Genomic DNA, 218,324 nt, shown 5'->3' with positions numbered 1-218,324 from the left:
TAACGCGGCCCAAGAGAGAAATTTTAACCTGGGGGGATCATGGTTTGTGGGCCTTTCCCATGGGAATGATTTCTTCTATATGGCCGGGGTTAAACCGCCCTGGTTTTACATTTCTGCATACTTAACTCTCTGCAAGGTTTGGACAACTTGTTACCTTATTTTAAAAAATGACTGTTTATGCCATATGGACCTCAAGAGAAGCAGTTTAATAGAAATAAGGGGAATATCATTCATCTTTATATGCAAGAGAACATCTATTTGTAGTTAAAGGCCTTTTGAGTAAAAAGTATTTGAACAAAGTGCTTTTAAGTGCAGCACTTTTCATTTGACATAGCTGTACCTCAACATTATTATGTCATTTTACCATTCTTGTTTTACAGGTTTCTTCATCTTAATTTATTTTGTGCTCTATCTGGAGAAAAGTGAAAACTCAGCTGCAGCAGCGAGCACTGAAACGCAGAGCACAAGCATTAAAACCTGCATCAAAGCAGCACCTTCCTCAGACGAACAAACGGTGGAAAGAAAAGGTGCATGGCCGCCTTCGTAAAGGCTCAGGAAAAGCAGACCCCGGATATCCTGTACAGAAACTGTTAAAACAACCAGCCACCGCAGAGACGAGGCATTTTCTCTGAGAAACACCTGACCGCTGGACCCGATTCTAAGCTGATAAGGACGGACAGCCAGTTATTAGTGGGAATAATCCTGAGCTTGATCATGGTTCAATGTTTTGCTGATGTCACAAAGTCTCTTATGATACCATTTCCATTCAAGCAACAGATCTAAAATCAATATTATTGGATGTACACTGGAAAAACGATCTAGAAATATTTAAAAATGTCATAAATTGAGTGTATTTACCCTTAATTTGAGTAGGTAAATTAAATGATCTGCCTACACTGCAAAAAATCTAAATCTAGATAAGTCATTTTTTCTTAAAATAAGTGCATTTGTTCTTGAATTGAGGAGATAAAAGAGACATTTTGCCAATGGAACGAGACAATTTACATTTAAAATAAGAAAACACAATTGCATTGTCTTATTTCAAGTGCATATTATCTAATTATCTTATTTTAAGAGTAAAATTACTCATTCCATTGGCAAACTATCTAATTTACCTACTCAAATTAAGGGTGATTACACTTAATTTAAGAAATTTTTACTTATTTCTAGATAGTTTTTGCAGTGTATTGGAATGAATATTTTTACTCTTAAAATAAGATAATTAGATAAAATGCGCTTGAAATAAGACCACACAATTGTATTTTCTTAATTTAAATGTAAATTGTCTTGCGCTATTGGCAAAATGTCCTTTTTACCTCCTCGATTCAAGAACAAATGCACTTATTTTAAGAAAAAATTACTTATCTAGATTTTGATTTTTTCCAGTGTAATCTACGGTGGCCCTGAAGTGCAAACTGCAACTACAAATCTAAAAGCGCAACTACATTAAGGGAAACGCAATTACATTAACCTAGCACAAAAGGTAGGTACCAGTGGGAAACATGAGACATCGCTGATTGGACGACGGCGCCGTTTGACCCTTAAACCGGAAGTTGCGTTGGCTGAACGGTCCAGCTTCTTTTAAGTGTGTCTTCAGTGTACGCAAACTAACTGAAATTTGGTGATTAGTCTTGAGCATATCCAGTATCACCTCGTACGTATGTCCTGATTCAAAATATTCCTGGATAACGGCAGCTATGTTTGGGGCGCCGACAATATCCATGTTTTCAAAAGCCGCAGCAGGCAGAATGACTTCCGGTTCAAGGGTCAAACGGCGCCGTCGTCCAATCAGCGATGTCTCATGTTTCCCACTGGTACCTACCTTTTCCGGTAGGTTAATGTAGTTGCGCTTTTAGATCTGTAGTTGCAGTTTGCACTTCAGGGCCACCGTAGTAATCTGCCCATAAGCACATTTATTTAATGTAGACTCACAAAAAAGCAACTTAAACGTAATTTGACCATTAATTTCAAACTCTAAATGGTGTCTGACATTTGAAAATTTAAAAAATTAATTGTGAATTTAAAAATACAGGCGTATCTTAAAGATTACGACATGGATCCATGTTTTCATTTTTATTTTGTTCAATGTAACTGGAAAATTATTTTGAGTTCTGTTACAACCCAATGTATTGAATTTTTTATATTTTTTTTTACAGTGTCCTGTCTGGCAATGTGGCAATAAGAATAATTGTCTTGATGCCAAAAAGAGCCCAACAGATTTTACTTTCACAGGTGGAGCAGTACGGCTATCGCCATATAGCTCCACCTGTTTCATGCATATAAATTGCTTTATTATAATTATGCAGGGAGTTTTACAGTTTATATGGAAACTGCAATGTAAGTAGAGCAGAAAAACAGAAGAAGGAAAGAAAAGAAAAAAAAAAGAGAAAAGATGAAAGAAAGAGGAGATAGAAAGGAGACTGATTGACTCTTCAGCAATCCCTCACACTAAGCATGCTGGTAGTGAGGTTTTCTTTCCCTTCATTTTGTGTTATCTTTTTCTGATAGTTACATTTGTTTGAGGATCTGAAATAATCCCATCGCTATGGAAACCCGTCTACAACTCAGAATTTCAACCTTCAAATTTATAATTTTTAGATATAGATTCATAAATGCAAGGTATAAAGTATGACTTGAATTTCATAGTTTTGATTTCCAGTGGGGCTTTATTTTTTCTTTTCTTTCATGGTAGAATTGGACTTCCATGGAAAAACTAAACAGAACCAAAGAAAAAAAAATCAATTGCAAAAAGATTTTTGTTGCAGTTATGAAATTAGATTTCAAGTCTTCAAGTTTTTGAAAAAAATAAAGACTTTTTCATTTTTAGGTGTAGTTGATTTTTTATTTATGCTTTTATGCTTTTACTGACACTTTACTGCTTTACTGCTATGAAGAAAACAAAGCGAGATGATGTTTTTACACCCAGGAGCAGATAATTAACGTCTCTAAAGCTGAAATAATACTTCAAATACTTCCGAAAGTACTAGCCGAGTTCAGGGTTCGTACACCTTTTCCAAAGTCAAAATGAAGCACTTTTCAAGCCCTTTCAAGACCCATTTCAAAACTTTTTCACTGGGAAACACTGCAATACTAACATTACATTATACCGTACTCTCAGTCACTTAGCCTGTGAATTCCTAGCTAGCAGTTACTAGCGTAAACAAATAGGCGCTAACATTAACGTGTACTAGGCTACTTCAGTTGGCGTACTTAAAAGTGTGTGACTTACCCTTCATGTGACTCGACAGCGCAGACTCGCCCATTGGGAAAAGCTGCACATCTTTTTTGCAGACTTTAGAAGAGGCAACTCGTGGGGTTTGTTCCCGTTTAATCCATAATTTGTATTTTTCATCTTCCAGCCAACGTTCATTGAAACGCCAACCTCCCGGCATGGTGCAGTAGTGGTTTCATGGGGGCGGGGTCACAGGTGGAAATAGACTGGCAGATCGCAGTCACACATAAGCCAGCAGGTTTCATTTTCGGGCTCTCCAACATTTTATTTCTCCATTTAATAAACACACGATTCAGTTAGATAGGCATTTGTTGCGAAAGAAATAGTTAAAATTTCAAGCATTTTCAAGCATTTCATCCAAAATATAAGCACTTTTCAAACCTTGAAAACACAACGTCAAAATTCAAGCATTTTCAAGGATTTCCAGCACCCGTACGAACCCTGTGAGTTAAAAAAGGAGGAGAAGATGATTTAGAATAGGAGTTAGATGAGAGAGAAACAGGACATTCAATCAGACATTATGGACAATGTGAGATCTAAGGGATGCAATTTATCAGCCACATGTAGAGGACAATAATGTAGCAACTGAGAGTGTGACTGACTATATACAATTCTGTGTACATAACCGCATCCCTAGAAAAGTAAAATGATACCCAAATAATAACCCCTGGATTCCAAATAACTGAAGAAAGACACGTGTTGAGAACAAAATCTAAGATTAATCCACCTGTAAAATTCTGAAAAGAAGTGAACAATGTGGCGCTCAGTGGTGCTGGAGCAAATATATAGAAGCACTTGCAGCTGCGTAGGTTGAGTCATTTCTCTCCTGTATGGATCTTCATGTGTCTCTTTAAACTTTCTTTATGAGTAAATTTTTGTCCACACTGGTCACAACAGAAAGGTGTCTGTCCCGTGTGGGTCCTCGTGTGTGCGCTTAAACTTTCTTTATGCCGAAATCTTTTTCCACATAGACCACAACAGAAAGGTTTCTCTCCCGTGTGGATCCTCATGTGTGCATTTAAATTTCCTTTCAGGCTAAATTTTTGTCCGCACTGGTCACAACAGAAAGGTTTCTGTCCTGTGTGGGTCTTCGTGTGTGTGTTTAAACTTTCTTTATGCCGAAATCTTTTTCCACACTGGTCACAACAGAAAGGTTTCTGTCCTGTGTGGATCCTCGCGTGTCTGTTTAAATTTCCCTTCACGCTAAATCTTTTTCCACATTGGTCGCAACAGTAAGGTTTCTCTCCTGCGTGGTTCCTCAGGTGTTTGTTTAAATTGACTTCCCTGTTAAATGTAAGTCCACATAGGGCACAACAGAAAGGTGTCTGTCCTGTGTGGGTCATCGTGTGTGCGTTTAAAGCTTCTTCACGCCGAAATCTTTCTCCACATAGATCACAACAGAACGGTTTCTGTCCCGTGTGGATCCTCGTGTGTCTGTTTAAACTTCCCTTCAGGCTAAATCTCTTCCCACATATGTCACAACAGTAAGGTTTCTGTCCCGTGTGGATCCTCAAATGTTTGTTTAAGCTGTCCTTCTCGCTACATCTATGTCCACATATGGCACAACAGAAAGGTTTCTGTCCCGTGTGGGTCCTTGTGTGTATGTTTAAACTTTGTTTATACGCGAATCTTTTTCCACATAGATCACAACAGTAAGGTTTCTGTCCCGTGTGGATCCTCATGTGTCTGTTGAAATCTCCCTTCCGGCTAAATCTATGTCCACATTGGTCGCAACAGAGAGGTTTGACTCCTGTGTGAATTGTCGTATGTTTATTTAAACCGGCATCTTTTTCCCCACAGTCTTCACAGCTAAACTTCGTAAAGTATTTCTCACCATCCATGGAGCTTAAAGCTCTTATTTCTGATTGCTTTATATCTTTCTGAACACAGCATCTGTGAAGAACTTGTTGAGCAAACTCGGATGAGCAAGAAGGTCTGTTAATGCTGTCAAAGTCCATGTCCTTGTTTTTTAGTCCAGAGGCTAATAGTTGATTTGGCTCAGACTGCTTTATGTCCTCTTCAGTTTTTAAGGAAAATGACCCATCTTGATGATTTTTTATCCTCACACATCCTTCTTCTCCATCATTCTCTCCTGGAAACGTTTTACCTTTAATGTGTTCTTGATAAAGCTGTGGGAATGCAGGGCACTGCTTATCATCCTCGTTCTTTATGGGATGAAGAGTTACTGGAAACTGAACTGAACGGCTGAACTGCTCCCCCTGCAGACTGGTGCAGACTTCCTCCTCTTCCTCCTTTATGTGTCTGAGCTCTGGCTCATGCAGGACAGCACAAGGTCTCAGGTCTTCATCAGCTTCTTCTTTAATCGTCTGTTTATCATCTAAAAGAAAGATAAAAACACACAATACATATTAGAGAGTATATCGACCTCACCTTGGACCGAGTCACTTTAAGCAAAGACAATTACTCTCAAATCTTTGATTTAATTGCTACTTTTCTATTTATTTTTCAATTCCATTTGTATTTCTATTCATTTTTTTCAAAACGTATCTTGAACTAAAAATACACTGCAGTCTTAATCAGGTGAATTAAGTTATAAAATTGCATCGTTCTTGTATTTTAATATATTATAATGGCACAAGTACCTGCAGCATCAGAAAGCTGATTTATATATGAACGTGTTTTAATTACGTTTTAAACAATGAAGCTCCATGTAGAAATGTTCTCAGTCAAAAGAACGTTCATTAAATTTATATAAGAATCCATAGGTTTGATATTTTTACACTGGTTGAAAATAACTGATCATTTATAAAAACGTTCAAACAAAGTTAGATTTTATAGGAATTAATTTTCTTTGTTGAAAATGTTTCATGCAGACAGAATTCTAATTTATAGCATAGAAACTTTTATGATTCTTCTTCTTAAATTGAACAGAATAAATAAAAACCCGAAATAAAACAAATCGGAATCAGAAACGGAATGATTGAAATTCAGGCGGTGCCAAATGTTACGATGATCAGGGCGTTTAGTTCTTCTCTGAACCTACCAGGCAGATCCTGCGGTTTCTCCTCTTGGTCCAAAGCTCCAGACTCAGACTCATCTCCATCAGAGCGGAGCATCAAGGTGGCCTCTGCTGTGCCTGACAACAAATTACAACAATTAAACATTATTTCCTTTCATGACGGTGGAGTGATGCTGTTGCCATGGTTGTAGTTAACACAACAGTAGAGGGCGCTATCAGATACTATGACTGAATGAACGTTGCTGCGTTTTCTTACCCAGATGTGCAGCAGTGATGCTTTTTGGATCAGCTGTCGCCATCAGGCTGCAGGTAACGTTATCAAAGCTCGTCTTTGTCTCAGTAAGGAGGAGAACTTTAAAAGAAAATCAAATGAATGGTGAATAGTGAGGCAGCCATTGGTGTGAATGATGGCTAAGATTATAGAGCAGCGGTTAACCTACCCGTCTCTCTGGGAACCGGATTAAACCGGAGCTGAAAGGCCTTCCTGTCCGACCTGGAGAGAAGCAGATGTCTGGGAGTCATTAAGGAGATCCGATGAAAGCAAACGCAGGTTTTGTTGCTTATGTTCCAGGATTTAAAGAAAACTCAAATGGATCTAGTTTCAAAACACTTTCTGGATAAAAAAAAAAGTTTATTCAAAAACCCAGCATGTTGATTTGTGATTTAATTTATATAAACCCAATGCAAAAATTCAAATATTCAACTTTTTAAAAACCCAGTGCTTAATTTGACTTTTAGCTGTTTAAATCCCAAACAAAATATACAACCGTTGTTTTAATTTAACCTGTGCTCAAAAAACTGATTAGTGCAAAGGTTGACAGATAGATAGAGGCTAATTAAACTGTATTAACATGAATATGATTGTGAAGGACATGATTAAAGGTTTGTCTTCCTATAAGTAAAAAAACAAAAAAATAGGGTAATAATTAGGGGTGTAAATAATAATCGTTTTGTATCGATGCATCGATCCAACAGCCGACAATCCGATGCATCGACATGTCCGAAAGAGAATCGATTCAGTTTTTTTTTTCCTCCAGTCTATTTTTATCCATTTGCTCCTGGGCGTAATTCTCCTCCCATGCTGCGGTGGCGCTAAACCTATTTTGTCCTCCTACCTCGCTTCCTGGTTATACTCTTACAGCAGTGTGTTGCAGTGAGCTTGATGCAGACATTTTTGATTTATGCTCAGTATTGAAGCATGGTCTGTGCTACATGCTGTGGGTCTAGATACGGCCGAGGCGGCGAGGAAGTGGGGGCGAGTTTAGTCCGACAACGGAGGGACATGAGGGCCAAAAAGAGCGGAGATCCAGGTGGAAAAAGGCTCCCAGCATTCTCGCGCACCTCGATCTTCTAGCGGGTAAAACTTCACGAGTTTTTTTCCACAATTTCGGTCATAAAATCAAAACAAGCCGGCCTCCTGTCTGCAGCACTGTCTGCGGTCGGCTACAATCTGGGAGAGGAGCAGCGGAGCGTCTGTGGAGGGGGCGGGACGTCTGGAGCCCAGGTATTGCATTGCACTCATTACACTGATTTTGTGCAGTATTTTTTTATGCAACTTTTCTACTTCTGTTATTTGCTGTTGTTTCTCAAAAAAATGCAAAACGATATTACAGCTTTTATTGATTTATTTCAAACCTGAAACTTTGTTTAGCCTGTAAGGCTGTTAAATAAAAAAAATAAATAAAATGAACCAATGAATCGAATCGTATCGCATCATGGTGTGTTATTGAGTATCGGAAATAATCGAATCGCTAGGTCAGCAAATCGAAACTGAATCGAATCGCCATGATGGATGTGATTTACACCCCTAGTAATAATCCTGAAACAGAGTGTGACGGTTTTACAAGGTTATTTATTTTTGTTTTATTTTTTTTTAACTGGGTGTTTGTCACTGTTTTAGCGGTGCCAGTCAGCTATCCCTCCTGACAAGTAGTCACTGTGTGTAGAACCTTTCAAATTATGAAAGAAAACTTTCCACAAATAGACCAACAAAAAATTTGGCTTAACAATTCTTGTATTTCAGAAAGAAAAAATAAATAAATATATAGGCGTCAAAAAATAATCACAAAATTCTTCCCCACAAAATAAATGTCCATTTTTATCCAAGGTAGAAGGCCTCCGATATAAATTGCCCGAAATCTTTCTCAGAGGCAGGAGCTGGAACAGGTTTTCTCTTGTTGGTTTCACTAGATGAATATATTTAAAGTTAATTTTATTTTTTGTAAAGGGGTAAAATGATTAATTTAATTTTACATTTGCAGTAAGTGTAGCCTTACAGAGGATGTTTAACTGTGACATCATCGGCTTCCGGGTTATTGTGGCGACACGTCGGCACGACAGGAGCACAGAATGAAGTTTATTTGTTGGGTTTTCTCCTTTTCCTTAATGATCGGTGGTGTTCATGCAGCAGAACAGAGGAAAAGGACTGAAAGCACGAGGGATTAAACAGCTTCGGATGGACGGAATATGCAGCAGCAGTAGCAGCTGTTTCTGTTACGCTGTCTGCTGAGACACTAGCTACGTTTACATGGACACAACTAATCGGATTGAAGGCCTGATCAGATCAAAAATGTTTCATGTAAACATGTCAGACTGAAGATTCTAATCCGATTCGGTCCGATCGGATCTAAATTTAATTCCGAAAGAGAGAGGTGGTTTTTGCCGATCGCCATTCCGATTGGCGTCCATGTAAACACCCATTCGGATCTAAAGAGTAAAATAATCTTCACTGCGCATGTGTGCGACGTCAGCGTGACGTTTTTCCGCCTTGTCAACAACAGGAAACCACCGGTCGCTCTCGCTCTCGCTGTGAACAACATGGCGGGAGGAGTCTAGGAACGCCGACTTATACACTCAAGTTCATTTAAAGCTGCAGGAAGCAGGGATTTATCCTCCTCCTCTTCCTCTTTTCTCTCTCCACAGCCCACTCGCTCTCCCACGCCGGTTCAATCGCTCATTCTCTACATTTTCTCTCGTACATTTCGCTGCCAAGCGCTTTTTTCCTCCTCTCTCCGTTTTTCTTTGCGCTCGCTCCGAGCGCACCGTTTGTCAGGCCTCCCAAAAACCAGACGCAGACAGAACTGCCAAGTTTGGCAGGAAGTTCTGCGCATGCTTAAAAGATTTAATCTGATCCAACGCTTGGTACATGTATACACACGTCATGATCGGATCATTTCATTTAGTGTCCATGTAAACGGAGATTTTGAATTTCCGATCAACCAAGGTTTGGATCGGATCGGGGAAATTTTGCGCATGTAAACGTAGCTACTGACATGTTTCAAACTGGAGTTGGATTCAGATTGAACAGCGGACCAATCAGCGAAGTGCATGTGTTCAAGGGGCGTAAAGAAGGCGTGTCTTGAGCTGTGAACAAGCAGGAGGGTTTAGGAATAACGGTGCAGCAGCTCTGTGCAACAAGCAGGTTGTCACAAGAGTTAGGATAATAAGTTTAAAATATTATTGTTCACACAGGGAGGAAACTGGTGAACTGATCAGCTTTTGGCAGAACATCACTTTATTAATTGATAGTCTTATTAGGAACACCTCCCCTCTGTCTGGTCTCGGTCACTCAAACTTTGACTGTTCAGCCAATCAGCATCGAGCAGGCATCATCACCACCCGACCCTGCTACACAGACCTCATCAGATGCTTAGCCTCACTGAGGAACATTGAGTCATTTACACACTGATAGTGTTGCTACTCTGCAGCCACAGCTGCCCTGGTGCTCAGTGACAGAATAAGCTGCTGTTTCCAGGCTCCTTGGATCATCTGACCACCATTACTGGTGTCAGGGCTCACGCCTTAACGGGGATTTAACATAGAGATTGACAGTTAACCTCCTGCTGCTCCAGAGCGGAGAGATTACTAAATAGTTTATGAAGTTTAATAATGAATGTTTGACCATTTATTTTACATAATTTATAGGTTTAGCTTAATTAGTCTTCAATGAGATATTTTCATCAACGGAGAAAGACAGTATATTATAAAAATAACTACAAAGCTGCTCCAGACTCTCATGATATGCAGAGGATTCAGGATGACTGATTATATCGTTTTTAACCAGGACTGTTCCAGCTTCTGGGTACGTTTGCATGTCTGCCTTAGTCCGATCGGGAGCGTCATCATCAGTGTCACTAATGCTGATTTAAGAAAGTGATTCTAAATAAACCTGAGTCCTGAAGCAACATCAGTCCTCTTATAACTATAAATAATAGATATGAGAAATAAAAATACATAAATAAAAGCTCCACTGTGAGAAGAGCCAGACAGTATTGAACCTACCTAACATTAAATACGGCTTAAAAGCTGCATCGTCATAAAAACATCCGCTGTTTCAACCTCTTCTGTGTCCCACGTCTTCCTCATGTCTTTGTCTCTGGAAAACCTTCATAACATAAACAGATCAGTAAAAAAAAAAATAATAATACTGATCTCCTTTTATGTAAAGTTGCCTTTGTTCTTTTTTTATTTTAAAATTTCAGATTTCTTAGAACCTCACATCAATATCTATCTATCCATCCATTCAACTGCTGTACATGAGGAGACATCACAGGGGTTTGGACAGGCTGAATTACACACAAAATACAAACAGACTTGTGAAGAGTTTTCCCGCTCTGACGTCAGTCGTCTGTCAGTCAGTTACAACAGAAAGGCTCCGCTTAGTCATCATCTTGGAGAGCACGGTGTGCAAATAACAGGACTAAGGTTTATAGTCCTGTCTATGGGATTAGGACAATCGCTCCAAGATTTCGGCCGTATTTAATGCCTTAAAGTCTGCTCTTTGATTATGTCTACGTTTTTCATTCAGACATTTATTGACAGTCTCTAAGCCAACCATCACATACAGAAAGATGGAGACAGCCTGAAACCAGCCTTCCTTTGCCAGGCCGACCAGGAGACTGAAGCTGTGGAACGCAAATATCCTATATCCAAACTAAATCTAACTTCCCCGTGATGAGATGACAGACTACCTGATGGTCTGATAAAGAATGAGAGTAAAATAGGTGGTGGGTGTGTTACTGTACTTACATTTTTTTGCCGTGTGGTTGTTTTTTAGCCTGCTAAGTAAAAAAAAAATGTGTCTGATTCGCGCCAATTCCCGGACAAAAAAATCACACCATCATGCGGAAAATCATGCTGGTTAACATCGAGCCCTGCCACATATTTCTGAGGCAGCCTTCTAGTTCACAAAGTGTTTGTTCGCCGCGCATCCCCTACTGCTAAGTTCTTTCTGTTTTGGCATTTTGAAACAACTTTTTCAAGAAACCTAACATACTGGAAATTAAAAAAGAAAGGTAAGGAGTCATGAAAAAAAGTACAAATTTAAAATGCTCAGTGAAGCAGTGGGTAACAATGCTGCCTTGCAGCAAGGAGGTTCTGGGTTCAATTCCCAGGCCGGGGGTCTTTCTCCATGGTGTATGCATGTTCTCCCTGAGCATGCGTGGGTTCTCTCCGGGTACTCTGGCTTCCTCTTAGTCCAGGAACATGAGTGTTAGGTTAAATTAAGTCGGAAAAATAAGTTTTCCAGTTAAGAAAAAAAGGTGAAAAGTTACAAAGTAAAATTAAAAAGTTAATACGCCTAGTTAACAATTATATTTAGGTTTAATAACTAAAAATTGTCAGTGCCAGTATCAGCATTAATGGCTCGAAGGTTATGTTGGACCAAAAAATATGTGTTTCTTTCACTCTCAGAGTGTTTTTCATGAATTTCTTATAGAAACACTTTTGTTATTTTTCTTAATATATTCAGGTAAGTTGGTGTTTCTTCTTATTTCATCCATTTTTGCCATCAGAATATCCAGTTTTTTTATGTTACAAAGGTAATAAGGTCTTGTCCTGGATTCCAATAACACTGTTGGCTGGAAATTTGGATTTTCACTTTATTTCACTTTACAGACTGATCTACATATTTATAGATCTTAATACACATTTGTAAATCTCAATACAGATTTGTGAATTTCTTTTAATACATTTTATACACAAGTTATTTTACACATTTTCAATTCCCACTGCACACACACAGATCTAGAAACAGACACATAACTCTCTGCACACATTTGCAAATAATACTGCAACAGTTTTTCTCCCATATGGAACCTTGTGGAACCTTTCTCACCTTTGTAAGAAGAAGCTGTAGGATGTCTTCTGTTGAACCAGCCTGTCAGTCCAGTGGAGAAACAGTCCTCCAGTCCAGTCATGTAAAGGTAGAAGCTAATATTGTTGCTCTATGATTTGATCTGGGAACCTTTCCAGCTCTCCTTTAGCTGAGATTAGCCTCCGTTACTAAACTATTCACTCAGCCAGCATTAGCAAACACTAAAACAGGAAGCCGCGGCTAATTTGAAGTAAATATTAGGATTAAATCATCGCTGTAGTTAGAAATAAAGATTTAGAGTTTATTTCTGTATAGATATTGTTGACTTAAAGTCACAAATATCAGAAAAACACCAGTTTTTCCACCGGACCTCGCCGTTGTTTTTCTTTTTCCAGCTACAACTCACACAACTTCATGTTTCCTTCTTCTTCTTCTCTATCATGGCGGATAGCAAGCAACTTTAAGGTGCATACCGCCACCTACTGTTCATGAGTGTGTAGCAACATTGTTTTACATCTATTTGATTCTATTTTTTAAATTTTGTATTCTGAAGATAAATAAATAACGCTTTCCTTAATCTATAAATACCCTTTATTTCCCATTAATCCTTTCAGACTCCATTCTTGGCCTGTCCTTTCAACTACTCTTCTCAATTTCTCCCTTTATAGTTCATATGTTTTGCAGTTCATCAATACATGTTCTGCATTTTCTATCCCTCCACATCCTTCACATTTATCATTATTTTTCCTCCCTATTAAGTATAAATTGTCATTTAAATAAGTATGACCTACTCTTAATCTGATCATTATTATTTCTTCCCTTCGGTTTTCTCATTAATATTTCTATTTAATACTGACTTTTGTCCTTTTTTATCTTCATTCCACCATTTTTCAATTTCTTTCCTCTTAATGGTTTTTCCTTCCCCTTTCCCTAAAGGAATTGTAATTGTTATTGCCTCCTCTAAAGCCCTTTTTGCTCATTTGTCTGCCTTTTCATTTCCTTTGACCCCTTCATGTGCTGGAACCCAACAAAACCAAATATCAATGCCACTCCTGTATAATCTAAATAAACTGTGCTGAATTTCCTTCTATTATTTCCTTCTCCCTGAATTCTTTCTAAAACTGCTTTGGAATCCGTGCAGACCACCACCCTGTCTGCTCTGACCTCCTCTGTAAACTCTGTATAACTGTTCCTGTTTCCTTACAAGCTCCTCCCACTTTATGGATATTGACCAATGACTGATCAGTATAGTTCTTCTTCTTCTCTTTATAAGTTAATAATTTTTGGATATTGGCAAACACTGTACCGGTTTATTACCGCCCCCACCGATAAGGAGTTTGGATCAGATTGTAATATTTACTCAAAAAGCAAGAAATAAAAATAGATTATGATTATATATCATAAATAAATCCTCTAAAATAAGCCAGTATTCTGAATAAATCTCAATATTAATGGACAGCATTTCTTATTCCCTAAAGTTATTATTTTTATTTTGTTTTAAGCATTTTAAGGTTTCTTATGCAGTAAGAATGTATCTTTGTTTAACATATTTTCTGCATATTGAATGCTCTAATGTCTATTTCTGATCACAAAGTCACTGTTTCCTGTATGATGCGTCACTCTGAGCAGTTTAATCAGTGGGACCAATCTCTTCATCTTCTCTTTTGCTTTTTCCTCCACCTCTCATCCTCCTACTTTCCTCTGGATCTTATAAAAAATCCTTTCATTCCTTTCATTTTCTGTTTATTGATGGTTTTGTTTCCAACCTACTAAAATCAAATTCTTTATAGACTTTAATAATAATAATAATAATACATTTAATTGTGCCACGGGTAAAAACAAAAAAAAAGCACGATAAAAAACATCTAAAGGGGATGAAAAGCTTTGCTTAAAAGAAATGTTTTAAGGCCTTTTTTAAAACACTGGGTGATTTGAAGGGGATGCTCAGTTACACAGTGGGTAGCACTGCTGCCTTGCAGCAAGAAGGTTCCGGGTTTGATGCCCGGCTCTTTCTGCATGTACTTCTTATTTTGGCATTTGACCAATTAGATGAGCCCTTGAATGATATATTACCTACAGGAAATTAAGTTGAAAAAAAAGTTTACAAGTCAAAAATTTAAAATGCCCAGTGGAGCTGTGGGTAACATTGCTGGCTTGAAGCAAGGAGGTTCTGGGTTCAATTCCCAAGCGGGGGATCTTTCTCCATGGAGTTTGCATGTTCTCCCTTAGCATGCATGGGTTCTCTCTTATGGGGCCAAAATTGTTGCTTTATTATTTACAAATGTGTGTGGAGATTTGTGTATCTGTATCTCGATTTGTTCGTGTGCAGGGGGATTTGAAAATGTGTAAATGAAACTGTAAAGGTGTGAGGAGATTTGTGTGTCTGTACAACAACCTGCACATGTGCAAAACTGCTTGTGATAAGTGTGATAGAAAATGGATGGATGGATTAAAGGGCCCTATTGGTGTCAGGGAGGGCATTCCACAGAGGAGGGGCAGCAGCAATAAATGCCCTATCTCCCATTGTACTGAGCCTGGTTCTGGGAATGTGGAGGAGGTTGGAATGAAGGGAGCAGGTTTTGTTATGTGGGTTGATAAGTTCTTGGAGTGGGGGGGGGGGGTTATGTCCATAGAAGCATTGATGTGTGAGGAGGGAAACCAGTTTAATGAACCGTGGTTTTAAAAGTTCACACATTTGTTACTTAAAGGAATAGTACACCCAAAACATGATTAGGCTTCATTTTCTACTCACCCCCATGCTGAACAACACTCTGGAGTACTTTTTTGATATCTCAAATGCATCTGGAGATCTGGGAGGCTTCTTGCTGTCTGCTGACTTTCAAATAATGGAGGTCTATTGGCGCCCGAGACAGAAAGGTCCATAAAAGTCCACAAAAACGTGTCAATATTCCTCCATACTGCTCGTCCAATGTATTCCAAGTGTCCTGAGTGGGTAGCATCCAGAATTTACTCCAAACGAAGTCATTTAGAATGTTTTTAGAGCATAAACAGTAGTGTATAGGATTTCCTGAAAGCGCGCGCCAGCGCGTTCACGAGCCTACGGAAGCCAGCAGACCAAACCAGATGAAAGTGCGCATTCAGCTCGGCAAAGAACTCATGCTCTTCCTCAACACTGAAGTCCTCAGACATTTTTCTTTCGTTGTTTCTTTCTTTGCACAGGTAAACAGCACATTTCTTCTTCTACGCTTGCATTATCGGCAGAGCAGACGCTGAATGCGCACTTTCATCTGGTTTGGTCTGCCGGCTTCCGTAGCGTCCTGAACGCGCTTTTAGGACATCCTATACACTACTGTTTATGCTCTAAAAACATTCTAAATGACTTCGTTTCGAGTAAATTCTGGACGCTACCCACTCAGGACACTTGGAATACATTGGACGAGCAGTATGGAGGAATATTGACACGTTTTTTGTGGACTTTTATGGACCTTTCTGCCTCGGGCGCCGTAGACCTCCATTATTTGAATGTCAGCAGACAGCAAGAAGCCTCCCAGATCTCCAGATGCATTTGAGATATCAAAAAAGTACTCCAGAGTGTTGTTCAGCATGGGGGTGAGTAGAAAATGAAGGCTAATCATGTTTTGGGTGTACTATTCCTTTAAGTAGAAGAATAGATACTGCAGTTTAAAACATTCTGGTAAAAGTTGAACTATTAACTTGACCTCTTTACTCAAGTAAAAGTGAAAAAGTATGTGCTCCAAAAACTACTTAAAGTATAAAAGTATAAAGTAACCTTTAAAAAAAACAGCCAGATTCCACTACAGGAATTGAAAGCTCAATTTTTCGACTATTTCAAAAACTGCATTTCGTTGCCTTGTACCTGTACCTGTGTAATGACAATAAAGTTGAATCTAATGGAATCAAATCTAATAACAGGGGCCAGGACATGATCTACAGGGGCACTGGCCCCCGTTGGCCCCTGTCTAGAAGCGCCCATGAACCTGAGACAGCTTCAGCAGTTTGCTCAGGAGGAGAGGACCGACATGTTCGCTGAGAGGAGCTGAACTCCACGAGCTGCGTTTACATTAAATGTGTGTCTTTATTCTCCTAAATTAGAAAATTCCACAAATCTCTCGGTTTTTCCATTGAATAACAAATAGTCTACAATAAAATTGAACATGTATATTTTGTTCATGTATTAACTCTTAAAAAAAAAAAAGCGGCTGCGGTGGATTTAAACACGTTTTATTGAAGAAAAATACAATATAAACTCTCATAGAGGTCTGACAAACAAAAATAAGAATAACCGCTAGGGGGCAGTACAGACACAGGAATGAGCAAACCCATTAGAATAGCTGCTGATCTGGGAGCTGTAGGACACTTTATAAGCTCTTAGGATGCAATAAAAACAGGGCTTTGCTCCTCTCCACCCACAGAAATGGATATTATAACAATATTATAATATTTAAAACATTTCACAAGATCAATCAAAGTTATCGCTTACCGCTCTGCAAAAATAAAACTATTGTGATATCAATGAAAAACCACCTCATTGAAGCATTAAAAACATTTTATTGCAGTGTTTCCATTTAGCAAATTCCTTTTCATATTTACAGTTTAACCAATTTAAGGGTTAATGGAAATGCATCTGATGAAAGTTACAGGAAATCAGTTGATTGCAGCAACTGCCTCAAAAGGTTAGGCAGCAAAATATTAAGTTAAGGCTTTTTTCTTTATTATTATCCTTTTAAAGCATGGATGAAAAGCAAAATCTGATTAAAGGAGAGGAACCAACAGCTTGGTCCGTCTGTGGTGTTGTTTCTACATTTTACGCGTAAAAAAAAAACATTCTTACATCTTCTTCAGGATAAGGACTTCTTTTAAAGCACATTTCTCTGTAATAATTGATTAATTTGACATAATGACGCTAAATAAAACCTTCGTATTCTTGATGTCAGGCTTGCATTATTTGTTTTCTTGTCCAAGTTATTGAAATGAATTGAACGGCATTTTATGTAATTATTTTGAGAATTTTTTTTTTCAGCAATTACAAAAAGAACAGCAAAACAAAAGAAGAAGAAAAGGAAAAATAAAAAAACAACAACAGCTAGAAACACCCATAACAATAGAATACAAGACTTTAAGCTGGAAAAGAAAGCTTATGGATTCTTTTCACTTGTACTTGTTAAGATTTAATCCATCCTTTGCTCAACAAGAAAAAGTACAATTTTGAACATTTATATAATAAGATTAAATACATTAAATTGCAGTTTACACCATTACAGTTGATCAACTGGGCTGCTGATATTAAAAAGCAGAAAGAACATCTTCCCTCATAGGGTCACCCCCCTGTTAACACCAAATTAATGTTTCCTTATGTTGTTTTTTAACAATAAAATAATAACTGTTCAACCAACTACCCGACTCAACTATTTTACCAGTAATTTTACATGCTTGGGTTTGATTTTCCAAAATTGTCCACAGAACTATCATCATCCATTATCCAAACCAAGGGCGTAGGTTTGATTTCAACTTTGGTGGGGACATTATTGGTCTGATGTCATTGGTCCTATGCAGACTCTAGAGACTCTAAAACATGTCTTTAGCTCACAGAGCGACCCACTTCCTACCCCCCAGAGTAGGAATTATACCAATTCCATTACAATACCATTGTAAAAAAAAATATAAAAACAAAAATGTTTTCGTCTGTCAATATTTTCCATCCCCTCTACTGCTGCAACAAAGCTGTATTGTAAATAATAAACATGTTATTCACATCTAATTGTTGGTAGAGACAAGTAGGTCGGTCCAAAATTTTGGTAGGGACATGTCCCTATGGTCCCTATGCAAAACTACGCCCATGAACCAAGCAGAGGAAGAAGTGGCGGTAAGTGCCAGATTATTGAAAGACTCATTGTTCTTTACTTTCTCCTCATATACTGTTGAACAATATTTTAAATATTATTTGGATGCAACCAGCGCTTTCCTTGAACATCATTTGAGCTGTTTTACATCGATAAAATTCTAGTTTTTATCCAGGCGACCCTCTTTGATTTTTGGCTGATTATTTTGGTTTCCAGCAGATTTGATGGTTACACATCACAACTAGGAAGTTTAAGCTCTAATAATAAGCAGATTAACTTTGTCAATTGTTTTCATTTCTGTTTACAAATATAACAAATTAAGAGTTTATCTGATATTAATGGCAGTTTGTTTGCATTAAAACATTGTTTTAATTTAACAATCTTTGTTGTAACCACCTCCAAAACCGAATGATAATTCTTGGCGGTGCCGAAAATGCTGCTGATTTCTGCAAAATAAAAACATTGCCATACTTTGGAGATTTTTGTTTTTGTATAGGATAAACACGTTGGGTTAAATACTCTAAGAAAAACTCCAAATGAAGACTTTAAAATGTCAGTGATTTCCTGTGCATCACTGCTCTCCATGTAGATCAGTTATAACGGAAACCTTTCCCAGGTATGTTTCTAGTCTTTCATCTAACAGTTGAAGCTTGTAGTTTGTGGAGTTTTGTTTATATGGAGGTCGATAAATTTATACAACACATAAAATCATTCCCTTTCAATCACTTCAAACTTTTATTTGGGTATTTAATCTATACAGAGATATATCATGTGTTTTATTTGAACAAGTGTGAAATAATTGGAAAACTGAAACCAAATGTCTTTGATCAAATTATATAAAATGAACAGAAAAGCTCATTTTCTAATTGATAATTTCTCTGCTACTTTAAATAAGGAGAAAACGGATCACCTGAGCTAAGAAGGTGGTTTTGTTTGTTTTATTTTTTTTATCACAGTTTGAGTCGCTGCTGCTGTTTGATCTATAAACAGATATTGAAATAAATAGCAGAAAATATCTGATTATTTAGTATTCAGGCTGCCATATATATCAGTTTAGGAGCCTTATGACATCCTTCTCTTCATCAGGGGTTCCGAAAAAAAAGTATAATAATTAGCTAAATGACAGTATTTAAATGATGTAACATTTAAATGAAAATATATTTATTTCTTTGTATTGTATGAATAAATACAGGATAATTAAAGTAAGTGAAAATGTATTTTTCGGGATAAGCCAGTCTGCTGTTTTGATCATTCTGGAGTCGCAGGCTCAGGTCGAACGTCCGTGATGTCACCTGCTTTTCACGTCGGAACCCGTAAATGAATCAAACTGATTTTGCATTTTTAAAACAATCTGTGATTTCAAGGCCTTCTCCTGTGATTTTTTCCACTGTGTGGAACGTTAAATTATAAAATATTTCATGAGGAGTTTGATGAGTACGCAGTGATTGATCACCACTGGTTTCTGAACGGTCTTTAAAACTTAAAACGGCTTCACAGTGACTCCTAGAAATATGAAAAAAAGAATTTGGTTCTTTGTTCCTCTTTTTTCAATCAACTCAGAAGGGAAATGAGAAATTAAAAATGACTGCTCTCTGTTTTTACATTATTATATGAAGCAAAATTCAACAATAAAAAAAAAAAAATGAATAAAAATCCAAAGTTTATCATTTATTGTTGGTTTCATTTAGAAAAAGAAGTGAACCAATAATAAACAGATTCTTTTCATTTCAAAAATCCTCTCATATTTTAATTTCTTTGTCATAGATTATATTTTAAGGTGGATTTTTTTCCAGTAAGATGTAGGATAACCTGTTTTTTCATAGTTAAACCATTTATTACTTTCCAGGTCCTTTTTTTCATTCCAGCTGTCTCTATATAAGCGGCCGGCTGCACCAACAAGCCTGATATCATATGAAGCAGGTCTTTTTTTTCTCTTCCCTCGATAATCAGGGAAGTTTGGCAGCACAACATGGCAGTGAAGGAAACGATGAGCAAGTTTAGGATCAAACATTCATGTTTTTATGAGTCTGTTTGAAGCTTCTTATGTTTTTAACTGAGTGAACAACAGAAAACTTTGATAAAGTGACCTGGAACTACTGTGACTGCTCTTTCACTGCAAAAAACGATCTAGAAATAAGTAAAAATGTCTTAAATTAAGTGTATTCACCCTGAATTTGAGCAGGTTAATGAGATAGTTTGCCAATGGAATGAGTAATTTTAGTCTTACAATAAGATAATTAGATAAAATGCACTTAATATAAGACAATGCAATTGTGTTTTCTTATTGTAAGTGTAAATTGTCTTGTTCCATTGGCAACATGTCTCTTTTACCTCCTCAATCCAAGAACAAATGCACTTATTTTAAGAAAGAATGACTTATCTAGATTTAGATTTTTTGCAGCGTAGCAGCAGGTGAAACAGGAAGGAAGTAGGAGATAGAAGGCTGGGATTCTGCCCGCCGCCTTGGATGAGCTGCTGGTCTTATATCTTATATATTGTGCTGCTTTAGAGCGGCTAAACAATAAAATAATATGATAATAAAGCTGCTGTTTGATAATTGATTTCTGCTCCTTGATCATTTGATCACTGATCAGATACATGAAGATCAATCCTGACCATCTGTTCAGCTTCAGTAAAAGTTTGTTTACAGGTTATGCTGCCCCCTTCTGGTAACCCTGTGACCAACATGCAGCAGCTAAATATGTTCCCTATAATCAGAGATGGCAAAAGTACTCACTTTCCGTACTTGAGTAAAAGTACAGATACTTGTGTTAAAAAATACTCTGGTAATAGTGGAAGTACTGATTAAACTTCTTTACTCAAGTAAAAGTAACAAAGTACAGGCTTGTAAATTTACTTAAAGTATCAAAGTAAAAGTAGAAACCACTTTTTTCATGCCGTTGCCTACATTTTAAATGGATGTCTGCCAATAGGACTAGATCTCCGTTGTGTTCATTTTCAATCATCTCGTCGTCCATGCTACTATGCTAACGCCACCGCCACCAAGCTGCAATGATTTGCCGCCAATGAATACCGCCGAATCTGTCGATTCATCTTGTAGTGGTGCGTCAAATGCAACGTAGATTCCCATCCAATTAGATTGAATTTGGTATTGATGACGTGAAAAATAATAACGGTAACTCCATTGAAATGATTCAAAACTAAAGTAACGAGCCAATTTTTTAAAATGTAAGGAGTAGAAAGTACAGATATTTGTGTAAAAATGTAAGGAGTAGAAGTAAAAAGTCGCCATAAAAATAAGTAGTAAAGTAAAGTAAAAATATCAGAAAAATCTACTTGAGTACAGTAACGAAGTATTTGTACTTATTTACTTCCCATCTCTGCCTATAATTCATATAAGGTTGGAGATGATGAAGATTTTTAATTTAAAGCTTAACTAAGGTTCAGATTTAGATAATTAATCCTGTTGTTCCTTCTGCTGCTCATCATGTTTAACTATAAACTGGTTAATTATTCATTTATTGCTCTTTATGTAATTTTATATTTGCATTCTATTTTCACTTAGATTACTTTTGTATTAAATGCATGGTTTATATTTTACATTTTATTTATTTGTGTAATTCTATGAATGCATTTTATTTTAGAAGCTGATAAACACTCTGGGTAAATTTACTCCAATAATTTGTAATTTTACCAACTTAATCCGGTAAAAATTACTCCAATTAAAGTTTGTCCTCCTGTTCAATAATATTGGAGAAATTCGCAACAATATTATTGAAATATAATAGTTTGCTTTAACTTTATTAATCTAGAAAGAGAATGTTTGTGCTGCAGCACCCCCTGCTGTTCGCACACTGTAACTACAAGACAGAAATAAAGGAGTTTTGAAATTATGAATTAATTTAATTCATAATTTCAAACTGAAGTAATTTCTGAGGCTTTTTTTTAACCATAAAAAGTTTTGAATTTTTTTTTATTTAGCCAGTTTACATAATGAAACCCATAATGACAGTTAAAACTTTACTAATATAACCATCTTTAGGAGTGACACAGTTATGGTTTATTAGTCTCTCATATTGAATTGATGGAACGATAAAAGTCTGCTGTAATAAAGCAGAATTAATCATTTTTTGGATGAATTATTTAAGTAAAATATTTTCAGGCCAGATTCAGTCAAAGGATGAAGAGATGAAGGAACATTAATCTGACCAGAATAAAAGCAGAGTGATCAAAAACAATCATTTCCCCTCCAGGATCTCTGAAGGTCGTCAGTTTAAGCTCAGGAAGAAGATCAGACTCTGATCTGAACCATCTGCTCTGCAGGAAGGTCAGAAACAGGAAGGTTTTCCTCTTCCACTGAGGATGGTTTAGATTCTCGGTCCCGTCCTAAAACCACCTGCTCTGATCTTTAGAATGAAGTCTTTAACCAGCAGACAGAGAACAAGCAGGGATTCATGTTCGTAGCGTTTTCCACAGACTAAGAATTGGTTCTTACTGCTGTTTAATGCATTTTTGTTTCTGCCAGAGGAAATAATGCGTTATTTTGCTGTAAGATCTAAAACCTGCAGGAATCTTCCCTCATTTTCTGCAAACAGCATCAGATAAAAGAAGAGAAACAAACTTTAGATCTCTGCTCTGATTGGCTCCTCGCAGAGTTCAAGTTATTCATCTTTTACTGCAGCAGAATAAACTCAGTGAAACTTTTGATTCAACTTTATTTATTCAGCCAGGAAGGAACTTCCATATAAGGTCGTGATGTATTTACACACCAGAACCTTTTATCTGAGGTTCAATGCATTTAAAATGACTAATTTGGTTATGAAATATTATTAAACATGAATTTACCAGAACATAAAGAAGTCTGCAGCCTGTGGCTCTTTAAAAAGCGGCAGCTAATCGCTAACAGATGTCAGCGTATCTATTTTGGGCAACATTCTCTCCATTAACTAATTGACTTTCACCAAAAATTTAACAAATATAACAAAAAACACATTTTTTTTTAAGTGGAATTTCTTTTTTAACAACCATCGCCTTTAATCTGTTTATTTTTTATTCTTTTTCTGAACCTGTCTTGTTGCTTTGCTCTGTTTGATTTTACATAAAGTTCTATTTAAATGACCTAAAAACCATTCTGCAGCGTTAGAACTGGACCTAAAGGATCAGATCCTGCAGGAAGTGAACAGGTCCTCTCTAATGTTTCAGTCTGAGCTTCTGATGCTGCAACAAAAGCTGAATTTCTTTTGAGGATCTTTTCAACAGCAGAGGAGCCCCTAAGGATGTGCTTCTGTATGGATGTATGATTGTTATTAGACAGGAGCTCTAATCAGGAAGCAGAGAACAAACGTTCCACCTGCTTCACCATCAGGATCGTATCAGCAGGTGGTTGGTTGAAAAACAGGAATGGATCAGGAGACCTTTGACCTTCAGCTCCATCAGAATCTCTACAACTAGATAATAGGAATAGCAAGAGGAACCCATTTATGAGACGTTCCGATGTGAGGAGAAGCTTCAGGACGCAGAGAGGGTCCAGAACCTCCATGATGTTACCCTAGGAGCAGCAAAGGAGGCGGATCTGTCCAGAAAACCATTAATGACAGACTGAACACCTGCTGGAGGGTTCGGTTCTCTGATGGACCCCCCATGGAGGTTTGGGATCAGAAGATCCAAGAACTTTGCCATCAAAGCAAAGCTGAGGCTGACCCTGAGGTCACCATGGATGAAGAAACACAGAAAGCTTTGGCTGCTGGAGCAGAACCGTAAAGGTGACCCAGAAAGATCGTCCAGGTGGATTCTGAATCACCTGAGTGAAGTTGCCCCCCCACCTTCTTAAAATCAAACAAAATTGGTGTCAAACGTTTGTGCAGAAAAAATTCTCGTTTCTGCCGCTATCATTTTTTTATAGTTTAAAATCATATAATCATAGATTAGCAACTTATCATTTATAGTTTCAGAATGAACAAATGTTCACTGTCCTTTGATGGCTTCTACAAACAATTATTAATATCATTAAAATGATAGCAGTACAAAAAATGTATATATTTTAAAATAAGCATTTTTTACATTTTTAATATGTTTATTTTAAATATTATTTCAAATTAATTCTAAATTTAATATTTTTGTATGGCAAAAATTTCCTTTTGTACTGCTATCATTTTAATGATATTAATAATATTTTGTAGAGGTCATAAAAGGTCAGCTAACATCTGTTTTTGCTGCACAAAACGGAGCCGAGTTAATTGACACCGGCTATGGGGGGGGGGGGGGGGGGGGTTGACCTTTGATGACCTCTAGAAACATTTCTTTATATCTTTAAAACGGTAGCGGCACAAACGAAAATTTTTGCTGCACAAACGTTTGAAACCAATTTTGTCTGGTTTGAATAAGGTGGGGGGGCTGCTTGACCTTTTGACCTTTACATATTCATTAATATCTTCAAATCCAAAGCAGCACAAATGAATATTTTTGCTGCACAAGGTGATGATGAAGGAGGCTGAGGAGACGTGATTAAATGATCGTCCAGCTGGTGATGATGTGGTAAAGATCAGAGGTTGGACACCCTTTGGTCATGTGATTCAGTTTTATGGGCGGGGGGACGGAGCTGGTTTCTGATTGGTGGAACTCCTGGGTCTGCGTTCAGAGCTGCGTGGGTCTGTGACTGTGAGGCTCACTGCTGCCACCGGGGGGCGTGGTCACCAGGCTCCTCAGATACACGCAGGGGTTCCTCCTCCTCCCAGAACCCGGCGGTGGAGCAGGTGGGGGCGCGGGCGGCGGTGACCCGGGGAGCCTCAGGGGCGACATGAGCGGCTGCATTTCCTGCGACGCCCCAGGCTCCTCCTCCTCTTCCTCCTCCTCCACCTGCTGCTTCTTCTTCCTCTCTGGAAAGCTGAAGGAGGCCTGGGGCAGCGGGGGCCCCGCCGTCGGCCCTGTGTAGGAGAGCGGCCGGGGTCCTCCCAGCCTGGAGAGGGCGCTGACGCGAGGGTGGACGGGCTCAGTGGGGGCAGGTGGGGAGGAGATGCTCTCCAGGGAGGAGATGCTCTGGTTCCAGGCCTGCTGCAGGTCCACAGGGATGATCTTGGTGGCCTCCACAGAAACACACGGGGGAGGGGCTCCAACGCTTCCCTTCCACGGCAAATGGCTGTCTGCAGCGGGAGGGGAGGGGGTGTGGGGTGGGGGGCTCTGACAGACGTCCAGAGCTGCTGGGACTGAAGGAGAAACAGCAGTCAGAGATTCTAGACTCAGTTTTCTGTAGATCTACAGCTTCTTCTTCTCCTCAGAGTTTTACCGGATTTGGGTCGCTGTTTGGGCGTCTCCGCCTTCCGAGCCACGAAGGTGATGCCGACATCTTCCTCCTTTTCCGGGTCGGAGTGATCGGCTTTGTCCTCTTCAGGTTCCACAGGAACGACCACAGGATCTGAGACAGAACAGCAGCAGGTTAGATCCGAGGGTCTAGAAGCTGCTCGGCTGGAGACGATGGAAGGGAGAACGCCATCAGATCATCGGACGTTCTAAGGTTAAACCAGAGCTCATGGATTAGTGGACCGGGTTCCGGATCAGAACCCACCTGCTGATTCTAATTCAACCAGATTTAAAACATTTATAAACTAACGCATGTTGTCTGACGGCAGTGTCTAATTTCACTTGCTCCTCTTCTCCTGTTAATACGGTAAAGCCCTGCGGAGCGTCCGGCTCCAGGCTGCATGTGATCCAGATGAGCCAATGAGAACTGCGGTGAACTGGTGAAAGAAAAGTGAAATGGCGTGCTCAAAGATGACCCTGCACCCTTAGAGGATGTTTGGCTCAACGCTCAGTTCAGGTGTTTTATACACTGTAAAAATACTCATTCCATTGGCAAACTATCTAATTTACCTACTCAAATTAAGGGTGAATACACTTAATTTAAGAAATTTGTACTTATTTCTAGCTCGGTTTTGCAGTGCAGTTCTGGTGTTTTATACACTGCAAAAAATCTGAATCTAGAAAAGTCATTTTGTCTTAGAATAAGTGCATTTGTTCTTGAATTGAGGAGGTAAAAGATACATTTTGCCAATGGAACAAGAAAATTTACACTTAAAATAAGAAAACACAATTGCATTGTCTTATTTCAAGTGTATATTATCTAATTATCTTATTTTAGGAGTAAAATTACTCATTCCATTGGCAGATCATCTTATTTACCTACTCAAATTAAAGGGATAGTTCGGTATTTTTGACATGAATCTGTATGGCATCCCCATCACCAGTGGCATGCAATCACACTGACTTACCCCTGGCAGCGTCCTGTGAGCAGAGTTATCGTCCAGTTTTGGTCAAGCCGAAAGTAGTCCGTCAGGTTTTTAGGAACAGCGAAATAAAACTTTTCTCTTCCCAAAACATTATGTGTTCAAAAGAGCGATATTTTTGCATCCCAAAAACTTTGTAGTGGAAAAAGTCACACGTCGTTATCAATTGGTCCTATTTTCTCTCTGTTCGTATCAGTGCGCGCCGTCATTCAGACAGCGAGAACCTGACAACAGCCATGTCTCCCTCCGCCCAGCTAGCGGACAGAGAGAAAATAGGACCAATTGATAACGACGTGTGACTTTTTCCACTACAAAGTTTTTGGGATGCAAAAATATCGCTCTTTTGAACACATAATGTTTTGGGAAGAGAAAAGTTTTATTTCGCTGTTCCTAAAAACCTGACGGACTACTTTCGGCTTGACCAAAACTGGACGAGAACTCTGCTCACAGGACGCTGCCAGGGGTAAGTCAGTGTGATTGCATGCCACTGGTGATGGGGATGCCATACAGATTCATGTCAAAAATACCGAACTATCCCTTTAAGGGTGAATACACTTAATTTAGGAAATTGTTACTTATTTCTAGATCGTTTTTGCAGTGTAAAATATGTGAATCAGGATATTGTCTTTATACCAAACTGAACGATTGCTGTTCTCTACACTGCAAAAAAACATCTAGAAATAAGTAAACATGTCTTAAATTAAGTGTATAAACCCTTAATTTGAGCAGGTAAATAAGATGATCTGCCAATGGAATGAGTATTTTTACTCCTAAAATAAGATAATTAGATAATAAATTACTTACTTATTTAGATTTCCATTTTTTTGCAGTGTACTTAAAAAAACACTTTTAAACCTTTTAAAACGGAAATAGTTTTTTTTTATTTAAAAAGTCAATGTATAACATGGATGCATAAAAACCTCATTTTATTTCAGCGTTAAATTCTGTTTAAAGTAAAAGATTATAGTTAAAAATGTTTTCAGACCTTTACTGGTTGATGGTTTTCTTTATTCGGACCTGCTGATGTTTAACTGGTTAATCCTGGTCTAGGTGGGCCTTCTGGTTTTCTTACCTTTGTCCTGCCAGCTGACGTTACGTCTGGGTTTGTCTCCTCCCTCATCCTTAGAGTCGGATCCTCGGCGCTGTGGAAACAGGAAAGGAGTAAAGCTGCGAACGTTAAAGAATAAAACAAACCGGACCAATGTTCTGTCGCTGAATATATTGAGGTCTGAAGCAGTTCTGGAGCAGCAGAGCTGCTTCATCTCCGCTCTTTAAAAGTAGAGTTTTCAGCAGGGATGCAGGATATAATCGGCCCCCTATCGGTATCGGCCTTAAAACTGAATATCGGACATCGGCCACCCCACCGATATTTAACCCGATATTTGATCAGCTTCTGAGTTTCTAAAGTCTAAAAAAAATAAATAAATAAATACTACTTCTTCTTCTTCCTCAAAAACGTCTTTTTTACAGACTTAAAAACTTCTAAAGACGAGGGAAAAAATATTGATACATTAAAATATCCCAATATCTTCATATGCTGATATATTGCCATTTAAAAACACCATATCAATCTCTTTTACTAATGAAATATTGCTATATGTCATCGTTATGCTACGAAATCCCCCGAAAATTCACCAAATTTCGCCATATTTTTATATGTTGATATATTGACGCGGTATCGATCTATTTTACTAACAAAATCTCACAAGAATTTGCAAAATATCACGAGAGTTTGTAACAGAACAATGAAATTTCACCAGATTTTGAAAGTAAAATAGATCGATACCGCGTTTTTAAAAATCTATTTGATATCAGCATATGAAAATATATTTGAGTTTATTATTTTTCAAAGTGTCAGAAATGGATAACAAAACTGCTATTTTCAATGACTACTTATTTTTGTCCAGCTTTAACATCGGTATCGATATCGGTTATCAGCTACATGGGTTTTAAAATATCGGCATATCGGATATCGGCCAAAATCCCGATATCGTGCATCCCTAGTTCTCAGTGATAGGAACCCAGGAACTCTATGGTTCTGCCAGGTCCATGCTGCAGCTCTAGATGAATCTAAATAAAGGTCAATTAGCTGCTCAGTCAGCAGCTGAACCTAGAAACTAGATCTAGCTGAAGAATCTTAGGCCTCTATCCTCTTCAGATCCTCCCTGATCCTTCAGAGACGACCCAAAGGAACCAGCTGTTTGGACCCGTCTAATTCCTGCAGATTCATCTAAACATCCCACAGAGAAGAACTTCTAAACCGTCCTGCAGCTGAGTTCTTGTACTGTTCCTAATCCCGCTTCAATGTTCATTAGTTAGTTCTATCTAAGGAAAACCAGCTGATTGCATCGACTCATTGACTCTTCAGCAATCCCTCACACTAAGCATGCTTGTAGCGACAGTGGAGAGGAAAAACTAAATTTAACTGAATCTTTCATTCCTGGAGCAGATCTTTGCAGTGAAGAACTGCTGCTCCTTCTTCAAATTAAACAAAAATGGTGTCAAACATTTGTGCAGCATAAAATCTTCCTTTGTCCTTCTATCATTTTAAAGTAGGGCTGCAACAGCGAATCGATAAAAATCGACTTTTAAAAGCGTTGGCAACGAATTTCATCATCGATCAGTTGTGTCATCACTGCCATGGGGGAAGAAAAAAAAATTACGGCAGAGCGAGCCAGCGCTGCAGGTGCGCAGTGTTGCCAACTCAGCGACTTTGTTGCTATATTTAGCGACTTTTCAGACCCCTCCAGCGACTTTTTTTTAAAAAAAGCGACTAGCGACAAATCTGGCGACTTTTTACGGTGTCACTGGCGGCTTTTGGAGACTCTTACGTGAAAGCATGTATCGTTCCTACTCTGCCGTGGGGCGCCTCCCCCATCCCAACCCCGTTCTCCTGCAGGAGTCCCTCTCAGCGCTGCAGTCAGAGCCGCAGGATGTTTACCCTCAGCGTCCAGACTGCAAATGAAGCGCGCATGCGCCGGGATTGACGGCGCAAATTGATCACAATAATTAAAATAGCCTTTATAAATACATTAACTTGCAAATTATGAGGGCAAGGCTTTTAAAGTTTAAATCTTCTGGCAAAGATAAAGTAAAGAAGATCCTGCAATTTATGGAAGTAAAGCAGAATAAAATCCAGCAAGATCAGTAATATGCCAATTAATTATCTGCCACAGTCCCATGTAAATATCTGTCTTTGGAGGATGTGTTTTTTAGCACCCCTAGTTCTCTCATTTTTATTCCAAATACAATTTATAATTTGAATCACAGGGCTATTTTTATCTCTATGGTTCAGTATTTTCTCAAGTAGCAACTTTAACTGCTATACTTTCCTGTCTTAAAAGGCAGAACTCTTCTAGTCTAAAAAACCTCATTTGGTGAAATGGGGGGGCCTATTGTTTGAATCCCTTAGGGGCTTTAAAAACAAAAATGTCTTTTTTTTGCGCTTTATGAAACAAAGTAGCCTATATTTTGTGGATGTACAGCTACATTTCTCATGTAAGTTTGCGTAGTTTTAACACAAACATTTATTTTTCATATTGCACCAGTACAGTTAATGAGCAACCTGTACTTGTGTGCTTGTTTGTTCTGTCTAAAATGTTTATTTTGAAATAAAGAGGTTAATATAAAAAAAAAATATTTGTCCGATTCATCGATTTTTACAATAATCGTTAGTTGCAGCCCTATTTTAAAGATATAAATGAAACCTTCCAGGGGTCACCAAAGGTCAACCCCTAACCAACCGTCTTCCAATCAAACTAACTTGGTGTCATTGAATTTGGCTGTTTAGACTGGTTTTCATTTATGGTTATTAAACAATGTCAAAGGTCAAAATCAAACCAACTCCCCACATTAAATAAATAAACTGTGTCAGAATTTTTTTGCAGCATAAAATGTGGCTTTTGTTTCAAAGCAACTCCACAAAAAAAAGAAAATTAAAAACAATTTGTTTGTTTCCAAGTTTGAAGACGTTTCTCTTCCATCCAGGAAGCTTTTCCAATTCAAAATGTTTTTAAAATATTGTAGTGAATGTATTAGTTCAGTCATAGGACTTAACAGAAGTAAGTGTAATGTTATGTGTGGCCTCTAGAGGGCAGTTGGATTCTTGGTTATTAATATTGGCTGTCTGTATCCTGAGTTCAGTTGTTTGATAAGCTGCATAGAAGACACCACTTGGCCCCGACGAGAAGACAATTCCTCGTTGGAGCTAGGCGTCATTGCAGCCTGTTGTAATCATCCAACCAGCCATTAAATGGTAAACTTCATCCAGCATTCCTGTCGTGTCATTCCCACGCAACGGAGACTGTGAGTAAACTATATGCATTCAAGAGGGAAGCTGAAGCTAATCAGATCTCACATGAAAACTAGCAAAGATAGCTAACTTCATCCGAAGACGTGACGCATATAAACAAGAGGTAAAAGACACGACACTGGTGTCAGAAGCAAAGTGGACCGAAATATTAGTGTGCTTTGGGAGTTTGCACTTAATACTTTCATTCTGCCGAACTTTTGGACTGTATCAGAGTTTTATTCTTTGCCGAATCATCAGAGATATCCAGTCACTCGACGGTGCTCTGTTTCCATTCCCCCGTGCGAGAGAAGGATGCGGCGGTGCTGCAAAGGGAAAAAGTGCCCGACGTAGATGTTAAGGACAACCGAAAAGTAGCATAACAGCGACGTGCGAATGATTTCTGAACTGTTTATTGCACATTGCCTTGGACATTAGCCCTGCTAATAACATCCACTATACTGACTTGCTTGAAGTGCCAAAGTACAGGATTGCATTCAAAACACTTTGTTCATCTTAAAAAAAAAAAAAATAATAATAATAATAAAAAAAAATAAATAAATAAATAAATAAAATAAAAAAAAAATAAATAAAATAAATAATAATAATAAAAGATAAGAAGAAAATAAATAAATAAAAAATAACTAAATAAAAAAAAAAAAAATATATATATATATTAAAAAAAAAAAAAAAAAAAAAAAAAAAACCCTGAAAGAAGGAAATCCTGTCATGATGTCGGAAGACCAAGCAAGTGGAGATAGTGCGACTGCGGCCACAATAACATCGTCAGACCCACCGTCATGGGTAAAACTCTTGTTAGAGCAGCAAGCCCACATGCAACGCACGCAAATGCAACAAATGCAACAAACGCAAATGCAACAGATGCAACACATGCAACAAACCTTGGCTGGGTTGACCACACATCTCCATTCCAACAGGGGCCCATCTCCACAGCTTACAGCGCCTGCAGTGGGAGTGTCAACTGTGAATTCAGATCAGGTGACCCGAAGTCGCACATCTCACGCCACCCAAGATGGCTTTGCTCGCCCCAGCCTGCAGGAACATTCAATTTCACACTCACCTGTAGTATCCCAAGCCACACTTATGTCTGCTCCACGTGCTGCTGACGGTGCAACAAACCAATTTGCTGCTGAACTGGATGTAATTCAACAGCGGTCCCAGAGCACAGGCCCCCCTTGGCTGCTGTCTGATTCAGGCGCTGTGGACAGGGCCAGAGGCATGGAAAGGGAGAGAGGACGACAGCGTTTCACAGCTGCCACCTCTCGGACTCATGGTTCCAGTCACATACAATCTGACGTTCCTCCAACTGCCCCATATGATGGGCCTAGAGCAAAAATGGCGACGTATGATGGAAAAGACGACTGGGAGCCATTCTTGTTGCCATTCGAAAGACTAGCTCGCAAATATTCATGGACTGGTGCTGAAAGGGTCGACAAGCTGCATGAATGTCTTCGCGGCGCTGCCATGCGCTATGTATGTTCCCTTCCAGAACACATCAGAGAAGACTACACTCTGCTTAAAGAACACCTAACTCAACGCTTTGGTCATCAAGATCCCCCAACAACGGTTCGCAGGAAACTTGGAGAATTACGCCAGTCAAAAGAGTCATCTGCGGAGTTTGCAGAGGAGGTGAGACGTTTAGTAACCTTTGCCTACCCTGGGGTAGATATGTCCCTGCAAGATCAATTGGCTGCAGATGCTTTTCTAAAGGGGTTGAAAGATCAAAAGCTAGCCTATGAAGTGATGAATAAAGATCCATGCACGCTGGCAGACGCCCAAAAGCTAGTGGAAGCACATGAACACAACTACAAGGCTACAGTGGGGCGGGAAGTGGACCTGAAGGGTAGAACAAGACGTGTGTCTTGGGCTGATGACAATGACGAGATGGCGCATGTTTCTCCCCGGGTTCAAACCCCCACTTATGTCACAGCTGACCAGTTCAAAGGCCTGTTAGAGAAGGTAGAACAAATGCAGTTGACTCTTAGCCGTCTGCAACCAGTCATGAGTGAACAAAGAGGGCAGAGGCACTCCGACGTTTCCCCGGGCAGAGAACATGGCGTCTATCATGACCAAAGCCGCAGGCAGCAGCAGCCTACTCAGTCACGTAGCAGTGCACGCACTACCTCTGCAAGCCCTCCTAGAAGCACAAAAGGGCCCTGCTATGGGTGTGGGGAAGCGGGGCACTTCAGGAGGGAATGCTCCAGGTCACCTAGCCCAACCACCAGGCGTACTACGGCAAGCGAGCATGACATGGCCCAAGAGCAGACTCGGTCCCCAACATTGACAATCAGTCGTGCCACCAACCGAGGGCCTAGTCTTCACATTACACTGAAGGTGAACGACACTCCAGTCCAAGCTGTAGTGGACACAGGGGCTGAGGCAACTGTCCTCTCTGAAGGGCTTTACAAGCAACTGTATGGGCGTGACCCACCACATCTAAAAAAGGCAGTTCTTCACAATGCCGAGTCCAACAGTGAGATGACAGCCATGAGTGGAGTGCAAGTGGTTTTCCAAATAGGAACCCACAGTTTTGACTGGGATGTCTATGTGGCCCCAATCCATGATTGTCTTCTGCTCGGTCTTGACTTCCTCAGAGCTGCAAATGTCACAATCGAAGCTACTGGCCGGGTTTTTATCGCAGGGGAGCCCATTCCCGCTAAGATTGTGGGCGGGGAGGGGCCAGACTACTCAGTTGCCCGTGTACTGCTGGAAAGAGATACAACACTGCCACCAGAGTGTGAATGTGTGGTATGGGGAGAGGTGGAGTACCCAAGGCCAGGCGTCCCTGCTGTGTTGGAGCCAACTAGCATTACAGAGAATGTGTCCTCAGGAAGTGCAGTCACAAACATGGATGCTCGTGTGCCTGTGCGCTTGTGCAACCTTTCCTCAGATAAGGCTGCTTTGCGTAAAGGGGCATGCCTCGGAATCCTGATTGAGGCCTTCTCAGATGACTCCACTTTACAGTCTGAACTGGACATTGAATGCAACTCAGACAATGACCCCAAAAGTGCACCAAAGATCGGCAGGGTCGTCACTGCTAAAGCCACTGACCTACCTGAACATGTGCAAACTCTATACACGGCATCTGGAGAGATGCTTAGCGAGGAGCAGCAAGAGAAACTGATTGTTCTACTGCTTAACTACCAGTCCCTGTTTGCTGTATCTGACACAGACCTTGGCTACTTCTCTGCCGTCTCACACCAGATAGACACTGGTACAGCCAGACCAGTCCGTCAACCAGCAAGGCGAACACCCTTGGGCTTTCAAAATGAAGAGGAAACCCACCTTAAGTCTATGCTGGATGCAGGAGTAATAACCCCCTCGTCATCTGGATGGGCATCGCCTGTGGTTCTAGTCCGCAAAAAAGACGGAGGTGTACGTTGGTGTGTCGACTATCGGCATCTGAACAGCTTGACAACAAAGGATGCATATCCTCTGCCAAAGATTGAAGAGTGCTTAGATGTGCTGGGTGGGGCGACAGTCTTTTCCACTCTTGACCTACAAAGTGGATACTGGCAGATTGCTGTAGATGAAAGAGACCGTGGAAAGACAGCGTTCATCACGAAGTATGGACTATACGAGTATACCCGGATGCCCTTCGGGTTGTGTAACGCCCCTGGGACATTTCAGAGGGCGATGGAGTTTGCCCTTCGTGGTCTTCAGTGGGACACACTACTGATTTACCTAGATGACATAATAATTCTAGGGAAAGACGTCGAGGAGAGCCTGGATCGCCTGACCGAAGTCTTTGGAAGACTGCAGAGCTTTGGGCTGAAACTTAAACCGTCAAAATGCCAACTCCTAAAGGAAGAAGTCCTGTTCTTGGGACACGTCGTTAGTGGTGAAGGCATACGACCGAATTCAGCACTTGTGAAGGATGTACAGGACTGGCCCTACCCCACAGGCAGGCAAGAACTCCAAGCCTTCCTAGGGCTGTGTAACTATTACAGAAAGTTTGTTCCATCCTTTGCTGAACTAGCGAGCCCATTAACGTACCTCTTGAAGAAGGAAGTCCAATTTGAATGGGGGGAGGAACAAAGAGAAGCCTTCCTGCACTTGAAGAAAAAGCTCACCTCATCTCCAATACTGGCTTACCCTACCAGTGAAGGGAAATTCATACTAGACACAGATGCATCTAACCACAGCATTGGAGCTGTACTGTCTCAAAATCAGTGGGGTGAAGAGAGAGTCATTTCGTACGCAAGCAATCACCTGACCTCGATACAGCAGAGATACTGTGTAACCCGAAGAGAGTTACTGGCTGTGATTAAATTCACCCGGCAGTTCCGGCATTACCTTCTGGGGAGAAGATTCCTCTTACGCACAGACCACAACAGTCTGGTATGGCTCTTCAGGTTCAAGAATCCCCAAGGCCAATTAGCAAGATGGTTGGAAGAAATGAGCCAGTACGACTTTGAGATTGAGCATAGAGAAGGAAGGAGACATCTAAATGCTGATGGCATGTCGCGCAAAGATGGTGACGGGAGTGAAAGCTGTGACTGCTATGAGGCAGGGCAAGATGTGGCTTCTCTGCCATGCCATGGCTGTGCACACTGCCAACGACTCGACCAACAATGGGCCAAGTTCACTGAGGATGTGGATGATGTGGTTCCCCTTGCAGTCAGGCGTCTAACCACAAACGAAGATGAGGGAAATCGAACAAAAGAACAACCAAAAGATCCAGTGACAGAAGGGACAGGCACGCCTGCTACAAACTGGCTTCAGCCGGTTACCCAAGAAGAATGGGCACTTGAGCAGCGCAAAGACCCTGTTTTATCCAAGCTGCATCAGTGGATTGAAAAAGGAGAACTGCCCACACGAGATGAGGTGTCCCTTGAAAGTCCTGCTGCTAGGAAGTACTGGCTGTGCTGGCCCCAGATCGAGCTGCACCATGGAGTTCTGGTCTATCGTTGGGAGAGGGCGGATGGAGGACAACCACGCCACTTGCTGTTAGTACCAACCTCAATGCAGATGGAATTAATCAGGGCCTGCCATGATCCACCTCATGGGGGCCACCTGGGGATTGATAAAACTCTACAACGCCTGAAGCAGAGCTACCACTGGTATGCGATGGGAGGTGATGTGCAGCTCTTTGTACAAAAATGCCAGAACTGTACCACACGCAAGACTGCTGGGCCAACAACAAAAGCAGCACTGCAGTCGTACCAGGCCGGAGCTCCCCTTGACCGCCTACAGTTGGACATACTGGGTCCCTTTCCAGTATCTACAGCAGGCAATAAGTACATTCTGGTCATCATAGACCAGTTCACGCGATGGGTGGAAGCTTATGGGGTACCCGATCAAGGAGCAGAAACCACAGCTAGAAGACTTGTGTATGACTTTATATCACGTTTTGGTTGCCCCCTGGAACTCCATAGCGACCAGGGTCGCAATTTTGAAAGCACCCTGTTTAAGACAGTGTGTCAGCTGCTTCAAATCACCAAAACTAGAACTACGCCATACCACCCGGCATCAAATGGCCAAGTTGAAAGATTCAATAGAACCCTCCTGCAGATGGTGCGCTGCTATGTGGACCAGAACCAAAAGAACTGGGACGAGCATCTTCCCTTGCTTACGGCAGCATATCGTAGCACCAAGAATGCCAGCACAGGATGCAGCCCAAACAGACTCATGCTGGGCAGGGAGGTCCACCAACCACATGACATCTGGTCAGGTGCAGCAGAGTTCAGACGGGACAGATGTGCGTTTCCGGAGTTCCTGAGTGAGCTGGAGCAGGGCTTGAAGGAGGCACAAGAAACTGCTAGAGAACACCTAAAAGCCGCCCAGGAACGCCAAAAACGAACCTATGACGTCAGGGCCAAAGGAAAACCATATGCTGTTGGAGATCTAGTCTTTGTAAAGGACAGTACCAAGAGGAAGGGATTCAGTCCAAAGCTGCAACCGCCGTGGAAAGGCCCTAGCATCATTGCCTCCTGCCTGGGCCCAGTGCTGTACGAAGTGATAGGGAAGCGGGACAGAAAGATCCTGCACCATGACCGTTTGAAGCCCTACACGTCTGATGTGATACCTGGATGGACACGACGGAGACGGCACGAGATTCTCCAGAGAGACCAGCCCCCTCCCAGCATCGAATCGCATGGAGCACCCGGCGGTCAGCCAGAGGATTCTTCAAGCTGCGCGGACGAGGAGTCAACGCAACAAGAACCTGGAGGACGCGGGCGTCAAAGAACTGCACGACGGCGCCGTCAGGCTCGTAAGACGGCTTGCCCACCTCCAGAGGAGACGGTGCCACCGGACCAGGATGACAGCCCTGCAATGCCCCTGCAGCATCCTACCACGTCCAGAGGTCGCGAAGTCCGCCCCCCTGTCTGGTACAAAGCATGAATGGACTCTCATCGATAAAGTCAGTAGTTAATTTTTTGACTTCCAGCATACCTAGTTCACTTTTGGGACTCTAACTAATAATTATTGTTTTCCTTTTGATTTAAGTAATGATGTTTCGAAATGTGTTCAGGTTTAACTTTTTGGACGTTAAAGTAATTCTTAGTTGAAATGCATTTAGTCTATACTTACCCTGAAATATGTACTGAAGGGACTCAGTATTCTTGGAGGGGGGCTGTGTAGTGAATGTATTAGTTCAGTCATAGGACTTAACAGAAGTAAGTGTAATGTTATGTGTGGCCTCTAGAGGGCAGTTGGATCCTTGGTTATTAATATTGGCTGTCTGTATCCTGAGTTCAGTTGTTTGATAAGCTGCATAGAAGACACCACTTGGCCCCGACGAGAAGACAATTCCTCGTTGGAGCTAGGCGTCATTGCAGCCTGTTGTAATCATCCAACCAGCCATTAAATGGTAAACTTCATCCAGCATTCCTGTCGTGTCATTCCCACGCAACGGAGACTGTGAGTAAACTATATGCATTCAAGAGGGAAGCTGAAGCTAATCAGATCTCACATGAAAACTAGCAAAGATAGCTAACTTCATCCGAAGACGTGACGCATATAAACAAGAGGTAAAAGACACGACAATATGCAAATAGAAACGGATGAACGGGCCCCCCCTTTGGAATGGGGGTCGTTTTTTTTGGGCTTCTGTATAAAAGCTCAAACTCAACGCTATTCCAGCGGTGAGGGTCCCTCTGCATGTTTACCTTCTTCAGGCTCCGTTCCTTCTTGTGCCGTTTGTGTCGGGTGGATTTGAAGGTCTCCATGCGGCTCCTCATGTTCCTCTGGAACACCTCCCGGTCCTGACGCTCCTTCTCTCCCAGCGGCATGAAGTGTCGGCTGTAGTGGGACTGGTACTGAACACAATCGACAAAGTTCACAGAACCATGTTTAATCATCTCCTTTAAGTCTCCTGGATCATCTCTCCTCATATTTTACATTTCCAAAACCAAACTGCAGATTTTCCAGCAGTTTCTTTAAAAGAAAAAATCCCAGCGGAAGTTTGCAGAATTACCCGTTTTCTGGGCTTGTAAAGGTTCCCCGCCAGGACGTGATGCGTCTCCATGTCCTCCTCCACCTTGGATCCAGGGACGTTGTCGATCACCTGGAGGTCCAGACACACGCCGCTGCCGTTCTCCCGCCTGTGACACCACACAGTCAGCAGGATGAGGCTTAAAAAATGCTAAATGCTGAAGTTTATTTGATCTCTTCCTCCTGAGCTTTTGGACTTTTCAAAGGATCGGTTATTTAGCTTTACTCTGAAGCAATAAAGGTCCCGATCTTCAGAGGGTTTATCCTAAAATACATTGAAACCTGTTTGTATGCAGAGAGCAGATCTGCAGGAGCTGAATGTTCAGAGATTCTGCTCTGATGTAAACATATTTGGACCCTCAGAGATAAAAATAGAAGACAAATAAAGAAAGAAATGTCTCTGCAGGTGGGCGCAGAATCCAGGACGGCATTTATAAAATGAACAGAATGACAAAAGAGCCTGCGGAGACGTGGGGGTGGGGCTGTGAAGGTCTGCATGTTCTACTCTTTGTAAAATATTTGATCTGCTCATTTTAACTGGTTTGCTCATCCTAACATTCGTGCTTTAACCTTGGGAGATCACCTGCAGCGTGCCCACTTATTGCATTCACCAAAATAAAATATGCGTGTGCAGTTTGGTGCACCTTATTTGAAATCTTGATAAATCAGTCCCAAAGTTTGTATTTTGGTCCAAATCGCTCTAATAAGTTCATTTAAGCAGAGATGATGTGTTCTAATGAAAATATTCTCCTCCATCGTCAGAAAGAGATCATGTGACTCACAGGTAGTTGGTGACGTTGGTGACTTCAGGGAACGAGGCTCTGCTGGCCATGGAAGGCAGAGACAGCCTGGCTGAAGTCAGGAAGTTCCCACCCTGCACACACAGAGGTCAAAGGTCAGCGTAGAGGTCTGCTGTTCAGATCAAACTCATGATGCGTTTCAATCCAGCGGCTGGTTCCTTTGAAGGACCCAGACCGGCTAGGAGGCTGGAAGAGTTCAGCTATAGATTCAAACCGGTCCCCCCCTCTCCACACCTGAGTGAAGTTGCCCCCCCCCCCCCCTTCTTCAAATCAGACAAAATTAGTGTTAAACGTTTGTGCAGCAAAAATCTTTGTTTGTGCCGCTATCGTTTTATAGATATAAAGAAATGTTTCTAGAGGTCATCAAAGGTCAATTAGACTAAATTTGTGTCAAACGTTTGTGCAGCAAAAACAGATGGTCACTGACCTTTGATGACCTCTACAAAATATTATTAATATCATTAAAATGATAGCAGTACACATGAACTACGGAAGAGGATTAGGGCCACTGGAAAAAAAAAAAGTAAACTGATTTTTAAATTTTATTTCAGTTTAACATGGGAAAAAAGTCAGAATTCTGACTTTAATCTCAGAATTCTGACTTTTTTCTCAGAATTCTGACTTTAATCTCAGAATTCTGACTTTAATCTCAGAATTCTGACTTTTTTCTCAGAATTCTGACTTTAATCTCAGAATTCTGACTTTAATCTCAGAATTCTAACTTTTTTCTCAGAATTCTGACTTTAATCTCAGATTTCTGATTTTTTTCTCAGAATTCTGACTTTATTCTCAGAATTCTGACTTTATTCTCAGAATTCTGACTTTTTGACTTTTTTCTCAGAATTCTGACTTTATTCTCAGAATTCTGACTTTATTCTCAGAATTCTGACTTTATTCTCAGAATTCTGACTTTTTTTTCTCAGAATTCTGACTTTAATCTCAGAATTATTCTGACTTTAATCTCAGAATTCTGACTTTTTTCTCAGAATTCTGACTTTAATCTAATAATTCTGACTTTAATCTCAGAATTCTGACTTTTTTCTCAGAATTCTGACTTTTTTCTCAGAATTCTGACTTTAATCTCAGAATTCTGACTTTATTCTCAGAATTCTGACTTTTTGACTTTTTTCTCAGAATTCTGACTTTATTCTCAGAATTCTGACTTTATTCTCAGAATTCTGACTTTTTTTTCTCAGAATTCTGACTTTAATCTCAGAATTCTGAGAAAAAAGTCAGAATTCTGACTTTAATCTCAGAATTCTGACTTTTTTCTCAGAATTCTGACTTTAATCTAATAATTCTGACTTTAATCTCAGAATTCTGACTTTTTTCTCAGAATTCTGACTTTTTTCTCAGAATTCTGACTTTAATCTCAGAATTCTGACTTTTTTCTCAGAATTCTGACTTTATTCTCAGAATTCTGACTTTAATCTCAGAATTCTGAGAAAAAAGTCAGAATTCTGACTTTATTCTCAGAATTCTGACTTTTTTCTCAGAATTCTGACTTTTTTTTCTCAGAATTCTGACTTTAATCTCAGAATTCTGACTTTAATTTCAGAATTCTGAGAAAAAAGTCAGAATTCTGACTTTTTTCTCAGAATTCTGACTTTTTTTCTCAGAATTCTGACTTTAATCTCAGAATTCTGAGATTAAAGTCAGAATTCTGACTTTTTTTTTTCCCATACTAAACTGAAATTAAATCTTAAAATCAGTAAACTTTTTTTTTTCTTTCCAGTGGCCCTAATCCTCTTCCGTATGAACATTTTTGAAATACAAAAATATAAAATTTTAAAATAATTTTTAATATATAAAATATTTAAAATAAATATATAAAAAAATTAAAAATGCATATTTTTAATATATATACATTTTTTTTGTACTGCTATCATTTTAATGATATTAAGAATTGTTTGTAGAAGCTTATAATTTACAGTTTCATTCTGAAACTATAAATTATAAGCTGCTAACCTATGAATATATAATTTTAAACTGTAAAAAAAAATGAAAGCGGCACAAACGAAAATCTTTGCTGCACAAATGTTTGACACTAATTTTGTCTAATTTGAAGAAGGTGGGGGGGCTGGTTGACCTTTTAACCTTTATATTTCATTAATATCTTCAAAGCTAAAGCAGCATAAAAGACAATTTTTGCTGCACAAACGGAGCTGAGTTAATTGACACCCATTTCATCTGATTTGAAGAAGGTGGGGGGGCTGGTTGACCTTTGATGACCTCTAGAAACATCCCTTTATATCTTTAAAATGGTAGCGGCACAAACGAAAATTTTTGCTGCACAAATGTTTGAAACAAATTTTGTCTGATTTGAAGAAGGTGGGGGGGCCAACCTCACTAAGGTCTTCTCCGGTTGTCCCCGCCCCTCCTTTAGCACCCAGCTGAGACATGAGGAATCTGGAAATGTGAGATCCTGCAGAAGAAAACTGTGATCCTGTTTCAAAATAGACTGAAGCTAAAAGTTCAACACCTTTATTTTAAATAAATGCCTAAAAAATACTGGAGAAATAAAAGAAGCCTTTCAGTGCATATTATCATAAAAAATATTTAGAACTACACCTTTAGTACATGGACCAAACGAAGAGGGCCAGGACTAATGGCAGGGGACCGGCCCCCTTTAGCCCCTGTCTAGAACCGCCTATGATTAGCTGTGATTTATTTGAGCTTTTCTGTTTATTCCACAGATCCTCATGAGTACTTATGGTTCACCAGTGGGAGCATGAAATGCTGATGCTTGTTTGCCCACTGAGCGGTTTGCCTATGACGAGAGATGGGAAGTAACGAAGTACAAATACTTCGTTACTGTACTCAAGTAGATTTTTCTGATATTTTTACTTTACTTTACTACTTATTTTTATGGCGACTTTTTACTTCTACTCCTTACATTTTTACACAAATATCTGTACTTTCTACTCCTTACATTTTAAAAAATTGTCTCGTTACTTTAGTTTTGAATCATTTCAATGGAGTTACCGTTATTATTTTTCACGTCATCAATACCAAGTTCAATCTAACTGGATGGGAATCTACGTTGCATTTGACGCACCACTACAAGTTGAATCGACAGATTCGGCGGTATTCATTGGCGGCAAATCATTGCAGCTTGGTGGCGGTGGCGTTAGCATAGTAGCATGGACGACGAGATGATTGAAAATGAACACAACGGAGATCTAGTCCTATTGGCAGACATCCATTTAAAATGGAGGCAACGGCATGAAAAAAGTGGTTTCTACTTTTACTTTGATACTTTAAGTAAATTTACAAGCCTGTACTTTGTTACTTTTACTTGAGTAAAGAAGTTTAATCAGTACTTCCACTTTTACCAGAGTATTTTTTAACACAAGTATCTGTACTTTTACTCAAGTACGAAAAGTGAGTACTTTTGCCATCTCTGCCTACGACCACCGACTAAATCTCAAACATGTTTGGTTTTCTCCCGACCTTACGATTCCTGATGGGGGGGTGGTGGTTAGAGGCTAAATTCAGCCTGATTGAAAAAAAAAATGCTTGCACGACTGGAGAATCAGCCTGAAAAGGCCAATCGTACAGCGTATTCCCGGCTTTATAATGTGCGACTCTGAGCAATGCGGAATGTTCGTCCGCATGGCTCAGAGTCGGCGTGAGGGACCGCAGGTTCCCACTGCAAGTCTGTCTTTGATCAAACAAAACCTTTGCGTGGAAAGAGACGCATTTTCAGGCCTCGTTTTAATCAGACTTCTGCTCTGAGGCTGCAGCTGGAGTGTAAAACATGTCGGGGACTCGTCTGACTACAGGTCCCTCACAGCCAGTGGCGCCTCCAGTGTAAATTATAGCAGCATCAGTTTAGCATTTCATCCCATTCTGCACAGCCAGCGACGTAACATTAAAAATCACTCAATTAACCAGGATCTGAGGAGGTTTTTACTGAAGTCGTTATGATTTCTACAGGCAGGTTTACCACTATAGTAAATTCAAACCTGAGTGAGGTTGGCCCCCCACCTTCTTCAAATCAGACAAAATTAGTGTCAAATGTTTGTGCAGCAGAATTTTCATTGTGCTGCTTTAGCTTTGAAGATATTAATGAAAATGTAAAGGTCAAAAGGTCAAACAGCCCCCCCACCTTCTTCAAATTAGACTAAATTTGTGTCAAACGTTTGTGCAGCAAAGATTTTCGTTTTTGCAGCTATCATTCTTTTACAGTTTAAAATTATATATTCATAGGTCAGCAGCTTATAATTCATAGTTTCAGAATGAACAAATGTTCACTGACCTTTGATGGCTTCTACAAACATTTATTATTTATTAATATAATTAAAATGATAGCAGTAAAAAAAAATATACATATTTTAAAATATGCATTTTAAAATTTTTTATATCTTTATTTTAAATATTTTACATTTAAAATTAATTCTAAAATTTTATATTTTTGTTTGGCAAAAATGTTCATTTATACTGCTATAATTTCAATTATATTAATAACATTTTGTAGAGGTCATCAAAGGTCAATTAACACCCGTTTTTGCTGCACAAACTGAGCAGAGTTAATTGACACCGGCTACGGTAGGGGGGTGGGGGGGGTCTGGTTGACCTTTGATGACCTCTAGAAACATTTCTTTATATCTTTAAAATGATAGCGGCACAAACGAAAATTTTTGCTGCACAAACGTTTGACACTAATTTTGTCTAATTTGAAGAAGGTGGGGGGGGCCAACTTCACTCACAGGTTTAAATTCAAACCCTGAAATTATGGCTTTCAGTTTCATTAGCCACCCCAAGAATTTTAGTGGCCCAATCTGCCCCCCCCAGTGAAACATTTGTGGAGGCGCCACTGTACACAGCTCTTCCTGTTCCACAGCTTACAGGGATTATTTGCCATGGATGATGAAATAGGACATTTTACACCTATTAAAACATAAATTACTCTTTGATGTTTTATGTCTCCAGTGTTCTTCATACTGAACTGTTAAAGGAATCTGATTCTTCACGATCCTGAAGTAAAATGCTGAGGCAGAGTTTGCTGCGTCGACAGAAAAGGAACTTTTTGTTCCTGAAACGTCAGGAATGTTCCCCCTGCTTCCAGCTGATTCTCTGCTCCATAAATAAACTGAGGTCCAAATTAAAACCTCACCTGGTTTTCTAGGATTTATTAGGACTGTCTGAAAGAAGGTCGAGCTGCATTAGAAAAGAGTTTAAATGTTTCCTCTGAAGGTCTGGTTTCCTTAGAGATGATATTTGATCCCAATCTTAGTGATGCTGTGCCTGTTTTCCTGCTTTGGTTCTGCTTGTTGGTCGTCTGAGCAGGTCGGTTCTAATAAAAATCTAATCCCCAACTCAGACTAGTACCACAGCAACACAACAAGTTAGTCCTGTTAGAAGATAAAATGATGTAACAGGAGGTTCTTCTTGCAAAGTTAACCTGCTCAGATTTGAGCTGTTTTAGATTCTCAATGCTGCCCTCTGCTGGAAACTGAAGGAAGTAACCGGAAACCCCCAGATCCAGAGCAGATAAGCAGAAGATCAGCTTTGGTCTGTGGTGGTGAAGAAGAATAAAGCTGAGAGCTGAAGCTTCAGCTACATCCCAAGCTTCAAATATGCTTCTTAAATGTGGATCAGAACCAAATCCCAGATCCTGAATCCAAGCAGCTGAAATAAACTTCCTCTGTAGGAGATAGGAGCTGCTGCTGGAGTCCACAGGTCTGGAGGATTCTTCACCTGCTGTCTTTCCATCATCCGGGTCTTTTTCTATTGAAAATCCTCTTGATCAAACCCAGCAGGCCTCATGAGAACCGGTTCTTTTAGACCTGAGCTCAGGGCCTACCTGGTCGATGACGCTGATGGCGTCTCGGATGTTGATCTTCTGGTAGGCCTCCCACAGCTCGCTCTTCCTGTAGACCGACTTCCTCAGCAGCAGCTTGCTCAGGTAGTTCTTATCAAACTGTTCCCACCTGGTTTCACACACAGACATGATGTCATAAGGTTTCTGTGACGTCGCTCTGATGAAGGTGGAGGCGATTGTGGGACTCACTTGTCTCTCCAGTGGTGATACCCCTGGAGGCCTGCAATGTCCTCCACTGCGGTCAGGATGTGGTCGAAGGCCTGACAGCAGACAGACACACAGTTAAGCAATGGTTGCATCACATGAGAAGCTGAAGATGAATCTCACCCTCTCATGGATCTCCTCGTTGATGGTGGGCTTCCTGTTGGTGGAGCGAGGGACCTTCAGCCACTTCACCAAAGGTTTGATGGTCAAACCCTGAAACCAATAAATTCAGAACCAAACTTTGAGAACCCAGAACTCTCGAGGTTCTCATAAGGGTCATTTAGACCCATTATGAGATTCTGGTGTTTCACCGAGTCTGAAACGGGTTCTTCGGGTTTTTTTTTTTTTTTGTTTACAAACCAGAATCTTTAGCAACGCTGCTCCTACCTGGAACATGACTGTGAAGAAGACCACCACAATCGTCGTGGCAACAAAGTAATCTTTGGCTTTGACCTGCTCGCCGTCCAACAGCACCACCAGAGCGAAGGCAACTGCCCCCCGCAGGCCACCGTATGACATCACCACCTGGTCGATCTTGTCCAACGGGACGAGCCGGAATCGGTTCAGAACCCAAGTCTGACCAACCACACCTGAGAACAGGAGAATGGGAATCTGTTCATCCAGGGGAGCAACGGCCAATCAGAATTGAAGTCTGTTCGTCTCAGAGACCAAGCACCAATCAGAAAGAAGCTTTCAGAACTGTTTTAGAACTGGTTCCTCTAATTTTTGTGCCACTGAGTCTGAGTGAACCTCTTAGTTGTGTCAAAACAATCTGCTATCCAACATTCAATATTTCTGAGTCTTTAAAGATGTTTGTTTTTTTGGAAATGGGGGAAAGGCTCTTTTAATCTTCAAAGATCACTTAATATATCTTTTAACTCAACTCATTGATCACATGTTAGAAACATGGAATGAGGATTTAGATGTAAAATTAACCAAAGTCCTTATCCTCCCAGTTAACAACGCCTTAGCCCAATTTTTCTCCTTTCAAACCTAAAGTTGAGGTCTGGAACTAATTTGGTTCAGTGAGGCCGAGGCTCCATCAACACGAAGACAAGCTCAGTCCGAAATTAAAAAATCCTTCTTCAAAACCATGTATTATCAACAAGAAGAAGAATATTTCAGAACTGTGGCATGCATTTCTGAGGTCAATGACTTTCCGCAACTTTACCGCAGACATCTGCATCATCAGTCCGACTCTGGACAAACACGTGAGTGCCTCACGTATAGAACATAACAACAATGGCGTGATCAATATTGCATGAATGCCCAGTTTCCTTCACATTGTTTTGATTGATTCATGTGTAGGCCATCTTTATTTAGCTAGCTTTGTGCTTTCAGAAAACGGTTATGTAAGTACGAGCCTTAACATCATCAACTTATTTCTGTAACGGCTGAAACAACCAGAACCATCAGGGAGAGAAACTGACCCACGGCTCTGAAAACAAAGATGAAGACCAGGGTGCAGGACACCAGCCCTGTGTCCCAGGCCCATTTGGACTTGTCCACTGCTGAGATTCCCAAAAAGATGAAGATGATGGTTTCCGCAATGCTGGCCAGGGTCTTCATCGTATATTTGACGGTGGTCCGAGACTTCTGTGAAATGTTGGCCTCCACGTATTTGTTGGCTCCGATGCCACAGAAGGTCATTCTGTGAAGGAAGGGACAGGATGGTGGGATGACCACTGGACCTCAGATTGGCCCGACTGAACGGCTGAACTTACGACAGAATGGCGGACAGCGAGAAGAGCTCGGCGGTCAGGTAGGCCAGGTAGACCATCAGGAAAACGAAGAGGGGCTCGATGATGCGGACCTTCTTGGTAAAGCGGGTGATGAAGCCGAGGATGACGGCAAAGACCAGACCCACCAGAGTGCCCCCGATGCTGACGATGAGGAATGAAGCTGCAAAGGAAGAAGAGGAAGGTTGTTGCCAGTTCAGGCCCACTTCATGTCCGCCATGTCTCCATCTGTGGACTCACCCACTCCTTTAAAGTAATCGGCTGTCTGGACGTTCCCCGGTCCCACTTCCACAAAGGAAATATAGACTTTATAGAGAACCTATAGAGGACAAAGAACTTTGCCGTTACCTATTGGGTGAGATCGCCTTCTGCTGACATGATGAACTTTTTAAAGTACCAGGGGTCTCATTCATAAAACACTGTGCAGGATCCATACTAACAATGTCCACAAACTAAACATCTGGAGTAATAATAATAATTGAACTCACACTGCAGAAATCTAACTCTGCATTTAACCCGTCCCATTAGGGAGCAGTGGGCTGCCATCGTGGAGCGCCCGGGGGTTAAAGCCGTAGGGAAGCGGCTGTTCCAACCGTTGCATTTCCAAACTCTCCCGAGTGGTGCCCAACTTTATACGCTTGAATAAAGTGAATGTGATTGGTCGTTTACCAAGGGGGCGGGATTGTTGTGGCGGAAGGTTTGTAATCAAGTTTGGTTGTGGCCAGTTTGTGGGAAGCATCTTGCTAACCAGTTAGCAACTTAGTGCTAGTAGGTTCCCAAAGGGAAATTCCATTGGGACCAAGACGCTGTCAAGGAACGCTATGGACAGCGGAAACATGCAAGAGGAGGAGAGCTTAGTGTCGGAGGTCGTGGATGAGTCTCCTCCGTTATCCATTTTTTATTTAGAGGAGGAAAGCGGGGACGAAGATGTTGTGGAAGAGGACGCCAGGGCGGCAGAAGCTTGGTTTGGTGTAGAAGGCTTCCAGCCGTACATGTTTGAGCCCTTGCCTCGCAACGCTGCCAGTTCTGTTAGCTCTACGCCTGCCGAAGACACAGACGTCCATCCCCGTGAACACTGGGACGCAACTCAATGGGAAAGGAAAGGATTCTGATTTCAACCGCTGCGTATATTAGCTGCGACATATGAATCAAGATGCTATGACCGAAAACATTTGATTGGCAGATGACCATTGATATCTGATTGGCCGAATTTAGGAGTTCAGGATGAAGTAGAACTAACTGGCCTGCAGAAGAAAAACACATTTTAAGACAAAATTTTCTAAATGGAAATTTTCTAAATTTTGGGACAGTATAGTCTGATAAAGAATACATTTATAAACATGTTTAAGCCAGAATGATTTGACATATAAAACTGATTTCCATATGACTTTAAGGGTCTTGCTCAGAGACCCAGAGTGACATTCTGTGGAAGTTGATTTCGAACTCACAACCTCAAGATTCCAGGTCCTATGCCCTAACCACTAGGCTGCCACTCCCAAGGAGAACAGCAAAAACAATTCCCGATCTATAAAACCAAGGCAACAAAAAACAAGTTTTCCTTCATAGATCCCAGCTGTTCCTCAAACTCTGCATCTGAGGCACCAAACCGTGTTATTCTGTTTGTAAACTGTTAACTCTCCAAACCAAAATCCCCCAAAATTTCTGAGAAAACATAATAATAGATAAAGGGCGTTTCTCAATATGCGTTCTTGAGCGTTCTCGTGTGCTCGTGTACTCGTTATACGTCATCAGCCTCAGCCCGAGTACCGTTCCAATTCTCAAGAACGCCAGATCGGGAACGCATTAAATCCCCGGATGTTGTTCTCGCCCCGCCCTCTTTATCGAGCATGCATCAGAGCAGACTTGTGCGTTCTTCAGACTGACCGCTTCCCCAGAATGCCCCGCGGCCGCAGCTTGATTCCAGACAGCGCTCACAGTGTTAAGTTAAACATTCCCTTTTCTGCTACTGTTGTTCTTCAAAAGTACGTTTTGAAATCGTTTGAGGCGATAACATTATACATTGAAGCCTCCCTGTGTGGCCTGTTTACAGAGTTAGTGCGAAATTTAAAAAAAAAGTCAGACGTTGAGCGGACCAGAGTGACCAGCAGACCTCCGAGGGTAACCGCAGCCAGGGCTAAATTTACCCCGTCTGTAGTGCACTTCTCTCGGTCTAGTTATGTGTGAACTACCACTCGTTCTGATGGCGTTTTTTTGCGGTTCAGTAATTTTTTTAAATGTTTTTTAAGCTTTAGAAATAAAAAATATTGTTTTCAAAATGTTTTGTGTAGAGAATAAATAGTTTTGACTGTTAAAGAAATGCTAAACAACGTTGCATGTGATGACGTCACGAGTACGCTTCTGCTCCAATACACATACGTGCTTGCGTGCTCGCGTTCTCGTCAAGTCCGATCTTCCTGCGTTCTCGCCAAGAACGGACTTCACGAGAACGCGAGTACGTACTCGCATTCTCGTGAATTGAGAAACGCCCAAAATCAGCTGCTGTTTCGAGGCGTCTAGGCGGCCATGTTTACAGTTATAATGGAGACATTAGCAATCACCGCATTACTCGTTTGGTTAAGACAGGATAGTTAACAAGTTCAATAAGCCCGCTGGTCAATATTATTTAATGGTTACCATGGCAACCCCAGCCGAAAGAGTGGAATAAAAATCACAGTTTAAGGCAGACATAGATGTGCTGGTGAGTGAGGAGTCTGAGAAATATATATATTTGGTAGGGAGAGTAAATAAACGTATTATTAATGTCAAACTTGAAGTCAGATGTGGATTGATCAGATTAAGAAGAACATCCAGGTAACATTGGGCTTAGAACCGGCTGTCATATTTCAGATTTATGGGACTAATTACTCATTTATTTTGCTACTAAAGAAGGTTAAATAACTGTTGATCATGTTGAACACCTGTGGGGGGATTGGAGCTGCTAAGGAACCAGTGTTTAACAGCTGCTATTATTATTATTTAAAAAAATGCCAAAATGTTCTTGTTTCAGCTACATCATCTTATTTTATTTAGATGTCTCTCTAATAAACCGAGAGATGATTATTTACAGGTGCTGGTCATAAAATTAGAATATCATGAAAAAGTAGATTGATTTCAGTAATTCCATTTAAAAAGTGAAACTTGTATATTATATTCATACATTACATACAAACTCATATATTTCAGATGTTTGTTTTGTTTAATTTTGATGATTACAAATGACAACAAATGAAAATCTCAAATTCATCATATCAGAAAATTAGAATATTGTGAAAAGGTTCAAAATTGATGGCCCCTGGTGCCACACTCTAATCAGCTAATTAACTCAAACCACCTGCAAAAGCCTTTAAATGGTCTTTCAGTCTAGTTCTATAGGCTACACAATCATGGGGAAGACTGCTGACTTGACAGTTGTCCAAAAGACGACCATCGACACCTTGCACAAGGAGGGCAAGACACAAAAGGTCATCGCTAAAGAGGCTGGCTGTTCACAGAGCTCAGTGTCCAAGCACATTAATAGAGAGGCGAAGGGAAGGAAAAGATGTGGTCGAAAAAAGTGTACAAGCAAGAGAGATAACCGCACCCTGGAGAGGATTGTGAAACAAAACCCATTCAAAAATGTGGGGGAGATTCACAAAGAGTGGACTGCAGCTGGAGTGAGTGCTTCAAGAACCACCACACACAGACGTATGAAAGACATGGGTTTCTGCTGTCGCATTCCTTGTGTCAAGCCACTCTTGAACCACAGACAGCGTCAGAAGCGTCTTGCCTGGGCTAAAGAGAAACAGGACTGGACTGCTGGTGAGTGGTCCAAAGTCATGTTCTCTGATGAAAGTAAATTTTGCATTTCCTTTGGAAATCAAGGTCCCAGAGTCTGGAGGAAAAGAAGAGAGGCACTTCATCCACGTTGCTTGAAGTCCAGTGTAAAGTTTCCACAGTCAGTGATGGTTTGGGGTGCCATGTCATCTGCTGGTGTTGGTCCATTGTGTTTTCTGAGGTCCAGGGTCAACGCAGCCACATACCAGGAAGTTTTAGAGCACTTCATGCTTCCTGCAGCTGACCAACTTTTTGGAGATGCAGATTTCATTTTCCAACAGGACTTGGCACCTGCACACAGTGCCAAAGCTACCAGTACCTGGTTGAAGGACCATGGTATCCCTGTTCTTAATTGGCCAGCAAACTCTCCTGACCTTAACCCCATAGAAAATCTATGGGGTATTGTGAAGAAGAAGATGCAATACACCAGACCCAACAATTCAGAAGAGCTAAAAGCCACTATTAGAGCAACCTGGGCTATCATAACACCTGAGCAGTGCCACAGACTGATCGACTCCATGCCACGCCGCATTGCTGCAGTAATACAGGCCAAAGGAGGCCCAACTAAATACTGAGTGCTGTACATGCTCATACTTTTCATGTTCATACTTTTCAGTTGGCCAACATTTCTATAAATCCTTTGTTTTTATTGGTCTTCAGTAATATTCTAATTTTCTGATATGATGAATTTGAGATTTTCATTTGTTGTCATTTGTAATCATCAAAATTAAACAAAATAAACATCTGAAATATATGAGTTTGTATGTAATGTATGAATATAATATACAAGTTTCACTTTTTAAATGGAATTACTGAAATCAATCTACTTTTTCATGATATTCTAATTTTATGACCAGCACCTGTATAGAGTTCTTTACAACAACACCAGGAAAACCAAAGAAAAAAAACATTGCAAAAAAACAAATAAATAAATAAAATCATAAGCATAAAACAATGTGTACTAAGTATTAAAAGCCAGTTTGAAAAAATTAGTTTATAATCTGGACTTAAAAAGGTGCAGATCTGAGAGAACCTGCAGTTCTTTCTCTTTTCTTTAAGCATATTATACATTATTCATATATTTTAAATTCTAGTTTAACATAATCTATTTTCATTTAATGCCTCCAGCTACTCTGTTTTTCTGACCTCCTCCTGTCGAACCCCACAGGGATGAACTGGTTCAGGTGGTCGGTCCGTATCTCCAATACTGGACCCAGTTCATAGACCTCTATGGAGTCTGACCAGCTGATCAACCCTCATCCTTGGTCAGGTAATCATGAGAATCCCTGAAAATGTTCAAAGTCTCCACGCAGTCGCAGCATTCACCGTTCACCATTACGCATCGGTGGTATTTAAATGTTTGCAGGAATCCGTGTGAATTCCTCACACCTCTGTTTATATGCTGATCTGTGGTACGACTCATCACGTTAGTCACCAGAGACAGAAAACATGCTGATGAAATATTTAACAACTCTGCTGACTTAAACCTGAATTCAAGCTGGTTTTATTACCCTTTTTTTTTATTTGTCAGAGGGCAGCAATCTGACCATGTGCTTTTGGATCCGATAAAATCGATCTGCGGTTTTAAGTTTGTATGTGTTGGAAAAGAGGTCCCTATGTCCACCGGCGGTATAAGCCTATAGCAGCATAACTATAGAGACTCCAGTGATGGTCTAGTGGTTAGAGCAGAGCTCTGGGCTCTGAGAAGGTTGCTAGTACCTAGGGATGCACGATATAATCGGCCCCCTATCGGTATCGGCCTTAAAACTGAATATCGGACATCGGCCACCCCACCGATATTTAACCCGATATTTGATCAGCTTCTGAGTTTCTAAAGTCTAAAAAAATAAATAAAAAATACTACTTCTTCTTCTTCCTCAAAAACTTCTTTTTTACAGACTTAAAAACTTCTAAAGACGAGGGAAAAAATATTGATCCATTAAAATATCCCAATATCTTCATATGCTGATATATTGCCATTTAAAAACACCATATCAATCTCTTTTACTAATGAAATATTGCTATATGTCATCGTTATGCTACGAAATCCCCCGAAAATTCACGAAATGTTGCCATATTTTTATATGTTGATATATTGACGCGGTATCGATCTATTTTACTAACAAAATCTCACAAGAATTTGCAAAATATCACGAGAGTTTGTAACAGAACGATGAAATTTCACCAGATTTTGAAAGTAAAATAGATCGATACCGCGTTTTTAAAAATCTATTTGATATCAGCGTATGAAAATATATTTGAGTATATTATTTATTATAAGTGTCAGAAATGGATAACAAAACTGCTATTTTCAATGACTACTTATTTTTGTCCAGCTTTAAGATCGGTATCGATATCGGTTATCGGCTACATGAGTTTTAAAATATCGGCATATCGGATATCGGCCAAAATCCCAACATCCTGCATCCCTACTACTTATTCCTCCATATTTGTTGCTGTATTTTCTAATGTGTGTTTTATTTCCCTCTAAGATGTGCACAGCTTCAATATTCTTGTTTGTACTTAATTAGTTTATTGCATAAATACGGTAATGAAAAGAAGTGAGCTGCAGTCAATGTGTTGAAAAACATTTTCAGGTTTAATTCTCAGAATAAGTTGTTTTTTTCTCTGCATGTGTTTCATGTTGCAGGTTGAAAATATTATTTTTTAGCAGTAACGTTATAAAACAGGGACTGGTCTTTAATTTCTAGGTCTCTGATATGATGTGGGGAGAAATTAACATCCTGCTGCCCACTCAGACCCCTTAGGTTGTCTTCCTCCAGGTTCCCGTAGGGTTTAGTGGGAGTCCTGGGAATTTAATTCAGCTGTGTTGGAGCAGAGATGCATCTAAAACCTGCAGGACAGTAGATCTGGAGGACTAGAGGTGGAGACCCCTGATCTAGATGCTCCAGCTGTGTCAGATAAATTTAGTTCTGATAAGGTAAAACGTCCCTCAGCTCTCCTCTCCCAGAGATCATGGCTCCAGTTCACCAAGCTTTGGTTTTTTTCCATTTCCCGCTGGGATTAGCTAATATTCTGAGTGCTGCGGAGGATTACCCGGCGGCAGCTAATCTGCTCACAGCTTTCCATGGCCCGACATGCGGCCGTGCGGAGGTGGAGGTGTTCATCGCTCTGATGGGAAGCCTTAAAGGGACGCTTTCCAGCGGCTGGTTCCAGAGAACACGTGTTCTCCTGCTGCTCCTGGCATTAAATATGTTCCTGCTGCCAGATAAAAGCACGGAGCAAAGTTCAGGTTCAGCTCAGCCTGACCTTTATAGGCTTATCTGTTGCTATGGAAACACCCTGTCACACCTGCCACGGTGATGCAGGTGAGATTTGTGCTGATTCATACAGTGTTAGATTGCATCAGCAGCACCTGCAGGGATCCCGCTGACCTACATCTACATCTAGCTACTCTATATCTGTGCAGGTGAGCTGAGAGAAGACTGTTGCTGCCTTATGTTGAAGCACATTAACAATGAGCTGTGAAGCCTCCGGTTACTGGGACTGGATACTGGGAGCTGAACGGCTCCACATGGCATCATGTTTTTATGCAGCAGCAGCAACTGACCTAAAAAAAACAGCTTGTCTCTTAAATCTGTCAGGTTGACCTGGATGTAAACAGCGTTTATCTGAGCAACGATCTCTGCTTTTGTCTTTTGAAGGATTCTTGCTGATCTTTAGAACCAACACAGAGATCCTCTAACAGTCCAGTCGGGTTCAGACGAAGACAAGGAGATGTCAGAATGTGTCTCTCACCACGGTGACGGCGTCGTTCACCAGCGATTCTCCAAACACGATGATGAAGAGCATCTCGTTGACGTGGACCTCCTCAAAGACCGCCAGAACCGCCACCGGATCCACGGCCGAGATCAGGGCGCCGAACAGCAGGAAGTCCATCAACTCGGCCTGAACGCGTTCATCTGCAGCACAGAGTCGGCACAGGTGACTGGTTAACGCGTGATGACATCACAGCAGGTATAGATGAGGTATGTTGTGATTCTGGTGATGGTTCATCCTAGACGTCTCTGACTGCAGAAACTAAATATGTCATTTTGTGATTAAAATAAGTGGATTTTCTATTATGGAGGTGAGACGACTTGAAACTACAATAAAATGGTTAAAGTTTAAGATAAGAAAAAAAATCATAGAAAACATACAAATATAAAAATAAAAAATAAAAATTAACAGCTGCTTCAATACAGATATATTCCAGCTACTGAACACGTATTGGAAATAGAAATTTGAGAAAAAATCCAATCTAGAATTTAAACTAGGGATGCAGGATATTGGGATTTTGGCCGATATCCGATATGCCGATATTTTAAAACTCATGTAGCCGATAACCGATATCGATACCGATGTTAAAGCTGGACAAAAATAAGTAGTCATTGAAAATAGCCGTTTTGTTATCCATTTCTGACACTTTGAAAAATAATAAACTCAAATATATTTTCATATGCTGATATCAAATAGATTTTTAAAAACGCGGTATCGATCTATTTTACTTTCAAAATCTGGTGAAATTTCATGGTTGTGTTACAAACTCTCGTGATATTTTGCAAATTCTTGTGAGATTTTGTTAGTAAAATAGATCGATGCCGCGTCAATATATCAACATATAAAAATATGGCAACATTTGGTGAATTTTCGGGGGATTTCGTAGCATAACGATGACATATAGCAATATTTCATTAGTAAAAGAGATTGATATGGTGTTTTTAAATGGCAATATATCAGCATATGAAGATATTGGGATATTTTAATGGATCAATATTTTTTCCCTCGTCTTTAGAAGTTTTTAAGTCTGTAAAAAAGAAGTTTTTGAGGAAGAAGAAGAAGTAGTATTATTTTTTTTTTTTTAGACTTTAGAAACTCAGAAGCTGATCAAATATCGGGTTAAATATCGGTGGGGTGGCCGATGTCCCATATTCAGTTTTAAGGCCGATTATATCGTGCATCCCTAATTTAAAGTGTAAAAAACTTCCTATAAAAAACAATTTTTTGAAAGTAGCTTTCCTGTTTTCTCTGATTTATTTTTTTCAAATGACAATTTTTTTTTATATTTTCTATTTTTTATTTTTTTTTCATTTCTATTTTCCAGTTTTATTAATTACCATCTTCTCAAGCTGCATTTTACAGATTGGTGAGAAGCAAAGACGCATTTTTATTTTTATATATATTCTTCATTTTCGTTGGTCAACATCTGAAAAAGACAAATAAACAAGAACAGATTTCATTATTAATTTTCTTTTCAGAAAATTCTATTTAAAAAAAAGAAATAAGAGCGATATTCTGCCAGGGCAGTTAGACTTCCTGAAATCAGGATATATTTTCTCCAAACAAGAAAATCTTTTACCAAGTCTAACTGTTTTACAGCACTGACAGATTATTGGCTTCTTCTAAGTAGAATTTTCTCAAAAGGAGATTAATAATCTAACAGAATCTACTTTTGCTTAATAAATCAATATCAAAACAAGATCTAAGACGGTGAGACTTTCAGTGCTGCTGAGCTTTGCACCTCAAGGTAGTGAGGGAAAATAAGTAATGTGGAAGGGGTTAGGAGGTTAGGAAGGAGCTAGGAGCGGGATGTAGGATGCTTCCTAGATCCAATACAGTTAGCATAGGGACCTGCTGATGTCTCCTGACCTTCATGTGTTTTGGTTTTTATAACAAAGAGATTCAATCGTTCACTACATTTGGCTAACTCTGCTTTTTTGTAGTTTGTAATTTGACCAGCGTCATTCATGAGCATCTCTGTCACATAACGACGTTCGTTTAGCTCCTTTCCCGCCCGGAACAGAGATCTAACTGTTGACCCCATTAGAAGTGAAGGGATAGGAGTTAGGAACAGAAGGCAGGAGATACCATTTGATGTATTGAGTCCTTGACTCAGTCTGAATTCAGCAAAGTCTAGTTTTTACTTCCTGTTGCTTCACTTTTCATGGGGTCAACAGTAAGATCAAGATCCAGGTTAGGAAAGGAGTTCTGGGCGGCTGTTTTAAATCCTTAGATACTCCATAATGGGAAGATAACTTACATTAATGATGCTGGTCAAAAGGGGATAACAACCTTCAGAGCTAAGATAGGAAGCATCCTGCTTCCTCTTCCTACCTCCTTCCTTACTGCCAGCCCAGAGGCATAGTCAGAACATTGTTATAAGGCTGGCCTGGCAGTAACCAATGAACACTGAGGGGTGGCCGAAAGTGGATCGGCACCAGAACCTTAGGGTCAATCTATACTGATCCAACAGGAAAATTAATGAGCAAAACATCCATATTTTCTAAAAAAAAAAAAAGACAAATTATACTTTCCCACATCCTTTGCTAACAATTAGACACATATATTTAAAAATATGTAATTTCTAGATAAAAGGTATGGTGGATAAAATTCTTTCAGTTTTGAGTTCTGGGGCATAAATCTTTTCCATTGTCATTACTTACCTACTTGTGTCAATAAACATTCTGCATAATAATAATTAATTGCTATTTAAAAGCACTAATATCTAAATAAATTGATTATTTGATAAGTTTTTATTAAAATTGTTATTTATCTATGATTTCAATGAAGACTCCTAGATGACTTGCAGAGACGCATCATTTTCTCCTTACCCCATTTAACACAAAATCTAATCTAATAATTATGTACTTATCATCTTTGATGTTAGTAATTGATGTGTATAATTAACCACAAAAAAAATGTAAATGAATTGAATATTCCACTCCAAAGTTTTACTGCTGCCGCCATCTGTATTAGATGTAAATAAATGGTAGGGTGGCCAATGAGTGGGTAAGGGTAGCCATGGCCACCCCGGCCCCCCATCTAGCTCCGCCCCTGTGCCAGCCGGAGTTGTTGAGATGTTCTGTACAGATTGATGCAGTCTGCAGGATGAATACTGATGTCTGTTGCTGTTTGTAGCACGTCTTATCATCGATCTGACCTCTGACCCCCCATCACTGACCTATAACGCCCAGCAGCTTGGCTGCGTACAGACTGAAGCCGGTGCAGAAGGCGTTCCACAGCGTGCCCACCACGGCGTACGTCAGGATGGATCCCAGGTTGTCGAAGAAGAGCCGAGCCGGCATGAAGTAGCCGGCGTCCCCGACGATGGTCGGCAGCAGGAAGAGGAAGAAGAGGGAGGGGTCCAGCTGGTACAGCTGCTTCTTACTGGCTATGAGGACGACCCCGCCCAGAACCAGACCCAGCAGGATCAGCATGCAGCTCTCTGGCACCACAGTTGTAAACCGCTGGGAGAAGTGGAACACTGCAGGACAAGAAACCTCAGTGAGACACAGATTTATCCTTCAAGGACCAACATCAGCTTATAGTGGATGACAGGATGATTCCCTGGTCAGCAGAAGTTCCTCTATAGCAGAGGTTTACGGATTCATTTTGTTTCCAAATTTGACCTTTTTTCAAATGTACATTTTTCACAGTTTTTACAGATTTCATATTTCCAGATTTCCTTCTTTTTTACAAATCGGATTCTTTCCAAACTGCATTTTTCAGATTGCATATTGTTCACTTTTGGAAGCGGAATTTGTTTAGTGAAGAAGGAAGATTAATTTCTATTGGTCTGCACGGACGTTAGCAACATTGAGCTTGAAGTGAAGGAAATTCTATCCTAACAACACAGATTGAAAAGAAAGGAATTTGTAAAACTCAATCTGAAAGAGAATTAAAAGAAAAAATAAAACCAGAGAAAACGTCAAAGTTGCTCTTAGAACTTAGCTTTGATTAAGAACTTTTTCAAAGTGTCATTTACAAAACGTCTTCGTTGTTCGCAACAATAATGGTACAAAGTTCACTCCATAAAACCAAAGAGCTCCACATGAGCTCAGGCTCGACATGTTAGCAGATTAAAGGTCAAAGGTCATGACCTCAACCAGTCTGACTGCTTGGGAGTGTTGAGGGAGAAAGTCTCTCCTCTCTAGGACCAAGATAGCAGCAAACTTGTGGGACAACGTCCTCTGGACAGAGGAGACAGTTGGACCATGATGGACAGATGTTTGGAGGAAACCAGCTGCAGACCAGTGATCCATGGAGATGGAAAAGTGACAACATGGAGGATGGACTTCTTTTTAAAGTTAATTAATTGACCTTCCAACCTTCGGTTCTCTCATTTCTGACCCTTTCTCTGTTTTCAGTGAATATAAATCTATTGTTCATAGATTGCAATTCTATGAAAATGCAGAATCTTTGTCTCTGATTGGCTAATGATGTCAGGAATCCAGTTTGTGTGGTCTGTTTTTGTGTTTCCTTTCCTCCTCCACCAGGTGGTGCCCCGTCCTCATTGGTTCTCCCTGCACACCTGCAGCTCATTGCCTCATTACCTGTGGAGGATTCTTAAGCTGCTGACTGCCACTACCTCGAGGCCAGAGTGTTTGCCAATACAGGGCACTCTAGCCATGCTTAGTTTAGCAGAGTCTAACCTGAGTTTTTGTCAACCTGAGTCTTAACTTAGTTTTTTTTTTTGTCTTTGCCTCTCGGCAGGAAGTCATCCTGCAAACTGGATTTTTTCGGACCTTCTCTCTCTGGAAGGATCGACTGAGCTTCTAACTGAGCTGGGGTTCCAAACAGGAGGTTTGGATCCACTTTCCCCTAGAGGTCGTTTGAGCTTCACACTGAGCAAAGGTTTCATCTGCACCACAGCCCGTTCAAGTACCGCAGGAAATCTGAGTAGCAGTCAGCTTCTCCGTTCACCAAGGAACAACCGCAGTCTGAGTAAACCCCGTCCACCCATCACCAAACAAGACAATTACTGGAACATTCCACACAGACTGGATTCCATAAAGGACACCTTTTTCTGGAGAAGTGAGTCTGCAACCTATTCCTCCAATTCAAGCCAAATAATCTAATTTCCCACTGAGCCTGAACTAACCGCAGTGTCTTGTCCTCACCTTCCAGTTCCAGTTTGAGTGTTCAGAGCAGCACTGGATTCATCACATTATTCTAACATAAACCTGTTTAAACGTTTCCCGTGTCTCTCTGTTTGGTCTTCTGCATTTTGGGTCAGACCTTTAATGAAATCATGACAAATGAGTCCAATGAACGCAGTCCTTATTGGCTGAGCTACTCAGGTAGAGATACTATGACGTCATAGAGCTCCCATGAAGGACACCGTCTTTTTGTTTGACAGGAGGAATGTGTGTTTGTATGTCTGTGTGTCCCTGAGCCCAATCAGACCCAGACATGTGATTCTGGTTCTGCTGTGAGTCACGGATCCGCAGGACGACAAAGCGCTGCCTGATAACAGCCTGACCTCAGAGCTGCTCCGACTCAGGAAGGTCATTCTGCTTCAGCTTCTCCTCCTGAGCTCAAACTCAGCCGCTGGTTCCTCCTCACCGCAGCATCACACGTAACCATCCGCTGAAAGTAGTCCCCAGACTCCTTCCTGCACCGTCTGCAACAAGTCCAGCTGTGGAGCTTATTTATTGTTTCCAGGCTGAGTTAAAGCATCTCTGCATGTTCAGCCCTCATCGCCCTCATGCTAATAAATCTAAAAGTTCAGATTTTAAACCCGGAGCCTTCTACAGAAGCTGCGCTGGATGGTTTCGGAGGAGACATTTGGGACTATTTTAGATGGCGGATGAGACTGCAGAGTGAGCAGGGGAGGGCAGACCGTGATTTAAGGCGGCAGAGTCTGTTTGGATTCCTGTCTGGGCTTCATGTGGAGCAGCTGAACGTCCTCAGTGTTTCTGTCCTTGCCTGTTCGTCTGCTGAGTGGGAGTCAGCCTGTCCGTCCCTCTGTCCGTCCCTCTGTCCGTCCCTCTGTCCGTCCCTCTGTCGTCCTTCCTGCTTCATGTGAAGCCCTAAAGAGTCTCCACACCTTTTTAATTTTAGAGTCAGAGAGGACAGATGTCTTCCCCCTCCTTAACTCAGAAATCAATAGACTCATTTCCCTCCTTGTCTCATTTTCCCAGACAAACAGAGTCAGACTGAAATCTGTCAGACTGTTAATATCAATCCTCTGATCAGCTCATCTTTCCCTGTTTTCCTTCTGTGATCCAGACGCTCCTGGAATAATTTAAAAGGTTCTGGATCAACAGCCAGTCTCCCTGAAGGATTGATTGAGTTTTTTTCCTCTCATTCTGCTTTTTCTCCCTCCCTTCCTGCCTCCAGTCCAAACGGCGTCGACTGAAGACATTTAACTGGAATCATTTAGGTCAGAGGTCACCAATTAAAGGAATAGTACACCAAAACATGATTAGCCTTCATTTTCTACTCCCCCCCATGCTGAACAACACTCTGGAGTACTTTTTTGATATCTCAAATGCATCTGGAGATCTGGGAGGCTTCTTGCTGTCTGCTGACATTCAAATAATGGAGGTCTATGGCGCCCGAGGCAGAAAGGTCCATAAAAGTCCACAAAAAACGTGTCAATATTCCTCCATACTGCTCGTCCAATGTATTCCAAGTGTCCTGAGTGGGTAGCGTCCAGAATTTACTCGAAACGAAGTCATTTAGAATGTTTTTAGAGCATAAACAGCAGTGTATAGGATTTCCTGAAAGCGCGTTCACGAGTCTACGGAAACCGCGGCAGACCAAACCAGATGAAAGTGCGCATTCAGCTCGGCAAAGAACTCATGCTCTTCCTCAACACTGAAGTCCTCAGACAGTTTTCTTTCGTTGTTTCTTTCTTTGCACAGGTAAACAGCACATTTCTTCTTCTACGCTTGCATTATCGGCAGAGCAGACGCTGAATGCGCACTTTCGTCTGGTTTGGTCTGCCGCGGTTTCCGTAGACTCGTGAACGCGCTTTTAGGAAATCCTATACACTACTGTTTATGCTCTAAAAACATTCTAAATGACTTCGTTTCGAGTAAATTCTGGATGCTACCCACTCAGGACACTTGGAATACATTGGACGAGCAGTATGGAGGAATATTGACACGTTTTTTGTGGACTTTTATGGACCTTTCTGCCTCGGGCGCCATAGACCTCCATTATTTGAATGTCAGCAGACAGCAAGAAGCCTCCCAGATCTCCAGATGCATTTGAGATATCAAAAAAGTACTCCAGAGTTTTGTTCAGCATGGGGGGGAGTAGAAAATGAAGGCTAATCATGTTTTGGGTGTACTATTCCTTTAAATAATCAGAGGGATCCGAATAAAGAAAATCATCAACCAGTAAAGGTCCTGAGTTTCTTTAAACATAATTTAAAACTGAAATAAAATGAGTTTTTTTAAGCATTCATGTTTTACATTAACTTTAAATTTAAAAAAAAAGAACATTTTTCCATTTTAAAATCTAAATTGTTTTTTTTTAAAGTAGAGAACAACAATCGTTCAGTTTGGTTTATAGATCATTTCCTGATTCCCATATTTTCTCAAACCCCTGAACTGATGGTTTGTTCTTTTCTTACTTTTTTCTGTCTTAATGTTGGCAGTGGGCTGCAAGGCTTTAAACCTGGGTTTAACCGGAGACTAAGCCATTCTCAAGCACATATCAAGCACCTCGCTCTGCTAGCTGCTCCATCTCCAGTCGTTTTCCACAATGGCGGTCAGACAAACAAAACCAGCCGGTAAGGAACCAAACAGGAAATACGCATAAAGTAGAGCGGATGGAGATCTGACCAATCAGAGGCCTCCTGTCTGCGCTCAGGATGCAGGCGGTGTCAAAGTGAGCGGTCCAGGCCAACATATAATGAATTATCCAATCTGGTTTTAATAAAAGCAGGTTTTATAGTCTCCAGACGCTGATCTCAGGAAAAAAAAAAACTGTTTACAACCTTTTAAACTATTCTGAACAGGAAAGCATCATCAGAAAACGAGAGAATGATGAACACCATGAGCCGCACACACAACAGACCCAACAGGTGTCGACACAGACGACATGTTTGTGGAAAGAGCAACAGAGATAAGCAGATAGGAAGCAGCTGTAGACGAGTCCATCCATCAGATAACCGACTGAAAACAAGAGTTTAGATTTAAACCGATTCCTTTAAAACATCAGAGGAAAAAGAAAGCTGAGTCCCTCCTGACTGAACTACGCCGTGTCTGCTGGGTTTAAAGAGAACATGACGGTGTTCAGGTGGAGTCCTGATGGATCAAAGGTGGAGCTGCGACAGTAATCAGATCAGTTAGTGAAGGCAGACCTGGAGACCAGAGCTGCAGCTGCAGCAGACGGCCTGTCTGTTGTTCTCTCTCTTCATTCTGCAGACCACATCATGCTTTTTATACCAATATTAAACAGCTTTTTCTCCTCTCAGCTCACTGACTGCATTTTAACTGCGTTTCAGGTCATGAACATGTTGATATAATAAAATAATTGATTCCTGATGGTTTTTTCCATATCTAGTCTGCTCAGCTGCTCCTTAAACCTCCTCTCTCCTCCCGCTGCTGCTGCAGACCTTCTAAATGAAGACATTTCTCCAGGTGGAAGGAGGGAGGAACCCAGAGGAGCCTTTGGCCTGGCGCTCATAAAGCAAAGCAAACTTCCTGTCAGCCACCTGTTAGAGCTCCACATGATGAGGATGATGATGATGATGATGCTCCGACAGTCTGCCTGCTTCAAACCTTCATTAACGGCTGTGAGGAAGCAGCAACCGTGAGCTCAGCCCTCTGGAGATGCTTTCCTGCCAACATTGAAGCTCAACTGAAGCTCAGCTGATCAAAAATGTCACTTTTCTTCAAGAAATTTAGTTTGGTGGTTTATTTCAGCTACAAACCAAACGGAGGCCAGAGGAGCAGAAAGGAATTAAAAGAGCAACAGAAACAGAAACAGGGCAAGAGAAGATCGATAATGAAATTAAGTGAGCCGCAAAGGCAAGGCTGTAGATCCGAATCTAATAGATGAAAATGATCCTATTTTAAAATGGGCGGAGCTTAAACCGACTTTCATTTTTAAAATGTCATCATAAATGTCATCATAAGACATTCATTTAGCATTACACTGCAAAAAATGATCTACACTGCAAAAACTATCTAGAAATAAGTAAAAATTCCTTAAATCAAGCGTATTTTACCTTAATTTTAGTAGGTAAATAGGATAATTTGCCAACAGAATGAGTATTTTTTTACTCTTAAACTAAGATAATTAGATAATATTCACTTGTAATAAGACAATGCAATTGCTTTTTCTTATTTTCAATGCAAATTGGCAAAGTGTCTCACTTACCTCCTCAATTCAAGAACAAATTCACTTAGTTTAGGAAAAAATTACTTATTTAGATTTACATTTTTTGCAGTGTAAAAGAGGAAACATTTCTTAAAACCACATTATTTGCCATTAATTTGAGCTATTTAAGGATTATGCTTCCCCATATAATAAAGAATATGTACATAAAATAAGATAATGAAGTTTTTTTTATTTTAAATATAAATCATCCTAAAAAATTGGCAATATTTACCTGGAAGCTCAAATAAAGGCAAAATACACTTAATTCAGGAATAAAATGACTTACTTTACAAAGTCTTTATTTTTTCGCAGTCTATGAGGATCATTCATTGGTTGATCAAGCTGAAAATTTGCATGTGCAATTATTTATATATCTATAGATTAAGTGGTAAATTACAGCCCTGAACTAATTGTTGTTTCTGATTTAAAGGTGTTTAAACTGAGTCTAAAAGTGTCGAGCAGTAATCCTGGTTTTATATTTGAAGGGACGCAGACCCAGGAGTACGGAAGAGGATTAGGGCCACTAAAAAAAAAAAAAAAAGTTAACTGATTTTTAAATTTTATTTCAGTTTAACATGGGAAAAAAATCTGACTTTTTTCCCAGAATTCTGACTTTAATCTCAGAATTCTGACTGAATTCTGACGATAAAAAAGTCAGAATTCTGACTTTTTCCCATACTAAACTGAAATAAAATTTAAAAATCAGTTAACTTTATTTTTTTTTTCCACCGGCCCTAATCCTCTTCCGTACAGGAGAGTCTGTTGATGAAATGAAAGTAACTTATGGTGATGATGCTTCATCAGAGGACCTTATACAAGGTCTCAAGTCTCCCGTGGTGCCGCATCTTTTCAAATACAAAAACCGGATCACTGCTCGAAACTCAACAGGCTGTTTCAGACCCGACTCAGTTCAAACTCCTGGAAATCAAAACAAAAATTACTTCAGAGCTGCAATTTGCCACCTAATCTATAGAGATATAAATAATAACACATGCAATATTTCAGCTAAATCTAATCATTAGAAGTTGGTACAGCCGTAACTTTCCCAGGCTCAGACTGGGAACGGTTTTCATCCCTGCCATTAGATGCAAAACCCCCATCATGCACTGCAACATAAATTCACCAAATAAAAGAGGAACATCGTAGTTTGGTTTAAAGAAAGCATTTTAGTTTATAATAATTTTATTTTTCAGTACTTTTCAGTACTCTGCCCCCACAGCATGGAGCAATCTTCAGAAAAACTGGAAGCTGAAGGATTTTAATCCAACACTGGAAAAACAATCTAGAAATAAGTAAAAATTTCTTAAATTAAGTGTATTTAATCTTAATTTGAGTTGGTAAACGGGATAATTTGCCAATGGATTGAGTATTTTTACTCTTAAAATAAGATAATTAGATAAAATGCACTTGAAATAAGACAATGCAATTGTGTTTTCTTATTTTAAATGTAAATTGTCTTGTTCCATTGGCAAAATGTCTCTTTTACCTCCTCAATTCAAGAACAAATAAACTTATTTCAAGAAAAAAGGACATATCTAGATTGCCATTTATTCCAGTGAATCGGACATTTTAACAGATTGCTCAAAGGTTTGGAAATAAGATCTATGGTTTGTAACGGTTTTATGAATTTCTAATTATAGATAGATGTAATTGTAAACTGTAATGTAATATTTTGCCGCCATCTTGGCCAGGACTCCCTTGAAATAGAGATTGTTAATCTCAATGGGACTTTTCCTGGTTAAATAACAGGAGAGAAAAAAAATTACTTTGTTGCAATAATCACCAATAATTTCAATTAGGGATGCAGGATATCGGGATTTTGGCCGATATCCGATATGCCGATATTTTAAAACTCATGTAGCCGATAACCGATATCGATACCGATGTTAAAGCTGGACAAAAATAAGTAGTCATTGAAAATAGCAGTTTTGTTATCCATTTCTGACACTTTGAAAAATAATATACTCAAATATATTTTCATATGCTGATATCAAATAGATTTTTAAAAACGCGGTATCGATCTATTTTACTTTCAAAATCTGGTGAAATTTCATCGTTCTGTTACAAACTCTCGTGATATTTTGCAAATTCTTGTGAGATTTTGTTAGTAAAATAGATCGATACCGCGTCAATATATCAACATATAAAAATATGGCAACATTTGGTGAATTTTCGGGGGATTTCGTAGCATAACGATGACATATAGCAATATTTCATTAGTAAAAGAGATTGATATGATGTTTTTAAATGGCAATATATCAGCATATGAAGATATTGGGATATTTTAATGGATCAATATTTTTTCCCTCGTCTTTAGAAGTTTTTAAGTCTGTAAAAAAGACGTTTTTGAGGAAGAAGAAGTAGAAACTCAGAAGCTGATCAAATATCGGGTTAAATATCGGTGGGGTGGCCGATGTCCCATATTCAGTTTTAAGGCCGATACCGATAGGGGGCCGATTATATCCTGCGTCCCTACTTTCAATACATAGAGTTTGGCTCCCAACAATATGTGGGACAATTTTCTAAATTTGATTTCGCTGCTTTTGAATGCAGATTATCATGGAAAGGAAAAACATCCATCAATTAATCCCAATTTTTCTGGATGGATTGATGGATGAATGAAGCTGAAGTTGTGTGCAGATTAGGGAGGCAGGATGTATTGCTGTTGGCATCGAAATCGGCTCTTATTCATCCTTTGATGTCTAACTACCCATAAAAATAATGACATTTTGGTTCTATTGTGTTCTCAACAATAGGAGAGCGTTCAGTAAATATATGTTTGAGCTCATTTTTGGAAAATAAAAACCCTGTTAAAAGCTGTAGGAGCATCAGCCTTTAGCAGCGGTGCCTAAAGTTCACACATTTGTTACTTAAATAGAAGTCCTGCAGTTTAAAAACATTCTGGTAAAAGTTGAAGTATCAACTTGACCTCTTTACTCAAGTAAAAGTGAAAAAGTATGTGCTCCAAAAACTACTTAAAGTATAAAAGTATAAAGTAACCTTTAATAAAAACAGCCAGATTCCACTATATGAACTCAAAGCTCAATTTTTCTAATATTTCTATAAATCCTCTGAGATAGGGCCAAGGATGAGGGAGGTCTTGTTGGTCTCCGTCTCCCGATACGCTCTCGCCTGCGTCCGACCTTTCAGACATTTCAACATCTTTTTCCGAATCCCATATTGTAGCATGGCATAGACAATTCACGTTAGCAGTTTGAAGAACACCTGCTTGCTTCTGATGGTTTCCTTTAGCTAACCAATGAGTGTTTGCCTTCTATGACTCATCCAATCACACTAGTTTTCACTAGATGTGGGCGGAGCCAATGATCTGCATTGGATGGAGCACATGACGGGAAATAAAGATTTAGAAACATTAAACCGAAGCCAAGAATAACAAGTAACGTTTGATTTAAAAATGGAAGGAATAGAAAGTACAGATACTGGTGTGAAAATGTAATGAGTAGAAGTAGGAAGAAAAAGTAATGGAGTAAAGTATAGATACCTAAAAAGTGTGCTTAAGTACAGTAACTAAGTATTTGTACTTAGTTACCTGACACCTGTTAGTATCTCCACCAACTTTCATTATAAAGTTAGTCCCTTATTCTTCTTTGTTTCCATCAGAGGGGCCCCTGTTGGCCCCGGGTCTAGAGGGGCCCATGGAGGGTTCCTCTCATGTTTGGCCCCCAGCAGAGGTTCAGGTAGGAACATCTCAGGTGGAGCGGGATCCAGTTTGAACCGGTTTACAGACTCATGTTAAAGGTGAACCTTCAACAGGTTTATCCACATTTATTTCCAATTAAAGGATCTGATCATAAACTTCCTGTTTTTTTCTCTTTATAGAAAAATTAATTTCAGGAATAAATTAAACTAAAGATGTTTTTTTTTTTTTCATCTTTGAGATTTATTGTCATTTATCAGATTTTTCTCTTCATGCTGTTAAATATTCAGCAGTGCTGCTGGAATGGAACCAGAGGAAAAGCTATGAAACCAGTTTATGGGTCAAACTGGATCCCAGTACAGAATCGGCTCACGCACGCGCGCGTGCATGCGCAGCAGCGTACTTACGGATCTTGGCCACGCTGGCCACGAGCAGCCAGATGGCGATGATGTAGGGAGTCTGGACGTAGCTCCACTCCCACTGCACCACCCGGTACCCGCCGCCGTGGTGCTCCTCCGCCTCCTGCTCCTCCTCCACCGCCGAGCGGCTCAGGGCGACTCCGGGAGCCCCGAGCGGCGGGGCGGAGGGTGAGGAGAGAACCGGCCCGGGGTGCGGAGCGGCTGACCCGGACAGGTCTGCTCCGGCGGCCCGGAGCAGCAGCAGCGTCACACCGAGCAGCAGCATCTTCATCCCGGAGCTCATCGCGCTGACATCCCGCTCAGCTTTTATAGAGGAGAGGAGCCGCGGAGGGAGGGAGGCCGGCGGCCGGCTCCCTACATCCATACACACCTCCTCCTCCTCCTCCTCCTTACACACCCAGGGAGGAGGAGGAGGAGGGTGACCCGCCCACTTCCCCTTTAAAGACACCTAGACTCTCCCTCAGCATCCACAGCTGATCGGATGGCCTCTGACGTCACCTGTCAATACCCAAATCTCTGACGTCACTTATCAGTTGAACTGAGGATGATGCAGGAGCTGGACTCATCAGAAAACCTCTAAAGAACAAAGCAATGATTATTTAGGAGCAGAGAGCTTCACAGATAAACCTCAGATCAGAAAAATTCAATCACAACTGAAACTAAAAAATAATTTAGGATGAAAGAGAACCGGGCGGCGTCGCACCCAGGGCGCCATCAGGCATGGGGCGGCGTCGCACCCAGGGCGCCATCAGGCATGGGGCGGCTTTACCAGCCTTTCATGTAGCTGGAGAGCAGCTGACCCAGGTTCCATCTACACCAGCCCACTTATGGATGAGATGAGTCCAGAGCTGCTGTGAACACTGTCAAACCAGAACTGGAAAGTGAGGGGAAGACACTGTGGTTAGTTCAGGCTCAGTGGGAAATTAGATTCTTTGACTTGAAGAAGAGGAATAGGTTGCTGACCCACGTTTCCAGAAAAAGGTGTCTTTAATTGAATCCAGTATGTGTGGAATGTTCCAGTGATTATCTAGTTTGATGGAGGGCGGACAGTTTTTACCCAGATTGCGGTTGTTTGTAGGTGAACGGAGAAGCTGACTGCCACTGAGATTTCCTGCGGTACTCGAACGGGTTATTGTGGAGATGAATCCTTTGCTCAGAGAGAAGCTCCAGACGATCCTTGGGGGGGAAAAGGTTGATCCAAACCATAAACTTGAATCCTCCGCTCAGCTTGGTTCTCAGAAGATCCTTCCAGGGGAGAGAAGGTCCCAAACATCCAGTTTGCAGGATGACTTCCTGCCGAGAGGCAAAGACAAAAACAGCTGGATTTTAACTCAGGTAGACAAGAAACTCAGTTTGACTCAGTAAAACTCAGCTTGGCTAGAGCACGCGTAGAAGAATGCAAGCGTAGAAGAAGAAATGTGCTGTTTACCTGTGCAAAGAAAGAAACAACGAAAGAAAAATGTCTGAGGACTTCAGTGTTGAGGAAGAGCACGAGTTCTTTGCCGAGCTGAATGCGCTGGTTTGGTCTGCCGGCTTCCGTAGAATCGTGAGCGCGCATGGGGGCGCTATTAGGAAATCCTATACACTACTGTTTAGGATCTAAAACGTTCTAAATGACTTCGTTTCGAGTAAATTCTGGATGCTATCCACTCAGGACACTTGGAATACATTGGACGAGCAGTATGGAGGAATATTGACATGTTTTTTGTGGACTTTTATTGACCTTTCTGCCTCGGGCGCCATAGACCTCCATTATTTGAATGTCAGCAGACAGCAAGAAGCCTCCCAGATCTCCAGATGCATTTGAGATATCAAAAAAGTACTCCAGAGTTTTGTTCAGCATGGGGGTGAGTAGAAAATGAAGGCTAATCATGTTTTGGGTGTACTATTCCTTTAAAGACGTTTCGCTTCCTCTCCAAGAAGCTTTCTCAATTCTAATGTCTGGATCCGCAGTAAGTTTGAGTCTTTATGGAAACCGATGAATGGGTCGTTTGGTTCCATCATTAGCCTGTAATATCTGAACCCTGTCTATGATTTCAGGTATTACAGGCTAACAATGGAACCAAATGACCCACTCATCAGTTTCCATTTGCATGTTTCCAAGCGATACAAGGCCTGGTTTATATAAAGACTCAAACTCACTGCGGATCCAGACATTTGAATTGAGAAAGCTTCCTGGAGAGGTGGAGAAACGTCTTCAAACCTTGAAAACCAAGTCCAGTGGATATTTTTTTGAACTTTTACGGAATGACTATGACCTGGATGACTGAGAACCTTCATCAGCATGAGAGGAACATCGTAGTTTAGTTTAAAGAAAGCATCTTAGTTTTATTCTAATTTAGGTTGTTGCAAGGATTTTACAGTTAGAAGAAATAGAAAATGACACCATATGCCGACCGTCACCAGGATGAGCATGAAGGAAGGGCTATAGATACTGCATGCATCATTTAGGGAGTTAACTGCTTCAGCTCCTTCAGGTATTTACTGTCACAGGTACGAGCTTCGGCCGGACAGGAAGTGTTTGATTGAAGGAGGGCTGACCCTCCTCCCGCCAGGCAGTCTGAGCCTGCCAGAGGGGCATGGACATGGGAAAGATGTTAGATACTTTTCTGAAAAAGGACGACAACATTTTTATAGTTGCCTTCAGAAAATTTCCTCTCATTAAAAAAAAAAAAAATTATATATATATTTATTTATTGCAAAAGGATGGATTCATTTATTTTTACGGAATGTAGATATTTGAGGAAAACCGAGCGACAAAGTTCACTCTGACTTTATATACATCTTTAGAACAATTGATGCTTTCAAAGACAAACGCATAGATTCAAGATGGATGAATTTTTATTGTCATTTTACAAAACCTTTCTTTTTATCTTTTCTGGCTAGATTTTCTGTTCATAAAACTTCAAGAAGAAAATTGTAGTGGAACAGAAATGAATAAATAAATTGAGGAATAATTAAAGAATAAACAATAGATATTGTAATTTAATACTGACTTTCATTTAATAACAAGGAATTGGATCTAAAGAAATAATGCTAGTCACCAACGCAGGGCCCGCTGGCACCAAGGGGCCCTCAGAGACCACATGGGGTCTTTGAGGGCTTAGTTTGAAATGTTATTTTATACGGCTGCTCTTCTGTTTTAATCATTTATAGATCATTTCATCATATTAACTAGGGATGCACAATGTTGGGATTTTGGCCGATATCCGATATGCCGATATTTTAAAACTCATGTAGCCGATAACCGATATCGATACCGATGTTAAAGCTGGACAAAAATAAGTAGTCATTGAAAATAGCAGTTTTGTTATCCATTTCTGACACTTTGAAAAATAATAAACTCAAATATATTTTCATATGCTGATATCAAATAGATTTTTAAAAACGCGGTATCGATCTATTTTACTTTCAAAATCTGGTGAAATTTCATCGTTCTGTTACAAACTCTCGTGATATTTTGCAAATTCTTGTGAGATTTTGTTAGTAAAATAGATCGATACCGCGTCAATATATCAACATATAAAAATATGGCAACATTTGGTGAATTTTCGGGGGATTTCGTAGCATAACGATGACATATAGCAATATTTCATTAGTAAAAGAGATTGATATGGTGTTTTTAAATGGCAATATATCAGCATATGAAGATATTGGGATATTTTAATCTATCAATATTTTTTCCCTCGTCTTTAGAAGTTTTTAAGTCTGTAAAAGAGAAGTTTTTGAGGAAGAAGAAGAAGTAGTATTTATTTTATTTTTTTTTAGACTTTAGAAACTCAGAAGCTGATCAAATATCGGGTTAAATATCGGTGGGGTGGCCGATGTCCGATATTCAGTTTTGAGGCCGATACCGATAGGAGGCCGATTATATCGTGCATCCCTAATATTAACCATATAGATCAGGGGTCTTCAACGTTTTCCAGGCCAAGGACCCCAAACTGATGGCGAGATGGAGCGGGGACCCAAAAAATCACATTGTCTGATTTTTAAAGAATTTATTTGCAAAATAAATTCTTTAAAAATCCATTGATCCCATTTATCTGTTTACTACAGTCTGTTGGATTCATGTTAATGTGGATTTAAAGACATTTCAATTAGTGGAAAAAAATGCAGGAGGGAATAAAAAATAAAAGTAATCAACCATAATATTCGCGACCCCCATGCAGTACCTCTGAGGACCCTCTAGGGTTCGCGAACCCCCTGTTGGAGACCTCTGATATAGAACGTTGTAGCATTTACAGAGATTTGAAAATGACAATATTCAAAAGAAAATTAGAATTTTAAATTTAACAATGAAAATGTGTTTTTATGGGTGAAGTTCAGGTGAACGCTGCCCCCTCTTGTTCACCGGTCAGTACTGGTTGTCCATCTTATGACTCAGTAGCCATCAAGTAGCCCTCAGCCTTAAACAGGCTGGTGAGCCCTGCTTTAGGGTTATTCTTTCACACAAATTCAGTTCAAAACATTTATAGAAAAAAAGACCTGAAATCTAAAATATCTAAAATAAAATCTGGTTCTCAGTCATTTTTAAACTAAGCTAATTAGAGCCCCGGGTTGCAGATCTCTGAACTAGATGATGCAAACAATCAGGACACTGTAAACAGCTTTATGAAATACCACTCAGGAGAACAGTTATTGTTTGCATCTTCTAACCCATCAACCAATCACAGCTCTTAGAAGACAGTGTTGCCCCTAGCGACAGGGTCAACCACACCTCTTCACTAAGGTCAGAGCTTCGGTTTCCTCCTCAGAGTGTCTGATGAAGCTTCATCCTCTCAGATTAAAGCTGAAATTATTTTATTCCAGAATTAAGACGTAACCAAGAAGAACCTTCAGAGAAAGCTGGATAAATTCCAGATTCTTGTCAGCTGCTGCCAGGACTTTACCAGGTTCCTGGGTTCTCCTCCTCCATGTGACCTTCTCAGTACGAAGCAGCAGGGAGGATTTTACCATTAGGCAATACCAAGCAGTTGACTAGGGCCCAAAGTTCCTGGGGGCCCCATAAAACACTGTTTCCATGTATGGTTAATACAACTATTCCTTATTTCTGCACATTAATTATGTTTTTGCTAAAAATCCTTATTCTGATAATATTAAATGTGTCTCATCGCGCCCCCCCCCTTCAGTGTCCACCATATTGGATCAGTCCATTTGCTGCACATGTTCAGAAAGGTCCAAACAGACAGCAGCAAACCATTTGAAAACAAACCATGCAAAGAGCAGTGTTGCCAACTTAGCGCTTTAGTCGCTATATTTAGCCACTTTTCAGACCCCTCTAGCACTTTGATTTCTAAAAAGCTCCTAGCGCCAAATCTAGAGACTTTTTTCTGCTACTGGAGACTTTGGAGACAACATCTAAAAGCAGCGAACTCTGCTCTCCAGAGCCAGTAGATTGGTAACCCCGCCTCCTGCTCTCCTCTATCTTGTCTGCTGTCATGATTCATGCAGCTATTATTTCATCCAAATGAAAAATGGAGAACAGATAAGCAGATCATGGCTTGTCTACAGTGAAAAGAAGGACTGGGTTATTTACTTTGGCCTTTTTGGAAACACAGGAAGGAGCAATCAGCTAAGTGAGCTTAGTGCTTGGAAAAAATCTTTCATTCCTTTAGAGACAGCATGAAAAGTCAGCTGAGTACAAAACATAGAGAGGAAAACAAGAAGAAAAGGGACAAGAAGAGAGGGACACAACCTAGAACAGATAATGGATGTCTATTCTATTAACATTTCTCTATCTGGAGAATGGGGCTGTTTATGTGTTCTCCATTCAAAGGGCCCCCTGCCTGTCTTCGCCTGGGGCCCCATATTTCCTAAATCCGCCCCTGCCTCAGCAGAAGCTGCTCCTTTCTAAGCGAAACTTCACCTTGGATCCGTTTCATAATCAGCCGACCCAAAACAGCAGATAAGTTCTTGTACAGCAGCTAAAGGTCAGGAGATAAAAGAAGTAGAAGCTGTGGGATATTTGGGTCCTTGAACCTTCTGTCAGTGATTGCTGAAGCAGGAGCTCTGATGTTCCTCCACTTTGCTCCGACTCAGAGACCTTCAGACCAGATTACAGCGAAACACGATGAGCAGATTAAAAACTCTCCTGTTTCTGACCCAAACGTCCTTCTGGACGATCAGAACCGGAACATCTAGAAGCTCTGCCCCTGGAGAGACGCTCCCACGTCTATTCAGTAGCTTTGCTCAGTATTTCTAGTTCTGAGTTTTACTCCCTTCATTTGAACACAAATATCTTTATTTTAAGTTTTCCAAACTGGCTCATTTGGATAAATAAAGATAATATGATGTAACATCTGGAACAAAACAGGGAATAAAGAGGATAATCTGTCCAGCCTTAGATTATAGAAAACATGAAGAGCAGGAGGCTGAGAGACGGATCAGATGATGGAGAAGAATTACAGACATTCACCATTTATTCCGTCTTTAATAGATTTTACATTTCAGTGCTGATTATGTTTAGTTTCACTTTAATTAAGTTGATATCAGAACTCTAAAAGCTCTCAGCCGTAGAAGCAGGACTTCTGTTCCGTTATGATCCTGACATTTAAAGTTGGAACAAAACTAGACTGCTTTTGTTCTGTTCTACCATCATAGTGAGCTAAAGGAAATTAACCCCATTTCTTTGTGCAAAAACTGTTTTTATAAGTTCAATCTTTGCTCTTACCAGTTTTTTTGTTTTTATACTGGTATTTAAAAAAACTTGCACTAACTTTGGACGCTTCTGGAGAAGCTGGACTGGTGGAGAACCTGTGGAATAAAGAAGCAGCTCCTCTGTTCTGCAGGTCGACCTCCAGATAGATCCTCCTCTGCATAGAGTGACCATTCAGGCTGTTGGTTCTGTGAGCTGCTGGGTGTGGAACGTATTACCCCAAAACGAGCCACCAGAACCGCACTGGTTTGGATTTGGATCCAGTATCAGCACCTCCTTAGGAGGCGAAGCTCTGCAGAAACTCTCTGATGATCATCTCCAGAGAGACGGTGGTGAGGCAGAGGAGAGGAGGACCAAAGAGAAGGTCCATGGATGAAGAGGAGGATCTGCAGAAGGTTCAGGTCACAGGAGGACATCAGGGTGGAGATTAAGGCAGAGGATTTATCATGGAGAAGAAAAGCGGGGCCATTAATGATTTAATAAAGTTCCTATTAGCTTCCAGAAGGGTTCTGACCAAAGTCCACTTCTGTTTCTATTCATCAGAGCGGCGGAGCTCAGGACAGAAGTCTGACCTGGTTGGGAAATCCATCCATCCATTTTCCGTCATGCTTATCCCAAGCGGGGTCACTAGGGGTGCTGTTGTCTATCTCCAGCGGTCTATGGGTGAGAGGCGGGGTTCATCGCAGGGCAACAAAGAGACAAATAACCCTTCACGCACACACCTAAGGTTTTTGGACTGTGGGAGGAAGCCGGAGTACCCAGAGAGAACCCACTCATGCTCAGAGAGAACATGGAGAAAGATCCTGGGCCAGGAATCAAACCTGGAACCTTCTTGCTGCAAGGCAGCAGTGCTACACACTGAACAGCCCATCCTCCTCACATGTAAAGCCCTAAAAACCAATCCTAAATCAGTTCACTCTCAGTCTGCAGGTTTACTAGTGGTTCCTAGAATTTCAAAAAGTAGATTGGGAGGCAGATAGTTTAGTCAGTGGGTGAGTAGAGAGGTAGGTGGAGGTAGAGCGTTAACAGCCCAATCTGGGGGGAGAATTTCAGTCCCGACAGGCGTTTCACATTTGCCCCATTGTGTCTCTATCTTTATTATATAATATCCACAATATTCAGGTTTTACTGAACTATTTTATATAGTGATGCTGCTATAGGCTTAGACTGCTGGAGGACATAGAGCCCTTTTCATCCTTCTATCTCTATTCTCCCATTCTGCAGTATTTGTCAAGTAGCTTCATCTGGTTTGTTCCAGTTTAGCTGTGACTATCTTAGATTACAATATCAGTTGTTGCCATCAACACCTTTGTTTCTAGATGTTGGAGCTTGGCCTGTTTTCCAGTGTAGTCCTGTTTCTCTGACTGTGACTAACTGGATGTGCTCTCTTCATCCTCTGACATGGGAGCTGGCTCGGAGCTCGTCTGCCTGGCTGTGTGTTTCCTGGACGGGGCCGCCTGTGGAGCTGGTTGACAGTTGCCTTTTGTATCTATGCTTCTTTTTCTATGTCTGCTTCTGTCTCCTTGAACCCCAGTGGGCCTCAGCAGATGGCCGCCCACACTGAGCCTGGTTCTGCTGGAGGTTTCTTCCTGTTCAAAGGGAGTTTTTCCTCTCCACTGTCGCTACAAGCATGAGTGGAGAGCCGACCACAAAATCAAAGCGAAAAATCGTCACGAGGATCATGTCTTGCCCTGAGACGACGTGTTGTGATTTGGCGCCATATAAACAAACTGAATGGGTTCTCAGACGGACCCAGATGTCCCGCCTCTAATCTCCAGCTTTCAGATGTTCCACGTCTCATCATGATGTTTCTGAGGAACCTGATGACGAGCAGAACTCTGACCTCCTCCTAGAGGAACTGGGGACCAGGATGCCGCACCTGAGGAACAACCCAACTGGGCTTCCTCAGGCGTCTCTTAAAAAAACCAGAACCATCAAACTTCTTATTTATTGAAACCTTTATTGATAACAGCAGAAACACAATCAACCACAGCTAAAACATCTTCAAGGTCCTCATCTCTGGGAGGAAGGAGAAAACCTCAAAGTCTAAAAGCAGTGAACTCCCATCCACACACCTGGAGGCAGGAGCCCGTTTGGTACCATGTGACCCGGAACGTCCTCATCTGAGGCGCCGCAGCTCAGAGGTCATCAACCGTTCAGCGAAGGTGGGAGATCATCCGTGATGTTTGAGTGACGGTTCCAAACCGTAGAGAAGTTATGCAACACAGACAGAACCGAACAGAACAGACGGACCGGGACCTCAGAGCAGAACTGGTTCAGCAGGAGGTTCTGGAGTGAAACAGCAACCATCAGTTTATCTGAATAAATCCTGCTTCTGATCCGTATTCAGGTTCTGCCTCCGGTCGTTAAACCGGATCGGAACCGTCGACCCGGCAGGTAAATCCTGGCGTCGGCAGCAGCTGTGATAAATCAAGGTGTTCTGTCTGGTTATCAGCAGCAGGATCAGAACATTCTGAGCTTCTGTCGGCGTTCAGCTGCTCTGAAGGTTCATCTACAAACACTGCAGCAGGAGATCAGACGATAAGAAGGTCCGGACCTTCTGATGAGCGGTACCGGCTCAGGGTTCTGATGGCATCCCAACGGTTCTGCTGCCTGGAGCTCAGATCAGTGAGGAAGCTGCTGCTGGGTTAAAATGCTGCAGAGGCTCCTCCTGACGACCTTCCTGGGTCAGACTTTGTCTCCTGGCTTGTTGTTGTAAAGATCCAGAGCCTGGATCCCGTCTGGACCGAGACCGTTCTTCAGAGTCCTCCTCACTGCAAACCAAGAGAGAAACGGATCAGATCCGGTAAAACTGAACCTGGTTAGAACAAGGAGAACGTCCATCTCTTCTTTTCTAAAGAATGAAACCGTTTAGTCGGTTCCTGGTTTATTACAGCAGCTGTTCATGAAAGTTCTGGAGGAGAAACTTCTGCTAAAGCTCAGATCCTCAGATGGAGGAGAAGATCAGGGAGGCTGCAGCTCGGCTCCTTCTGACCTCAGAGAGCTTCTGATAACAGGAAAGTTGAGTCATTAACTAGTGACTATGATTAGAAAAGCAGAGGAATGCGGAGCAGCAGCCAGGTTTCAGTGCGTCCTCCACCTCTCTGTCCTGAAGGTCATCAGATCATCTGGGATTTGGTGAGGAAGTGAACTAAGGGATCTGATATCAGAGGTTTTGGACACACAGCTGCTGTTTGCCATCAAACAGAACCTGAACCGGGAAGGTTCTAGAAGACGTCTCGTCTTCTTCTGGTACCAAAGGAAGTCGATCCATCGGACCTCAGCGAATGCAGAGCCGCTGCGCCTTAAAGGTTCTAGTTCTGACTCCTGCTGGTCTGTGTAACTGGAGCGCCATCAACAGGCGCCATCTTTGATTTCTCCAGAACACCTACAGCTGCTCTACCTGATCGGTCCCATTTTATGGGTCCAGTCGGGTCACAGCAGAACCACAGCAGGAACCTCTGAGGCAGAGAAGATCAATTATCTGAACCCAGATCTGAGGAACATCGACTTACAGGACTTCCTGTTGAGGCGGGCCCGTTTACGGCTCTTCGGGCTGGCGGTTCTGTTTGTCGGGTTCCGGGTCACGGACTTCACCAGCCGATCCATGATGTCATCGGTGGCGTCGTCCTGGGAGACGGTCCCGTCCTCTCTGGCGGCGGACATGTTGGGCGTACTAATCCTCGGACTCAGACCTGGACATCAGAACCAGAACGTTAACCAGGAGCAGAACCAGGAAGAGGATCTTTAGAACTACATTAAACCAGTCAGAACCAGGAATAAAGCTTCTTCTGGGCCTCCAGATGACTCCTTGGTTCTGAGGCCTGTTCTTGTGGTACCTAAGGACCACGAGAAGAACCTGCTCAGCTGACAGAGCAGCAGAACCAGAACTTCTTTCCATCCACAACATAAGAAGCTGTTGGAGACTGTGGCTCCATCTTTTTCGTTTGGGTTTTTTTCAGAACCAATCAGAGAGCAGCTTGTTCTGACTGGATTCTGAGCAGAACCATGCGGCTCAGAGTTCTTACTGCGAACTGCTCTGGATCGCCTCAGGCCTCGGGGGTTTACAGTCAGGCTGTTGTCGCTGATCAGCATGTTCTTCATGTTCTCGTGCTCCTCTTCCTGATCGGAACCCGGTTCTGCTGCCGTGGAGACGGGAGAGGGGCTGTCCTCACGAGGCACCGCTCCCGAAAACTTTTCCATCTGAGGTAGACAGGAAAGTAAGATCAGAACATCCATCCCTACAGCAGAAATGAGAGCAGCTCTCTGACAAAGATCATCGTCAAAATCCACCAAATGAAAAATCTTTAGGCTTAGTGTGAGGGATTGCTGAAGAGTCAATGAGTCGATGCAATCAGCTGGTTTTCCTTAGATAGAAAACTTTGAATCAATCTGACTGGATGATCTGGTTGAACTGGAAAGTGACCTGAGATGACATGATGTGAATTGGAGCTATAGAAATAATATATTGGAGTCGGTCTAAGGTAGCCAGACTAATGTTAGGCTGCTAACTAAACTGTACGATACATTAGCATATTTATGGATTTACGTGGTTAGTACGGCCGCTGACAGTGAAATTAGCTGTGGAGCGTCTTCCCACAGCCAGAAAACTGCTTGCTTTTGCAGCCAAATGCTGCACATGTAGGCATTTCTATGGCGCCACTCTATTGGGAGTACCAATATGGCTGCCCGTGGCGGTTCAGTTCAGGATTACATGACTCGTGATGCGAAATAAGGATTTAAGTTTGACGAAAAAATGAATAAATCACCTCACTGAAGCGTAAAAAAAAACGATAATTTTTTGTGCAATTTGATGGTTAATGGAAACGCAGTTACTGTGTGGTTGCCGGGATACTGCAGAGTTTGGGGGTGAACTCTAGGACTCCTTGGAAGCTGAAGTCAAGGTTAATCTTAAACGTCTTATTAGGTTTAATCTTTGTTTTCATCAGGAATGAATCAGAGTAACACTGATAGATATATCAGTTGCACTGCCTGCAGCGAGGCTAACTGCCTGCAGCGAGGCTAACTGCCTGCAGCGAGGCTAACTGCCTGCAGCGAGGCTAACTGCCTGCAGCGAGGCTAACTGCCTGCAGCGAGGCTTACTGCCTGCAGCGAGGCTTACTGCCTGCAGCGAGGCTTACTGCCTGCAGCGAGGCTAACTGCCTGCAGCGAGGCTAACTGCCTGCAGCGAGGCTAACTGCCTGCAGCGAGGCTCTAACTGCCTGCAGCGAGGCTCTAACTGCCTGCAGCGAGGCGCTAACTGCCTGCAGCGAGGCGCTAACTGCCTGCAGCGAGGCGCTAACTGCCTGCAGCGAGGCTCTAACTGCCTGCAGCGAGGCGCTAACTGCCTGCAGCGAGGCGCTAACTGCCTGCAGGGAGGCTCTAACTGCCTGCAGCGAGGCTAACTGCCTGCAGCGAGGGGCTAACTGCCTGCAGCGAGGCGCTAACTGCCTGCAGCGAGGCTCTAACTGCCTGCAGCGAGGCTCTAACTGCCTGCAGCGAGGCTCTAACTGCCTGCAGCGAGGCTCTAACTGCCTGCAGGGAGGCTAACTGCCTGCAGCGAGGCTAACTGCCTGCAGCGAGGCTAACTGCCTGCAGCGAGGCTAACTGCCTGCAGCGAGGCTAACTGCCTGCAGCGCGGCTAACTGCGTGCAGCGCGGCTAACTGCCTGCAGCGAGGCTAACTGCCTGCAGTGCGGCTAACTGCCTGCAGCGAGGCGCTAACTGCCTGCAGCGAGGCGCTAACTGCCTGCAGCGAGGCGCTAACTGCGTGCAGCGAGGCGCTAACTGCCTGCAGCGAGGCGCTAACTGCCTGCAGCGAGGCGCTAACTGCCTGCAGCGAGGCGCTAACTGCCTGCAGCGAGGCGCTAACTGCCTGCAGCGAGGCGCTAACTGCCTGCAGCGAGGCTCTAACTGCCTGCAGCGAGGCTCTAACTGCCTGCAGCGAGGCGCTAACTGCCTGCAGGGAGGCTCTAACTGCCTGCAGCGAAGCTAACTGCCTGCAGCGAGGCGCTAACTGCCTGCAGCGAGGCTCTAACTGCCTGCAGCGAGGCGCTAACTGCCTGCAGCGAGGCTCTAACTGCCTGCAGCGAGGCTCTAACTGCCTGCAGCGAGGCTCTAACTGCCTGCAGCGAGGCTCTAACTGCCTGCAGCGAGGCTCTAACTGCCTGCAGCGAGGCTCTAACTGCCTGCAGCGAGGCTCTAACTGCCTGCAGCGAGGCTCTAACTGCCTGCAGGGAGGCTAACTGCCTGCAGGGAGGCTAACTGCCTGCAGGGAGGCTAACTGCCTGCAGCGAGGCTAACTGCCTGCAGCGAGGCTAACTGCCTGCAGCGAGGCTAACTGCCTGCAGCGAGGCTAACTGCCTGCAGCGAGGCTAACTGCCTGCAGCGCGGCTAACTGCCTGCAGCAAGGGGCTAACTGCCTGCAGCGAGGCGCTAACTGCCTGCAGCGAGGCTCTAACTGCCTGCAGCGAGGCTCTAACTGCCTGCAGCGAGGCTCTAACTGCCTGCAGCGAGGCTCTAACTGCCTGCAGCGAGGCGCTAACTGCGTGCAGCGAGGCGCTAACTGCCTGCAGCGAGGCGCTAACTGCCTGCAGCGAGGCGCTAACTGCCTGCAGCGAGGCGCTAACTGCCTGCAGCGAGGCGCTAACTGCCTGCAGCGAGGCTCTAACTGCCTGCAGCGAGGCTCTAACTGCCTGCAGCGAGGCTCTAACTGCCTGCAGCGAGGCTCTAACTGCCTGCAGCGAGGCTCTAACTGCCTGCAGCGAGGCTCTAACTGCCTGCAGGGAGGCTAACTGCCTGCAGCGAGGCTAACTGCCTGCAGCGAGGCTAACTGCCTGCAGCGAGGCTAACTGCCTGCAGCGAGGCTAACTGCCTGCAGCGCGGCTAAATGCGTGCAGCGCGGCTAACTGCCTGCAGCGAGGCTAACTGCCTGCAGCGCGGCTAACTGCCTGCAGCGAGGCGCTAACTGCCTGCAGCGAGGCGCTAACTGCGTGCAGCGAGGCGCTAACTGCCTGCAGCGAGGCGCTAACTGCCTGCAGCGAGGCGCTAACTGCCTGCAGCGAGGCGCTAACTGCCTGCAGCGAGGCGCTAACTGCCTGCAGCGAGGCGCTAACTGCCTGCAGCGAGGCTCTAACTGCCTGCAGCGAGGCTCTAACTGCCTGCAGCGAGGCGCTAACTGCCTGCAGGGAGGCTCTAACTGCCTGCAGCGAAGCTAACTGCCTGCAGCGAGGCGCTAACTGCCTGCAGCGAGGCTCTAACTGCCTGCAGCGAGGCTCTAACTGCCTGCAGCGAGGCGCTAACTGCCTGCAGCGAGGCTCTAACTGCCTGCAGCGAGGCTCTAACTGCCTGCAGCGAGGCTCTAACTGCCTGCAGCGAGGCTCTAACTGCCTGCAGCGAGGCTCTAACTGCCTGCAGCGAGGCTAACTGCCTGCAGGGAGGCTAACTGCCTGCAGCGAGGCTAACTGCCTGCAGCGAGGCTAACTGCCTGCAGCGAGGCTAACTGCCTGCAGCGAGGCTAACTGCCTGCAGCGCGGCTAACTGCCTGCAGCGAGGCTAACTGCCTGCAGCGAGGCTAACTGCCTGCAGCGAGGCTAACTGCCTGCAGCGAGGCTAACTGCCTGCAGCGAGGCTAATTGCCTGCAGCGAGGCTAATTGCCTGCAGCGAGGCTAACTGCGTGCAGCGAGGCTAAATACCTGCAGCGAGGCTAAATACGTGCAGCGAGGCTAACTGCGTGCAGCGAGGCTAACTGCGTGCAGCGAGGCTAAATACCTGCAGCGAGGCTAAATACCTGCAGCGAGGCTAAATACCTGCAGCGAGGCTAACTGCGTGCAGTGAGGCTAACTGCCTGCAGCGAGGCTAACTGCCTGCAGCGAGGCTAACTGCGTGCAGTGAGGCTAAGGCTTTATTCTGCTTCCCTGCCTCCTTTTTCAAAGGTCAGGATCAGATCCAGCCTGGATAAAGACAGCTAGGACTGATTTAAAGCATTTTCTAGAAAAGGCAAAGAAGAATGAACAATCTGGGATTCACATAAAAAATAATAGAATATAGTCTATTTTTTCTACATGTTTGTTAATTTACATAGTTGCTCATAAATAAACACATTCTCAGAAAATAAATGGTTTTTATATATTAAAAAAACATAAAGCTGACTAATAGCTTCTCCATTATTAAACTGGTACTTTATTTTTTTAGGTTTGTGACGCCATATTGGTCCATGCAATAAACAGATTTTCCTTCACAGCCTCAGAAGGGCAACATTTATGCTCAAAAATTAACCTGTACATAAAATGATGTTTTGCTTTTATAAAGTGCTCTCATAATGTTTTTTGTTGTTGGGATTTATATGAATATACTGGGGTGATAACTTAGTAAACGTTTGACTGGTTTTTGGTAATTTTCTATTTTTCAAAGGTAAAATCTTTGTGGTAACCCCCCCACCCCCCCAGGGGCCGTTACCTCGGTGATCATCTTTCCTCTGGTCTTGGTGCGTTCCCGGTGGAGGGCTCGTTTCCGTTTGATGGTCAGGACGCGTTCTCTGGTGGTTCTGTATTCCAGAGCAAACTCGCTGATGATCCGACAGAAACTGGTGACCTTGATGTCTCGGACGGAGGAGGTTGGCTGACCCAGGAACAGCAGGAAGGAGTGGAACCTACAGCAGGAGGAGGAGGAGGAGTCAGTCCACAGGCCTCCTCTGGGTCTGGCTGATCAGAACAAAGCAGTTACCTGTGGATGACGCGTCTGTGGACGACCTTCAGAATCTCGATTCTGTGCCTGCAGTCCTTCAGGAAATCCGTCATCTTGTTCATCAGCGCCGTCTTGGTTTCATGTTTGACCATCACCTTCAGGTTGTCCCATGATGCTTTGCTGCGCCGCTCCAGCTGTAGCAGGTTCTCCGCCAGCAGGTCAAAATCCACCTGTAAGAAAATTTGGAGCGGTGAGGACGGGGACAGAGGAAGACGAGACAATGTAGATGAAAAAACTGGTACCTTAGCGGATCGGGTGATGGCGGGGATCTCCGAGTAGACGTCAGAGGATTCTGGGTAATTCTCCATCACCAGGCTGCAGGTGTGATGCAGCAGAGAGTGACGATGAACCGTGTCCTTCACCTCCACCACCTTCTCTAGGTAACTCAACTCGAAGCCTTTAGCCTGGAACAGATGAAGGTCAGAGCTGCAGCTGGTGTAGAAACCAGATCAGCTCGGGCCCTGCGCCCGTCAGAGCTTCTGAATCAGTGTCTAAAACCTCTACGAAAGTCATTTTTAAAGTCGTAAGGAAGCGGCTGTTCCAACCGCTGCATTTCCGAATTCTCCTGAATGGTGCCCGACTTTACACCAGTGAATAAAGTGAATGTGATTGGTCGTTTATCAAGGGGGCGGGATTGTTGTGAAGGAAGGATCGCAAGCAGGTTTGGTTGTGGCCGGTTTGTCGGAAGCATCTTGCTAACCAGTTAGCATCTTAGTGCTAGCAGGTTCCCAATGGGAAATTCCATTGGGACCAAGTAGCACTAAATTGGTGACTTAGAAACGACGCTGTCAAGGAACGCTATGGACAGAGGAAACATGCAAGAGGAGGAGAGTTTAGGGTCGAAGGTCGTGGATGAGTCTCCTCCGTCATCCATTTTTTATTTAGAGGAGGAAAGCGGGGACGAAGATGTTGTGGAAGAGGACGCCAGGGCGGCAGAAGCTTGGTTTGGTGTAGAAGGCTTCCAGCCGTACATGTTTGAGCCCTTGCCTCGCAACGCTGCCAGTTCTGTTAGCTCTACGCCTGCCGAAGACACAGACGTCCATCCCCGTGAACACTGGGACGCAACTCAATGGGAAAGGAAAGGATTCTGGTTTCAACCGTTGCGTATATTAGCTGCGACATAAGAATCAAGATGCTATGACGAAAACATTTGATTGACAGATGACCGTTGATATATGATTAGCTGAATTTAGGTGTTCAGGCTGACGTAGAACTAACTGGCCTGCAGAAGATAACGGGAAAAAAGAAACAGATTTTAAGACAGGATTTTTTTTAAAGGAATTTTCTAAATTTTGCGACAATCTGGTCTGATAAAGAGAACATTTATATACATGTTTAAGCCAGAATGATTCGACATTTAAATGTGATTCCCCTACGACTTTAAGATGTTCCATTTGTTCTTGATGCCCTCAGATCTTAAAGGAATAGTACACCCAAAACATGATTAGCCTTCATTTTCTACTCACCCCCATGCTGAACAACACTCTGGAGTACTTTTTTGATATCTCAAATGCATCTGGAGATCTGGGAGGCTTCTTGCTGTCTGCTGACATTCAAATAATGGAGGTCTATGGCGCCCGAGGCAGAAAGGTCCATAAAAGTCCACAAAAAACGTGTCAATATTCCTCCATACTGCTCGTCCAATGTATTCCAAGTGTCCTGAGTGGGTAGCGTCCAGAATTTACTCGAAACGAAGTCATTTAGAATGTTTTTAGAGCATAAACAGTAGTGTATAGGATTTCCTGAAAGCGCGTTCACGAGTCTACGGAAACCGCGGCAGACCAAACCAGATGAAAGTGCGCATTCAGCTCGGCAAAGAACTCATGCTCTTCCTCAACACTGAAGTCCTCAGACATTTTTCTTTCGTTGTTTCTTTCTTTGCACAGGTAAACAGCACATTTCTTCTTCTACGCTTGCATTATCGGCAGAGCAGACGCTGAATGGAATACATTGGACGAGCAGTATGGAGGAATATTGACACGTTTTTTGTGGACTTTTATGGACCTTTCTGCCTCGGGCGCCATAGACCTCCATTATTTGAATGTCAGCAGACAGCAAGAAGCCTCCCAGATCTCCAGATGCATTTGAGATATCAAAAAAGTACTCCAGAGTGTTGTTCAGCATGGGGGTGAGTAGAAAATGAAGGCTAATCATGTTTTGGGTGGACTATTCCTTTAATAAAAAGAATAAAAAGCACTGAGACTTTTAGTGTCTCCTTGTTAAATAGCAGAGTTCAGTCTGTCTTAGATGGCAGTGCTTACCTTCAAGACTGACAATGATTGTTTTCTACCTTCGGCTACTTTAGATCGCGAATGAAATTAAAAAGAAAAAGTAAGGAAAGAAAATATGGGCAGATCGGGGGCCCCGCCAGGGCCGGCTTTACTATTAGGCAAAACTAGGCAGTTGCCTTTGGCATAAAACTGTTTACATTTATGGTTAATACAGCTATTATTTATTTGCACACATTATGTTTTTGCTAAAAATCCTTTCCTTAAAATGCCATCAGAACGCTGATAATATTAAGTGTGTCTCAGCCCCCCCCTTCAGTGTCCACCATATTGGATCAGTCCATTTGCTGCACATGTTCAGAAAGGTCCAAACAGACAGCAGCAAACCATTTGAAAACAAACCATGCAAAGAGCAGTGTTGCCAACTTAGCGCTTTAGTCGCTATATTTAGCCACTTTTCAGACCCCTCTAGCACTTTGATTTCTAAAAAGCTCCTAGCGCCAAATCTAGAGACTTTTTTCTGCTACTGGAGACTTTGGAGACAACATCTAAAAGCAGCGAACTCTGCTCTCCAGAGCGAGTAGATTGGTAACCCCGCCTCCTGCTCTCCTCTATCTTGTCTGCTGTCATGATTCATGCAGCTATTATTTCATCCAAATGAAAAATGGAGAACAGATAAGCAGATCATGGCTTGTCTACAGTGAAAAGAAGGACTGGGTTATTTACTTTGGCCTTTTTGGAAACACAGGAAGGAGCAATCAGCTAAGTGAGCTTAGTGCTTGGAAAAAATCTTTCATTCCTTTAGAGACAGCATGAAAAGTCAGCTGAGTACACCGCCAATATGAAAAGAAAATGGGACAAAAGAAAACATGAAGGAAAACGGTAAGAAAATGGATAATAGATGGACAAAAGGTAGAACAAATAATGGATGTCTATTAAAATTTCTCTATCTGTATAATGGGTCTGTTTTATGTCGTTTTCTCCATTCAGAGGGGCCTCTGCCTGTCTTTGCCTAAGGCCCCAAATTTCCTAAATTCGCCCCTGTTCCCAGAACTGCTGCGTCGGATCCGGTTTGGCATGACAGTAAAATGTTAACCTGATATTGATGCTAGGAAAAACATTCAGTACCATTTTAATACCGTAGCAATTTTCTTTCTAGGGAAATTCATTTTTTAGTTAAGAGAAAAAAAGAATATTTAAAAATATTTAGAGTTTGATCAACATTAAATTCACTTTTAGGACGACATAAACAAGGACGGCCAACTCTCTGGAATATTGAAACTGAAAAATGAAAATTAAAGCAAATAAATCACTACAAGGCTGCTTGTATGCATCTTGAGATTTTTTTTGTACAATGGGCTGACAGGAAAGGGGGTACGAGAGAGGGGGGGCATGCGGCAAAGGACCACAGGTCGGATTCAAACCTACTATATCAGGAAAAATCTGGAAAAAAATAAAAGATTTTCTCTAAATACAATGAATATTCTTCAAAGGACAAAGTTACATAAAGCTTTTCATAAAAACAACTTTTCAAAACCACCAAATTTCTATAGTTTTATATATTTTTATGGGTAAAACAATATATATCTAGTTACCTCTGGTTATTATAAACTGACACATTTCTGGACCAATAAGAACAGTTGGTTAGAGTTTCTTAGCATTACGTTTCTTAGATCCAAGCTGAAAAAATAAAATATAATAGAAGAAGAAAAAGGAGAGCGAAGGTCACTCAGTCTGTTGGTGCTGAACTCAGAAGCAACATGGAGGACACCGCTTTTCTCCTGGAGAGTCGAATGTAAAAGCCGCTAACCGGCCGGCAGCAGGTAGATTTATAAATATCACCTTTTAGTTTTAAATCTGTTTTCTAACTGGGATAGGTTTATATTACTGCTTTTAATTCTGATTGTGGCAGTTCCAGCCCTCCGTAGGTTTTGGTCTTCCTTTAGAGAAACAGTCAAAGTGTTAATATCACGTATGGAACCATGAAGCTGATTCAATAACTATTATTTTATTATATTTGCTTTTGTTTAATGGTCCACTGTTTACTTCCATTTACCCGTCAATTAGCTCCTGATAAATTTTACGACTGATGGATGAATTATGGATCCTTTTCTCCCAAAACGTGATGCTCTGTCTCCCATTTACCAAAAATAAATGTGGATCGTTTGCTTCATTTGACTTTCTGCTCATTTAGCTTCATCATTTCTTTAGTGATTAAAGCAGGAGGTTTTATTCCCGCTCCAGTAGTCAGCTACAGCCAGGCTGCACCAGAACGTGTTTTATTAGCCACATTAGCATTTAATAACGTCACTATTAAAAACGGATGAGTGCGTTTGACTGAGCCGTCAGCTGATCTGATTCCCACCGCAGCCATCAGGCTGTCCTTCCAGCTAATAACAGCTAGCGTTAGCCAGGGCGGCTTTAGGAAATATGGGGCCCTAGGCAAAGACAGGCAGGGGGCCCCTGAAGAGAAGACATAAAACATCCCCATTCTCCAGATAGATAAATGTTAATAGAATAGACATCCATTATCTGTTCTAGGTTGTGTCCCTCTCTTCTTGTCCCTTTTCTTCTTGTTTTCCTCTCTATGTTTTGTACTCAGCTGACTTTTCATGCTGTCTCTAAAGGAATGAAAGATTTTTTCCAAGCACTAAGCTCACTTAGCTGATTGCTCCTTCCTGTGTTTCCAAAAAGGCCAAAGTAAATAACCCAGTCCTTCTTTTCACTGTAGACAAGCCATGATCTGCTTATCTGTTCTCCATTTTTCATTTGGATGAAATAATAGCTGCATGAATCATGACAGCAGACAAGATAGAGGAGAGCAGGAGGCGGGGTTACCAATCTACTCGCTCTGGAGAGCAGAGTTCGCTGCTTTTAGATGTTGTCTCCAAAGTCTCCAGTAGCAGAAAAAAGTCTCTAGATTTGGCGCTAGGAGCTTTTTAGAAATCAAAGTGCTAGAGGGGTCTGAAAAGTGGCTAAATATAGCGACTAAAGACTTACCGCAGTTTGTTTTCAAATGGTTTGCTGCTGTCTGAACATGTGCAGCAAATGGACTGATCCAATATGGTGGACACTGAGTGCATAATTAATGTGCACAAATAAGGAATAGTTGTATTAACCATACATGTAAACCAAGCTTTATGGGGCCCCCAGGAACGTGGGCCCTAGGCGACTGCTTAGTTTTGGCTAATTGTAAATCCCCCCCCCGGCGTTAGCTTAGGTTGCCTGGAAGGTTTCAGTGGTCATAGAAACTGGGAGCTTTACTGAAATAGATTGTGGTGTTAGCTTAGCATGTAGCGCCGCCTTCAGAAGTTTCCTTGATGAAGTTTTGGTTTTATCTTGTTGGTTAAAGGAAAAGTCGTTCATATTCAGAATTCAAACGTCTGAAAGTTCTTTAAACATTAAATGATTCCATCCTGTTCAATAAATGATCAGTGTTTTTAATTCAGAGTAATTTTCATGTGAATGTGCTTTACTGGAGGCATCCATGTTTGTCAAAGAACACTACTGCCACCTACTGGTTAGTGACGTCACGGTGCGGTATCGGCTGTTGATCAAGTCCCAGTGCTGTATCTGGTGTTTGTCACAACGCGCTATTATCCAAGTCATCTTGAAAACATTCTTCTTCCAAATGTTGGCTACATATTACGGGTTTTTTCTCTGGCCAGAAGTTCGATGGCAAATCCTCCCTCTTCAAGTTGGCGATCCAACGACCAACCCGTCCGTGGAGGATCAGGAATCAGAAAGGTGGAATAACTCTTTTTTTCACTTTTCCCCGATGTATTCCAGCATCCAGCTGCCATGCACGTGGGCATTGTCAGTTTCACTATAGCTCTGGTGAATTTCAATGGTGAAGTCCTCTGGAAATCTTCAATAATTGTTGTTGATTGCAGATGTGTCTAGTAGTTCCCATTGATTTAGCTTGGAAAGCGGGGAGAATGGCGCTAGGCTTACCGCACCGTGACGTCACTGCTGGAAGATGGCAGGAGGGAGGGGCTACTGTATTTGGGCTACTATATTTGGGCAAAGATGGCCGCTCCCAGACTCAGTGATCGGAATGGAAATGATCATTTTTAGTTTTTTACTGATTAACGCTTAATGCATTAAATCACCGCGAACGTTTTAGTTTTACGTATAAATAACGATCCATCGATTATTCCTCGCTGACCGGACTTCTCCTTTAAAAGATTTGCATGTTTTTTTTCTGCCTTTACTTGACATTTTAGCAAAACTTCCAGATTTTTATGGTGTGGAGATTCTGCTGAAAGTTTTTATTAATTGAATTCTCTAGAATCGATTATATCGAAGTATCAATTAATTTAACGGCCGTAACGTCGGGATCTTCTCATGTGTATCTGATTGGCGGCGTTTTCCTTACATTGCTGCTGTTCAGGAAGTTTCCGATGGCGAGGAGAGTCGCCAGGATCCTCCTGAAGGTCTGGTTGGACGCCAGCTGCTCCATGCCCAGCTTCAGGTCAAACAGCGGCTCTGCGATCTCCTGCAGGGGGCGACATAGAGCCGACCTAAGCTCTGAGGCTCCTTTTCTTCTAGATCTCAGAAAAAAAAAAACAGATCTCCATGACGAAGACTTTGTGGATCGGTCGGATCGCTCACCTTCTCCAGCACCTCATAATTCAGTTTGAAAGACCAGAGCTGCAGGCGGGGGGTCAAGGCAGTGATGGAGGCCAAGGTAAGGAGGAACTGCTCTGCTGTTCCCAGGGGGACGTCAGGATTGGTCATCTGAGCCTCCTGGATCTTCTGCTTCTCCTCCTCAGTGGGAACCATGGTCAGGATCTTCTGCTCAGGACAGAGAGAGAGACGGCATGAAGATCCAGGTCCGTCACGCTCGGGTCAGATGTTCTGATCCACGAGAAGACGGGAAGCACCTCGATCCCCTCCTTGCTGATGGCGAACTCATCGAAGCTGAGGATGGCGCCCTTGATGACGTGGACGGCAGGCAGGACGGTCAAACCGATGTTGATGGCGTTACTCCTCTTTGGATCCAGAACCAGAATCTCTGATTTTTTGGTCTCCGGTCCTTTCTGTAGAGGAGAGAAACGGGTCAGAGACGAGGAGAGGTTCTAGAGAGGAGAGAGTCAAACTGACGGCTTCATCTATAGAGGTTCTTTAACGCGCAGAATTCACAAAACACTTGATCCTTATTAATAAGGTCATATTCATCGTGACAGTCGTTCTCTCTGAGCATAAATAGCATTTCAGCAGGGGGTGCGATGAGCGATCCTAAACAGGTGAGGTGCCATCTACTGGCAGAACCACAGAACTACCAGAAAGTCAGATGCCGACATATAAAGCAGCTACTTAAGAGCCCGACCATGCGGCCCAGTGAAGCTCGATGTGGTCGAAGACAAACTCTAAATTCTAGAGAATACTCCACAGAAAAGGTTCTAAGTGCCATCTTTTTTTTTCTTCAGTGGGGAGCAGTGTGGGTTTAGGTTTAGGTCTTGGTCTGTGGGAGCTTGAACTCAGAACCTCAGGATTCCAAGTGCAGTACCACAACCAGCAGGCCGCTACTCCCCAAAGCGGGTCCTTGCCTAAGGACCCCCACTGGCAGCTCATTCCCCCAGCCGGGATACAAACCCAGGCTTCCTGTTTACGACACGGGTTACGTACCACTTGAACTATCCCGCCCATATCTATCGTCTGGTTTATGCTCAGAAACCAGGCTGTCTGGCCAAATTGTAGGTGATCGCAGACAGGAGGCCTCTGATTGGTCAGTCTACATCCGCTCTACTCTATGCGTATTTCCTGTTTGGTTCCTTACCGGCTGGTTTTGTTTGTCTTACCGCCATTGTGGAAAACGACAGGTGAAGATGGAGCAGCTAGCAGAGCGAGGTGCGCGAGAACGCTGGGACCCTTTTCCCACCTGGATCCCCGCTCTTTTTGGCCCTCATGTCCCTCCGTTGTCGCACAAACTTGCCCCCACTTCCTCACCGCCTCGACCGTATCTAGACCCACAGCTAGTTCCTGATTGGCCCTCTGGCGTTGTGGCATGGAATAACAGCGCAGACCACGCTTCAATATTAGGCAGAAAGCTCGGTGTGACAAACTGCTGGGTGACGATAACCAGCCCACAAGTCCAATCCCTCTTGGGATAAATTTTTTTTCACTTTTCAGGTTGAATCTAGGGCCGTTTCTCACTATGTGTTCTTGTGCGTTGTGGTGAAACGTCATCAGCCTCAGCCCTAGCACTGTTCCTATTCACAAGAACAGCAGGCCGAGAACGGACAAAGTCCTCCTTTACCCAGCATGCATCAGAGCTGACTTGTCCGTTCTTGAGATTGACCGCTGTCCCAGCATGCACTGCGGCAGCACACAGCTTCTATTGGAGCGCTCCATTGAAAGTTCTCTTTTCTGCTGCTGTTGCTCAATAAAAGTATGTTTTAAGATCATTTGATGGGAAGATATAATACTTTGAAGCGTCACTATATGGCCCATTTACTGATTTAATGCGTCATTTTTTATTTTTTTTTCTGAGTTTAGTAACCAGCGGAGCTTGGAGGGTAATGGCAGCCAGGGCTAACGTTAGCCCGTCTGCAGCAGCCAGGGCTAACTTTAGCTCGTCTGCAGCAGCCAGGGCTAACGTTAGCCCGCCTGCAGCAGCCAGGGCTAACTTTAGCTCGTCTGCAGCAGCCAGGGCTAACGTTAGCCCGTCTGCAGCAGCCAGGGCTAACGTTAGCTCGTCTGCAGCAGCCAGGGCTAACGTTAGCTCGTCTGCAGCAGCCAGGGCTAACGTTAGCTCGTCTGCAGCAGCCAGGGCTAACGTTAGCCCGCCTGCAGCAGCCAGGGCTAACGTTAGCCCGTCTGCAGCAGCCAGGGCTAACGTTAGCCCGTCTGCAGCAGCCAGGGATAACGTTAGCTCGTCTGCAGCAGCCAGAACTAACGTTAGCCCGTCTGCAGCAGCCAGGGATAACGTTAGCTCGTCTGCAGCAGCCAGGGCTAACGTTAGCCCGCCTGCAGCAGCCAGGGCTAACGTTAGCTCGTCTGCAGCAGCCAGGGCTAACGTTAGCCCGTCTGCAGCAGCCAGGGCTAACGTTTGCCCGCCTGCAGCAGCCAGGGCTAACGTTAGCTCGTCTGCAGCAGCCAGAACTAACGTTAGCCCGTCTGCAGCAGCCAGGGATAACGTTAGCTCGTCTGCAGCAGCCAGGGCTAAAGTTAGCTTGTCTGCAGCAGCCAGGGCTAACGTTAGCCCGTCTGCAGCGGCCCTCTCTCAGCATAGCCGTGTGTGAAGGACTGCTGGCTCTGATGAAGATTTTTTTTTTTTACTCTATTTGGTAAAATGTTCATTTGATTTGTGTTTTTCTGACTGTGTTCATTAATATTCCCCAAATAAATGAAAAAAGTCAGAATTTATTATTATCTAGAGTCTATTAATAACAGGAGGTGAAATGCAGCTCCAGACGAGTTGAGCGTGTGATGATGTCATCAGAACGCTTCTGTGCCAATAGGCTCATTTTATGCTCCCGTTCTCCCAGAGTCCAGACTTATCTGTGTTCTTCTCAAGAACATACTTGGCGAGGACACGATTCCGTACTCGTGTTCTAGTGAATTGAGAAACCACCTTTACTATTCTTTCTTTTTAGACCTGGGAGTTGTTGACATGCTTATCTCCATTACTTCCTTATTTACCGTCTGGGAACATAAGCAGTATCCTACCTCCACTCATGTGCTTTAGTTATGGAAAACATTCACAGAAGGGTTTTATTCACAATATGCATAAACAATTATAAACTGTTGATAACAGCTGGACTTCTTAACATTCTGTCTCTAAACATGGAGACATCCGGCCGCCATATTGGTACTCCCCACTCCTATGGAGACGTGCCCTAAAAATGCCTCCCTGTGCAGCATGTGGCTGCAAAAACAAGCAGTTTTCTGGCTGTAGGAAGAAGATCCACATGTCATTTCAGTCATTTATACGCCGATGTTACCTATAGTAGAGTAAATAACGTAAATTAGTCTGGCTATCTCAGACCGACTTGAAGATATTGACTAAATTAGCCATTGAAATTGTGTCTAATGTAAGAAAATAGAAAGTAATTTACTGTTAAATTCTTTATGAAGTGGGTGACGCTGCTACTTTTGTCGTGTTTGTTGTATTTCTCATTTAAAAAAGTTATTTGCTGAATTATATTGCATGTTATAGTGAGGGAAAATATTTTAAAGGCTAATGCACAGACAGCATGAAGGTATATAGCATGCATATATTATATGCTATAGCATTAACAGACATGTAATTTTAATTCAGTCTTGATGTGAAATCTTGAAATTATATGTAAGATGTGACTATCATAAAAATGTAATAAATAGATTTAGCCATTTTGGTTCATTTATATTAATCTGCTCCATTAACATATTAATTTTATGATGATAGATTTGTATAATATGTTATATTACATGATTTATAGACTTCATAATGACTCTGCAATGTGATTGGCCGATTGTTTTATTCTAAATTAAATTAATCTACTGATGCTCAAAGTGATGAATTTATCTTTATTTTAAAAGTCTTAAGCTGAAAATGAGAACATCGTGTTTGTTCGATGCTGTAGCGCACGGATTGTTTACACTGCGACCGGTCTAACTAGGGAGTACCAATATGGCGGTTCTACCAACAGGCGATCAGCAATCAGGGAATAATCAGAGATCAAAGAGGCAGATGCTACCAACTGGAAGGTTGGGTTTTATTTTTCTGTTCCGTCATCAGGGGGCGCTCTAGTCGATCCCTGCTCCTGCAGCAGGTGAGAAACCCCCTCCAGCTCTTAGTTACCTTAGCAGCAGGCAGTTCCTTGGCTTTGGACTCGAACAGGTGCTCCAGGCGGGCCGTGTCCACCTCCACCTTGTCCAAAGACGCCCACACCGTCCCCCGACCGAAGCGACACTTCTGAGGACTTTCTGCCTGCTTCAGCTCCTTCCAGAACAGCTTCACCGTCTTCTTCTTCCTCATCAGTCCTGAGGACAAGCCGGGGGGAGGAGGAGCTCCCGGGGGGGGCGGAGGGGGAGGAATACCACAACCGAGAGGAGGGGGAGGAGGTGGAGGAGGAGGAACACCGGGAAGAGGTGGGGGAGGAGGAGGCGGAGGAGGGGCAGCGGAACCCAGCATGGGGGGAGGCGGGGGAGGAGGGGGGACGCCAGAGAAACAGGGGGCGGAGCTGGTTGAGTCGATGTTGTCCATGGCGAGGACGTCATTGTCCTCGTCCTCCAGCAGGTCAGAGAAGTCCAGGTCTTTGATGCGAAGGTCAGAGCTGCTCAGCTGCTTCTGGTCCCAGACGTCCACCGATCCTACGGACGCCATCTTCTCCAGGCGGCGGCCAGGAGGCTCCGCCTCCACGCCGCTCTGCGGCCGGGCGGATCGGTTCTGAGGAGAGAGGCAGACGCAGGCGTTTACGGTCCAGAGGAGGGTTCTGGGTTCAGACCGGTTCCTCCTCCGCTTCCTGCATCCTCAGCTTTACATCTCAGCCAGATTATAGAAAAGTTGGACTAAAACTACTTCAAACCCTCGACTTCCAACCATCTGAAGCATTTTACCTTTTTATTTCATTTATTTATTTAAATTATAGCTGAAAGAAGGAAAGGTTGATGATGTAGCAGGAGGATGATGTGGCTTAAACATCTAATCTCCACTTTTTAATTCCCCAACCAAATCCAATTAATCCATTTATTTTCTCTGCCTTTTATTTCATGATAAAATAGAGATTAGTTTCCAGAAAAAAACTTTTATTTCTATAATTTAGAAGCAGAGGGGTCAATAGTAGCCTAATAATGTTTATTACTAGAAGTATAAATCCTACCGTTTAAACTATTTTATAGAAGTTAGAGGATCAACTTCAGCTTTTTACTCCAGTAAAAGTGTAAAAGGACTATTTTTAAAACAAAAAATAAAAGTAATGCAGGAAAGAATGTTTAGGAAAGATGCTTTAAACATTATACTGAGTACAGCAATACCCTTTTATAACCAATAGTAATGCTGTAAATAGGGATGCACGATATTGGGATTTTGGCCGATATCCGATATGCCGATATTTTAAAACTCATGTAGCCAATAACCGATATCGATACCGATGTTAAAGCTGGACAAAAATAAGTAGTCATTGAAAATAGCAGTTTTGTTATCTATTTCTGACACTTTGAAAAATAATATACTCAAATATATTTTCATATGCTGATATCAAATAGATTTTTAAAAACGCGGTATCGATCTATTTTACTTTCAAAATCTGGTGAAATTTCATCGTTCTGTTACAAACTCTCGTGATATTTTGCAAATTCTTGTGAGATTTTGTTAGTAAAATAGATCGATACCGCGTCAATATATCAACATATAAAAATATGGCAACATTTGGTGAATTTTCGGGGGATTTCGTAGCATAACGATGACATATAGCAATATTTCATTAGTAAAAGAGATTGATATGGTGTTTTTAAATGGCAATATATCAGCATATGAAGATATTGGGATATTTTAATGGATCAATATTTTTTCCCTCGTCTTTAGAAGTTTTTAAGTCTGTAAAAAATAAGTTTTTGAGGAAGAAGAAGTAGAAACTCAGAAGCTGATCAAATATCGGGTTAAATATCGGTGGGGGGGCCGATGTCCCATATTCAGTTTTAAGGCCGATACCGATAGGGGGCCCATTATATCCTGCATCCCTAGTATAAATGTAACTTTGCATCCTCTTAAAAAAACTATTCTGTTATGTTGTGAACAACAAGTCCATAAATAATTATTTTAATCCTTTTTTTTTTTTTTTTTTTTTTTTTTTTTTAACTACCAACAGGCCATAATGATAATTAGCATGAAACAAAAGTAACGAGTCTATTTCTAAAATATAAGGAGTAGAAAGATGAAAAAAAAATTAAGGAGTGGAAATAAAAAGTTGTCTAAAAAATAATGACTCCAGTAAAGTATAGATACCCAACATCTACTTAAGGTAACAAAGTATTTGTACTTTGTTACCTGCTACGTCTGTAACTAAGGACGAAAAGTGATGAGCTGGTTTCTCTGACCTGTAGAAGCCCCAGATCTGCATTATTGGGGAAAATAAGTAGATTTTCCCTAAATTAGATCTTTTTATAAACGGAACATTCGATTAATCTGTTTTATCGATTAATCACCGAGCTAATTGATGCTAATTAATCAGCACCAGACCTCTTTTCAGAGGTTTTCAACACACTTTAACAGAAAAATGGCCCAAATAAATGGACTAGAAGTGAATGTTGAAGTTATTATGTTGATCACACAGAGGGACATCCAGCCAGAAACACCACTAGAATAAACCCTTCTTTTAGGTAACCTTGCGCTGCGAGCAGGATTGTCACAAGATCAGAGTTTTCATTCTCACAAAAAACGTAGAACTTAACGCAGTTCTACAAAGATCAATCTGGATCTGGATCTATGCTTCTTTTTCTATGTCTGCTTCTGTCTCCTTGAACCACAGTGGGCCTCGGCAGCTGGAGCCTAGTTCTGCTTCTTCCTGTTCAAAGGGAGTTTTTCCTCTCCACTGTCGCTACAAGCATGCTTAGTGTGAGGGATTGCTGAAGAGTCAATGAGTCGATGCAATCAGCTGGTTTTCCTTAGATAGAAAACTTTGAATCAATCTGACTGGATGATCTGGTGAACTGGAAAGTGACCTGAGATGACATGATGTGAATTGGAGCTATAGAAATACACTGAATAGAATCTGGCTGCTGCCACGTTATGTTTTAGGGGCCAGATCATGAAATAAACATAATAAAAAAGGCGACTCGCTGGGTAAATAAATGAATCAGATGATTCTGAACTGGAACCGTTTCTCTGTTTCCCTTCATTAAAATTAAAGAACATAAATTCCAGAATCAGGTTTCATGTTAGTAGAACTCATTATATTAGATCTACTTAAATTAGATAATTTAACTCCTCATAACTTGATTAATGGGGAGTGTTGGTCTAGTGGTTAGAGCAGTGGGACCCTGAGAAGGTTACATGGTTCCATCCCCACAGCCTCCACTAGGGGGCTCTGAGCAGGACCCTTAACCCCACCCTGGCAGCCCACTGCCCCCCAAGGCCATGGGTTAAATTCAGAGGTACTATTCTCCAGTATGAGATCAATAAAGTTTAATCATTATTTTTATTTTTATTATTTCTTAGTTCTAAAGATTCAGAGCCTTTTACTTCGCTGCTAATTGGCTGATTATTTCTGCCACAGTCTAGTTGCTCCGCGTCTACGACCCGCTTTGACTCATCAGAACGTCGATTCTGACCTTCTGCTCCTCGGCCAGCCGCGCCCGGGCCGCCTGGGCTGAGCCTTCCAGGCCCTCCAGCTCCGCCTTTTGGGAGGCGCTGGTCCCACTGGTTCCACTGGACTCAACTGAGCGCGCTCTGAAGTAGGACAGGCGTTCTGACACGGGTCCAGAAACATCCTCGCCTGAAGGGAGAGCAAACCGAGAGGTATTACTCTGCTCCTGATTGCTGGAGATGAACTGCGGCGACTGAGGGACAAACTCACTGGCAGTGCAGCTTTTTTCTTCCTCTTCAGCAGCACCAGAAGCAGAATCCTTCGGGTCCTGAAGCTCCGAGTCAGTGGAGTAGAAAAACCTCTTATTCAGGTGAAGAATTTTGTCGCCAAAAAGCTCAGGAGCTTCTGCAAACATCAGAGTTCAGACGTGAGTCCAGGAGAAACCTGATCACAGCTTCCATCAACAAACACGCTGCAGACGACTCATTCTGCTAAAGATCACTTCAGATTTCTATTTATTTATAATTTTTTTTTATTTTATTTTAGCACAGCATTAAATTACAGTAATTACTTTTCACTTTCAGCAAAGGCATGATCTTACTTCCTCCACTCACTTTGCTCTTGTTGCATGCAGGTACAAAATGGAAAATGAGAAATAAGCTTATCTAACATATCAGGAGGGGAGTTTTTAAATGCAATATGTGTGATAAAGAATAATATTTCATTCAATAATAAACAGCAATGCAAGGTCACCCATTAAGTGCTTCTGTCAGTCCAGGACGCCTGTTTTTAGCGCCCACTGGTGGAGAGAAAATCTTAACTTTCCAATAAGTACATTTCAATTACAATTTCTAAATATAAATATTTCTCAGTTGTCTTGATCTATAAGGCACAATTTCCAAGGAAATGTGGGAAGGTGCATTCATGTAGGTAGATCAGCATTAATCTCAATGTTTTCAGATGTTTAGAGCTTTTAATTCACTATTTAATTGAATAATTATGAGGAACAGCGCCTCCAAATCCGAGGCTATGGTTCTCCACCGGAGAAAGATGGACTCCCCCCTTCAGGTTGATGGAGTCTTTGCCTCAAGTGGAGGAGTTTAAGTATGTCGGGGTTTTATTCACGAGTGAGATCGATAGACGGATCGGTGCGGCGTCGGCAGGGATGCGGTCGCTGTATCGGACTGTCGTAGTGAAGAGGAAGCTGAGTCTGGATTTACTGATCGATCTACAGGTGCTGGTCATAAAATTAGAATATCATGAAAAAGTAGATTGATTTCAGTAATTCCATTTAAAAAGTGAAACTTGTATATTATATTCATACATTACATACAAACTCATATATTTCAGATGTTTATTTTGTTTAGTTTTGATGATTACAAATGACAACAAATGAAAATCTCAAATTCATCATATCAGAAAATTAGAATATTACTGAAGACCAATAAAAACAAAGGATTTATAGAAATGTTGGCCAACTGAAAAGTATGAACATGAAAAGTATGAGCATGTACAGCACTCAGTATTTAGTTGGGCCTCCTTTGGCCTGTATTACTGCAGCAATGCGGCGTGGCATGGAGTCGATCAGTCTGTGGCACTGCTCAGGTGTTATGATAGCCCAGGTTGCTCTAATAGTGGCTTTTAGCTCTTCTGAATTGTTGGGTCTGGTGTATTGCATCTTCTTCTTCACAATACCCCATAGATTTTCTATGGGGTTAAGGTCAGGAGAGTTTGCTGGCCAATTAAGAACAGGGATACCATGGTCCTTCAACCAGGTACTGGTAGCTTTGGCACTGTGTGCAGGTGCCAAGTCCTGTTGGAAAATGAAATCTGCATCTCCAAAAAGTTGGTCAGCTGCAGGAAGCATGAAGTGCTCTAAAACTTCCTGGTATGTGGCTGCGTTGACCCTGGACCTCAGAAAACACAATGGACCAACACCAGCAGATGACATGGCACCCCAAACCATCACTGACTGTGGAAACTTTACACTGGACTTCAAGCAACGTGGATGAAGTGCCTCTCTTCTTTTCCTCCAGACTCTGGGACCTTGATTTCCAAAGGAAATGCAAAATTTACTTTCATCAGAGAACATGACTTTGGACCACTCACCAGCAGTCCAGTCCTGTTTCTCTTTAGCCCAGGCAAGACGCTTCTGACGCTGTCTGTGGTTCAAGAGTGGCTTGACACAAGGAATGCGACAGCAGAAACCCATGTCTTTCATACGTCTGTGTGTGGTGGTTCTTGAAGCACTCACTCCAGCTGCAGTCCACTCTTTGTGAATCTCCCCCACATTTTTGAAGGGGTTTTGTTTCACAATCCTCTCCAGGGTGCGGTTATCTCTCTTGCTTGTACACTTTTTTCGACCACATCTTTTCCTTCCCTTCGCCTCTCTATTAATGTGCTTGGACACTGAGCTCTGTGAACAGCCAGCCTCTTTAGCGATGACCTTTTGTGTCTTGCCCTCCTTGTGCAAGGTGTCGATGGTCGTCTTTTGGACAACTGTCAAGTCAGCAGTCTTCCCCATGATTGTGTAGCCTATAGAACTAGACTGAAAGACCATTTAAAGGCTTTTGCAGGTGGTTTGAGTTAATTAGCTGATTAGAGTGTGGCACCAGGGGCCATCAATTTTGAACCTTTTCACAATATTCTAATTTTCTGATATGATGAATTTGAGATTTTCATTTGTTGTCATTTGTAATCATCAAAATTAAACAAAATAAACATCTGAAATATATGAGTTTGTATGTAATGTATGAATATAATATACAAGTTTCACTTTTTAAATGGAATTACTGAAATCAATCTACTTTTTCATGATATTCTAATTTTATGACCAGCACCTGTATGTTCCCACCCTCAACTATGGTCAGGAGATCTGGGTAATTACCGAAAGGACAAGATCGCAAATACAAGCGACCAAAATGAGTTTGGATGGATGGAATAATTAATAACAAACAATAATTGAACCTCAGGTTGTATTTAAAATTCAAATAACAGGAAAGTTTTCCAAATTCTTCTACATTTAAAAATAAATATATATTCCCAAAAAAAAAAAGAAAATTTTCTTTTCTTTTTTTTTATTTTATTTTAAATTAACATTTAAAATATTTCAAAATATATTAATATGTTTTAGATATGCAAGATAAATAATGAATCTTTAATGACTACCGTAATTTTCGGACTATTAGCCGCACCGGACTATAAGCCGCAGGTTTTTTTATGTTTAATGTCCGACTTTCTCGCTGTTGTTCTGTCTCGTACCACTCGCGGTAGAAGTCTGCTTCCGGAGGACCTCCGCATTCCCCCGCGCGGCTACCGTACTTGTGTGTTGAAGCAAATGTGACGTCAACATGGTGGATGGTAAAATCCATAGATTTAGGTATTACCCTAGTGGCCGTTAGATGTAAAAGTCCATAGATAAGCCGCATTGTTATATAAGCCGCAAGGTCGAAAAATGGGAAAAAGTCGCGGCTTATAGTCCGAAAATTACGGTAGTAAAGCATCATTCCATTTTTAGTTGGATTGGTGACATATTTCTGGCCTAGGGCACAAAAATCTTTGCCCATCGACTCTCATTAGAAGTTGTCCATGCGCAGCAGCTCCTCTGCAATACAGAAGGTATCGGAGGTGCATTTGTTCACCGCCACAGCGCAGACGCTTTACGGGTGATTGGCAGGTCGAGTCGCGGGAGTTGGAGAGAGAAATGGTGCAAGAATTGTTCTTTTCCAGGACTTGGTTTAGCTCCAAGGCTAGGCTAACTGCGTGCAGCGAGGCTAACTGCGTGCAGCGAGGCTAACTGCGTGCAGCGAGGCTAACTGCGTGCAGCGAGGCTAATGCTTTATCCTGCTTTCCCTGCCTCCTTTTTCAAATGTCAGGATCTGATCCAGCGTGGATAAAGACAGCTAGGACTGATTTAAAGCACTTTGTAGAAAAGAAGAATGAACAATCTGGGATTCACATAGAAAATACCAGAATATAGTCTATTTTTTCTAGATGTTTGTTATTTTGCATTGTTGCTCTTAAAAACATTCTTAGAAAATAAATAGTTTTTATATATTTAAAATAAAGTATAAAGCTAAACAATAGCTTTCCCATTATTAAACTGGTACTGTTTTTTTTTTTTTTTTTTAGGTTTTTAGCACAATATTGGACCATGCAAAACAGATTTTCCTTCACAGCCTCAGAACGGCAGATTTATGCTCAAAAAGTAAACCAATGCATCAAAAAAATTTACAAAGAAATTATTTTCAAAAGGTATAGAGAAGCATTGTAGTAAGTTTTGTTTGTGTTTTTTGTTTTGTTTATTTGTATATATGTATGTATATGTGTAGGTAGGTATGTATTTATATGGATATATATAGCAACATAATTATAAATACTGTAAATTGAAGAAATACAAGAATTAAAGGGGTAGGAGTACATAAGTTTTACTTCTTCCTACTCCTTTTCGCACATGTAATAGAGGTATAATTTGGGAAAGGAGGGTACCTTGTTTGTTGTTTTTCTCTCCAATGTTTTTAAACATTGTTTTATTGTTTTTCTCTTACATGTTCAAAATAAAGAATAAAAAAACAAAAAAAATATATGTTTTTTTGTTTATAAAGTGTTTTCATAATGTTTTTTTGTTGTTGGCATTCATCTAAATATACTGGTGTGAAAACTTAGTATAAGTTTGATTGGTTTTTGGTCTACGTCTATTTTAAATTTATAGCCCCCCTGGAGAAAACTCCACCGGCCGCTGCTGCCGACCAATTAAAACAACATAATTAGAAACTTTAGTAGCTTCCAAATTATAACTGAAAATGGTCTGCCTTAGATTGCATGGGCAGTGGTTAGAGGAGACGACCTCCTGATGGAGAGCCTGGTGTGGACGCAGCATCACAACAGCGAGCTGAAGAAACCGACTGACTTTAAAGAAACGCGTCCGATAAACCACAGTGGTGTCAAGATGGAACCCTGAGGAACGCCATTCAGCTTCATAAAGGGGAGATTATCATCCGGACTTCCTCCTCTTCTCCCTCTCAGAGCGCAGGCTGAGAGGAAGCCTATCCAGACAGACTGAAACTGCAGATCAACATGGGGGCACGCTGCATGGCATTGTGGGTACTGTGGTTTCTCACCTGGATCATTTCGGGTGTCTGAGTTTGTTCCCGAGCTGCTGGATGCTGAACCTGAACAAACACACTTTAAGTGGATTTCTTCCAACATTCAGACCCTTTCTGTCTCTGACAAACGGGCGGAGCTTCAGACTCACCGGGACGTTCAGGCGGCGTGCCGTCGCTCGGCTCAGCTTCCGTCTTTGAACTCTGAGTTTTATCGTCAGAAAAGGGCGGCTGCGATCTGCTTGGATCTTTGCTCCTTTTACTCTTCTCCCGCTGAGTTCTTGTCAGGCTGCGCAGGAAGCCGTCTCTGTGAGCAGAAGTGACCATGTGAGACAAGGCGGGACTTAAACCGCCAGGAGGAAGTAGATTTGGGATTAGTTTGATGGTTTGATCCGGTTTCTAAAAACATTCTCTGATCCTGATTTGTCAGATTTCTGGTGGGAACTTTCTGCTCAATTAATCCAAACCAACATCCAGTTAATCCAGGAAGACATTTCCTGAATCACCCCTAAAAAAAGGTGCTACACAGCATGGGGCCACCGTCAGACTGTACAGCAGAACCATCAGAGAAGCTGATGCTGCTCCGCCTCCCAGTACAGCTGGGCTCTGATTAGCTGAGAACTGGAGGAAATTAATGGGTTCATATTTACGAACAGAACCAGAGAAAGTTCATCCTGCAGCCTCCATTAAACAGCGGAAATAATCCGGACCGGATTCTGGATCCAGTCACCGTTCTGCTGCAGCATCACTTCTCAAAGAAATTTGCTTAGGTGGATTTTATTAGTGAATCAGATGCAAAAAAATGATATAATGAATCATTAATTACCAATTAATATTAAGCCTCTAATCTGTTTACATTCCTACTCCAGCGTCCCCTTCCTGACCCCTCATTTCCCATGATGCAGTGCGGTTCAAAGCAGGTGAAGCCGAATGATGGGGAAGAAGTTGGGAATTAATTAAACTTTAAACTTTCTGTGACTGAAAACAAACTTTTAAGGTTTTTAAAAGGAGAGAATGTAGTTTGTTAAATTCAAATATCTAATCTTACATTTAAGTTAATCTAAAGAAGGTTCAGTAATTCTCAGCTCTGCCAGTTAAAGACGTATCTCATCTAGATCATATCTACACATTGCTGTTCGGCTCATTTAAGGCTTGTATTTGTTATTTAGTTAATCTTGACTGAAATAAAAGTTAAGCTTAAAAATGAGTTTAATTTGTTGAAATATATTAAAATGTGTATTAAGAGATGATTAATTAGTTCATCTTCACATCTCTGCATCCAGGAATTACAGCAGAATAATAAATAAATCTGAGTAAAACAGACCGGGATATTTAATTTATCCTCATTTATTGATTAAAATTAAAATTTTACTTTATAAATATGACTGTTCTTGCCAAATATCTTCTACACTAAATATTCCCCCTAAGTTTATATAATTTCCAGAAGCTTTAGATCAGAAGTAACCAATTAAAAATCAGCGGCTCTGAATAAAGAAAATCAATCAATAGAGGTCCATATTCCCATATTTTCTCAAACCCCTGAACTGATGGTTTGTTATTTTCTTTCTTTTTTCTGTCTTAATGTTGGCAGTGGGCTTTAGGCTGCCCTGCAAGGCTTTAAACCTGGGTTTAACCGGAGACTAAGCCATTCTCAAGCACATATCAAGGAGCTCATTTTGAGCCTGGATCCAGATTTATTGTTGATTCTGTTCATGGTGGAGAATCCTGCTTCACAGCAGCAGGTTGAGCCAAACATCCTCTAAATGTGCAGGGTCATCTTTGAGCACGCCATTTCACTTTTCTTTCACCAGTTCACCGCAGTTCTTCCAGCAGTCCACACTTTCTCTGCTCTCTTTTTCTCATGGTCTTCTCCTTCTTTCCCATCGCCCGGCTTGCCACAGGTTTGCCTGCTGTGTCTAAAAGTAGCAGCAGCAGCAACCCAGACTGACAGCTCATTGGCTCATTTGGATCACGTGCAGCCTGGAGCCGGACGCTCCCCAGGGCTTTACCGTATTAACTGGAGAAGAGGAGCAAGTGAAATTAGACAACATGGGATCATTTATAAATGTTTGAAATCAGGTTGGGTCCGGATCCGGACCGCATTCCGCTAATCCGTGACTGAGACCCGTCATCATCATCGAAATCAGATAATTTAAAAGAAATTAGAATAATATTACATCTTAAGTTTTTATTTTATGTTGACTGCTATTGACATCAATACATTAAAAACTAGGTCACTCATTATTAAAACCTGCCCACACCTAGGGGGCACTCTCCCCCCACTTTGGGAACCACTGATCTAAACTTTAAATATTCATATTTTTTACCTTAGCTTCTGCCAAGCGGCGCCTTTTGCATCTTTCTATTTCTGTAAAACTAGTCATATAAAAAATGTCGGACATCAGAACCGGACCAGAAGAAAATTAAAGCAAAACAATTCAAATTTGTTTTCCACTGCAAACCAAACCAATCGGACCGGAACCGTTGTAACGGGTTAAACCAAAGCAATCGGACCGGGACCGTTGGAACAGGTTAAACCAAGGCAATCGGACCGGAACCGTTGGAACGGGTTAAACCAAAGCAATCGGACCGGGACCGTTGGAACAGGTTAAACCAAAGCAATCGGACCGGGACCGTTGGAACAGGTTAAACCAAAGCAATGGGACCGGGACCGTTGGAACAGGTTAAACCAAAGCAATGGGACCGGGACCGTTGGAACGGGTTAAACCAAAGCAATCGGACCGGGACCGTTGGAACAGGTTAAACCAAAGCAATCGGACCGGGACCGTTGGAACAGGTTAAACCAAAGCAATCGGACCGGGACCGTTGGAACGGGTTAAACCAAACCAATCGGACCGGGACCGCTGGAACGGGTTAAACCAAACCAATCGGAAATGGACCGTTGTAACGGGTTAAACCAAACCAATCGGAAATGGACCGTTGTAACGGGTTAAACCACGCAATCGGACCGGGACCGCTGGAACAGGTTTAACCAAACCAATCGGAACGGGACCGTTGTAACGGGTTAAACCAAACCAATCGGAAATGGACCGTTGTAACGGGTTAAACCAAAGCAAACGGACCGGGACCGCTGGAACGGGTTTAACCAAACCAATCGGAACGGGACCGTTGGAACGGGTTAAACCAAAGCAATCGGACCGGGACCGTTGGAACGGGTTAAACCCAACCAATCGGAACGGGACCGTTGGAACGGGTTTAACCAAACCAATCGGAACGGGACCGTTGGAACGGGTTAAACCAAACCAATCGGACCGGAACCGCTGGAACAGGTTAAACCAAACCAATCGGAAATGGACCGTTGTAACGGGTTAAACCAAAGCAATCGGACCGGGACCGCTGGAACGGGTTTAACCAAACCAATCGGACCGGGACAGCTGGAACGGGTTTAACCAAACCAATCGGAACGGGACCGTTGGAACGGGTTAAACCAAAGCAATCGGACCGGGACCGTTGGAACGGGTTAAACCAAAGCAATCGGACCGGGACCGCTGGAACGGGTTTAACCAAAGCAATCGGACCGGGACCGCTGGAACGGGTTAAACCAAACCAATCGGAACGGGACCGTTGGAACGGGTTAAACCAAACCAATCGGAACGGGACCGTTGGAACGGGTTAAACCAAACCAATCGGAACGGGACCGTTGGAACGGGTTTAACCAAACCAATCGGAACGGGACCGTTGTAACGGGTTAAACCAAACCAATCGGAACGGGACCGTTGGAACGGGTTTAACCAAACCAATCGGAACGGGACCGTTGGAACGGGTTTAACCAAACCAATCGGACCGGGACCGTTGGAACGGGTTAAACCAAACCAATCGGAACGGGACCGTTGGAACGGGTTTAACCAAACCAATCGGAACGGGACCGTTGGAACGGGTTAAACCAAACCAATCGGACCGGAACCGCTGGAACGGGTTAAACCAAACCAGTTGGAACGGGTTAAACCAAACCAATCGGAACGGGACCGTTGTAACGGGTTAAACCAAAGCAATCGGACCGGGACCGCTGGAACGGGTTAAACCAAACCAGTTGGAACGGGTTAAACCAAAGCAATCAGGTTAAAGCAAACCTCCGGTTGAACCATGTGACCCTGCGGCCGCCAACCCATCACTCTGACCTTTGGCGTTAATGAAATGTCATGGATGGAGACGGACATGCGGTCCTGACCGGGTTCTGATAGAGGAACACCGTCTGGGTCAAGCTTTCAGTTCAAGAACAAATGCAGCAGGAAGTGAAACATCGATCCGTTTTCTGATCTGGGTTCGGGTTCTGTTGGTTCTGGATTTAATCCCGATCGGATCTGCTGGAAGCCAAACTGGACCAAGAGAAACCTGCTTTGTTCCTAATGAGGTTCTGAAGGCTGAACTTTTGGGTTTCCTCCTGGAGACGGACAGGATTCTGCAGCCACGGTTCTGGGCATGGCACCGGTCCAGTTCTGAGGAGCAGGCCGCTGTTTGCGGCTGCAGTCGTCGCCCCAAAAATCACACAGCTGAAATTCTGATCAGTTTCTATTGTTCTGATCCGAACCACAGACACACAACGGACCAGGACAGAACCAGAACCCAGACAGGAGGGAGCAGAACCCACACCAGAACCGTTTAACACCTGTGGAAAACCGACCCGTCCACTTTGAAATCATCGCCGCGTCATCACCATCTGATCCGGAACCAGCACCAGCCTGACACACAGAACCACACCATGCAAGAACCCAACAGAACCAGCGGAGCCTCCCAGCAGCTCCCAGCATGCATTGGGGCTGCAGAGGCCGTACTTACTCGTAATTCTTCCACACCGGCTTGGTCCGACTCGCGACATATTCCTCTGGGCTGCAGAGACACGACACACACACCTCACACACGGTACCACAGCTTCAGAACCACCAGGACGCCCTCTGGGCTCATCGCCGACCCGATGTCGGACAGAACCGGCAGGAGCTCAGCTGCATAAACTCTCCTCACAGACCCGAAGAAGCCCAAAGACCAGGAACCCGTCTCTGTTTGCACCTACCTGCTGCTCACAGGACTGAACTAAACCGCCCTGAGATGGACAGCGCCTAAACCGGTCAGAGCCCAAACCGGTCAGCGCCCAAACCGGTCAGAGCCCAAACCGGTCAGCGCCAAACCCAAGATGGAGGAAGATTTAACAGAACAGGAAGAACATCTGCATCCATTAGTTTGGTTCCCTAACTTCAGAATTAACACCTGAACTGGAACCAGAACCCAGAACTCTTTGCTTTGGTTTTATGCAGCTGAGCATCAGGAGGAGGAGGAGGAGGAGGACTTACCAGGAGTCTTCCTCAGTCTCCACTGAGCTGGTGGAGGAAGGAGGGAGGAAAGAAAGAGAGAAAGAAGAAGAAAAGCATTAAAAACGCTGTGATGGAGAGAGGGCCGAGAGACATGCTGTTAGAGCAAAGAGAGAGAGGAGCAACGTGATTGGATGAGCTGGAGGAGGATCCAGTTTCTTCTATGAGTTTTTCTGATGCAAATTTGTATTAAATGCAGTAAAAGTTGAACTGAGATCATTTCAAACTGTTTCACCAAAATCAGTTCAATTAATTAATTAACAGCTGATCCAGATTTCAGATCAAATCCAGATAAAACGACGTAACCATGGAGATCCAGAAGATATCCAGAAAAAAAACACACATTAAAAGAAAACTTTTGGAAACATCCTGTTTGAAAAATACAACTTCTTCTGGAAAATATGGAAAAATACGGACTAAATTTTGTTTCATAATTGTTGTAAAACCAAGAACAATGAATTTGTAAATGAAAAAAAAAGAGCAAAAGGTCAAGATGCATTTCTATTTGAAAAAAGATACAGAAAAAATTAAATTTCTACTTATTTCTGTAGTTTTTTTTTCTTAAAATTTTCATCTGTAAAAACGGGTTTTTATATTTACAACAATAATGCAGCAAAACGTACTCGTTTAAACAACAAAAGATTGGAAACAAACCAGAGATCCTTTCCTCTAAAAAATAATCAAACGTACATGAGCCACCTGAAACCAATCTAGATGATATAGTTCTGCTATTAACAACAAAATGAATGAGTAGAACCAGAAATCAAAGGAAACAATTAGAGTTTCAGAGAGAAAAATGATTGAAGGAAGGATTCAACATTTTTAAATCCAGATTTTGTGATGAAATAAAGATCCAGAAAGATTCACCAAAAACTTTGCAGAATTCAAGCTGCAGTAATCCAGAGATCAAACACCAAAAACCAACAGAATCAAGATAATCTGAATTAAACCCAAAATGGTTTCAGAAAAATCCGGAAGTGAATCAGAGATGGACTGGATCTGAACGAGACGATCCCAGAAAGATTCAGGAAAAAAAAAAAAAATTTAAGAACTGAGAGAAAAACAGGAAATGATCCAGAGTATAAATGGTTAGAAAATCCCACATTTATCCATAAAATGTAGATTTTCAGCTGGTTCTGGTTGAACTGGATTCCAGTTACACCAGTTCTAGAAACGACCCAAAATAAACAAGCGTGAAAATCAGGAGACTTACTTTAGACGAGGTTTGGGCTCCGGCTGGATGCTAGGCTGCTCCGGGGACGGTTCCTTTTCCCGAGGCGGGAGGTCCGAAGGAGGCAAGCTGCTGCACACACACACACACACACACACACACACACACACACACACACACACACACACACACACACACACACACACACACACACACACACACACACACACACACACACACACACACACACACACACACACACACACACACACACACACACACACACACAATGAGCCAGGCACATATAGAGACCTTGAAGAATCCAAACTCAGTTCATTCCTGCCACCTGGTTCTCTTCAACCCAAAAATCATCAAATAAAACAAATCTAAATGAAAACATCTGAGTCGGTCTAATTGCAAAACCTACAGTGACCCTCTACCCTCCACATAATCTGCAGAGCACTGATCGGCCTGCAGGGGGCGCTGGGAGGCCCGTCTGAGGTCGGTCTCAGAGGTACAGACCTGCAGCCGGACGGAGGCTCCTCAGAGATGGAGCTGGTTTTGGAGAACAGCCGTGACTTCCTGCTCAGACCCAGAGCGGACATGTGATGGCTGAGGAAAGAGCGACTCCTAGTGGTCGACAGGCCCCACAGCAGGGAGACGGAGAGAGGAGAAGGAGGGAGACATCGGTGGTTAGAACAGGGACAGCAAACCCACAGTAGGACACCCAGGAGCAAAGGAGGAGAACCAGCAGAGGGGGGCAGGTTCTGGTTCCGGCCCCAGATCAGGTGTCTGGTTCCGGTTCCGAATCACGTGTCTGGTTCCGGCCCCAGATCAGGTGTCTGGTTCCGGTTCCGAATCACGTGTCTGGTTCCGGTTCCGAATCACGTGTCTGGTTCCGGTTCCGAATCACGTGTCTGGTTCCGGTTCCGAATCACGTGTCTGGTTCCGGTTCCGAATCACGTGTCTGGTTCCGGTTCCGAATCACGTGTCTGGTTCCGGTCCCAGATCAGGTGTCTGGTTCCGGTTCCGAATCACGTGTCTGGTTCCGGTTTCAGATCACGTGTCTGGTTCTGGTCCCAGATCACGTGTCTGGTTCTGGTCCCAGACCATGTGTCTGGTTCCAGATCAGGTGTCTGGTTCTGGTCCCAGACAGGTTCTGGTCCCAGATCAGGTCTCATCACTGGGAGCACTGGACTGAATATAATCCATGGAGACAATGAGATCAGAAGCTCAGAGAACCGAGGTCCAAACCCCAATGCTAGCTCAGATCTGAAGGTTTGCTTCTGCAAACGCTGAAGTTCAAAAACTCAACTTGTTTCACCAGGTGATTATTCATGCATTACCATGGTAACGGCCCAGGCTGCTGCTTTTTCAGATCAACTAAGGATCAAAGAACTGGGCCAGAACCAGACACTTGGTCTAAAACAACCAGAGGGAAGTTGACAGAAAAGCGGACAGACAACTTGGAGATGTAGAAAGAACCCAGTGAAGCCAGCGTATCTCCGAGCCTGACCAGTACCGAGCGGTTCTGTGGACTTACCCGCTGGGAGGCGCCTTGGACTCTGGTTCTGAGGACAAGTCCTTAATGACGGCTATAGTGGGGGGCAGAGGGGAGCCCCTCCGGGAGCCCGACGGGCTGGAGGCGCAGCTGCTGAGTCCAGAGGACAGAGGGGAGGAAGGCCTGCTGCCGAGGGTGGGCGTGAGACAGGGACTGGATACGGTGGAGGACGGGGAGAGGACAGTGGATGAGGAGGGGGACACGACGAGAGAGGTGGGGGAGGAGGACAAGAGGTCTGGCAGGTTCTGATTGGATGAACGGCGACTCCTCCGGCCCTCTTGGTTGGCGCCGACCTTCTTTCTTCTCTCTTTTTGGGGTTTGGGGGCGGAGTCGTCGACATCTCCGTCCTCGTACCTCAGAGCTGTCTGTAAACACAAACACACCGTCCGGTCAGCAGGGGGCGCTGCAGTATGTCAGCACAAGATCCAAAGTATGAAGATCAGAATGCGTGGGACTATTCACATTTTGAACAAAGCCAATAGTGTCTAAGATAGCATTAAAGGCTGCTCTTAAGCTATCGCCTTCAATGTCAGCATGGATGTTAAAATCTCCCACTATGATGACCCTGTCAGTATTTAATACCAAATCAGAAAGGAACTCATTTAAGGAAAAAACTTTTCTGGACTTTTTATTTTACTTCATTCATATTCCTCCAAGTGCATCGCTGCTCCTGAGGAAAGTTCTGGTGACTCCGCCCACCTCTGATACTAAACCCGTTTGTATTCAGGAAGCAGAACCAGCTAACTGACCTCATAGGTTGAGAACTGGGCCTTCAGGTCCGGTTCCGTCGCCTTGTTGCTCATGTGTTTACGGACAATGGCCTCCATCCCACGCTGCTCCAGACAGTCCGTCACGTCGTAGAAGGAGTCCTGGTCTGGGAGCGCCGCCAGAGTCTGAACCAGAACACAAACGGTAGGTTATCTGGGAAAAGGCGTCTCATACAGACCCTCAACAATCTTCATAACCTTACTGTTCGAAAACCTTCTGAAGATAAATAAATAAATAAAGGACCGGGGACGGGTCCATCTAAAGGACCGGGGACGGGTCCATCTAAAGGACCGGGGGCGGGTTCATCTAAAGGTCCGGGGGGCGGGTCCATCTAAAGGTCCGGGGGGGGGGCGTGGGGTGGGTCCATCTAAAGGTCCGGGGGGGGGGCGTGGGGTGGGTCCATCTAAAGGACCGGGGGGCGGGTCCATCTAAAGGTCTGGGGGGGGGCGTGGGTGGGTCCATCTAAAGGACCGGGGGGCGGGTCCATCTAAAGGTCTGGGGGCGGGTCCATCTAAAGGACCGGGGGACGGGTCCATCTAAAGGACCGGGGACGGGTCCATCTAAAGGTCCGGGGGCGGGTCCATCTAAAGGTCCGGGGGGGCGGGTCCATCTAAAGGACCGGGGGGCTGGTTCATCTAAAGGACCGGGGGCGGGTTCATCTAAAGGTCCGGGGGGGGGCGTGGGGTGGGTCCATCTAAAGGACCGGGGGGCGGGTCCATCTAAAGGTCGGGGGGCGGGTCCATCTAAAGGTCGGGGGGCGGGTCCATCTAAAGGTTGGGGGGCGGGTCCATCTAAAGGACCGGGGGGCGGGTCCATCTAAAGGTCCGGGGGCGGGTCCATCTAAAGGTTGGGGGGCGGGTCCATCTAAAGGACCGGGGGACGGGTCCATCTAAAGGTCGGGGGGCGGGTCCATCTAAAGGTCGGGGGGCGGGTCCATCTAAAGGTCGGGGGGCGGGTCCATCTAAAGGTCGGGGGGGCGGGTTCATCTAAAGGTTGGGGGGCGGGTCCATCTAAAGGACCGGGGGACGGGTCCATCTAAAGGTCGGGGGGCGGGTCCATCTAAAGGTCCGGGGGCGGGTCCATCTAAAGGACCGGGGGGCGGGTCCATCTAAAGGACCGGGGGGCTGGTTCATCTAAAGGACCGGGGGCGGGTTCATCTAAAGGTCCGGGGGGGGGCGTGGGGTGGGTCCATCTAAAGGACCGGGGGGCGGGTCCATCTAAAGGTCGGGGGGCGGGTCCATCTAAAGGTCCGGGGGCGGGTCCATCTAAAGGACCGGGGGCTGGTTCATCTAAAGGACCGGGGGCGGGTTCATCTAAAGGTCCGGGGGGGGGGGCGTGGGGTGGGTCCATCTAAAGGACCGGGGGGCGGGTCCATCTAAAGGTCGGGGGGCGGGTCCATCTAAAGGTCGGGGGGCGGGTCCATCTACAGGGTCAGTACCTTGTTGATGAGCGTCATGGTGAAAATGAGAAGCTCCGTGTCGGCGCCGTTCTTCTCATCCAGGATATCCATGATATTCGTCCATGGCGTCACACCTGTAACAGACACGCCTGGTAACCATAGCAACACATCTGACCAGCAAACCACTGCTTCTCAGCAGGATGAATCATCTCCATCAACATCAGAAGCTCTGCAGCTCAGCTGCCTCGCTGAACAAGGTGTGTTTTTGTGCTCCTGTTTTGGCATCAGAGTGAGGACATCTAGCTGCTTCCTTTAATGCTAACATTTAGTTGAGCAGAGTTCGCCCACCCACCTCTGGAACAAGCAGTTCCCCTCTAAAGCAGAAGGTGGCAGCAGTGATACCATCATGTACAACATCCCACTTTGACATTTTAACATTAGTAAATTAACAACAAACAAAAATACAGTAATTATTATTCACAGTCAAAGAGGAAAACAGAATTCTTGCCCTTTTAATAATCTGTTCTTATATTTAACAGGGTACAGTTTGTATTGTAGGTGTCTTTGTGTAATTAACGATAAAGAACAATTGCTCAACCCATTTAATGCATTATTTTGAACTATAAATTAATTTAAACACCACTTTGGTATAAATATGTTGATTAATTTCATACTAATTAACAGACTGTCTCAGTTTCTTTCCACACTGTTTTTCTATGAGCTGCTGAACAGCCAATCAAATTAACCAGATTTTTAAAAATAAATATGCCCCCTAATCCTCTCAGGTAGATTAACTTTAAAATACTCAACTAAAAAAAATCCAAAGACAGGAAGTGAATAAGAAAGACAGAAAAACTTCCAGGTTTGAGGTTTTAATTGCGTCGTTAGGAGTCATCGGTCAACTTAAGCTAAACCTACCATATTTAAAAAATGTTCATCTGCAGTATTTTCACACAGATTTGTTCTACTAATTAAATATAAAACAGAATATTCAGATTAGTTTAAATAAAAGATTTGAAAGGATTGAAATTCAAACTCACTGACAATGACTTGGTCCCACCTCTAGTCCTCACCATGTATGGAAAGAAGAGACCGTGTGTGTGTGTGTGTGTGTGTGTGTGTGTGCGTGCGTGCGTACCCCTCATGGAGTCCACCGTGTTGACGGCGTTGATCAGCAGAGGACTGTTGGACTCTGAATACTCCACAAACACGATGAGAAGCTTCAGAGCCGTTTTCACCAGCAGGCGAGACTGGAAAACACCCAGACTGACCATCAGATGGCGCCACAGCTCTGCTAATCACAGCTGCAGTGACTCACAGCTTTGGGTCTTTCCTATTAGCGGTTTGGGGCTCACCAGACTGGCCGTCAGCGTGTAGAGCCACTGCACCGTCTCGTTGTGGTTTATCACTCCGTTCATCCCGTCAACGAACAGCATGATCTGACTGAGAGCTGAGGACACAGAGGGACGGAGGAGCTTCGTCAGGAGTCCGCCTGCCAGGAACAAACCTATAATCTGAGGAGCTGACTCTGCTCTCTGCGGCTTCTCTGGAAGCGTGAACTACCAACTGTTTCCATCCTCAGGAGAGGAGCTACTGCTGCTCAACGCAACCATGATCTCTGAAAAGGTTGATGTCCTCTGCTGGCGTCCCTGAAACACGAACACTGCTTGGTTTGTTTCAGGCCTTTCCAGTTTAGCTGCTGGTTCTGATGGGTTTCTGCAGAGAATCTATGAAACCGTGATCTGTGTTTCAGATCTCTGCAGAGTTTTCTATCCTTCAAAAATGGAGAGAAGCAGCTTCAGGAAAACCCAGCAGCTTAACGGACAATCAGGGTGCCACCAGGGCAGAGCTTCCCCACCACTGGCAGCATGTGGCTATACACAGGGAGCCTGGCTGAAGGTCTGCAGGAGGAGCAGAGGACTAGACTAACCCGAGTACCTCTCCTCCTGATTGGTCAGGATTATTTCTTCTCACAGCGTCCTAAGGACAAACATCTGAACCCGGCGAAGAGCCGACGTTACAAAACGTCTGGAAACCGAATCATCATCCTGATCCAATCAATCCACAACAATTAATAATCATCCAAACTCCTCTTATTCGTTTCAGTTCTTCTGCAGGACTGAACCTTCTAGAGAGCTGATCACAGCAGAGACGCTTCCTGGTCTTTGGTTCCAGAATCTATAGTCTGAGGTTTAAACCCAGACTATAGATAAACCCAGCAGAGATCCTGGCTGTAGAACCACAGGATCCGACATGGAGCCCCAGACTGCAGCAGTCTCACCTCTCAGGATGTAGTTCTGATAGTTGTGGTCGGCTTCAGCTCCAACTTTGATGAAACACGTCAAACCTTCAGAGGCAACAAACTCTGGGACCAGATCTTTATCATCCTGCAGACAGAAACCATCCATTAGCAGCTTTTCATCCCTTTTCTACGGAAGAGGATTAGGGCCACTGAAAAAAAAAAAAAATGTTAACTGATTTTTAAATTTTATTTTAGTTTCACATGGGAAAAAGTCAAAATTCTGAGATTAAAGTCAAAATTCAGACTTTAATCTCAGAATTTTGACTGAATTCTGACAATAAAAAAGGTCAGAATTCTGAGATTAAAGTCAGAATTCTGAGATTAAAGTCAAAATTCTGAGATTAAAGTCAAAATTCTGACTTTAATCTCAGAATTTTGACTGAATTCTGACAATAAAAAAAGGTCAAAATTTTGAGATTAATGTCAGAATTCTGAGAAAAAAGTCAGAAATCTGACTTTTTTCTCATACTATACTGAAATAAAATAAAAAAAATCAGTTATCATTTTTTTTTTTTTCAGTGGCCCTAATCCTCTTCCGTACTTTTCTCACAACATTCCTATAAAACTTTGCTTTATTCCAGTTTAGAGAAGTTAACCTCTGGTGAGCAGAGGAAGGAACCTCGGATTTATGATCGAAACGTTAAAAAGGGAATCTTTAGTTTAATTTTTCCTTCTTTAAACCTCCTTCAGAGCTACAACCTGCTTCACCTGGAGCTAAAAAAAGATCAGCTTCCTTTATGAAGGAGTTCTTAATCCAGAAACCTCCTATAAAAATAGATCCTCTGTGTTTACAGCTAATAAAACTCCTCCAGGAGGAGCAACCAACCAGGTGAAAGTTACCTGGAAGAGCTGCTTCAGGGAGAACAGACACTTCCTGAGTTCTGGGCCTTTGGAGTTGTACAACCTCTCTGAAACACAAGAAGAAGAGAAACAGGAAGTGAGGTCAAAGTCAGGTGAGTTTAAATGAGTCCATAGTGTAACTTTATTAACACCGAGTTCAGGTTTAATCTCTCTTTTGGTAACGAGGAGCATCAGAGTCATCAGCACACAGACGGAACATCAGCTGCTTTTAGCAGAACTGTAGAACTTCTCTCCAACTTCATGTGAATAAACTGCAAACCGTTAAAGTTCTGCAGAAACCGACCAGAACCAGAACCGCAGCAGGTCTTAACAGGTTAAATCTGGATGAGAAAATCTGTTCTATAAACGGATCCTGAATGTTTTAGGAAGAATTCCGACCCGATGTCGTCTGGATGAGCTCACAGCAGAACCAGGTTTAACTGGAGCCCAGTTCACTGGTGCTGGTTGACTGGAGGCTCTGGTTTATTTGGATCTCCTCCTAACATCCCAGCCACCGATTGGCAGCAGCCATCCAGGCTTCATATGAGCTGCAGAGCAGGCGTCGACACGCTGAAGAATGAGCTCCTTACGAAACTTTTTGGGAACCTCAGTCACCCGACAGGCATGGACACGCAGCATCCTGAACCCAGCAGGGCTGCAGAATGACCTGCAGCAGCAGAGGAAACACACTGCAGCTTCTGACATCATCCCCTCAGAGACGTTCACATGCAGCTCTGAGCCAAGATGGCCGCCAGCCAGCACCAGTTTCCGCCGCAACAGCTGAAGCCTGGAGGAGGATTATAAAGCGCTATAAGTGTTTAATGATGGCAGCTGACTGCTCTGTCCCTGTCTGAAGGTCAGAGGACTCCAGTTACTGCAGCCAAACAAACCAGTCAGACCAGCATGGAGACCAGAGAGAAAGCAGCAGATTAAAGGATTAAATCGCTCTCCACATGTTCACGAAACAAAACACTAAAATCAACTTTAGGGTTTAGGCTGCAGTGAGCAGATTCATGTAGAGAAAACTGATATCTGCGTTTTTTCAGATTATCCAGTCCGCAGGTGAGAACCTTCCTGGTCTTCAGGTAGGTAGGAACCAATGACCCCCCGGTTCCTGGCTGCAGTTTGCATGAAACAGACCCGGAAATGCAAACCTGCAGTGTGCAGCTGGCTGCAGCAGAAAATGTGCAGGGTCATACTGCAGCTGCAGGAATGCAGGAGAACGGGACAGAGACGTGGCTCCACTCCCTCAGCAGATTGGAATCAGTCCGTCTAAAGGCTGCAGTTACGAAACAGCAGAAGCATGTCGAGATCTGCGAGCTTCTGGGAAAACAAAGAGGCTCATTAACAGCTTTTATCAAGAGCATCATCCGGAACGGGCCTGAGGAACCAATCGAGATCCGTCCTGCGAGACAAACGGCGCTCTAAAGAGTCATCATCCTAAAGATGGATGGAATATGGAAGCAGAGAAGGATGTTTGTCCTGAACACACAGGAAGTGAGGCCGATAAACACAGAGTGGTATTTCCTGTTAGTGAGTTAGCAGCCGAGCTGCAGAGTGAAGAAGAATGGAACCGAGGACGTTATTTAGACCAGAAACTGTAACAATAGAGGAGAGAAGAAGGATTCATTTAGAGGAGCCCGGAGCCTTCATCCGGTCTGCAGCAAATACCATCAGAGCCGTAGATTTATCCGCTTCCACAGCAGATCGCTCATTAACCTCCATCTGAAACATCTCTCTCTGCAGCTGATCTCCAGCAGCAATCAGCAAAGCCGACATGCGGGGCACCTCAGGGGTCCGTTCTTGGCCCGCTGGTGGTCTCCCTCTGTCTAATGTCCGTCCTTCAGCTTCTAGATCAGGGGTCTGCAGAGATTGCAAAAGTACTCACTTTCCGTACTTGAGTAAAAGTACAGATACTTGTGTTAAAAAATACTCTGGTAAAAGTGGAAGTACTGATTAAACTTCTTTACTCAAGTAAAAGTAACAAAGTACAGGCTTGTAAATTTACTTAAAGTATAAAAGTAAAAGTAGAAACCACTTTTTTCATGCCGTTGCCTACATTTTAAATGGGTGTCTGCCAATAGGACTAGATCTCCGTTGTGTTCATTTTCAATCATCTCGTCGTCCATGCTACTATGCTAACGCCACCGCCACCAAGCTGCAATGATTTGCCGCCAATGAATACCGCCGAATCTGTCGATTCATCTTGTAGTGGTGCGTCAAAAGCAACGTAGATTCCCATCCAATTAGATTGAATTTGGTATTGATGACGTGAAAAATAATAACGGTAACTCCATTGAAATGATTCAAAACTAAAGTAACGAGACAATTTTTTTTTAAATGTAAGGAGTAGAAAGTACAGATATTTGTGTAAAAATGTAAGAAGAAGTAAAAAGTTTCCATAAAAATAAGTAGTAAAGTAAAGTAAAAATATCAGAAAAATCTACTTGAGTACAGAAACGAAGTATTTGTACTTCGTTACTTCCCATCTCTGGGGGTCTGCAACCTTTCATATCCAAAGAGCCGTTTTGCGCAGAGTACAACCAAATAAAAGATGTTTAGAGCCGCAAAATATACCACGACTTTTTCTAGAAAACCTTTTTTTTTCTTTTTTTTTTTATCTTGTAAAGGAAATTAGTTGTTGCCATCTCAAACAATCAATGGGCTCTATGCACAGCTCCACTACTTCCTGAATTTAATGCAGCTCCTTTGTTTCCTGTCTTTCATTACTGGACGAACTGATTAATCCAGGTGTGTCTGGCCAGTTACTTAGGTCATACACACCTGGATTAATCAGTGCATCCAATCATGAAAGACAGGAAACAAAGGAGCTGCTTTAAATTCAGGAAGTAGTGGAGATGTGCATAGAGCCTATTCATACATTTTTAAATGTTAACGTATAATTTTCAAACTAATTCACAGAAAAATGTCTCTTAAAACATATTTGTGGTTCTTTTAATTAAATTAAATGAATTTAATCTCATTCTTTTCCATCTTATAAAAAACGCTTAAGCTGTTCATAGCGGTATATATTGTAGTAAATTATTTAGCTTTTTATATAGATTTTAGCCACTATTAAAAGCCGCTGGAGAGGGTCCAAAGAGCAATATGTGGCTCTGGAGCCGCAGGTTGCAGACTCCTGTTCTAGAATGTTCCCTGCTGCAGCAGGTGACCTCTACTGGCGGCGAACCAACAGCTTCATGCATCTAAAGCAGAGGAACGTAAAGGAGAAGACGATATGCTGATGGTGCAGTTTTCATGCCTTAGAGTTCTCTATTTAAACCTCTTAGTTCTTTCCTGAAAGGAGCTGATGTCTCTTCTGATAATCTTTTGATCGTGTCTCTCGATCACGTCTTGAACCGGTTATCTACCGTTCTGGGCTGCAGATATGAGTTTTGATTCTGTAAGAACTCGTGACGTTTAACCGGATCCCTGCTGCTCTGCGCGTGTTTTTAGCTCATAACGACCAAAGGAGTCAGAGACGGGACACGATCCAGACTCTGCATCAAAGCAGCGACAACAAAAGGAGGAAGGACGCTCATCGGGGCCTCACCTCGCGCCAAGCTGACAGCAGATTAGAGTCAGAGCCCAGTCTAAACCCGAACAATCGAATTCTGTCCAATCAGAGCCAGGCTGTGGGTTCCAGGTTCTCCTCAGACTGGGTCTGATCGGAACTGATCGGAACTGATCCGAACGTTCGGGTCAGGTTCAAAGGTCAAATCCTCTGTCCCGACTGAGGCTGCCTTAGATTTGTTTACCCGTCGTCATGGTTACCCCATACCACGGCGTACGGAGCTGCAGCTCCCCTGCATGCAGGCGTGTTTCAGAGCAGAGCTCCGGGTTCTGTTGGGTCAAACTGGATCTAAATGTAGCCTCTGATTGTTTCCATGTCTGCCTGAAAAAAAAAACAAACAGCCACGGTTTCTGGTTTCTTCTCAGTGGAAGAAGCAGAACCAGGAGAGGTGACGTCACCTCCTCGTGAGTCAGCGAGCTGCTGATCTCAGACGCCTGCCTGCGAGGCTGACGAGGCATGCTGGGAAAGCCCCTCCTGCAGGAAGGGCGTGGCCATGCCGGGCGGCGGGGAGGACAAGTTCAGGGATGAAAGGAGGACGGATTCTGACAGAAAAACACCTCTGGCTTCAGGCGGAGAGCCGACACCTTAATTACACCCTCACAGAACCGGCCCGTTAGGCCCTGCCACAGAGCAACACCAGAACTTCCAACTGGATTGGGTCAAGAAGTTCACATCTGAGATAAAACCTAAAGCCACAACAATGATTAAACAGCTGCAATAAAAGCAGAACCGGGAGCTGCAGCATTCCTGCGCCTCTGGCCCAAAGTTCAGCAGAAAACTGGAGGCTGGAACAGGAAGAGAACCGCAGCCCTCTGGGCTCCGATAACAACGAGCTAAAAATAAAGAGCCCTCCCCGGGGAGAAACACAGAAACGGGTCATTCTGAGCAGAACCAGAAAAGGCGGACCTCGCTGCAATAGCTGCTGACCAGACCTGCAGTTCTGCTTTCCTCAGAACTCCCTCCAGATGATCCAGGAGCTGTTTCTGCACAGCTCTGCTAAACAAACTGTTCTGAAGGTCCAGATCCTCCACCAGCCTGGAGGGTTTGGACCTGCAGGAGGAAGCTAAGCTAAGCTGCTCTGGAACATCTCCAGATGTGAAACATGTCTCCATCCTGCTCTTCTGTGATCAGACCTCCAACCTTAACCCTCTGAGCAGAGATCAGGAGGGTCCAGACCTGCACCTAAACATCAGGTCACATCTGTTCTCCTCATACTAACAGCATAAAAGCAGATTCTCGTCTCCATGGACCAGAGGAGACGGTGAACTAGAATAAAACTAACAGCAAACAGCAACATTCCCACAGAGATGCCATCCTGCTGACGGAGCTGGCAGCTGGACAGGAGGAGGAGGAACATCTCCTGATGGCATCTTTCCTCTGAGTCATTGCTCTGGAGAAAACGATGTTTGGAAATATTTACCCAGGATGAAGTGAACACGAACGGAGAGCTGAGTCCTCAGGATCAGGATCGGCTTCTTTCCCTTCCTGTGGAAAAAGCAAGAAACCTTCAGTCAGCAAAAGCATCCAAACCAGCAGGCCCAGTTCTGAGCCCAGATCCGTTTTATTCAAACAGGCCGATGCTGAGATTAGAGGAAGAACGGAGATTAAACACGGGTTCTACGTCTTCTCCACGCTGGTTTAACGTCCCAACAGAAACATAGGAGCAGACAGCAGAGAAGAAGGAAGCTTTTCTTACGCCACGTCTTCGTAGAAATTCTCCAAGTCGTCCCGCTGCTCAGCCAGAGAAGAGTCCAGGTCCAGGTAGCTCCCGCTTGGAGACACCTGCAGGGTGCAGTCTTCTAACTGGAAGACAGAATCGGTTCCATTAAAGCCTGTTAAAGCCTACGGTGTCCCTCAAGGACGCTATTTGGGATCATTTTTGTTATTCTTTTTAAAACACTCCTGCTTTTTGGACCGACTCCCATAAGATTTCAGCTCTTTGTTATGCAGACGAGATACAGATTTATACGTCTAAATTAGGGATGCACGATATTGGGATTTTGGCCGATATCCGATATGCCGATATTTTAAAACTCATGTAGCCGATAACCGATATCGATACCGATGTTAAAGCTGGACAAAAATAAGTAGTCATTGAAAATAGCAGTTTTGTTATCCATTTCTGACACTTTGAAAAATAATATACTCAAATATATTTTCATATGCTGATATCAAATTGATTTTTAAAAACGCGGTATCGATCTATTTTACTTTCAAAATCTGGTGAAATTTCATCGTTCTGTTACAAACTCTCGTGATATTTTGCAAATTCTTGTGAGATTTTGTTAGTAAAATAGATCGATACCGCGTCAATATATCAACATATAAAAATATGGCAACATTTTGCGAATTTTCGGGGGATTTCGTAGCATAACGATGACATATAGCAATATTTCATTAGTAAAAGAGATTGATATGGTGTTTTTAAATGGCAATATATCAGCATATGAAGATATTGGGATATTTTAATGGATCAATATTTTTTCCCTCGTCTTTAGAAGTTTTTAAGTCTGTAAAAAAGACGTTTTTGAGGAAGAAGAAGTAGAAACTCAGAAGCTGATCAAATATCGGGTTAAATATCGGTGGGGTGGCCGATGTCCGATATTCAGTTTTAAGGCCGATACCGATAGGGGGCCGATTATATCGTGCATTCCTAGTCTAATTGCTTCAATAATTAATTTAACTGGACTTCAGGTTTTTACTAGAAAGCTTTAACTGCCACCAATGATTTTATTATTTTGTTTCCAACTTGAAAATGGTGCCATTATCTGAACAGGTTCCTCTTTATGAGGTTTTATCAGATTAAATAAAGGTTATTAATTTAAGTTCAAACATTTTACTGCTCATCTTTTTCTATGTTTTAGGATTTTATTCTGCAGAACTTCGTGAGGAAAGGGGATTGGAGGGAGATCAGAGTTAAGGTTAGATATTCAAAATTAATGTTTAGTGTTTGTATTGTTTCCTATTTGGCGATTTTATTGACGTATTTAGTGACTTTTCAGACCCTTCTACCAATATTTTATTTTCTGTGCTGCTGGAGACTCTGGCGACATCCTAAAACCACTAATCGCTCTGAGTTTCCAACCTTCAGTGAGCAGCGAGTGCTGCTGGAGCCCCTCCCTCCCCTGAAGCAAACCCTGCCTGGAGTCACGCTGGATGAAAAGTGATTCTCCGACTTTTCCCAACTGAAAATGAGTTAAACCAAAGCTTCCAGATCATAAGCAGAATGTTCACTTTTTTTTCCCTTTAAAAGTGTTTCATCTTATTCAACTCTGCTTAAATTTAATTTGATAACATAACAAGATTGATTTATGTAGTTTTGGTTGCGTTCAAATATTACTACATACTTGATTTCCGCAACATTAGTGAAAGATAATTTGATTTTAAAGAATATGTTAAACATTTGGCATAAGATCTGGAATTTGGAGGCGTTCAGTAATTGCTTCTCTTTGCCGACATTCACGGCAACCTGGGCTGCGGGGGGGCCTTCCTGACTGGAAGGATAAGGGTATTGGAGTCGTTGGGGATATGATGCAGGAAGGCTCAATCCATACATTTCAACAAGTGAAAAGACTTCATCAAATTTCTCCAAGCTCATAACTTTATTTTGTGCAACCTAAAAGACTCGACGGCTGGCCTTGCTGCATCTCCCATAGCATCCCTATTGCTAAATAGTAGGCAACTTAAATGTTTTTCGAAGAAGGTATATAAGATCCTTTAATCTTAACGTAGATAATTCTCTTAAAATAAAAAGCAAATGGGAATCTGACTCAGGTCCAGTAAAGTCTGATGACCGGACAGTTTAACTCTGCATCAGAGAGGTAATCTAAGATTAAGCGCAGGCTTTCTATCATTCCTGTAGACAGACACAGATTTAATCCAAACTTTTCAGAGCTCTGTAATAAATGTTGATCTGATGCAGATTTATTTATTTATTGCTTCTGGAGCTGATCTCATATCCAACAGTTCTGGAGTATAATTGTTCAGCAGTTAAGTCTGATTTTAAAGTGTCATCTACATCTGAGTGTAAGGACTTCTCTAATAGGACTGGAGGACGACCTGCCAGCTGGTTTTCACCACAGAGACATTTTACACATTTTGCACCCGGATACGTATCTTAGCCCTTTGGATCACTGAAAAAACCCAATCTAAACCAGTGGAAACGAACTGACTGGTTTCATTCCATTTGAAGCTTTTTCTATGGCATTTAAGGACAATTATTTGGATTTTATCGGACCTGGGACCCATTTCTGGACTAGCTTGATGACGCCACATCTCACAGGGTGAGGGCGGGGCTTATGGACCTGGCCTGGAAAAACACCCCGAGTTATAGTGTGACAAGATACCATACTTGAGTGGATATTATAAATATATTTTATTTATTTGTTTATTTATTTTTGGTCTCCCTGATTCCTTGATTGTTTTGTTTTTTGTTTTGTGTATGTTGTGTATTATGTTAGGCCTGAATGTCTGTATTTGTTAAGCACTATCTGCTTTGCAAGAAAAAGTTTAATGAAAACAAAGTTGAAAAAAAAACTTCATTTCCAAGATTAAATTTTTAAATTTTAAATGTATTTCACCTGATTTAATCGTATTCTGATGCCAATGTTAATATCCCTCTCTCCTACGGCTTGATATAAATATGATGATGTCATCATAGAACGTCTACGACAGCCAGTAGGGACTTTCTTTGCTCAGGAGTAGGCAGCAGTGGACTAAACTCAGAACTGAGTTTAGCTTAGGCTTAGGATTGGCTGCGTGGAGTCAGGCCTGCACTGCGTAGGGTTACGGCATAGAAAGGATGAGACAGAACAATCAATGGGAGTTAATGCATGGTCCTCATAACATATAGCAAAACAAGAAGGTGTGTGTGGCGGGATGCAGAGTGAACCATAAACAGACGCAGATCAGCTGCTGCCACAACAAACACGACCAGCAGAACCTGATCTGCTCAGCAGGTTCTGGAGAACTTCAGGCTGCCAGACCCAATCTAACAGCAGCCATGTTTCAGCAGGAAAGCCTGGATTATCCCCAAACTAACCAGAGTCTGATGGAGGACCATCTCATGAAACCAGAACCGTCAGATCCAGAACCAACAGATCCAGAACCATCTGATGAAACCAGAACCACCAGATCCAGAACCATCGGATGAAACCAGAACCATCTGATGAAACCAGAACCGTCAGGTCCAGAACCATCAGATCCAGAACCAACAGATCCAGAACCATCTGTTGAAACCAGAACCGTCTGATGAAACCAGAACCGTCAGGTCCAGAACCATCAGATCCAGAACCATCAGTTTCAGAACCATCTGATAAAACCAGAACCACCAGATCCAGAACCACCAGATCCAGAACCACCAGATCCAGAACCATCAGATCCAGAACCATCTGATGAAACCAGAACCACCAGATCCAGAACCGTCAGATCCAGAACCGTCAGATCCAGAACCACCAGATCCAGAACCACCAGATCCAGAACCGTCAGATCCAGAACCACCAGATCCAGAACCACCAGATCCAGAACCGTCAGATCCAGAACCGTCAGATCCAGAACCATCAGATCCAGAACCATCTGATGAAACCAGAACCACCAGATCCAGAACCGTCAGATCCAGAACCACCAGATCCAGAACCATCTGATGAAACCAGAACCACCAGATCCAGAACTGTCAGATCCAGAACCACCAGATCCAGAACCGTCAGATCCAGAACCGTCAGATCCAGAACCACCAGATCCAGAACCGTCAGATCCAGAACCGTCAGATCCAGAACCACCAGATCCAGAACCATCAGATCCAGAACCATCTGATGAAACCAGAACCACCAGATCCAGAACCGTCAGATCCAGAACCACCAGATCCAGAACCATCTGATGAAACCAGAACCACCAGATCCAGAACTGTCAGATCCAGAACCACCAGATCCAGAACCGTCAGATCCAGAACCGTCAGATCCAGAACCACCAGATCCAGAACCGTCAGATCCAGAACCGTCAGATCCAGAACCACCAGATCCAGAACCATCAGATCCAGAACCATCTGATGAAACCAGAACCACCAGATCCAGAACCGTCAGATCCAGAACCGTCAGATCCAGAACCACCAGATCCAGAACCATCAGATCCAGAACCATCTGATGAAACCAGAACCACCAGATCCAGAACCATCGGATGAAACCAGAACCATCTGATGAAACCAGAACCGTCAGGTCCAGAACCATCAGATCCAGAACCAACAGATCCAGAACCATCTGTTGAAACCAGAACCGTCTGATGAAACCAGAACCGTCAGGTCCAGAACCATCAGATCCAGAACCATCAGTTTCAGAACCATCTGATAAAACCAGAACCACCAGATCCAGAACCACCAGATCCAGAACCACCAGATCCAGAACCATCAGATCCAGAACCATCTGATGAAACCAGAACCACCAGATCCAGAACCGTCAGATCCAGAACCGTCAGATCCAGAACCACCAGATCCAGAACCACCAGATCCAGAACCGTCAGATCCAGAACCACCAGATCCAGAACCACCAGATCCAGAACCGTCAGATCCAGAACCGTCAGATCCAGAACCATCAGATCCAGAACCATCTGATGAAACCAGAACCACCAGATCCAGAACCGTCAGATCCAGAACCACCAGATCCAGAACCATCTGATGAAACCAGAACCACCAGATCCAGAACTGTCAGATCCAGAACCACCAGATCCAGAACCGTCAGATCCAGAACCGTCAGATCCAGAACCACCAGATCCAGAACCGTCAGATCCAGAACCGTCAGATCCAGAACCACCAGATCCAGAACCATCAGATCCAGAACCATCTGATGAAACCAGAACCACCAGATCCAGAACCGTCAGATCCAGAACCACCAGATCCAGAACCATCTGATGAAACCAGAACCACCAGATCCAGAACTGTCAGATCCAGAACCACCAGATCCAGAACCGTCAGATCCAGAACCGTCAGATCCAGAACCACCAGATCCAGAACCGTCAGATCCAGAACCGTCAGATCCAGAACCACCAGATCCAGAACCATCAGATCCAGAACCATCTGATGAAACCAGAACCACCAGATCCAGAACCGTCAGATCCAGAACCGTCAGATCCAGAACCACCAGATCCAGAACCATCAGATCCAGAACCATCTGATGAAACCAGAACCACCAGATCCAGAACCGTCAGATCCAGAACCACCACATCCAGAACCGTCAGATCCAGAACCGTCTGATGAAACCAGAACCGTCAGGTCCAGAACCATCAGTTTCAGAACCATCTGATAAAACCAGAACCACCAGATCCAGAACCGTCAGATCCAGAACCACCAGATCCAGAACCATCTGATGAAACCAGAACCACCAGATCCAGAACTATCAGATCCAGAACCACCAGATCCAGAACCACCAGATCCAGAACCGTCAGATCCAGAACCGTCAGATCCAGAACCGTCAGATCCAGAACCGTCAGATCCAGAACCATCAGATCCAGAACCATCTGATGAAACCAGAACCACCAGATCCAGAACCGTCAGATCCAGAACCACCAGATCCAGAACCATCTGATGAAACCAGAACCACCAGATCCAGAACTGTCAGATCCAGAACCACCAGATCCAGAACCACCAGATCCAGAACCGTCAGATCCAGAACCACCAGATCCAGAACCGTCAGATCCAGAACCGTCAGATCCAGAACCGTCAGATCCAGAACCACCAGATCCAGAACCATCAGATCCAGAACCATCTGATGAAACCAGAACCACCAGATCCAGAACCGTCAGATCCAGAACCGTCAGATCCAGAACCACCAGATCCAGAACCATCAGATCCAGAACCATCTGATGAAACCAGAACCACCAGATCCAGAACCGTCAGATCCAGAACCACCACATCCAGAACCGTCAGATCCAGAACCACCAGATCCAGAAACATCTGATGAAACCAGAACCACCAGATGCAGAACCATCTGATGAAACCAGAACCACCAGATGCAGAACCATCTGATGAAACCAGAACCACCAGATCCAGAACCACCAGATGCAGAACCATCTGATGAAACCAGAACCACCAGATCCAGAACCATCAGATCCAGAACCACCTGATGAAACCAGAACCACCAGATCCAGAACCGTCCGATCCAGAACCACCAGATGCAGAACCATCTGATGAAACCAGAACCACCAGATCCAGAACCATAAGATCCAGAACCATCTGATGAAATCAGAACCACCAGATCCAGAACCATCTGATGAAACCAGAACCACCAGATCCAGAACCGTCTGATCCAGAACCACCAGATCCAGAACCACCAGATCCAGAACCATCTGATGAAACCAGAACCACCAGATCCAGAACCATCTGATGAAACCAGAACCACCAGATCCAGAACCACCAGATCCAGAACCATCTGATGAAACCAGAACCACCAGATCCAGAACCAACAGATCCAGAACCACCAGATCCAGAACCATCTGATAAAACCAGAACCACCAGATCTAGAACCACCAGATCCAGAACCATCTGATGAAACCAGAACCACCAGATCCAGAACCACCAGATCCAGAACCATCTGATGAAACCAGAACCACCAGATCCAGAACCAACAGATCCAGAACCACCAGATCCAGAACCATCTGATAAAACCAGAACCACCAGATCTAGAACCACCAGATCCAGAACCATCTGATGAAACCAGAACTATCTAATGAAACCAGAACCATCAGATCCAGAACCACCAGGTCCAGAACCACCAGATCCAGAGCCACCACCAGTGAATTTGCATATTCTGTGTGTTGCTGTAGGAATCAACTCTGAAAGCTCCTCAGACCAGATGAAGGTTTTCTTTTAAACGACTGGAGTCAGAAACCCATCAGTCCGGGTCTGACCATGACCCAGTCCAGATCCAAGAACTGCAGGTTTTCCAAAGCTTTTTGGTTACTATGTTGTCGGGTTGGACACCCCATGGAAGCTCTTCCCAGCCCGATGAAGAGCCAGTCAGGATCTGAGGAAACCTTAAAGGACCTAAGAAAATCTTTCTGGTTCTCCTTCGTGGTCCATCATTTGGACCGATGAGCTTTAGGCTCATTCAGACAGAACCAGCTGATGTTCTGGAATCATGGCCAATCCGTTTCACCTCTAGGAGATTCACACTTTAAGCACATGGAGATACCATCCTACCGACAGCCAGGAGCTTTGTTCAGAACCTGTTCTGCCATCAGTAGAACCCAGACTCAGCAGGTCTTCTGAGTTTTTACTCCTCTGGCCGCAGCAGGAACATTCCAGTAAACATCTACAGGCATCACGCTCGGCTGACCCAATCACAGCCAAGGATGGTCAACAGGAGCCTTCAACCAGCAGAACCACATTCTCAGAGGTAGAGCTGAGGCAGCTGCAGCTCAGCTGGTTGGTCGGGTTCCTGCTGGTCATGGAGCTCAATCAGCTCTAAATTTAGCAGCACACTTTCTGATTTAGACTCTACTTTAGCATGTCCAGAACCTGGTCCTGGAGGTCCGAGGTCCTGCAGCTTTCAGAGGAACCTCTGCTTCAGCCTCCGCCACGAGCGATCAGCAGAACTAGGGAGGGAATTTAGTCAGAGGTTCAGGAGGGTGAAGGACATCAGCCCTAAAGATGGGAGTTTAGGATCAGTGGGTTAATGATTGCTTCTCTTCTAATGGTTGAACTCAGGACTAAACTCAGCTCCTGTTGGACCCAGTTGGACCAGAACATGATCCTCTCCAGATGATCTGAGATCTCACAGATCCTCCCGGATCAGCAGCAGCTGCTCTGGACCAATTCAACCAATCAGAGTCGACGTTTCAAACCTGTAATCAAGTCTTTAACTAACACTGACTTCTGCATTGGCTTCATTCATAAGATTAAATATAAATAAAAATATAAATATTTAGAAAAGTTTGGATTTTGAAATGTTACCATTTTTTAAGAGTAAAAATGAAAAGAAAAGGAAACATTAACAGTTTGTTTTGACTAACAGTATTTATCGATGAAAAATCAGATCCCAGAACCAGAACTTTAGGATCTGCAAAGGTATTTTATCAAAGTTCTTAAACACGTTTATCCATCAGATCTAACAGAACTTCTCTATAAATATTTTAGTCAGATGAGATGAAGTCATGTGGAGCCAGCAGCTTGGTGTTACCATGGCAACAGGACCAGGGCTCTATTTGGGCCTTTAGTACCAGAGGAATCAATGGAGAGGGGGCGGGGCTTAATTAGCCAAGCTTCAACCAATCAGGGCCAACTGGTCAATCTGGAAGTTTCTAGCTAACTGTCACCATGGCAACACACATCAAACAATGAAGTACATTCTTTGCCCTTTTATAAATTTTAGGTGAAAACAAAAAGAAAAAAACATAATTGATGACATTGTCTGAACAAAAATGAACAACAGTCTGATCCAGGTCCGGCTGGCGTTCCGGTCCAGGTCCGGCTGGGGTTCCGGTCCAGGTCCGGCTGGGGTTCCGGTCCAGGTCCGGCTGGGGTTCCGGTCCAGGTCCGGCTGGGGTTCCGGTCCAGGTCCGGCTGGGGTTCCGGTCCAGGTCCGGCTGTGGTTCCGGTCCAGGTCCGGCTGTGGTTTCGGTCCAGGTCCGGCTGTGGTTTCCGGTCCAGGTCCGGCTTCGGTTCCGGTCCAGGTCCGGCTGTGGTTTCGGTCCAGGTCCGGCTGTGGTTTCCGGTCCAGGTCCGGCTTCGGTTCCGGTCCAGGTCCGGCTGTGGTTTCCGGTCCAGGTCCGGCTGTGGTTTCGGTCCAGGTCCGGCTGTGGTTCCGGTCCAGGTCCGGCTGTGGTTCCGGTCCAGGTCCGGCTGTGGTTCCGGTCCAGGTCCGGCTGTGGTTTCCGGTCCAGGTCCGGCTGTGGTTTCGGTCCAGGTCCGGCTGTGGTTCCGGTCCAGGTCCGGCTGTGGTTCCGGTCCAGGTCCGGCTGTGGTTTCTGGTCCAGGTCCGGCTGTGGTTTTGGTCCAGGTCCGGCTGTGGTTCCGGTCCAGGTCCGGCTGTGGTTCCAATAAACCGTCCTCATCTGAGGAGGCCTCAGTCCATCAGGAGGAACATCCATGGAACCTCCAGGTTCTTCTAAACAACCCGGACTCGGTCCGTTTCCGGGCAGCCAGAGGTTCCATCGGGTCAGAGTTCTGGGGAACAGACGGGTCAACAGCTTCTGTCTGAGCAGCAGGACGCTGGAGAACAAAGCCAGATGGCTGCTGCCTGATGGAGGATGGACTTCCGCGCCTCCTTATCTGCTGTTTACAGCCTCCTCCCTCTTCCTCCTTCAGCAGGAGGAAGAGGAGCTCATATCTCCTCAGAATCTTCTAGGCTGCCAGTCCAACCCCAGGGCATGATGGGAACAATTAGAGGGACCTGATCTGAAGAGTCGATGGAGAGACCAACGAAGGCTGCTGAGGAACCTCACAGGAAGCAGATGTTCTGAGGAGAACCGGACCTGCTGGTTGTGCAACAAAGAACCAGAGGAGGACCAGGAGCCTCCAGCCTTTAGCTGGACCTGCCAGAACATCAGAGATGTTCCTCTGACCCAGTTTCCTAAGCTGATAGGAGAGCTGCAGGTTCTGACAGGTTTATTATGTTTCATCATCTCCACCTGCAGCTGCAGAGAACCTCCTCCCCCCAGAACCTGAACTAGAACTGAATCTATAAACGATTTTACTGATCAGTTCCTCCATCCATCCGCTTTGGATCATTTGATCATCAGTCAAACAGCCGACGGTGCTTTAGAGGAGATTCTGTTCCACAGAATCAGAACCAAGTGAAGCTAGAACAGGATTTACAGTCAAAGTCGGCCATCTTTAATGGAAAGAGTTCTTATTTAATGTTTATTTCTGCTTTGTTTATTTCTAATGTTTATTTCTGCTCTGAGGTTGTCGTTTTTGCAGCAAATCTTCTGTTTCAGTGTCTGTAGACGGATCAAGAGTAACTTTATGTCAAACTTGAACAGCAGGTCCAGTTCAGACCAGTTCTGAGATTAGAAACCAAGCAAAGAACCTGATGGGAGTTTCCAGTTCCGCCTCCTAAACTGGGAGATACTGGGGGACACCTGATCTGCAGAAGCTGAAGCCAGAACAACATCTCTGCTCCAGTGGCCCCGCAAGGAACCTCCTCCAGCGGCCCCCATAGAGCCTCCTCCAGCGGCCTGCAAGGAACCTCCTCCTGTGGCCCCCCATAGAATCTCCTCCAGCGGCCCCCCATAGAACCTCCTCCAGCGGCCCCCCATAGAACCTCCTCCAGCGGCCCCCCATAGAACCTCCTCCAGCTGCCCCGCATAGAACCTCCTCCTGCAGCCCCCAAAGAACCTCCTCCTGCAGCCCCCCAGAAAACCTCCTCCTGCAGCCCCCCAGAAAACCTCCTCCTGTAGCCCCCATAGAACCTTCTCCTGTGGCCCCGCATAGAACCTCCTCCGCAGCCCCCCCATAGAACCTCCTCCAGCTGCCCCGCATAGAACCTCCTCCTGCAGCCCCCATAGAACCTCCTCCTGCAGCCCCCCAGAAAACCTCCTCCTGTGGCCCCCATAGAACCTCCTCCTGTGGCCCCGCAAGGAACCTCCTCCTGTGGCCCCCCATAGAACCTCCTCCAGCAGCCCCCCATAGAACCTCCTCCAGTGGACCCCCATACAACCTCCTCCTGCACAGGTCAGGGTCATGACCCCTGACCTGCGGGTTCAGGGTCATGACCCCTGACCTGCGGGTTCAGGGTCATGACCCCTGACCTGTGGGTTTGACCTGCTAATGAGCCATTGATGGAGATCAGCTGCTGAAACAGGAAAACATCTAGAGATTTAAATGAGAAATGGACCAGAACCAGACCCAAAGGTCTGCTGAAATGTTTAAACCCGGGTCACTGTAGAACCTTTCCCTTCCTGTTCCCTGCTCACCCATGGAGGTCCGGGTCTAATCGGACCTCTGATCTCAGAATCCTAATTTAATCTGGGACACCTTTGGTGATTAATGTGTGACGTCACTCAGAGCGCAGCATGAGAAAGTTGAATCTCACAAACTTTCTCCTTTTTTTTAGCTCCTTCATTAAATCTCCACCTGAGTTTCTGTCGCTAAGATTCCTCCCGGTCCGGTTCTAGTCCAGTTCTAGTCCGGTTCTGTCCCGGTTCTGGTCCGGTTCGGAGTGTGTGTGACTCACCTTGTGCGGCGCTCCGAGCAGCTTGTGGATCCCGGGAATCTGTTCGCTCAGCGGCTGGTCCTCCTCCACCTCCACGGTCGGAGGTCTCCGGGGTTCGGGGAAGTTGGTGCAGATGAAGGGGTCCCAGTCCTCCAGGTACTGGACCCGGCAGGTGACGGAAGCCATGGCCGAGAGACCGCGACCTGAGGGCGGCTGAGCTGCTGGGGAAGAGTGGCTGCTCCTCCGCAGCTGCTGGAGGTTTAAATGAAGCTGAACGGAGCGCTGCGCTGCGGCTCAGAGCGGAAACAACACACACACTACATCCGGCTCTGCCTTTCAAAATAAAACTCAGCCAGGTAGAAATTCATGTCATTGATATAAATTAACTAATTTAATACAAATTAACCCTTTATAGGGCACTCAGTAAATCAATATTCAATAGTCTTATTGGAATCCAGGGCAAGACCTTATTTCCTTATTTCCAGTAAGAAGAAACACCAAATATATGAAGAAAAATAACAAAAGTGCTTCTATTAGAAATTCATGAAAAAAACTCTTAGAGTGAAAGAAACATATTTTTATTGGTCCAACATAACCTTAGAGGCATAATAGTGATACTGATACTGTCCTTTTTTAGTTTATAAACCTATATATAATTGTTAACTAGGATTTTTAACTTTTTAAGTTTTCAATTCGATTTCTTAAATTTTTTTCTTGACTTATTAATTTTTAACAAGTCATCTAATTGGTCAAATGCCAAAATAAGATGTGCAGCCATGTAGCAGTGTGTTTGCTGAATGGCTGGATATAGATCTTGTTCTTCTAGACCTCACTGAGTGGGGGGGGGGTCCATTTATAATATAAGGGGTATGGAAGGGATCAAAAACGCTAAGTTTGCCTATAAAGGATTAAATGTTAAATCTCTCTGTTAAATCCAGACCTTCTGCAGGAGACAGTAATATCAAGGTTGTTTCCTGTTTTATGATGTAAATCTGCCTTTTCTGATAGACGAAGGCCCGATAAAGCTGCTATTATGTGTGAGTCTAAGTTACCAAACACTGTTTTCTAACATCCGGTTTATTTATAGTTATTATTACTCATATAAAAGGAGCAAAGTTCGCTCCGCTGGACATGAAAAACCAGGCTTGCTGAAAACCACAGACTGAAATGGATTTCTGTTTAAAATATGTCACAACTAGATATTTATCAGCTATTTTCTATCTTCAACATGGGTTTTATGTTGTCTAGAGTATTCAGCTGTTAATTATTTAAGAATTTTACATATTCTCTCCATATAATGTAGTGACTAAAGTACTATTTCTATAACTTAGTATCTGTATTTTATGTATGGATGTGAATGTGGGGTCACTAAAAACATAATTCCTCCAGTTGAAAGTAAATAATATAAAACTAATATGATCAATAAGAAAATATGTAACATCACCTTTTCCTCCCTTTGGAAAGAAAACAAACAATTGGGAACAGAATATTTCAGCCAGACTCCCAAAGGTTAAAGGTCATATACTACAGGTTGTTACAGGTTAAAGGACCAGCTGATTGGATACAAGTTATAAGTCACAGACTAACTCACAGGTTATAGATTATAGGTTAGATCCCATGTATACCTGTATGTTACAGATCACATCAAACAGATCGTTTACAGGTCAAAGGTTAGAGTTCAGGGGCTGCATATAATTAATACAGGCTTGTTATGATAGAAAATGATAAAATAATAACCAATGTGGGTTCTCCAATCCTCACATGATACTAGAGTTCCTGTGTAACACCTTTATTTACCAAAGGTCCAACAGGGAGGGGAACTGTAAAGTCCTCAATTAGATCTGGACGATAAGAAATTAGATTCAGATTTTATTTTTTTTGACGGTTTGCCCTAGAGATCTGATGTTTTCAGGCTCTGTGGGAATTTCCTGGTGGGGGAATCTGCTTTGCAGGATGGACTTACGAAACTGACAAATATTAGTGGTTAGAAGTCAAAATTATCTTCAGAAAAGCTGAGAGAAAGTTTGGTTGCTTTGATTTAAATCTTTTTTTATGGCTGCAAAAGCACCAGAATTAGCAAACTGAATGTTTGGCCTGTTGTTCCTGAACAAACCAACAAAAACCAGTCTGAATTTAAAAAAAAAAATGGAAAAATAGACAATGAGCAATAGAAAGGTACATTTCAGTCTAATCAAGAAATCTCTACATATAATGACTAAGCAAACTAGTCACTGAAGCAAAATGTGATCATTGCCCAAGATGGTCAATCGCAGTCCTCCGCCCGATGACATCACTGCCCATGTATGGTAAGGGTGAGGGCTTTGAGACCATTATAAAAAAATAAAAGCATAATAAAGTTTTATTTTTGATCAAATTAAAAAAGAAATAAAAGGTGGTAAGAAAAAAGCTTTTAGGAGAAGCAGCATGTCCTATTATTAGAATTGGTGCCTGTTCTATGTTTTCATCTCATATCATCATCAAATATAGTTTAATCTTCTGCTAAAGTCATGTTCTCTTCATCTATGATTCAAACACATAAATGTATGTTAATGTTTAACTGTTCCTGTATCGTTACGTTTAATAATCTGACATGCTTTCATGTTTAATATGCATTAAACAGAAGCTGAGGGTCTTAATCTCCCTTTAAAGTTGAAAGTTGCTTATTTTCTCTCCTCTGACGTCACAGCTCACATGTTTTCCAGTCAGCAAAAATATCAGAGTGAAAAAAAAAACTTCGGATTTTATAGTGAAGAAACTATCCTGGAACTTCCGGTTTGATGGTGAGCGTTGGTTTGGTCCCCGTGGATCCAGAGTGACGTCATGAATGTAGAGGGAAATATGAGTCTGTTCTGGATTCAACTTTAATCCTTCTGAGGTTTGGTTACCAGCGCCTCCTGGTGGCCGAGTCACTGCAGCACAAAGGACATTTAAGGACAAATATGCCAAAGATGAAGGAAACATACAGTAGATGACATTCATATTAGTGTTTAAAATAAAGTTTATATTTAAAGACACATTTAAGAAAAGAACCAAAAAGAACGAAAAAGAGCACATAGTTGGTCACAGTAGAGCCTATAATTATATCTAGGAGAGAAAAGGGATTAAGGACTAAATAAACAGGCTCTTTCATAATTTAAGGGTAGATGTTGACAGCAGCATAGCAGCAACCGTTGCCTCCCTCCAGGATGATGTCACAGCGAAACAGAACCAGACAAAGCTAGAATTATGAGAATAAACAGAGTGAACATTAAGTTTAAGGTTAGATTAACGAATGAAGAACTGGAAACAGAAGTTGAAAGAAGCAGAATGATGAAGAATGGTCCCTATGTCCTCCAGCAGTCTAAGGGTATAGAAGCATAACTACAGATAGCTCAGGATAACCTGAGCCAGTTTATCAAGAACAAATGTTTTAAGCCTCGCCTTAAAAGTGGACATTTAATGTGATTTTTACTTTTATTTTGGTTTCCGGCTTTTCTCTCTTTATAGTATTTTGTTTTCCTTCAAAATATTCATAATATTGATCCCAGCTTGGTATCATTATTAGGTCAATTCTAGCGTCCCATTAAATTTCTGTAAATTGCTGTATTTTCTTCACAGAGTTTAGCCAAGCGCAGTTCCGTCTCTGCAGCTGCAAACTTCTTTCCTTTCCTGTCCCCCCACCCCGCTCCTCTGTTGACAGCACCGATGGCTGAAGGGAAGTCATTCATCTTAGCTGGGGGGGGGGACTAGACACACTGTTCTCTGGATTTTCAACGCCGTCCCAAGTAGCCTCGTCCTACATGTCACATGCAGCGGCTTGTAAAAATGTTCACTGAACGAGCAAAAAAACAGGGAGAAAATAACAAAGAGAGCTTTATTATGGCAGAAAGGGAGATGACTGTGATGACCAATGGGGCCGAACAAGACGTCAAACACGGTAATAGTTAATCTGAATATTTTACAATAAGAATCAATGCACAGATTAATCCAGGGCTGTTCCTAAAAGGAATTGGGACTTTGGGGCCCCTCTATTCCTGCCAATATTATTATCTATTACCGGAATCGAACCCGGAACCTTCTGCCTTGCAGCAAGAAGGTTCCGGGCTTGCTTCCTGGACTGGGGTCTTTCTACATGTTGTCCCTGAGCATGCATGGGTTCTCTCCGGGTACTCCGGCTTCCTCCCACAGACCAAAAACATGACGGTTAGGTTAAATTGCTTCTCTAAATCTTAGGTGTGAGTAAATGGATGTTTGTCCTGTTTGTCTCTGTGTTTCCCTGCGATGGACTGGAGACCTGTCCAGGGTGGACCCCTCCTCTCACCCATAGACAGCTGGAGATGGACACCCCAGCATGACGGAATATGGATGGATGGGATCAACGATATGATCAGATCATTCACACGTCTGCTATCAACTCATCACAGCTCCGTCAATGTTGTTTTTATATTCCTCTATTTCCATGCATCATTCAGCGTTACAGCACGTAATAAAGAAAAACGAGCTTATTTACAGTAAAAGTATCATGTTTATACTTTTTTGGACCCAATTGCAACAGAAATTTGCAACAAAAAAAAAAACAAAAAAAAAAAACGGTATTGCAAAAACAAAACCAAATAAATACATTTTTATTTATTAATTTATTTATTTGACATGCACAGTGTACATTAAAAAGCATTCCTGCAAATGCAGCAGAATTAGCCAAAAGGCTATTTTTCATCTGCTGTCCCTGGACAGATCTTAAAATTGTCTTCCTAAAAAAAACAAAAAAACACAACAGTAAGCATTCTACAATGAAAAATATAAAAAGAAATAAAAACAGCTATAACTCCTCAAAACTGATTTAAAAATACAGAATTGCCTTTATTGATAAAAACAATACATTTTTTTTTACCGTATTTATATAAAAATCCCTATACATGTAGTAAAACAAACAATAAATCATTCCTGATGGAGGTGGGGTGCAGGATGGTGGACATGAAATGTATAATTTCAGACACTTTTGCATCCTCAGCATGAAGCATGGAGGTGGAAGCATCATGCATGGGGCCAACTATCAGGAGATCTTAGCCAGCAGCCTCCCTCCCCCAGTAAGGCCATTGGAGATGGGCTGGGGGCTTTTGCAGCACAGCCAGGCGGGGTCCGTCATCCCTGCCGCTGCTGTGTGCAAACCTCTTCCAGATCTACAGGAAACATCTAACATCTAATATCTATGAAGCCATTAAAGCTTTCTGTACAAAAATATTAAGGTTAGCTTTTCTGACGTATCAAATGTTGATGTCTGGCAATAAAAAGATGATTAATCACTTGAAAAATCCGGTTTTCTAGATATTTATTTTAGATTCTGTTTTTCAGAGCTAATTAGGAAGAATGATAAAAACAAAAACAAACAAAATAAAAACATCTTCCTGGTTTGCTGTTGGTAAAACCGGTACAATTCTAAAGGTTCTCTTCCATCTGCAGCCTCTCTTTCAGTCTGCATTGTGATTTTAATCCCAGATGTCAACAGTCTTAGATTTTCAACTTGATGCATTTTATCTCTTATTTTAAAATTTATAAATGTTTTATTGGACTTCCTATGAGTTTTAAATGTTTCTCTCCTGTCTGCAGCTGAAGATGAATATTTGCACCGAAACTGATCTGAGAGCAGCGGAAATCCTAGAAGCTCCTCCTCATCGACTTGCAGGACTCTATTAGTCCAGTTTGGATGCAACTTTTATTCATTCAGGTAAATCTCATTGAGATTAAAATCTCTTTTTCAACAAAGACCTGGTCTATACTGGCAGTACAATTAAAAACAAAACAACTGCAGACATTAAACATTTAAGATTTAATTTGGGTGATTAAAAGAAAAAAAAATCTAAAAATATGATCTGAAATTAGTTTAAACATTTGCAAACTGCTTTAAAATGACTTTAAATCATTAAACTGCAGTTGATTCCAGTGTCTGACAGCTGCAACCTGGAAGGAATTTGTACCATGATCAGTGCGACCGGTTGGTTAATGTAGTTAAATTAACTCATCTGAACGAAGAGAATAATCTCCTAATTAGTTATAAAAGAATTCTGTCTCCTTTTTGTAAAGCGTCTGCAGCTTTAAAATTTGTTTTGAAATTGTCTGTTTTATGCTTAAAAAGGGAAAATACAAAGATACATAACAGAAAATAGTCTGATCCTATAGGATCCTATAGGAAGGGTTACTAACGCTCAACTCCTCAGTCTGAGCAGTTCACAAGAAGCTCCAGCAGGGGGCAGCAGTTCTCCATGTCTCCTTTGTGGAAGCTTGCAGCGGGATTGCATAAGACAAGTGATGAAACACACACACACACACACACACACACACACACACACACACACACACACACACACACACACACACTTGTTCTGCATTCGCAGTGAGTACCATGTGTTGACTCCCATTGACTTCCATTGATTTTCAGTCATTTTCAAGCCTTTCTATTCCCTAACTCTATAACTAACCCTAAACCTAACCATTACCAATGCATACCTCACCCTAACCCTAACCAATTCACACCCTAGCCCTAAACCTGACCATTAGCAAAATAGCATTTAAGGACCGGCAAAATTTCCTCACTTTGCAACAACTGGTCCTCGCACTGAAGGCTAGACAGGTACCCCACACACACACACACACACACACACACACACACACACACACACACACACACACACACACACAGTACAACTGACTGCATCAGTGCTGGATTATTCCCCTCAAATTCACTCTGGTGATCAATCTCACACATCAGGCCACACCCACTCAGCTGTGGCTGTAAATAATCAGTTGCCATGGTAACCACCCCTCCTGCCATGCCTAATTATCAAGAGAGTCGCTTCCAAGTTTTTTTCTGGAAAGAATCTGGTAGAAAACTGAAAGAATCTAAAGATCCAAGGATGGAAATAAGGAGGCACCAGTTTACCCTCACAGCATGCCAGTCAGGAGACGCCATGTTGGACTTCAATGACCTTTGACCTCAGTGGAGAATACATGGACTGTTGTGGATCATTTCTGCCATGATATGCTGCCACCCAGAGGATCCAGTTTCATCCAGTTTGGTTACTGGTACCTGTTCTACCAACACAGCCAGTTCTGGTTTCACGTGACCCAGAACTGGGACTCCATCAGTTCTCCCACAGCCTCCTCCAAACCTCAAGAAACACTTTGGGGGTGAGAAGACATCTGCAACGAGCCTGTTAGGAGCTGATCATGGGTTATGAAGACGTTTCCAGCGGGATGGATCTGCTCTCTTCTGCCCTAAACCCTGATTTTATATTTGTTTCTATTCCTCTTTGTCTTGTTTTCAGGTTAGACTGAAGTCATTTGCATGGCTGGTGAAGACAGATGGCGTCCTTTCATTTCACCAGGACCGTGAGCTCAGACGGAGCATCATTAAACATAAAGATGATCCCCTTGATGAAGCTGTGACCTTTTCTTCCACCTCAGACCTTCTCAGGATCTTTTTGGGATTCTGAAATGATTTGGGAAAAATACAGTATAATTGATTTCGATGTATTTTCTGCCTGTATAAGAAAAAACTCCAATAAATGTCAATGATAGTATAAATATATGAATGAACATATTTATTATGTGTCCCATCATGTGTTTAAACACATTAGTTTGACTAAATATCTGTTTCTTAATCATTGACTTGTTTTCTCAGCTGATGCCAAAATTACAAAATTTATCAAGAAAGAATTTTTTTTTTTAAACTTTGGAGCTACAAGCTGAAACAGCAGAAGAAATGCACGTTTAATCAAGTGATCTCTCCCCCTCCTCATTATTCTCTCAGTTCTTGCCTCATTCCGTTTTCCCTCACGGACTTCTTTCTTCTATTTTTTTTTATGAGGAACTCAACATAAGTCACGGCAAGAATAAACCAGCAGGCCAGATATGAGCGGATCCATATCACACGTAACTATATAGGAGACTACAATGTGCTGCTCCTCTGTGTTTGTTGCCATGACAGCTACTGCTGTTGTTCAACACACTACCATGGTAACAGTTTAGCCACAGCATGTTTTTCTCAATCATAAAACGCTGAATCGGACACAGCTTCAGTCAGGGACAGATTGTCTAAAATGGAGACTGTCCCTGAAAATCGGTACATCTGGTCCCATATTAATATGGCTTTTAGCCTAAAGCTACAGTAGTAGCCATTCAAAATGTCCCCACTTTCTTGGCTGGTTCCCTAAGAATCCTTTTTAAACATCAATCTTTTTACTAAAATGTTCTTTCTGTCATGATTTGTGGACATAAAGATCTAAAGTGAAGCGCCATCTCCTGGTCAGATCCTGTAATTCATTGAAAGGATGGATTCAGAGTAGAAAAGAGAGCTTGTCCAAGAAAAGTAGCAAGATCAGGCCTGTGGTGAAGAGGAGGGGATTCTGCTGGTGTTGCAGGATGTGCGGCAACTCCATTCGGGCTGGCTTTTGGATGGGAACGGCCAGTTTGAATGGCTGCTACTGTACACAGACTTTGTTTGGTATTGGAAGGCATTTTGACCCGACCTGGTATGCACATCATATGTAACGACAGACACTTATAAGGAGGTATACTTGCATCATATAACAGTGGCATTTGTTTCTTTGAAGATATTGAAGTTATGTTGCAAGCATCCATCTCAGCGTCTGACGAATATTTGTCACGGATAGTTATGACATTATAGGTGACAGCGGTGGTGATTTCCCCTCTTCCCGTTCTGTCGCTTTAACCGACAGTCTGGTCATGTTTACTTTACAGGGATTGTCCTGTGGAGGGTTCATATGGAGTTACTATCATGGTGTCTGTCTGTATACTCATCTGCAGCCGCTTATCTGATGAGGGGGGGCGAGATGGAGGGGGGGACGCTGCACATGGCACATGTGATGCAGCATGGTGGGGAGGGGTTGCGTAGGTCGATGAGTACACTGATTTTCGCGCACTCGGCGGGGCTCGGTGGTGCACCGAGTTGGGGGGGGTGCGGGACCTTCCTGTATATTATATACTGCGGCTTCTTTGGGTGTCGGGGAGGGGGTTTTTGTTCATGAATGCATGAACTGCATGAATGATGAATTAAATGCACTGAATGATGAATGATTGCAATGAATGATGAATGAATGAAATTGGGAATGATTGAATGAATGATGAACTGAATGCAATGAATGAATGATGAATGGTATGAATGAATAAGATGACTGAATGATGATGAAATTGAATTGATGAATGAAATGAATGAATGTATGACTGAATGAAGACATGATGATGATGAATGAATGGAATGAATGACTGAATGATGAATGAATGATGACATATACTGAGTGGTTGTATCTGAATGATGAATGAATGAATGATGAATGAATGAATGAATGAATGAATGAATGAATGAATGAATGAATGAATGAATGAATGAATGAATGAATGAATGAATGAATGAATGAATGAATGATGAATGAATGAATGAATGAATGAATGAATGAATGAATGATGAATGAATGAATGATGAATGAATGAATGAATGAATGAATGAATGAATGAATGAATGAATGAATGAATGAATGAATGATGAATGAATGAATGAATGAATGAATGAATGATGAATGAATGAATGAATGAATGAATGAATGAATGAATGAATGATGAATGAATGAATGAATGAATGAATGAATGAATGAATGAATGATGAATGAATGAATGATGAATGAATGATGAATGAATGAATGAATGAATGAATGAATGAATGAATGAATGAATGAATGAATGAATGAATGATGAATGAATGAATGAATGATGAATGAATGAATGATGAATGAATGAATGAATGAATGAATGAATGATGAATGAATGAATGAATGAATGAATGAATGAATGAATGAATGAATGAATGAATGATGAATGAATGAATGAATGAATGATGAATGAATGAATGAATGAATGAATGAATGAATGATGAATGAATGAATGAATGAATGAATGAATGAATGAATGAATGAATGAATGAATGATGAATGAATGAATGATGAATGAATGAATGATGAATGAATGAATGAATGATGAATGAATGAATGAATGAATGAATGAATGAATGATGAATGAATGAATGAATGAATGATGAATGAATGAATGAATGAATGAATGAATGAATGAATGAATGATGAATGAATGAATGAATGAATGAATGAATGAATGAATGAATGAATGAATGAATGAATGAATGATGAATGAATGATGAATGAATGAATGAATGAATGAATGAATGAATGATGAATGAATGAATGAATGAATGAATGAATGAATGAATGAATGAATGAATGATGAATGAATGATGAATGAATGAATGAATGAATGAATGAATGAATGAATGAATGAATGAATGAATGAATGAATGAATGAATGAATGAATGAATGATGAATGAATGAATGAATGAATGAATGAATGAATGATGAATGAATGATGAATGAATGAATGAATGAATGATGAATGAATGAATGAATGAATGAATGAATGAATGAATGAATGATGAATGAATGAATGATGAATGAATGATGAATGAATGAATGAATGAATGAATGAATGAATGAATGAATGAATGAATGAATGAATGAATGAATGAATGAATGAATGATGAATGAATGATGAATGAATGAATGATGAATGAATGAATGAATGAATGAATGATGTATGATGAATGGATGTATGAATGAATGATGAATGAATGAATGAATGAATGAATGATGAATGAATGAATGAATGAATGAATGAATGAATGAATGAATGATGAATGAATGAATGAATGAATGAATGAATGATGAATGATGAATGAATGAATGAATGAATGAATGAATGAATGATGAATGAATGAATGAATGAATGAATGAATGAATGATGAATGAATGATGAATGAATGAATGATGAATGATGAATGAATGATGAATGAATGAATGAATGAATGAATGAATGAATGATGAATGAATGATGAATGAATGATGAATGAATGAATGAATGAATGAATGAATGATGAATGAATGAATGATGAATGAATGATGAATGAATGAATGAATGAATGAATGAATGAATGATGAATGAATGATGAATGAATGAATGAATGAATGAATGAATGAATGAATGAATGAATGAATGATGAATGAATGAATGAATGATGAATGAATGATGAATGAATGAATGAATGAATGAATGAATGAATGAACTGAATGATGAATGAATGAATGAATGAATGATGAATGAATGAATGAATGAATGATGAATGAATGATGAATGAATGAATGATGAATGAATGAATGAATGATGAATGAATGAATGAATGAATGAATGAATGAATGAATGAATGAATGATGAATGAATGATGAATGAATGAATGAATGAATGAATGAATGAATGAATGAATGAATGATGAATGAATGAATGAATGATGAATGAATGAATGAATGAATGAATGAATGAATGATGAATGAATGAATGAATGAATGAATGAATGAATGAATGATGAATGAATGAATGAATGAATGAATGAATGAATGAATGATGAATGAATGAATGAATGAATGAATGAATGAATGAATGAATGATGAATGAATGAATGAATGAATGAATGAATGAATGATGAATGAATGAATGAATGATGAATGATGAATGAATGAATGAATGAATGAATGAATGAATGAATGAATGATGAATGAATGAATGAATGAATGATGAATGAATGAATGAATGAATGAATGAATGAATGAATGATGAATGAATGAATGAATGAATGAATGAATGAATGAATGAATGAATGAATGAATGATGAATGATGAATGAATGAATGAATGAATGAATGAATGATGAATGAATGAATGAATGAATGAATGAATGATGAATGAATGAATGAATGATGAATGAATGAATGAATGAATGAATGAATGAATGAATGAATGAATGAATGAATGAATGAATGAATGAATGAATGATGAATGAATGATGAATGAATGAATGAATGAATGATGAATGAATGAATGAATGAATGAATGAATGAATGAATGAATGAATGAATGAATGAATGAATGAATGAATGAATGAATGAATGAATGAATGAATGAATGATGAATGAATGAATGAATGAATGAATGAATGAATGAATGAATGAATGAATGATGAATGAATGAATGAATGAATGAATGAATGAATGAATGAATGAATGAATGAATGAATGAATGAATGAATGAATGAATGAATGAATGAATGATGAATGAATGATGAATGAATGAATGAATGAATGAATGAATGAATGAATGAATGAATGAATGAATGAATGATGAATGAATGAATGAATGAATGAATGAATGAATGAATGAATGAATGAATGAATGAATGAATGAATGAATGAATGATGAATGAATGAATGAATGAATGAATGAATGAATGAATGAATGAATGAATGAATGAATGAATGAATGATGAATGAATGAATGAATGAATGAATGAATGAATGAATGAATGAATGAATGAATGAATGAATGAATGAATGAATGAATGAATGAATGAATGAATGATGAATGAATGAATGAATGAATGAATGAATGAATGAATGAATGAATGAATGAATGAATGAATGAATGAATGAATGAATGATGAATGAATGAATGAATGAATGAATGAATGAATGATGAATGAATGAATGAATGATGAATGAATGAATGAATGAATGAATGAATGAATGAATGAATGAATGAATGAATGATGAATGAATGAATGAATGAATGAATGAATGAATGAATGAATGAATGAATGATGAATGAATGAATGAATGAATGAATGAATGATGAATGAATGATGAATGAATGAATGAATGAATGAATGATGAATGAATGAATGAATGATGAATGAATGAATGAATGAATGATGAATGAATGATGAATGAATGAATGAATGAATGAATGAATGAATGAATGAATGAATGAATGAATGAATGAATGAATGAATGAATGAATGAATGAATGAATGATGAATGAATGAATGAATGATGAATGAATGAATGAATGAATGAATGAATGAATGAATGATGAATGAATGAATGAATGAATGAATGAATGAATGAATGAATGAATGAATGAATGAATGAATGAATGAATGAATGAATGATGAATGAATGAATGAATGAATGAATGAATGAATGAATGAATGAATGAATGAATGAATGAATGAATGAATGAATGAATGAATGATGAATGAATGAATGAATGAATGAATGAATGAATGAATGAATGAATGAATGAATGAATGAATGAATGAATGAATGAATGAATGAATGAATGAATGAATGAATGAATGATGAATGAATGATGAATGAATGAATGAATGAATGAATGAATGAATGAATGAATGAATGAATGAATGAATGAATGAATGAATGAATGAATGAATGAATGAATGAATGAATGAATGATGAATGAATGAATGAATGAATGAATGAATGAATGAATGAATGAATGAATGAATGAATGAATGATGAATGAATGAATGAATGAATGAATGAATGAATGAATGAATGAATGAATGAATGAATGAATGAATGAATGAATGAATGAATGAATGAATGAATGAATGAATGAATGAATGAATGAATGAATGAATGAATGAATGAATGAATGAATGAATGAATGAATGAATGAATGAATGAATGAATGAATGAATGATGAATGAATGAATGATGAATGAATGAATGAATGAATGAATGAATGATGAATGAATGATGAATGAATGAATGAATGAATGAATGAATGAATGAATGAATGATGAATGAATGAATGAATGAATGAATGAATGAATGAATGAATGAATGAATGAATGAATGAATGAATGATGAATGAATGAATGAATGAATGAATGAATGAATGAATGAATGAATGAATGAATGAATGAATGAATGAATGAATGATGAATGAATGAATGAATGAATGAATGAATGAATGAATGAATGAATGAATGAATGAATGAATGAATGAATGAATGAATGAATGAATGAATGAATGAATGAATGATGAATGAATGAATGAATGAATGAATGAATGAATGAATGAATGAATGAATGAATGAATGAATGAATGAATGAATGAATGAATGAATGAATGAATGAATGAATGAATGAATGAATGAATGAATGAATGAATGAATGAATGAATGAATGAATGAATGATGAATGAATGAATGATGAATGAATGAATGAATGAATGAATGAATGAATGAATGAATGAATGAATGAATGAATGAATGAATGAATGAATGAATGAATGAATGATGAATGAATGATGAATGAATGAATGAATGAATGAATGAATGAATGAATGAATGAATGAATGAATGAATGAATGAATGAATGAATGAATGATGAATGAATGAATGAATGAATGAATGATGAATGAATGAATGAATGAATGAATGATGAATGAATGAATGAATGAATGAATGAATGAATGAATGAATGAATGAATGAATGAATGAATGAATGAATGATGAATGAATGAATGAATGAATGAATGAATGAATGAATGAATGAATGAATGAATGAATGAATGAATGAATGAATGAATGAATGAATGAATGAATGAATGAATGATGAATGAATGATGAATGAATGAATGAATGAATGAATGAATGAATGAATGAATGAATGAATGAATGAATGAATGATGAATGAATGAATGAATGATGAATGAATGAATGAATGAATGAATGAATGAATGAATGAATGAATGAATGAATGAATGAATGATGAATGAATGAATGAATGAATGATGAATGAATGAATGAATGAATGAATGATGAATGAATGAATGAATGAATGAATGAATGAATGAATGAATGAATGAATGAATGATGAATGAATGAATGAATGAATGAATGAATGAATGATGAATGAATGAATGAATGAATGAATGATGAATGAATGAATGAATGAATGAATGAATGAATGAATGATGAATGATGAATGAATGAATGATGAATGAATGAATGATGAATGAATGAATGAATGAATGATGAATGAATGAATGATGAATGAATGAATGATGAATGAATGAATGAATGAATGATGAATGAATGAATGAATGAATGAATGAATGAATGATGAATGAATGAATGAATGAATGAATGAATGAATGATGAATGAATGATGAATGAATGAATGAATGAATGAATGAATGAATGAATGAATGAATGAATGAATGAATGAATGATGAATGAATGAATGAATGAATGAATGAATGAATGAATGAATGAATGAATGAATGAATGAATGAATGAATGAATGAATGAATGAATGAATGAATGATGAATGAATGAATGAATGAATGAATGAATGAATGAATGAATGAATGATGAATGAATGAATGAATGAATGAATGAATGATGAATGAATGAATGAATGATGAATGAATGAATGAATGAATGAATGAATGATGAATGAATGAATGAATGAATGAATGATGAATGAATGAATGATGAATGATGAATGACTGAATGAATGAATGAATGAATGAATGAATGAATGAATGAATGAATGAACTGAATGAATGAATGAATGAATGAATGAATGAATGAATGATGAATGAATGAATGAATGAATGAATGAATGATGAATGAATGATGAATGAATGAATGAATGATGAATGAATGACTGAATGATGAATGAATGAATGAATGAATGATGAATGAATGAATGATGAATGAATGAATGAATGAATGAATGAATGAATGAATGAATGAATGAATGAATGAATGATGATGAATGAATGAATGAATGAATGATGAATGAATGAATGAATGAATGAATGATGAATGAATGAATGAATGAATGATGAATGAATGATGAATGAATGATGAATGAATGAATGATGAATGAATGAATGAATGAATGATGAATGAATGAATGAATGAATGAATGATGAATGAATGATGAATGAATGAATGAATGAATGAATGATGAATGAATGAATGAATGAATGAATGATGAATGAATGAATGAATGAATGAATGATGAATGAATGAATGAATGAATGAATGATGAATGAATGAATGAATGATGAATGAATGAATGATGAATGAATGAATGAATGAATGAATGAATGATGAATGAATGAATGAATGAATGAATGAATGACTTGAATGGAATGAATGATGCTATGAATGAATGAATGAATAGAATGCTTGAATGAATTCGAATAGAATGAATCGAATGAATGAATGAATGAATGAAGCTGAAATGATGGAATGATGAATGAATGAATGAATGAATGCTGAATGGATGAATGAATGAAATTGAATGATGAATGAATGATGAATGATGAATGATGAATTGACTGCTATTAATGAATTGATGAATTGAATGCATGCATGCATGAATGAACTGATGAATGAATGGAATGAATGAATGAATGATGATGAATGAATGAATGACATGACCTGATGAATTGAATGTGAATGAATGATGAAGAATGAACTGGCGATTGAATGAATGCATGATGACAATCGAATGACTGATGCAATGAATTAGCACATGAATGACTGCAAGAGTGCCTGATTGAATGCATGAATTATGATGAATGAAATGCATGAATGACAGAAGAAATTGCCTGAAATGCATGCATGATGCAATGATGAATGCAATGCATGACTGACTGAATGAATGTAATTGATGACAGGACGGACGGAAGGAAGGAAGAGGGAAGGACTGCATGCACTGACATGCATGAATGACATGATGAATTGAAGAATGAATGAACTGAATGAAATGATTGAATGTCAGAATGGTAATGAATGAATCGAATGAACACATGCTGAATGAATGAGACTCGAATGAATGAATGACATGAATGAACTGCATGAATGCTGCCTGATGCATGACTGATTGAATGACATGACACTGATGCATGAATGAATGCTGAATGAATGAATGAATGATGCACTGAATGACGAATGAATGAATGCTGAATGCTGAATGAAAGACTGAAATGCAAGATAGAATTGCCTGAATGACATGAGATGCATGTGAATGACTGAATGCAATGATTGCATGACTGGATGATGCAATGAATGAATTATGACTGACATGAATGAATGACTGATGCTGAATGCTGAGAATGCATGCATGGACTGACGAAAGATGAATGCCTGAATGAATGATGACATGTATGAATGCTGACATGAATGCCTGCTGATGCCACTGACCTGCATGACTGAATTGAATTGAATGACTCGAATGTGAATGACTGCCTGACCTGAAGCCTGACCATTACATGTGCATGCCTGCATGAATGACTGATGACTCGAATGCCAGAGGAGAGCTGACCTGCTGCCTGACACGCAAGCACAAGCTGCCTGAATGACTAGCCTGACATGACAGCCTGCGAGAATGAATGAATTGACCTTAAAGATGCCTGACTGTCATGAAATTGCACTGCAAAGCAATGACTTCATGCTTGCTTCCTTCCTGCCGATAACATGCCTGCCATCCTTATGACCTGACTGCATGCAAGACTGACAGGACACTGCCATGACTGAATGACATGAATTCCAGTCAACTCATTCATTGCTTAATGCACATGCATGACCCCCCCACAACCCTTCATCCATCAATCCATCATCATCCATCATTCCATCCATCCATCCATCCATCCATCCATCCATCCATCCATCCATCCATCCATCCATCCATCCATCCATCCATCCATCCATCCATCCATCCATCCATCCATCATCCATCATCCATCCATCCATCCATCCATCCATCCATCCATCCATCCATCCATCCATCCATCCATCCATCCATCCATCCATCATCCATCCATCCATCCATCCATCCATCCATCCATCATCCATCCATCCATCCATCCATCCATCATCCATCCATCCATCCATCCATCCATCCATCCATCCATCCATCCATCCATCCATCATCCATCCATCCATTCATCCATCCATCATCCATCCATCCATCCATCCATCCATCATCCATCCATCCATCCATCCATCCATCCATCCATCATCCATCCATCCATCCATCCATCCATCCATCCATCCATCCATCATCCATCCATCATCCATCCATCCATCATCCATCCATCATCCATCCATCCATCCATCATCCATCCATCCATCCATCCATCCGTCCATCATCCATCCATCCATCCATCCATCCATCCACCCATCCATCCATCCATCCATCATCCATCCATCCTCCATCCATCCATCCATCATCCATCCATCCATCATCCATCCATCCATCATCCATCCATCCATCCATCCATCCATCCATCCATCCATCCATCCATCCATCCATCCATCCATCCATCCATCCATCCATCATCCATCTCTAGCTTCCATCTCGTCTCTCTTGTCTGATTTCTAATTAGCTTCATTGACCTCCAGCTCCAATCCTGCTGATCCAGCACTTTCATTCAGATCAGCCCAAGGCTGAGCAGGACTCTCCAGCTGTTTCACAACCTCTGGATCAGTGGCGCTTCCAGAGGGAAGACAGACACACACAGAGTGAGATCAGATAAACGGACGGAGCAGCAGGCCTGTCATTAAGTTGTGCAAGCTTTACTGGACCACATGGGGAGGACAGGACGTCTGATGGACAGCCAGCACCCCCCCCTCCCCATCCAGCTACAGGGGCCCTGACTTCTGAGGAGGAACCATTCAGCAGCAGCAGCAGAGCTGGAGTGCAGAGAGAAACAGTTCTGTAGTCGAGTTCACTGAGTCGACTGCCTGCATCAGCTGCTTCTGAATGCTTGGTTAACCTCGAAAGAATAAAGGTCTGCATCACCCGGATTAGAGGAAGTAACACTAAGCATCAACGCTACATGTAGCTCGTTAACATAGAATAATTAAAATGTTTCTTCACCTGGTGAAGGAACATTGTTCTATGGATCCTTTCTTTCATTTAATATCCAAAATATTACAAACAGATTTCAGAATAGACTCCAAAATATCCGTACCCAGCTCAGTCTGGGAAGCTTTAGGTGATGATTAGTTCAGCACCGAGTAAATGACTAAATTTGATTAACTTCAATTCATAAATTTAATTCAATAATTTATTTAGCACCAGTTCACAACAGATTTAATGTCAGGGCACTTTGCAGAGATAATACAGATAGATTGGTTAAAGTCTCTATTAAGGAAAATTAGTTGCATCCAGTCATTGACTTGGATGTATAAGCTTGCAGTGACCATTTTTGCTTGCATTTTGTCGTTGACTCTTCTGCAATCCCTCACACCAAGCATGTGTGCAGCGACAGTGGAGTGAAAAACTCCCTTTTATCAGCAGGAAACCTCAAGCAGAACCAGGCTCAGTGTGAGCGGCCTTCTGCCAAGGCCGACTGTGTTTCAAGGGTATAGAAGCAGATAGAAGAATTTTAATATAAGTTAACTGTTAACTAGCTGCACACTTAGCCAAGTCTGGGAAAGACACAGCCAGGCAGACAAGCTCTGAGGCAGTTCTCATTTCAGAGAATGAAAGAGTGAATAAAAATTAAATAAAAATAACAAGTCCTCCAGAATGGGAACATAGCGATGGAATTAAGTAAAATGATGAAAAGTGGTCACTATGTCCTCCAGCAGTCTAAGACTATAGCAGCGTAAATATGAAAAATAGCTCAGGATAATCTGAATAGAGAGAAACATCTTTCCAAACTGAATCCAGATGAAGAAGTAAACCCTAAAAATTAAACTGAACCCAGACAAAAAAATATATATTTTAGTAGAAAAGGAGATAGAGTAGATCCCTTAACAAAAAACAAAGTTCAAATCTCACAGAAATGTTCTGCATTTACTTTGGTTCCCCTCTGATCTGGATTTAGCTCCTGGAGCTCCAACCAGGACAACCTGAGGAGAACACAGAAAGTTATGTCTATATGACCTCTTTATTTCTACATTATCTGCTTTGACTGTCAGCTGATCCTATATCTCTGCTGCATACAAGAAGCACTGAGTTCACACCTGGGCACAGCAACCAGAAAGACACCATGAGGGAGCAGAAGGAGAGAGGCCAGGACTGCTTCCAAATGGAGCTAATCGGGAAGGACTCCTTAGTCCAAACTGAGGTGCATCAGTAGCCAACATCACCAGTGCTGTCTGAGTACAAAGTAAGGCGGTAAGAAGAGGAATTATGATGCTTCCTCTCATGGTTCGGGGAAGCTGCTGGATTTAGAGCATTGGAGAAACTGGAAACTGAAGGATAAGAGCCTGATGACGTGTGCAACTGTGGTACCTGGATGGTCTTGGTTCGATTTGACCCGACTGCTACCTTTGACACTATTGTACACAATACTCTAAATCATTTAGTAGGTATTCAGTACACTTCTAGATCTGGCCAATTGATCTTTCTGCGTCAGCATTTTAAACACAGCATCAGATTTCACCTCTTTTTATGTGGGGTCCCACAGGGATGAATTTTAGGACCACTGCTCTTCAATGTACTTATATTTAGGTTCTATTCTTAGGGTTTCCTTTCTTTTCTGCGCTGATGATTATTAGATCCATCTGCCCTGAAGCACAGAGATGGCTTCTCGTGAAGGCTAAGACGTAAAAGCTTGGCTAGCCCTTATAGTTTTGAATTTAATGATAAGAAAATGCTGGTTATAGTGTTCAGCAGAGATGGGAAGTAACGAAGTACAAATACTTCGTTACTGTACTCAAGTAGATTTTTCTGATATTTTTACTTTACTACTTATTTTTATGGCGACTTTTTACTTCTACTCCTTACATTTTTACACAATTATCTGTACTTTCTACTCCTTACATTTTTAAAAATTGGCTCGTTACTTTAGTTTTGAATCATTTCAATGGAGTTACCGTTACTATTTTTCACGTCATCAATACCAAATTCAATCTAATTGGATGGGAATCTACGTTGCATTTGACGCACCACTACAAGATGAATCGACAGATTCGGCGGTATTCATTGGCGGCAAATCATTGCAGCTTGGTGGCGGTGGCGTTAGCATAGTAGCATGGACGACGAGATGATTGAAAATGAACACAACGGAGATCTAGTCCTATTGGCAGACATCAGAGATGGCAAAAGTACTCACTTTCCGTACTTGAGTAAAAGTACAGATACTTGTGTTAAAAAATACTCTGGTAAAAGTGGAAGTACTGATTAAACTTCTTTACTCAAGTAAAAGTAACAAAGTACAGGCTTGTAAATTTACTTAAACTATAAAAGTAAAAGTAGAAACCACTTTTTTCATGCCGTTGCCTACATTTTAAATGGATGTCTGCCAATAGGACTAGATCTCCGTTGTGTTCATTTTCAATCATCTCGTCGTCCATACTACTATGCTAACGCCACCGCCACCAAGCTGCAATGATTTGCCGCCAATGAATACCGCCGAATCTGTCGATTCATCTTGTAGCGGTGCGTCAAATGCAACGTAGATTCCCATCCAATTAGATTGAATTTGGTATTGATGACGTGAAAAATAATAACGGTAACTCCATTGAAATGATTCAAAACTAAAGTAACGAGCCATTTTTTTAAAATGTAAGGAATAGAAAGTACAGATATTTGTGTAAAAATGTAAGGAGTAGAAGTAAAAAGTCGCCATAAAAATAAGTAGTAAAGTAAAGTAAAAATATCAGAAAAATCTACTTGAGTACAGTAACGAAGTATTTGTACTTCGTTACTTCCCATCTCTGGCAGACATCCATTTAAAATGTAGGCAACGGCATGAAAAAAGTGGTTTCTACTTTTACTTTTATACTTTAAGTAAATTTACAAGCCTGTACTTTGTTACTTTTACTTGAGTAAAGAAGTTTAATCAGTACTTCCACTTTTACCAGAGTATTTTTTAACACAAGTATCTGTACTTTTACTCAAGTACGGAAAGTGAGTACTTTTACCATCTCTGGTGTTCAGACCAATTATCTAGTAACCTTCCCCACATATAATGAGGCTCCTTCACTATACAGCTTTAAGTCCTCATATTACTCTCTGGCTTTTATCACTAGTCAGACTTTTTTTGTTTATGGCTTTATTGTTTCTTTTCAATAATATTAGTGTTGCACCGATACCGATACCAGTATCGGGCGGGGCCCCGATCCAGCACTAAAATGGTGGTATCGGTATCAGCTAGTACCAACCAATAGGGCACCGATACCATTTTAAGACTGAAAAGTTTCGTCATCTATTGTCACCGATTCCAGGTAGGCAATAAAAAGTTCTACTGGATTCACTTTGTTTTAGTCTTTTTCCTACTTCACAAAGGAAGGCAGCAGCTTGAAGCCATGATGGTGATTATTCTACATCCAAGTAGTCTTCAGTTCTTCATATATACACACACATCAATTTCAAACAGATGGTATCGGTATTGGCCGATTATGCACATTCAGGTATCGGGTATCTGTATCGGGGCCAAAAAATGGCATCAGCGAAACCTTAATTAATATGTTTCTATTCTTGCTTTTATTTTGTTCAGCACATTGCTTGATCCACCAGCTTTTTTTAAGTGCATTATAAAGTGGCATGTGTGATGCTAATGCAGCCTAATGCTAGCTTGCTAGTCCTCATACACAATAGGCCTGATACAGAATAATTTAGGGGTCAAAGTTATTAGTCTTTAAGAGCTGCACAGACTGAATCACACCTCCCTGTTAACAGCATCTTCATTGTTTGGTTTGTACACTTGTGAAAAAGGAAAAAAGTTTGTGAATGACCCCTAAACCAGAGTTTCAATGTTTCTGATTTCCAGATTGTGACCCATCAGCAGTAGAATTTCCTGTTTCTGGTTCCGTCCTCCGTCAGGACCTTATCCATCTCTGACATCACTGAGGAGGGAATTTTCCAGCATTTAAATCAGGCTCAACTCTAGACTTTGACTAGGCCGATCAGCTGCTGTGTTTGGGATTGTTGTTCTGATCCAGTTTGGACTGGTTCTACACTTGGACAGATGGACTCAGAGGAACTGGACTGTCTTGTAGCTGCAGGTCAAGTCCACAGCATCGCTCCTCCACCACCGGGCTGTTGAACTTTATAGGAACCTTTCACAGGTTCATTTAGAGGAACTTTTCTAGATATCAGAAAAGTTCAAACAAAACAAGGATGTTGTTGTCAGGAGCCACGGAGCTTTTCCTAAACCTTTAATCTGTTAGAAGTCTCCCAGAAAACCTGGTTCTGTTCAGGATCAGCAGCACTCAGTGATCCTCTAGTATTACTATAGTAGGAGTAGGAATAAAGAGGTGATGGTCCGGACAGCAGCCTTCATCCTATTGGCTCATTATTCCACTTATTGACCAACACCGCTGGGATTTGAACCATCGACCCCGGCCGCACGCTGTACTCAGAGCATTGGCAGGCCTCTCCTCAGAGGGGGCAGCTTTCTGCACCGTCACCTTCCCCCCACTTCCTAAGCCAATCAGAGAGCACACATATTGGGTGAGGGGTGGCGGTGGGCCTGGACTACTCGCTGCTCGTTGCTCAACCAGCCAGGCCTCCTCTTCCTCCCTCTTCCTCCCGCGTTCACCCCGACCCTCCTCACACTCAGAGCCGTATATTTCTGCATCCCTGCTCCCTGGAGGAGGAGTTTCAAAAGGAGCTCATGCAACAACTAATGAGAGGAGAAGAAGTGATTAATGACGCGCTGCTGAGTGAGCAACTCCAGGAGGTTCAGGTCTCACTTCTCTGGTCTCCTGGCTTTGGTTGGGGGGGCCAAAATTAAAGCTGGCCACTGTTTCCAAATAATCATCTGCTGTCTTCTACCAGAGCTCCAGCTGCAGATCTGGACCAATCAGAGGTTGAAGAGGCACAAAGCAGTTACTGGAGGGCAGCTGATGTTTCAACACCAAAATCTGCTTCTGCTGACTTTTTCAGCCGTCCTTACCTGGGTTACCTGTAGCTATCCAGAAACTGTAACCATGGAGACCTTAAAGCCCATCAGTAGGATGACTCTGACAGCTGCATGCATGGTTTATGTTGTCTGAAACCTGCTCAATTTGCTGTGAGATGAATGAACAGTTTGGATTCCAGCTGGAACTCACAGAACTGTTTCTTCATAAATGTAGCTGTTGTGGAAGTTTAGCTATATTGGAAGCATCTGCTGCACAAGGGGTTCAGCTCTCACTATAATCTGGACATGAGCAGCACTGCCATAGAGGCTACACAACTGCAACATAAACACAACAACAATAAGAGAATAATGTCCAAACTTAAGCCATGCAGACGCTCTGTCTACGCTGATGCTTCCCGTTCTTTTCCCTGAAAATAGATCACTTGGGACACATTCTCGATAACTTATATGCATTAAATAACCAGGAGATAAGACAACAGATTCTGATAGAAATTGTAATCTTACTCAGATCAGAGAAGTTGCTTAGAGTTACAGAAGGCAGCTGCTCACCTCTCAGGAAGTGGCCCAGATTAACAGTTAAAAAGGCATTTTATACATCTCCAGTCTGCAACGTCATCATATTTTACATCATATATGTTAGCAGATGATTAGACATCCATGGCTCCAGCCTTATCAAAATATTGCTCTTCGTTTTTAGCTGAAGGACGCCGCTCTCATTCTATTCCCATATATTTGACACGTAAAAAATGAAGATTATAACTGTATATCCGGACAGAGGAACTGTCCTAATTAGATTAAAATGTCAGTTCTGACATGAAACAGGCAGCCCATACCAAGGTTTAATAAACTCACACATCTTCAGTTATAATTATCCTAACATTGATGAAGAGTCATTCCTCTCAGGATGCTAGACGCTAAACTGCAGCATTAATCAGAATGAGGTTATGGCATGCGACATAGAACTATTGTTTTTTCGGTCAGTTAATCTTTAGAAATTGAACAAAATGAAAGGAAAAAGGAAACCTACTCTATGTTAGGAATCCAGTTTGTTTGGGTTGTTTGTGTGTTTCTTCTCTCTCCACCACCAGGTGGTGCCCTGTGCTCGTTGGGCCTCCCTGCACAACTGTGGCTCGTTGGATCATGACTGGAGGAGTATTTGAGCAGTGGGCTGTCACTACCTCGAAGCCAGAGTGTTTGCCAGTTTTGGGTAGTCTAGCCAAGCTGAGATTAGCAGAGTCTAACCTAGCTTTGTTTCTCTGAGTCTTATCTAGTTTTTGTCTTTGCTCTGCGGCAGGAAGCCTTCCTGAGTAACTGAATACCTGGACCTTCTTCCCCTGGAAGGATCAACTGAGTACACATTGAGCAGGGTAAAAACCTCCACATGATCCGTTCAAGTCCTCTTCAGAAATCCAAGTGACAGTCCGCTCCTTTACTCCTCTGGGTCCAATGCTTGTCTTTCTGTTCGCTCTCCAACGAGTTCCCTCTTCTCTGGATTAACCCCCACAAGCTGGATTCAAGGATTGACAAGAGCCCCCTCAAACGTGAGTCCCACTGCAGTAATAATCAAGCCACAGTCAAATTTCCTACGGTCCCTGAACTGATCACTGTGATCTCCCCTTCAGACTTTTCCAGTTCCGGTTCACCAGTCCACTGAGTTCCAGATCCAACTTCTGTTATTCATCTACATTTAATAAACCTGTTTTCCCGTGGTCTCTGAGTGATTCTCTGCATGTGGGTCAGATCGCTTAAAAAAATCATGACACTCTAACGTCCTGATTAACTGACCTTTGACCCCATTACACACAATATTAGTACTAAGACTTGGACAACTTTTATTGTCATTTTGTACACTCAGAGTTTATGTGAAATGAAATTTCGTTTGTACAGCTTTCATAACATTTCCATTCATGTGGAATTGTGCAGAGCTGTATCGGGCCGCTGCCTACAGGCGCCGCCATGATGGGGAAGAAAACACGTCTAGACTCACAGTAGCCTGGTGCTTCAAACTTAGGTCAGTTTTAGAGCTGAAATGTCTGCGAGGAAGCTGCTGTTCCTTCATTGAACTCATGGATGTGTAGAAAGAAAATGCAAACTCCAACCGAACTGCCCACAGTTCAAAATTAGGACCTTCCTGCTACGAGCCAGGAGTGTTAACATCTGCTCTACTGTGTAGCCCGTGATCAGGGAACACATGTGAGGATGGACGGAACCATTGTCGGTGTTGGGAGCTTCTCTCTGGTTCCCTTCATGCTGATGATTAACGAGGCTCATGTGTTTCCATGTGTCTGTAATTGAATTAACAGTCGTTCCATAACAACTTTAGCTCATTCGCATCCAATAAGTCATGTTTAAGTGATGTGCAGGATCAGTGTCAGCTTCCCTGGTGTTGATTAGGCAGATGTTGGAGGAGCAAAGCGGGATGGATCCGATCCAGCAGGATAACTGGGCTCCTTGGTTTTAGTCTGCAGCAGATTAAGCTGAAGTTTGAGGACAAATCTGAGGAAACCGGGTCCACCTCTGTCCTGATAAACCTCGGGTCTCAGAACTGCTGGCGGGTTCTGCTGGGGTTTCTTTCCATGTTTCTCTTTCATGTTTTTAGTTGCTAATATCTCCCTTGTTATGGATTACATCCTTGTTTCGATCTTCAATTGTTTTATTACTCTTTCAGATTTCTTCCTCTCCATCCGCTCCCTTCATTGCTCTCAGCTGTTACTTCCTCTCCACTTTCCAGGGCTCTCCTCGCCAGATGCTCCCGTTGTCAAAGCCGTTTTCACGTCATTCTCCTCCGTTCCCAGGTTTGTGACTCTGCAGTGTTCATCATCCTGTTTCCTTGTCTTTTCTGTAGTTTGTCCTTTTTAATAAATGTTAATCAGAGGCTCCAGATTGTGTCTGAGTCGTGCTACTTCAGCACAGCTCAGCCGGAGGTCTTCAGCAGATCTGATCAGACCGGACCCAATGTGGACCAGGAGTGAGAATGGATGACACACAGCGTGTTTACGGATCCAGAAGGTGTTTGGCAAAGAGATGAGTGCCCAAACATTGGTGGTGTGAATGTATATGTCACACCACATATACATGTCACTGAGTATTCAGTTTTACTTTGCTCCTTGTTTTAGTGTATAATTATTATTTTATTGTTTTCTTGTTAGTTCCTGTCTTCCAGGTTTTCCATTTGTTGTCCTCTGCTGCCCTCTTGTGTCCTCTTTCCCTAGCTCTGTTTTCTGCTCTGTCCTCACCTGTTTCCAATCCCCTCGTTAGCCCTCTCTTTGTCTCTGTCCCCTTTAAAAGCCCTCCCTCTTCAGTTCCTGTTTGCTGGATCCTCGTCTAACGTCTGTCTGCTTACCTCGTCTCTCCCTGGCTCCTAGAGTTTGGTTTCCCCAGATGTCTCCTTGGTTCTGGTTTGTTTGTTATTTTTGTTGGATTTTTTGATTCCTGCCTCTGTACCTGTGAACCTCATTATACCCACCTAAATTCACCTCTTCCTACTTGCCTCTGCTTTTGGGTCCTCAATCCAACACCAAATTGTGACAGTATATATGTGAACATGTGTGTTTCAGACAAAACTGTTAGGTTTATTCAATGATGATTATAAAATTAATGTAAGTGCATATAGAACATTGAGGAAAGGAGATGCTTCACTCTGTCTTTTGATTCAGTCAGTGGAGCATCCTGTCTTATGACCTGATCAATTGTCCTTTCAGAACAATACTCTGTTTTGTAACCATGTGTTATGTTCTGTTAATAAATAAGGAACTGCAGGAGGGGGGTCGGAGAGAGAGAGTAGTGAGTTGGGTTCAGAGATGGGAATTACCGAAGTACAAATACTTTGTTACTGTACTCAAGTAGATTTTTCTGATATTTTTACTTTATTTTACTACTTATTTTTATGGCGACTTTTTACTTCTACTCCTTACATTTAAAAAAATTGTCTCGTTACTTTAGTTTTGAATCATTTCAATGGAGTTACCGTTATTATTTTTCACGTCGTCAATACCAAATTCAATCTAATTGGATGGGAATCTACGTCGCATTTGACGCACCACTACAAGATGAATCGACAGATTCGGCGGTATTAATTGGCGGCAAATCATTGCAGCTTGGTGGCGGTGGCGTTAGCATAGTAGCATGGACGACCAGATGATTGAAAATGAACACAACGGAGATCTAGTCCTATTGGCAGACATCCATTTAAAATGTAGGCAACGGCATGAAAAAAGTGGTTTCTACTTTTACTTTTATACTTTAAGTAAATTTACAAGCCTGACCTTTGTTACTTTTACTTGAGTAAGGAAGTTTAATCAGTACTTCCACTTTTACCAGAGTATTTTTTTAACACAAGTATCTGTACTTTTACTCAAGTACGGAAAGTGAGTACTTTTGCCATCTCTGGTTGGGTTGCAGCTCTTTCTCCCCTTCTGCAGAAGCTGTTGAAAATCCCTCCTGTGTGGACTCAGTCCTTCTTTTACGAACCTATATTTTTGAACCTAACAGAAACCTATAATGAACTCCAGATCAGCAGCAGCTACGATAACATTAACATCAGCAATAAAAAAAAACAAAAAAAACCCATCAGTAATCAGAATAAACAGCAGTCTGACATTCCTGCGTATAAATGTAGCTAATGAGCAGCCAATTACACTCTCCTCATGTCAGTCCCACAGCGCCTCCCTCAGGAGGTTCTGGTCACTGTTTAACTTTTAAACAACGTTCTGATTGGTGGAATCGGTCATCAGCTGCTTCTAAATAACAGCTGCGCCGATGATGATGATAATGGAGCAGGTGAGAGATGTCGCCTGGACTGAAGCTGCCAAACTTTCCCCACCAGAATAATTTCAGAACCACACCTGAGTGGAGCAGCAGAGCTCCAGACGTCAGGAACCCGGAACCTTCCCCGCTTCACAGAACGTTCCTGGTGCTCCCAGGAGAGCTCCCTTCGTTCATCAGAGCTTCTTCACAGTGACTGTTATACTTCATCTTCATCATGGTTTTTCTGTTTAAGTTTTATCTTTGAGATTGCATTGATTTTATTTCCACTCTGTGTTATTCTAATTATTTTTGATTGTACTCGAGTTCTTAGATATCTATTTTTTGCACTCTTGTGTCAGTCTCTTTTCACCCAGCTCCCTTCTAGACTCCTCTGTCCACACCTGCTCCCAATCTACTGATTAGCCTGGTCTGTTTCTCAGTCCCCCATATATACACCCCTGTTCAGTTACTGTTTGCTGGTTCATCGTCATTTCTTTGCCGTTGTTGTGAGTATTCCTGGTTCCCAGTATTTTGTGGATTTTTTGCTTATGTTTTTGGATTTGTGCTTCTGTTAGCAACATTTTAAATAGTGATGGTGAAATGAGGCTTTGAACCGTTTTAGCTAAATTGCTAATCCACCGGCACTTAGGATAAAGCGTGTCAGAAAATGGATGGACGGATGCTTCAACGATCCCCACAGTTCATGAAGCTTCATTTGAACATGTCACTACCTACTGGTGGAAAGCAGAACTACAGTTAGATCTGTGATAGTTTTTTTTTTTTTTTTTTTTGCAATATTGTTTTTCTTGTTCTTTTTCCTCAATATAAGCTCATATTAAATAGTTAATGATTGGTGTGTATAATATATATATATATATATATTTTTTTTTTTTTCAGTAAAATGTCTTAGAAGAGAACAACCATTTAAGGTACACTCTTTGTTTTTCTGCTATTTTAGTAAAATAAGCTCAACCAGACAGTGAAAAATTAAGCTATGATAAAAAAGAAAGGTGTTAGTCATTTCTATTCAAACATTAAAGTTTTTCCACAGTTTTTGGTTTTAATCGGGTTGGAAGTTAGGTGTTCAACCAATATTTTGGCTAAACCAACCAATCTAATTTGGCAGTGTTTTTATCCAATCTATATTTGTACTAGGGCAAACCAATACAAATTAGTCACATTAGCTTTCAAAAATGTAACGTTGGTCCTGAACCACCAATCGGAGTCAATGTCTTACAGCCTTACAGCTACACTAACATTTTAACTTTTTTTTTTTTTAGAAAGCAATACTACTTCTAAAGTTAAGACTGTATCCATCACATTGTTTCATCTAAATAAAATTGTTTTAACCAACTAGATTGGTTGTAATTCTACCCTATCTATTCTTAGAATCTATCCAACTGACGGCAATCCCCTGCATCTCCCACATCTTGACCGAACACTGAGGCCCCGTCCACACGAAGTCAAAACGAACACGAAACGCTAATATTTTCCAGAACGTTTGTCGTAAAGACGGAGACGTAAAATAAATGTGATCGTCCACACGAATGCATGAAAACGCTGCAAAATGTATGCCAGGCCTGTAAGTGGCGCTGTGGTGCCAAAGCAAAAATAGGCGACGAAATGTTGGGCATGCGCACTAATATTTATACATGGTTGCCCTGCGGGTCCATTTTGGTGGTTCAGTCAAATTCAGGTGCTGAACTATGTGGTCGATATTGCTCTGTTCTTCCTGCAGATATTCCAGAAGAAGAAGATTCTGTTGTAAGCCCGACAGCAGGGTGAGTAGCATGAGCAGCAACCATTCAACACAGTACGGCGCCATTGTTGTTGTGATACTGTGTCGCGCATGCGTGTTTAGAGACGACGCTATGACGCATGCGTGTAAGAAAAAAAAAATGCGGTTAGAGCTTAAAGATGGAAACGCGAAAACGGCGTTTCAGAATCTTCCCACTCTGAAGGCTTAGTAAAAAAAAAGATCGTTTACAGACCCCCGAAACGCCGGCTTCGTATGGATGAGAGGCTGGTTTGGTGAAAAATTTGTGCGTTTAGGCCAGGGTTTGACTTCGTGTGGACGAGGCCTGAGGCTGTTTAAATGCCTTTCCAAGTTCCTGCGCTTTCTAAACCACTTCCTGAAGCGGCAACATGGTGTCACTGTAGCGAGGCTTCGGGCGTCATCAATTTTGGCCCCTCCCCTAAATGAATCACGCCTCGACATGCGCTTGGGGGAAATGCCCCCTCCATTACTCGACACACGTCTCATAACATCACTACTTTTACATTAAATCTGCAAGTTACCACCTTCAGCTTCAGTCTCTGCATTCGGGTCGTCCTCTCAAACCTCCACCCAACCTGAGCTTCTGCTGACCTCAGGTGGAAAAGTTCAACTGAGTAGAAACATTTTTAATAAATGAGAAAGAAACTGCATTTTGTGTTCTTGTTTGAATTAAACAATGTTAGTAAGTTAAAGAATATTACATGTATGCTCTCCTGCATCCAGCAGGGGGTGCTGCAACTGCAAGCTTTGGTAAAAGGAAGCAGGAGGCCTCCTGTTATATCTCCTTTAGCATAGGGAGCTACAGACTTTCCAACATGCAGCATAGAGGTTATATGGTTACCCACAATCCTTTGCCTGATAGGATTTATAAACGACTGATCTCTATTTATTCACTGCGTTGCTGATTGCATGAAAAAAGTGAAGCCACCGGCTGGCATGTTGGTGCTCCCCACTCCCACCGAGAAGCGCCGTAAAAATGTCTACATAGTTCTGCTGCTATAGGCTTAGACTGCTGGAGGACATAGGGACCCCTTTTTCATCATTCTGCTTCATTCTATCTCTATTCTCCCACTCTGCAGAATCTGTTAGTTCAATCTCTAACGTTCTGCTCTCTCTGCTTTTTCTCATAGTAGCTTCATCTGGTCTGTTCCTGTTTGGCTGTGACTCCATCCTGGAGAGAAATATCAGCTGTGCTGCTGCCATCAACACCTTTGTTTCTAGATGTTGGAGCTTGGCCTGTTTTCCAGTGTAGTCCTGTTTCTCTGACCGTGACTAACTGGATGTGCTCTCTTCATCCTCTGACATGGGAGCTGGCTCGGAGCTCGTCTGCCTGGCTGTGTGTTTCCTGGACGGGGCCGCCTGTGGAGCTGGTTGACAGTTGCCTTTTGTATCTATGCTTCTTTTTCTATGTCTGCTTCTGTCTCCTTGAACCCCAGTGGGCCTCAGCAGATGGCCGCTCACACTGAGCCTGGTTCTGCTGGAGGTTTCTTCCTGTTCAAAGGGAGTTTTTCCTCTCCACTGTCGCTACAAGCATGCTTAGTGTGAGGGATTGCTGAAGAGTCAATGAGTCGATGCAATCAGCTGGTTTTCCTTAGATAGAAAACTTCAATCAATCAATCTGACTGGATGATCTGGTTGAACTGGAAAGTGACCTGAGATGACATGATGTGAATTGGAGCTATAGAAATAAAGTGAATAGAATTGAAATTGAATTGAAAGTGTAGAATTTAGCTGCAAAAACGAGCAGTTTGCCGGCTGTGGGAAGATGTTTCCCAGTCAGTGGATGAACTAACCAATAAAATCCATCTATACGGCGATGTTCCTTATAGTATAGTATGTAGCGTAACATTAGTCTGGATATTTCAGACTGACTCGAAGACATTACCTGAGCTAGTCATTGACATTGTGTCTAACGTTAGAAAATAGAAAGTAAACAGAAAGTAATTTACTTTGAAATTATCACGGTAGTAATTATTTATTAAGTGGATGACGCTGTTGTTTTTCTAGTGTTTCTTGTATTTCTCATTTAAAAAACCCTTATGGATGTGTATTATTTTATTATAAGTAAAAGTTAATCTACTGATGCTATGAAACAGCCAGTCTGTGTCAAGGTGATGAATTTATCTTTATTTTAAAAGTCTTAATTCCCCCTGAAAATGAGAACATCATCGTTGTTTGATGCTGTAGCCCACGGATTGTTTACATTAGAACCGCTCTAAGTAGGGAGTACCAATATGGCGGCCGGTGACTTCACTTCAAGCCCGTACTGCCAATGGCAATCAGAAATCCAGTGAATAAATAGAGATCAGTGTAAGAGTTTAACAAAATACATAATTTCTTCAGGTTTACTCTGTGTGACACATGCTAATGTTTAAACCTTTATTTGTTTGATAATTAAGAGTTTCAACCATTCGCTGCATTTGTGTAACTTCTTTTTTTTGCTTTTTTTTATACCAAGCTAATATTTAAAGGATTTCTTTGGCATAGTTAGTGCCATCTAGTGGTGAATGTAGAGACAGAAACTCTTACACCTTGGCCCCCGACGTGAGGTGGGTGTAGAACTGGATTCTGCTCGTTTCTCTGACTGTCAGCTGAGCTCAGTATAGCAGGAATAAACCAGTCTGGGGGACAATAATTATGGGGGAACTAATTTAGCTGCCATTTGGACTAGATTCAGACCAAATTCAGATCACATTCAGACTAGATTCAGAAACATTTCAGAACTGATTCAGACTAGATTCGGTCAAAACTCAGAACACATTCAGACTAAAGACAGACCAAGTTTAAACCATATTCACACCAGCTGAAAGAGATTAAAACCAAACTGAAACCAAATTCAGACCTGATTTAGATCACATTCGGACTGGATCTAGATTAAATTCATGCAAATTTAGAAATGATCCAGACCAGCTGCCGGCCAGATTTAGATCAGATTTTAACTGAATTCAGATTTGATTCAGATCAGACCCAGACTGGATTCAGATTCAAGCCAAAGATTCAGACAAAATACTAAACAGATTCAGACTAGATACAAACCAAATTCAAATCAAGTTCAGATCAAACTGAGACTGGGTTTAGACAAGAGTCTGGTCAGTTTTAAACTAAATTAAGACCAAATTCAGACCTTATTCAAACCAAATTTATATTAGATTCAGAACAAGTTCAAAACAACTTCAGGCCAATATCTGAGTAGATTAAATTGAATTCAAATCATATTCAGAACTGACTCAGAATAGATTCAGCCAAAACTCAGAACACATTCAGACTAAAGATAGACCAAATTTAAACCATTTTCACACCAGCTGAAAGAGATTAAAACCAAATTGAAACCAAATTCAGACCTGATTCAGATCATATTCGGACTGGATCTAGACTAAATTCATGCAAATTTAGATATGATTCATGAACCAGCTGCCAGCCAGATTTAGATCAGATTTGAACTGAATTCAGATTTGATTCAGATCAGACCCAGACTGGATTCAGATTCAAGCCAAAGATTCAGACGAAATACTTAACAGATTCATACTAGATACAAACCAAATTCAAATCAAGTTCAAATCAAAATCAGGCTGGGTTTAGACAAGAGTCTGGTCAGTTTTAAGCTAAATTAAAACCAAATTCAGAACTGATTCAAACCAGATTTAATCCAAATTTAAATATCAGATTCAGAACAAGTTCAAAACAACTTTAGGCCAATATTCGAGTAGATTAAATTGAATTCAAATCATATTCAGAACTGATTAAGACAAAATTCAGGACAGATTCAGATCAAGTTAATTTGAATTTTGACTATTTTCAGACTGAATCCAAATCAGATTCAGAGTGAATTCAGACCAGTTTCAAACTGAATCCATATCAGGTTTTGTTCTGAATTCAGATCAAATTCAGATCCATGTCCCCCAAAGACCTTCATTATCAGCTCACCATCAGCTGAAGTTGGGCACACCAGATTTTCTCCAAACTAAGAAATGTTTCCTTGAGAGACAGAAAACCTTAGGCTACGTTCACACTGCGGCCTGAAGTGACCCAAATCCGATTTTTTTGCCCATATGCGACCTGGATCTGATCTTTTCATGGCAGTCTGAACAACATAGATCCGATTTCTTCCAATGCGACCCAGGCCACTTGGCTCTGTGGTCCTGAATCCGATACGAATCTTATCTCAAATGCGATCTATGTGTGAACGGCCATTCATCCGACCTGAACGTCATTAATACCAAACAAAGGTCAATATTATGCGCAGAAGCGGCAAGAAAAACAACAACCATGGCGGATGATGATGCGGAGAGCAGTATTTATGTTTAACCATATCGAAAAGAATGAGTTTTTATGGTTGGAAAAGATCGCTAGATGCGCGCCGGCGCTAACATCCATGTTTACTTCCGGAAAAAAAGATCACGCAGGCTTGTGATGTCATTGCGTCCTCTACTGCGCATGCACTTGCGTTGTATGACTACAGTTCACACAGGAGCTCACATACAAGTCGCATATATTTGGAAATATGAACGGCAACGCAAAAAAATCGAATTACGCAAAACAAATCGGAATTGAGCATCAAGGCCTGCAGTGTGAACGTAGCCTTCCAGGTCCATTTGGTTTTGTTCTGGTTTTCTCCACAGAGAGCAAACAGAACTGGGTGCAATAAGCACATATAGACTGTATTCTACGATATTGTTGATGAGAAAACTGTATCAAACCTCAGAGGAAAACATGATCGACAAACACGTACGGTTCTGATTTACAGAACCTTAACATGCCATCAGCACACGGGTTCCTGAGCTCCGGGTAAACACCTGCGGGGATAACCACAGGGTCTCCTTCAGCCAATCACAGGCCAGAACCAACTCTAGCTTTCTAACTTTTCTCCTCCACTTGGAAGGCTTCCATCCTCCTCTCCCCCCCGCTGAGGTCAGAGCCTCTTCAGGCAGACGGCCAGCATGATTGGCCGGGCTCGCTGCTGGCATGGAGAGGCAGACGGATGAGTGCAGAAGAGGACGACACGTGAACAACACGCTTCCAGTGTTGCTCAAAGGTCCCTGGGCAGTCCTCCTCTCCTACTCCTCCGCAGACACACAGTGATGTGTTCAGAGGTCAGACTGCTGAACAGCCCCCACACCCCCACATCACTGGAAACCTCTGGGTTTTCCTCCAAATAAATTACAGCTTGTCTCCCTCAGAGTGTCCACATCTCCACAACCTGCACTGAGGTTCATCAGCATTTTCAAACGCAACCAAACAGACGCAAACAACACAAATTCTAAAACCTCTGAATCACTTTATGATTACCAAACTTCACAAAGTTTCTTTCTGTTAATTTAATGATGTAAGTTTCTCCATATAACTAGTTCTTACTCATCACAACCTCCATAGAAGCTCCTTGTTTTTTCTAAGGTCATATAGAAATCAGAAACTTTTCCTTCCTGGTAACATTTTTAAGAGACAGAACTTTATGCCTCTAGACGTCAAAGTGAGGACAGATGTTTGTCCATCACTTCAAGACCTTTGCAGCTTCCATGTCTGTCCGCGTCCTAATGATGCAGGGATAATAATGGTGGCCTGACAGAAGAGGAGAGCAGACTGCTCTTGTCTGCAGGATCTGGAGGATTGGTTCCACCAGTTTTAGTCTTTTAGATCCTTGTCTTCAGCTTCACCCCACTGTCACATAGAAGGTTTGCAGACCCGTGCTTCAGGTTTCCCCCTGATGTGTTCTACACAGGTTGCTGGTTGTATTTACAGTGTGTTACAGTTCTGTTTTAAAGTTGACTCTGCAGGAAATGGTTCGATCCAAAATTCACTGACATGGGACATGTCGTCTTCAGAGGTGTCCTGCACCAACGACAACCCTCAGGTTTGCTGTAAGGGGATATAAAATCATCTATTAGGTCAACCTGCCACCAAAGTTGGGTTCTGGTCCCGGTAGCTTATTTGTTAATGGGACTCTGCTAGTTGAGATTGCGGCCCAGTTTGCTCAGAATCAGGCAAACCCACAGAAGAAGCGCTTCTCATTTTCTGCAAATAATAAAGTCCCTGTTTGTGAAATGTCTCTAAAAACACGCACGTCTCCAACCCCTGCTGTCCTCCTGGGACCTAGCGCACACTTGTGATGTCTCCGGTCGCTGCTCAGCAGAGGGAGACTCCTATAATTCCTTGCAGCTTCATGAGGAGCAGATTTATGAGTGTCTGGGAGAGTTTGAGCTCTGTGAATCATGTGACTTCATCAGAAACCTGTCAGAGCTGGTTACCTGCAGCTAGCTTTAGCCGCAGCGCTAAGCTTGCCCTGCCAGGCCGCAGCCGCTGAGTTATGGTTTGGGTTTAATGCGACGCAGCAGCCAATGAAGCAATTAACTCCAGAGTTATAACTCATGACACCCACAGAGTCGAGAGCAGGGAGGAGTGCTGGCGGGGTGCAGAGGAGCCTTCTTCAGAACTACTGGACCGGTTCCACTCAGCTCACTGGTACCGATCCCCTCTGGGGGCAGTCTAATTACAGAAGAGATCATTTTTCCAGTGGGATGCAATAAATAGTGACAAACTATGTGCTGAAAACAGAACTTCTGGCTAATTTGACTCACAGTAATCTGTGCAGAAAGAAGAGACTAAAGGGAACAGAACCTTGTTTAGGTGTGAACAATGCAGCGTGTTTATTGTTAGTTTGGTTTTATTTTATATTTTTTTCATGCCATGCATTCTGTATGCATATTGTTGTATGAAGTACATGCAGTTTGTTTCTTTATTTAAGGAGTTTCCTGTCCTCCAGTATTTTAGTCTTTCCTTATTGCTATCTCATAGATTCATGTGACATAAGATCGTCATCGTTGAGAATAAAAGTTTTTGGAAGTTACGAATACCAGTCAGAAAGGTACAACTTTTCAGCAATATAAGTGCAATTCACTAACCTACATGTACTATTCACAATTTTAGGTGTATGAATCACAAATTTACAGAACCAAAATGAGAAATCTACTAGCCTGGGTGCCATTCCGAACTTAGTCCCGCCCACAACGTTTGAGGTCGGGAAGTTCGGTCTGGCATTGCTCAATAGTAGCGCGAGTATGCTAGCACAATATCTGGCGGGCCAATCAAATTGTCAGGGCGGGCTTTATACGATGATGGACAGATGATCAACAGTAACGTAATCAACCACGTGACCAAAGCGCGCTTGGGTGACAACAACAATGGCTGCCGCTGGAGAGTTGAGGTGAGTAGATTCTGCTATTAGGTCTGTTCTAGAAGATATCGACAGCAAATTAATTTTAAAAGAGGAACAGAGAAACGAGATCAAGGCTCATCTTCTTATTCTAGGCGTGCAACTGCACGCTTTGATTTTTGTTGACAACAACTATGCCTCGCTTAACATACGTCACGCACTCCGTCGCTCTTATTGGTTGTAGATCTATCCAATTGAGTGCAGAGGCATTTTTTTTCCTGGTTCGTTGGAAACACGCCCCATAATCACAGCTCTATGGAGCAGCATCAGACTCATTCTGACTAGAATTGAGTCGGACTACGTCAGGCTAGAAATCTACGGCTATGACTCTGAGCTGGCCTGGTGTCGCCTCGGGGTCTCCGTAGAGCAGCTGGAGGAGGCGCGTGGATCGGGAAATCTGCGCATCTCTACTTAGAAAGCCGCCTCCCCCTTAGAAAGCCGCCTGGATGAAGTAACAGATTTACACATAAGAATCAGAAATTTACAAAGACTAATCAAAAATATGATTGATAATCATAAATTTATTGACAATACCTCATAGGCTTACATTTAAGACAACATTGAAGATGACAGTTTAAATGTAGCATTTAATGCTTTCCTGGAGGCGATTGGCTTTGTTCAAAATGTCCATGGACCTCTACATGGTTATCTCTATACTTTGGATCTTGTGCTGACATGTGGCATTGATTGGCCTTTATGTCTATTTTTTGTAACCTTTAAAGTTAATTTAACAACTTGTTTTCCCCTAAAAGAAGGTTTAACTTTTGTATTTCATTATCAGATAATGCAACAACAAATAAAAAAATCTGTTCCCTGTTTCATTTCCTCTGTAACACAGACCAATGCAGCAAATGGGAAATATTTAATTGATATATCTTCACATATTGATGATTGTGTGGTTGTGATTACTTCATCTCTGTGCACTGCTTTAGATAACGTTGCCGCTGTAAAGAAAAACAATTATTTCATTTACAGGAAGCTGGATTCTTTGTGTAATTTATGAGCAGGGATGAGATGCCTACTGGGTCACCAATTCTTTTCTCATCCTAATTGATGATTTGAATGAATTATCTCTTGAGATAGTGCCTGGAGATGACATGACATGAATTGGCGCTATGTAGATTCAAAAGGCTGAAGTCCCTGTTTGACTAGCATCATACATGTGCGTTTCCATTACGTGATGACGTCCAGGAGGCCGAAGGTTGTCTGGATTCAGCAGAACAGTCTGAATTGTCCTTACTGTTGACCCCCATGAGGGAACAGGAGCTACGAGCAACAATTGGATTTTTTTGGACTGATCCAGATTGTATTTCTGACAGAAGTTAAGATTTCGCTGTTCATCAGGACTTCCTTCTGCTTTTCTTAATAAATTATTTGGTTTTGTTGTTTTTTGGTTCCCATTTGTTTCTGCTGCTGTTTGGCTCAGCTTCATGCATTGCTCTGTAATTAGTGCAGTAAAGCTTCTTGGCTCCCTTAATTTGTGACCTATGTGTGAACGAAACTAAGGTGGGATCAGCTGTATTGTGCATTTTTTGGAAGCTTTCTCAATTCAAATGTCTGGATCCGCAGTGAGTTTGAATCTTTATATATATATATATATATATATATATATATATATATATATATATATACAAGGCTTTGTCTATATAAAGACTCAAACTCACTGCGGATCCAGACATTTGAATTGAGAAAGCTTCCTGGGGAGGTGGGAAAACGTCTTTAAATCACCAAGTCCAGTGGATTTTTTGAACTGTTTTTTATGCTCTGTATCATTACAAATGATCAGCAATGAATCGTCTCTTAACACTTTTATATACACTAATTTTCCAACAAGTGTATTCAAGAGAATTACTCTTCCCCTTGACATGTTTCTCTAATTGAAAAACATGCTGTTCAAACCTGAATGACTAAAGCGTAGCCTAGATGTCATTATTTCATCGCTTCTCTTTCTTCCAGTTTTTCTCATTGTGCCAACTTTTCTTTGAATGCTATAACACCATCTTTCAGTTATTAATTTTTCCCAGTGTTTCTGCCATCTTGATTTAACCTTTTGCTTAATTGTCATGAAGCGGTGTTTGTTTGGAGGACCCAAATGCAGAGACCAGTTGGCAGAGGTGAATTAAAGTCAGTTTATTTAAGTTCACAGATCCAGAGGCAGGAATCAAAGTCCAACAGAAAACAGCAAACGAACCTGAACCAAGGAGACATCAGGGGTTAACCAAAACTAGGAGCCAGGGAGAGATGAGGTACACAGACAGAAGTTAGACGAGGATCCAGCAAACAGGAACTGAACAGGGAGGGCTTTTAAAGGGGACAGAGACAAAGAGAGAGCTAACGAGGGAATTGAAAACAGGTGAAGGCAGAACAGAAAAACAGAACAAGGGAGGACACAAGAGGGCAGCAGAGGACAACAAATGGAAAACCAAGAAAAACAGGAACAAACAGACCAAGACTCTGATATTAATGACTGATTTCACCTTTACTAAAGGGTTTTCTATTTTATAAATTTTAAATCTTTTGGTAGATTGTTTTGCAAATGTATCTTCTATCTAATTCCCTTTTATTAACCACACAGGTTAACACCAGAGATGGGAAGTAACGAAGTACAAATACTTCGTTACTGTACTCATGTAGATTTTTCTGATATTTTTACTTTACTTTACTACTTATTTTTATGGTGACTTTTTACTTCTACTCCTTACATTTTTACACAAATATCTGTACTTTCTACTCCTTACATTTTAAAAAATTGGCTCGTTACTTTAGTTTTGAATCATTTCAATGGAGTTACCGTTATTATTTTTCATGTCATCAATACCAAATTCAATCTAATTGGATGGAAATCTACGTTGCATTTGACGCACCACTACAAGTTGAATCGACAGATTCGGCGGTATTCATTGGCGGCAAATCATTGCAGCTTGGTGGCGGTGGCGTTAGCATAGTAGCATGGACGACGAGATGATTGAAAATGAACACAACGGAGATCTAGTCCTATTGGCAGACATCCATTTAAAATGTAGGCAACGGCATGAAAAAAGTGGTTTCTACTTTTACTTTTATACTTTAAGTAAATTTACAAGCCTGTACTTTGTTACTTTTACTTGAGTAAAGAAGTTTAATCAGTACTTCCACTTTTACCAGAGTATTTTTTAACACAAGTATCTGTACTTTTACTCAAGTACGGAAAGTGAGTACTTTTACCATCTCTGGTTAACACTACCACCTCCTCTTAAGCAGGCAGTGAGGAGACTAATGTCTTCCAAGTGAGAAGGAACACCTGGATAGAACGGGCCCCAGCACATGGCTCCCAGCGACAACAGCAGATCCTGATGTCGCCCTCTGGTGGAAAACCTGCAGTAATGGAAATCACAGCAAACAACCCAAAATGCCATTTCCTGACACTCCTGGGTGATGGTTGGTTTACGCTGTGGGGTTGTTCTGCTTGTGTCTTCTTCATGGTTGAGTGCAGGTTCTTAAGTGGGATATAGTGTTAATTCTACACCTACGCATCCATTAGCTCAACCTTTCCCTACTGGTAATGAACTTTCCTGGTACTGTATCCATTCCCTTGGGTTAAATCCCAATGTGACTTTGTTAAAGGCTGTTGGCTGTAGTGAGCTGAAGGCGCAGAGCAAAGTTCAAATTATTTTATTCCCTGGTTTGCACGTCATTTCAAGGCTTTGTACTGAAAAAAAATTAAAAACGGGTAATCCGGACAGATTGGTTGAACTATCAAAGGGAACCCAGCTAACTGGATTGGGTCAAAGCAGAGCTTCTGTCTCTTTAATGTGTAATGCCCTGGTGACCTCAGATTGACCCCAAACACATCTGGAAAGGTGCTGCAATGAAAGTCCAATTCACAAGACATTAATAATGAAACCGGCAGACATATTGGCCCATAATCGTCTCTCCTCAATGACCTTTCTGTTAATCATTTCTCAGACAATCAGCCTGAGGAGCTGTAGAGGTGAAGGTTCAACAGTCTGCTGCTGCTTCCTTTGAGAGCTTCAAATAGTCTGAGGCTCGGAGGCTGGCAGTGGGTCGCTTGGTCCATGTTCAGCAGGACTGGACATGTCTCTCATAACCCCCCCATACAAGGCAGGCAATGCAGCTTTAGAACTCACCGCTAGGTCGTCAGAACTTCCAACCAAAAGGTTGGACGGACGGTAGCTGGTTATGCGTTCTAGTTTGCTTCAGCAGCGTTTATCCAACTATTCTGAATGATTTAGAATCTGCATTGGGAGATCCTCCATTGTTCTACAGAAACAGAAAAAAAAAACCTGGCGTGAGCAACAGAGATGGACCCTACAGTTCTAGAGCAAACCTTGCTATGAAGAAACCCAAAGGTGGCCTACAGCAAGGAACGAAGACCTGAAACCAGAATCCCAGAGTCCAAAATCAAAAGAAAACGTAAACTCCAGTCTGAACCCAGTCCTGAATCTGAATGGAGACTCATGTTCTTTGGACTTTGGACCTTTTTCCATGTTTCTATGTTCTTTTGCAGGTTTATGACAGTTGGCCTCAGAGTCTGTCTGAGATAATCAGCTCGTAAAAGTCTTAATGAAGTCACCTTCAGTGGCTTTCTCAGGTGCAGCTCAGACAGAAGTGGGTCACAGTCTCTTTATCCACTGTCTCCTATCAGAAACAAGACGTCCAGTGATACAGCACACAGAGAGGACAAAGCAGCAGCGATGTCTATGTGCATATCAGGGTCAGTGTGCTGCTATCTGAGCTCTTACTATTTAGACTGCAGACTGCAGAACAGCTCTGAATAGAACGGGTCGTCCAGCGTGGCCCAGCCACCTCTGCAGACTCTGTTGACTTTGATTAATTATTGCCTGGAGGAGGCAGCGGATCACGCAGCCGTCTGCTGCTTCTGCAGACAGCAGGCAGGCCTGGAGCCCTGCTGGAGCTGCCTTTCACACAGTGACCGCAGCACGCTGGCTGCTTTCCATCCAACTGTCACCATGCTTTAGAAATGTCTCTGTTCAACAAGTCCAGCTGTTCTGGGTTCAAACAGCTAGTCAGTGTGGTTTGGTCAGAAGGTGGCGCTACAAGCTACAATCCAGATAGCTATCATAGATCAGTTATTGGAAAAGAAACAGCTGGTGGCATCAAATCTGGATGAATATGCAGAAACGATCTTGGCTGTTGTGGTTTTACTAGTTAATGCATTCATTTAAAACAGTTATTTTTTTTCCACGCTGTAAAAGTGGACGACCATCCATTTTCTGACACGTATTATCCCAAGTGGGATCACCAGGGCTGTCTAGGCGAGAGGCGGGTCCACCCTGGACAGGTCTCCAGTCCATTGCAGGAAAACAAAGAGACAAACAACCATTCACACACACTCACACCTAAGGAGAATTTAGAGAAGCAAAGTAACCTAACAGTCATGTTTTTGGACTGTGGGAGCAACCAGAGTACCTGGAGAGAACCCACGCATGCTCAGGGAGAACATGCAGACTCCATGCTGAAATACTCTGGGCCAGGAATTGAACCCACAACCTTCTTGCTGCAAGGCAGCAGCGCTACCCACTGCACCAGAAAAAACAACCTACATAGAGCACCCTTTGAGTACACTTTACATATAAATATATAAAAAAACATATATAAAAATATATAAAAATAATAAAAAGTTTTTGTTTATTTTACTATGCGAGTTGGGCTGTGCCTCCACTTCCTGTCCTGCAAAGGATTGTGGGCGACTGCATAGCTCCTTTCGGTGGCAAGGAACACCAGAGGGTCCCTATGCTAATCAGTGTTGGGCACGTTACTTTGAAAAAGTAATTAGCTATAGTTACTAGTTACTTCTCCCAAAAAGTAACTGAGTTACTAACTGAGTTACTCCACAATAAAAGTAACTAGTTACTAGTAAAAGTAACTAGTTTCTCGCCCCAGTAACCCTCCCCACCCGGCCCCCTCCTTCTCGCCGTGTGTTTCCAAAGCCAGCTGAATAGAGCGGACGACAAAGACAAGAACCTGCAGAGAGTTTAGCATTTATTGCAACTCAGCGTAAATGACATCAGGGGGGAACGCCATGGGAAGTTTTATAACAGGGCGTTCAGATCTGGTGAAATTAATAACTGGGGATGTCTAATTCTGAAATCCTGTGTTTGGGTTGTTATAGATACTGCAACATCTATCTATCCATCTATCTATCTAGATCTATACTCTGTGTGTGACATAAAATGTGGATCTCCATCCATCCATATCCATCCATCCATCCATCCATCCATCCATCCATCCATCCATCCATCCATCCATCCATCCATCCATCCATCCAGATTTCTCCCTTTCTCCATATAGGCTATCATTTAATCGTTCACGCTCTCCATAGTTCTCCTGTGGCGCGAGCACAGGGCGATTGTTGCGCGCCTTCAGCTAGCATGCGCGTTTCCTGTCGCTTGCGCGGTGAATCGTGCCGCCTGCGCTGTGCGGAGATGCAGGGGAAACCGTATCTGATGGGGAAACGCAGCCCTACGTAACACCAGTATTTCCATGTGGAAAACGCTGTTTTGCTGCAGGAGTCCTCCTGACTCTCCATCTCTCTGTGTGTGCTGTACGTTAACACCCGCCAGCAGAAACACCCACCTACCCAACTGATAGACGGAATCTCACTATACATCAGCCATTCTCATCCTCCCCTCTCTCATGACAAGGCGCGCACGAGTCCTAGCATGAAAAAAAGGTTCATTGTGCGACCTGAGTAACGCGCAGTATCGGGGTGTCTGCAATGGTAACTGCGTTATAGTTACAGTCAAAGTAATTAGTTAGATTACTCGTTACTAAAACAAGGTAACGGCGTTCGTAACGCCGTTACTTTCAAAGCCGTTACTCCCATCACTAATGCTAAATGATTTGGCACTTAGAGGCTCTCTCATCCACCTCCTCCTTTACAACCAGCAAAATTCAGATAACACTCAATCACTTCCACTTTGGCCTAAACATAGGCAAGGCAAGGCAAGGCTAGGCAGCTTTATTTGTTTAGCACATTTCAGCAACAGGGCAATTCAAAGTGCTTTACATAAAATCAGTTAAAAAAAAAATAAAACACAGAAGAAACAGTTAAAAATAAAAACAGAATAAAACACAAGAATAAAAAAATTACAATGCAGTATAAGAGATTAAACAGTAAAGAAATGAGAGCCATTTAGAGAAAGGCAACATCAAAAAGAAAAGGTCTTCAGCATTGATTTAAAAGAACTGAGAGAAGCAGCGGACCTGCAGGTTTCTGGGAGTTTATTCCAGATGTGAGGACCGTAGAAACTGAAAGATGCTTCCCCCTGTTTAGTTCTGACCCTGGGAACAGAAAGTAGACCTGTCCCAGGTGACCTTAGAGGTCTGGGGGGGTCATAGTGTACTAGCAGGTCAGAAATGTATTTTGGCCCTAAACCGTTTAGTGATTTATAAACTAGCAGAAGTACTTTGAAATCAATTCTTTGAGAAACAGGAAGCCAGTGTAAGGACTTCAGAACTGGAGGGATGTGATCCAGTCTCTTGGTCCTAGTGAGGGCTCCAGCAGCAGCGTTCTGAATCAGCTGCAGCTGTCTGATTGATTTTTTTTGGGAGACCTGTAGACATAAGGCGACCAGATTTCTAAATCAAATCTAGGGACATTTTCAACTCATAGATAGAAAAAAAAGGACATTTATTAGAGATGAAATTACGAAACAGGGACTATTACGGTTTTATTTATTTTTACAAGTGTATTGATATTTTAACAACGAAAATCAAGTGTTACAGCCAGAAATATGTCTCTTAAAGGAATAGTACACCCAAAACATGATTAGCCTTCATTTTCTACTCACCCCCATGCTGAACAACACTCTGGAGTACTTTTTTGATATCTCAAATGCATCTGGAGATCTGGGAGGCTTCTTGCTGTCTGCTGACATTCAAATAATGGAGGTCTATGGCGCCCGAGGCAGAAAGGTCCATAAAAGTCCACAAAAAACGTGTCAATATTCCTCCATACTGCTCGTCCAATGTATTCCAAGTGTCCTGAGTGGGTAGCGTCCATAATTTACTCGAAACGAAGTCATTTAGAATGTTTTTAGAGCATAAACAGTAGTGTATAGGATTTCCTGAAAGCGAGTTCACGACGCTACGGAAACCGCGGCAGACCAAACCAGATGAAAGTGCGCATTCAGCTCGGCAAAGAACTCATGCTCTTCCTCAACACTGAAGTCCTCAGACATTTTTCTTTCGTTGTTTCTTTCTTTGCACAGGTAAACAGCACATTTCTTCTTCTACGCTTGCATTATCGGCAGAGCAGACGCTGAATGCGCACTTTCGTCTGGTTTGGTCTGCCGCGGTTTCCGTAGCGTCGTGAACGCGCTTTCAGGAAATCCTATACACTACTGTTTATGCTCTAAAAACATTCTGAATGACTTCGTTTCGAGTAAATTCTGGACGCTACCCACTCAGGACACTTGGAATACATTGGACGAGCAGTATGGAGGAATATTGACACGTTTTTTGTGGACTTTTATGGACCTTTCTGTCTCGGTCACCATAGACCTCCATTATTTGAATGTCAGCAGACAGCAAGAAGCCTCCCAGATCTCCAGATGCATTTGAGATATCAAAAAAGTACTCCAGAGTGTTGTTCAGCATGGGGGTGAGTAGAAAATGAAGGCTAATAATGTTTTGGGTGTACTATTCCTTTAACAGTAGTAGTTTTTTTTTATAAAATAAATATATTGATGGTGTTTTTTATATAAAACTAGAGCTGTGTCTTTGGGTTGGGAATGAGAATGATGGGGTTTAAGGAGGGCTAGCAGGGTCTGATTTTCAGGCCTAAAGAGCTCTGCCTTCCCCTAAAGGGAGAGTGACATGAGGAAAATAAAAATAATAAAAGTAAATACAAACATCTGGACCATTCAGTCTTCTCTGTCCTCTTTTCTCTGTAGATGCTTTTCTTTGTAGCCCTCTTCTGCTCTGTTTTAATTTACTATATAGATTTTTCTTCCTTCTCTTCAACTGTTCTTCTTCCCATCAGGGTTCCAGTTTTCCTCCACTCTCATTCGGTTTTCTTTCTCATAATTGATTATAAAATCCTTCCTGCTATCATCGTGGGTCTAAACTCAAACTACTGAATAAATACCACAGCTGGAGGATCCTGGGAGTCTGGGCATCCTTTGCTTTCCCAGTCTGCTGTTCTGCAGATGCACCAAACTGAACACCAGAGCTGAACTGGTTACAGGAACCACATGGCATTTCCTCCACCCTTTTCCACCCTGCAGAGGAAAACTCTGCTTCAGTTTCCTCTGACCATCTGATCGAAGTTAGAAACTAATCCCATCTCCAGAGGACCAGCATGGAAGGAACCAAGGAAGGACTCAGAGGTCCCTACTGGAGGTTCTGGTCCTCTGGGTCCTGCAGAGGTTCCCGGTGCCTTTATGGGGGACGTTACCGTTCTAGTGGACTCCTGTAGAAGTTTGGGACCGCTCCCTCGGGGGTCGGAGGCCCGTCTCACCCTCCTTCAGTATCTCCCCAACATTCCCCCGGCTGTAGCTCACTGACATGCAGCCGAGTCGGTGCCGAGCGTTTATCTTGTTTATGAGCTGTGAAAGCTGGAATAGATCAGCGGCGTAGAGCTCAGCGCTGCTGCCAAACTCCCGATGACGTGATGGGTCTCCACCATGAATCAGAACCACTGGAGGTGTCTCTGCTGCTCGCCTTCCATCATCTAACTCATCCTGACAGCCTCAGCCTCATCCTGTCAATCACTGCGACCCTGATTGCAAACAGACATCTGGAGCTCTGACAGCTTCTCTCTGAGCTGGAGCTTCATGGTCCACCATGAAGAAACAGCTTCACCTTCGGCCTCCTCATCCTCTGGAAACATCTTCTGACCCTCCAGAGGTCCCTAAGTTCTGTTCCACCTAAAGAGAAGCTGAAAGAAGGTTCTGTGGAGCTGGTTTCATTCAACCTGCGAACCAGAAACACGTTCTCCGTCCCTGAGCCGGTTCATCTTCACCCGGTGACGATTATCTCCTCTTCAGCCCTTCCAAACTGGTCATGACCTTTGACCTGTATATTCTTTCTCTGAGCTTCCTGCTCATTGGACTGAGGCGTCCGCTGCTGTCTGAGATCCTCTCCTCTCAGGAATAATCTTCTCTGAGCAGAATGATAAACTTCAGATGACCTTTGACCCTTCTAGGTCAATGGTAGCAGCAGTTTCTGCTACTCCAATATAATATCTCAAACACCAGGATTTAAAAAAAGTACAACAACGATGAATAAAAGAATAAATGTGGATAGAAGTGAAGAGGATAATAAAACAGAAAGCAGGCTGATTAGAGGATCATAAAACCAGCATCATGCTGGGATAGAACCATTAAAGAACTGGATATTCTATGGATAAAACTGGGATGAAATCAGAAAAAAGCTAAAGCAAAAACAGAAGGAAACTATTAAACGGTGCGTAGAACCCTGGATGAAGAAAGAATAAAACGGGATCGTCTAAAAATGTAAAATTCAATTTTCTAGACCAGTTCCTTCGTTTAACTTAAACCTCTTAGATCTTCCTGTTCTGGCCCTTTAGTCTCCTTCTTAGCTGCTCGTAATTGGGTCCATCAGAACCACCTGGTCTCCATGTTTGGTCCGTCTGCCGATGTCCTGCTGCCGTCCATCAACATCTGAGCAGGTGTCTCTCTGCCTTCGCTCTGTTCTCACAGAGCAGCTGGACCTCTGATCATGGCTTGGTTAAAGGTTCTGCTCCGCATCAGGCGGATGTTCTCCAGCCTTCCTCCTCAGGAGGCAGCCAGAATGAACCCAGCCTTCGTCACATCCTCGCTCTCTTCGCTCGGCGCTTGCTGAGGCGGGCGGTCCTCCTGGTTCTGACCTCTGAACTGCCCGCAGCGAGCAGGTGCACATGTTGGAAACCAACCTGCCAGATGTTTTCATCACTGTGAGATTCTGCCACGGCGGATCAGAAGCCTCAGAGGAGCCTCCTCACACGCTGCAGATGTGTGCGATGCGGACAGAAAGCAGGAGAGGAGCCTAGAACACATGTTCCAGATGTTCCTGAAGGAAAACTCCTGCCAGAATCTCACAGGAGGTGGATTTCAAACAAACATGTCCGGGCGGCTGAGGACGAGGCCGTCACTCATTTTTATGTCTGAAGGTTCAGGTTCTGACGTGTTTCAGCGCCTGGAGATGCAGGGAGTTGAGGAAAGACAGGGAGAGCCTCATGCATGGTTCAGATGTCCAGAACAAGCCGTGAAGACCAAGAAGTGAGCAGCTGGAAACAAACCTGGACTCGGTTCTGGTTCTGAATGGGTTCTGTTTGAAAACCAGCCGCCACTATGGAAGTAAATCTGTAACGCTGGGATTTAAATTAAAATGTCACTGAAATATAAATATTGTATGTTTGTTCTGAGTCTTCCTGTGTTAAAATATATTCAGGAAACATCTTCAACCTAAAATAATAAAAATCATTGTCACTGTTGCTCTGTTCGAAAACCTAGGACGCATCCTTAGAAGACCGGATTGGAAGGCCGATTACGTCATAGCGCGGCGCCGAGGTCTGGTCGGATTCCAAGAGTCCTCGTTATGCGGCCTTAAAATGCGTCCTTCTTTTTGCCCAATTTGAAGGACGGGTCCGATGTATCCTCGGTATTCTTGGATATCCCAGGATTCATTGCGAGACCAAGCAAGCCGTGATCAGAGGAAAGGTTACTTGGCGCCGAACAGTGGTGAAAATTGGAAGTTCAGTTTAATATAATACAACTCTGTGAATAGTTCCGTCTGAAATGAATGAAAATAGTTGTTTTAATGGTTATTGAGTCAGATATGTGGCGGTAATGTTTGGTTTATCTAAAGGTTTTAATCTGTTACTGATTAAATGGGTTTGGCTGGAATTTAAGGACAGATTCTAATATATTTGCAGGGTGGGGACTATAAATCTGATAGGATTTTTATCTTTTTATTGCTATTTTGCACAATATGCTTAACTTCCTATTTTTTGTTGTTGAATATTAGAGATTTTGCAGATATATTTTTTATACATATATTGTTTAGATTTACTTATATCTTTCTACCCCTTTTATAGAATAGAATAGAAAATCCCTTTATTTTCCCACAATGGGCAAATTTACAGCAGCAGAAAGATTATTGAAAATGGTCACACAAATGAGGACCTTAGAAAGATTTATAAGAATAACATAATAGGGAAGAGTTAAAATATAAACAATAAAATACTGTAAAGTGTTTTAACAATATAAAACTGGGGAATAAATAACCAATATGCAGCTATGGACATTTTTACAGTAATGGATATTTGAAAATAGCAGCAACATCAGAGATGTGCAGAATGACAGCAGCAGGTTATTTAACTGACTAAGGTTTCTATTTGATTTGATTTGTTCCTGCTCCCGGTGGTTGGAACATTTATTCCACTCTGGTTCTTGTGAGTGTAGTCTTTATTCACTTCACAATAAAAAAGAAATAAATAAACAGTTTTGAAAACTTCTGTATTCATTCTTTTCCTGCTTTGTGTGTCAACGTTCACGGTTGCTAAGCAACAGAGCATACGGCGGTAAAACCCGCCAAAGGGTAGACCTGGTCGAATTTACAGCCAAAACTCTTCCGGTCTCCTTATTTTCAAGGACTTCGAAGGATCCAGTCTAGGTAGACCGCGTCCTTGGAGGACCCGTCCTAGGTTTTCGAACAGAGCCTATATCTATATTTTCTCTTCAAGCTAAAAATGCACATTACTATTTCACAGTTAATACATTAGGAACAGATTTACTTCCATATATGCTTCCTATGCATCCCTGCTACGCATCAACACCTCTTGTGTTGAAACGTGAAACGATGATTTCATATAAAATCTTATTAATGAAAGATAATTCCACTGGATTTGGTTTCCTTCTATGTTTGCACCCACAGGCTGAAATAAACCAGGGCATCCTGAGAGGCAGAACTGGAAGTTAACCGTCAATAAAAAAGCATAATTATGGATTAAATAGAAAATTATATACATCAATAAGTTGGTTCTATGTTGCCTTTAAAACATTGAAGTTTTCAATCTGTCAGTTTATCCAGAAATAAGTTGAGCATTCACTGAATTCAGAGAGTCTGAGGTCATAAAGCACCATTTACCTCTAATGACGTGCAGCTTGGTCTGACCCAAGATGGCCGCTGTGTTAGCACTCCTCCCAGGCAATGACACAGATTTTATCAAAGTAAACTTGAAATTACCTGTCCAGAAGAAAAGCAACAACAAACATTTTCCCCTCATTTTGATGAAATTTGTCTTTTTTTTCCCCGCTTTGAATCTGAGAAAAAGAATAATGAAACTTATGCTACGTTCACACCAGACGCAGCAAAATGGCGTCTGCTGCTTCATTTTTGCTGCTTGTACCAGTTAGTTCTGACGCACGGCTGAAGCAGCTTTGCTGCTCTGGCTGCGTGGTGAAAAAGTGCTTCTGACGCGCGTTGGGCGGAGCTTCACTATCCTTTCTCTGCCTTGCAGCTTTATTTGCTGTGATCAGTGGGAATAAAGTAGTTTTAATATGTGTTTAAGTGAGAAAATCCACCTGAAAACGTAATCAGTGCCGTCAGTTCATCCAGATTACAATCCTGCCTTTCAATATTATTTCTGTCGGAGCCGCTCAGACCCCCACATACCAGCGGTGCGCCGACAGTAGGAATCCCTTCATCAGCAGCCTCTGGCCGGGTCGCCTCCTCGCGGTTCACCGCGGCAGCTGGTAGGTGTTTTTCATCTAAATAATCCAAACTGCAGGCAGCAGGATAGTAAAAGCGAACATATTCTGCCGGCAGATTTCTGCATTTTAAGTTAATTTAGGCATTAATAAACTGTTTCAGAGGAGTGATCACAGCGCTCTGTATCATCAGCGATGAGTCTGACTCCCTGCCAGCTCCCAGATCAGCTTCTCTGATTGGTTGACGCGGCGCGTCGAGCAGCAAAACTTCAAATTTTCCAATCTCGAGCAGCAGCGCGTTTGTGGCGCGCCACGCGCGTCAGATGCTTAAACACGCCCGACACGCTGCGCCTGCTGCTCAAAACGCGCAGCGGGACCTTTTGTTGCACCTTGACGCGCGTCAACCATTGATTTTGCATGTAAACTCGCTTATGGAAGGCCGACTGCTTTAAAAACAAGCGAATTTCCACGTGCAAACAACGCATGATTAATGCAATGTTTGCACGTTGTCTTCGCCTTTTAATCGGCCACATGTGGTTAACACGTTTAGAGCGCGTAAACAACGCGTTAATCACATGTTGTTTGCGTGTTTTTAAACCAGTCGGCCTTCCGTACTCGCTGCTTCTGTCGCGCCTGCTGCGTCCGGTGTGAACGCAGCATTACAGGTCTAGACGGGTAAAACATGTATATAGAAATTCATAAAACAATTATTAATTTTCACTTTAATACACTTTCAATGTTCTTTAAACGCAATATTTTAGAAAAATTAGTGACTTTTAACCCCTAGAACCCGACGGACCCACCGGTGGGTCCAGCTGCTACGTGACCTCGTAATTTTACCAAACCCCCAGTATTGATGTAAAAAACATATTTGGCACAGTTTGGTGTCATTTATGGATAAATGTGCTAAAATGGCCTCTCTGCCTAAGAAATTTCTCACTAATACCATTCTAAAATAAATATGATTCATCTGATTGAGTCCAAATTTGGTATATTTTTACACAACATTTAGATTTAAAAGTCTGTACTACTTTTTTGTGCTATAAATAATATTTTGGTAGTGTTTTGCAATGTTTATTTCAAAGAAAATTTTGGCGAGGTTCAAAAAATGCAAAATATTTTGTATTTTGTCCCTAATATTTCAGGCAGGGTCAAAGCTACAATGGTGCTGACACCAGAAAACCATTCTATGACATCTTACCTTTACAGACGTACCAAAGGTTTCTTCTTAAATCTAATAGCTTTGAGGCTATAAGTGATTTACTTTTGTGTGTTTTTGTCAGGCAGAAATTTATTTATACCCCCTGAGGGTGTAAGAGGTTAATGTTTTAATTCATATGATATCCCCCCCGCCTCAGTGGAAACAGAGAAAAGCTGATGTTCCAGTCTCCATCCCTCCAGTTTCTCCGGTGTTGACATGACAACAGTAAATGGAAGGACTGGTTCTTTACCCAGAAGATTGACGGCCGTCAACCTGCTGTCGACCTTTGAAACGCCGTCTGGGTGAGGTCATGATGTCATCGTGTCAATCATTCACTCTGAGACCTTTAGTCACGGCTCAGATTTTATCAGGCAGCACATGACGGCAGGTGAAGGTGTTCAGGCTCCATGTTCATTCCAGCCTTTACTGCGGGACGTTCTTCAGACCAGAACCTGGAACCAGAACCTGGAAGTAGAACCTGTCTGGGACCATCGGGTCTGGAAAGAATGATGCTGCCCACTGGTTCATGATGTAACTCGTTCAGCCCATTTAGGTTCAGAACCAACTCCATGATTGGTGTTGGAAAATTTAACCCCAAACCGGCTAAGATTCTGGGTCAGCTGAGCAGAACTCTGACCCAGTTAGCGCTCCCAGCGAATCCCGTTAGAAGCTCAAATCAGATTCTCTTTCTTTTTGGTTCCTTAATGCACTGGAAAAACAATCTGGAAAATTAAAAACAATCCAGACTTTGTTTCCAAGTTTGAAGACGTTTCGTTTCCCATCCAGGAAGCTTTCTGCAAACTTGGAAACAAAATCTACTGGATTGTTTTTAATTTCCTTTTTTTTTGGAAGGACGATGACCAGCAATCTAGAAATAAGTCCACATTTCTTAAATTAAGTGTATTTACCCTTGATTTAATAGGTAAATGAGATAATTAGCCAATGGAAAGAGAATTTTTACTCTTAAAAGGAGATAATATGCATTTGAAATAAGACTATTTTAAATCTAAATTGTCTTGTTCCGTTGGAAATATCTTATCTTCTCAATTCAAGAACAAATTCACTTATTTTAAGAAAAAATTGACTAGATTTTGATTTTTTTTTTTTGCAATGTGCTAGTCCATATTTGCCCAGCATTCTGATAAATCTTCACATTTCCTCATGAAGAAAAGTTCCTGGTTCTATCGGCCCATTAACCATGGGATCCGGAACCATATGGGGCCCGATCTACGACCCAGTCCCTTAAGAAAATTTAATAGATTTATTAAAAAAACTAAGTTAAATGTTTTATTTTAAGATTTACATTTTTTTGTTTTTTTACTTCCTGAGAATCAAAAATCAGCTCTAAACAGGAGCCCTTGCAGCAGAGCATTGTGGGTAATGTAGTTTAACGTAGGTTGGGTTCACACTGGTTTCCTGTAGAGCCTGTGATGGATTTAATGCTGCTTTTGACGCCTCAGTGGGTTAGCAGACGCTGGTTCTGGTTCTGACTTCATCTGTGCTCCAGGTCCGATTGAGGCGTCAACGTTTCCTTTATTACAAAAACATCAAACAAATGAAAAAAGCCCAAAGACTTAAAACACGATCAGAACGAAAATATGGAAAAGAACCTCAGCTTTGAAGGAAGTCGGAACACAGCAGAAATTTTAGACTCAGGTTTAATTTATAACCCCCCCCCATATAAAAAAAAAGAAAATGAACCCCCCCCCCCGTATTCTCATGCATCATTTCCCTTTACAACATGCTGCTGCTGCTGGAGAAGAAGAGACAGTAGAAAGTTGACCAGGCTGCTGGGTTCAGGGCCTCAGCAGAACCTCTCTGGTCGGTCCGATCCGATCCGACGAGTCCAGGTTTCTACAGACACCTGGCAGGTCACCTCTGACCCCAGGAGGACCTGATGATCCACTCAGGTCGAGCATCATGTTTCCATGGGAACCAGAGGCCCAGCAGGAGGGGGGGCAGAACTCCTGAATGTTTCTCCCACTCAAAGGAAGCGGGTTGCTATGGTGACCAGGTTTAAACCGGGTGAGGATTCCTGGACCAGAACCGCAGATTAGGTAACTCTGTTTCTATCTACCGACCCGCCGAACCAGAGATGCGGTTCTACTGAGGAGGCTGGTTCTGCCTGGGGCAGGGCGAGCAGCTTCCTGTTCCAGAACCCGTCTGGCGGTTCTGATGGCTTCTCTTTAGATTTGGACAAACTGATGGTTCTGGTCCAGCTGAACCGCTTATAAGGTACAGCTGGTTCTGGTCGGCTAGAACCGAGAAGCGGAAGGTTTTCTGCGTCGCCTCCTCAGATGGTCCTGACAGAACCTGAGCCCGTTCCCTGCCTCTTCTCCCTCCTGGTTCCAGAACCAGAACCAGCTCAGACACAAACACTCCACTGATCCAACAGAAAACATGTGCAACATTGCTGAGAAAACCCGACGCTGAAGGACGGTTCTGCCTCCTGAGTTGGCGGGCCGGCTCCGACCCGCATCAGAGTCACACTGGAGGTCCAGCAGAACCGCCTTTTAACGCCGCCGTGTAGTGAAAGGTTTTAAAATCTGGGTGGAATAAAAACGTCGTCACAGAACCGAGCAGGAGTCACGCAGCGGGAAGGTTCTGACAGAACCAGTTCAGTCCGGCGCCGCTCCTCATCCGCCCGGTCAGGAGGCGGGCCCAGGCGTCAGTCTCAGATTTTACTGGATTAGAGGGAAAGTCGTTTCTGCGGGTGACATGATGAGAAGGGGTGGGGCAACGTCTCCAAGTGACATCATGAAAGGGGCGGGGCCGCAATGGAAGTAATGAAGAAGATCCATGAAGAAACGCGGAGAAGAAAATGAGGCTTGTTCCCAGAGAACCTGCAGACGTCCCCGTGGCCCCGCCCCTCACTGCCCATTGGTGGGATTGCTGTTGGGCGCGGGGCTGGCGCCCTCCACGCCGGCTGGCGGCTGCACGTTGTCGGCCAGATTGTGAGCGTGCTCCAGGAAGAGGTCTTTGAGCACGCTCAGCTCCTTGCTCAGCAGCTTGATCTTGGCCTCCAGCCGCTCGTTCTCCTCCTTCAGCTCGTTGACGCGCTGCTGTGTGTCCATCGCCTTCTGCTTGCTGCGCATGCGACTCTTCTTCACCGCCAGGTTGTTGCGCTCGCGTCGCTGCCGGTACTCTTCGCTGTCCTTGTCCACCGTGGGCTTCTTCATCTTGCTCGGGGGGAGGGCCTTTCCTCCGGCGGTAGACGGGTTGGCGGGGATGAGCTGGGGGACCTGCTGCAGTCCGGCGACGGCGGCCGGCAGGGATGAGGAGGAAGAGGCGGCGTGGGCCTGGCTCTGGATGACGCTCACGCCGTTGTGGTCAGCTGTGGTGAGTTTCGGCTGTTGCGGCCGGCTCATTTGGATGTGCTGCCTGCAGGAGCTGAAGTTTGAGTGGAGCCTCCTCAGGTGTACAGATGAAAGAAGGGACGGGAGGAGCAGGAGCAGACCTGGAGGAGGAGTTAAAGACCGGGCAGCGGTTAGAACCTCCTAAACCAAACAGAACCCAACAGAACGACCGGATAACAAACAGCTTTGGTCACTACTGCTACAGAATGGCCCGGTCCCCAGAGGATGGGGTCTCGGTTACGTAGTGAACCGGCTGAAAGCCGGGCCTGATTTAACACAACCTTTCCACTAATTCCATGTTCAGCTTTTGAGGATAAAATTTTAGGATTTATTTTGTATTTTTAGAACCAAACATGGAAGCAACTGAATCACGAGCAGATCTCTCCCTAAATTAAACATAAAAACAGTTCCTAATCATAAGCAAAGAAAGGAATTGAGGATCATCTAAATGATTTTATTTTGATGGTTAAATTTGGAAAAATGGTCCTCACTCTGTATGGAGAGCCATTTCAGCCAAAATTAAATAAATAAATAAATAAATAGGCTGCCATTGTAGCCTGAAGACACCGCCCCTCATTATCATATTAAAGCAGAAGCGAAGAGGGGAATATAGAATGTGATAAATTAAAAAAATAAGGAAATGCTTAATGAATAAGGGAAATTGGAAAATGGGAAAATTAAAAATAGATAAAAGAAAATGGGTAAGTAAAAAAAGGGATATATGAGAAATTGATTAATGAAACTGGGAAATAGAAAATCGGGTTAATGGAAAAAGTAAATTGAAAAATGGTTAAATAAAAAAATAGATTAATGAAAAATGAGTAAATAAATGAAGGGATAAATGAAAAATGGACAAATGAAAAATAGATAAATGAAAAATAGATAAAACAGAAATTGAGAAATAGATAATCTGAAAAATAAATAAATAAAAAAATTAGCTTAATGAAAAAGGGAAATTGAAAAGTGGTTAAATGAAAATTAGATTAATGAAAAATGGGTAAATGGATAAATTGGGAAATTGATAATATGAAAAATAAATAAATTAAAACTTGGTTTAATGGAAAAGCTAAATTATTTATTTAACAAATGTTTTATTTATTTCACTCATTTTCTTCATTTATTTTACTCATTTTTTATTTATTTCACCCATTTATTTATTTATTCAATTTTGGCTGAAACGGCTCTCCATAACTCTGATGCACAAACAGGAGAACACACACAGGCAATAATAATGTTCTTGTTGAAATAAATTCATTATCTTATTTTATTTAAGATTTTATCTTGATATCTGGATGATTTCATTAGCTTGTTTTTTCTGATGCCACTGAGGAACAAATATTCCACTCTGGTCGTCAGGCCGCCATTCCTGGTTACGTGACTCCTTCTACTATCAAGCAGCCGCCGCGCTGTGATTGGTCGGCGCGTTGCTATGCAGCGGCCGGGCTGTGTGTAGCAGAAAGCGCTCCGGGTGAAACAGCGGATGGCTGTTGCCTACTGTTGCATCATCACTGAGGGGAACTCCAAGTCATGCGGGTGTTTAGCACAAAGCTGACTTTTAATAAGCTCACCGAACCGAACCCGGTCCTAAATCAACACATAAAACTAACAGAACGTAAAAACGACGCCGGACACGTCAGTTTATAAGCGAAACGAATATTTTCCCGGAAACAGGATAACTTTTGGTTCTATTAAATCATATTATTCGCGGTTTTCACCGTAGATTATCGGGCCGTTGCTCTTAGAATAACTCCTGTTGGAAGTTAGACCCAATTTTAGACCAAATTTGGGACATTTTCTCTGCTTTTATCCGAACCAGTTAGCCTGTTAGCACCCACTGCTTACGCTCTTCGAGAACAAATCTCCTTTTCTAAACAAAAAAAAATCTGTTTACCTTCAACGAATGGTCGTGGATTTCACCACTCGTGTAATGGGACAGATGTGGGTCTGGAAATGTCACTTTAATCCGTCTCTGACCGCTCTCACTGTTTTTGTTTGGAACATAGACAGCAGCCGATTGCGAAATCGCTCTTTACCATGTTCGGCAATATTCGACGTCAGCCAATCAGGGAGTAGAAGGCGGAAGCCAAATCAGCTCTGGACCAATCGGAGGTCAGTATTTAGAAAAGCAGCGCGACTCCTTCCCAGAGTGACATTCGAAGTGACCAATAGAAAGCCTCTTTTCTGTTGATTTTGTTGATGTAACGTGAGGTTGGTCGGATGAGTTCAAACATGTATGACTTCATCTGATCCTGCCTTTTTTTTAAACCGTGATGGTTCCTCATAGATCATTTACCGAATAAATACGATAATAAAATAAAAATATTTAACAATTGCTGCCTCTTTTAGGAAAAGAGAACAGTTTAAAATAGTCTTAGAAATCTAATTAAGGTTCTTTGCGACCTGGTTTTTATTGACATATCATATGGTTTTTAGCATAAGCGAATATGAATAATTAAAAATATGATTTATATTGATTCCAAAATAGGAGTTAGTGAAATAAAGCTCTTTATTTTACATGGACCTACCTTGCAGGACATAATTTCAACCTGGGATCATTAAAGTATTTCTGATTCTAAGGAGAAAGGAGACCTTAATTTTATTCTGTAGAGATAATTATTGGCAAAATTTAATCTAAATGTTTGTTATAAATATTTGTTACTGGTGTTGATATAGTTCATTTTAATCCTGTCAGTAAATAATTCTATATTTCATTCAAAAATGTAAAACCCTTTGATCATTTAGATCTATTTCATTCAGAATCAGAAATATGTTATTGTCATTGCGCAATAACAGACAATTACACTTTTAAAATAGCAACTATCGATGGTGGTGAAAACAAGCAAATATTTATTTAGATTGAAAAATACAAAATGATCAGGGTTTATCAATGTTGATTTCTATTGATTCTGGTTCATAGATAAGAAAATCCAAAACTCAGTACCTGAGAAAATTACAGTAGGATCTGAGACGCAGGCAGAACAATAGGTGCCTGTTCTGTGCAGGAGCTGCAACCTGTAGTAGATTGGAGCTGCTTCTGCATGAGGTTCTCTGTCAATGCAAAACGATACGGAGAAAATCAGCTTATGGTTTTGCCGAGAAATTCAGGAAGCTTTGGAATTTTTTGGAGCTTATAAAACCATTGGACTGATAGGCACCAGAAACCATAACTTCCCAAAACATCACTAACATTAACATGAATGGAAAATTAGCCTCAGATAAGGAGGTTAAGATTCAATTCCATTCAATTCAGTTTATTTTTACAGCTACAATTCACATCATGTCATCTCAGGTCACTTTCCAGTTCACCAGATCATCCAGTCAGATTGATTCAAAGTTTTCTATCTAAGGAAAACCAGCTGATTGCATCGACTCATTGACTCTTCAGCAATCCCTCACACTAAGTATGCTTGGAGCCAAGGGCGTAGGAATATGTTTACAATTGGGGGGGACACATGTCGCAAATCTGAGATTCGTAAATATTCAACAGAAACATATCTTAAGTACGCTACTTTAAAAAGGCTATTTAATCTTTTTCTTTATTCCTTTATAAATGTGTTTGCAAAAATAATGCATTTAAAATTAACATAATGCATTTGTTCATAAGATGTGAGCATATCACCAAACAAAATGACTGGAGTCTTTTATTAAGCAAAGGGAGATGTCTTTCAAGGGCTTCAGCCCTTGGCATATTTAGTGTCCGCATACGCACTAGAAAATCAAAACAATTCAGTAGGCCACACAAGTGCAAAGTTTGATATGTTTTATTTTGTCAAACTTGCAATAATGGTCAAAAATGAATTTATATAGGTTGACTGACAGAGGGAGCTGACAGTGTGTTGAAGAATTATGGACAGGGCGCTTTGAAGCATCTGGTTCAAAAACGCATTCTGAACCTTTGGTAGAAATCCATCCATCCTTCCATTTCTGTACACCCTGTCCCTTAGTGGGGTCGGGAGGTGCTGGTGCGGGGTCCACCCTAGACAGGTGGCCAGTCTGTCCAGACCTTTGGTAGAAATGGCGTCTTTAATTCCAATTTGCAGTACAGAACAGAGAAAACTACAGAGTTTTCAATGTTGTGTTAATCTGTTTATAGTCTAAAAAGAGGAGCCAGCAGTTTATTTGAGGAAATAAAGGTGCAGAAGTTAATTAGTTGGTTAATTAGTGGTTGTGCAGCAGTCCGCTGCACGACCAATGCGGCCGCCGCTGCTAAGAATTAGAATTAATTCTCCCTGTGGTTTTAACTAACGATCAGGAGCGCGGCAGGTATAACATCTGTCCATTTCGGCAAATCAAAACCATGCAAAAAATAAAAAATCCTCGTAAAACGCACGCCCAGACCGGGCTAATTTCAACACAAGTTGTGTTAGGTGACTGTTACTCACACTGACGTTTCTCTTTAAAATAAAATCTGAGTAAGTCCTACTGCTGTTTCAGCCTTTTAGTTGGTGGTGGCAATGTACTGAAATGAGATATAAAAAAAAATATATAAAAAAAACATTTTGGCTAGCGTAGCAAACGTCTAGAGAAAGTTAGCAGTTAAATATCGGATGAGTGATCAGCCCAAGACTACGGAAGAGGATTAGGGCCACTGGAAAAAAAAAAGTTAAGTGATTTTTACATTTTATTTCAGTTTAATACGGGAAAAAAGTCAGAATTCTGACTTTTATTTTCAGAATTAAGACTTTTTTTTCTCAGAATTCTGACTTTAATCTCAGAATTCTGACAGAATCTGACAGAATTGTGGATCTTAATGTAGATAGGCACCATGAAGGCAGAGATGTGGAGCACTCAGCTTCACTGACAAAGATGTGAGTTGTTTGAGATGGCCAGTGACACATTGGTGGAAAATGACAGAATTAGGCAACTTTTTACGTGCCCGAGGGGTCCCCTCATTAATGGAGGAGCAGAAGGTCATTAAAACAAGAGAGCTAGTCTCTAAAATAGACATGCCTATGGCTTGATGCTAACATGTTTGTTGTTAAACATACTTTTGTTATATTACATTTGTGTTGTGTTTTCCAAATAGTGTAGAAAATTAATGGTGGGTTTATAATGTTTACCTTTTATGAGCAGGACAGGAAGCAGAGAAGTGTAGCATTACCTCCAACTAGTTAAACTCATAATTATGAAGTTATTCAACAAATTCCTCAAGTAAAAAAGTGCAACTTTTATTTTTTATTTATTTATTTATTTTTACCAGATTTGGTGATTAATTTCAGAATTATGTATTCCTTCCAAATTTCCAAATCTGAAGAATTTTTTAAACCAATATCTACATTATTTAACATTTAGTTTGTTTTAGCAGTACTTCCTGTTATATTTCTTTATACGTATATTTTACATTTTCTTGCACAGCAAGCTCAGCAGATTTGAAATTGTGTGCTTGTGTAAACACAAGTAGTCAATCTTTACTCTAAACATATATTCTGGTTATTTTTTAGTTAGACATCTGTCAGATATCTGAGAAAAAAGTCAGAATTCTCAGATTAAAGTCAGAAATCTGAGAAAAAAGTCAGAAGAAAAAAGTCAGAATTCTGAGATTAAAGTCAGAATTCTGAGAAAAGTCAGAATTCTGACCCCCCATGTTAAACTAAAAAAAAAAAATGTAAAAATCAGTTAACTTTTTTCAGTGGCCCTAATCCTCTTCCTACAAGACTAAGATGCCTAAACCAAAAAGATTCAGTTTCTATATATGAAAGTGAACTGACAACAAGACGTTATAAATAAGCACTATTCATAGCAGCATCCCGACAGACCATTTTACCTCATTAACAAGTTTCTGACTTTCTGTATCGCTGTTTCCCTCTGAGTGCTCAAACACTCAACAGTTCACAGAGGGGAGGGGGAGTACAGTGACGTAACGCTATGCTGCGCCTTCAAAATAAAAGCACGATAGTTAAAAAATTGTCAAAATCTAATATTTTGCGGTACAATTTTTGGGGGGGACATATCCACCTGGCTTTTATATTAGGGGGGACATGTCCCCCCCGTCCCCCCCGCTTCCTACGCCGCTGCTTGGAGCGACAGTGGAGAGGAAAAACTCCCTTTGAACAGGAAGAAACCTCCAGCAGAACCAGGCTCAGTGTGAGCGGCCATCAGCTGAGGCCCACTGGGGTTCAAGGAGACAGAAGCAGACATAGAAAAAGAAGCATAGATACAAAAGGCAACTGTCAACCAGCTCCACAGGCGGCCCCGTCCAGGAAACACACAGCCAGGCAGACGAGCTCCGAGCCAGCTCCCATGTCAGAGGATGAAGAGAGCACATCCAGTTAGTCAGAGTCAGAGAAACAGGACCACACTGGAAAACAGGCCAAGCTCCAACATCTAGAAACAAAGGTGTTGATGGCAGCAGCACAGCTGATATTTCTCTCCTGGATGGAGTCACAGCCAAACAGGAACAGACCAGATGAAGCTACTATGAGAAAAAGCAGAGAGAGCAGAAGGTTAGAGATTGAACTAACAGATTCTGCAGAGTGGGAGAATAGAGATAGAATGATGCAGAATGTTATTTTTTTAACAGAACTTGTCATTTATTTCGTTAACTATGATTACAAAATAGGAGTTAATGAAATAAAACTCTTTTTTTTTTACATGGACTTACCTTGCTGGAGAAGAAAGGAGACCTTAATCTTACTATGTAGAGATACATTTCTTACACCTCCTAATCTTCAACTGTTCTAATCCTAATCTGTAAAAATAGCCTAATTCTACATGAAACAACCCTTCATAAAGCAAGAGCATCTCTCTTCATTAATAGAGAATAAGAATAATCCTAGATTATTTTCAACAATTGAAAAAATAATGCAACTATTTTTGGCATTTACTTAATCATGTTTAGTTACTTTAACACAATTGTTTCATGTAAGCAGGGTAGGACATAAATCAATAGCTCTACCTTGACCATGCTGTGGCTCTAGCTTTCGTATACCTCGTCCAAAATGCTTAGGTTACGCTGAGCTGTTTTCTGCATTTGTGCTGTTAAAGGCATAGACTGCTGGAGGACACAGGGACCCATTTTCATCATTCCATCTCTATTCTCATATTCTGCTGCTTCTGTTAGTTGCTGCATGTTTGTGGATGTTGGAGGCAAAATGTCAGGGCAAACTGCTTCATTCGACGCCACCGTCGCCCCACCGCCACCGTCGCTCCACACAAAAGACACTAAGGGCACCCCATGTGTTCTGTGAGGGCCCTTTGATGCCCGCGGGCAACGCAATGGTGACCTCTGCTCAAAACTTTCTGGAATATTGCAAAAATGAGAAATTTCTCGTCTAACAGTGATGCATTTGTTACTTCAAAGCTGGACTATTGCAGATGTTGAAATGGGAGGAGGATTTATTAGTCAGCTTCTTTTTGGCATCAAGACAATTATTCTTATTGCCACATCGCCAGACAGAAAACTGTTAGAAAAAAAGGCTGGACTATTGTAATTCTTTACTATCAGGAAGTCCATAAACTGTAGTTAAAAGCCTTCAGCTGATCCAAAATGCTAGCCTGGGTGCCATTCTGAACTTAGTCCCGCCCACAAAGTTTGAGATCGGGAAGTTCGGTCTGGCTCTGCTCCATAGTAGCGCGAGTATGATTGCCCACCCTCTGGCGATCCAATCAAATTGTCAGGGCGGGCTTTATACGATGATGGACAGATGACCAACAGTAACGTTATCAACCACGTCACCAAAGCGCGCTTGGGTGACAACAATAATGGCTGCCGCTGGAGAGTTGAGGTGAGTAGATTCTGCTATTAGGTCTGTTCTAGAAGATATCGACAGCAAATTAATTTTAAAAGAGGAACAGAGAAACGCGATCAAGGCTCATCTTCTTATTCTAGGCGTGCAACTGCACGCTTTGATTTTTGTTAACAACAACTATGCATCGCTTAACATACGTCACGCACTCCGTCGCTCTTATTGGTTGTAGGTCTATCCAATTGAGTGCAGAGGCATTTTTTTTCCTGGTTCGTTCGAAACACGCCCCATAATCACAGCTCTATGGAGCAGCATCAGACTCATTCTGACTAGAATTGAGTCGGACTACGTCAGGCTACCAAAATGCTGCAGCCAGACAAGTAATCTATTTTATTTTTCCACACTGCAAAAATTTGAAATCTAAATAAGTACTTATTTCTTAACATAAGTGCATCTTTCTTGAATTGAGGAGGTAAGTGAGACACTTTGCCAATGGAACAAGACAAGTTACATTTAAAATAAGAAAAGAAATATAGCATTTTCTTATTTCAAGAACATGTTATCTAACCTTATTTTAAAGTAAAATACTCATTCCACTGGCAAATCATCTTATTCACCTAACTACGGCTAAATAGGCTTAATTTAAGACATTTTTTCTCATTTCTAGACCGTTTTTGCATTACATTCATGGGTTTCCTTTTAAATTCAGAATAGAAAATCCTCCCCATGAATAAAGCGCTAAAAAAAAACAAGCTCCATCTTATTTCAGAGATTTGCTTGTTTCCTAGGTTCACTATGTTTGCTCTCAATTTGCAGGTTAACCAGTGATTCCTAGAAATTCTAAAAGTAGAAGGAGAAAACCAACCACCAGTGTTAGTCTGTAAGAGCAGCCCAGGTTGTCCTGATCTTAGTCTATAGTTATGCTGATATAGGCGTAGACTGCTGGAGGACAAAGAGAACACTTTCTGCTCAACCACTTTTTTTTATTCCATATATAACCTGATCTGGACACCAAGAATCTCAGCTCATCTTCTGGAAAAATCAGTGACTGGATGATTTTAAAGCTCACGCTGGAAAAAAATCGAAATCTAGATAAGTACTTTTTTCTTAAAATGAGTGCATTTGTTCTTGGATTGAGGAGGTAAAAGAGACATTGTGCCAATGAAACAAAACAATTTACACTTAAAATAAGAAAACACAATTGATTTGTCTTATTTCAAGTGCATATTATCCGATTATCTTATTTTAAGTGTAAAAATACTAATTCCATTGGCAGATCATGTGATTTACATACTCAAATTAAGGGTAAATACACTTAATTCAAGAAATATTGACCTATTTCTAGATTGTTTTTGTAGTGCAGACTCCAGCCCAGCTTGTTCTATAGCATTTTTATCTGTCCTGTGGATGAGGTAAGGATTGATTAACAATGAAGCTGAAGATGAATCTTCATCCTTACTAGTTTGTCCATAACATCACATTTCTGTCTAAAGGTGGTTGTGAAATTTATATTTCTAAACTTTCTTTCTATTTTAAATATAAATGTAGGTATATTACAAATTTGTGACAACATTTATAACAACCAATGATAACATACGCTGTTAGGAGTCCATGAATGTGTAAAAACTGACAGGATGCACACGCTATTTTGACTGTGTATGTAATACATCAAAGGGTTAAAATCCATAATTACTGAGAAATTGGATGTAGGTAATTTATTAGCTTAAAGCAAAAATCATCACAGTTTTTAACTGTAGAATGAATTAATCTGAGCTACTCTGATCAAGTGCACACTGGACAAAAATCTAGAAACGAGTAAAAATGTCTTAAATTAATTGTATTTTCCTTAATTTGAGTAGGTAAATGAGACAGTTTGCCAATAGGATGAGTATTTTCACTCTTAGAATAAGATAATTAGATAATATGCACTTGAAATAAGACAATACAATTGTATTTTTCTTGTTTTAAATGGTAATTGTCTTGTTCCATTGGCAAAATGTTTCAGTTTCCTCCTCGATTCAGGAAAAAATGCACTTATATTAAGAAAAAATGACTTATGTAGATTTACATTTTTTGCAGTGCAGTGGGATTCTTTTAGAATCATTTCTGAAACCTTTTAAATGACCAGAGAGTTTTTGCAGGGATGCTTAAACCAGAACCTTTTTTTTTTCTTCCATCCATTCATGGCCACTTCTTTTTTTTTCACACTCGGATCTTTTTACTGATGACAGGGGACCTGAAGGACTAAAACAACAGTTCCAGACTACAACAGGAACCCGGCTGTAAAAAGTTCTTAAATTAAGTGTATTTATCCTTATTCTAAGTAGGTAAATAAGATAGTTTGCCAATGGAATAAGTATTTTTACTCTTAAAATAAGATAATTAGAGAATATGCACTTGAAATAAGACAATGCAATTGTGTTTTCTTATTTTAAGTGTAAATTGTCTTGTTCCATTGGCAAAATGTCTCTTTTACCTCCTCAATTCAAGAACAAATCCACTTATTTTAATAAATAATTACTTATCTAGATTTCGATTATTTCCAGAGTGTTTACAGTCTCTTTCCTGCCAGGACCTTCATCTGGGTCCATTTTTAACTGTTTTTAACCACACTGCAAAAAATGTAAATCTAAATAAGTCATTTGTTCTTAAAATAAGTGCATTTTTTCTTGAATTGAGGAGGTAAGTGAGACACTTTGCCAATGGAACAAGACAATTTACATTTGAAATAAGAAAAGAAATATAGCATTTTCTTATTTCAAGAGCATGTTATCTAACCTTATTTTAAAGTAAAATACTCATTCCACTGGCAAATCATCTTATTCACCTAACTACGGCTAAATAGGCTTAATTTAAGACATTTTTTCTCATTTCTAGACCGTTTTTGCATTACATTCATGGGTTTCCTTTTAAATTCAGAATAGAAAATCCTCCCCATGAATAAAGCGCTAAAAAAAAACAAGCTCCATCTTATTTCAGAGATTTGCTTGTTTCCTAGGTTCACTATGTTTGCTCTCAATTTGCAGGTTAACCAGTGATTCCTAGAAATTCTAAAAGTAGAAGGAGAAAACCAACCACCAGTGTTAGTCTGTAAGAGCAGCCCAGGTTGTCCTGATCTTAGTCTATAGTTATGCTGATATAGGCGTAGACTGCTGGAGGACAAAGAGAACACTTTCTGCTCAACCACTTTTTTTTATTCCATATATAACCTGATCTGGACACCAAGAATCTCAGCTCATCTTCTGGAAAAATCAGTGACTGGATGATTTTAAAGCTCACGCTGGAAAAAAATCGAAATCTAGATAAGTACTTTTTTCTTAAAATGAGTGCATTTGTTCTTGGATTGAGGAGGTAAAAGAGACATTGTGCCAATGAAACAAAACAATTTACACTTAAAATAAGAAAACACAATTGATTTGTCTTATTTCAAGTGCATATTATCCGATTATCTTATTTTAAGTGTAAAAATACTAATTCCATTGGCAGATCATGTGATTTACATACTCAAATTAAGGGTAAATACACTTAATTCAAGAAATATTGACCTATTTCTAGATTGTTTTTGTAGTGCAGACTCCAGCCCAGCTTGTTCTATAGCATTTTTATCTGTCCTGTGGATGAGGTAAGGATTGATTAACAATGAAGCTGAAGATGAATCTTCATCCTTACTAGTTTGTCCATAACATCACATTTCTGTCTAAAGGTGGTTGTGAAATTTATATTTCTAAACTTTCTTTCTATTTTAAATATAAATGTAGGTATATTACAAATTTGTGACAACATTTATAACAACCAATGATAACATACGCTGTTAGGAGTCCATGAATGTGTAAAAACTGACAGGATGCACACGCTATTTTGACTGTGTATGTAATACATCAAAGGGTTAAAATCCATAATTACTGAGAAATTGGATGTAGGTAATTTATTAGCTTAAAGCAAAAATCATCACAGTTTTTAACTGTAGAATGAATTAATCTGAGCTACTCTGATCAAGTGCACACTGGACAAAAATCTAGAAACGAGTAAAAATGTCTTAAATTAATTGTATTTTCCTTAATTTGAGTAGGTAAATGAGACAGTTTGCCAATAGGATGAGTATTTTCACTCTTAGAATAAGATAATTAGATAATATGCACTTGAAATAAGACAATACAATTGTATTTTTCTTGTTTTAAATGGTAATTGTCTTGTTCCATTGGCAAAATGTTTCAGTTTCCTCCTCGATTCAGGAAAAAATGCACTTATATTAAGAAAAAATGACTTATGTAGATTTACATTTTTTGCAGTGCAGTGGGATTCTTTTAGAATCATTTCTGAAACCTTTTAAATGACCAGAGAGTTTTTGCAGGGATGCTTAAACCAGAACCTTTTTTTTTTCTTCCATCCATTCATGGCCACTTCTTTTTTTTTCACACTCGGATCTTTTTACTGATGACAGGGGACCTGAAGGACTAAAACAACAGTTCCAGACTACAACAGGAACCCGGCTGTAAAAAGTTCTTAAATTAAGTGTATTTATCCTTATTCTAAGTAGGTAAATAAGATAGTTTGCCAATGGAATAAGTATTTTTACTCTTAAAATAAGATAATTAGAGAATATGCACTTGAAATAAGACAATGCAATTGTGTTTTCTTATTTTAAGTGTAAATTGTCTTGTTCCATTGGCAAAATGTCTCTTTTACCTCCTCAATTCAAGAACAAATCCACTTATTTTAATAAATAATTACTTATCTAGATTTCGATTATTTCCAGAGTGTTTACAGTCTCTTTCCTGCCAGGACCTTCATCTGGGTCCATTTTTAACTGTTTTTAACCACACTGCAAAAAATGTAAATCTAAATAAGTCATTTGTTCTTAAAATAAGTGCATTTTTTCTTGAATTGAGGAGGTAAGTGAGACACTTTGCCAATGGAACAAGACAATTTACATTTGAAATAAGAAAAAACTATTGCATTATCTTATTTCAAGTGCATTTTATCTAATCATCTTATTTTAAATGTAAAAACACTTATTCCATTGGCAAACTATCTTATTTACCTGCTCAAATTAAGGGTAAATACACTTGATTTAAGAAATTTTTACTTAATTTCAGATCGTTTTTGCAGTGTACCTGTTGCTGATCTGACTGGAATTTGTATAATCTGGAGGTAGTCAAGCTTCTTTGTGATTACATCCTCTCTGTGCAGTAACCAGAAGCCCCTGTAGTGGAACAAACTTAAACAATGATGCTGCCACCACCATGCCTCAGGTATAGGAACATTAACCCCGTGTCTCTGGAACCAAACAGTTCTTGTGTCATCTGATCATTTTCTCCAGAAGACATCTGGGTGGTGCATAAATGCAGCTGCTCAGACTGTGGGCAGTGGGCTGAGAGTCCAACAGCGTCCAGTAGCTGGAACTTTGAACACATTTTGACGGTTAAAGAAATCATCAAGAGATCCAAGTGACAGTGACTTCATGCTGATGGATCTCCATCAGGGTGCAGGTTGGAATATCTGGACCTGATCGCAGCTCATAAACTGATCTTTCTGAGTTCATTCTTTAAAACATCAGAGAAAGAAACGTTTTGGACCGATGTTGCAGTCTGACTAAACCCACGTCTGACTAAATGGAGCAAGTTGAAGAATATCTGGAGGCACCAGCTCCTGCTGGGGGCCCCGCCAGGAACCAGGAGCTGATTAGCACATGGAGATAAAATGCTGAGCTGGTTAAACGTGTTAGCAGCAAACTAATTAACATCCATGATCTAAACAGTCGGAGTCTTCCTCTGTGGGGGCTTCCTGTCCACCCCACCAGGGGCGCCCTAATCTGACGCCCTGAATTAGCATTTGGTTTTGGTGTCGGGGGGAGGGGGGGTATGGAGATCTCTCACACATTGGAGCTTCAGCTGTTGGACAGATGAACTCACATCTGCACTGCAAAAAGGATCTAGAAATAAGTAAAAATGTCTTAAGTTAAGTATATTTATCCTGATTTTAAGGAGGTAAATGAGACAGTTTGCCAATGGAGTAAGTATTTTTAACTCTTAAAATAAAATAATTAGAGAATATTCACTTGAAATTAGACAATGTAGTTGTGTTTTCTTATTTTAAATGTAAATTGTCTTGCTCCATTGGCAAAGTGTCTCTTTAACCTCCTCAATTCAGGAACAAATGCAGTAATTTAAAGGAAAAAAATGGCTTATCTAGATTTCGATTTTTTCCAGTGTGACTTTAGACTAAACAGGCTCACAGATTTCATACAACCCTTATTTCAGTTTCATAATAAAAATAAAAACAGAACAGAAAAACCGTCAACATCAAAAGAATCTGTTTTAAAATTAAACCCAGTAGAGACGAGAGAAACGAGTGAAAAAGGATCCAAACATGTTGCAGTTTTCTCTCAGAACCTTATCGATGAACCAGACCAGCTCACAGAATCAACGCTTCCTCCAGCAGCCATGAGCAGAAGACTTCGTCTATCATCTCAGCCTCCATGTGGCTTCAAAGGTTCTGATCCATCTGGATTTTACAGAGAAAATGGAATCACTGTGTAAAGGTCAACCCTGCTTTAGTAAAGGAGGTCTAATGCGTTTGGTCGGGTCGGTCTCAGAACATGGTGGGAGTGTTGGACATGTTGCTGAAGGACAACCTTGTTTCTCTCAGAGTTGCATTAAAGGTTGCAGCAACCAGCCTGTTAACGGACTTTAATCCTCCAGAACCTTTTTCAGGTGGATCTTCTCCTCCAGAGCATCTCAATGAAAGGTTTACAGCAGAAGTCATGGATTAGGGGACTGCGGATCCGGACCCAACCTGATTTAAAACATTTATAAATTACCGCATGTTGTCTAACTTCACTTGCGCCTCTTCTCCTGTTAATACGGTAAAGCCCTGGGGAGCGTCCGGCTCCAGGCTGCACGTGATCCAGATGAGCCAATGAGCTGTCAGTCTGGGTTGCTGCTGCTGCTACTTTTATGCTGCGTTCACACCGGACGCAGCAGGCGCGACAGAAGCAGTGAGTTTACATGCAAAGTCATTGGTTGACGCGCGTCAAGGTGCAGCAAAAGGTCCCGCAGCGCGTCGGGCGCGTTTAAGCATCTGATGCGCGTGGCGCGCCGCAAACGCGCTGCTGCTCGAGATGGAAAAATTGAACTTTTGCTGATCGACGCGCCGTGTCAACCAATCAGAGAAGCTGATCTGGGAGCTGGCAGCGAGACAGACACATCGCTGATGATCAGAGTGCTATGATTACTCCTCTGAAACAGTTTATTGACGCATAAATTAACTTAAAATGCAGAAATCTGCCGGCAGAATATGTTCGCTTTTATTATCCTGCTGCCTGCAGTTTGGATTAATTAGATGAAAAACACCTACCAGCCGCCGCGGTGAACCGCGAGGAGGCGACCCGGCCAGAGGCTGCTGATGAAGGGATTCCTACTGACAGCGCACCGCTGGTATGTGGGGGTCTGAGCGGCTCCGACAGAAATAATATTGGAAGGCAGGATTGTAATCTGGATGAACTGACTGCACAGATTAAGTTTTCAGGTGGATTTTCTCACTTAAAAACATATTAAAACTACTTTATTCCCACTGATCACAGCAAATATAGCTGCAAGGCAGAGAAAGGATAGTGAAGCTCCGCCCAACGCGCGTCAGAACTAACTGGTACAAGCAGCAAAAATGAAGCAGCAGACGCGATTTTGCTGCTCTTGCTGCGTCCGGTGTGAACGTAGCATTTGACACAGCAGGCAAACCTGTGGCAAGCCGGGCGATGGGAAAGAAGGAGAAGACCATGAGAAAAAGAGAGCAGAGAAAGTGTGGACTGCTGGAAGAACTGTGGTGAACTGGTGAAAGAAAAGTGAAATGGCGTGCTCAAAGATGACCCTGCACATTTAGAGGATGTTTGGCTCAACCTGCTGCTGTGAAGCAGGATTCTCCACCATGAACAGAATCAACAATAAATCTGGATCCAGGCTCAAAATGAGCTCCTTGATATGTGCTTGAGAATGGCTTAGTCTCTGGTTAAACCCAGGTTTAAAGCCTTGCAGGGCAGCCTAAAGCCCACTGCCAACATTAAGACAGAAAAAAGAAAGAAAATAACAAACCATCAGTTCAGGGGTTTGAGAAAATATGGGAATCAGGAAATTATCTATAAACCAAACTGAACGATTGTTGTTCTCTAATTAAAAAAAAAAACGTTTAGATTTTAAAATGGGAAAAAAAAAATTTTTTATTCAATAATTCAATGTATAACAAGGAAGCATAAAAACCTTACTTTATTTCAGTGTTAAATTCTGTTTAAAGTAACAGATTCAAATTAAAAATGTCTGGTTGATGATTTTCTTTATTCAGACCCGCTGATTTTTAATGAGTGTTTATAGGATGGATAGAGCAGCAACATGTTCTAATGGCAGCAGATTCATGATCCAGAGTCTGAGAGACTCGGATCTTCATGCTGGACTTTCTGAAACAACTGAAAGCAGAAATGATCTGAATTCACTGAATATTTGTTAAATATCTTTTTTTTTTTTTTACTTAAGCTGTAAATAATCGTCTTAGCAGCAATGAGTCCCAGCGGCCCATAGGGGGCGCTGCAGCCCTCCTCTTCAGCTCCTCCCCTCCCCCGCTCTGATCACCTTCTGCTGGTTTGTTGGTCTGGAAACGATAAAACTGTAAAGTCCGACTTTAGATCCGGACTCATTTCGATGCATTATTATTTCCAGCAGGTTTCTGCAGAGACCTGAATTATTGGAGCGGAACACCTGAGCAGGAGAAAGTTTTCTGTTCCAGCAGTGAACTCAGGTGTGCAGGTGAGAGATAAGATCTCTGCGGTGCAGAAGAAGAGTTTCCTCTAAGATTCGGTTCTGAGTTCTGAGGTTGGAACATGTTCTGGGTCTGAGCGGGACCAGGTCTGAGCGCAGGCTGTGTGTGTGTGTGTGTGTGTGTGTGTGTGTGTGTGTGTGTGTTGCGCCCTGGCGGCCCCGCCCCCCTCCCTCCGCCTATAAAGCCTCACCATGACAGCTCAGAGGTTACTGAGCAGCAGGAATCAGCCCCGCAGCCCGCAGCTTCACGCAGCTCCTCTCCACGCACACTCAGAGTGTCACGCAGCTGGACGTCTCGCTGAGCGCAGCTGGTCTCACCTGAGAGCCCCACCTGAGAGCCCCACCTTCTCTAAAACTGGATTCCCGGAGCTCCTCGCCATGCATGCCCGGCTTTAGGTTCTCCATGGAGCTCTCCAACCTGTACGAGGCGGCGCCCCGGCCCCTGATGAGCAGCTTGACCCACAACCAGCAGCCCTCCTCCGGCTACAGAGACCCGGCTGACCTCGGCGGTGACATCGGAGACAACGAGACGTCCATCGACCTGAGCGCCTACATCGACCCTTCAGCCTTCAACGACGACTTCCTGGCCGACCTGTTCCACCACAGCTCCCGGCAGGACAAGCTGAAGATGATGAGCGGAGACTATGACTCTGTGTCCCAGCAGCAGCTCTACATGTCCGGATACATGGACTCCAAGATGGAGCCCTTCTACGAGCACAACCCGCCGCGCATCCGCCCGGTGGCCATCAAGCAGGAGCCGCGGGACGACGAGGACATGAACCTGAACCTGCCGCCCTCCTACCACCACCCCCACCCTCACCCTCACTCCCAGTACTCCCAGCACCACCAGCAGCCCCCCCAGCAGCAGCAGCAGCAGCAGATGCCGCACCTTCAGTACCAGATTGCGCATTGCGCGCAGACCACCATGCACCTCCAGCCGGGACACCCGACCCCCCCACCGACCCCGGTGCCCAGCCCCCACCACCAGCACCCCCACCACCAGCAGCAGGGCAGCCTGAAGCTGCTGGAGCAGCAGCGGGCTGGAGGGAAGTCCAAGAAGCACGTCGATAAGAGCAGCCCGGAGTACCGGCTGCGGCGCGAACGCAACAACGTGGCGGTGCGTAAAAGCCGCGACAAGGCGAAGATGCGCAACCTGGAGACGCAGCAGAAGGTGGTGGAGCTGACGGCCGACAACGACCGGCTGAGGAGGAGGGTGGAGCACCTGACCCGGGAGCTGGACACGCTGCGGGGCATCTTCAGGCAGCTGCCGGACGGCTCCTTCAAACCCATGGGCAGCTGAGGGAACCGGACCGGTTCTGGACTGGTACTTTCTGGATTTACTGGAGGGCCTCTCTGAGGAACATCTGGACAGCTTCTCCTCAGTTTCTCCTCCAGCAGCTACAAACTGAACCAAAAGAAATCCAATGATTTAAACCCCAGCAGACTGGAAGCAGCTTTGGTTCTTTTATTTCTGAATGAACCAAACTCAGAACTTGTTACTGGACCTTCATCTCACTGACTAAACTGAAAGGAGGGAGACGGACTCATTCCAGAGGCTTTTCTCTCCACGTTTGTGCCTTTTTGAGAGTTTTGTGCATAAAGCCGATAAGCTGATCCATAGAGCCGCCAGCAGAGCTCAGCTGGTTCTGTGCCTTATTCTCACACAGACTCAGCAGCTGTCAGAACCGTGCAGCTAAGGAAGGAATCATTGGACCTGGGTTCAACCTGTCTTTCCTTTATACATGTGCTGTGTTCTGTGTTTGTAACCATCTCCATGAAGTGAGCTGTTGACCCTGCAGATGGTCCAGAACATCCAGGATCGAGGACTCGGACCCGTGCTGCTTCATGCATCCTGCAGGGAAACCTCTGCAGAGACGGAAGCAGCCTTTCACATGCACTATAACCTGTAGCACCTTGTCTCAGAGACATGAGCGGTACTGATCCGGACACAAACAGAACTCTCTGCACATATCCCAGTGTTTTCATGTGGTTTTATTTTTCTTTTATTCTGTGTGTAAATGTGAACGGGTTTCTATGCAGGGCGGCTCTTCCTCTTCTCCTCTGGTGAGTCATCCTCACACGGTGCCTTCAGTGACCTTTGACCCGTGACCAACGGCTCTGTTAGAATCATTTTCAGGCTTGTGTCAGCGAGGAAGAAGCACTTTTGTTTCTGTGTATTTCAAACTTTTTGACCCAAGTGTAAAATAAGTCACTATATAAATATATATATGAATGAATATGAAACACAAAAAATACAAAAAACAAACATCTGAAGCATTTTAATAAAAGAACCTTGTTTTATCACATCCTCCTGGTGCTTCTGGACGTTTTTCCTGACCTCTATTAAAACTGCAGCCAGCTGACTGTTCCCAACGTTCGTATTTAACCTGGTTTTAGAAGCAGATAATAAAATGTTTTCCTTCGTTTGATCTTTGAGGCATGTTTTCAGCTTCACTCAGATTATTGATTTAAACAAATCCGACGGGTCTGCAGGTCCTGATGCGCTGCAAAGCTGCAGCTTCAAGGTGGTTCTGGTCCAGTCAGCGCTCAGCCTGCAGCAGACCATCTGCTCTCAGCATCATTCATAAGCTGAGCTTTAATCTGAGAGAGGAGCTCAGCCTGAGCAGGAAAATGCTCTAGGAGAAGAATCAGAAATGGGTCAACATGTTTGACCAGACCAGATGCTGGTATTTCAGCCAGAACAGAACCTCCTCATCAAACAACAGCAATCGGCAGAAGTCCGTTCTGGTCGGATCTGTTTTCATCTCAGTTCTGAATGAATTACTGATGGATTCTGGTGATGTTCTCGAATCCCAGCAGATCCTCCTGTTTCTGTAACATCAGACTCAGAAGAAGCTGCTGAGGCTCACAGTCACCCAACGCAGCAAAACACAGTTTCTCTGTCGCTTCAGGCGCCGTCTGTTGATGAGCTGGAACTACGCAGGCAGGCAGCTGGATCTAAACGTTAGAACCAGAACCGAAAGGCAGTAGAGGAGGAACATTAGAGAGATCAGATTAGAACTGGATCAATCATTGTTTCTGTCGGAGAGGGAAAAAAACAAACAAACCAGATCAGCATCCCCCACTACCGTGCTTTAAAGCCGGTCTGAGGCGTTTGTTCTAATCTGTGTTTCACTGTTCTGTCCATCGTGGTCCAAAATCTCTACGTCGGCCTCCTCTATCCAGAGATTCTTCTCCTTCATCCAGATGCAGATTTTCTAACATGAGTTCAGCTGCCCTCTTGGTTCTGGAGAGAAGAAGATTTGGTCCGTTCCCAATAACCCAACCGACAGTAATAAACACAGAATTCAAATGATCCAGCTTCCAACAAACAGAAAATGACGTTTTAAATTGAATTATTCTCCACGTGTTTCTGTTTACTGACACAATAAGGATCGGCGCAGCGAGGCAATAGTTTATGTTAGATGTTTATTAGATGTTTGTGATCATTTAAAAAAAATTTAACCTAAAATGAAATATAACCTTTGATGTAAAGAATCACAACATAATCAAATACACCAAACCTCAGCGCTTAATTCGCTTCATCTACAACTCTCTGTTACATTCAAATTCATCACATTTTCCTCACCTTTCCAAACATATATGGGAAATAATTACAAGATATAATCAATAATAGATGTATAATTAATTAATTAATTAAACAATTATGAAACCTATTCCAAATTAAAAGAGGATCTAACCCCCCCCTCCTGTTAAGGAACATGTTCCTCAGCAGTGCTTATTTATCTTTATTAAATGAACGATTTCTTCAAAGGTTAAATAAACTCAATACTAAATATATTCTGTTATTAAATGTTTAAAGAACAGAACTAAATCTGAAGTAGAACCTGGTTTTCCTGAGTCGTACTTCCAAATATTCTGGCCTCATTTAGACGATTGGATTTTACTCTGAACTGATGACATTCAAAGTTTAGATCGGAAAATATACTGGTCTATAATGTCTAGAAATATATATTCCAGACTCAGTTAATTTGGTCCTTCTTATTGGAAAATATGATACCGATTGCTACAAATGGAGAAGAGTAAAAAACATATGAGAAAAAAAAAAAAGAGAGACTTCTCATCCAATAAAACACTGAAAATATCTTAAGGTTACAAACAGAGGCAAGCATAATCTAAACAGATAATCTCTCCTCACCAAACCCTTATGGTCCAAGATTTTCAGTTGTTGGACACTTATAATCTGAGCACTTTAACCCTCATGTGCAATAAACTGGTTTAGAGTCATGACCTTTAACCTACTGAAGCAAAAAAAGAATAAAAAGTATTATGAATATGAGCTAAAACACAACTTTTTAAATCCAGAGTTAAAATCAGAGGAAACAGAACAAATAATCTGATTCAGATTAAAACCAAAATGAAAAAGAATAAAACAGGGTTATAATAGAAAAAGAAAAAAAAAAAAAAACAAGGATTATAACAAAACCAAATCAACACTGGATTATGACAGAATACAAGAAGGATAAAAACAATAAAACTGAATATTTAGAGAAGAATAATTATCTAAAACAATAAAACATTGTTATGATGGAACCATGGGCGGATCTACAGGGGGGCAAGGGGGGGGCAGCTGACCCCCCAATATAGAGCTTTGCCCCCCCAGCTGCCCCCCTAACTTTGATGATCCAAAAGCTGTACCTGTAAAAACAACCTGCCACTATGTTCACAGGATTCTCAAAACAATACATTTACCAAAAGGTTGCAATTTAGTTTTTTATTTTTAATGTATTATTTGCCACCGTCCGGCTCAGTCTGTCTGACACACACACACAGTCTGCAGCGTCGCGGTGGCTCTGTAGTGTGCAAACCAACTGGAGAGACTGAGCTGTCCCAGGGCATCTGAAGGTGAAGTGACTTTTACCAGGTGTAGTTTAAACACACGTTTCACTTAAAAGTTACATTTGTAGTCAATATCTGCTAAAGACGATTAGCAAAAACAGCGAGTGTGTCGGTCAAATCCTTCCCTCGGGATTTGTAAGAGCACTCTTCCCTTTGATTAATGTTAAGAAAAAAACAGCTTAATAAAAAAATACAAAATATTTTTTGTATCCATAACGTTAACTGATTTACTGATGGTAACCGTTATGCCGTCGTTACGTTACAATACGCAGGCTACAGTGTTGATTTGATTAGCTGAGCAGTCCTATAAATCCAATTCCTCTCAGATATCGCAGCAATGAAACCAGGTTATAACTGGGGAAATAACAAATACAATAGAATTAAGTAGTCTAAACATAACTGGTGTGTGAATGTGATAAATCTTTCTCATTTATATTTGTTATATAGGCTATACTACAATACCTATATATATATATATATATATATATATATATATATATATATATATATATATATATATATATATATATATTAGTGCTGTCAATCGATTAAATTTTTTTAATCGCGATTAATCGCATCAATGGCTGAGTTAACTCGCGATTAATCGCATTTTAATCGCAAATTTTTTTTCTGATTGAAAATCATTTAAATACTCTCGATGACATACAAAAAATACATACAGGCTAGGTTTGTGCCAATGTTCTTTTTTTTTTATGAAAACAGGTCACAGACACTGATTTATGCCATAGAAACATATGGCAAGAAGATGGGGAGGCATGTAGCAAAAAATAACAAATATGTAGCCAAAAAAAAGGCCCTGAAAACAGGCTGATGTAAAAGACAGTCTTTACAGTTAATACAGTCTTTTGAACAAAGACAAGCATTTTACCCTACTGCTATAAAATGCAGTACAGTTAACATTAGATGTTAATTAACCAAGATAATAATGAACAATTTTCAATCAATACATCAAAATCAATAGACCGACATCACTAGATGGAGGTAGTCTATGCTCTAGAAAGTTACTTTTTAGCCTCTTAACAAAAATGAGAACACACACACACCCACCCACCCACACACACACACACACACACACACACACACACACGATACCGACCTGTGGCGTACACAGACAGCAAGAGTGCCGTAGCAGATTCCATTTCACCTCAGTAATCTGTTTTCTCAGCGTATTTCAGGTTGCTACTAGTTACCAGACACTCAACTTGTTTGTTGGTGGTGGTGCTTAAAGAAAAGGCACTAGCGCCACCCAGTGTATGAGCGTCTTTTTTCCTTGAGGAGCTCCGCTCTTGAAGCCTATGAGAAATGCATAGACTGGGGGAAAATAGCCCCGCCTTCTCGCAGGCTGCAGCGGGATGTACTTGGAAAATTGTACCATAAAACCACATAGCGTTAATCTCACGTTAAAAAAATTATCGCCGTTAAAATGGCCTCGCGTTAACGCGATAATAACGCCATAATTTTGACAGCACTAATATATATATATATAGGTATTGTAGTATATGCTACTTAACTTATAAGTTCCATGGCCCTACAGTGTAGGCTAATGAAATACAAGGATAACCAGAGGTTTTCACAAATTGACTTTTGCATGCAAATATTACTTCATAGGCCTAGCCATGAAAAGGAAGGCTAAAAGTGGGGATATAACCAGCTTTTTTGCAAAGAAAATTCCAACAAGTACACAAGAGGAAGAGCGCAAGGGAAATGAGGGAGAAGGCAGTAAACTGGAGAGCCCAGGAGGGTCAGTGCAGGAAAAGACTGAAGGAGACACAGAAATAAGTGACGAAGAAGAGGAAATACATGAGGGAGACACAGAAATGAGTGAAGGAAATGAGGAAATAAGTGCAGGAGCTGAGGAAAAAGAAGAATCAGTGAGAGATGAAGAGGAGGCTCCAGATTCAGAGAGAGGAACAGACGCAGGGAATGATCAGGAGGAGGAGGAAGATGACAGAGAGGAAGAGGGTAGACCTGAAATTCTCCCTGGACCACATGGTATGTTTTTATTCTTCTTCTATATAAATTGCCATACAGAGGGATAATATATGTAATGCCACATATGTATTAGCTATGTCCATGTACTGTTCAATTGCATTAGATAATCATATATGGCACTCTTTGTTTTTTAAGATATATCAAAATGCAAAGGTGATGCAGCAGTGCAGCCTGATTTAAAGACATTTCCAAAGACACAACATGGAGCAGCAAAAAGAAGCTTCCACAGGGAGTGGTACAGTTCTTGGCCATGGCTTGAATATTCCATGTCTAAAGATGCAGCATTCTGCTTTGCATGCAGACATTTTGCACATTTTAAAAACAGTGTATTCACTTCAGAAAATGGCTATTCTAACTGGAAGAAGGCCACTTCCAAAGACAGTGGGTTTAGTGTACATTCCAGAGCAGACACACATGTGAATGCAATGATTGCATGGAGTGAGTTTAAAAGAATGGCCAAGAAAAACACAGCTGTCTTGGGAATGATGGGAGATGAAAATCAGAAACAAATAATCGAAAATCAAAAGTACATCAAAACTTTAGCTGAAACCTTGCTGTTGACAGCCACTCAGAATATTTCCCAACGTGGCCATGATGAATCAGAAAACTCAAAAAACAGAGGAAATTTCCTTGAGATTTTAGATCTTGTGAGTAAACATGATGCCTTAGTGAAAAAGCGGCTGTGTCAGGGTCCCAGAAATGCTAAATACACAAGCAAAAGCACACAAAATGAGATTTTGGAGTGTTAAGCAGAAATGGTGAGAGAGGAAATTATTAAAGAGGTTAAAGAAAGTGAGCACTTTTCTATTTTAGCTGATGAGACTAAAGACATTCAAAAAAAGGAGCAGCTATCTCTGGTCGTACGATATTATTACAATGGTGTGGTTCAGGAGAGCTTCCTTGAGTACCAGAATTTAGAGCACGCAGTAAGTTTGACAGAGAAAATTATTTCATGTCTAGAAAAGTATGGACTGGAATACAAAGAGAATCTGGTAGGCCAAGGCTATGATGGGGCTGCAGTCATGAGTGGCAGGTGCTCTGGGGTCCAAACAAGGGTTAAAGAAGTTGCCAAACATGCATTTTATGTTCACTGCAGGGCACATTGTTTGAATCTTGTCATTGTGGACAGTGTAAAAAATGTCCCAGAAGCTGCATGTTTTTTCACTTTGCTGGAAAGACTGTACACATTCATGTCAGGCTCATATGTTCACATTAAGTGGATGGATGTTCAAAAAGAAATGTTCAGTGGTGTGCCACCACGAGAACTTCCTAGGCTAAGTGACACTAGATGGGCCTGTCGCTATGCTGCATGTAGAAACCTTATGGACAGGCTGCCTGCAGTAATAAGAGTGCTGGATGAAATTTCAGATGAGGCTAATCCACAGAGAGCTGTAGACGCAAGAGGACTTCGTTCTCAAATGGATTTTAATTTCATAGGGCTCCTTGCAGTCTTCAGAAAAGTTCTAGGTGAAACTAAGATTTTATCTGAGATGCTCCAGTCAACTAATGTGGACCTTACCAAAGCAGCTGACCTTACTGAAACCCTCAGACAGACATTGGAAGATTATCTTAAAGAGGAGAGCTTTAATGACCTGTGGAGTACAGCAATTGACACATGCAATGGTTGTAACATTTCTACTATTGTCAAATCCAAAAGAACCAAACACACATCTAGGATACTACATGATACTCTTGTAACATCTACACTTGGACAGCAAACACACATTGACAGCAAAGATGCCTTTAGAATAGGTATATTCATTCCCATCATAGACTCAATGATCAGTGAAGTGGACAGGCGCTTTTCTAACTCTAGCAGTAAAATTATGAGGGGTATACAAGCTTTAAACCCATCCAACAATGACTTTTTAAAGGAAGAATTAGTTTTGTTAGTGGCTGAGGAATACGACTCTGACTGGCAAGACTTAAAAACTGAGATACACCAGGCAAAAAGACTTCTTGAAAGAAGCAGAGCAAACGGCAAAGTAAACCCGTCCAGTCTGACGGAGTTTGTGACATTCTTGGTGCCTTTTAAAGAGGTTTTCTTTGAACTTTTTCGCCTGTGCAAGATTGCTATTGTTTTGCCAGTTAGTACTGCTGGGTGTGAGCGAAGCTTTTCCACTTTAAAGCTTGTAAAAACTCACCTGCGCTCAACCATGGCAGAAGACCGTTTGAGAAATCTGGCTGTTCTCAGTATTGAGAAACAGCGTGCAAAAGCACCAGATTTAGATAAGTTTGTAAAACGTTTTGCTGCTAAGCACAACAACCGTCGCCTTAAGCTTTCTTAAAGAAATGGCTGACCATGGGTCATTTGTGGTTTCAGGGCATACGTTTTTAGGTAGAGTATTGTCCGCTGTTTCATACTTGTAGTCCACTGCATCTTGGACACAATTATTATAACAAATAAATTAAAGGGATTTTGCTTGTTAGACTTTTACTTTTTAAAAGATGCAGTTTTTTTTTGTTTGATCACTGCACTTTGCTTATTCTGTTGTGAATTTAAAAGAAAAACTTTGTAGTGTGTAAGGGCATGATTAAACAACAACTACTGTAGTTTAAAAGTGTTTTGTGCAGCTCACATATGAGGATTCCCATGTACCGTCTACTTCTGCCACCCTGCCAAGACCTCTTGCCACCCCTTTGCCCCCCCATGTAAAATTTTCTAGATCCGCCACTGGATGGAACGCATCCTAAAACAAACAAGCATAAAAATCACAATAATAACAGAATATCCCAGATTAAAAACAATAAAACAGGATTGTAACAAAATAAAATTAGCGTCAAAAATGCAGATTACAGGCCCAGAACAGAAGAACTGGACAACATGAAGAGTAAAAAAATCAGAACCCGGTCCCCCAATAGAACCACAATAAAGTCCTGATGAATCAGAATAAAGCCAAAAGAAGCGGGACAGAACCCAGAGAACACGTGGAAGGAATTTATCATGATTCTAGTGCCGCTGACAGGGATGATGGAGCCGCTGAAGATCCCAGCAGGAATCATCTCACCCAGATTCTGAACCAAGGTGTTCCAGACCAGGAACTCTGGCTAGATTGGCAGCTTCCAGTACCAGATCATTCTGCAGCAGACCTTCATGTTGCATTTTTAATGGATCCAGTCAGAGATGTCTCTAGAAGGTCCTCCTGGATCAGAAAGGAGGGTTGTGGTTCAGCAGAACCTTCAGAACCATTGATCATCAGATCTCTGAGATGAAAAACCGTCAGCATTTATTCCTTAATGCAAAATTGAGAAAAAGTCCAAAGTTTAGGGAAACAGAACCAGCTTATTCACACCTTCAATGATGCTCTCTTCAATCTGAGCCCATCGGGTCACAGCCTCAGCGTGTGCATCGCTAAATAAAAACAGCAGAATTCCCCCCAAAAAAAGTCAACCCGCTCATCAGAGACCGAGCAGAACCAGCATCTATCAGCTGATTTATGGGCTTTGGTTCTGAAAAAGGAAGAAAACATGTGTTGGAGGAAACCGAGGGCCAAGAATGAGAGCTGAGAGTGGATCCAGATCAAAAGTTCACAGAAACATGATAAAACTGGACCTTTGGCTCAGAGGCGAGGTTCTGCTTAGGAGGAGGAGGAGGGAGGAGGATGTAATCCTTCAGGAAAAACTCTGCAGATGTCCCCTCTGCATCAAAGGACTCCCAATTCCAGAGCATCTTAGGACCTTCTTTTCTGCTCCGGCCCCATGGATCCTGGTTTAAGGAGAAGCAACAGACACATGCATCCAGGAAGCTCCAGAACCAGAGAAGGAGATTAAGAGAAGTTCTACCATAATGCCCAAACATCTGATTAGTCTGTTGTTGTATATCTGAGGGAGGAAGCTGCTGAGATGAAATCCAAGAGTCCAAACCCTCCCTGCTGGTAGGAGAGGATCCATATTTCCTTTCTTCTCAAAGATCAGAACATTTTAGGGATGCACGATATAATCGGCCCCCTATCGGTATCGGCCTTAAAACTGAAAATCGGACATCGGCCCCCCCACCGATATTTAACCCGATATTTGATCAGCTTCTGAGTTTCTAAAGTCTGAAAAAAAAAAGAAATATTACTTCTTCTTCTTCCTCTAAAACTTCTTTTTTACAGACTTAAAAACTTCTAAAGACGAGGGAAAAAATATTGATCCATTAAAATATACCAATATCTTCATATGCTGATATATTGCCATTTAAAAACACCATATCAATCTCTTTTACTAATGAAATATTGCTATATGTCATCGTTATGCTACGAAATCCCCCGAAAATTCACCAAATGTTGCCATATTTTTATATCTTGATATATTGACGCGGTATCGATCTATTTTACTAACAAAATCTCACAAGAATTTGCAAAATATCACGAGAGTTTGTAACAGAACCATGACATTTCACGAGATTTTGAAAGTAAAATAGATCGATACCGCGTTTTTAAAAATCTATTTGATATCAGCATATGAAAATATATTTGAGTTTATTATTTTTCAAAGTGTCAGAAATGGATAACAAAACTGCTATTTTCAATGACTACTTATTTTTGTCCAGCTTTAACATCGGTATCGATATCGGTTATCGGCTACATGAGTTTTAAAATATCGGCATATCGGATATCGGCCAAAATCCCAATATCGTGCATCCCTAGAACATTTAACAGCCTCTCAGCACAAACTGACCAGAACCTGAAGTCTATGTGAGGAAAGCCTCTGCTGGTTGGAACCTTCTGGATGTCTGAGGAACAGGAAACATGGATCAGAGCTGCTGGACCAGAACCAATGATCTCCACATGTTCCTGACATTATGTATGACAGATCCAACATGAAAACGTCCTCTTCAGAACCAGAGAGCCCTTATAAGAACAGTTCTGATTAACAATCATTAGTGATGGAGATGGTCCCAGAACCTTGGATGGAGGGGAATTGATGGATCTGTCTGTGAGGTTCTGGTCAGTCTCTAAACGAAGAAGCTGAAATAGATGTTCATCAGAGCAGAACCAAGTTAAAGCATCCTGATTGTCTGGGCAGCTCAGATCAGACTCAGTTTAAATACTCTGTGGTTTAGAGCAGCTCGGAGTGTGTGAATAAACCCAGACCTGTTCTTTGGTTCTTGGAGCGAAGCTGTGTGATGTTGGCTGCAGCGCGATCCAGCGGATGGAAGAGATTAGCCTGTTAGCGGCTGGAATGTCTCCTCCGCTTTCATTCTCTCCTTATTTCCATGTTCTGTGCAGAAATCCTTTTCTGGGCCCAAACCAGCTCCTCTCCCAGTCCAGGCCTGGTTGGCTGGACTTCAGGCGGAATATTGCTCTCTCACGGCCTGCTGATCTGATGTTGATTCCAGGTTCCACAGTTAGGATGTAATTGGCTGTTGCAGCTTATTGAGCTGAGGTTAGGAGGAGACGTAGGGAGAAACCTCACAGTAGATCATCTTCATGTCATTTTAGGGTCATTACTGTCAGACCTTCGTATTTCAGATGATGATAATGCTGCAGAAGATAAACAGTATCACTGCGATAACTCTGCTACTAATTTAGCAGGAAAAACAGTCAGGCAGCAAACGTCCAACCTTTATGTGTTTTAAGCCCGATGCTCTGATGCCATCTACCTGCTCACACTGTACGTCTAAAAACCAGGTGGGTCTCAGCTCCGCAGTGAGATGGCGCTACTCGGACTCGTCTATCTGGAAGCCAAACCAGTAGCAGAGGAACATGAAGCTCACTAGAGTGAAACGCGCTGCCTTGGATATTTGGGCGATTTAGTGCTGAAAGCCCTAAAAAGAAAAGGAGACGACGTATTTGGACAAAGACATGGCTGAGCTAACGTGGCTACTACGGTCTGTCAGTTTGACAGAAAGAACTCCATTTCACTCATTGCCCCCCCGCCATGATACTGGGTTTACAGCAGAGAGGAAGAAGAAGAATGTTTGCCCACTGAGGGATTTGCCTTCGACGGTCGGGAAAAGATCAAACATGTTTGATTTTCTCCCGACCTTACGATTCCTGATCCGGAGGTCGTCGTGAGAGGCTGTTCGCCCCTCGTTGCCCCCTGTACACTACACGACTCACAATGCATGATCAGGATGAATGTTGGCTCGATCGAAAGATTCTCGCACAGCTAGAAAGTCGGACCGAAAATCACGGTGTATGCCCGGCTTTAGACTAAGGAACAAACTGCTGTGGAGATGCCTTCAAGACGGACAGATGGAGGATGGATGGAGGATGGATGGATGGATGGATGGATGGATGGATGGATGGATGGATGGATGGAGGATGGATGGATGGATGGATGGATGGATGGATGGAGGATGGATGGACGGACGGATGGATGGATGGATGGATGATGGATGGAGGATGGATGGATGGATGGATGGATGGATGGATGGATGGATGGATGGATGGAGGATGGATGGATGGATGGATGGAGGATGGATGGACGGACGGATGGATGGATGGATGGATGATGG

At 41.8% G+C, this 218,324-nt stretch overlaps 5 protein-coding genes across 13 annotated transcripts; 1 reads left to right on the top strand and 4 right to left on the bottom strand.

Annotated features, from left to right (window-relative positions):
• Window positions 1-3,583: 3,583 nt before the first annotated feature.
• Window positions 3,584-10,586, bottom strand: LOC119771450 (gastrula zinc finger protein XlCGF57.1-like). The gene is made up of 5 exons (XM_038267412.1): window positions 10,494-10,586; window positions 6,653-6,705; window positions 6,469-6,564; window positions 6,237-6,329; window positions 3,584-5,570 (listed from the first exon to the last, which is right to left on the bottom strand). Exons 3-5 carry the CDS (start codon window positions 6,509-6,511, stop codon window positions 4,048-4,050), a joined length of 1,659 nt encoding a protein of 552 aa, XP_038123340.1. The 5' UTR covers window positions 6,512-6,564; window positions 6,653-6,705; window positions 10,494-10,586; the 3' UTR covers window positions 3,584-4,047.
• A 13,869-nt stretch (window positions 10,587-24,455) lies between these two features.
• Window positions 24,456-68,076, bottom strand: slc9a5 (solute carrier family 9 member A5). The gene is made up of 16 exons (XM_038267434.1): window positions 67,682-68,076; window positions 57,459-57,761; window positions 54,257-54,420; window positions 46,925-47,003; window positions 46,670-46,847; window positions 46,376-46,596; window positions 45,333-45,535; window positions 45,069-45,158; window positions 44,931-45,001; window positions 44,724-44,850; window positions 38,897-38,988; window positions 38,098-38,224; window positions 37,790-37,939; window positions 27,441-27,510; window positions 25,372-25,500; window positions 24,456-25,291 (listed from the first exon to the last, which is right to left on the bottom strand). The coding sequence occupies exons 1-16, from the start codon at window positions 68,055-68,057 to the stop codon at window positions 24,723-24,725; spliced, it is 2,949 nt and encodes a 982-aa protein (XP_038123362.1). The 5' UTR covers window positions 68,058-68,076; the 3' UTR covers window positions 24,456-24,722.
• An 8,212-nt stretch (window positions 68,077-76,288) lies between these two features.
• Window positions 76,289-133,009, bottom strand: fhod1 (formin homology 2 domain containing 1). 9 transcript variants are annotated; one of them, XM_038267421.1, is made up of 28 exons: window positions 132,756-132,920; window positions 121,292-121,398; window positions 121,016-121,080; window positions 116,022-116,089; window positions 115,161-115,266; window positions 114,235-114,329; window positions 114,018-114,129; window positions 112,919-113,013; window positions 111,462-111,605; window positions 110,695-111,077; window positions 109,674-109,781; window positions 109,194-109,283; window positions 107,963-107,989; window positions 107,454-107,504; window positions 102,809-102,963; window positions 102,675-102,725; window positions 97,825-97,959; window positions 97,580-97,743; window positions 94,110-94,697; window positions 90,208-90,363; window positions 89,936-90,118; window positions 89,700-89,819; window positions 83,336-83,497; window positions 83,073-83,263; window positions 82,806-82,998; window positions 78,377-78,551; window positions 77,864-78,043; window positions 76,289-77,122 (listed from the first exon to the last, which is right to left on the bottom strand). In XM_038267421.1, the coding sequence occupies exons 1-28, from the start codon at window positions 132,918-132,920 to the stop codon at window positions 77,037-77,039; spliced, it is 4,155 nt and encodes a 1,384-aa protein (XP_038123349.1). In that variant the 3' UTR covers window positions 76,289-77,036. The 9 variants fall into 9 exon arrangements, with proteins under 9 accessions (XP_038123349.1, XP_038123345.1, XP_038123346.1 ...); XM_038267417.1 differs by having other exon boundaries at window positions 97,580-97,959; window positions 132,756-133,009; XM_038267418.1 differs by having other exon boundaries at window positions 97,580-97,959; window positions 109,194-109,280.
• Window positions 133,010-187,144: 54,135 nt separating this feature from the next.
• On the bottom strand, window positions 187,145-190,570 carry cebpg (CCAAT enhancer binding protein gamma). The gene is made up of 2 exons (XM_038267428.1): window positions 190,409-190,570; window positions 187,145-188,618 (listed from the first exon to the last, which is right to left on the bottom strand). The coding sequence occupies exon 2, from the start codon at window positions 188,527-188,529 to the stop codon at window positions 188,032-188,034; it is 498 nt and encodes a 165-aa protein (XP_038123356.1). The 5' UTR covers window positions 188,530-188,618; window positions 190,409-190,570; the 3' UTR covers window positions 187,145-188,031.
• Window positions 190,571-205,169: 14,599 nt separating this feature from the next.
• Window positions 205,170-207,313, top strand: cebpa (CCAAT enhancer binding protein alpha). The gene has a single exon (XM_038267426.1). The coding sequence runs from the start codon at window positions 205,389-205,391 to the stop codon at window positions 206,304-206,306; it is 918 nt and encodes a 305-aa protein (XP_038123354.1). The 5' UTR covers window positions 205,170-205,388; the 3' UTR covers window positions 206,307-207,313.
• Window positions 207,314-218,324: the final 11,011 nt, after the last annotated feature.

This window comes from Cyprinodon tularosa, unplaced genomic scaffold (assembly GCF_016077235.1).
Source record: "Cyprinodon tularosa strain WSP-4 unplaced genomic scaffold, ASM1607723v1 ctg672, whole genome shotgun sequence".
NCBI lineage: Eukaryota > Metazoa > Chordata > Actinopteri > Cyprinodontiformes > Cyprinodontidae > Cyprinodon > Cyprinodon tularosa.
Note: the sequence above shows the minus strand (reverse complement) of the source record. Positions and strands in the feature narration are given on the sequence as shown.

Excerpts from the sequence above, each read along its gene's own strand:
- cebpg (XM_038267428.1), bottom strand. The coding sequence starts at position 188,529 with ATGAGCCGGCCGCAACAGCCGAAACTCACCACAGCTGACCACAACGGC.
- slc9a5 (XM_038267434.1), bottom strand. The coding sequence starts at position 68,057 with ATGGATGTAGGGAGCCGGCCGCCGGCCTCCCTCCCTCCGCGGCTCCTC. Across the intron at positions 46,848-46,924 it reads CGATTACTTTAAAGGAGTGG|CTTCATTCCTCATCGTCAGC; the intron begins GTGAGTCCACAG and ends CTTCCTTTGCAG. Across the intron at positions 25,501-27,440 it reads CGTCAGCTGGCAGGACAAAG|ATCCTGTGGTCGTTCCTGTG; the intron begins GTAAGAAAACCA and ends GTTCTGTCTCAG.
- LOC119771450 (XM_038267412.1), bottom strand. The coding sequence starts at position 6,511 with ATGGCGACAGCTGATCCAAAAAGCATCACTGCTGCACATCTGG. Across the intron at positions 6,330-6,468 it reads CATCACTGCTGCACATCTGG|GCACAGCAGAGGCCACCTTG; the intron begins GTAAGAAAACGC and ends ATTTGTTGTCAG. Across the intron at positions 5,571-6,236 it reads GAAACCGCAGGATCTGCCTG|ATGATAAACAGACGATTAAA; the intron begins GTAGGTTCAGAG and ends TCTTTCTTTTAG.
- cebpa (XM_038267426.1), top strand. The coding sequence starts at position 205,389 with ATGCCCGGCTTTAGGTTCTCCATGGAGCTCTCCAACCTGTACGAGGCG.
- fhod1 (XM_038267417.1), bottom strand. The coding sequence starts at position 132,920 with ATGGCTTCCGTCACCTGCCGGGTCCAGTACCTGGAGGACTGGGACCCC. Across the intron at positions 102,726-102,808 it reads CACGCCGCCTGAACGTCCCG|GTTCAGCATCCAGCAGCTCG; the intron begins GTGAGTCTGAAG and ends GTGTTTGTTCAG. Across the intron at positions 83,498-89,699 it reads ACTTCCTGAACAGCAGCAAT|GCTAAAGGCTTCGAGTTGAG; the intron begins GTAAGGAAAACG and ends CATCTGTTCCAG.